This window comes from Sminthopsis crassicaudata, chromosome 2, assembly GCF_048593235.1.
Source record: "Sminthopsis crassicaudata isolate SCR6 chromosome 2, ASM4859323v1, whole genome shotgun sequence".
NCBI classification, from domain to species: Eukaryota; Metazoa; Chordata; class Mammalia; order Dasyuromorphia; family Dasyuridae; genus Sminthopsis; species Sminthopsis crassicaudata.
The window spans coordinates 613,746,874-613,975,099 of record NC_133618.1 but is presented as its reverse complement, the minus strand read 5'-3'; the positions used below and the strand labels follow the sequence as shown (position 1 = coordinate 613,975,099).

Here is a 228,226-nt window from a genome sequence, read left to right as displayed (position 1 = left end):
ATGAAAGAGTGTTCCAAATCACTACTGATCAGAGAAATGCAAATTAAGACAACTCTGAGATACCACTACACACCTGTCAGATTGGCTAAGATGACAGGAACAAATAATGATGAATGTTGGAGAGGATGTGGGAAAACTGGGACACTAAATACATTGTTGGTGGAGTTGTGAAAGAATCCAGCCATTCTGGAGAGCAATCTGGAACTATGCCCCAAAAGTTATCAAACTGTACATACCCTCTGATCCAGCATTGCTGCGATTGGGCTTATATCCCAAAGAAATACCAAAGAGGGGAAAGGGACCTGTATGTGCCAAAATGTTTGTGGCAGCTCTTTTTGTAGTGGCTAGAAACTGGAAGATGAATGGATGTCCATCAATTGGAGAATGGTTGGGTAAATTATGGTATATGAATGCTATGGAATATTATTGTTCTGTAAGAAATGACCAGCAGGACAAATACAGAGAGGTTTGGAAAGACTTACATCAACTGATGCTGAGTGAAATGAATAGAACCAGAAGATCACTGTACACTTCAATGTTGTATGAAGATATATTCTGATGGAAGTGGATATCTTCAATATAAAGAAGATCCAACTCACTTCCAGTTGATCAATGATGGACAGAAACAACTACACCCAGAGAAGGAACATTGGGAAGTGAATGTAAATTGTTAGCACTACTGTCTATCTACCCAGGTTACTTATACCTTCAGAATCTCATACTTAACGTGCAACAAGAAAATTGGATTTACACACATATATTGTATCTAGGTTATACTGTAACACATGTAAAACGTATGGGATTGCCTGTCATCTAGGGGAGGGAGTAGAGGGAGGGAGGGGATAATTTGGAAAAAATGATTACAAGGGATAATGTTATAAAAAAATTACTCATGCATATATACAGTCAAAAATTTATAATTATAAAATTAAAAAAAAGAATTGGTTAATAAGGCCCAAATGAGTATAACATGATACAAAATTTACTTTTATGAAAGGCTCCAGGCATATGACTTTTCCTGCCCATTTTTGCACAAGATTTTGTAAAAGGGAGAAGGTATATCTAGAGCAGAGACCATTTGCCACAAAGGAATTTTACAAATCTCAAAAAATATTCCCTCTCCAAAAATAGGGGAGGGTTTTTTCTGAATATCAAAACCTAACTTCTAGTCCACATTTCACCACTTCTTCCATACAGATAGTATGAGACACTGTCCAATTTTGCTAAAATCTAAGCAAACTATATCAACAGTATTCCCCAGATCAAATAAGTCTGTCAAAAGAGGAAATGATGTTAACATGATCTGTTTTTTAAGAAGTCACTCCAGTTATTTGATGATCACTGCTTCCTTTTCAAGACATTGAAAAAAAGCAATTACATATGTCTTCTTTTGTAATTGCTTTTTTTCAATATTCCATTCCTCTTTTTGAAACCTTTAATTGATAGTCAATAAACATTTATTATGTCCCTACTATGTTCTGAGTGCTGAGGATACAAAGTAAAGCAAAAGTTAGTCCTCAAAGATCTTACACTCTAATGAAAAAGAAAACTTACAAACAAATATATATATATATATAAATAAGCTATGTTCAAGATAAATAGAAAATAATTGACAGAGGGAAGGCACTAGAATTAAGAGGGATTGATTAAAAGTGTCTCTTGATAGAAATCCCCAATCATACTTTCTATAAATCTCCACCATCTTGGGCTTAGTCTTTTCCCTAATAAAACAATTCTAGTCCTTCTTCCACACTAAAGCTTGCCATGATAGACACTCCATCACCTATCACTTTTATACAAGCTATCTACTATACTTAGAATGCACCTCTCCCTATCAGCTTTACCTTTGTCTCTCAAAACCCTGGCTTCTCTCAAAGCTGGGCAAAAAAACATTCTTGCAAAAGCACTTTCCTGATTCTCCTCTCCCTTAATAATTAAGGTTCCTCCCCAAAAAAACCACTTTGTTTTTACTTTTTACCTTTTTTACTTTTACTTTACTTTTTACTTTTTTTACTTTGTACATATTTTGTAACTTTGTACATTTCCATGATATAAGTAGATCATATACATTTGTATGTTTACATTTTAGCTCCTTGATGTCAGGCATTGCTTTGTTTATAACTCTGTATCCCCCCCAAAAAAAACCTAACACAGTTTCTGCACAGTGGATACTTAATAAATGTTTGTAGGTTGATTAAAGCCTCAATTCACCAGAACTTCAATAGACCACATTTTTCCTTCTGCAGCCAACTTTTCATGGGGAAATAAAACAATTGAATCTGAAGATTGTCAAGAAACCATCTCTCACACTGTGGCCCTGCTGCTCTCCCACATCAGTCCACCAATCTCTTATATATTCTTGATCTGGGCGTTTATGTCTTGGCTTAGATGAGGATAGTTGATATTCTTAGTGTTGATTCTGAAGTCCTAAAAGATAATCAAAGAAATAATATCAACAATCGACATATACACAGTATGTGAAGGTTTACAAATTACTTCACCACAATGCATGTTACCTCCATTTTAGAAGTGAAGAAGGTTAGGATCAGTTTCCTGAACTAAATGACTTACCTATAGTAACACAGTTGAGGAAGTACTAAATCATATTCAATCAGTCAGTCAATCTAACTAACATTCCCTAGACTGTAATTATAGTGGTTGGAAGAGAGATTCAGATAATTTACAATAATTCTTCCCAAAAAAGGTTGAATTGATTATGAAATCATGAATGGGGACAAGCAGGCCTGGTTTTTTGGGTACTTGTTGGGAAAGATCATAATTGATCACAGGAAATGGGGTAGCAATCATACTTTAAGAAGGTATAGAGACAAGCTCAACAAGAGTATCGAGGATGATGGCATGAGAATGGTGGGTAAGATAAGGGAAGGCTAGCAGCATGGGAAAGGGGATTGGGAAAGGAAGAGATAAAGAATGTTACTCCTATAAGCATAGATTAAAACTAGGACCATGAAATGTCATGGACCCAATGAAGATGGAAGAAGGCTGGGATGGAGAGGGGAATATGATGTCTCAGTTTCCTATGGTTTGCAGGGAAAACAAATTAACTCATAACTGTGTCACTTTGGGATTCATTAACATAGACAAATCATTTCAGTTATTGATAAAATTTCAAAGTCGTTGTCCCAAAGTTATCAGGACCTTTTTGATGTTCTGTGAGTCTGTGGAAATCTGGATTTTGTCTGGTCTGGATTTTGTCTGGAATTTATGTATTATAAGACTAGAAACCTTGATAAGCAGTGCCATTGTTCAGTTGTGTCTAATACTTCATGACCTCATTTGGAGTGTTCTTGGCAAAGATACTGGAGTGGGTTTGCCATTTCATTCTCCAATTCATTTAAACATAAAAAAATGAAGCAAATAGGACAAAGTGATCGATCTATCCAGGGTCACACAGCTAGTGAATATCTGAGGTCAGCACATATTATCAGTATGTAAATTTTGGTTAATATATGATACAATTTATAAAATGTGTTCCTTTGATCTTTTAGACAATGTGTATGTGAGTTGAAGGTAGTTTATTTCCTGCTCCTGCCAATTTATGCTGACTATATATAAAAACTTAGTTATCATATTGACTGAATGGAAGGAGTAGTCAGAGGGACCAGAACAAGGTATAATTTTAACACGAAGGTGGAATTAAATGGGGGCAAAAGCTTAAAAGATTATTCAGAAAATTCAGTGGTCCAATATAGCCCAATATTCACCAACTACTACAATTAATAGAGGCTTAATTTTATTTAATTCATCTCTAAAAAGATCCCAAAACAGTTACCTTAGTTTTGGGACTGCTCTCTAAGTAAAGACAGTTGAGAAAAGAGGAATCAGGTGGAAGCCAAAAGAAAAGTCTTCTAGTAAAATTCTTAAGAATAATTGTGAACTCTGAAAATAAGCAGCCTAAAGGGGGAAAGGTTCATTATTTCATCTTCAGTGTGGAAACTTTCTCCTTAGCTGACCTCTAATATTTTCTGGCAATTTATGTTGTAGGATTTTAGTGGTTATTGTCTTAAAAATATAAACAAGAGAGCAGCAAAACAAACCACACCAAGAGCCTAAGATAATCTTATTTCTGTCTAGGTAGAAGCTGGTTTCTTTAGAGCCATTAGGGGCACAGTCATACTCAGTAATGGGATCACAGAAAAATAAAGATTTTACTGTCTTGTCTTATTGCCAGCTCAGCTTCCTTACCTCTGCCAATTTTATGCCTATGAATATAAATCCTTCTTTCTTTTTGTGGCTATCCTCTTTAGTGGAATTTCCTTTTGCTAAAATTCCAAAAGTAAATTTGAAGGAAATCTAGCCTTTTGGAGACAGCAGTAAGTCTCACTAATATGACAGTGTAATGTTACCCATCCCTTCTGATATGAAGCACAGTGTTTAGTAAGAGGGCAAGAATCAGAAAATTTTTTTGAATCAACTTAATCATGAGACAGCTTGTAAATGCGCATATATTTACCTCATTCCATTCAATAAACAAGTACTTCCAACATGTCAACACAACGCTAGGTTCTGGGAATTGTTAAATTGTTATTTTTCAGTCATGTGACTCCATTTGGGGTTTTCTCAGAAAAAATGCTAAAGTGATTGACATTTCTTTCTTCAGCTCATTTTACAGAAAAGGAAACTGAGGCAAACAGTATAAAATGATTTGCCCAGCATTACACAGTTATAGTCCAGATTTGTATTCATGAATTTGAGTGTTTCTAATTTGAGGGTCAGCATTCTATCAATTGGACCACTAATCTGTCCCACAATCTCACATATTTACATCATAGCACCCTACTCTCCCAAACTCCAAGATGCTGTCATAATGTCCAGGGTTGTAAACATAATAGCACAAAAGCTCATCAAACAATGGGAGAACTTAAAGTTTGGAATATAAATTTTTAATCCATATTAAGGTCTGAGACCTACCATATGCTGCTCAGTTAACTGAGATTTATACCTTAAATTTAATCTCTCCATTAAAGTTTCTAAGACACATAATTTATCTTTTTAGGACAAATAGGTGTAAGTAATAAAAAGACATATTTTATGTCCGTATGAGGCCTTTTGAATCACATAATCAACAAGATGGAGGCCTAGACATTTTTTCTGCTCCTCATGACCTCTCAAATATTTACAAAATAGACATGCATGTTTGTCATAGAAAATTTTGCTTTTCTTGATTTCTCTAAGGAGGGTGATATGTGAAAATAAAAGGGAGAAAAGGTAGTTTTTATTTAACAAAATAAAATGTAATTTTTAAAAATTCAATTATTTATTTAATAATGAAAATGATGATGATGATGATGATGATGATGTACAAAGAACATCTGATATGTCTAGACTTATTCCAAGATTCAGGTGAAAAAGAAATGATATATGTCCTTAAATTTTGATTTAGGAAACAGGAATAAACATAAAATATGTAAGGGACTGAAAGGCAATATATAATATTGTAAGTAACTAGGTATTAATTATAAAGCTTTAGTCCCTTGTCCTGAAGAAATGAACTATCTGTCAAAGCACTTCTAAATGTGATTGCTGGAAATTATAATTTGTTCCAAGTCTCCTGCCTCCTATCAAGTAATATTACCTTCAGGTAACAATTATTAATTTGTGGTTGAATTGGATATATTATAATTAGATTATAATATAATAATATAAATATTACAATATTCCATTTCATTATCGCATATATGTATACATATATATCACAATATAAATATCACATATATAATGTAAGGATATAAATATATTGTAATGTAAATGAATAATAGTATAATAATATAAATATATTGGAATAAATAGGAATGAATAAACACATATGGTATAATGATATAAATGTATAACCATTTTGTGGCTCAGGGGAAGCTCTTATTTGGTCAAGGTCACAGGGAGCTCCTACCTCCTGGTACAGTTTTTTTTTGTTGTTGTTTGTTTGTTTTTAACATTGCCCCTACAGGACCCATAAGTGGTGAGGAGAGAAATGTCACAAAGTGCCTGAGAAACTGCCAGAGAGCAAAGTAGGGGAGGACTTTTTTTCCAGGCTGCTGCACTTAAGTTATTACAGTGGTTGAACACCAAAAAAGGGAGGGCTGCTGCTGTCTTTAGCCCTGATTCATTGCTTTCCATCACCTCATCCCCAGTGCATCTCTTTCAAGTCAGGGAGGGAAGCCAATTTTCCAATGACCTCACTGTTGCTGGCTAGCCAGGCTAGTGCACAGAATAACAACCAGAAAGTTCTACCTCTACAACCTGTCCTTCCTTCTTTTCCAAGGCAAGGACTTGAGAGCTTAGAGATGATGGACCTGACCAGGAAATAAAGCAAGGAGATAACAAAGTATTGTAGTAGCTAAAGTGCTAAACTTGGCATAAGGAAGACCTGAGTTCAAATGCTACCTCTGAGGCTCATTTACTGTATGATCTAGGCAAACCACTTAATGTCTCTTAGGGTCAATTTTTTCATCTGTAAAATCAAGATAATAGCTTTTACTTTACAGAGTAATTATGAGGAACAAATAAGATAACATATATAAAGCTTTGTAAACTATAGTTTCATAAATGCTCCATGTGATAATTATGATAGAGCTATACTTGCCCTGTACCTTTTCATTAAAGTTGAGAGCTAGTATCTAGTGGTGTTACAAAGGCCTCAGGCTAAGGAGAAAAAATTAGTCTAAAAGGAGAAAATAGTTTCACTAAGCAGTCTTCTTTCTTTTTCCAAGAAGAAGAACCTCTAACAAAAAAAGTTGCTATATCAAGTCAGAAAGAACTTTCATGCATGATAAGTTATAGAATCATTGACCTTTCCAAATGAAAGATACTTTGGGAATAAAAAAAAATAAAATTTTAAATTTTAAATGTAAAATCATCTTTTTTAAAAGTATACTGTTACAAAAATGCTTGCTTTATTCCATAAATTCAAAAAAAAAAAAAAAAAAAAGGAAAGGGACCTTAGGCATTATCCAGCCCAGTCTCTTTAAAAAATCAAGAAGTATTTATGAAACTCCTCCTTACTCAAACTTGCTCTAAGTGTCACCAGGAATACAACAACTTATAAGACCTTCTTATCTCACAGAGTTGTCATAAGGAAAACAATTTATTTTGTCATAAGGAAAACATTCAAGTGCTCCCTAATTGTCACTCTGTTGTTATTATTATATATTGCTCTTGCTCCCAAGAAGTTCACAGCCTCCCAGGAGAGGAAACCAAATTAATAAAGACCCCAGCTCTGTTATTTCACTAACTACTATATGACCTGTCACTCAATTTTCACTGTTGCCTCATCTGTAGAAGGGGAGGGGACAGAAAGTCCTAGATCCTATGAAATTAAACCTCTACTAGTTTTATGCTCATGAACAAATCACTTAGAGAGATTGGATTTTTTTTTCCTTTATAAAAAAGGGCTAAGAATAATGTCACTCAGGACTATGAATATCAAATGGGATAATTCATGAAAGAGCTTCACAATCTTTAAAATGTTATCTAAATGCCAGTTTTTTTTATATGGCATGTCAAATAAAAAGGAGTAAGGTGTACTAGAAAGAGCAGATCTTAGAATCTGGGGTTTCATATCCTACATCTGACATATACTTATCTTTCTCTCTTAGAATTCCCAATTTCCTTCAACCTTTAACTCAGCACACCAGCTTGCTGTTCTTCAGATAGGATCACTCCAATTCCCCAACTCTTCTTTTGCACTGCTAATTCTCAGGCCTGACTGACTTCCCTGGATTCCTTCAAGACTAAATTCAATCCTACCTTTGGCAAAAGACTTTTACATGTCTGTCCTTTTCCCCCACCCCATCCCCCAGCTGAGATGAACTTCTATTTATTCCATCTATCTGTATTATCTATCTATAGATTACAGTTTTGTAGAGCTACATTATCTTCCCCATTAGATATGAGCTCCAGAAAAGCAAAAGGACTGTGTTTTTGTTCTTTTTTGTATGCGCAGTATTCTGCATAATGGCTGGCACATGGTTAAGTATTTAATAAATGCTTAACTAATGAGAAAGAATCTCACCCAATGCCTTCCCCTCTCCCCCCACCAGCTTGTATCTATTTTAGATATTTTTAGCTTCTTCATTTTTTTCTTTTTCTTTTCCCTTTTGTCTTTGCATCCCCAAGGGGTTAGCATAGTCCCTGGCACATTGCAATAGCTTAATAATGCATGTCGACTACTTGGCTGTATGACCATAGGCTTAGTACACTTAAGCTCTTAGTATACCAGACAATTCGAAGACTATACATTACAGACAAGTTTCTGATCCACCTCGGTGGAGAGTTTCCACGCTGGGAGTTCCCCCAAAGGACTGGACTCGAGTCCCCACCCCACCCCCGTTCTGTTAAATGAGTAGTGTGTGCGGGGAGTGAAAGGGTGGAGAAGTCAGAATACACTGGGCTTCTCAGAGCCAGCTTCACCCAGATGTTACTTGATAGCAGTCTGAAACAAAGACTTGATGAAATTAACCCTGAGAGGGGCTCTCCTCACACCCCTGAAACTCCAGACCCCCGGACAATTTTCCTAGCAAGTTTGGATGATCGATTTTCGAAAGAATTCGTTTTGGTCTCCCCGCGGATGTGTCCTTCCGAGAGATCCCGACACCTCAGCTTTCACTCCCTGGAGCCCCTCCATTAATGCGATACCTGAGATGTCACACTGCTCAGCTCCTGTTCCCGATGCCAGGCGGAGAGAAATAGGGGGTGGTAAGGTTTGAATGGAAAGGAGGGTCAGGCGAAGAGGTTCTCCGGGAGGTGCCAGGATCGGACTCAGAGACAGTTTGGGGTATTGGAGAAAGGGGCCGGTTTGGGGCAAATCTGTTGACTACACAAATGTGAAACTACATACACAAGCATTTCCAGGCGCAGTTTTGAGGGAGGGAGAACAGCACCTCCGAGATCTCAGACTTGACAGCGTGTTCTGCTGGGCTACACAATCTGTCATCAAACGCTCTTCCCACCGCCCAGATCTACCCAGACAGAAATAGTGTCCAGATTGTCGATGTCCAAGGTGTCTGTGTCCAAGAAAGCCTGCAACCTTGCCTCACACCCTCAGCTATCTGTGACGGACTGAAGGGTACAAACTGAATTCAGTCCCTTCAAGGACAATGGCTTAGGGCCATCGATGAGCCTCCACCCGTCTGCTGTCTTTCGTCCTAAGTGATCGACATCCACACAGACATAAACACAGCTTGGCCCCACTTAGCGCTCCCAGGGGCATGTGTGCAGGTGTCTGCAGGGGGCCACCGCGGCGCACTGGAGGTCAGCATACCCTAAGTCACCGATTCCGTTAAGCAGTCCCTAAGGACCTTCGTCCCTTCACCACCAGCAGCAACCACCAGTATCCCAAGGAAAAACTGAGCGTGGCTGACCCGTGTTTCTCCAAGTCATCCCTTTGGGGTCTAAGCTTCGGGTCAGTCGGCCAACAAACGGCTATTAAGAGCTTTACTATGTGCCAGATAGTGGGGCTACAAACAAAAGCGAAAACATTACGACCCTTGGTCTCGTGGAGCTCACATTCTAATGCATATTCTAACAACAAATAGCTATGGACATCCTTGACAATGCATGTTTGCAGCAGTGATTATGTAACACGTATACACACCATCTGTAATATATGTTAGACACTGTAAATGGAAGGTCATTTAAGAGAGAAGTCAGTAGCATTGGGTTGGGTAGAAGGCTGGGACCAGGAAAGGCCTCCTGCAGAAGATGGGTTTTGAGCCTGAGTCTTGTAGGGAACCAGGGAAACCAGTATTCAAAAGGTACCGAGTCTTGGCCCGTCATTCAGGCCCTAGGGCAGGACCAGGTGTCTAAAACCAACAAGTCTCTCTCTCTTCCAGGAATCACACTACTAGTCTCAGGTATCCAAAGATTAGCTCTTTTCTCTTTTTCCCTGAAGCCAATCCTCCTTCCTCATCGTCTTCCTCAGTCTGGGGGGACTCCCTTATGGGTGTCGCAGGGAAAAGCAAAAAGAAACGGGAGTCTCCCCTTTCAAACAAATGCTTTTTTTCCCCTGTCTTCCCTTCCCTCCAGCCTTTCCCCTACCCATCTTAAAACCCCAAGGAAAAAGAATGGGAGGAGGGGCCAGGACGAGGCCGGGGGTGGGGGAGGTAAGAGGTAAAGGAGGGGGTGGAGGAGGGTTTCTCTCCTCTTGGCCCTTCATTGGCTCCGGCCCCTACATGTGCCGCCTCAGAATGAGCAGACGCAAGCAGACCCGGGCACCACTCCGGGGCCGGAACTCACCACGTCACAGCCCAAGTAGAAGCCCAAAAAAAGGAGAGATAGACAGAGAGACAGGGATGGGGGAGGGGAGAGCAAAGAGGAAAGGGGAGGGGGGAATTGCTAAGTGAGAGTAAAGAAACAAGAAGCATGCAACTCGGTCTGTGCCCAGGGCAACAAAAGCCGGCTCCGCGCAGCTTGGTGGAGGGCAGAGCGCACAGGGTCTCTGTCCCTGCCAGAGATGCGCCCGTGGCGATAGAGCGCACAGCTCCCTGGGGCCCCCTGAGCCGCAGGGGCGGTGGTGGCACGGAGAGCCAAGCGCTGCTCTCTACCCGAGGGACTAGGTCCTGAGACGACCCCTTTGCTCTGGGGGAGGTGAAGACTGAGGCGAGGCGAGGGGAGTTGAAGTGGAGCATCCTTTCTTCGGGGTAGAGGCTTTGGGCGGCGCATCAAGAAAGCTGGGGCCCGTGCGCTCCCCTGGACTATCTGGATATCGCCCACCTAGGGGGCACGGAGCCTGCCCGGACCGCCGGCTGAGACTCGGAGGCTACAGCTCCGCGGAGAGCGGACCGGTCCCGCGGGGAAGGCCAGCGGGGGGAGCCGGGCCGGACCCTCTCCCTCTGCCTCTCCCCATGCCCTGTGAGTCTCGGGCTCCTGGGAGCTGAAGCATCCGCAGGAGGCCCTCACGGAAAGGAGGGGGACGATGGCGGCGCCCGCGGGACTGGCCAAAGCGGCCGCGGGGAAGCTTTCCGAAGCGGTGGGCGAGCGCACCCGGCGCCTGGGCTCGGCGCTGCAGGAGAGCCACCGGCAGCGCCGGCTGATCCTCGTCATCGTCTGCGTGGCGCTCTTTCTGGACAACATGCTCTACATGGTCATCGTGCCCATTGTGCCCGTCTACATCGCGGGTATGCACAAGGGCAGCGGAGAGGACTTCCCGCACCACCACCACCCGCCTGTGCCGCCCACGGCCAACGCCAGCCAGCCCGCCAATGCCACCAGCGCCCCGACGCCCCCGCCCAAGTCCAACCTCAAGCCCACCTACCCGACCGAGAGCGAGGACATCAAGATCGGCGTGCTGTTCGCCTCCAAGGCTATTCTGCAGCTGCTGGTGAACCCCCTGAGCGGGCCCTTCATCGACCGCGTGGGCTACGACGCGCCCCTGCTCATCGGTCTGGGCGTCATGTTCGCGTCCACAGTCCTGTTCGCCTTTGCAGAGGACTACGCGACCCTGTTCGCCGCCCGCAGCCTGCAAGGGCTCGGTTCGGCCTTTGCCGACACGTCGGGCATAGCCATGATCGCGGACAAATACCCCGAGGAGCCGGAGCGCAGCCGGGCCCTGGGCGTGGCCCTCGCCTTCATCAGCTTCGGCAGCCTTGTTGCGCCCCCCTTCGGCGGCGTCCTTTACCAGTTCGCAGGGAAGAGGTATCCTTTCTTGGTGCTGGCGGTGGTCTCCTTGCTGGACGGCTTCCTCCTCATGCTGGTAGCCAAGCCTTTCTCCTTCAAGGCGCGGGAAAACTTGCCTGTGGGCACGCCCATCCACCGGCTCATGCTGGACCCTTACATCGCCGTGGTGGCCGGGGCCCTGACCACCTGCAACATTCCGCTGGCTTTTCTAGAGCCCACCATCGCCAACTGGATGAAGGAGAGCATGGGGGCGTCCGAGTGGGAGATGGGACTCACCTGGCTCCCAGCCTTCTTTCCGCACGTCCTGGGCGTCTATCTCACGGTCAAGCTGGCGGCGCGCTACCCCCACCTGCAGTGGTTCTACGGTGCTCTGGGGCTGGTGGTCATCGGAGCCAGTTCCTGCACGGTGCCGGCCTGCCACAACTTCGGCCAGCTGGTGGTGCCCCTGTGCGGCATCTGCTTCGGCATCGCGCTCGTAGACACCGCTCTGCTTCCCACGCTCGCCTTTCTGGTGGATGTGCGCCACGTCTCCGTCTATGGCAGCGTCTACGCCATCGCAGACATCTCCTACTCCGTGGCTTACGCTCTCGGGCCCATCGTGGCCAGCCAGATCGTGCACACACTCGGTTTCCCCCAGCTCAACCTGGGCATGGGCCTGGCTAACTTGCTCTACGCCCCGGTCCTTCTGCTCCTTCGCAACGTCTGCTACATGACGCCGTCCCGTTCCGAGCAGGACGTGCTTCTGGACGAGTCACCCAAAGGCCTCTACGACACTATCCGCCTGGAGGAGCGGTTAGGCAAAGACAAGCCTCGCCACGGCCTGCCCCCCGAAGGGGAGGTTTCCCTGGGATGGGAGGGGGAAGGCGCCGCCCAGGACCGTCCCAGGGCGTTGTCCGGGGAAGAGTCCTCGGAATACGACTACGAGTACAGTTAAAAAATATTTGGGAGGAGCGCGGGAGGGCAAGTCCTTTAAACCCCTTGTTCCTCTGCCTCCTCCTTTTCCTAGAAACTTGGTACATCAAGGGTTAAACTAAAGAAAATCGACCCATATAACACTGTCTAGGCTAGGTGGGTGGTGCTGGAGGGCCTTATTGTTTGTGCAATGTGTGCCCCTCTCCGCTCTTAGGACACGTTCCCAGTGTATTCGGCTCCCTCTCGTTCTCTCGGTAATCCTCAGTGTCTCCCTTCTCTTTCGCTCCGCTGTCTCACAGATGTTACCCAGTCCCATTTTCCTGTGCCCAATCCCGTCCCAATAACTGACCGGACCCACAGTTCCCTGGCACCGGGAGTGATCTCCGTGATAAATCGGAGACGCGATTCCTGCTGGGTCTTCCAGACCTGAGGCAGTCTGAGGAAGCGCCGCCTTGCCAGGGGATAACGCTCCCAGAGACTACAACGCACCCTTCCTCCTCAACCCTAAAACTTCTCGGCGGGAGTGGGTGGGGTGGTTTCTCTCATCTCTGCCTATCCCATTTAGCACTGTGTGTGCAAAAGTTTGTTCGAATTTGAAAAAACAAAAACAAAAAAACAAAAAATGTGTGTGACACACTGTGTGTTTCTGTGCGGGGAATAAAACACGTGTAATGTCATTCAAGTTGTATATTCAGGGACAGGAACTCAATAAAGTGTATATACTGAAGCCTCGTTCATTGCTAGTTTCTAATTCGCACTGCGAGAGAAGCCAAGGTCTGGAGACCCGGCTGCCTTCAGGAAGGGAGTGGGTGGGAATTATTCACACACACACACACACACACACACACACACACACACACACACACACACCCCGCTGACCGGGACCGTACCTTCAAAGTTGGATAGAAGGATAAGGAGCCTCTGATTTATCCCTAGAGACTCAAGTGCCAGCCCTTTAATCTGCCTACTTAAGACTAATTGGGTTCCGGGAAGCCGAAACATTTCCTTTTCTTATAGCTCCGTCTCCCCCACCCCCCACACATGCACACAAGCTCCAGCATACATACCTCTCCACACATCCCTAGCGCTTATCCCAGCTCAGCGCACACATCCTTCTATACATGTCTATACTTTTATTCTCTCGCACATTTGCTTTCACCCAGACACCCCTTTTTGCATTCGCGCGCGTGTGCTACACACTCATGTACGTACCCTGTACACACTCAATATAGCAGCTACGTGCATGCACAAGTACCTTGGGGACCCTAGATGAGATCTACGCTTCTCTCCCACACGAACACACACGTGTCCCCCTCCCCATCCTTTACACCCGGTCCTCTCACCCACAACCTGCTCTCCACCTCTTGCCCACACAGCGGATTTCGAAACACAGCATCCTCCCGGACTATTACTTTCCCTACACCTTCACGCCTACCCCCTCATCCTCTCCTAAGCTTTGCTTCTTTCAGGGCTGGTTCTGAAGCACCCGGAGTAGCCTCTTTGTACCGGAGTGGATAGCCCCTCCACCCCACACCCCACCCCCTCGCGCGCGCGCGCGCGTACACACACACACACACACACATCTTTAAAAGCAAGGCTAGCACTATAAACTATCTTAAAGGCATATAATTATCACACAATGAACAAGGCTATTTCCATCTTAGGCGCGCTCACACCTCAATTTTGAGTCTCTATGTACAGCATTTAAGCCCCTGGCTTCGAGGCGACTCTATGACTTGGGAGAAGCCTGGTAGGGCCCAGGAGGAGGCGCCACCCGCTGCAGGGGCTCTGGTTCCAGACTCAGTCTCACAATCTTCCCACAACCTCTCCCCTAGATGACTGAGTCCCAAATAAAGAAAAATAAGAAGGCAGATGGTAAGACATGGATTGCAACGGTCTGGTGAGAAGGCAAAGAAGAGACCCAAGCCCTTTCAAAAGTAAATTCGTATGTGTTTCCAGGAGAATTTTGTCTTTTTGTGTGTTTATATATCCTCCTCTGCAAGAAGGAGTAGGTAACTGTCCGTGTGTCAAGTTAGGAGAGTATGGGTTAGTGATTCAGCGTGTGTTCGTGTTTTCGGGAACACACTCAAGTAAGAGGGAGGGGGTAGCTCTCAACTGCTTGTCTCCCTGTAATATGTAATGCGAGTCTTCTTTAGGTGGTGTGGTGGTTTTGTGTGACTGGGAAAGGTATCTTTTTAGGTGTCTTTGCTGCCTATCTGAGAGCAGTGTAGTGAATGTCTGTTTCATTTATAAGGGAAAGAAGCAAAACTGTGAGGGCAATGCTAATTTTCAGAGAATTAGCAAAGTGCACCTGTGAAATGGCCTAAAATGAGTCAGGGATAGCTGGCTGGGGCCTGGACTGTGTTACACATTTACTAAGGCACCCAGAGAGCTCCTGCTTTCAACTTAGCTACGGATAAATCTATTGGGCTCACCCTGCCAGCCTTTACTAGTCCAGGCTCTGATCCCTGAGTTCCCAGCCTTCCATCTTCAATCCCTTCTTTGGGGGGGGGGCGGGGGAATAAACCAGAGTAAGCTCTGGAGAGTTACTTGAGTTACTACTCAGAGTAGGAGGAGAAGGAGGAGGAGAGAGAGAGACACAGAGACTGAGAGACAGAGACAGAGACAGAGAGACAGACAGAGACAGAGGTACAGAGACAGACACAGAGACAGAGGCAGAGACGGAGAGAGAAACAGAGACAAAGAGAGAGAAATATAGACAGAAACAGAAACAGAAAGACACACAGATACAGATATACAGAGAAAAGTAGCAATTATTTGGTTCTGAGATTTAGAAGAAAATTTTTATGTGAGGGTTGGTGAGTACACATCCACACAAGTAGAATCTATGACTGCATCATGTATGTGTGCACAAGTGTGTATTCGTTTGTGTTCTGCTGTGACTATGGATATGAATGTCTATGCATGTGTCTCCATATATGAATCTGTGTCTTCATATGAGTGTGAATCTGTGCCTGTCTACAAATCCCTGGATAAGTGGATGCAAGTATATCTCTACCTGTGTTCTTGGCTGTGCATATTAATATCTGAATATGTTTGTCTATGCTAAGTGGAGCATTTATGTCTGAGGGGATCATAAATAGTTATTCATCATAAACGGGGGCGGGGAAAATCATTCTAATCCAGCATCCAGCGCTGGGACCAAGGTTGGGTTCTCAGGATTTCCCCCAAGATCCAGATACCAGCTCCCATTCACCTTTCTCCTGCGGCATGTCCCTAAGTCAGCAAATAGTCTGAAACCCTAAGGCAGGAAGTATTTTCTCCTTTGCCCTTCGGTCCTCCAATCCTGATTGTGCCTGTGTGAATCAAGTTTATTTGTGTTAAAGTGTAAATGTATGTTTCCATGTTTCTCTGCGTGGGATGTTTTCCCCTTTGCACAAAACGCTCAGAACAGGGGAGCCCACGTATCCAATTAGGTTTAAAGAAGTTGTCTGTGGATACCCAAAAGACATCCTAGAAGATAAAGTGTGAGACATTAGAGTGAGCAGAAGGTATGAGCCAGTGCCCTTCCCTGAATGCCAATCTAACCTTGCCATTTCCAGAGCTGTTTTGGCTACAGGAAATTCGAAGGGGAAGCCAATTTGACTGACAAGAAAAGGTGACAACAGGAGAGAGGAGATGAAGGTGGGAGGCAGAAGTATAGACAAGGAAAAAGAGAAGGAACTTAATGGTGGGGAAGAGACTGGAGGAAGGTGGATCAGAAGAGTGGAAAGAGGGAAACGAAAAAGAATAGGCAAAAGGAAAGAAAGGGGAAGTAAGGGGAGAAGGAGAGAAGGAAACAATGAAAAGAAATGGGAAGACGGGAAGAGGGAAAAGTGGGTAAAGCAAAGAGTAAAGAAAGGAGAAGGTAAGAGAGGTAAGGGAGGAAGGAGGGGGAAAGAAAACGAGAGCGAGGAGGGGGGAGGAGAAAGAAGGGTTACTCAGGGGAGGGGAGGGAGGGGAGGGAATAAGTGAGGAGAGGCGCGCCGGGCTCGCTCGCAGCCAGTCCAGTGGCCGCGGGGAACTGGGCGGCGCGTCGGGACAAGCTACCATGGACAGAGCCTGCCGCTCCCGGGAGCAAAGCTGAGTCCTCTGATTGCGGCAGTCGGCCAGACATTGGCTTGTCAGTAACCCTGCACCCTAGCACCCTGGCAGTCGCCTTCTGACACCCACGGTTGCAGCTGCGCCAACTACAGCAGGTAAGGCGAGCAGGAAGCAGAGTAGAGTTGGGTGGGGTAGAAGGAAAGGACTATTAATCGCAAGCGAGTGCTTTTCTTGACCCTGGGGGCAAAGGAGGCACTAAAGACAGGAGGAGAAAGTTTGGGGATTGTCCCCCAAGTCCCCGCAGGTCCCACGTGCGTATTATTTAGGGGCAATCACCCGATCTGTATTGTGCATGGAAGAAGTGTTTGGGTGACATCCACAAACTCCCCTCATAGGATCTAGGTGTCAGTTCTGTGACTAGTCCCAGTGATCCCTGACACCTGTCTCAAAGATATTCTTGTATGTATCCCTGGGGCCAGGGTACAAGATTCCCTGCCCTTGCCTGGACTCTCCTGAGCACAGCCGGATTTGATTTCTCTTCTAACCTCTCCAAGATTCTCTTTCTTTTCCTTCTGAGTTCCAGCTCCCCTAGGTTGAAAGAAGATTCCTATTCGGTGTATTTTCCCCAAGGTAGTTGCTTCAGTCCGTCCTGACTTTACAGTCAAGGGGTACTCCATTCTCAAGGAAACCTTTGAACTCAGTATAGTCAAGACTGGCTCCCTTTCTGGAGTAGATGATAGCTCACTCCCCTCAGGACCCAGAGGAATAGGATTGGAAGCCCTGTTCAAATGGGAAAGAAGAAGGGGGGAAATTGGAGCTGGGAAGTGTGGACAATGCCAAGGCCTATGACTCTCCTGGGAGCGCTAGGCACCCATAGACCTGTAGATTGACTGGGACACACAAGCTCCAGCACTCACTTGTATGATTTCTATTTTTGAGAGACAAGAAAAGAAGATCAAGCATGACTATGACACAGGGTGTCAGCTTGTCAAGAGCTAAAAAATTAATAGTCCAAGCAAAGAGGGGAAGTTTGTTTTGAAAATCTATGTGACTCATGCCTGCTTCAGTCCTGGGATCTCCCCTGAATCTAGAAGATTTAGGTCCCCTCTTCTTTCTGGATAGCCTTTTCCTGAGTAGAGTGAGTATTGGGAAAAGACTATTTCAATAGCTAACATTTATATAGCACTTTACATATTATTTCTTTGGTCTTCACAATAACCCTGTATGAAGGTATATTACTATGCCAATTTTACAGTTGAGGAAACTGAGACTGAAAGAGTTTAGGAGGATGAAGGGAAGGATCATAATTAAATGTTCCAGAAAGGAGTAAAAAAGTCAGAAGGAAAGGGGAGAAAAGGTTATTGGCCAGAATTAGTGTTGCAAACAAAAGGAAAAGGACTTTACGCACAGAAGGGAGTGGGGAAAAACAGTCTAAGAAGTGTGAATGGGGAGTGGGGAGAGTGGAACTCTGATTACAAATAAGCTTTGAATATATAATTGTGTTAAAAAGCCATTTTTGATACAAAAGTAGAAGGTGTAAAAACAAAGGGGTGTCCTAGTATGGGGAGGTAAGAAGAAGATTTCTTCTGGAAATGCCAGAACTTCACTCCAGAGATATGGAGGATAAAGACTTTTAATCTAAATGCCTTCTCCCCCTACTTTCCTGACCTATTCATCTCTCTACTTCTGATTTGTCAGTGTTTAAAATCATGAATCCAGTTGCTTTCAGATCTCAGTAATGTAGTAGTAATAGTAATCGTATCAGCAGCAAAAGCAATCATTATTATTATATTATAAAAAGAAGCATATCATGATTAGAGAACAAGCATTGGAGCAAAAAAAGGTCTAGTTTCAACACCTGTCTCTGATACATAATATCTATGTAGCCACAATCAAGGCACAACTTCTCAGAACCCTAGGCAACTCTCCATGACAATGTAAGAGATTAGAGATGAGTTGATAACCTATATTAGTGGACAAATTTTACACAACAAGAAGTTTTCCCCACAAAATCACCTGTCTAGATTATGCATATGTATATGTGTGCAATTATATTATTGTCCACATATAGAAAGGGAGGAAAATCCTTAATAATTGTACCATGGGCCATGGGCAATGGAAAGAACTGTGCTTGAAAGAGGTTAGAGGATCACAAAAGATCATAGAAATGATCTAGTTCAATCCTCAAATTTTACAGTTGAGGGAGCTAAGGATTAGAGAGATGAAACACATAGCCTGAGATCACAGAAGTAGTAAGTAGCAGTAAACAGGTAGTAACCTGTAGCCCTGTGCCTCCATGTTCAACCCAGGTTCATGGTTCTTTTCACAACACTAGCAGACTGCTTAAGGGCTTCATGCCCTAAAAGGTGAGAAGAATCTAAGGTCTAGATGGTAGGAACAAAAGATTTAAGTCAGATTTTATCTAAGGGGAAAATCAGTCTTAAGAACTGTTAAAAATGTCCTCTAGATTATTGAATAGCCATAAATATGGGAAGGGAAATAAGATAATTTCCAAAATAAGAGCCATAGATAATCCAACAGAGGAGTGTGCGAGGTCATCTAAGTCCAGTCCATCTGAACCCAGGGAGAAAATATCTGACATTTTAAGAAAGAAGGATTTTTCTTAACTTCTCCAGATAGTTATTCACATGAGGGTTAGAAAAGGAGAGGGGTCAGTCATTATTATTGGCCAATCCTTATGTACTAAATTGCAACTATTGCAAGAATCTTTTCTAGGGACATTGGTCTTCCCACTGTACAAAACACAGAACTATTTAACTCATTAATTGCACTATTCCTCTTTATATTTTCCCTGTAGTCACCCAGTAAAATATTTTTAGAAATATCAGCTTTGCTATAATTATGATAAAGAAGTATCCACACTTTAGCTAAGAGATTTTGGGGGAAAATCTGAAGTCTCCAGAAGGCAGAAAAATATCAGTGGCTATGAAAACACAGAAGTTAAATCAATCACAGATAGATATGGGATGTTGGAAGGAAACATGGTAGAGTAGGTAAAACATCTGATTTATAATCTATCCTGGATGTTCCACTCAGACATCGCTCAACATTTGGGTAGGACTGTTCTGGGTTTTGATTATCTCATCATTAAAATCATGGGGTTGGATCAGATGACTTCAAAGATCCTCTCTAGTAGAAATATTCTGTGCTTTGTAATAGAGAATGAGGAAAACCTTGGGGAAAGAATGCAAACTTCAGTTTTAACTACTATCTCTCCCCTTTCAGTCTGGGATACTTTCTTACAAGGATCTTTAAGATTTTCCATTTTCTTTGTTTACTCTGTCATGACACTAAAAGACTGATCTATTCAATGTCGCAACCCCATCACTCAGGGCTAGTTTACCTATAGGCAGTTCCTATAAGATTTTGATTTGAGTAACATCAGAAAATACTCAATTTGGTTAAAAAAAAAAAACTCCTACAACAGTCTGCCATGACACTTTCCTGATCTTAGTTTTTTACCTTTTAGGGCAACCAAGGTATAAATTCACAGGCATAGATGGACCTCTTGCTTTTATTTCAAAGTAACTTAGAATTTTAGAACTAGAAGAGACCTAAGAGCTTATCTTCTCTGAATGTTACTTTGCATTTATTTTTAAGGCTTCCAAACAAGTTTTCCTCCCTCTTTAGACACAGTCAGACATATTTCACTATATATGATAGATAACCTATCAAAGCTAATGCATTCTACTCTTAATTTGATGAAGTTCCTGATTTAGGTTTGACTGCACAGGCTCTATCCCCACTCTGTCTCCTTTCTGTCCCCACTCTGTCTCCTTCCTGTCCCTTATTTATCCCCTCCCTGTCCATCTCCCTAGTTCCTGCTCAAGATTTGGTTTGATTTGCCTTCAGACATAGTTTGGCAGCTGGTCATATTATTTTGAATATACTCTTAACACATACATAAAAATAAATGTAGGTGTTTGGTGCTTGTACTTTCACATATGATTTCATTTTGAAATTTTGCTTATTTGAATCTTGATTGCTGTTGATGGTTTTAAAGTTTACAATTTAAAGGCTACTTTTCCAATGGGAAAATTGGGCTATGATGTCTAAGCCTTACTTTCAGCTCTAATCATCTTTGACTCTAAAAGAGGAAGCCAAGAAGCTCAAGTTTCAGTTTTTACTTTTTCACTAATATTTGCATATCTTTGGGAAGGTATTTTACTTAGCTGGTTCTTAGATGTTATGGAGGAGTTAGAACAGTTTATCCGAGAGGCTCTTTACATATATACATTTATACACACATACACACACAAACACACACATATGTATACATGTAATATTCTATATTATATATATAGGATATATATAATCCTATTATATATGTATATATAGGGTTATATATAATATTTAATAAATCCTAGGTACTTTTGGTTTTCCAAATTAATCCTGTCCCTACTATTGTTTATTTTGAGGCCCTATAGGGAGAGTTATGAATATGTCTGAATGGGCATAGACCAGAGAATCATAGATTTAAAGCTAGAGAGACAAATTAAGTCCAACCTCCACATTTTATAGATAAGGAAACTGAGGCACAGAGAGATTTGATGACTTGCTTCTGCAAGCCCTTTTATTTTCTGTACATTTTAATTTTCTACAATTTTACAGTTAATGTATCTATTTTTCAGATACCACTCTCCATAAAGAGTTTCAGAAAGACAAAGCAATTTACCCCAAACCATACAACTGGGCCAGAAACCAGATCACCTGGCTCCCAGGTTATTGCTCTAAACTCATAGCATTCCAGAGCTAGACAGGCCATAAGAGTTCATCTATCTAGTCCAATTATCAATTTCCCATAGAAACTGAGGTTCAAGGGGGCAGCTAGGTGGCGCAGTGGATAGAGCACCAGCCATGAATTCAAGAGGACCCAAGTTCAAACCCGAGTCTCAGACACTTAACACTTCCTAGCTGTGTGACCCTGGGCAAGTCACTTAACCCCAGCCTAAGGGGGGGAAAAATTAAAAATAAATAAATAGATAAATTTTAAAAAGAAACTGAGGTTCAGCAAAGTTAAGTGACACAAAAAGGAGGCAACATCTGGACCAGAAACCAGATATTGTCATGGGTACAGGTGATACTTCTCCTAAAGCATATCAGGAAAATTTCAGGTACTCTTGAATATTTCTACTTGGGAGACAACTCCCAGATTATTTTAGAAGGTCAGTGAGATCAAGAGGAAAGATTCTTGGAATAGGAACCAATTATTATCTCTGGACTGACCTATGTCTTACTGTTAAGAACCCAGGGAAACCACAGCACTGGTTGTAGCTTATTTTCTCCATTTCTAACACAAAAGAAAAATTCCTTCCCCTACCTTCCTCATAGTGTTTATGGAGCAGCAATTGGTTTAAATTTAAGATTGGAGAGAAGGGAGTTAAGGGGACTCAAGACTCTGAGAATATTTTTAGGTCTGGGTTGCAAATGAACACTGACCTCCCCTCTCAATCACTTCTTCTCTTTTCATCCCTAGTCCTTGGTGAGTATCCTCCACAAGTGTTGACTCCTGGACTCAAGCTAGAGGGAGAGCAGCTAGAACTCAAAGATGCCTGTTCTGGAGAAAAAGCCTCTGAAAAAGACTGAAAAGGATGCCAGCAAAGAGGAAGTAGTAAGTGACCACATTCCTTTTTCTGAAATTTATTTTTAAAGTTTTTTATTAAAACTTTTTTAATTTTTCAACACATATGCATGAATAAATTTTTCAACATGAACCCTTACAAAACCTTGTTCTCTAGTTTTTCTCTCTGTTTCCATCCACTCCTCTAGATGGCAAGTAGTTCAGTATACATTAAATATGGTAGAAATACATGTTAAATCCAATATATGCATACATATTTACACAATTATTTTGCTGCACAAGAAAAATCAAATCAAACCAGAAAGAAAATGAGAAAGAAAACAAAATACAAGCAAACAACAACAAAAAAGTGAAAATGCTATGTTGTAATCCACACTCAGTCCCCACAGTCCTCTCTCTAGGTGTACATAGCTCTCTTTATCACAAGATCATTGGAGCTGGTCTGAATCATCTCATTGTTGAAGAGAGCCACATCCAGCAGAATTGATCATCACATAATCTTGTTGTTGCTATGTACAATGATCTCCTGGTTCTACTTATTTCATTTAGCATCAGTTCATGTAAGTCTCTCCAGGTTTTTCTGAAATCATCCTGCTGATCGTTTCTTATGAAACAATAATATTCCATATCATTAATATACCATAACTTATTCAGCCATTCTCCAATTGATAGGCATCCACTCAATTTCCAATTTCTTGTCACTACAAAAAGAGTTGTCACAAACATGTGTGTGAAGTCCATATTAGCTCCCTGGAGGACTCAGAATCAGCAGGAGTCAGGATAAGCAAAAATCCTTGGTCTTTAGGGGCAGAAGTGAAGGGGATCGACAAAACTGCCACATGCTCTCCACCAACCAGCCTCCCTTCTCCTCATCCTCCTCCAAAGTGACTTTAGCTTGTCTTACTCCACCCTTTCATCCCTCCTACAATTATCTGCATACAACAAAAGTTCAAACCAGCACAGAATAGTGAGAAGGGCCATTTTTCCAAGCATATGCTAATAGATTATTGTCCAATAGGTAATTAGCCTTAAGTGCTCGGTTGTCTGATTCCAATGCACCTATTCAGAGTTTCACCCTTTATATCTCCTGCTTTCTTTTGTTTTAGAACACAGGTGGTCACACCATCCCTGACTTCTCAGGGAGGTGAGAACTGCCAAAAGGAGGTGATAATACCCTCCCTGACTTCTCAGGAAAGGAGGTGAAAGCACTAAAAAGGAGATGATCACACCCTCCCTGACTTTTGAGGAAGAAAGATGAAAAACACCAAAGGGAAGTGGGGAGTCAACCCAGATATTGCTAGCAGGTTTCTGGGCTGAAGGGTCTTACTAGAAACAGGTATGCATAAACCCATCAGCATGGTAGGTATTATATAAGCACATAGCAATAAAGCACAGGCTAGCAGTGATGACTCTCCCCACAGCAGGTGCTGACTCAATGTGGTGTAATAAATATGAATTATACATGCAAGTAGTGATATAACAAACAATATAAATCAACATGATATTGTAAAATATTTACAGAAGTCCTAGAAGGAGGGTATGTAAAGAACAATCACACATACGCCTGCTTCAGCAGCCAAGAGATAGTCCAAAACCAATCTATTGTCCATTGCTTCACATGTCAGGGAATCCCCTGCAAGTTTTTGAAGTCCTGCAACAGTCTTATCATGTCTCAGAAAATCCAATTATTCCTGAGGGTTTTCAAGTCCTACAACACATATGGGTCACTTTCCCTCCTTTAAGATCTCTTTGGAATATAAGTCCAGTAGAAACACTGCTGGAACCAAGGGTATGCACAATTTGATAACTCTATGGGCATAGTTCCAAATTACTCTCCACAATGGTTGGCTCCATTCACAATTTCACCAACAATGTATTAGCATCCCAGTTTTCCCACATCCCCTCCAACATTTGCCATTATCTTTTCCTTTTCCATCATCTTAGCCAATCTTAGAGGTGTGTAGTGGCATCTCAGGGTTGTCTTAATTTGCATTTTTCCAATAAATAATGGTTTAGAGCACCTTTTCAAATGATTAGAAAGGGTTTCAATTTCTTCATCTGAAAATTATCTGGTTCATATCTTTTTACCATTCATCAATTGGAAAATGGCTTGAACTCTTATAAATTTGGATCAATTCTCTATATATTTTAGAAATGAGGTCTTTATCAGAAATACCAAATGTAAAAAATTTTCCCAGTTTATTGCTTCCCTTCTAATCTTGTTTGCATTGGTTTTGTTTATACAAGGGAATTTAATATAATATAATCAAAATTATCTATTTTGTGACCAATAATGATCTCCAGTTCTTCTTTGGTCACAAAGTCCTTCTTCTTCCATAGATCTGAGAGGCAAACTATGTTCTTCTAATTTGTTTATAATATCACTCTTTATGTCTAGATCATGAATCCATTTTGATCTGATCTTGGTATACAGTGTTAGCTGTGGGTCATCGTCTAGTTTCTGTCACACTAGCATACAATTTTCCCAGCAGTTTTTGTCAAATAGTGAATTTTTATCCCAAAAGCTAGGGTGATCATATTCTTAACTCATTTGAATAGAATGAGAAAGTGCTAGACTCTGAATTACTGGTAATCTAAGTTTTACAGAAATCATTTCCCATGGAGTCCTTCAGTTCTTATTCGAAACATTATCCATTTCTTGGGGGTGCAGAGGAAGTGAGAAACATCCTCCTCTTATAAAGAGAGATCAGCTAGACAGAGTTAAAAATGGAAAGACATGAGAATAATTCATAGAAACCATAACCTCAGAAAGGGAACCTGTTCCCAAAGAAATAACATAGTCTGGTCATCATTGCTTCTATTCCAATCACCCTCAAAGTTAAGGGTAAATATATAGAGGATAGAGTTATAAGTCTATAAAACACCTGGATTTTCCCTGCTGGTCTCAATTTTCTCAATTGAAGAGATGATTTCTCTTTTCCAAAGAAGCAAGAATGCTTAGATTAACTGAGCCCAAACTGTCCTTAAATCTAGCAAGGCAGAAGAAGAGTCTGGAGTTTGAGAGAACTGCTGATGCAACCTCATTTCCTACACTCAGCCAGGCCTTCTTGAGGAGTGCTATCTAAGTAATTGGACAGTTCTCATCTCACTCTGCAAATTCTTTAAAAAAAAACATACACATTTTATATTCATTTATAATCTATCTTTCCCTCTGTATCCCATCATTGAACAATAATGATAACAACAACAAAAAGAAAACCCTCCATGTAAGATGCATAATCTAGGAAAACAATTCCTACATTAGCAATGGTCCAGAATGCTCTCATTGTATTTTAAGGTCACCATGTTTCTGAAATGTTTCATCTTTAGCCTTAACTATTTAATTTAGATCTTATTTCATTTTTCATCTTCTGGGCTTATGGTTTGTTATTCCATTGAGGAGAGTTTTAAAGTCTTCCAAAGTTGTTTTTCTCTATAATATTGTTGTATTTTAATAAATAGTTCTTTTAGTCCTACTTATTTAATTCTGTATCAGATCATAGAGGTCTTTTAACTTCCTCTGAAATTCTTCATTTAATTATTTCTTCTGGCACAATAATACAAAATATTTACAAACAATATATGTGTATATTATGTACATATTTACAATAATATACAATAATTCAAATTGATATAACATAATTTGTTTTGCTAATTCTCAATAGGAGGACAGTTCCTTTATTTTTTATTTTTGTCCTTCCTTTGATCTCTTCATTTTGAATCAAAAGATATGCACTTATGGAACTTTTTGTCACCCTGTAATTTTTTTTTGTTTCATTTGAGTTCCAAGTGGTTTTCTTACTTCCCTCCAAATTTCTCACCAAAGAAGATCAACATTTGACACAAATATATATATATATATATATATATATATATATATATATATATATATATATATATATATATATATATATATATATATATGTTGTGAAACTATATCATATATAGCTCCATATATCAATTCTCAGTCCTCTCCAATACTTCCTGCCCATTGTCAAAGGAAAATTAAATATATTTAAGAAAAATGAAATATGCAAAACTCAGCAAAACAAATTCCCACATTTGCATGTTCAAAAATATGTCTCATGTTCATTTTAATTCCATCAATAAGAAGTGCATGGACTCAGTTTACAATTTACAACATAAACCTTCCAAAAATATGGCTCCCTACATGTCACTCTTACCCCATACTTTCTCCCCCCCAATACTGCCTTCATAAATATTTTCAAAACTTCCAGAAAATACCAGGAAACTACATTTCCATTTTTTTTTTTTTTGCTTTGACATCGATCTTGGGCAAGTCACAGCATTTCTCTGAGCCTCAGGCTCAATTTCTTCAGCTGTTTAAGAGAATGTTGAACTAGATGTTATCTAAGTTCCCTTCCAGCTCTAACAGGCTAGGATTCTGATTCCCTTGCTTCTGAGTGCCTAGTCCAGAGTCATAAAATAGTGTCCCCTCAATATAAGGGATTCGCTATACAAGGCACTTAGAGGACAATGAATTATAAAATCTTAGGCTTTGAAAGACCAGAAGGATTAATTCTTGCTACTCTAACATGCCATTATTAGCCTCTTCTCTCTTTGATGACAAAGGGAGGCATTTCATAGAAGTGCTGATATCAAGACATCTGTTTCTACACGTAAACCCACATCTTATTGCAGAAATATCTTGCAATTGTCTTCCCAGATTAGATAATATTCCCAGAAGGTACCAGAATACCCAAATGTTTGATCAGCAAACCACTTTTTAACAAGGCCTCCCTAGATTCCTTAAAATTGGAGATGGTATGTTTGAAAAAAAAAAAAGCAAACATTCCATTGGATGATAATAGACTTCTGACCATGGGGAACTCACTACCTCATTAGGCAGTCTATTCCATGGAAGCAAAAGTGGTATAGAGGAAAGTATTACATCTAAGATCAGAAGAGATTCATTTAGATGCCATCTTTGCTGTTTACTATTTGAATGATGAAGAACAGGTTATTTAATATCTCTGAAACTCAATTTCTTTACTTATAGAATGAAGTTGAATTAGATGACCTCTTAGATTTCTTCCAGCTCTAAATCTATGGTCATGAATGAGTATGCTATTTAAAGAGCCCTCTAGCTTTAAATTCTTTTCTGGGAATGCTTCCATTAGTTAATAAGTTTTTTCTTAAATGGACCCAAAATATATTTCCCTATATTTCTAAATAGAGACCTGAAGATTCCTCTCACAAGCCATGCAGAACAACTCCTTCCAATTCTCAGATTCTATTATTCTATACTTGATTATCAATTTCTTTGGAGCTAATGAACTTTGGACCTGTCCTAATTTATTTGTTCACACAAAGACCCTTTGTAGTTCCCATCTCTCTTCTTTAAGTGAAGGGGGCTCTGCTCACAGGTCAGAGGAAATTCACATTTCTAGGTTACCTACTTTCACTGAGCAGGCTGCCTCTGCTACCTTGGGATAGGAGTAAGAGGCTCTTTATGCTTCATGCTGGCATATTCCTACTAGTAGCTTTACCTCTAGGAACTGAGCATTTACAGCTGGAAGGAACCTTGGAGGTGACACTAAATTTAATGCTTTTCAACTGTACTAATTTTCTGATCTATATAGCACCATAACATTCCTCCTTTAAGTATCCATGAAAATAATCAGGCCAGGAGAATACACCCACCTTTGTTTCTTAGGTATTGCTTCACATATAGGTCTCATTTCAATTTTCCATTGGGCAGAAAGATTCAATGCAAAATCAGGATTAGAGTCCATTTGGTAGGATACCACCCAAAGTTGCTTTCCCTGTCTCCAAGCTATTATCCCCTGAGAGCTCCTTGCTTCCTTTCCCTTGCTCTCAAGTATATTTAATGTTCTTTGTTTACTGCTTGATATTGGATGATAGACCTAGGATTAAGCAAGTGGGGGTAACTTAAACAGGGATATCATGGTATCTTGTTTACACCAGATCAAAGACTGCAACTTCTGCTAATTATGCTATAACATAAGTGGAAAGTTTTGCCTCTAGTTTCCAGTTCTCAAAAGTAGATTAAAGGTATGATTTCATGGAAGAACTCACACTGACTTAGAGAAGAACTGATAATGAGAATAAATTCTCATTCACTACTTGGAAATCTACCTCCCTCATACCAGTGAGATCTCAACTTCCTTTTGCTGCAGAAACATGTTTTGTGTCAAATGCTCACTTGGTTTTATGGTAATGGTAAGGAACCTTTGTTTATTTTAAGGGGCAATAATCCTAAAGTGTTGTAAATCCTTTGAAGGACACATACAAATAAAAAGCAACTTAGTTTAGGGCGGATGTTTTTTGAATGATATATGCCTCCAAACTATGGGTAGTGACCCCATTGTAACTGAATGTGGGAGTTTTCAAATAATGATTTATTATCAGCAAATGCTTGATTTATATACCTGCTTTATATACTCATATACCCGGGGTCACATAAAAATTTCTTGGGTGAAAATGGATCACAAGTGGAAAAGGTTTAAGAAATTCTGATATATGCAACCTTCAATTCATATACTTTGAATTTTTAACAAAATAAAATTATACTCAGGGATTTTTTTTTAATTTTCAGTTTCATGTTATAACCAGGTAAGGGACAAATACTGAAGAAAGGACCAGAAGGAGAGGAAAGAAAGGGGAAAAATTGGAGGAAAAAGATTAAGGGAGAGAGAAATGCAAATAGAGAGACTGAAGGAGAGGAGGTAAAAGAGAGAGCAATGAAAATATATATAGAGTATGAAAAAAAGGAAAATTTTTAAAAAGAGGCTCAGTAATTTCTGAATGGAAGACAGAGTAATAGAACATTCATTCCAAGAAAAAAAAATACCTGAGTTTATATCCCAACTTTGATTTTTACTATTGGTCAACTATTCCAACCAACTTATTTACTCAAAATGTATCCTTCTTGACCTTCCTACAAGATTTGGTACTGTTGACCTCCTTTCTTCCTGGATGTTCCCTCTTCCTCTGGGTTGTTGTTATTCTTCTATTCCTTGGTTCTGCTCTTACATGTATGAATGTTATTTTTCAATCTGCTTTTCTAGGATCATCTTCCCTGTCTCCTTGTTCTCTAGCTGGTAGTGTACTCAAGGCTCTGTCTTAGATTCTTTTCTATCCTTTATCTCTATCTTGTATTTAATTTCCTCATCTTGCATATTTAACTATTGTATTTAGACAGATGATTCCTAGAGATCGGTATTTATATTCATATCTATCTGTCTGAAACTCTACCTATCCAGTCATTTCCTGAGCTCCAGCTCCAAATCAAGTACTTATTGGACATTCAAACTGAATGTCCTATAGGCTTATCAAACTCAACATTCCCAAAACAGAACTCATCATCTTTCTCCAAAACCCATCCCTCTTGTGAACTCTCCTTTACTGTCAGGGTCATAAGCATTCTGACAGTCATCTAGGTTCATATCCTCAGTATCATCCAAAATTCCTAACTCTCTCTCATCCCACAGATTCATCAGTTGCCAAATCTTAGCATTTATTTCTTCTTAAAATATTTTATTCCCTCCTTACTGTAAAAATTTTTAATATTCTTTTAAATTGAGATCCACTCTGATGGACATGACTCTTTTCAACAACAAGGTATTTCAGGTCAATTTCAATAGAATGATGGAGAGAGCTGTCTGCATCCAGAAAGAAGATTATGGTGACTAAATGTGAATCAAAATATAGTATTTTCACCATTTTTGTTGTTGTTTGGTTGCTTTTTTCTCTTTCTCATTTTTCCCTTTTTGATATGATTTTTCTTGTGCAACATGATAATTTTGGAAATATGTATAGTAGAATTGCACATATTTAACACATATTGGATTGCTTGCTATCTAGGGAAAGGAGTAGAGGGAAGAGAGGCAAAAAAGTTGGAACACAAGGTTTTTCTAGGATGAATGTTGAAAACATTCTGCATATATTTTGAAAATGAAAAACTATTATTAAATTTTTTAAAATAAAAATTGAGTTCCACATTATACACAGTAACAACAAGATTATGTGATGATCAAATACGATAGATTTAGCTCTTCTCAGCAATGCAGGGATCTAGCAATACAGCAATGAGATGATAATTCCAATAAACTTGGGATATAAAATGTCAGCCATATCCAGAGAAAGAACTATGGAGATCAAAGCATAGTATTTTCACCTTTTTTCATTGTTGCTTTCTTTCTTGTGATTTGTCCCCTTTTGGTCTGATTTTTCTTGCACAATGTGATAAATATGGAAATATTTTTAGAAGGATTGCACTTGTTTAACCTATATCAGATTGTTGCTGTCTTGGGGAGGGAGTTGAGGGAGAAGGGAGAGAAAAATATCTGAAACACAAAATCTTAAAAAATGAATATTGAAAACTATCTTTACATGTATTTGGAAAAAGAAAATACTATTGAGAAAAAAATTTGACTTCTAAATTCTCTTCTTCCCTTATCTTCCCACTCCCTAAAAACAGTTTTGTTTTCATGTAAAATATATTTCTATATTAGATTATGAAATAAGACACAGACTAAAGGAAAAATATGCAAAAAATAAAATGAAAAAAATGTTTTGAATTGCATTCAGGCTCTATCAGTTCTTTCTTCTGGATGTAAATAGCATTTTTCATCATGAGTACTTTGAAGTTGTCTTAGAACACTATTTCTGAGAATAGTTAAGTCATCCATTATTCTACAATATTGTTATCACTGCATATAATGTCCTCCTGGTTCTGTTCACTTCAGTTTACATCAGGTCACACAGGTCCTTACAGATTTTTAAAAATCAGCCAGATTGTCATTTCTTATGGTACAATATATTTCATTGCATTCATAAACCATAACTTTTTCAGTCATTCCCCAAGTTATAAACATTCCCTCAGTTTCTAATTCTTTGTCACCATGAAAAAGCTATTAGTAATATTTCTGTATAAATAGGTCCTCCCCCAAATTTAAAAAAAATCTTTTGGGGATACAGACCTATCAGTATTTCTAGATCAATGGTTATGCACACAGCTTTATAACTCTTTGGGTATACTTCCAAACTGCTCTCCACAATGTCTGGATCACTTCTATACATTAGTGTTCCAAAAATCTTACCATTTCTATTGCTACAAAATTTCTCATCACTATCTCCTTCTTTAGACTCACACAGTTACCATTCTAGTTCAGTCCTCATCATTTCTTGACTAAACTATTTCACCAGTCTCCAAATTGGTCTCCTTAACTCGTTTCTTCCCTCTCTAGTCCATCATATCTTAAAATGATTTTCCTAAAGCAGTGGTTCTCTTTTTGTCTCAACACTTCTTTATAGTCATAAAAATTGAGGGCATTTCCAAAGACCTTTTGTTTACATTATATCAACTGATTTATTGGAAATTAAAATATCTTAGTATTATTATGAAAATATTCCTGAGAGAATTATAAGGACCCTTAAGTATTCCCAACCCACACTTTGAGAACTCTTGTTTTAAGATATAGAACTGATCATGTCACAGCCCCTAGTGAACATACTCCAGTGGATTCATCTTCAGCCTCTCAACCTGTTCTCAGCTCACTCTTATAGTTTTATATATTATTTTCCTTCTTGTACTAAACAATCTAATTAAATTGGCTTTTTTGTTTTCCTAATGCACAACACTACATTTCCTATCTCTGTGCCTTTGCATTGTTTGTCTCCCAAGTCTTCCAAGTCTTAAAATCCCTAGTACCTTCAAAGTTCAGCTCAAGCACCACCTTCTATATAAGACCTTTCAAATCCCAGATTGTTCCATCCCCAACAACATTGCTATGTATTTGTTTGCATGGATCTATTATTATATATTATCTCCTCTAGAGGATTAAACTTTTTTAGTTGAGAGATGGTTTTACTTTTTTGGTATCACCAGCACTTAGCATAGTTTCTGGCATATACTAAGCACTTAATAAATTCTTATTTATTGACTGATTAATGAAGATCCTGAGGTCCAAGGAGGTTGTTACTTGGCTAATCACCTCTTGCTGGGAGGATCATGGAAGAGGTAGTCTTGATGACCTAGGCCTTGATAGAGATGGATTTCCATAGGATATAGAGGGAAAAGCTCCTTCAAGGCATGGGATAAAACTTTTGAAAATATATAGCGTGAGATAAGACAGATTGAGGATCAATAAATAGTCCAAATGTGTCTAGAATGTATAAGATATAAAGGGAGAGTAAAATGAAATTAAAATAATGTTTGATGAAAGCTAAATTATGAAGGGTCTTGAGTGTTCAAGTAAAGCTGCATCTTATATATGAAGCAATTATACCAATGGAGATTTTTTTAGTAGAGAAATGACATGATTAAATTTGTGCAGTAGGAAAGATAGATTGAAGGAAGGAAAGATTAAAGGCAGGAAGCTTATTTTGAGACTATTATAATAGTCCAAGTTGAACTATATGTAATTATAATATAAATAAATTGATACAGTGGAAGCAGAAAGAAATGGATAGATTTGAGAAATATTTCTCAGGTAGGAAAAAAGGCCTTGATAACCAAATGAATGTAGGAGATGAAAGAAAGATAAAATGTACAGATGACAGTTTCAAGTTGGATGAATAGAATAATAGTGGAGTCAGCAACAGAAATAAGGACTAATGTCCTTATTATATATTATATATGTATATATATATATCACATATATATAATATAAGGAGTAAAATTTAAAGGAACTATGATGAGTACTTGTTTTAGAGATGTGGAACTTGAAGTATTAATAGAATATACAGGTGTCTGGCATGTAACTAGAAACGTGATATTGAAGTTCAGAAGAGAGCCCAGTGCTATAGATATAGTCCTTTATAGATACAGTCAAGTCAGGAAAACATTCACATAATAGAGATATATAAAGTCATAATAGTAGACAAAATTGTCAAAAAAAAAGAGTAAAGAGGGAGTAAAGAAGAGGGTCAAGAACATTCAGCCTTTAGGATTCATGTTTAATGGATGGGAAGAAGAGGAGTCCAACAAGGAATAGTCAGTGAAGCTGGTGAAGAATACAACAAAAGATATGTCAAGGAAGTCTAGAGGGAAGAGCATCCCAAAAAGGCTGTGGAAGACAACATCAACTTCTGTAAAAAGGTGATAGAAAGTGGGAGCTAAGAAAGAGTAATTAGATGTGGCAAATAGGCGATCATGGAGGAATTTGGAGAAAGCAGTTTTAGTGAAGGCAAAAGCCAGTTTCCAGAGGATTAAAGAGCAAGTAAGAAAGTAGAGAAAGTAAATATATATTATTCTTTCCAAAATTTAGTCAGAAAGATTGCTTAATGTAGTAGTAAAATTAATCGTTCTTTTTTTAGAACAAAAGCTACCTGAGTGTGTTTGCAGGCAGAAGAAAATAAGGAAAAAGAGTAAAATATGTTTAAGATGAAGGGCAAAGTAGATGGTATGTGGAATGAGGTATTAGAAGAGACAGGATGGAAGCAAAGTCTCAGGTAGAAAAGTTTTGTCACACCTCATTCTCTGAGACTGGAAGGGAGGAGGTGATTTGAAAACATACCACTTCAGAGCTAGAGACAAGACCTAAGGTAGTTCATGTCAAATCAGCTCAATTTTATACTTTTCAGTTTTCCTCATGTCATCTAGAGAGGGAGAAAGATAAGAACTGGAGTGTTGAGGAGAGTGTAGAGTTTTGGTATATATTACCATAAGAAATATCATAGAGTCAATGATGGATAATAAAAGTGAAAGACTATTTGGAGTTAATAAGCTTGTGTAAACAGTGTTTCCATATCAGGGGTACAAGTGCAAGAATAAAACAGGTTAATCAATCAACAAATATTTATTAAGTTGTGCTAAGTGCCTGGTACTAAGTGAAGTTGTGCTAAGTGCCTGGTACTAAGTGAAGAAAAATAAGTGGCATTGTGTTAAGTGACAGGAAAACAAAGATGAAATAGTCTCTGCTATCAAGGAACTTACATTTTATCAGAAGAGAGAAAACATGTATATAAAGGAAAATATAAAAAATAAGTATAAAAAGAAATACAAAGTAATACTGATTGGTAAGAGTTTATCAAAGTGTGTGTCTAGCAAGGCAGGAAGAGTAGAAAAGGTGGATTCGGGAGACATTCAAGAGTGGCAGAAAGTACAATTTTGAAATAGCAAATCATTGGGTCAGGATTATGAAGAGAATTGAAGCCAGAATAGGGATTTATGAACTGAGTGAATAGAAAATGGTGGAGTTTTGGGGGGATCCGAATAAAGGCTAATAACAGAATCTATAAGAATAAGAGAACAAGCCCTTGATATCTGTGGATGGTAAGATGACACCTACATGGATGAGAGCAAAAATGAAACCTGAAGAGGAACATTGGCTAAAGCCAAAATTTCACTGAGAGCTATCTTCTCTTTGGTGGGAGTGGGAATGGGAGACAACAGAGGAAACAAGGGAAAAGTATAAAGAAAAGGTAAGCTCTTAACCTGAAATGATGAAATCCCATAGTCTCCTAGTCTATGCCTTAAAGGCTGGGATCCCCACACAAACCTTCTTGGTCTGTGTCATCGACCACCTTGTCTTCTGCCCATGCTCAGGTGTTGCCCAAACTTCCTGTGCCACCACTGCAGAAGACCCTGACCATGTACCTGTGGTGTATGAAACACCTGGTACCTGAAGAACAGTACAGGAAGACGAAGGTGGTTGTGGAGCAGTTCGGTGCCCCAGGAGGCCTTGGGGAAGTCTTACAGCAGAAGCTCTTGGAGAGAAGGGAGAAGACAGCAAATTGGGTAAGAAGTCAAACCACAATATAAAGCCCAGCTGGGACAAGGAGAAGGAGTGGTAGAAAGGGGACATGAGAAGTTCATTATTTCCATACCATTGGCACCATAATTTGACTTACTTTGATAAAAGTCTGTATCCCTCTCAAAGCCACCTTGCACCCATGGTGTTTGGTGACACTGGACTTTCCCCATCCAAAGGATATCATAATATATCTTCCTTGTCAATGTGGGGACTTCACATACTCCTCTCCAATGTTTTCCCATATGTATTCTTTGTTTACTTTTTAGCAATAAATGTTATTAAGCACAAGTTAATGCTAGTGCAAGACTAGTGCTGATAAGTACAGACAACTGAAGAGTTGACAAGTATAGAGAGCTGCCTAGCAAACTGACCCTGGAGTCAAGAGGACTCAGGTCAGACTCCTGTTTCTTCTACAAACAGATTATGTGACTCTGGCCAAGTCACTCAGGGTGCCCCTTCAAGAAATCTTCTGGGAGTTTCATGCAAGGGAACTGATATGCCAGTTCCCTTTCAGAAAAAAGAACTGGAGCTTGCCACAGTAATATAGGCACCCATGCTATTATTTTTCCATGAAAGCTAACTTTACAATGTGAAAAATGAGGAACAGAGAGGTTTAGTTACTTGCTTCTGAGCACTCAGAGTTAATAAAAGTGTTGGAACCAGAACTCATACGAAGTCATCTGAAAGGGAATATTCAACAATTCAACCAACATTTTTAAAAGTCCTATTGTGTTCAGAGTTTTTTGCTAAATTCTGGGAAAGCTATTAAGTTTAGCATGTCTTCACAAACCTTACAATCTAGTAGGAGATAAACACAAACACACATTTATACAGATATGTATGAAATGGAGAGGTAAGGTGAAGAACTTCCAGAAATGTTTAAATTCTTTTTCTGTATTTTATTATTCATTATTTCTATGTCTCTGTGACCTCTATAAGTATGTTGAGTGTTAGCCAATATTTACTTAAACCTATAAAAAAGATATATTTACTTAACCTGAAATGATGACATTTTATCACTATTCAATGTTATCAATATTTAAACTTTTGGTTGAATGCTATTAGCTTAGTAATCTAAATTTTGAAGGTCTGTTGGCACCCATGTCTATCATTCAATTAAGGGGAGAAGGCACCTATTTTCTTAATGCTCCCCAACTTATGATGTAATCCTTTGTAACAAAGCCTATAAAAACTATATATCCTTCCTAACTCTTACCACCAGCTTTCTCTTTCTTTTCTCATGATGCGACAGTTTCTCCAGAGGTTTTAATAAACAACTTTTCTGCTTTCTACTAAGTGATCTTTGAGTAGTCATTTGGGGGTCTTTGGGAAGATGGCTGTGTGCACCCCAGACAGGGACAGGTGCCCACAGAGTAGTTTTCTCCATGGTCTCTGGCTCTGGGTGAGCAGCCTCCCTCCCCTCTTAGACAACCACCCAAGGCAGGGATACTCAGTGAAAGCAGAATTGAAGATTGAAGGAAGTAAAATCCTGATGGCCAGCATTGTAGCCTGAAAGATATGTACACGTGTAAATTTGAGGTAACGCTCTCAGGGATCTGGGGTCCATTGGCTGGGTCAAAGGAGACCCCAAGAGATTAGCCCTCCTAAATTTGTTTTTGGTATGGATTGCTGTTGACCCCAGTGATAAAGGACTTTCCTGAGAAAGGCCCTCGGGTGGCTATGGGGTGTGAAGGTAACAAAGGGCCTCCGCCAATATCTAGACTGGGTCCAAGGTAGTAGTCCAAGAATTTGTATCAGGATGTTAGCAAGGGAATTCAAGATTGGGATGAACTTTCCAGATATAACAGGGAAGAAAACTGGGAGGATGTATATCCCAAGACTATTTGGGTATATCAGACTTAAATCTGTATGTAAAAAGTGAAAACAGAGTTTTGTGTTTGTCTGTGTGTGTATGTCTGCTTTGCATTGCTTTTGTTCTGTATTAAAAGTTATCAAGCTCATAAGAGATACTTCTACAGAAGTAGAAAAATATCAGGCTGAATTATGGGAATTGGAATTCATTCAGAGTAGTAATTCTTTCAAAGTGGCTCAGAATATATTGGTCTTAGATCATGGTAATGTGCTTTGGGAACTAGTTTTGGACTTCTCCGGTAAAGAAAATCTTTTTTCTCTTTCTCTCCCTCTGCCTCTGGCAGTGGCTTTGCAGGAAGGGGGAGAGAAGGGGAAGAATAAAAACATAGATAGAAAGTTTGAAAAGTTTTGAGAAAAAAAAATAGAAGAACAGTGGCGATCACTCCTATAAACAAGGGGCCCTATTACCACCTATTGTGGAATCCTGCCAGGAAAAAAAATTCCCAAGGTAAAGCAAGGATTGGTGCTTTCCTGGCTTACTAAAGAAAAGAAATTTGAATGGAATGTCTAGGTAGATTTTAGGAAATTTCACAAACTAAAGTACTGGTTAATTTTAAAATAACTTTAAATTGGTATGTGCATTAAGATTGGAAATAAGAAATTGTAGATATTTGAAAGGAGGAATAAACATATAGTAAGAGAGGTAAATATCTGAACACAGGAGCTCTCTGACCTGTTGGACCTGTGGAAAAACTAGGCATACTTCTAAAAAGGAAAAAAAATGTTCCAGGAGGAGAAAGAAAAATCATTATTAGCAAGTTTGCTTTCATGGAATTAGAGAGCAGAAAGTTTAAGAAGGCTAAACTGGGTAATTGTTTGTCTACAACATTTGATTAAGAGTTTGGGGAACTTACTATATTTTACAGAGGTACTATAATTTTGAAATTGGGGAAAATAATTTTACAGTTACTTTGCACATGTTAGATTTATTCTGGGTAAAAATCTTAAGAATTTTTTGAATATTGAGGCCTTTACAACTGAAGAGAAAAACTTTTCTTTTTTTATTATTTAGTTGGACTTCAAATTGAAATATAGGTTATTAAACAAAATGCCAGTAGCTTACCTTAGGAGGGTCATATTTGTATCTCCCTACTTAAATGGTATGTTGTTTTTTTAAAGTATTGGATAATTTGTAAACTACATTAAAAGTTTTATGAAATTTGGTTCAAAATTAATTGTGAATCTTGAAGTTTAAAGTTTTTTTTTTTTAAAAAGGTGATTTCAAGACAAAGGAAAAGGGAGATTGATTTACAAAAGCAATTAACAGTTTTAATGGAGCTAGTCAGAAGTGTTACTGGTTTGGAAGTGTTTAAAGTATGTTGGAGAAGGTTTGAGCAAGTAGGCATTGGGAGGAGAGAGACAGAGAGATGGGACAGGACAATGAAGGTGATTTAAGATTTAAGAAGGATTGATTAGTAGGAGCAAATGAATTCAAGAAGAAATCAGTGGGAAAAAAGAAGGAACTGGTTAGAAAGGGTAATCACAGAGAGACGGCTGTAAGACGGGATCTGTTTTTGCTGGGGTGGGAGGGAAGAGAAGCAGAGCAACAATGGAAAGCTGCAGCTGCTTGGTTCCTTTGACTGAAGAAAACAAACTGATTTTAAGGAACAGGCTGCTCTTACAAGATGTTAATTGATTATTTGTTTCTTTAGATACATAATGGTTATGAATATTAAAGAATATGATCAGAAATGTGATATATAATTTGAAAGGGTTGTTTCAAAAAGTTTAATTGATGTTTTCAAGAACTTTTCAGATTGTTTTATGTGAAAATAGGAAGTTTTAATTAACTGTATTGATGCCAATTATCTGAAAGGTACGCCAAGAATAATAGTTTTTGCCTTCTTCCTTTTGAAAATGTTTTTGTTGTGAACAATATGTAGTTTGGAATTTTTCTGTGTATTGGGTATTTTAAAAGCAAAATGATTGGTATAATATTCAACTTATTCAAGATTCAACATCTACTTGGGTATGTAAGAATTGTGTGAATTTTCTGGGATAAATTTCTTTCTGTTACCAATATAATATTATGGTAAATATCTGTTTAGGATGTGTCTGAAACTTGGTTAATAGAATTTGTTATTAGAAGTAAAATTATTTGGGCTTATAGTTAATACTATTTGGAAATTTTAAAGCTCCACTCTCCGATGTGCTGAAGGTTGAATTTCAACTGCTTACGTTATGTTATAGTTATGTTCTTGCATTTTTTCTTCCTGTGACTGATTTCTATGATCAGATAAATAGTTAATAAGAACTGTTAATGCAATTCAATTATGTCATACTTTGCTGTTTCGAATCTGGTTATATGTAATCATTATATCCTATATACTTAGGCAAAGGAGTATTTACCCTGGTCATCTATCTGTTACTGTATATTTGTGTCTGTGGATATTCAGGGTTTTTAAAAAATGTTTCTAAATAATGAGAGGACAATTAGCACAGTGGTCTGTGAAACCTAACTGCTATTTACTGGGACTATAGCCATCTGCCTGTCCTGTGAAGCAAGCTTGTTCCTTCACATAAGAACTGCTGGCCAATCTATACTGGCCTTCCCACATGTTCTAGCAGTTCCAGACTGTTCTAATCTTTATCTGTTAGATTTGGGTTTTTTTGTTCCAGATTTTGGTCACAATACAGCTATACTGACCTGTTTTGGGGACAGCTTTTGGGCTGCTTTTGTCAGCACACAATACCCATCCCCCTGCTTGAACTGAGAGACAATTCTCCAACCCTTATCACCATGAAGCAGTTTTTGAATAAGAGACCATCACCCATGCCCCTGATGTAATTTAGACTGATATGGGGGACTTGGGAATGGTTGATGAATGATTGTTAAACCCTGACTTGGTCATCTAGTACTGTGTGTTCAAGATTTGGAATGGAAATTGTTAAAATTGGTAATTGTTGCTGTTAAGGAAGTTAGAATATGTTTATAATATTTATGTTCACTTCAGAATATGTAATTGTTTGAGGGATTTTTTTAGGAAACTCCCCCTATTCTAGTCTGTTATGTCCAGGAACTTTAATTCACTCTTGGGATTTATATGTGGGATGATTATTTGACTATGTACTTTTTTTTTTTTTGGATGATTCCTTTCCATGAGGAAAAAAAAGGAGAGGAAGATATAGGGAACTAAGGAAATTGGTGCATTTTTCCCAAAATACATAAAAGAGTGGAAACCCTTGGCTTTAGGGACTTCTGACCCACCCCTTAACTCAACAGTTGAAATTGAATTGGAAGTCCTTAAGCAGATCTTTTTTTGTTTTTGTTTTTACTATGCTTTAGTTTTGAAACCCCTTATTCTGTGGAATTGCCCTGGCATACTCAGTTTTGGGGACTAATTTTTTTGGAATAACCAGAAATCATACACCTTGGGACTTGGCAGTCTCCAGTGTGGTAACCCCAGTTCCTTAATTACTATCTAAGCACTCTCAAAGGACATTGCAGTTTTGAGATTAAGCCTCTAAAGTTTGAGGTTTGCCTGCCTTCATAGTCTAACTGTGCATATTTTGCTCAGAAATTCTTTCTGGATCCTGGCAGCAGCTCCTGTTCTATCAGAGTGGACAGATGGGGCTACTCCAGGCCCCACCCTTTCCCTCCTTTGGAATCCCTGACAGACTTGGGGTGCCCCTCCTAGCATGGGGCTATCTTGAGGACTGCTACTCCCTATATAAGCAGAAGATGAGTTAAGTACACAAATGACTGAAGACCACCTAACAGTGAATTGTTCATCTCGAACTGGATTCTCTGTCTGAGAGAGTCTTTGTACTGCTGATAACTCTGGGATTATCAGGAAGAGACTTGCCCTTGCCCTAAGTTTTGCATTTTCTAGTTTCATTTTGATTTATTTGCTTCACATTGGGTTGGCCAAAATTATGGTGCTGAGATCTCCCAGATATCTAGGGGGAGCTAATTCAATGATTCAAATATTCAGAAGAAGAGTGTGTAATGTTGTGCTTCAGTTTCCCTAGATTTTCCCTAGATCTTTGTTAATTTATCTTTGTATTTTTATGTCTGCCAAATGCCAATCTGTTCTGTGATAAGTATTTCTAAGATAGTTGGTGGAAGCAATTTTTATGGTATGAACTTACTGCAATCAGTGGTATTATCCTGTTCCCACTATGTCTACCCTGTATAATTACATTAGTAACTAGAATAACTCAATGGTCCCTATCAAAATATTGCATACAGAAGATGTTATTAAAATGATGATTCTTCAGGGAAAAGGCTGGAATGTATTAGAGAAGGATGATCTTGATAGTGAACTTGATAAACAATATATATATATATATATATATATATATATATACATATATATGTTAACTGATTTTGAACAGTGTGCAAGTTCTTCATAGAAATATGATAAAATCATTTACATATTACAAGGGGGGAATTGTGGGGAATGGAGAGATAAGGTAAAGAACTTGTAGGAATATTTAAATTCTTTTTCTGTATTTTATTATTCATTATTTATATATCTCTGTGACCTGCATAAGTATGTTGTGTGTTAGCCAATAATTACTTAAACTTTAGATATATTTACTTAACCTGAAATGATGACATTTATCACTATTCAATGTCATCAATATTTAAACTATTAGTTGAATGCTGTTTGCTTAGTAATTTAAATTTTGAAGGTTTGTTGGCACCTATGTCTAACATTCAATGACAGGGAGAATGTACCTATTTTCTTAATGCTCCCCAACCTATGATGTAATCCTTTGTAACCAAACCTATAAAAAATGTGTATCTTTCCTAGTTCTTTAGCCCTCTTCCCACGAGTTTTCTCTTTCTTATCTCGTGATGAGATGGTTCATCCTCCGGAGGTTTTAATAAACAACTTTTCTGTTTTCTACTGAGTGATCTCTGAGTAGTCATTTTGGGTAAGGGTCTTCTACATCCCTCACAGATATAATACAAAATATATTTGATAAGTGCATCATAGAAGAAAAAAAATAGAAGTGAAAAAAGTGAGGGTAAAGAGATCAAGGTCATTGGTGGGAGATAAAGGAAGGTTTTATGGATCTTGATGGAAATGCCCTTCCTTCTATCTAACCATCTTTTAAATCCTAATTCAGTTGGATTGGTTGAGATTTTAAAAGTATAGGGAAGCATTCTAGCATAAGCAACAATGCAAAGGTATGGTAGCAGGAAAGCAGAAGTATGAGCAAGAGGTAGAATTACAAATAAATAAATTTAAGCTTGACTTCAGGAAAAATGGCCTGTTCAAAAAACCTGTTCAAAAGTTGACTGAGTTCCCTCAGATTTGGAGAAAGGGTTTTCAAGTAGAAGTGAGAAAACTACTGGACAAACTATTTATTCTGTCTCAGTCTCCATATTCTCATCTGTAAAAAGAAGGAGTTGTATAAATTGCTCTCTAAGGTATCTTCTAATTCCAAATCTCTATAATTTCGTGATTTTTTTTGTTATGGGGGATGGGAATGTATTGCATTCAGATATGAGTAGCTGTAAAGGTCCCTCCTTATTCCAAATTCTATTTTGTGAATCATGAATCATAAATGGGGGAGCAAGCCACAAAGTTTAATTGAAGCTTAGAGTCCCTAGAGGAGAACAATAAAATATAAATAAGTAAAAGATAGAAGATGATGCCATATTTTGAAGGACTTTAAATGCTAGGCTAAAAAGTTTGAACTTTACACTTATTGTAGGGTATGTTTAAATTGGGTTTGATCCACCAGATCAATCAATCAACAAGCATTTAACAAACATTTATTATGTTCCAGGCACTATTCAAGATTTTTTCATTTTTAAAAAATGCATCCATGAACCATAAAATCCACCTATATAAGTAGAGAGTCTTATCATGGCTCTCTGAAGCATTGGGAGAGAACCTTGTACTCCACAGAGTCAAGTTTTGACAACTGTTTACACATAAAAGATAGACTGCTTAAGTTATTCTCAGCTCACAGGGACTTATCCCACTTAATCAAATTTATGCCATTGAGATATTACCAACTCTATGGGTTTCTCTTTCCCTGTATCAATAATCAAATAGATCACGCAATACTATAGTAAGGATATTTCCTGACTTCCTTCAGTTTTGAGCATGTGGGTTATGGGAGTGAGGAATCTCTTTAAAATGGGAGATCAAACATTGTGCTTTTTTTTTCTTCTTTGCCCCTGCTGAGTGAGTACCTTTGAGAATGTCATTCATATAAGAAAATCTATTAGAATATTAAGCTCTTGAGTGTAGACAATGTTTGTTTTTGTCTTTTGCAGCACCTGGCACATTGTAAGCACTTGATAAATACTTATTTAATTGAACATTGGCTTTAGCAGGCCTTGTGCACAATAGAAAAAACTCTTCTCATAATGATCATGAGATGATGCTGAAGAAAATACACTTTGCATCATATTTTTATATTTTTCCTACTACCTTCCCAAACATTATTTCATTCAACCTTCATAACCACCCTGTGCATAAATATGGACAAATATGATTCTCATCAATTTAAAAATGAAGAAATAATGTTTGGGAAGTTCCATGATTCATCCTAAGTAAGATACATCATTGCAGGGGCAGGATAAATCCTTGTCATAATGAAGTAAATTTGAGATATGTGTCAAGGCAATGGGTTAACAAACACCAAACTATTGTCCCAATTTATCAACAGCTGAAGGATTGAGGGCCTGAGCCCTCCAAAAAAAGATAATCTATCTGTATTCATCAAAGCCAATAATAGTGTGTCACATGTGCAAAAATGTTTTGTAGTGACTCTTTTTGAGATGGCAAAGAATTGGAAATTGAGTGGATGCCCATCAATTGAGTAATAGCTAAATAAGTGATGATATATGAATGTAATAGGATACTATTTTTCTAGAGAAATGATGAGTAAGCAGATTTCAGAAAAACCTGGGAAAATTTACATGAACTGATGCTCAGTGAAGTGAACAGAACTAGGAGAACATTGTACATAGTAACAGCAACCCTGTGCTGTAAATGAAATGTTTAGCTTTCCTCAGCAATATGATGATTCAAGATAATTCCAATAGATTTGGGGGTAGAAAATTCCATCTACATCCTGAGAGAGAATTATGGAGACTGAATATGGATCAAAGCATACTATTTTCATCTTTTTTATTGTTTGCTTTTTATTTCTCATATTTTCCCTTTTGGCCTGATTATTATTGTACATGTATAACATATATCATAATGCTTGCTGTCTTGGGGAGGGAGGAGGTAAAGGAGGAAGGGAAAAATGTTAAAAACTCTTTACATGCAATTAAAAAAATAAAAAAAAGAATAGTGTGTCAGTTCACGTCAGTACTTCTTCACCTGGCTGAGTAACAATGTGTGCCCCACCTTTTTCCTGTAGGTCTTTGAGTACTGGCTAGACGACATGTATCTCAACAATCGATTGGCTCTTCCAGTCAATTCCAGTCCAGCTGTGATCTTTGCTCAACAGAATTTCCAGGATGTGAATGATCAGTTAAGGTAAGGCTTCTTTTAAATTCTGGGCAAAATGTTACGCATAGTCATTTCTCTCTCCACCCCCACATACCCACATATCCACATAAACAGTCATCTGCCTAATGTAGTGTCCTGAGAAGGGGGGAAAAGGAGAAACTATCTCTTTCTGGCTTCACAGCAAAGTTGTCAGACATGTTGCCCTCTTGCAGCCTTGTGGAGTGAGACCCAAATGAGATTAAAATGTAATTGTGAGGTGTTTAACAAAATAAAACACAAAAACATAATAAAAGACAATACATTTTAAAACTATCAATATGTAGCTCACAGGGATCCTTATGCAGGGATTTTCTATTGTTCTTAAGGCATTTCATTCCTGTCTCACTCTTAATAACCCTTTTTGGGGTTTTCTTAAAAGAGATATTGGAGTAGTTTGCCATTTAGTTTCTGACATCTCTATCTGAGTTTGATACTATTGCTATAAGGAATATTTGGAAAGTGTTTTCTTTGTGAGTTAACATAAGGAGATGGTCATCAAGGGCTTTAGTGACCATTCATTAAGGCTCATTCCTTTAGGGAGGCTCATGTGTAGACATGGATATCAGAACTAAGTAAGGCATTTGTATGCTTTAAACAAGGCTGGAAAATATCACTATTACCTTTCCCCTACAATTCCTCCATCATACTTTAAAAACACATGGAACTTGATTAATCACAAAATAAATGCCTATGTGCCTTGAAGAGTAGAATTTTATGGCATTAGGAATATATTTTTATAAAAATTTTCCCCATGAAACCTACACCTCAGGTTGAGTCCTAGTCAATTATGTGCTTTGCCTATCCCTAATCTTGGTGCTGAGACCTTGACAACCCTTAATAACAGGTCATGTTCTATTCATAAAAGAAAATTGCCAAGCTTTAGGCAAAACACCATCAGGCTATACTCAAAACCATCCATCACAGAGTGTCCCCAAACCAAAGCATTTTATAGAAGGGATTAAAAAATCATTCCTTCTTTTCCACAGAATGTCTTCCATATGCTACAATTTCAGAGCTCACTGAGCTGTAATAAAAACCTCTGTGCTAATTGCCCCTGTCTGAGGTATGATTTACAAGTAAGAGAAGAGATGAAATGAAGGAGAGAAGAGAGAAAGACAGAAGAAAAGGAGAGAGATGGAGAGAAGAAAGGAAAGAAGGGGAGAAAAAGAGGGGGTAAGGAGAGAAAAAGAAGAGAGGAAGGAGAGGAGAAGGGGGAGGAGGAGAAAGGGATCTCTCCAGTATTCCAGAGAAAGGGAAATTTCCATACATTACTGGGTTAAGCCTCCATTGCTGTTAATACTTTTACACATTGCTTTCCTGGGCATGTGATTATGAAGTTTCTCTTGGCTACTTTAACTTTCTTTGCAAGATCCTTTTATAACACTGGGACACATCTTATACCATCAGTTCAATTCACCTAAAATTTATCAAAAAGGCCAGCTACAGTGTACTTACTAGGCTAAGTGGTAGGAATGCAAAAATAAAACAAACAACAAACAAAACAATAAACTAAAAACAGCCTATCCTGATTTTAAGGTAGAACTATTTTACCTTGGATAGTAATTGGTTTGAAAGAAATTTGGGGTCTAGAGCCTATGGTTAGCAACTAAAGTGGTAAAATGCACTTGTATAAAATTGAGTCTATATTATCTTCTCTGTTAGAATGTAACTCCTAGAGTTCAGAGACTACCTCACTTTTATTTTTGCATTTTCATTGCTTGATATTTATTTAAATACTAAATGATTTATCAGTCAACAGAAATGAGATAAAGGGCAAATATAATTGTATAGGAAAAGGATGTTTCTTTTGATCTGTGCATTCACTTCGGTAAAATCTGTGACAGGAATTGTCCAATAATCCATTGATAAGTATTCCTGACAATTATAATCATCAACAATACAAATATAATAAAAAAACAGTTTATTATACTAAAAACATAAACTCACTGTATATAAAAATCAATCAACCCTGAGCAGCAATTTTATTACTTTTTGTAAGCTTTAATTACATAGGTTGGAGGGGCTAAAATGGAATTTCACAGAAAACAGAAGAGGAATATGTGTATCAAGTAAATAGGATATTAGCAGTTAAACATATGTGCCAGAAATCTCAAGTTGTAAATTTGCAGACAGAGCAAGAAATAACCAGATAATAACAGGGGTATATTTGAAGTCTAAGCTTGATTTTGCAAATTCAACCTAGTGACATGATCTAGCATCTTAAATAAATGGCAGTAAGAAGGTTAAACCAAAAATGCTCTACCGGAAGCTTTTTACTCCTTTCTCAAGAAAAAAATAATTAATGCACTTGGAAAATTTCTTAAATTATGGGGCTTCCACTGACAAAGGCTTTAGTAAATTAATCAATCAAGTATTTATTAAGCATCTATTGTGTGCCTATCACTTTGAAAGGTACTTAGGGGAATGCAAATAACCATGTCATATCAGGTATCCCACCTTTCTGTAGGATTCAGAAAAGTGTCTCCAAGTTCAAGGTACTATGAATCTATTTAAAAAAAAACCCATGAGATTCCATGTATATGTTTACTTTTACTAGTCATCCAGAGATCACATAATTCAAATAAAAGGTATTTAACCAAATGGTATACAGCTTTTGGGGAATACAAATATAAATGTAAAGACAGTCCTGCCCTCAGTGACCTTACATTCTAATAGAGGAAGACCATATACATAGAGGAGTATTGACTACTTTGTTTAGTAAAGCTACATGGATGGTGAGTAAAGCAAATTGACAACTTGCTTCCAGGAATGATGGAGGAGTAGATAATTTGAACATAGTTTCAGACCTGGAGGGTCTGAGGGGAAAGTTCATATGCAGTAAAGGCAAGATAACTGGCTGGTTTATTTACAAAATGGTCAATGTTTGAGAATGAAATCAAGCATGTTTGAAGTAGTAGATTAGGTGAAGTCTTCACAATTAGACCCCAAAGAAGAAATTCAAAAGAGAACTAAAACCTTCAAACCCTAGTGTCCTACCTGGGCAACACACAGCTGTGTGTTGTGTGAGCCACGGGAAACAAAAAGCAGGGGGAGATAGCAGGAGCTTCGAAGATGGCAATGGAAGAGCAAACAAGAAAAATCTGGCAAATAATAGAAAATGCTTTGCAGAATGATTTTTGAATGAATCTCAGACTGCATCCAATAAGATCTTTTTTTCCCAATATACAAGTTTATTCTCTAAGGAAGACAAAGACAACAAAAAAAATTTTGATATACATTCTCTGGCATTCTATTTTTCATTTTCCCCTTTTAAAAATGTGGGTTAATTAGCAATTGGATTTTTTGTTTTGTTTTCTCTCTGTTGTTGACTTCTCAGATTCCTAGAGGCTGGGTAATGCAAAACCAGGTCATCATCGATTTTTTGAAAGGATTCAAAACAAAAGCCTTTTTTAAAAAATGTAAAATTTAAATGTTTTGCATGTGCAGCAAGCTAAGGTCTTCTCCTGTTTCCCATTATTATGATCCTGCTCCTATCTGAAAGACTGTTTTGCATTCACACTGAAGGCCCTTCCAGGATCCGTGGAGCAGCCTCCTTTGAACATTGAAAGAGAGAGTGTGACTAACTTGGCATTTGCTTAGTCCCTAGTGGTAATGAGGGGTTGGGCAGTCATTAATAGGCTTGTTATACCCCCACTCTTGACCCCTCCATTTCCTTTTAGTTTCTAACTATACAGCCTATTTTAATATCCTTAGGAACTAAATAAAAAAATCGAATTTTATAGATAGAAAGAGTTTTAGAAGATACCTAATCCAATATTCTATACTATGACAGGAGTCTAATGCCTTTGTTTGGACAACATCTCCACACTGAGTGAATGCCAAGGTTAATGATTGTCTGGAATGTCTTTAATGTTTTATATCCATGGATATACTGGTATATCCACATGTATACATTTCCACATATATAAAAAAATATATGTGTTTGTATGTGTGTATATATATATATATATATATATTCATCAAACCCTTTTAGCAGTCCTGATGAAGCCTCTAGACCCTGCAGAATATTTCTTTTTGAAAATTCATAATTGGAGGAAATGCTTAGTTTCAGTTAGAGACTAGTGAAAATAAAGGTGCATGTTTGTTATAAAGGTTTTGTTTTTCCATTTTAATGAGGGAGGAATTGGGAAGGAGAGAAAATAAATATTTGTTAATTGAAAAAATAAACTTTTAAAGATCCAAAAATGCATGTTTTCCTATCTAAGTCCACAGACCCTTGAAATCTATCCACAGAACCCTTTGGAATTTGTTGATCCAATGTCAAGAAGCTCTGGCATAGATAATGAACATGTAATTGGAAATGCCAAGGGGGAAAAAACCATTTTTTATTGCCATGAAGATGGAAATTCCAAGGAATAATGCCAACTCCTCAGTAATATATCTTTCAGACAGAAAGCCTTTTGTTTCCTCATAAGGGAGAAAAGTTTCTTGGGAAGTCTGAGCTTAATCCATTCTTCTATACTTTTTAAAGGTTTCCAAATGATATATTCCAAGTACAGTGTTTCTTTTCATCTCAGACTGCTTTTATAAATTATAAATTATTTTAAAATTGAATTTCTCTGCCCCTGAATTATAGTCTGAATAAAATTCCCTATTGACAGATTTGCCCATTTCATTTGCTGTGTCAGATATCTATGTATAATAATGGAAAAAAAACAAGAATCAATATGCTTCATTGGATCTTACCCCTAGTTTCACATTGGATTACTTATTTAAACTCTATTACCTATTTTCCAGCTGTAGAATAGAGTAGCATTTAGAATAATTATTACTTGTCTTTACCTCCTGGACCTCCTTTTTTTAAGTGTTTTCCCAACTTTATTCAATATGTGTGAAGAGAACCACTAAATATTTCTGAGAAAAAATGTTATTACCAAACCTATATGGAAGAAAGAATATTTTGGTAGTGGTATATAGTATGGATTGGCAAGAAGAGAGAATGAAGGCAAAAAAAGGCCCATTAGCAGACTTACAGCAAAAGTATACTGAAAGCATGGTAGTATGGCTGAAGATGGGAAAGGACAGTTTTATTAAAGGTGCAGCTATAATTAACAGGGCTTGATAATTGATTAGATATTATAAGTGAAGGAAAAGGCAGAGTCCAAGAAAATCCTAAGATCGAGAATATGAGAGAATGATGAATGGTAGTCTCATAGAAAAACTTGGAGAAGTCAGAATGAGGAAGAAGTTTAGAAAGAAAGATGATGAACTCAATTTTTAGATTTGTTGTGATAAAGTAGGAGATGCATAGAAGGAACTTAGAAGACAGGGTCTAGATTTATAAATTTGGAAGTCATTTGCTTAGATGTGGCCCTTGAAGTCAGGAATTGCATGAAATTGGCAAGCAAAAGATGTAAAGTTAAAACATAAGGCCAAGAATAGTCTCTTGAAAGAATATCTAAATGAAGAAAATGCAGAACCAATGAAGGTGGAAGAGAAGTAGCATTATAAAGGTAGCATAAGAACTAAGAAAAAATAAGTGTTTCTGAATCAGGAGCAAGAAAGAGTATCCAGAAAAAATATATGGTTAGCAGTACTGAGTGATGCAGAGAGATCCAGAAAGATGGGGAGTGAAAAAAAACTAGTAATTTTTTTTAAAGATGTTGGAGAGAACAGCTTGGGTAAAGTTCAATTGGAAAAGGTTGAGGATAGAGTGAGTAGTGAGCAGGTAGCAGTATTAGTATAATAACTAGTTGAGCAGCTCAAGTTCAAAATTGGAACAAAATAAGTCTCATAGTCCATTAATAGTTAATAAAAAGAAGTTTGTTTGGCTATAGAAAGGGAAGGAGAGAATACTAAATTGATTCATTGTCTGTGACAGTGCTGTGCTAATCAGAAGTCTCAGGGAAAAGCTGGAGATCCTTATGCCCTGACACATTTGTACTTTTAAGAAAAAGACCTCATATAGCCTACATGATGATTCACTGATAGATTCACCTCCTATATCAGCATAGATAATGTTCTTAAGATATTTATCAGTGAAGAGGAGGGAGGAAAGAAATAATACAGTAGTTGAATGGCTAGGATTGGAAGAAAATTCAGCAAGTTTATAAAGAGAGTGTTGAGGAAGTCATTCAAACTACATGAGAAAGAAGGGATGGTTGCTGAAGTGAGGTCATAAAGTGGGAATGAAGGAATGGATTCAAGAATACAAGTAGAGGAACTAATCCTAGTGACTAATAAAGTTTGTCTCTTGAATAATTAAAAAAGTTGATAGTATGACATTGTATGGGAAATGTGAATTGTGGGGATTGGAGAGAATTGTAAGCATAGGTGTAGGGGAGGGACTTACAAGATACATCATATCTTCCCCCCAAAAGAAAAAGGCATTATGTTTTAATTTAATTTCATAATATTCTCCTTTCTAGTTTATTTTATTTTTCTGAACTTAACATAAAATAAAATAGGCATTTCCCTATACATTGTGGAAGAGAAAGAAAAAAATTATAAATGGAATCCCAAATCTCTATCATAAAACTTGCTTTTATTTTAAAGTATATAATAAATTCAACATGTAACTTTCAAAGCTATTATGACTGTGATTCTCCTTTGGTTTTTATTCTGTTCTCATATTTTGGAGGAAAAGGGAGGACACTATCCCTAGTCTTTCTCTCTCTCCCATCCACCTCTATTTGAGAAAAAGAAAACTTTGGTAATAAATATGCATAGTCAAATAAAACAAATTCCCAATTTGATCATGTAAAAATGTATATCTCATTCTACATCTTGAATCCATCATCTCTCAGTTAGGAAATATATAGCATGCTTCGTCAGTTCTCTGTAATTATGGTTGACAATTGCATTGATCAGAGTTCTTTTTTTTTTTTTTTTTTGAATCAGATCTTTAGGATGTGGTACTAATTGGTATGAGATTCTTTTTTAAAAATAATATTTTATTTTTCCCCATTAAAGACACTCTTCATAAAGATAAATTTTAATATTCATTTAAAACATTTTTTGAATTCTAAATTTTCTCCCATCCTCACCTTTCCCCTCCCTGACACAATAAACAATTTGATATAAGTTATACATGTGAAATCATGCAAAAGATATTTCCATATTAGTCATATTGTAGAAGACAACACAGATCAAAAGAAAAAAACATGAAAAAATGAAGTGAAAAATTGTATATTACAATCTGCATTCAGACTCCATCAGTTCTTTCTCTGGATGTGGATAATATTTTTTATCACAAGTCATTTGAAATTGTCTAGGATCATTATACTGTGAAGAATAACTATATATAAACTTTGATTCCACCAGACATTTGATGTTCTGCTGGTCTTATTGTGGATGTCTAGAATTTCTCTTGAGATTTATATCTTAAGACCAAAAATCCCTGAGCAAATTCCACATGGGTTCCCCTGATTTGGCACATATTACCAGGATGTGATTTTGGGTTAATATACGATACACATTTGTAAATTAATCTTTCTAGGTTTCCCTTTGTAATCTTACTTCTTACTAATTGTTATTTTATATTATAACTTACTATACCGACTAGAAGAATGGGGGAGGGGGAAGAATAGTTAGGGGAGCCAGAACAACATATAATTTTAACATATTAAATAAGGTTATAAGTAACCAGTATAAAGTAGCAATAGTTGGAAGTTAAAATTGAATGAATGATTCTCTGTGCTTCTCTCCCCCCAACTCCTCTTCCACCTTCTCTGTTATCCTCCATCATCTTATTTCCATCCCTACACAGTCTGTCTCTGTATTTTCTGTATTTAGTTTCCCATATACCTTTGTACCTTATTAAAGTGTGATCATAACCTCACATCCTAATTGTCCTTACATAAGTCTTTTCTAGGAAGTATCTAAAAAACTTGGAATACCTGCTCCATTTCATACTTGCATAAATTAATTAGTAATTCAATTACTATACTGACTAGAAGGGAGTGGTGGCCAGGGGGACCAGAACACGATACAGTTTTAGTTCGGTCTCACACTTTATTTTTCTGCTTATTTGGAGAAAGACTCCCCCACTTCCCACCAACCCCCACCTCCCTAGTCCTCTCTATACTCCTTCCTTCATGCCATAAAATGAATTTAACAGTTTGTACTTAAACAGTTAATTATACCAGCATTGATAACCAAAGTGATAACCAAGCACTGATAACACACATTCTAAAATGTCATGTTATAGTCAGGATTGTACCTGTTTTGATCATATTAGCCAGATAACTGTGAAATTGAAGTTTATTTTGGGTCAAAATAGACATAACTTCTGTCTTTCAGATGTGATCAGTAATAAATGACTTTTCAGAGTACAAGCTTAAGGTCATCCTCAATGACTCCTCCTCCTCCTTCACTTATCTCACATTGCCAAGTAGTTGTATCTCTTACATCCACCCCTTGTCCTTATTCACACTATAACTGCTCTCATTCAGGTCTTTATCACCTCTCTCTTGGACTGGCCTACTGATTAATTTCCCTAACTCATCTCTTCCCTCTCCAATCCATCCTCCAGTTAGAAGTGACTTATATAAACAGTTCTCACTTCAAGTGGCAGATCTTCTCACATAAATTTGTCCACCTGATGTGGGGAAGGGAAGAAGGGAGGCAGAAAGGAGATCTGAAACCTATGGAGGAAAGGGGCCAACACACACTTCACAAAGGCATAGGGACCAGGGACAGGGACAAGAAAGCAGGAAGAGGAAAGCAAATGGGAGCCAGCCATGTGAAGGCCTAGCCAGAACTATTTCAGGGGCAGACATATACTGGAGAGATTACCTTTGCCCCATTTTACCCTTTATTCTTCCTGTGTATTTGTCTTCAGTCGGTCTGCAGTTGAATATTGCTTGTCTGTTCCCCATGCTCTCCTGTCTTGTCTGTCTTCCCCACATGTCTGGCACTAGGAGCAGTTATGGCAATCTCTTATTTGTTCTTTTGCTTTCACTTGGAGGATTTTTTATTGGGAGTTGGGAGTAGGGGACTCATGGAGAGCCAAGCAGAGGGATAGGAGTTGAGAGACCAAAATATTACCAGTAAAGTTAACATAGGTGTGCATGGGTATATATCTTAGTTTCACCAGACATTGTCAGACTTGACTTTGGAGTTCATCAATGGCATTCATCTTTCCATCTGTGCTTTTGCACAGGTTGCTCTCCATGCCTGCAATTGACTCTTTCCTCATCTCTACCTTCTAGAATCATTAGCTTTTTTCAAAGAACAACTTCAAGTGTCATTTTCTACATGGAAGACCATAGTATAGTTCCCTGGCATGGAAGGCTCTGAAAGCTTTTGATGTCCTTCTCTTTCAGGTTTGCAGCCAATCTTATCTCTGGAGTGCTTGACTATAAAGCCTTACTGGACAGGTAAGTAGTCTGGAGGAATATGAAGTCTAAGCCCAGCTATGTAGTAGATGAGCATTTCCTTACAATATGCATATTGGGAGTTCTAATTAATATTTGATAGAAGTTGTCAGTCTTATGGAGTTTAAATGATATCCTCATGGTTATAGAATTAGTGAGTCTCAGATTCAAACCCAGGAACATTTTCTCCATTGATCCACACACAGCCTTGTGGCCTTTTTCTTTTCTAGATAAGGCAACTCAATGTCAAAATGTCAGAAATTTAACCCAATAGATTAAGCACTTCCTTCTACATTAAAAAAAATCCTAGAAAAGGAAGATTGAAAACATTTCAAACTTTAATTGTTAACACCTAAGTCCACATTTCTTTATAGAAGATTAGTGAACCAGTCATCTGACAAGCTGGTAAGGTACAGTAGATATCGATGTGGGAAAGCAACAAAACAAATCTGAAGCATATGGAGGAACAGATGTGGGAATGGAAAGGTCAATAAGCACGAAAGGGACATCATGAGGAGACCAGGCACCTGGGGGTTGCCAGCATGTGAGACCCCAAAAAGGAAAATAAAAAGTCACACAGGATATACTTTACAAAATGTAAACATCTTCTTCATCACAATTTGGAGCCACCTTTAACTCTACAAACCTCTTCTTCAATCCTACAAATATAGTACCTGGGAAAAATGTCAATAGCCAGTCATAAGACTTGTAGAATTAACTATCAAGGAGATATGAGAAACCACAGAGCTGGAACCACAGTGGCATAGGGCAAGTTCTATTTGCAGTCAATTTTTATTCCCAATTGGAAAAGAATATGAAAATCTGGTTCAGTGGGGCTTCATGGTTTAGCAAATATGTAGGGAGTTAGTTCTACAATTTTTTCTGGGGCACCAGGGCAAAAGTAAACTTCGCATCAATAACAAACATAGCAAGTTGGTGATTATTGGGATAGGCAGTGCAAGGACAATATTAACTCCTGTGGCTCTGCCATGTCAGTCCCTTCAGCCTCCTACTAGAATAAAAGAAAGGGAGGAGAAAGGAATCTGAGGTCAATTTTGAGCACCAAGACAGAGATTTCATCTAGACCATACTAAGTGTGAGCCCTACTCTTAGCTCTTCCAAAATCTACAGCAAGACCTTTCTAGCCCACTCGCCCTATTTTCAGGCATGTGTATACACATACACACACACACACTATGTATATAGAGATACATACATACATACATAAATATCATGTATATGTATATATATATATACAAATATACACACGTACATATATTCACCTATTTACATGAAGATTTCCATGACAAATTATTGGCAACCATCCATTTGTGTAGATGGCTGCTATGGTCCCCTCCAGAAATCATTTCTACTATTTGATAAACTCAGGAATGGCTCTTAAATTGGAATAAGGGAATTGAGATATCCACTCAACACTATAAAGCAGCTATGATTTTTTCATGTACTTTGTCTTAAGTGATGCATTGTCTATACTCAAGATTAATTTTCTTTCCCTGTCTGACTTGTCCCTCTCCTTTCCTTTCTCGCTGTCTAGCCATTCCATACCTGTTGACTATGCCAGGGGACAGCTATGTGGCCAGCCTCTCTGTATGAAGCAATACTATGGGCTCTTTTCTTCCTATCGTCTTCCAGGACATGTCAAAGATACTCTCGTGGCCCAGACAAGCAGTATCATGCCCGAACCAGAGCATATTATTGTGGCTTGTAACAATCAGGTAGGTTAGTTTCATTTGCTGCTTGAAAAAGCTATAACAGTTTGAGAATTATTTAACCTAAGAAAGAACCTAATTTTAATATTTTGAATTTATAGAGTGCTCTATATTTTTCAAAGCATTTTCATATCCATGAAATTGTTTGATCTTCACAATACCCTAATGAGATAGGCACAGCCCAATTCACTTAATGAGGATTAGAATCCAGTCTTCTGACTGAATTATCACTGTTCTCTTGCCATTAAAATATCATGCTTCTCACAACCTAAGATTTGTCTTCATGTTTCTAGAGTTAGCAGGTAGAGAATGTTTATCAATTTGTTCTTCTGCAGCTTCACTAAGGACAGAATAAGATGACATGGGACACATTTGAGAACAAGAGTGCTGGGTGATGTCCCATCAATGACATTAATTAAATTAGCAGTGGTAACCAAAACCATACTTTGGGATTTCCATGGTTCAAAAAGGCATCTTCCATATCTAATTCAGGGACTCACAACACAATCTCATGAATTGCCCAATTGAGTAACTCTACAATATGGACTCTTCAGTCCCTTCTATTCTTCCTTGGCTTTATTTCAGGGGGAAGGGGGGAAATGTGGGGTTTTGGAGTTTTTTGGAGTAAATCATCTTGAGTCACCATTTGTGTGGGGGGGGGAGGATACCTCAGTGCTTATCTGATCAGGAAAGTGGAAGTATCAAATAATTAAGAAAAGTTGTTAAAGAAATTTGGAACTACATCCTGACCTAAGAATCTCTAATGGAGGAAATTAACAAGTATATGTGTGCTCCAGAATGAGGTCTTAAACAAGTCAAAGATCCTCAAGTATTCATAGCTACATAAGAATAAAATTATAAAACTTTTATCAGATCTAGGTTTAGCAAACAAATTTTTACTTAGCCAAATTCAGTCTACCTACTCTTCTCTATATGATGGCAATTTGGAAACTAGGACATCCAACAGTTTTAACAGTAGACTTGAATCACATTCTACTGGGAACTACCAAAAGCCACACCTACAGGATTTATGGAAAGCTGGAGTCCCAGAGCTTCCTTCTTCTCTGGGACCCTCCCTCAGAATTAAGTGAGAGCCTGGTGCCTTAGGGTCTCTGTTTAAGCTTAGTTTCCATGAGTTAAAATGTTTGACCTGTTTCCCCACAGTTCTTTGTCTTGGATGTGGTCATTAATTTTCGTCGCCTCAGTGAGGGGGATCTGTTCACTCAATTACGAAAAATAGTCAAAATGGCTGACAATGAGGAAGAAAGGTTGCCACCGATTGGTCTGCTGACGTCAGATGGGAGAGCAGAATGGGCTAAGGCCAGGACCGTCCTTGTGAAAGGTTAGCAGCAGCATTCCCAACTCTCTTCATCCTCATCCTCATTGCCTTTCTTTCTTTGATATTGTGATGGCTACTATTCTTCAGGGATTCAGGGGATAATGAAGATAGTGCCACTAAAACCATCCCCATCATTCATAACTCAAGCCTCCATTCTGCTCATGGTGGAACTGGAAACAATACTGTCAATATTAGTGCAATCTCTGAATATGAAGAACAAGGTCAAATCCATTTGTAGATATACTTTTCAACCAAATAATATTCCTGCTTTAAAAAAAAACAACTAGCACTTGGAGATACAGGATTACTTGGGACAAGTGAGTATTTTTGTTCAACTGAAAGCTTTGTTTCAAGGGTGGTAGTAATTATCAAGTATTTCATTAGTGAGCAAAAAACAACCTAACTATGGTGGTTAAAAAAAAAACCCTAAACACCTTCAAAGTGGAATCCTGGAAGTGCCCAAGGACAATTTTTAGGCATCTCAGTTTCTTTAATTTTTTCCTTAGTGAGAGTCAATTTGACAGCCACAGGCATTGGCCTGCTCTGGTCCTGGTACTTCAGATTGATAGTACCTGGTATTTCTCTTGCATAGTAGTCATTGTTCTTTGTCGATTAAATCCTTGAAACTTGCAAAGAGGAGAACGTCTTTTTTAAAAAATAAAGTTGAACCCCCTAGAAACTGGCTCCCTTATTCAAATCCTTATCTAGTTGAATAGGACTGACTTGTATTGATTTTTGGTTTTGATTCCTGGGTAAAGGAAGATTGATTACTAGGAAGACAAAGCAAAAGGCTCCAGAAGGACCTATCTCCATCACATGCTATCTTCAAATCAACTTGACAAATGTCAAGTGCTAAGGGAAGCAGGATGGTGGTGTGGAGAGACCAACAGACCAGAAGTCAGGACACCTGGTTTCTTGTTCCATCTTGGCTTTCCATTATAATTCATTAGATTGTAAGCTCTTTGTGGGCAGGAACTGTCTTTTGTCTTTTTTTTTCCTCCATAGCATTTAGTCCAATACCTGACATGTAAGAGTCACTTAGTAAATGTTTATTAATTGATTGATTAGCCACTGACTAGTATTGTGACATTCAACAAGTCCCTTAATGGTTCTCTACTTCCTTATCTGTAAAATGTTAATCTTGAACTAGACTATGTCATAAGATCTTTTTCAGCTCCAGAATCATGTAAGCCAATAAGTCCTATGCACCAGCCACTGTATGGGTTACAAGTAAATGTACAGTCCCTTTCTTAAAGGCATGTACAACAAGTATAAATCAAGACACAACATGATTGCTGATAATAACAAAAAATATTTAACTAAGTACAAATAAGATTACAAGTATTGTAAATGTTCAGAAGTATAAAATATTGCTTCATCCTAAATAGGAAAGTCTTCTTGGAAAATATATGAAGATTGATATTGAAGGATATGTAGGATTTAGAGGCAGAGAATACTGGGAAAGGCATTACACTTGAAAAATAGTATGAACAAAGATACAGGGACTGAATGTTTAAATCATTGTCCAGCTAAAGTGAAGTCTTGTGGAAAATTGGAAGAAAAGCCTGGGAAGTAATATTAAGTCCCATTTCTTTACTGATAGGTCAGTATTATTGTTTTCACTTGATTCAGTCTTATTTTTCTGGGATCATCAATTGGTAAATATGTGTGAATGGAGTGCCACTTTCTGACTTAGGAATTATGCTGAATACAAAGAAATATGACACATAGTCCCTGCCCTCAGTGAATTTTATAAATTGCTAAGATCTTGAAAGTTAATTAACTCTCTCAGGGGGGTATTACTGCCTTCTGTTATTTTCCTTCTTCATGAGAAAAATAGGGTCATCAAAATAATAGGTTATGCTATTATTTTCAATTTTGTTTCTAATTTAATGAATGCTCTGGCCTATACCATTGCCATCTCCTGAATGGTCAAGATCTGATATCAGGTTTAAGTTCTTAATCTGCACTAATTGAAAATCATTAAATTACATTTCCTAGAATCACAAAATAGGAAGGCAAGAAGAAGCAGTGTAGAAAGTAGAAGGATCAATGGCTTTGAAGTCAGCAGTGGCTGACATTTATTGCCTGTGTAATTTCTCTGGGACTGTTTCCACATTTGTAAAATGAGGGATTTTCTAAAACTAGAAAACCTTCTAAAGCCTTAATATTTCCAAATCAATGATCCTATTATCCTTCAATTTCAATGGCCAAATAATTAATAATCCAAATCTTACACAAAGTATGAATTCCATCTACAACATCCTTAACAAATTGTCACAATCACTTCCCCTGGAAAACATTTAATAATGATAAAGTCTATCCCCAAGAGAGTTCACCCCATTTTGCCAATATTTCTTAATTAACACATTTCTTCTGGTGGAAGAAACAAAAAGGAATGCAGAACTTGGAATTCTCTTGTATGATTAATCCTTTCAGTGATTCCTGTACATGCGTTAACTTTAAGAACAAAATCAACAGGAAATCAATCACTAGACTTCTCTGATCTTCTTGACAGCTCTTTTGCCTTGGGTTGGGATCAGGATCCAAGGCTCAGGCTCAATGTTTTTAAAAATTCAGATATTTTTCTCACTTCCTATTATTAGCCATTTCCTCTCTGTCTTCACTCTTCATAGATGTGTCATGGCTTCATGAATGAACAGGATAGCATTTTACATTCCAATTCAAAAGCCTATTATCTTCTTTTTTTTTCATTTCTTGCTATTGATTTGAAAGAAAAAAAAATTTATTAAGCATCTACTCTGTTCTAGAAACTCTGCTAAGCAATTTACAAATATTATCTCAAAACCACTGTCTGGGAGGCAAACAGTATTATTATCCCTATTCTATGGCTGAGAAAATTAAGGGAGACAGAGATTAAATAACTTGCCCAGAGTCACACAGCTACTAAGTATCTGAGGCCAAATTTGAACACAGCTTCCTGATTTCAGGGTCAGGTCTCAATCTACCATCCCACATGATAAAACTTTTCTCTGAAGATAAATGGATGTTCCCTATAATTATATTTTCTTCCCAAATCTAAAATATTGATTTGTAATAGCAACCTTTTAGGTCAGTGATTTCTCAACCTTTTCAAAGCTGTGATACCCTAAGTTATATGTCAGATTTTATGAACCAAACAAAAGACATCTCCCCCCAAAATGTGCTAGATAACATAAAGATTTATATATGCATAGACACAAATGTGTGTATGGATTTCAGTTAAATTATTTAAAATTTCATGATTTCCCTAGAAAAGATATTTAGATTCTTTGAGACTACAGAATCTAGAGGTAGGAATCATTGAGTCAAATTTCAGGAAGATATATGTTTGTCTCCAGACTCTTCTACCAGAATCTTCCATTCCACTGACTCTCCTTGTACTTCTAATGCCATGGAATACTTTATTTAGTCAATCCAGCCTGTTATCTAATGTATTCCAAGCAACTCTACATGCTTCTCTAAAGCAATGACATAACAACATGGTGGTAAGTCCAAAGTAAGCAAAAAACACTTGTGGAATTAATTCACACTGAAACAAATTAAATTCCGTTTTTTCTCTTTTAGATGCCTCCTCTCCCTAGCTACAGGCAATTTATTTCAGGACAGGTATTTATTTAATACCTTCTATGTCCAAGTCCCTCAGCATACAAAAATCAAAATGAAACCCTCCCTGCCTTGAAAAAGTTACACTCAACCTGAAACTCTGACAAAACACTTCTTCCTCAAATAAGGTGCTCTCAATAAGTGTTCTTCCTGAAATCCTGGTTAACCTATTTAACTAGCAGAGAAAGATGAAACATTGAGTATTATAGAATATAAAAATGTTCAAGAGGAGAAAGGCAATTGAAGATTTCCTGTAGTGAAAATTGTATTTGTGTGTGTATGAATGAAGTCATTATTGAAATGAAAGTATTATAAAATTTAGAGCCGAAAGGCACTTTGAGATCAGTTAGCCAGTCCCTGGTTATGTGGGATTCAGAGAGGTTAAGAGACTTAGCTACACTCACAAATAATGGAGGCACCAGAAATACAATCCAGGTCTACATACTTCTAAACTTTTCCCGTTTACATTCCCTAACACTGAAAGAGAAGCCTGCCCTGCAGAGCCACTTTATGAATTCAAACAGAAAAAAAAGAGATCTTCATTTTTAAACCTTTTGGTTATATAATTCTGCATTTCCCAAAAAAATGGGAAAGTAAATACTCAAATGGAGCCATAATCTCACTAATTTAGAAGTCTATTCCAACAAGCATATTGCTACCCAGCCATGACTTCCTATCCTGTGTAAGTCTTACCTAGATTCTCTCTATAAGTTTTTCATTGTAAAGTCTACCTAACTTGCTCAGTTTTTGAAATCTCAAGGGTACCTGTGAAATGCTCTATCAGTGCAACCATTATTCTTCACAACCAGCCCAATGACACCTTTGATGATTATTCTTTGAAAGTTCTTGATCAAATGTAGCAACCTACTCATATCCATTGCCTTCTGTATAATAATCATTCTAATTCTTAGGAGACTGTTTTATTCCATATTGGATTATGAAAACCAAACATTTATTGAGCATCTATTACAAGTGGGACACTCTGATAGGTTCTGGAGACATTAAAACGTGCTCTCAGTAAGGTAGGCAAAGAACAGCAATAGCTTGTTCAAGGTAGTTCAAGGTAGTTCAAGGTAGGGAGAAATCACTGTAGGTTTGGATCACCTGGGAAAGTTTCAAGAAAGAGGTAAAATTTGAAATGCATATAGGACCAAGGTAAGTAAAGAGAGAAGGGAACAAAAGGGAAAGAGATGCAACAATGTTGTGAAGAAAAGTAAGAAAATACAAGTCATATTCATTACTAGACTAGTAACATAGTTACTATGCTTCTCACTGAAGCATAATATGTATAAGGGAATATTGGGAGAAAAGATTAGAGGGATAAATTAGCATAGATTCTAGAGGAATTCTGATCAGATATTCCATTCCTCATACCTGTTCCTTTTTATTTCCATTATTTTGAAGTCTTTTTCAAATTGTTATGCTCTAAGCTTGTTTTTACCATCTTAACTCTGATAGCTGCCATTCTATCTTCTACTGTATAGTACAGCATTGTATTCTATCTTCTAATGTATTTAAGTCCTACTTTTAATTATATCCATTGATAATTTCAAATATTTTTTATTTTCCATTTTGCTGAATTTTGTATTGACTTCTGATGGAGTTTTATTCATTTTTCCTTTTAATTCCTCTCATTCCTACCCCACCCCTTCATTTATTTCTTAACTGTGCCTGATAATATATTTGATAGTATTCTTTGTGGATTTTTAAAATTTTTTCTGGTGATACTCCTGATTCTGTTTTGGTATTCCTTTCTTCCAGTATTCCCCCCCCACTTCTCTTGCTCCATATTTTTATTAAGTGTATGGGAGTTTTTCAATTTGATCATTTTTTTTAGGAATTTAAATTTTACTTCAAGAATTTTCTAGCAATTTTCTACTTTTTGTCATTTCAATTGATATTTTTGAGAAAAATCATGAGGGACCAGGCTTTTTGCCTGTCTTCTCCCTCTTCTCTTTCAGCCTCTTCCCCCTCCTACTTGCCAGTTGAGTGCAATGAATTTCTATACCTAAGCTCATATCTTAACTCCAAGTCTAGAGCTCTCTAGCCCCTCACTACTATGTAATTTATTTTCCAGATCTTATATCTCTTTATGATATCTTTACATCATTTTTGTTTCACTGGTAACATTCTAATGCCTATGTATACTCATATGCATTTATTTCTCTGTTGTCCTTTGGGTGAACTGCAACTTGGATTCACCAGAGATTGTGGTATTCCATGATTTGTAGCCATTTAGCATCAGCAGAAATATATTGGTGTTTTAAAAGATGGTTTTTTTTTCCCAGAGAGAAGCTTGTAGTCATTAAAAGCACTACACAATTTCCGTAATGCAATCCAGTCCACTCTCTTCCTTCTATTCAATTCTGGACCAGATTCACTGTCCATCTGCAGTAACTATCCTGTTAGAATAAAATTAAATAGATGAAATTTGGTTTTGGCATCCTTCCTCCTCCTCTTTCAGTCCCTCTCCTACCTATTTGTTTGTTATAATTAGAAGTAAAACTGATAACTAATTCTTGCTAAGATATTAGTGATCGATAATAGATTAGAATAATAACAGCTAGTATTATAGCATATAATGTATAGTATAGTATTAATAATAACAGCTAGTATTTATATAGCACCTTAAAGTTTACAAAATAATTTTACATGGTTTTTAATATATATTTTCACAACTACTCTGTGAAATAGGTGCTACTATTGTTCTCATCTTACAGAGGATGAAATTGAAGTTGAGAAAAGTTTAGTGCTTTCCTATTAGTCCCACAAGTAATATTTGGGGCAGGATTTGAACTCAGATCTTCATTATTCCAAATCCATTATCATATAGCTACTTGAGATGGGTATCACTAATTTATTTTTTTTACTTTGAACCCTTCTCAAAAAAATTGATTGGTTTTTTAAATCACATTTATCTTAATCTACCCTCCCTCTTATCTTTTAGCCTCTTCCCCTTTTACTTGCCAGTTGGATGCAATGGATTTCTATACCCAACTCTGTGTGTATGCACACATGTGCGTTCTTTGAACCAGCTTGAATAAGAGTTTGTTTCAAGGGTTTCCTGCTCCCCTATTGAAAAAACTTCTTCCTTGATCACTTCTTTTACGTGAGATAATTTTCCCATTCTTCCTCTCCCTTTCGCCTCTCCTGGTGCTCTTCTTTTTCACTCTTCCATTTTTTTAGATCATTCCAACACTCCAAGTACTGTGTGTAGTCAAGAAAACGAAAGGAATTACATTTTGTCTATAATTTGTCTTGTCCTTGGTGCTGTTTGTATGGCACCTTGTCGGTGCCATTCCTTACTACTGAAACACAGACAGCCCTATCTTTTAGGATAGGATTATAAGAAATAACCCCCCAAAAAAGCCTTTCCAGTTAGTAGCCCAGCAACAGGCCTATCCCATCAAAGGATATCACCTTCCCTATTCCTCCCTGTGAGCCCCTCCAGAAATTGCCTTACTCAATCCTAAAGTACCTTTACTCAATTCACTTCCTGCCCAAACTGAAACCTATGTAAGCTTTGTCTTTTTGTTCCTTTGGACATTTATTTCTAAATTTATGGTATTAGGTTTAGGTATGGGTTTAGTTTGGGATTTGGGTTCTGATTAATCTGTGTGGCACGACAATTTTACTCACAGTAAACTAACTGCCCTAATAATTCTTAAGGTCTTCAAAGTTACATGTATCATATTCCCATCTAGGAATGTAAGAGGTTTAATTTTATTAAGTCCTGGGGCATATAGGTGGCCCAGTGGATAGAGCACTAGCCTTGAATTCAGGAGGACCAGAGTTCAAACCTGGTCTCAGACACTTAACTCTTCTTAGCTGTGTGACCCTGCGCAAGTCACTTAACCCCAGCCTCAAGAAAAGAAAGGGTAATTTTATTAAGTCCTTTATGATTTCTCATCCACATTTTACATCCACATTTTTTATATTTCTCTTTAATCTTAAAATGGAATGACAAATTTTCTATCCAGCTATGATCTTTTCATCAAGAATACTTGAAAGCCCTCTATTTCCCCCATAGGATTATACTCAGTTTTGTTAGATTAATCTCAGTTAGTTTTGCTTAAGTAATTACTCATTTGTCTTCTGGAATATCATATTCCAAGTCCTCTGATTCTTTATAGTAATAGCTGCTAAATCTTGTGTGAATCTAACTATGGTTCCACATATTTGAGTTCTTTTTTTTTTTTTTCTGGCTGCTTATAGTATTTTCCTCTTGACCTGAGAACGCTGTAATTTGACCATAATATACCTTGGAATCTCTTTCAGGAGGTGCTCATTGGATTCTTTCAATTTCTATTTTGCCTTCTAGTTTTATAATATCTGAGAAATTTCCCTTTTTAACTTTTTAAAGTATGGTATATAGGGTTTTTTAATTTTGGTTTTCAGGTAACTGATTAATTCTTAGTTTCTCTCTCATCAATCTATTTTCCAGGTCAATTGTTTTTCTGATGAGATATTTAACTTTTAAAAATTTGTTTCCTTCTTTTGAATTTATTTTTTGTTGATGTCTCATGGAATCATTAGCTTCCACTTGACCCATTCTAATTTTTAAGGAGTTATTTTTCTTTTTTTTTTTTTTAATTTTTTATTTTATTTTATAATTATAACATTTTTTGACAGTACATATGCATGGGTAATTTTTTACAACATTATCCCTTGCATTTACTTCTATTCAGATTTTTTCCCTTCCTCCCCCAACCCCCTCCCCCTGATGGCAAGCAGTCTTATATATGTTAAATATATTACAGTATAATTTAGATACAATATATGTGTGTAGAACCGAATTTTTTGTTGCACAGGAAGAATTGGATTCAGAAGGTAAAAATAACAGTTTACATTCATTTCCCAGTCCTTTTCTGGATGTAGCTGGTTCTGTCCATCATTAATCAATTGGAATTGGATTAGCTCTTCTCTATGTTGAAGAAATCCACTTCCATCAGCATACATCCTCGTACAGTATCATTGTTGAAGTGTATAATGATCTTCTGGTTCTGCTCGTTTCACTCAGCATCAGTTGATGTAAGTCTCTCCAAGCCTCTCTGTATTTCTCCTGTTGGTCATTTCTTATAGAACAGTAATATTCCATAACATTCATATACCATAGTTTACCCAACCATTCTCCAATTGATGGACATCCATTCATCTTCCAGCTTCTAGCCACTATGAAAAGGGCTGCCACAAACATTTTGGCACATACAGGACCCTTTCCCTTCTCTAGTAGTTCCTTGGGGTATAAGCCCAGTAGTAGTATGGCTGGGTCAAAGGGTATGCACATTTTGATAACTTTTTGGGCATAATTCCAGATTGCTCTCCAGAATGGTTGGATTCTTTCACAACTCCACCAACAATGCATCAGTGTCCCAGTTTTCCCACAGCCCCTCCAACATTCATCGTTATTTGTTCCTGTCATTTTAGCCAATCTGACAAGTGTGTAATGATACCTCAGAGTTGTCTTAATTTGCATTTCTCTGATCAATAGTGATTTGGAACACTCTTTCATATGAGTGGAAATAGTTTTAATTTCATCATCTGAAAATTGTCTGTTCATATCCTTTGACCATTTATCAATTGGAGAATGGCTTGATTTCTTATAAATTAAAGTCAATTCTCTGTATATTTTGGAGATGAGGCCTTTATCAGAACCTTTAACTGTAAAAATTTTTTCCCAATTTGTTACTTCCCTTCTAATCTTTTTTGCATTAGTTTTGTTTGTGCAGAAACTTTTTAATTTGGTGTAATCAAAATGTTCTATTTTGTGATCAATAATGGTCTCTAGTTCTCCCTTGGACACAAACTCCTTCCTCCTCCACAAGTCCGAGAGGTAAACCATCCCATGTTCCTCCAATTTATTTATGATTTCGTTCTTTATGCCTAAATCTTGGACCCATTTTGATCTAATCTTAGTATGTGGTGTTAAATGTGGGTCCATGCCTAGTTTCTGCCATACTAATTTCCAGTTTTCCCAGCAGTTTTTGTTAAATAATGAATTCTTATCCCAAAATTTGGGATCTTTGGGTTTGTCAAAGATTAGATTGCTATTTTTATTCACTATCTTGTCCTGTGAACCTAACCTATGCCACTGATCAACTAGTCTATTTCTTAGCCAATACCAAATGGTTTTGGTGACTGTTGCTTTATAATATAGCTTTAAATCAGGTACACTTAGACCACCTTCCTCTGACTTTTTTTTCATTAGTTCCCTTGCAATTCTCGACCTTTTATTCTTCCATATGAATTTTGTTGTTATTTTTTCTAGGTCATTAAAATAGTTTCTTGGGAGTCTGATTGGTATAGCACTAAATAAATAGATTAGTTTGGGGAGTATTGTCATCTTTATTATATTCGCTCGGCCTATCCAAGAACATTGAATGTCTTTCCAATTATTTAAATCTGACTTTATTTTTGTGGCAAGTGTTTTGTAATTTTGTTCATATAATTCCTGACTCTCCTTTGGTAGATATATTCCCAAATATTTGATACTATCGACTGTTATTTTGAATGGAATTTCTCTTTGTATCTCTTGCTGTTGGATTGTGTTGGTAATGTATAAAAATCCTGAGGATTTATGTGGATTTATTTTGTATCCTGCGACTTTGCTAAAATTCTGAATTATTTCTAATAGCTTTTTAGCAGAGTCTTTGGGGTTCTCTAAGTATACCATCATGTCATCAGGAGTTATTTTTCTTAAGTGAGGTTTTGTACCTCTTTTATCAGCCTGTCAATTACTTTCTCATAATATTCATTGCTCTCATTTCTTTTCTTGATTTTTTCTACTTAATCTTATTTGATTAAAAATATTCTTGCTCCTTCTTGTTTCTTTATCTTTTCTAGTAATTCTTGCTGAACTTGTGTCCAAACTACATTTTTCTGAGGTTTTGTTTATAGATGTTCTCAAGTCTTTGTCTTATTCTGAGTTTATATTTTTAGCTTTCCTATCAACTTAAAAACTTTTTATGATCAAGTTCTTTTTTTGATTGCTCATTTGGTTGTTGATCTATATTTCTTGACTTTGGACTTTATGCTAGAGTTATTCTCTGGGAGGATAGACAGCTTTAACTTCTGTAATTCAATCTGAGGACTTATAGAGTTCTCCAGTGTGGGGAGAGCTTTGGTCACTGTTATCATCCTTGCACTTTGGTCCTTATCCAGTAAGATTCCTTACTCCGTTATGACTGTGACTATTCTCTGCCCTGAAATTACGATCTGGAATTATGTAATAGGCTGTAGCTGCCAAATGACACTGGATCCTGTGTCTGATGCTTGCACAGGGATCCCCTGGAATTTTTTCTAACCAGTTTTTAGTTTCCTAACCAGTTGTTTAGTTCCCTTATCATCCCTGAGCAACATGCCTGGAAGTCCCACAGCTAGTGCCATTCCACCTCAACCAGTGTGTTGTGCTCCTAGTCAGTTCTCACTACAGTGTCTGAAGACCTTTCTTAGCCATTCTGGATGGGGGAAATGACTCACTCTGAATTCTGTTGTTTTTTCTGCTCAGAATTCAATTTGGTATTTTCTGGTTTGATTTTTTCATTTGTTTTGCAGAAGAAATTTTGGAGGAAATTTGTATTTGTAATCCTTCATTCTACCATGTTGACTCTATTCCTGATATTAATAAATTCGTAGGAGACTTTTGAAGATTAATAAAAATCTTTTAAATCAGAGAGCAAGAGTGGTGACACAAAGTTACTACTTACTTTTTAATGGAGAGGCTGAGTCTAATAGATTTCTTCAGTGTAAATTTTTGAGCTATAGGAAGGATAAATATAACTGAATGCCCATATTAACTCCAATACCAATACAAATACAGTAAACCTCCAGGAGTAGAGGAGCTATTAGAATACTTAAGAAAGGATGGACTGGCCCAGGTCAGAAATGCAGCAGGTCAAAATTTCTATGCCATTGGGCAAATGGGTTTGGGTCTATGAGTGATCAGTGCACTTCTAATCTGAGTGAAGGAGGGAAGGAAGGAAGGAAGGAAGGAAGGAAGGAAGGAAGGAAGGAAGGAAGGAAGGAAGGAAGGAAGGAAGGAAGGAAGGAAGGAAGGAAGGAAGGAAGGAAGGAAGGAAGGAAGGGAATGAAGAAATGGAGATAAGGGGAAAGTGGGAGAGGGAGAAGAATACAGAAAGACAGAGAAAGAGAAACAAAGACAAAGAGAGACAGAGAGAAACAGAAAAATCTAAAGGAATGATTCTCAAATTTAGAAGTTCTATGATATTAAAGGTCAGGGAGATTTTCCTAATCCCTCAGACCATATTCTCTTGATCACCACCTATTTATAATGTTAACCTTAATTAGATTGTCTTAAAACATTATTGTTTCTTTTGATTTATAGCCCAATATTGCATGTGACCTTGAGGCTTACAAAATTATATGTCATTTTGGGAGAAAAAAAATACACTTACTCCTCCTTGTTCCATACAGGCTGTTTGGTACAAGGCTGGTACAGCTGAAGACAGAGCTCTAGACTTCTGTGGCCATCCTTTGAAAGCAGATCATTTTAGGTTTGGAGAGTCACCAAACCCACTGATTTTAGTGGTGAGCATTGAGGTTTCAGGCAAAGTGATTTGAAACCTCATAGAGATCCCAGAAGGAATTTGAAACCCCTGAGTAGTTGGTAAATTTCTTGCAGTATCCATTGCCATCTAATCATGAAGGCCAGGTTGCTTCTGGTTTGGATATCTAATAAAGTAATTGTTCCCTGAGTCTGGAAGATAGCAGTGTCAATTTACGGCAGAAGGATGAAAGAAACAGAAAACCCTTACAGAATACACCAGTATTTCCTGGAAACCTGCCATGGTGATCCCTATAAAACACATATTTTTGAAGCAGATGCCTTCTGGGTTACATGATATCCCGTAAATATTTACATCAACAGAAGCCAATTATAGCTGAGCCACTGCTGGCAAAGGTCCATAAAAATTAAAGAGAGCTGATAGAAAGTGAGACATAGATACCTTTAGCAGGACACAACATCATAGCATGGAAACTAATCAAGATGAAGCTATTATTTTATGATTTTATGAATTTAATTCACAGGCATGAATGACAACTATCTTTATGGTAAAATCCTTGGACAGAATAATTGAAATTCTTTATGGAATCAGTTCAGCATACAACTCTCGTGATGTTATGATTGAATGCACACTTCTTCATATCTTTGGGAAATCAGGGTCTGAATGTCTACTTTTCCTGATGAAGGAATGGAATTATGATTATATGTGCACTAGAAAATGAGCATCCAAACCAAGTCTGGGGAAATCTGCATTTGTCCTTTTCTGAACTTTTTTAGAAGATATTTAGTATTACATGTTAGTATTACATTTCCCAGTGTCAATAGTAATCATTCTTATACCTGTCACCTAACTCCTACCTATAGCTCTAATAAGCTGTAACATGTATAGCAGTTGCACTCTTTTAAACTCTTTTAGACAGATAGGCTAAACCAAGTTCTCAACATTTTATAAACCTTCCTTTGGAAACTCTAGCTTCCTGAATAGAATAAGGACAAATGAGATCAAGTTAAGATGGTAAGTGAAGTGAAATCATGGACTTTTCAGGATTTTTTTCTTGCCGAAGCTAGTATACTTAGTATGTCTTTTAGATCTTCAATACTATCCTCTCCTTCCTCCTATATGAACTTGCTCTTTCAACTATCCCCCTTTTGCATCTCTAATTTTCCCTTTCTCTACTATTGTTACTTCCATATGGCTTACAAACATGCTTACAGCTCCTAAAGCCTTAATAAATAATTAGATTTTCCTTAAATCCCCAAATTCTCTCAAGTTATCATTCAATTTGCCAAACTTCTAGAAAACAGCCTATACTTGCTGACTTTACTTTCTAACCATTTATTTCACAATCTTTCCTCCCCATTGCTCTATTAAAACTACTTTCTCTAATGTTCCTAATGACCTTCTTCTAAATCCAATTTCCTGTTCTTGTCTTTGACATCTCCACTGCATGATGCTCTTGACCATGCCTTCCTCGACACATCCTGCTTTGGTTCCCGTGGCACTGCTTAACTGTTTGACTCTTCCTCTGTATCCTTTGCTATCTCCTCATTGTCTTTTTGCTCTTTTACCTGTGAGTGTTCTTGGCCCTATTCTCTCTCTCCATTCCTTCCCTTAGTGATTTCATTAACTTCTTTGGTTTTATCTATCACCTCTCTGAAGGCAATTTCCACATTTACCAAGACATTCTAAATCCTTCACCCCTGAGGACCAGAGTTCTACTAAGATCTACTAAGAAGTTTTAATAGAAATTTGAGCCAAATTCATGTTCAAAACTGAATTCAGCTCCCTAGACTTCTCCATTTCTTTTGATGACACTATCATCCTCTCCATCACCTAGAAAGCTAAAAACTTGAGACAGATATCTGTCCATTATATATCATATATAGCTCTTGTTTTCCATTCCCATAGAAACCAATTGTTTTTAGGCCTTCATCTGCCTCATTAGACACCTGAGTAGTATATAGGTTAGACTTAGAGTGATAGATCTGGAGTCAGGAAGATATGAATTCAAATCCAGCCTCAGACACTCACTGAGTGACCCTAGGCACCTCTGTCTGCCTTAGATTGCTTAACTCCCAATGTTGTGAGGATAAAAAACAAAATTGTAAAGCCCCTCTCTGCTCAAGAATTTTCAGAGATTTCAAATTATTTGCCAAATGAAGCATAAATGCCTTATATTTGAAGTCTTCCACAATCTGACTCCAACCCACTTTTTCAGATTTATTTTTTATTCCTCTCCTTCACATATTTTACATCCTACCCAAATCAAATCACTCATTGTTCCTTATTCTTCTTGATCCTGTCCTCTTCCATCTCCATGTTTTTACTCACATTATCCTCCATGAGAGAGGCAATGTAGTGGAGTAGGAAAAGTCAAGATCTTGTATTAAAATCCTAAATCTGTTCTTCCTAATCCTTGTGGTTCTGGTCAAGTCAGAGCAGATGTCAGTTTCATGATATGTAAAATTGATGAGTTCAAATAAATGGCTTCAGGGTAATCCAACTATTTTTATCTACCATCTTTGTTGGAGCTCCTTTATTACTTGAAGACCCAAGGTGTCATCTTCTCAATCAAGCTTTCTCCAAGACCCTTAAGTTGAAAGTAATAGTTTTCTCTCCAGCAAATTGCCTGAATCTACTTCAAATCGTCACACTCCCCTTTATCATATATATATATATATATATATACATATATATATACATATATATATATATATTCCCTCAATACTTCTATTTTATAATCTCCTTGAGGGCAGGGTCTGTGGTATATTCATCTTTGTGACCCATGTATATAGTGTAGTGCTTACACATACTCAATAGATAATAAAGATTTATATTAATTGCATCAGTGTAAATAATTCCTGCATTAGTGCAGATTACACTTTTTACAGCTTTAAAAATATGCATCATTCTATGGCAACCTGAGGCTAAATCTTTTCAGTCTCAACTAGGTTGATCTTCAGCTACCAAACCTGCAATCAATCTTTTCCATTTTGTGAATTCCACTTTCCAGAATTCCTGATTTTTGAGAACCTGATATCACCTCCATGACATTGGAAAAAAATTTTAAAGAAGGAGATCCATAGAAGAAGCTTGACAAATTTTTTTGAATCAATTGAATCAAGTTGAACTGGTAACTCCCAGTGCCCTTTTCCTCCTATTTCCATCCCAATACCTCTTCCCAAGCTAAGCCCTTTTCTTACAGTTATCCTAGATTTAATTTACATTGTTTAACAATGGAGAAGCTTTATCTCCTTAAGTTCTCTCCTCCTGGAATAATCATATTAAATCACATGATTTTACATCTCTATCCAGAAGTACAAGTGCCTTAAAATAGAAAGCACTGCCAGCCCATATTGTAGCCATCACTTTCATATCAATGCCCAAATCGCCCCTTACTTTTCTTCAGGTTTAGAATCTCTTCTCTCCCCACTCCCTAAACCACATCAAGGTGCCAGTTTAGTGACATCTAAAAGACTGTTTCCTATGAGTTGAATATCAGCCCCAAAGGAGGATGAACAATACAGCAGAGTAATTGCTATATTCCTACTTATCCTCTGATTTTTCTAACTGCACTTCCATATAGAAGCTGAGGAAACCATTTCTCTTTCTAATCCCACAATGCTGTAGTTTGAAGAACCTTTACTTTCCATTTGAAGCAGAGTCGTTAAATAATAGTCTCTGCTCAGAATTGAACTGGGATCATGAAACCCAAGTGGTGGCTGAAATCTTTGTATTGAAAGAATCATTTTTCCTCTTGTCACTTAATCTGGCTCTGATGGCAGAGCCGATAAGCCTGATATTACTCAACGCCCACCTCTTCCTATTAAGCAGTGGTTCTTTGGGAGAAGATTGATTTACCATATTAAATGGGACTCAATATGCCAGATGAGGGTGTAACAAGAAAAACAGTTCTTGCTTCATTTTCCTTTTTTCCTGCCCCTTGTTTTCATTATGCCTGGATTTTTTTTTCCTCTGGCCCAAGTCACGGTGGGTGAGTTTGGGTGCAGCTCATTTTCTTCGTTACATGATAAACTTGTCAGCATTTGACTGATCTGCTCCCTGTGCATGTTTGGGTTCATTTGCAAGGCCATTTTGCTTTTCCATTTCAGGCACAGAATTCTGATTTTTATTCCATCTGATTAAATTGGGGCTCTGTCAAGCCTTCATCCACATTAGCAAAATTTGTGTAACGTTGGTTTCTGCCTATTAGACCTAGAATGCTGGGACCACCCCTAAGTTATTCACACCCTAAGGGGAAGGAAGGAAAGAAGTTTCCACCTTATTCCCAAATATGCCCACAGAGTACCCTTCTTTCCCAAGAAGTCATCATAGTTTGTTTTTCTTTCCTATGAGGGCTTGCCCAGAACTCCACATATTGTCTGGGGCAGAAATGGTCCTGCAGTAATGAGTGTTCTAAGTTTATAGCAGGACCTTGACTATAGAGACCACTGATATATTTGCAAAAGGCCAAGAAAAGTGGCCTTAGCTCTAAAATGCCTGAAAGCTTAGTTGGACTTTGTCCTTCCCCTTGGACCTGGTTTTGAAGGGCACATAACTGCAGCAGGTCCCAGAGCTAGAATTTAATGGCTCATTACACTCCTATCAGGTCTAGGCCTGGCCAGGTTGTTATTTGCACATGCAGTGTCAAAAGGAGTTCACATCAAATGCATGCTCTTAGCACTCCACCTATACATATCCATTGGAGCCTAGGAATTCATTCAGCCAGCCAGCATGTATGATGCAGCTTGGACCACTACAGCAACCTCCTAGCTGGTCTCCTTGCCTCCACTTCATTCTGCAGATCACACCAGATTAAACTTCCTCACATTTTTGCCATGTCATTCTCCAGCTCAAGATAAATTTTAAGTATCTTAGTCTAATATTCAAGAACTTCTGCAATTTGGCTCAAACCTGTATTTCTAGTTTTATTCTCTACTAGTTCTTAACAGAGGCCATTGACTTTATCTGTCACCTCCAAAGAGACTGCATTTCCTCGGTTCCTATGTCTCATGCTATCTCCTTTCTAGAACGCCATGCCCAGTACCACTACACCTTCACCTAACTGGGTGGAAGCAACTCGTGTATCCTAGTCCTTAACCAAATCCTGTGGCTAGGATTATGAATCCCACCCAGGGTAATACAGCACAGTAGAAAGAGCACCATCTCTGAAGTGAGGTCACCTGGGATCAAGTTTCCTCTCCAAAGCTGACCATTTGGATGATGCTGAACAAGTCACTTCACCTCTATAAGGCTGGATGATGAAAGGGTTGAACTGGACAGCCTTGGAGGTTCCCTAACTAGATCTGTGGTCTTAGGATCTTTTAAGATCCAACTCAAGCCTTATCTCCACAGTGACAGTCCACATTGATCCCTCCCTCCTATGAATCCCTAATGCATTTCTCATCTATAGCTGATAGCTTAATGTTCAGTCTTATTCCTTCACATCAAAATGGTCAAAGAATGTGAAAACTGTAGTTTGCCTTAGAGATGATTTCATCCAATGGCCCCATTTTACAGATAAGCATTGAGGCTTTGAATTGTAAAGAGGCTTACAAACTCAGAGTCATAGAGTTAATCAAGGACAGATCTAGCACTTCAATCTAGATCTTCTGAGTCCATGTCCAGTGTGCTTTCTTATATATCAGGGGAAAAAAGACTATTAATAATAAACAACAAATTTTTAAATAGTAGTATCTCTCATTTGTATATGCTTTAAGATTTACAAAGTACTTTAGAAATATTATCTATTTAATCTTTACAATAACCCTGATAAGTAGATGTTATTATTGTTCCCATTTTACAAATGAGGAAACTGAAACAGATAATGGTTAAATTACTTGCCCACATCTTATACATAACTAGATTGGAATTTGAACTTAGGTCCTGACTGTAAGACTAGTATTCTATCTACTGTATTGGATAGCTATCAAATAGAAGTTCTTATTATCCTGGTGTTTCCTTTATATAATCCATCTCTCCAACACTACTGGAAGCACTTGAGAGAAAGAACTCTGTCTTCTCTTCAGTTCCCCAGGGCACAGAGGAAGCACCCAACACTAACTTGTTGATGAAAGCAGAGAATATGGTCCATGCTTTAGGCAGCATTTAACAAAGTCAATTCATCAATGCTCTTTAGGTGTTTCCTATGCATAAGCCATCATAATCAATACCAAAGAGATAAAAATTAACTATAACACAGCTTATAGACTAATAGAAAGGATAAACCATCTGTAGAAATAAATAGAATACAAGGTGGGATGTGCTAAGGATAAGAGTGGTCCAGATAAAGCATTACAAGAAATTTGAGGCAACAGAGATCATGCTTTTAGCCAGAAAGATAAGGAGAATCTTCATTCCTATGAGAGATGAAACCTGATCTTGGTCTTAAAGGATTTCAATGGGCAGAAGTGTGTCACAAAAGTCCACTTATGGAAGCAGCCCAAACAAATGGATGGAGGTGTGAGAATGCAGATAGGAGAATATTGTCAGTTAGTCATCTGCTTTCAAAAGAATTCAAACTATGTCAAAGGGAATGGGGTGAAATTGGGCAGGAAAAGTAGAATAGAATCATACTGTGGAAGCTTTGAATTAAGGCATTTACATTTTTTCCTATAAGAGGGAAAGAACTTAATTTTTTTTTTAGCAAAATGAACAGGTCTTTGCATTAGGAAGATTAATTTAGCAGTTAAGAAGGATGTTTTGGAGAAAAAAAAGCCTGGAGGAAAGAAAACAAGTTAACTAGCTAATGTAAAAATCTAGACAAGAACTAAACTAGAGTGGTGGCCACGTGAGCATAGAGGATGGGAAAAATATTGTGAAGGCTGAATCAATAAACCCAGGGCACTGATTAGATATATGAATGGAGGGTGAGAGGAGAAACAAAATGAATCTGTGCATCTAACCTGGCTTGACAGGAGAATATCATCACAAGAAATAGAAAATTTGGGAAGAGAAGCAACTTTTGAGATGGAAGATGATGTGTTCAGTTTTGGACAGGTTGGTTTTAAAGTACCAATAAGGCAACCAGATGGAGATTCCCCATTAGTAGCTTGAAAAATGATTCTGAATGTAAGAAGCAATCTTTCCTGAAAGTTAAGGACTATCCAGAACCCAATCCTCCATTTTGTGTAGAAATGATTCTGCATTAAGCCATTGGCTATAGAAGCCATTGAGGTTTGTCAAAATTGATTGATCTGGCTTGTAGAGCTATCAGTCCACTGAAATTGCTTCCTCCAAGGTAGTCAATTACCTCTTAGTTTAAAAATCCATTTACTTTTTCCCATTCAGTTAGTCAGCAAATATGTGTCAGACACTAAGCACTAGGAATAAAAATACAAGCAAAAAAGCAAAAAAAAAAAATTCTGACTTCAAGGAGCTTACTTTTTTTTCTAATTCAAATTTATCTTATTTTCAATTCTGAATTATCTCCCTCACTCCCTGCTCCTTTTTGAATTGAGAAGGTAATAAACAAGCAAATAAATAAATGAATTTGTTCCAAATGTGTATACTCAAGCAAAAAAAAACATATTAGTCATATCCAATAAAAAACAGAAAGAAAAGAAAACTAATGGAGCTTCCCATCTATACTCTGAGTCTATTAGTGTGTGTGCTTTCTCTCTCCTCTCTCTTCTCTCTCTCTCTCTCTCTCTCTCTCTCTCTCTCTCTCTCTCTCTCTGTCTTTCTCTCTCTCTCTCTCTCTTTGTCTCTCTCTCTCTCTCTCTCTCTCTCTCTGTCTTTCTCTCTCTCTCTCCTCTCTCTCTCTCTCCTCTCTCTCTCTCTCCTTTCTCTCTCTCTCTTCTCTCTCTCCCCTTTCTCTCTCTCTCTCTCTCTTCTCTCTCTCTCTCCTTTCTCTCTCTCTCTCTCTCTCCTTTCTCTCTCTCTCTCTCTCTCTCTCTCTCTCTCTCTGTCTCTCTCTCTTTCTCTCTATCTCTCCTCTCTCTCTATCTCTCCTCTCTCTCTCCTTTCTCTCTTTCTCTGCCTCTCTCTCCTTTCTCTCTTTCTCCTTTCTCTCTCTTTCTCCTTTCTCTCTCTCTCTGTCTCTCTCTCTATCTCTCTCTCTCTCCTCTCTCTCCTTTCTCTCTCTCTCTCTGCCTCTCTCTCCTTTCTCTCTCTTTCTCCTTTCTCACTCTCTCTGTCTCTCTCTCTCTCTGTCTCTCTGTCTCTCTCTCTGTCTCTCTCTCCCTGTCTCTCTCTGTCTCTCCTCTCTCTCTGTCTCTCCTCTCTCTCTCTCTCTCTCTCTCTCTCTCTCTCTCTCTCTCTCTCTCTCTCTCTCTCTCTCTCTCGATGGAGAGGGTGTTTTATCATGGGTGGAATTGACAATCTAATGGGATCAGACAACACATGAAAGAAAGCTGGAAAGGAAGGGATTAGAGCAAAGTACATATTGGTAGATGGATAGGTCAGCATCAACATCTAGAGTCAAAAGCAAAATCACAAGAGGGATACACAATAGCTGGCCTGAGCCTTTCCTCAAAATAGAGCTTCAGGAAGAAGAGTGATACAGAGGCAGAAGGATGTTCCAGAATGAGGAGACCATGGAAGATGAGAAAATTTGCAGGACAAGAAGAGGTAAGGTATGATGAAGACAATGTCCAGAGTCTGAAAAGCCGATATCTTCATCCTATTTCCAGGCCCAATCTTTTGATTCTGTAATACTAGCCCAGACACCCATTAGTTGTGTGACCCTGGATATTTAACTTTTCTGAGCCTCAGTTTCCTCACCTATAAAGTGGAGGTAATGATAGCACCAATCTCAGATAACTGTCATGGGGATAGAATGAAATTTATATAAAGTATTTTGCAAACCTTAAAGTACTATAGGAATAGTAATTATTATTCACCATCCAAGAATGAGCATCTTTGAGAACAGGAAGAAAAAGGGGAAGATTGAGGGCTTAACACTACAAAGAACTGGGCTGACAAGGGTGAAAATCTAAAAGAATGTTTCAGCAATGTAGTTGCCCTTCCACCATTAGGAATCTGTAGGGAATCTGCAAAGAAGGCAGAGTAGTCTCTTAGGAAAGCTGTGCTTTTATAGATCAGCTCCTTTCTGATACAGACTTGGCCTCCCACTGTAACAAGACCAACCACAACAAAGGAAAAGCTGCATTGGGATCTGCAGCCAGTTGAAGATTTGAACTTGTTATTGAAAACATTTCTGTCCCAGGATTAGGCAGCAAAGATGGAGCGGAAGTTCTTGCAGCAGTTGGTAGACATCAAGACCTGGCATTAGCAAAGTGAAGTCACAAGGCTTTCACCTCTCTGAGTTTTATTTATAAATAATTAAGTTATTCATTATTTAATTAAGAAATGATAATTATTATAAATAATAAAAAGGTTGGACAAATGGTCCCCAAATTCTTTCCCAACTCCGACAATTCCATTGTCTTATGGTATTTAAAAACAAGATCAATCTCCACTTGCTTTGGAACAAGGTCAGTGTGATGCTGTCTGGAGGCTGGAAGTGAGGGTGGTAAGCTTAATGACTTCTGAAGGTTAGAAGCAAGTATCATAATCCTAGGGACGAAGACATGGCTCATTCTCTGTATCAATGCATCTTCTCATCTTTCAAACTAGTGAACACAAAATAATGACAGAATAACTGTGCCAGATGGGTTAAAAACCCCAACCCTACCTCTGGGGAGATGCTCCTGGATCTGACCCTGGTTGTTGCTACATCTGGAGCCACTGGGGGTGTTCAGGTTTGGGGAACGAGTATGATGTGCTGACGCATGCCCGTTGTTCCTCACAGATTCCACCAACCGGGACTCCCTGGACATGATTGAACGGTGTATCTGCTTGGTGTGTTTGGACGCCCCAGGAGGCATGGAGCTCAATGACACTAACATGGCCCTTCAGCTCCTGCATGGAGGGGGGCATGGCAAAAATGGGGCAAATCGATGGTATGACAAGTCCATGCAGGTAAGACTCTGAATGGCATTGCTGCTGGCTCAGGAAGGCAGCTTGACACAGTGGAAAGAGTACTAGGCTCAGAGGAGCTGGGTTCAAATCCTGCCTGGAATGCTTATTGCTTAGAAGACACTGGCAAAGCATTTTACGTCCTTCCCTAAGTATGTAAAATGTAAAATGGGCTCTGAGCTTAGGTGTTCAACGATATGATCTAACTAAATAGATTATTTTATTATATTATATATGTTATATAATATAAATATATTATAAATAAAGATAATTAAATAATACATCCTCAATCGCCACCAATAGGGTTTGGCAAAAGTATATATGATTAAGAATTGTTCTCCAAGGTGAGTTCTGAGGGACATTGGTTTTAGGGCAGTTTCTAACAAGAGCATTATAGCTCCCACTCACACAGTTTGTAAGAGGTCTTGGTTCTCTTTCTTGTTGTCAGATCAAAGTTTAGAGATATGACTCAATTTTATTAATCTATTCTGGATCTAGACACATAAATTTGTGAAGCTATTTCAATCAACAAATATTTATTAAGTGATTATCATGTACCAAGCACTAAGTACTAAACATACAAACACTAAATAAACCTTCAAGAAGTGGAATATTCTACCATATTTATACCACCCTCTAACCTTCAGTTTCCTCACATGTAAAATAAGAATAATAACATTTGTTCTACCTACTATTCAGGGTTGTTGGGAGGAAAGTATCTTGAAAAACTTTAATGAAAAAATTCAAAATGTTTGTTATTTCATCAGTAGGAATTCTCTCCCCCAACACACTCTGTAATCTCTGTATGATTTATGAGGTAAACTATTAAGGAGGCATGTAGTGCTTCAATAATTTGCCTAGTCATACAACTAGTACATGTCAGAGTTGGGATATAGACAGAGGTTTTCCTGATTCCAAGCCCAAGACTGTCTACTACTCCACAAGATCTCTTTGTAAACCTTAAGGTACCATGTAAAAAATATTACTGTTATTGTTCCATGACAGGGTTTCTCCTCTTCTTTCTTAATTCTCTGGAGTTTGTTATCCAAGTCCATATTTACCTACTTATCTATGCTTTTTAAATAATTTTACAGATTATGGTTATTTCTCCTCTTTCAAAATAGAATGCTGAGAGGAGCTTCCTGGTGATTTGAGCCTAGGAAACATGCTTTGAGGACCATTAGCAATAGCATTCGTGACCTGATTGGGCTTTAAGCCTGGCTAATACAAAAAAGATTCAAAGATTGTTGGAGAAAAGTGGACACTTTTTAACCATTAAAGTACACCATAGGACTTTTGACACATACAGAACTGAGGTAGCCCAATTAAAGGGACTTATTTACTCAATTTACTACAGGGTTGGGAGCAGAAAATCTGTTCTTTCTCTCATCTCAAGGGATTTCTTGCAATCTTTTTTTGCCTTTGAATTGTGACTAGACCAATTGGAGGATAGAAACTGAACCTGTAAATTCACTGGGGAACTCCCAGGCAAAATAAAAATTGTCTACAACAACATTTACCTTCTGATACCTTTCCTATAACCTATAGTCTTAGAAAGTTGCCTAGATCACTGAGAGATGAAGTGATTTGCTCAGAAACACACAGCCAGTAGGTGTCAGAGATGGGGCTTGCATTTAAATCATCTTGGTTTCAGTGCTTGCTCTCTATATACTTTTTTTCAGCTCCTGCACATTCACAAGAATAATGAAATTTAACTGTCAGGAAATTAGCTCCCTGCAAGTTTGAGTGATTACTATTTTGTCTCTAAGTGCCAGTCCCAACAGAGTAGAACTAATTCAGTATCTATAGAATAACATAGAGTAATAGGTATAATAGAGAGTATAGAGAGGGTAATAGGGAGAATATCTTCCCTTTTAAAATGAAAATTTGTATATATTTTTTCATTTAAATCACCATTAAACATGACCACAAAGCATCAATTCCAAATAGTTAGATGGATTTGAAGAAAAATACCAATGTTAAAAGGGATATATAGACATATCTATAGATATATATAGATATAGATATAGATATAGATATAGATATATAATATATATATATATATATCCTTTAAGGCTTATGTACAAAACTTCAAAATTAAGGACAATTTTCATTTAGAGATTTAGAGTGGGAAGTCCCCAAATGGAGTCCTGGCTCTGATACCCACTGTGGGTAAGTGTAAGTTCCTTTTCCACAAGCCCAATTTTTATGTCTGTAATAGTCTTGGATTTGGTATCAGGAAGACTTGTGCACTAGGTAATTTGAATAGATTCTTTGAACTGCAATTTCCTCATCTGTAAAATAGGGAAAAAACTAGCACCAGCTTGACAGAGTTGCTATGAGAATCAGATGACATAATATCTGTGCTAAGCTTAAGTGTATTATTATTGTTATTAATATTATTGTTAGATGTACACTATCATTCAGAGTTGGGATGACAAAAGTGCTTTGCTGGGAGGGTCATTGTAGATCATGTATTCCAACAGTTTCATTTTGGGGTGGGCAAAGAAGCAACCAGATTAAATGACTATCACACAGCTAATAAATGTCTGAGGGTCAAATTGAATTCAGGTCCTCTTGACTCCAAGGTTGATGTTCTCTATTCACTGTGCCACCTAGATACCCCTAATTTTATTTTACAGATTAAAAACTAGGCTACACCTTAAAGGCATAAAGGAATTTGAATTATTATTATTGCTGTTGTTAATTATTGTTGTTGATTGTTGCTGCAATTTCCCAAGCTTAGAAATAGAATTGTTGGTGTGAGAAGAATCTTTTTTTTATTATTATTATTTCTTTTGACAATATGCCCTGAGACATATGGAGAAGAGTTAGTCCTTAGAGGTAAGTGGTGATTTCTGGCATCCTAACCCAGCTGACCCAAAAAAGAGAATCTGTCATGCTACAGAGTCTGAAACAGCAAACATCGTCTCGGCAGCTTGTAACTTTCCCTATTTCCCCTTCCAGTTTGTGGTGGGTCGAGACGGAGTCTGTGGCACGGTATGTGAACATTCCCCATTTGATGGAATTGTCCTGGTACAGTGCACCGAACATCTGCTCAGGCACATGTGAGTTTTCTTTTCTTAATAGGATATTGCACCTTAATGATTCTGCACTAATCTCCAAACATTCAGCCAAGAGTAGACTCTGAGAGCAAAAGAAAAATCAGCTATTCATGAAGCCCTGTTATATCATTTCATCTCTCATGTTCAGACAAAAAGGCTACTGAGCTGAACTCATGGTGATGAAAAACGAGTAATGGTCCTAGAAAAACCATTGTGAAACCTCCATCCCTACTCAGTATAGAAGGTAGGGGGTGTCTGGACAAATGCGGTCACTATGTAGTTTGCTGCTGTGGCTAATTGTGTTATTGTCTTTCTTTGTTACCAGAAAGGGTTCAAGTGAAGGAGGGAGGAGAAGCCATGATATAAAAAATGATCATAAAAAAGCCATACATAATCCTTATTTTTAAAAATAAAAGACCAGGGGGCAGCTAGTTGGTGTAGTGGATAGAGCCCCAGCCCTGAAGTCAAGAGGAGCTGAGTTCAAATTTGACTCAAATAACACTTCATGTCTGTTTGACCCTAGGCAAGTCACTTAACCTCAAATGCCTCAGCAAAAAATAAATAAAAAGATAAATACATTTAAATAAATAAATAAATAAAATGAAATGAAATGAAAGAGCAACATCCTACAGCCTAGCCTAGAATACAGGTTGCATATGTTGAAGAGTAAACAATCTAGAAAATATTTTAGTCTCTTAATTTTTCTGGCTTATCATCACTATACCCCCTGTTGATTGCTATTAATATATCAGTGCAAAAACTTTCTACCTTTGTTGTTCCCTAGACTGATAAAATACCCCCAAATTCCTACATACACTCATATATACACACAATTACATACATATAATCCAATTAAATGAGATAACAAATATTCCCTTAGTCCTATGTAGAAAGGTACCAATTACTTACTGAACTAATTAAATCAATGGGAAATTATGGTAGGTGTTTAATTCTATGCCTATGCAGAGTGGGACTGGAGATTGGTCATTGGAATAAAAGAAAGAAGTTAAAATGTTTGTATTTCATGGAGTCATAAATTATCTAATCCACCTCCCTCCCTTTGTTCTATTAAATGAAGATACAGTCAGAGATATTTTCCCTGAATCCACAATAAAGGATAATCCTGTACTCTGTCTTATTCTTCTTTGTCATTCCATGTCACCCCACCCACAAAACAAATACACGAATAAGCTGGCTAGTCTGGGTATTAACTTTTTTTCAATTTAACCTCTCTAAGTTCAGTGGTCCTTCTTGGTCTAGACTATCTGAAGAGCGAGCAGTAACCAGGTTGGGGTAGTTGAGGTTTTGTGCCTGGATGCCAATATTTAGACAGAATTAATGGTACTTGCCATCCTTCAGCAGCAGAGAAATAACTAAGGTTTGCACCCTATTAGAAGATCAAGTGATTAAAATGAAAATACATCCCACAGACCAGAACCCAAGTGAGTTCTTGTATAGCTTCTGGTCTACAACTCCCACCCTAAAAAAAAAAAAAAAAAAAAAAAATTATTTGAGGTAAATTTTGCACCATTTGTCCAAATCCCCAAAATTATTAGTTGTAGCAATTTCTATTTAATATTCCCAGTTTTTATCATATTGATCTATCAGTTGAATTTGGAATAGCCAAAGACTCTCTTTTCTTTGGACATTTAAAAACATATTTTGCTGTCCATGAATAGAACAAGCTCCTTCAAACCATTTGTTTTTTCCATTCTTCTTCACTGTTTATGTTCTCCAACTACCCATAAAATAAAGAATTGTCATAGATTGTGTATTCTATCTGTCTCTCATTTTCTTCCAAAGTTAAATTGATGAGAATAATCTCATTAGGACTCAGGAAAGATAATATAGTATTATTCTCCCATGCTATGTTTCCTCAAATGATCTTCCTGTTTCCCTAAACCTTATGTTAAATAAATAGGCACTATATTTACATATTTATCTTAGGGCCACAATTCATGATCCTGATTTTCCCTTTATCTTTTCCATCCATAAGGCAGCTAGGTTATATGGTGGATAGGATTGCACAGGAGTCAGAAAAACCTGAGTTCAAACTCATCTTCAGAAACTTATAAGCTGTGTGACTCCAGCCAAATCATTCAACTTCTGTCTGTCTCAATTGCTTCAACAGTAAAATGGGAATAATAAAAGCACTTACCTTAGTGCTGTTATGAGGATCAAATGAAAAAATATTTATAAAGCACTTAGCCTGGCGCATAATAAGAATTTAATAATGAATATTTGTTTTCTACAAAACTTAGCTTTTTCCTTTTATGTCAAATATTCCTAGGAACTTACAAAGGAAGTAGCTCTTATCTCAAAAACAACTTTGTCCTAAGGAGCTTATGGGTGATAAATTGAAATGTTGTTTCTGCCCGGAGTGTTTGAATTATAAAAGAGGCTTCCAGAAGACAATTCTTTAACTCAAAGGAAATGGATGTGTAGTGGTTGAATTTTAGGAATTTGGCTAACTCAGTTGAGGAGATTATTTTGGGCAAGAGTAAGGTGCATGGCAAGATTACCTAGTTAAAACGATTTAGAGGTGGAAGGGAGGGCTTTAGATATCATCAACAGATCAAGAAATAGAGGCCCAGAGAATTGCCTAAAGTCATATAAAGAGGAGGTGGTAGAGATTTCATCTTAGGTCTGCTCTATCCCTCTCTATTGCCCTTTCCTATAAACTGCACTATTTCTATGAAAGTAGCCTGCTGGACAAATGCCATTCTGGCCATCAGCCATCCCTCATTCTTCAGGCTTAGCTTGGAGAATGCTGCCCTAGGTGTACCCTGACTCTGGGAGCTCTTTAGTTAGCTCTTCCCAGAACCTCCATTGAAATAAGGGTCCCAAACCAGTAATCTTTCATTAGTTAGACTTAGTCACCATGTCCTCAACCACCTCCTTCTCCTCCACTCCTACGTTTTTGGCATCCTTTTATGTATTATCTTCCTGCATTAAAATATAGACTCAGGTTATTTTTTTGCTCGAATTTATATCTTTAGGATTTAGCAGAGTGTCTGGCAGAAGTAAATGCTTGATGAATGCTTGTGTATTGACCAACTGACTGTTACAGATAATTGTAATCAATATGCATCAATAAAGGGAATTTCACACCAGGAATTCTTAAACCTAATGGAAGAAGACTCCTCTACCTTTGCTTAAGAATATGCATTTCCTTAGCTCTGTAAGCTATTAATAACTTTGTGTGTGGATAAGTAAGGGAGATTTAACAGGTTTTTCTTTATGGTCATGTTTAAGTTTAATTTGGAGAAACCAAAGACTTGCTTTTAAAGTTTAAAAAATACTTTGAGCTGGTAACCTTTATAAACCATCAAAAGCTAATTATGAGGGGCAGCTAGGTGGTGCGGTGCTTAAAGCACCAGCCCTGAAGTCAGGAGGACCAGAGTTCAAATCTGGCCTCAGACACTTAACACTTCCTAGCTGAGTGATCCCAGGCAAGTTACTTAAACGCAATTGTTTCAGGAAAAAAAAAAAAAAAAAAGCAACTAATAATGAGTCAATTGGGCTGGACTATTCTACTATTTTGACAGGATCATTAGACTGGCAGATAAAACAGTATAGACTTAATATAACTGATTTTTGTCAAGGTATTTGACAAAATCACTCTTGACATCTTTGTGGACAAGATGAAGAAAGGTAGACTGAGTTTTCTGTTAGGTAGTTTTGGAACTAAATGAAAAACTGACTCAAAGTATGCTAATTAACTGATTGCTATCAATCTCAAAAGAATTATCCAATTGAATGCTTTCAAGCTCTTTTCTAAACAATATCTTTATCAGTAGTTTAGGATGAAGACAAAGATGGAAAACATTTAATTTTATATTACATTAAGTAAAAAGTGGTATCTACAAAAACTAGAGCCCCAAAAGATCTGAAAAGGCTGGAATTCTGAGCAGGAGCTAATGTTTAGATTTAATAGCAATGAATTTATGTTTTTGAGGTCAATGAGAAAATCAATCAGCAAACATTTATTAAGCACCTATAATATGCCAACTTCTATGCATACCGAGATATAAATGAAGCACTTTCTACTCTCAAAGAGGAGACTTCATACATATATATATACATATATGTATATATATATATATATATGTACACACACAATACATATATGCCTATACATTATACATATAAGTGAATATAAAGTATATGTACATATGTGCTATATACATATATATGTAGGTATGTGACTGTGTATGTGTGAATGTGTGTGTATATATATGCATATATATATATTTATATTTTTTATCACAATTTTTGGGCCTCACCTTTCATGGTAAGTTGATAAATTGTCAGAGGTAACAGGTTGCTACTGACTAGTTAATGGGTTTTCCCCAACATTTCTCAAGTTCTAGTAGTCTTAAATTTGACCAGAGACAAACTCCCTTAAACTTTAAGGAATTTTAGAAGAAAAGAAGACGAAAACTATAGGAAGAAAGACATTGGGAGCCATTGCAAGCAGCTGTGGGAGAATCAATGATCTGAAGTAGGGATAATGAAGACATTCCAAGAATGTACTAGACTGAATCTGCCTTGCTCATCAAAGCTGAAATAAGTGGATAGACAGAGAATCTTCTCCTCTTTCTTTTCTTTTCTGTCTAAAAGTTAAGATATATCAGCTGCAAAATTGTTGATGAGCAGCAAAATGGATCAGACTTTAAGTTTACTTAATTCATGAATTTTATATAGATGAAAGAGAAGAGACAATTTCCTTTTTCAAATATGAGAAATATTTGCCAATTGAGCTGAATTGGAGGCTGAGTTCAGTAGAGCAATGTGAGAAGAGTGGGCAGCATTTGACTTTTGCAAGCTCTGTAAAAGTACTTGAAATATCCTTTGATTTCTTCTCTTTTAGGAAAAAAAAAGACAGCAAACCCAAAGCATTATGACACAGAGGAACAAAAAACACTGATTTTGTAAGAGTTACTTAAAGCTTTTCCTCCATGTTTCAAAGTCTCATCTTAGAGGAGAAAGGAGGCAGTGAAGACAATACACAATCACAGCACACTAACAATGAAGGCATCAGCTAGCTACATGAAATTATTGATGACTCAGCCTGGGTTGAAAATTGAATTCTTTTTCCAAATGTTTATTTCCTATCTTAAATTAAGACCATGATAAAAACTATGGGTTAACAACAAAATTACCCAGAATGTTTATTATATTTTATCTAAGGTACAGATCTATAGAGGAGAGCAGGTAGGGGAGCAGAACATTATCCTTTCAGAGAGGAAACATATTTGTTCAGGTGAGCTGAACTGGAGGCTGAACCAAAAGTAAAATATGATGAGGAATGTTGAACTTTCTCAAGTCTTGCAAAGGTATCTGAAAAACATCCTCAATTTCTTTACTTGGGTAAATGACGAAGCAAGCCAGAAACAATATGTTATGGGTAAATAAAAACTGACATTTCAATGAGAATGAGTTAAGACTTTCCAGCCATGATACAAAACCTAACCTCTGAGGAGAGAGGCTAGTGAGAATGCTGTACATCTAAGCAGTAAAGGTAGTTCAACTTTGAATATGCAGTTGGCAAAATGACTCCACCATAACAACCCAGTAATGCTTCTAGAGCTTAAACTCATTCACAAGCTCCCCCAAGTGGTTAGATATGCCACATAAATATAAGGTAAGTTATGGGAATGAAAATACCATCTAGGGAAAATCAAGGAAGATCGCATGCAGTAGATGACATGGTAAGCTTAACTCTGAAACAAACTGGGGATTATAAAACATAGAAGTAAGGTGAGAATGCATGGTTCCTGTGGGGAAAGGAATCTTATCTCAACCTTTCTGATCCAAATAGGGAGGAAAAAAAATCTATCCTTAAAGCTCTCCTCAGTAGTAATTTAAGCCCTGAGAAGATAGGAGCTCATTGGTATACACCATACTCTGGTCCCCACTCTTACAAACCTAAAATGGCTTTCAGCTTTTTCTTAATGTTATCACTGTAAAACCTTTTTGCTATGTATTCTAATCTCCAGCTGAGTTTTGCAAGATTTTATGCATAAAAAAAGAATTAATCCAAAAATAATATGAGTCCACCAAAATAATCTGCCCAGTGCAAAACTGGGCAACTCATAATTTTCAAAATTCTCTAACTGGTCACCAAAACTTCACACCAAATTTGGTCACAAAGCTCTCATGACAGATATCAGCCAGAGCTTGTAGTTATTTCCCCTTGATCTCTTTCCTGGGAATCATGTTTTTTTTTTCTTCTTCATAGTATGCACAACTTTTGGCTTCTTAGGATTTATCCAACTGATCTAATTTAAAATCTACTATGTACACTCAATCAGTTGGATATAATCACCACCACCTAGAACTCTGTTCACAAATTCCCAGGAGATAGCATTGTTTGTCTTCTTGCCTTTGTCATCATTCTCTCCTTTATTCAAGAGCAGAATCCAAATAGAATATAACATATCATATTCCATCCTCCAAAAGAAATAAAAGAAACACCATATACCTCTTAAGAAGTCCATTCCAACTCTAAAGTCTAAAACGTTTCTAATGATCTATAGTCTTGAGCTTGAATCCCCCCTGTATCTAAGTCTTCTTCACCAAATGCTACCAGAAGAATACTTCTCTTCCTTCTTCTAAACCCTAGGCCTTAAAATAAGTTTATCCAGAGATTTTATTTCCATAATGTAAGATTTAAATTTTCAAATATATAACCCAAAAGGATTACCAGAATACTCAAAAATTATCTGATCAGTAAAACAAGTAGCCACAGTAATGCTTCACAGATGTCCCTAAATAAAAAGCTTGCCCTATGCTCAAAGGGCTTTCAAACCGTACATACTCTTTGATCCATCAGTGTCTGTACTCGTTCTGTATCTCAAAGAGATCATAAAAAAGGGAAAAGGACCCATATGTGCAAAAAATGTTTGTAGCAGCCTTTTTTGTAGTAGCAAGAAACTGGAAACTGAGTGCATGCCTATCACTTGAGGAATGGCTGAATAAGGAATCGTATATGAACGTTATGGAATATTATTTTTCTATAAGAAATAATCAGCAGAATGATTTCAGAAAGGCCTGAAGAGACTTCTATGAACTAATACTGAGTGAAGTGATTAGAACCAAAAGAACACTGTACACAACAAGAAGATTATGATGTGATGATCAACTGTAATAGACATGGCACTTTTCAACAGTGAGGTGATTCAGGCCAGTTCCAATAGACCATCTATCTACAGAGAGGACTATGGAGATTGAATGTGGATCACAACATAGCCATCTATCTACAGAGAGGACTATGGAGATTGAATGTGGATCACAACATAGCCATCTATCTACAGAGAGGACTATGGAGATTGAATGTGGATCACAACATAGTATTTTCACCTTTGTTGTTGTTGTTTGCTTATTTATTTTTTTCTTTCATTTTTTTCTTTTTGTTCTGATTTTCCTTGTGCAGCATGATAAATGTGGAAATATGTTTGGAAGAATTGCACATATTTAATCTATATTGGATTGCTTACTATTTTGGGATGGAGAGAAGGGAGAGAAATTTGGAGCACAAGGTTTTGCAGGGGTGAATGTTGAAAACTTTATTTACATATATTTTTGAAAAATAAAAAGCTATTATAAAAATAAAACGAAAGTAAAAAGCTTCCCAAAACCTCAAAAATCTTTTAGAACTTTTGTACAGGTCAGCACAAGTAATATCAGCCATCATGGTAGGGCAAATCCCAGTATGGAATCCTCTCTACCTCAGCTTCCCACCAGAATTCCTTCTTGCTCCTACTTTTCTCTCCCCATTCTAACTTCAGCCCTGTGTCTTGGCTATACTCTTTTCTCTAGAGAAGAAGTAATGATGAACTACTTCCTTCTTAACATGTTTTAGCTAATCCACAAATCATTAAGAATCTATTGAGCATGTACTTGAAGGAAATAAAAATTATTTTCATGGTCCTATAATTATTCCACCCAAATAAACTAGAAATGCTATTTCCTTAATAAAACATTTCAAAACAAAGGTTCTATTAAAATACAAAATCGATTTTTCATTATTATCTTTGGGGATTACTCACTAATAGTGGTCACTTCAGAGAAAAGAAGGTATTCATTTCACTTCAGAGAAAAGAAAGTATTCATAATAGAATTTGTACTACTTTAAAAGTTACTGTTCATGCTTCCAAAGAAAATGAAGTATTCAAGGTAATTTTATTTTTTCAATTAAGAACAATTTATTTTCTTTTATCTCTCCAATCCCTACTGAGAAGGAAAAAGGAAAAACATTTGTATTGTTCAAATTACATTTGTAACATAATATAATTACAACATGTATCACAAATATTTTATGTGTATTTATATACATATGTACTCATGTGTTTGTATATAAATGTATGTGTATAAAAATGTAACCATGAATATATATGTAATACACATGAAAAATTCATCAAATTCCCATATTAATTATGTCCACAAATCTATGTCTCAATTTGCATAGAGTCCATCATCATCATCATTACTCCACTGGAGTCATGCTATTCATGATCGATCAGAATAAAACTTTTAAAGTTGTCCATTTTTATGCTTTTTAAAAAAATTATTTTATGGAATAAAACAAGCATTTCCATAACATAATATAATAAAAATAAGATCACACACAAAACTGCAAATGCACAGCATATAACTTGCTATTCTTTTAAATAAACAAAAAAGTTATGTAAATTTATTTTCCCCCATTTTTTTCTTTCCTTCCTCTACTCCATCCTAGAGATGATCACCATTAGATGCAAATATATATATGTAATATATTTAAAATCATTCTATACTTCTATTCATCAGTTCTTTCTTTGGATACAGATAATATCTTCATATGTCCCTTATAGTTAGTTTGGATAATTATAACAGTCAGAATAACTTATTTGCTTAAAGTTGGTCTTAAAACTTATTGTTACTGTATGTGTGTTTTTATATGTTTTCATATATATATGGGGGAGGTGCTCGTCAATCAGGGACTAGAGAAACAAATGGTAGTGAATTAAGGTAATGGAATGCTATTATGATGTAATGACAAAAATGAATGATTTCAGAAAAATACAAGAACTTGTAAAGTGCTTCAAGTACCTTCTTGAAATGGTATCGGTTAGTCTTTGAGACAGTATCAAACTTTTAGTGCTCAGAGAATCTAGAATGTAAACTGAAGGCTGAGGCTATTTATTTTATAGTTGTATCCCTAACACCCTTTCACATATTGAAGGGGCACTAAATGCTTACTGAATTGGACTGAACTGAAAATTAAAGATTGAAGCTCTTTCTCTCCAGGATGTTTCAATATGAGGCAGTTGTAGATAACAATACTGCTCTGTGGATCTATCTTTCTTCCTGGCTGGGAGACAAGACTATATTTCCTTTTGGAAAATCTTGAGGAGAGAGGCCAATCGAACAGCACTTTTGGTCTCTTTTTTAACCCCTTTTTCCATTAGTGTGACCCAAGAGGCTCCTTTTCAAGCCCAAGTGTGTGGGATGACGAGAGTTCGTGTAAGAATACACAGTTCAGGGAATTAGAAGTTGTCAACAAAGTAGTCTCTGGTTTATTTTTTAAACTCTTGGTCCATTTTTATGTGTCTTTACATTTTTCTTTCTCTGAGAAATAATTTATCATTTGTTTCTGTTTCTGCCTCTCTCTACCCATCCTCTTTATTGTTCCATTGTCTCATTTCCTCTTCCATTCCTCTCTTAAGTGACTACAGTAGGGGAAAGGGCACAGGATACAGAATATAGAGTCAGAAAGAACACCTTAGTTAAAATTCTTGCTATAAAATTGGCAAGCTGTGTGACCATAAGCAAATTCACTGTGCCTCTGTGATTACTGTGATAAAGCTCACATTTTTATTTCACAGGGTTGTTGTAAAGAAAGCATTTTACAAACCTTAATATAAAAATATGAATTTCTATTCGTAATTCTTTATGAATGAATTAATGTAATGAATGAATGAAAAAGCAGTTAGCCTGTGCCAGTAACTATACTAAGCACCATGGATACAGTGTGGTATGGTTAGTTGAGCATCAGCAAAGTGGGCTTGAGACAGTAAAAAAGTGAATTTAAAGTCTATTAATAAATCAAGCTTTATTTAATTAATCACCTTCTGTGAGCCAAACATTAGGCCTAGATAGGCACTGAATGAATGAATGAATAAACGAATAAAGAAAGATTTTGTTAAATACTGTCCAAATCACTGTGCTAAGCCAAAAAGTACATAATATATAAAGTTGGAATAGAAAGTAGGTTGGGGTCACCTTTTAAAGGACTTTGAGAGCCAAATAAAAAATCTAATACTTGATCCTCGGGATATAAAGGAACCATTGGAGTTTATTAAGTAGAGGAGTGATTACTTTGGCAGCTGATTGAGGGACCACAGCTCCTAAATGTCATCATGCCTTGGAAGTGACACAAAAAGCTAAGCTAAAGGAATACAAATTATCAAGTCATACCTCTTCGTGAAGACCATCTGCCAGGTACTAGAGATACCAGCATCTTTGAAGTATTATCAGGATACAACAGAGCTCTATTTTATTTCTTGTTGTATTGCTAAATAGAATCAAGTGTTGATTTATGGTGAAGCATTAGAAGGAAGCTATAGGCGGGTTTAAAAGGAAGTTTATTTCAGTTCATCAAAATGAAGAACTTCCCAACAATTAGAACCATCTGAAAATGGAATAAGTTGCTTGTGAGATAGTGATTTTCCCATCTCAGGAGGTGCTCAAGCAAGGACTCCATGACATTTTCATCAATATTGTTGTAGAGAAAATTCTTGCATTGTTCTGGGTATTGGATGGGATAGCATCCTAAATTGCCTTAAAACTCAAAATTTTGTGATTCTTTGTTCATTGTTTATAACTTTTAAAACAGATAAGCATAATGTTTTATATTTTTTCTAAAAAACAAAACCCCAAGGGTTGTGTTGTGTGTGTGGGGGGGTGTATTTCTATAGGGCTTTCAGTTGGGTTTCCATAGGAGTCAGTGGCTTTTGCCTGGAAAAATACTCTCTGATGTGGCTAAAGACTTCCTCAAACCTCTGTAAGCTATGAGACAATACTCCATCTTATAATGAAAAAAAAATTAAACCAATATAAACTCATGTTTAAACTGATATGAATATGTAGATAGAATTTTATGATTAAAAATTCTGTTATTTATGTACATCTTCCATAAAAGGGAAGAAAAAGTTTGGGAAACTTTTTTAGCAGTAAAACCACTATGAACTTGCAAATATGTGGCAATCATAAGAATTCCAGAAGGCAAGGAAATAAAAGAAAGCTATTAATTAACTCAAGATATCTATCTCTTTGCACTTACAGGAAAGAAAGCTCAAAGAAGCTAGTTAGAGCTGATTCTGTCAGTGAACTTCCTGCTCCCAGAAGACTGAGATGGAAATGCTCCCCAGAAATTCAGGGACACCTGGCATCATCAGCAGAAAAACTTCAACGGTATGGAGAGCCATTGAATTTCCTTAGAGTTATTGTTCTGGAGTCTCATTGATTTTGTTTAGCATTTTGGTTTGAGATATTTTGGAAGCCCCAAATGTTATTGTTATAGTCCTTCTTACTATCCTTCATACTACTATGTTCCCTTCATGTTATTGCAGTCAAATCAAAGATTAGGTATAACACCTGAGGAAATAAGTGTACTAAAGTAGCCATCATTTACATAAAATACAAAAGTTGGGGGGGGTGCTGTTTTGGTTTTTTTAAAGCAGGTTTCATCTGAGAGAACATAACAAAGCCTAAGGAACATGTTTCACTGAATTCAGAGGGAGTTATAAGCAACTAATTTGAATAGGTTATTTGAATCCAACCTATTCCAATTTGCTTACATTTCCAGAGTAACTTAACACCCCAGGATAGGGAGTGAACCACATCAGGTTTTAACGGGACTTCAATATAAGTTTATATATGTCTACAATTCCTTTTAGCTCAAAAATTCTGTGACTTTATGACTCAGTGGAAAATTATAAGATACATTCCCACTCTATTGTGGAATTCTAAGTCATGCCATTCTTTCCAAAAAAGTAGAAGTCTTTTCAAAGTCACTACTATGTGTCTAATTTTGTCCCCATCTTTAAAAGACCTATTTAGAAACTTATAATCTATTTGAGGGGACAAAATGAAAACACATGTAATACTTGAATACACACAATACAATAAAGAACAAAATTTATTAACAAATTATGATTTCATTTTATGACATGTGAACAAAATAAATGGCACAGAAAATAAGAATTAAAGGAAGTCGAAGAAACACTAAAATAGCTAAGGAAAATTTGAACTAAACTTTGCTTCAGCAAAACAACAGGGTATAAGATAAACCCTCAAAAATCAAAAGCATTCATATACAATAGTAACAAGATTCAAAGGGTAATAGAAGAAAGAGAAATATCATTCCAAATAACTACAAAATTTATAAAGCTAAAATTTCTACTCTTAAACTTCATTAAGGAAGGGAAATGACTCAAAATTCTCAAAGATTATACCAGCGGAAAGTTCTGATAGGTTTGACAAACTAAAGAGGAATTAGTTCAACCTTGGTGTCTGTTGTCAGTAAACCAGCTTAGCTATATAAAAAGAGGTTTATCACTAAAAATATACAAGTACATTAAGAAGAATATACTAAATAAGTTTATAAAAAATTACATAAAATAAAAACTAGGTGATTTGAGGAAGGCAAAATGCCATCTACAAATTTGCAGGTGAAGAACCTTATCATCTATAGGGTTTTCCATCTTTTCTGAGCACATCCTTCATAAGAGTGGTAAACATTTAGTTCTTATTGTCCCCATTCTCATAAATTACCTTGTATTGGCTTTGTGTGTGTGTGTGTGTGTGTGTGTGTGTGTGTGTGTGTGTGTGTGTGTGTGTGTTTATCTACTTATATGTGAACATGTAACATTGAAAAACATGGGGTATTTGGGATGTTCAGGAAGGACTAGTCTCTTTGTGTAAGGGCTACTCATGCCCCTTTGATGAGTCCCCCTCTCACCTGTGGTTCCAAGAGACTGTAGTGAATAGGGGGATGTCTAGCCAAGGGAGTGAAGAAATCCCCCAAAGGAATAAATGGAAGAAATAATTTGTTCCAAAGGTCATGAAGATGGCTGCCGCAGTGCTTATGGAGGGCTTAGAGCGTGGTTAGATACGTCATTTATTGCATCCTGGGCCATTGCCAGTCATCTTGACTTTTGTCCTGACACTAGACTTTGATGACTCTGGAGAGTGAAGCTGACAACTTTGTGCAATTCTGCCTCACTAAATCCAATTCACAAACAAGTCCATTAGTCCTCTTTGAAATAAGAGAGCACTTTTTTCCTAAAATGGTATTGTATGGTGAATGGATTAGTAGGAGAGTATACACTCTTCCAGAAGCAATGTCACAATGCATTTGATCCTACTTTTATAACCAAAGAAAGGTCCAGGAAAGTAGTTGGAAAAAAAAAAAGAAAAGAAAAGACAGAAAGGGAACAAAATGCAGCACAGCTGAAGCCTGCCTTAAATAGTGAACTAAATGAATCAAAGTCCAGGGTGGACATTCTAGAAACCTCCAAGGCATAGTTTTCAATTCCAATTTTAATGTAGCCTTTTATTTGATAATTTTTTTTCAGTTTTTTGCCAGGAACTAGATTAGTAGCACTATTTTTAAAAATCAGTAATAGATGCTGAATGTTATACCAATACATATTCTTAAATATGGCACAAAATCATGTTTTAATTCTAGTCACATATTATGGATACTTATTGAAATTTTATTTTCAGATGAAATATTTTATCTGCTAGTTCAAATTCTATCCTCTTTCCCTGATTATGCCTGTCTACAGTGATCAATTCTCTGAACTGTAAAACACTGGTCATCTGTACAATACAATGTAACACTGAGATGTGCTAGAGACAGCTCCTACTGTCTATCAAAAGTCAATTGTTAAATTTTCAATGAGAGCACTTGGACCTCAGAAATTGGCAAATGCTTCAAATCAAGTCTTTATGTATTATTTTGTTGTCTAGACTTAAGAAAGTGATGGATAAAATGTTAATAATGAGGATCAAATTTGTAACTTTTTGTTGTTAAGAAAGCAAGTTGTTAAACATTTACTAGCACATCTCTGGGTATGGGATATACTTAGTTCATACTCAGTAGACATTGAAGAAATAAAACAGATAAACAGAAAACAGAGCAACTAGGTTGGCACAGTGAACAGAACACTGGGCTTGGAATCAGGAACTTACGTTCATGAGTTCAAATCCAGCCTCAGATAAGTAACAACCCTATTTGCCTTAGTTCCTAATCTATAAAATAAGCTGAAGAAGAAAATGGCAAACAGCTTTAGTAACTTTGCGAAGAAAACCCCAAAATAAGTTCACAAAGAGTTGGACATAACTGAAATGACTCAATAAAAAAACAGAAGACAAAGTAATGTTGAGAGGGAAACAATACTATCATTTAGCAGCATCATGACAGGTAGCATCTGACCTGTTGTTTGTCTTTTGTTCTCAAAGAGGACCATAACTTCAGGGAGGTGATTTCATGGCATGCAAGTGAACTGGATTTAAATGAGGGATGTTTGTGCAAAATCACCAGCCTCACTTTCTCCTCTAAAGTCATCTGTGGTCCAGTGGCCAGATATAGATCAGGATGTTGGAGACAATCCTAGATGCATCTTAACTATACTTTAAAAGAAGCTAGGTTTTCTCCAAGACAGATTTAAGGACTGTAAGCATTTCAAGAATGGGGGAATAGTAGAAAAAAGGCTAACCATCTGAGGCCAAAATAGAAGACAGAATATTACACATGAGTGTATATTGTCTCCCAGACAGATGTGTCAACTCCTTAAGTATAGAGATTATATCAACTATCATCCTACACAAGGTTAAGTAGGTTTATAACAGGTACTCAGGTACTCACTGGATTCACCTACTCAACAAGCATAATTAAATATTTGCTAAATTTTAAGAATGCATGAAAAACACAGTCTCTGACCTCAATAAACTTCAAGATACACAAAAATCAATCGATGATGTGAGGCTAGAATTTAGGAGAGAGAATGGATCTGTATATCATCTGAGTAGACATGATAACTGAACTCCTGGGAACTCCCAAGATCACCAAGAAAGATAAAGGGAAAAGAGAAGACCAAAACAGAGTTTTGGGCAACATCCCACAGTTAGTGGGCATGACCTGGACAAAGATTCAGCAAAGGAGACTAAAGAAGAGTAGTTAGACAAGAAGAAGCAGAAATCTAAAGAGAAGAGAATATCTAAGAGAAAATAATGATCAACAGTTTAGTTTCAAAGTCTGAGAAATCATGAAGGATGTATCTTAGAAAAGATCTTTAGACATAACAATATGAGATCATTAATAACTTTAGGGAGAGCAGTTTCACTTGAAATACACAATCAAAAGACAAACTATAGAAGAATAAATATAAAATCCAAAGTGTAGAAGTAAAAGCACATAATCTAGATAGCTTTCTCAAAAAGATTAGCCATAGAAATAAGATAAAGGATGTTAACTACCAAATATTGTTTGGTTCAAATGAAAGGTTTGTGGGTTTTTTTTTTTAATGGAGAAGACAGCGGTATTTGTAAGCAGCAAGTAAGAAGCCATTAGGTAGGAAAAGATTAAAAATTGTGACAAAGCAAAGATAATACAGAGGGTAAATCTGCTGGAGAAGGCAGTAAGGAATGAGATGACTTGTAAAGGTAGAATAACTTGTCTTGACAAGAAGAAGGGCTACCTCTTCATGAGACAGAAATAAGGAGATAATGAGAGAAGTCCTCTGGTTGATGTGAGATAAAGAGGGAAAAAGAGAGAGCTCTAAAAATAATGACTCAAATTTTTTTCATGTATATGTGAAGTGAGATTCTCAGCTGAAAGGTTGATGAGAGGAAGTACCATGGGAGGATGAAAAAGCTTTGTAATGGCCACTGTAGCAAATGGAGTAGTGAATTAATTAGGAAAATGAAAAATCATTGCCTTGGTGCAGTGAAATCCCAGTTGAGACTATGTAATATAAATTTATAATAGACCCAGTTAGCACAGTTTTATGATTTTCTCCAGCTTTGTGTGAAAGTGAATAGGACTGAAGGTGGTAGATGATGGCAATAAATCAAGGTTCAGGTTTGCTAAGACATAATCACCTCAGAACAAGGGGACAGAAGATTTGAGTGTAGAGGATAGTATATAGTGAAACTATTTCACCAATGAATAAAGAAGATGGCCTGGGGAAAATTGAATAATGGAGTGTTTGGTGAGAATAGTAAAACAGGATTAAGGATTTGTAAAATAGAAAGAAAAATGAAATGATAAAAGATTATGATCACATAATGCAAGGATCTTGTTTGTCTAATGGACCTCTTGGTGGTCTGAAGTATATGGACTCCTCAAAAAAGGGTTTTCAAATACATAAAATACATCATATGAGATTACAAAGGGAAACCAATTATATCTGACTATAATTATAAAAAAATTAAGTTCATGAACAAGAAGATAAGAACTTTTAAGATAAAGGAATTTTTGGATTCATGAACATGGAGGTGGGATGCTTATGGGTGATAGCAAAATCAAGAATAAAGCAATCTCTATCTATAGTTATCTATAAATGAGGTAAAATGAAGGAATAGGTTGTAAGAACTGAGTGGATTGAGAACTGAGAAGCTATAATATGTGAGATAGTATTAATATGTATGTTGAAGAACTGAAAATATAAATCATATTTTATATGTTTTGACATAATTTTCTTTTTATTCTCAGAATAGTTAAGAATCTTGACTTCACTGCATATAAGTTTGAAAACTATGGGAAAGAGTTCATTAAGAAACAAAGGACCAGCCCAGATGCTTATATTCAGGTGGCACTCCAGTTAGCCTTTTATAGGTGAGTAAAAACATAGTCAAAAAATAGACCTTTTAAAAAATAAAGATTGAGTGAGTCCTCTTGCTTCAAAAGAAATGAACTTAATATATTTTTTTCTGTTTCATACAATAAAATGATTTCCCTGATAGAACATAATGTTCCTATACCTAGAATGGAGCATATAAACCCTCTAAGAAAGGAAGGACAATGTCCCTGGTGCTTATAAAATGACACTAATAAAATGATATTTCTTAAGTAAAAGAAAATTACTCAACCAAACTATAATTCAGGTTTCCTGTTAAAAACTCAGTTATGTTTTAAATCACTAACAAATTAAGTCTGTTTTCTTAAACCATTTGACAAGACACTCTTGGAATGGTAGCCATCTTCCAAAGGCTTTTTATGGTTATGGCTTTATCCATACTATGTTCATATGAATATATTTATATATTATTTATATATTATATTTATATTTTAAATATATTTATATAGAGATTTATATATGTATATATACCTATATATACCTATATATATATATATACACAAGAATAGGAGGGAGAGAGAGAAAGAGAGAAAAACAGACAGAAGGAATCAGAGACATCTGATGGGGGTAGAATTCAGGCAGATGATTATCATCTCCCTAATTCTGGAAACAATGTTCTTTTTTAATGGCAGTTCAAAATTACATTAATTTTGGGGGGTCATAATATCATACTATTGATTCATATTATGCTTGCACTCCAAGAAACTTCCAGAATTTTTTTAAAAATTATTTAGTTTTTGACATTTTTTTTAAATTTTGAGTTCCATATTGTCCTCTCCTATCCCACGCACAATGAAGAAGGCAAGCAATATGATATCAATTACACATGTGAAATAATACAAAACATATTTCCATATTAGTTATATTTGAAAACAAAGCAAGAAAAATAAGGTGAGAAAATTATAAATCTTACACTCAGAGTTCACTTCTTTCTTTGGAGGCAGACAGCATTTTTTCATTATGAGTCCTTTGGAATTGTCTTGAATTGTTGATCAGAATACTCAAGTCTTTTGTAGTTGATCATCATTAAAATATTGCTGTTACTGTGCACAATGATCTCTTGGTTCTTCTCACTTTACTTTGCATAAGTTTATATAGATCTGAAACCACCTTCTCCATCATTTCCCACAGTATAATAGTACTCTGTCACCATCATATATCACAAGTTTGTTCAGCCATTCCCCAACTGATGAGCATCCCCCTCAATTTCCAATTCTTTGCTGTCACAGAGTTGTTATATTCTGTATTTATATGTTTGCATACGTATATATGTATGTGTATATATATGTATGTATATGTATATATATATATATATATATGTATGTATATGTATATATATATATATATAAATCATTTCCCTTTTATGATCTTTTTGGGATATAGACCTAGAAGTGATATTTCTGAGTATGCACAGTTTTATACTCCATTGAATTTAGTTCCAAATTTTTCTCCAGAATAATTAGACCAGTTCACCACTTCACCAAGAGTTCATTAGTGTATCTATTTTCCCTTCATCCTCTCCAGCATCTGTCATTTTTGATAGCTATAAAGTGATACCTCTGAACTGTTTTAATTTGACTTTCTTTAATCAATAGTAACTTAGAACACTTTTTTCATATTACTATAGATGTTTTTTATTTCTTTTTCTGAAAATGGCCTGCTTATGCTCTTTGACCATTTATCAATTGGAGAATGCCATATATATATATTGCTGAGGCAATTGGGGTTAAGTGACTTGCTCAGGGTCACACAGCTAAGAAGTGTTAGGTGTCCAAGATCAGATTTGAATTCAGGTCCTCCTGACTACACCAACTAAGCTGCCCCTATTTTTTAAAAAATTAAAGAAATATTTAGTATATATTTGAGAAATAAAGCTTTTATCAGAAAAACTTGGTCTAAAAATATTTGATATTATTTCATTCTCGTTTTTGTGCCTCCTTTACCATTAGGCTAATTTTGTTTTTTAAATTATATTCTTCAATATTTTTATCAAATTATTCATTCTCATTCTCTTCCTAATTTTCTTCCCTTGTTCTTTCTTTTCCCAATTTTTCCTCTACCAAGCATATCCATTTAACTATTTCAAGAATTTTTACTGGGCTTGGTGCAATTAGCACTTTTCTTTGAGATGTTGGTGTAGCTATTTTTACACTGTTGTCTACTTCTGAGTTTATGTCTTGTTCTTCCTTGCCACCATAGTGGCTTTTTATGATCAAATTATTTTGTTATTTGCACATTTTTCCAGTTTATTTCTTGACCCTGAACTTTATGTTAAAGTTGGGCTCTGCTTACCTGGGAGTGGGGAGGCACTGTCCCAAGCTTCAGATGTTTTCATGACTAGTTCTGGGAATCTGCAAGTTTTTAGTGCTTCCAAGATAATGTGATCTTGGGAAATGCATGATCACCCGGGTTTTTTTTTTTGTTTGTTTGTTTGTTTGTTTGTTTTTTAAATAAAAGCCTCCTTATGGTGAAATACGAATGCCCATTATACCTACAATCACCACTATCATTCAATATTATAATAAAAATGTTGGTTCTAGCAAAAAGAAAAGAAAAAAATTGAAGAAATTAGAATGGGCAATGAAGAGAAATAAAACTATCATTCTTTGCAGATGATATGATGATATACTTAGAGAATCCTAGAGAATCAACCAAAAAAACTACCTGAAACAACATTAGCAAAGTTGCAAGATATAAAATAAACACACAAAAATTATCAGCATTTCTCTATATTACCAAAAAATCCCAGCGGCAAAAGATAGAAAAAAAATTCCATTTAAAATAACAGTAGATAAAATAAAAATATTTGGATGTCCGCCTGCCAAGACAAACCAAGGAACTACATGAACACAATTATAAAACACTTTTCACACAATCTAAACAATTGGAAAAAATAACAATTGTTCATGGGGAGGCCAAGCTAATATAATAAAAATGATGATTCTACCTAAATTAGTCTACTTATTCAGTGTCATACCAAACTGCAAAAAAAAATTATAAAGCTAGAAAAAATAATAACAAAATTCATATGGAAAAAGAAAAAGTCAATAATATCACAGGAATTAATGAAAAATGCAAAAGACAGTACTAAAACTGAAACTCTATTATAAAGCAGAAATCATTATTAAATTATCTGATACTGGCTGAGAAATAGAGTGGTAGATCAGTGGAATAGGTTATATGCATAAGACCCAATAAACAATGACTATAAAAATCTACCATTTGATAAACTCAAAGACTCCAGCTTCTGAGATAAAACTCACTATTTGTCAAATAGTTGTTGGGAAAACTGGAAAACAGTATATCATAAAATCAACATAGACCTACAACTCACATTCCATATGAAAATAAGATCAAAATGGGTACATGATTTAGGTGTGAAGGATAATATTATAAGCAAATTAGGAGAGCAAGGGATAGTTTCCCTAAGAGATATTTGGAGAATAGAGGAGTTTATGGCCAAAAAAAGAGCTAGAGAACATTATGAAATGCAATAGATAATTTTGATGCAAATAATTTTGATTAAAAAGTTTTTTCACATACAAACTAATGCAGTCAAGACTAGAAGGGAAACAGAAAGCTGGGGGGAAATTTTTACAGCTAGTCTTTCTAATAAAAGCCTCATTTCTAAAATATATAGAGAACTGAATTAAATGTCTAAGAATGTAAAATTCAATGATCAAAGAATATGAACACTTTTCAGATGAAGAAATTAAAGCTACCTATAGACCTATGAAAAAATGCTCTAAATCACTATTGATTAGAAAAATGGAAATTAAAACAACTCTGAGGTACCACCCTCATGCCTATCAGACTGGTTAAGATTATAGGAAAAGATAATGGATAAATGTTGGGGGGATGTAAGAAAACTGGAACACTAATGCATTATTGGTAGAGCTGTGAACTGACCTAACCATTCTGGAAAGCAATTCAGAATTATGCTCAAAAGGCTGGAAAACTGCATATTCTTTGGTCCAGACTATTGAGTCTGTATCCAAAGAGATCATTAAAGAGGGAAAAGGACTCATATATGCAAAAACACTTGTGGTAGCTCTTTTTGTGGTGGCAAAGAATTGAAATAGGAATAAATGTTCATCAATTGTGAAACAATAAGTTATGGTACATGAAAGTAATGGAATAGTATTGCTCTACAAAAAAAAATAATAATAAACAAGATGATTTTAGAAAAGCCTGGAAAAATTTACATGAACTAATGCTGAGTGAAGCAAGCAGAGTCAAGAAAGCGTTGTACATATCAACAACAAGATGGTATAATGAACAACTATGATAGACTTGCTTTTTCTCATCAATTCAGTGATCCAATGCAATTCTAATAAACTTTGGATAGAAAAGGCTATCTGCAGAAATCTTTAGCAGAGATCAATAGAGATTCATTAGTTCCTAACATATATTCAAAACCCAACAACCCTTTTTGTGGGTAGCAAAGAAATGGAAATTGAGGGGATGTTCATTAACTGAGGAATGGCTTGCTAATGTGTGGTATATGAATGAAATACTATTGTGCCTTAATTAATGGTGAGCAACTTTTTTCCTTTTTGATCTGTGTGCAGCATAATAAATATGGAAATATATTTAAAAGAATTGCATATATTTAACCTATATTAGATTACTTGCTATCTAGGTGAGGGAGGAAAGGAGGAAGAAAAACCTGGAGCACAGGTTTTGCAATAGTGAATATCTCTGCATATATTTGAAAATAAAAAGATATTTTTAAAAGGAAATGATGAGTAGGTAGATTTCAGAAAAACCTGGACTTACATAAACTGATACTGAGAGAAGTAAGCAGCATCAGCAGAACATTGTACACATGTAACAGTTACATTATATGATGAAATATAGCTCTTCTCAACAAGCAAGGATCTAAGACAATTCAAAGACTTATGGTAGAAAAATGCTATCTATGTCCAGAGGAAAAACTATAAACTCTGCATGCAGATTAAAGCATGTTTTCTTTCTCATAGTTTTCTTTTTCCTTTTGTTCTGATTCTTCTTTCACAATGTGGCTGTGAAAATGCTTAATATGATTGTACATGTATAATCTATATCAGATTGTTTGACACCTTGGGGGAGGAGGAAGAGGAAGGAGGGAGAAAAAAGATTTGGAACTCAGAATCTTATAAAAGTGAATGTAAAAAAAAACTGTCTTTACATGTTAAATAAAATTCTATTGGGGAAAATAATTAAAAGAAAAAAAAAACCCAACAGCTGCCTTCTGGAAAAGAACTAGGTAGCTTTTCTTTTCCCCCTTAGCCTAAGGACTCTTTCTGCCTAGAACAAACAATAAACAATAAGGTATGCTTGTGAGGTTTTTAATAAAACAGATTTCCAGTAAGGGCAAATGATTAATTACACAATTATTTCATTCTACTATTAATCATTCTTCAGATCTTTCAGCAAATTCTATATTTTACAATGGATATTCTTTTTAGACATCAACCAATGTTTTTTTTTTCTCTTACCAGCTGCATAACAAATATATGTTACAATATTCGGCCCTTCATATTAGAAGAGCTTTAACATTCATCTTTAGGGGATTTCTTACAGAACTCTACTAACATTAAAATGAAATACTATGCCACATAAAATCAGGATTGTAAAAATGAAGTCTACTGAGATTATTTTTCTTTCAACATTTATGATTCCTCCCAAATAAATTATTTGCCATTCATACTTCATTCTGTGCAGATACCACCAGAGACTTGTCCCTACATATGAAAGTGCTTCCATTCGCCGATTCGAAGAGGGACGAGTTGACAACATTAGGTCGGCAACTCCTGAAGCACTGGCTTTTGTGAAAGCAATGACTGAAGAAAAATCATCTGTACCAGTAGGTGTAACTATTTTAGTTAGACTTCAGAAACAATCTATGCTGCTTCATCTCTAAGGAGAAATTGCACAGCAATTCCATGCAGCTCAGTCACTTTCTGATAGCCCTCTCTGTGCTGTCCTTTACCAAGTAATGCTTTAAACCTCTTATATTTTACATAATTCTGATCTGTTGGCAGGACTCAGAGAAGATGGTTCTTTTAAAAGAGGCCATCAGGGCTCAGACAGAATACACTGTGTTGGTGAGTAAGAACTCTGCTTTTGTTCGTTTGTTTTTTAAGTTACCAGAATTAGAACCAGTATTTATTAAGGACAATTTAAATGAGCTTACCCACTAAACACATCAACAGAACCTAGTGCTAATAGATGTACTTTCACTGATCAGTTTAGATATGGAGATACAGCGAGATATACATACAAATTATATGTATATAGTTAGTGATAATTTAGACTGGCCTGGACAGAAGTTTACCTTTGTGCTAGCTATAAAAACAGCATTTTCAAGTAAATTAAGGGAGTAAAAAAGATTTAACAGAAAAGGTCTTCCTGCTTTATTTTGCAGTACTTTGAAAGAACTCATTTTATATATAAAGTACATAAACTGAAACATCCTGTTTAAGTTATTTCTTTATTAGGATCTACTTTTTAGTTTAATGCCTAACATTTTTATCTATTCTTTAAAGAATCATTCTAACTAAAAAGCATATTGTTGATCTAATTAAGACTACAGATGTGTGAGAAAGTAAAAGAGTTAATTTCTATTTTTAAAGTTTTTTATTCAAACTCTTCTCCAATTCAGACACAACAAATTTTCCTACAAATTCCCTCAATTGGTAAAGTTTTACAAAACTTTTAAAGACTTAAATACCCTTCCCTTTACTAATTGCCATTAATGAATCTAATCAAACAATAATCAGCAAGTATTCATCAAGTATGTGCTATGTGCTAGGCATTGCTCTAGTAATATAAGCTGAACCAGTAAAATAATCTTTACTGACAAGGGATTTTAGATTCTAATGGAGAAGATAAACAAGTACATAATACATATATATGTAATTTAAATATGAAGCTAATAAATACAAATATATACAAAATGGATACAAGGTACTGTGAAGAGGGCAGGAGCTTAGAGTTGAGAGATCAAGGAAGGCTTCAAAAATCAAAACAGAATCTCTTATTTTAAATTAAAAAACAAATCTTGACATTAGAAATTTAAATAGAAATGGTGTCCCCCCCAAAAAAGTTTAAAAGCTTAAAACTGCACTAAGACTTTTGGGATAACATTTATAATTAATGAATTTACTCACTTTTCCTCCTGCTATTCTATTAAGATTACATATATATTTGAAAAGTAACAGTAGCTGCATGCCATTCCATTATTCAGCATTGAATTAAGCAATTCTAAAGGCAGTTAGGTGGTACAGTGGATAGAGCACCAGCCCTGAAGTCAGGAGGACCTGAGTTCAAATTTGGCCTCAGACACTTAACACTCAGTAGTGGTGTGACCCTGGGCAAGTCACTTAACCCCAATTGCTTCAGCAATAAAAAAAAAAAAGCAATTGTTGAAGGGACAAAAGTTTCTAATTCAGTTTTATTTTATTCACCCAAACCTAAGACAACTGTTGTCAAAACCCCAAAACTAAAAAATTAGTGCAGTTTATTATGACTTCAGTTTTCCCCTTTATTAAGATTTAACAGAAATACTAATATCACATAAATGCAGAACTCATTAAACTTAATTTAGCATAATAATACCTTGGATGACCCCTCAGATGTTATTAGCTTGCTATTTCCCTTAAGACATGATATTGATATATTTGGTTAGGAAATTTATAAATCTTTTATGATCAAAAAGACTTTTAAAAATTCATTAAATTAATTTTCACCCTCAAGAAAAAGTTAAGCTGATCACTTCTAAGAACCTGATTCTATATTTATCCACAAAGACTAATATAAATAATAAATATATAAAAGTAATATATAAATATATAATATAAATAATAAATAGTTGCCAGCAGTTCACCAAACAGATTAAATTGCCAACCACTCAAATGCTATATTTCCCGGATCATCATTAGAGAATAGAAGCTTCAACTTGGTGATGAGTCTACACATCTCAGAACTAAATGATCCTATCCCATAGTCTTTTCTCTTGTTCCTCTAGTATAATTTCATTATTGCTAGAAGCAAGCCCATTTGGATCAATGACGGTATGATCATCAATGATAGCTTGATCAAGTTTTTCTTCTTGTTTATAGTGTGGTCTCACATTATATAAGAATCCCAATAACCTATTAGTGAAGCCTTTAGAAACTCCCTTTCCAGTCTTTATAATAGAATTGCAGCTTCCTAGGCAGTTGTTCTAGAATTGTAGAGACATAGCCACAATCCTTCCAAGTACCTGCTGGCTTTGTCACCATCAAGGGGTACACCAACCACAGTTAATCAGACTGACTTGAAATTATTAGTTTCAGAATCATGCAGTAATATTTCTTTCCCTAGTCATTAAAAAACAAAAATAGCCTAAGTATCATGGAAGGGAATGTGTTGATTGAAGGAGTAGAAACAATTTTGGAAACTAGTAAATCCTAAGTTTTACTGAATGGAGTGAAATGGAATGGAATAAGGAAAGAAAAGGAATGGGCCATACTAAAGAAAACAGATCATTCAACAGAGCAGAATGGAATCGAGTAAAATGGAATAGAAGAGAGCAAAGTATATAAGAATAGAATGAAATAACCTTCCATTTCACAGACTTTGTACTCTTATCCCATTCTACCCAGGCCATCACTGGTATGGCAATTGATAATCATTTACTAGGACTGAGGGAAATATCCCGAGGACTCTGCAAGGAGTTGCCAGAGATGTTCACAGATGAAACATACTTGACAAGCAATCGATTCATCCTCTCAACCAGCCAGGTATGAGTTTAAAATCAGCTGTTCACCCAAGAAATCAAATAGTTTTAGTGTTGTCTCTTTTTTAAGAAATGCTGTGCAACAACCCAATTTTGAGTTATTGTTTCAGTTTTATAGTTCATCCTGCTTTTAAGTAAACCTACAGTGAAATTTAGGAATGGTGATATCCATCCAACAACAACCTGCTGACAATACTATTGTACTGAAAGTCACTAGATCTAAATTCCAGTCTGGGTTTTATTACTGATGTTAAGCCCAACTGCAAATCACATAATTCCTTTATACCTCAGTTACACTTTCTATAAAACAGACCAAGTTATATTTCCCTGCTAAGTCTCTTACAGGGATATTATTGGACTAAATGAAACAAACTCCTCCATTATAATTAGAATCCCCCATAGTTAAAGTGGACTTCCAAAGGTCATCTGGTCAATAGCTCTGCCTTTAAGAAATCTTATGCCTAATTTGGTACTGGCTAAGAAAAAAAGTGGTGGATCAATGTAATAGATTAGATATATACAACACAATAATCAAAGCCTATAGTAATATAGTAAAAACAAACAAACAAACTCCAGCTTCTGGAATAAGAATTCACTATTTGACAAAAATTGCTGGGAAAACTAGAAAATAATATGTCAGAAACTCCACATAGAGCTACATATTACATCCCATACCAAAATAAAGTCAAAGTGGGTACATGATTTGGGCATAAAGGATGATACAATAAATAAATTGGGAAAACAAGGGATAATTTACCTATTGGATCTTTGGAAAAGGGAAGAATTTAGAACCAAAGAAGAATTAGAGAACATTAAGAAAGGCAAAATGGTCAACTTTGATTACATTAAATTAAAAAGGTTTTAAACAAATAAAACCAATAGAAACAAGATTAAAAGGGAAATACAAAGCCGGGGGGGGGGGGGGGGGGAGGGAATCTTTACAGCCAATGTTTCTGATAAAGTTCTCATTTCTAAATTATATGAAGAACTGTGTCAAATTTATAAGAATGCAAGTCATTCTCCAATTTATAAATGGTCAAAGTATATGAACAGACAATTTTCAGATGACAAAATTAAAGCCATCTATAGAACTATGAAAAAAATGCTCTAAACAACTAGTGATTAAAGAAATGCAAATTAAAACAATTCTATTGCATCTCCTCACACCAATCAGATTGGCTAAGATGACAGAAAAAGACAATGATAAATGTTGGAAGGGATGTAGGAAAATTGGGATACTAATACATTACTGATGGAGTTGTGAAATGATCCAACCATTCTGGAGAGCAATTTGGAACTATGCTCAAAGGGCCATAAAATCGACCTTTAACCCAGCAGTGCCATTACTGGGTCTGTATTCCAGGGAAATCATAAAGAAAGGGAAAGATACATGTGTGCAAAAATGTTTGTAGCCATTCTTTTTGTGTTAGCAAAGAATTGGAAAATGAGTAGATACCCATCAATTGGGGAATGGCTGAACAAGTTGTGGTATGTGAAGGTAATGGAATAGTGTTGTTCTATAAAAAATGATGAACAAAAGGGTTTTATAAAGGTCTGGAAAGATTTATATGAACTGATACTGAGTGAAACAAGCAGAACCAGCAATACGTTATACACAATAATAGGAAGAATATGCGAAGATCAACTATGAAATACTTGGTTCTTCAGTGATCTAAAGAAATCCCACTAGACTTTGGACAGAAAATGCTTCTACATCCAGAAAAAGGACTAAGGAGACTGAATATAAATCAACACATGCTATGTTCACTTTTTTTCTGTTTTTTTTTTTAATCTCTCCCATGGTTTTTCCCTTTTGTTCTGATTTTTCTCTCCCAAAATGATTATTAAAGCAAGATATATATTTTTAAAGGTGGAAAAAATAAATCTGATACCTAATTGAGCCCAGAAATATGAACCTTTAGTTTGCTTTCCATTCTCTGAGCTCCTATAAGTTCAATGTATTAAATGTAACAATAATGACTCATTACAAAAATGATCATTATGTTCCTATTTCTAAGTTTTATGAGCCATAAAGTAGAAAAAAGCAAAAAACAAAATGAGAATGAGAAAATAAAACTTTGATCTAATAGTTCCCAACTTAGTTTGTTGTGATGCTGTTTGAAAATTATCATTCACAACTAAAAACATTGTTTCCCTAGGGAATCAGCTCTAATAAGAGAGGGAATACCCAGAGTAATCAATTTATTAAAACTGACTCATCTACATGAGGATGGGCATGTGCACTAAAAGGGACTGATAATATTGTTCTGGAACATAAAAACCTACTAAGTAATTTGATCTTGTCATAATGTCTGTGGGCCTGCAGACATGAGTAAATGCAACAAGAATACCACGACATAAATTTTCTGGGAAACCATCCATGGGCAAAAAGTGCTATTGAATGGCTTTATGGCCTTGGGCTATTGCACAGCACATTTATCTGACAATTCTATGACTCTATTAGCAAGACTAATGGTTTGTTCTACTCCATTTAAAAGCCAAGTGTCACTTCTGAAGGCCCAAGTATACAACTCCTGAAATGTAAAGATTTAAAACAAGCCCCAAACTCTATCACAGCAAAAATGCTTATATCTGGTGCTACTAATAGATGTAATTTGGGTGTGGCTTTTTTAAAACAATAAACTATTTGTTATATTTTGGAGTCTTAAGAAACACATTTCCTTACTTAATGGTTTCTATAGTATCCTCAGTTTCCAAATACCTACTAGCTTTGTCACCACTGAGGGGTAGGCCAACCATAGTTAATTAGACTTAACTTGAAATGATTAATCTCAGAATCATATAGTAATATTTCTATCTAATAGTCATTAAAAAACAAAAATAACCTAAGCATTATGTAAGAGAATATGCTGATTCAAGGAGCAGAAATAATTTAGAAACTAGTAAATCCTGAGTTTTACTGGATAGAATAAGGAAAGAAAAGGAATGGAACAAATTAAAGAAAATAGATCATTCTACAGAGCAGAATGGAATAAAGAAAAATGGAATATAACAGAGCAAAGCATATCAGAATAGAATGCATTCCAATACACAGAATAGTATTCCAAATCTTTCAGCATATTATTAGGGTAACTAAAACTCTAATTCATGGAAATCTTTGAGATTTTTAAAGCTATGTTCAGAATCATGCCTGTCCTTGAAAGTAAAAATAATCAGACAGACAAATTAACAATCTGAGATTAATTAAGCATATAATAAACAATCAATAAGCTTATATCTTCATATTTTTAATTTACAGGGGTTATATTTGTTTGGATTTTTGTTGATTGAGGGGGGTGAGTGTAGTCATTATATCATCCGATAATTGGTATTCTTGAACTCTGACTATTACAAAACAGCTTGAGACAAGTGGGAAACATCATAAGTTTAAAATTGAGAATGTAATGATACATTGTATATGAGAGATTAGTAAGCATAGGCATTATATTACATAGTTCAATAACTGATTTTCTAGAACCTTGATTCTTGAACAAAATTTTGCTATCCCACAAATCACTCACTTTTAAAATGGTATTAACTCTCTGAAGCAACCAAAGTGCCTCCTGGGAAATTACTATAATGTCTGCAATAACGAATTACAATGCAGCTTCCACTAGGCCTTACTTACTTTGAATCAGAAGATTACACACTGAGAATATCTGACTGAACAAATAAAACATTTCTCAGTTGGTAGTGATTTTATTATTGCCTTTTCTATTGACAGTATTTATTTTAATGATTACAATTGTCTATGTGATTAAAAATCATAAATATATATCATAATCTTCAGTAAAAGTTAGTGTGGAATACTATAGAGTTAGCATGAGAAGCATAAAGTCCGGGGTTTAGGTGTCACTTCTGACCCATAATGGCTGTGAAACCCTGAACAAATAGCAACCTTTCTGTGTTCCAGGCAATTCTCTAAGACTCCAAAATTTTAGAGATGAAAATCAGCAAAATCACCCAGCCAGTGGTTTAAAAAATTGATAATTAAATAATCTTATTGATATGGGTATACTCTCTCTACTATGGTGCAGATTGTAACCCATATAACAACTCTTGCCCATTTCCTCCCATTATATAAGCTTCATATCCCAAGTGCCTAGCATAGGAATATGAACTTAGAAGTATGAACCCTAAGATTTATGAACAGATTTGGGAGGAATTTGTGAATTTGAATTGGGAAAACATATATCTTTATTTTTGAAATGGACTGACATGAGATAGACAGCTCTGTCCAGATTATTCAATTTAAAGCATCATTTATTAGCCGGCTGGCAACTGACCCCACAAGAAAGGCTAATAGAGATCAGCCCCAAACCTTTAGTGAGGTACACTTTTAAGCCCATTTGTCACATCCTGGTACAGCCTTGCGGTTACAAATTTTGGGAATCACTGACACAGTTTCTCGTTTACAATGGGAAAGTGTGTGGACAAGAGTGAGCACACAACAGAACCTGTTGGTATGTTTTGCAATGATGTCCTGACTTTGTTAGATACATACTTCTTGGAAAGTCTAAGGTCTCATGAACTGGGGGATAGGGCCCAGTCTGAACATCACACTTCCCTTAATTTAGTTTAAGCAACATTTTTCCTATAAGCCTGAGGCCCCTTGACCCAGAGATGGGGGGCCAGTCTTTTGTCCATTCAATTTTCACTAACTTTTGGTTCCCTTTGTAATATTATGCATTTCCTTTTATATATTTAAAAACACTTAAAGTAGGGGTCCATAAGCTTTATCAGTTTGTCAAAAGGGTTCCATGATATAAAAAAAGGTCAAAAATCTCATCTGGTATAGATGGTATTTAATTAATGCTTATTAAATTGAATCAAATTATATAAACTATTAATTACTTTTTTTCAGAATCATCTAATTCTAAAATGTGATTCTTTCCCTCAGGTGCCAACAACAATGGAGATGTTTTGCTGCTATGGTCCTGTAGTCCCAAATGGTTATGGCACCTGTTACAATCCTCAGGCAGAACATATATTGTTTTGCATCTCCAGCTTCCACGACTGCAAAGAGACTTCTTCTGTCAAGTTTGCTAAAGCCATAGAAGAAAGCCTCATTGAAATGAGAGATCTGTGTAGCAGACACAATAGTGTGATAGCAAAGCCACCAACCAAACAGGAAAAAACCCCCAAACCCCAAGAAGCCAAGAAGCTCTAATTCTTTTCTCTGCATCACTATGCAGGTTCTGCTCCTCCCTATATTATGCAGCTTCCAAACCCCTAAATCTGTAGCCACCCCAGCTTTCTATGATTTCTAAATTCTTAGATCACATTGCTAAAATTATGCTGAGGCATCATGAGAAGCTACAACATTGTGAAAGGAAAATGCCATTTAGTATATATTAGAAATATAGATATCTATTTAAGGTTCAAACCAGTCTGTGAAATACTTCTATCTTTGCTCTGTTGTCAGAAATCAGGGGTAGCTTTGTTAAATTGAAAGATGTCCTGCTGACGGTGTAGAATGTTTATCTATGAATGTAGAACTTCAGATTTTTGGGTTTTTATTACTTATTTAAGTACAACACCCACCTAAGTAATATTTTACATGGCATAATATGAGTCATTCTATTCTAAGTGGCAACCACAAGTAATTCCATAGCTAAATGAATAGAAATAACATCAGGTCATTCTTCTTTTTTATGGGTGGAGATTCAAATTTCAAATGATTGATTCACATAATGGGGGGGGGGGGAGATAGAGACAAAAGAGAGAGAAAGAGAGAGAGTGCGCCATTCCTAAGTTATATGATGCAATGATTCCCAAAAAAGTCCTGGTCTATTAAGAATATGATGCCTTGGAGCTGGAAACCAATCCTCCCTTTGTCTTAAAAAGTAGTTTGCAGTAAAATATTGAAAATCTAGATTTGCTGCTCATAAAAGAAAGGAAAGACTTCTCACAATAGCTCTCACTTCATTGCCTTTTCACTCCCACCTATGGAGAGAGATGGAAACCTAGAAGACATTAGAACCAGCTGGATATGAATGAAATGCAGAAGCAGGAAGCAAGAGTCATTTTAATGGGATGCTGTCCATTTCCTGGGGGAGGGAGGAATGTGCTGAAGAAGGGATGTGCTGAGGGAGGGTACTAACCATTAATACTTCTTCTGAGCTCTCCTATCCCCTCTCTAGATTTTACCTGTATACAACCTAAAATGCAAAAAGCATAACAATAGTAATGATTACCACTAGCTTTTTTGAGGGGGAGAGATATTTGCTTCAGGGTTTGGGTTTTGTTGGTCTCAAATTTCCAAATCAAAGCTGAATTTAGAGACAGGATTTCACTTATTGCACAAATGTTATTGCTGCCATGTTAGATCCCATTGTAATATACATAATGAGTTATTAGCTACATTTTACTTTTGAAAATCAAAACAAACTATGTTTTTCTCCCCTTATTCTTTCCTCATCTGAAGTTGTAGTTTTCTTTGTATGCATTGAGAAGAGTGCCTGGCATACATTAGGCTCTTAACAAATGCTTGTTGACTTAAAAGGATTAAATCATTGAGCTATATCAGGGTGTATTTGGTGATTCCATTTAGAATAAATTACAAGTAACGAATTTACTATTTTCAAAGACATGGATCTGTTCCAAGCAGCAAAGACTCAAGTTATTGTTCTAGGCTACCTCCCTTTTAATAGAAAGGTGTAGCTACTTATATAGTTACTCTGTGATTTTATGGAATGTTTTTTGAATTACTTAAGATGGTTAAATTAACACAAGGCTGTTTGAACAAAACTCATTTCTACCACTTATATATGGTAGAATGTGAACACATTATCTGTACAAAACTGTTAAGAAGATAATTCATATATTATATGTTTTGAAGTTAAATACACATTTTTATGTACTTGGAGAGTTTTAAATATAGGTTTTGACTGGCAGCAAATAATAGCTTTTTCCTAAAAGGGGATGGAAAGAGACTTGTCCAATCCAAAAAAGATTAGAAATATCAAATATTTATGCAAAGACAAAACTGAGCCATAACCATAGGAATACCTTTAGTGGTAAATCTTACATGTGTGTCTAAAGAGTGTTCTCAGTCAAACCTGGAGATTCATTGTAAAATGATTAAGCAAATTTAAAATGTATATGATTTTCCCATATTCCTTATAAATTGCCAAAATATAGAGTTGATATTTTAGTCCTATTTTTATAAAATAGTATAATTTATGGCAATGTGTAAATTGTATTTATAGCAGCTCAATTTTAAGTTATAGTTTTGTGCTTTAAAATGTGCGTATATATATATATATGATGAAAAAAACTGTATATTGATAAACATGACAAAGTATTTAAGAAATATAAATCTGTATATTAAATAAAAAGCAAAGAAAGATATCACTTGCTTTCATTTTAGTTTATAGTAGCTGTACTGTGCTTTGTTTGGTATGGTCCCCATAAGTTATGTCAACCAGTATCTGGGCATTTCTCTAGTGACCAATCAGCACGTGTCCTATAGATATTAGGACAAGCAGAAAAATGAAAGATGAAAAAATGTATTTGTTTCCTCTATTACATTGCAAGATGACAAAGATGGATGGATGCCTTAACATAATAGCATTATCCTATAATAGTGCTGGTAGAAGACTTAGATGATAAGGTGATTGATAGTACAAAGCTTCAAGGGTTTTAATTGTTTAAAATGAGAACCTGACAGAGATAGAACAATCAGAGATAGAGAATTGATATGCAAATACACAGAAATAGACATCCAAGTATGATATAGTAGGGAAATGTAACAGGGTAAGAGTTAGGAGGTCTTTCTCATCTCTGCCACTGATTTGCTGTGTGACCATGGGCAAGTAAATTAATCATAGTCTGTTTTCTTTCTGTAAGATATGGATAATTATATACCTTAGTCACTAATCTTGTAGGAGTAATGTGATCAACAAATAAAGTGACATATTAATGAGTGAATGAATGAAAAAGCATTGGGCTAGCCAAAGTAAATTTTCACATATATGTGAAAGCAATTATTTAAAAGCATAAAGTATATAAATGAATTATTTTAATATGTACTCACATTTACAACAGCAACCAAATATCCGTCCCCTAGAATGCAGGTGTGATATGGATTTTTCTTTTACTTCTTTTTTTTAACCACACTCAAGGTTCCATTGGGACAGAGTTCCTAATGAGGAACTTTCTCTGCCAGTGCAGATCACTGACATTTCTGAGGGTCTCAGAGTATCACATGAGGACATTGAAAGGTTAAATAATTTGTCCAGAGCATTTCTGGTCTTCTACCCAGGTTTTCCTGAACCTAATGCCATCTCTCTGTCCACTATGCCAAGCTTCCCATAAAATTAGCTAAAAAAGGAAAATGTAATTCCAAGTTTTATTAAAAAAAAAAAAAAAGTCAGATCACCAAGACTTCCCCTTTATTTGCCACATTCTTCCTAAACTCCTGGATCTTAGTTTGAGGAAATCTGGCCTTTTTCTATTTTTCTTTCTTTTATTTTCATTTAATATTGTTTGAGTGTTGGATACAGGAGATAAAAATACTGTTTAGAAAAGAATGCTCCAGGTGACTGCCAAAGCAGTCTGAAACAAGAACTAATAACTTCTCTAAATTAATCCTAAATTTCTCCCCCTAGGGAGAAAAAAATATTGATCTGTTGCATTTGAAAATTCAAAATTTCCTCCCTTCCCACTCTTCAGTCATTCCCTGTAAGCATCTCTGCAGTGGGATGTAAATGTTCAAATCAAGAGAGGAAAAACATTCATATCTGCCTGCTCTCTTCTTACAGTACAAAGGATTCCATTACATTTATGTGCCACATCTGTTCGGCCATTCCCCAGGTAACGGGCATCCCCTCAATGTCCAATTCTTTGCCACCACAAAGAGCTGCTGTAAATATTTCTGTGCACGTGGGTGGGTCCTTTTCCTTTTTTATAATCTGTTAGGGATATAGATTTTATAGTGCTATCAAAGGGTAACAGTCACTTCTGGGAGAAACTTCTACCAACTTTCTGTCTCCTCTCCAAATATCTAAATCCCACTCATCCAAATTTCAGCTCCAGAAGTTTTTTTGTTTTTGTTTTTGTTGTTGTTGTTGTTGTTTTGAGGCAATTGGGGTTAAGTGACCTGCCCAGGGTCACACAGCTAGGAAACATTAAGTGTCTCAGGTCAAATTTGAACTTCCATTCTCCAGACTTCAGAGCTGGTGCTTTATCCACTGCGCCCCCCCCCCTGAAGTTTTTATGATGCCTTCCTTGACCTCCCCAGCCCACAGTAATTGTTCCTCATAGCTCCCCTCCCCCAACAATTCTTATGGCATTTGGACCACAGCACTCATTTTCTTTCTATACTCTATTAATATTTACCTGTGGATGCTATACTATACTTCTTGTCCTTTCCAGGATCTAAATTCCATGAAGCAAAGAACGAATTCATCTGTTTCTCTTTTGCAGCAGGAATCAACACAATGTCTTATACAAATTAATCAACACTTATTAAGTGCCTACAATGTATCAGACAGCGCCAGGGACTGGGATGCAAAGACCAAAAATGAACCTTCCAAGAATTACATTGTATCAGAGGACTTAAAGCTTCACCGAGAACCCTGTTTCCCTAAGTGAATTTTTTAAAAAAATCTTGAAGGGAACTGGACACTTAGGAAGAGTAGGAGGGAGGGGATCGGGAAAGGCCAGTGTATAAGGTGTCTTTGTAATTGGAAGAGTCAAGAGTTGAGATGAACATGCACTCCGGCTATGGAGAACCACTGCAAAGGAGCAGAGACAACAATACTTGGGCTGGAGCTGAAGGGGGCTGAAGGGGACAATGTGGAAAGGCAAGTTGTAAAGAGCCTTAAAGGCCATTGGAAGGATCTTGTGTTTGATGCTAGAGTAGAAGGCATACTTTTTCCAGAGGAGGAGTTGAACCATCAGAACTGCCCTTGAAGAAAATCATTAATGGATGTGGCGGATGGATTGGAAAAAAGGCTCAAGCAGGAAGACCAACTGCGCAGTCTAGTGCCGTAGCCAGGGTGACAGAGCATGACTGGGGGCAGTAATGGGAGTTCTGGTACGAAAAGCAAGAAACTCAAAAAGAATGATTGACTTAATGCTTTGTGAAACTCCTCAACCCTCTTGTTTTTGTAGTTGTTCAGTCCTTTCTTCGTGTCTGATTCTTCATGACCTCATTTGGAGTTTTCTTGCCAAGCTTTGCCATTTCCTTTCCTGATTTTTAAGGGAAGAGGAAACTGAGACAAACAGGATTAAGTGACTTGCTCCGGGTCACGTGTCTGAGGCCCGATTAGAATTCAAGTCTTCCCGACTCAGGACTGCAGCCTTATCACCACACAGTAGACCCAACTCTTTAATTAGACCAAATTAAGTTTTCTGGCTGCTTCGTCTTGAACCTGTCCACTGAGAACGCCGGGGCTTTTTTCAGGTCAGGCCCCTCGTGCCATTGCCCGAGGAGGCTCATTCTTGTTGGGTGAGGGCGTTCTGTGTCCCCGGCCTGGGGACAGCAGCAACTTCATAAGGCCGCCTTTTATGACTTCATGAGCAAGGCCCCCCAGTTAGAAGCCTCGCTCCCGCACAGAACGCAGGCTCTCTCTCGAGGAGTCTCTCACACCTTGTCTTCCTCAAACCCTCATTTGTCCTTAAACTCCTTTCTGCCCGCCCCCACACGGTGACCGGAAGAGACTCCGCCCCTAACAACCTCGATCCCGCCTTCAGGGCGGCCCTTCCGTCCCCAGCCCCATCCCACGGGTCCACCGCCGAATCTGCATTTGCGCCTGCGCCTTACAAGATGCCACAGAACGCTCTCGTCTACATGCGCTATGGGCCCTACCGAGCCTTAGGCCTGACTCTGGAGCACCGCACCTTCCGCCTGCAGGGCATGCTGTGTGAGCGCTGGGGGGCTGGAAATAAGCCAGCAGGGGGCGAGGCAGCGAGACCACGTGCTCCAGGGAGCTGGGGGCGGAGCGCGGGCTGGAGGCCGGCCTTCACTAGGCCTGGTGCCTCCGTCTCTGACACCGCAGAGTGCACGGCCGGGCCAATGCCTCAGTATCCTCTTCTGTAACATGGAGATAGGGACAGCACTTCCCTGGCTGCTGGGAAGCCCAAATGAAAGGATAGTTGTAAAAGCTTAGCATTGAGCCTGGTATACTGTAGGCACTGTATAAATGCTTTTTTTCCTTCCTTCTTTCCTCCTTATGCTTCTCTTCTTTCATTTCCTCTTCCTTTTTTTCCCAACTTATTCCTTCCTTCCTTCATTCTCCTTCCCTCTCTCGTAATACTTCCATCCCTCCCTTCCTTTTCCTTCATTTCCTCCCTCCATTCCTCCCTCCCTCCCTGCTTCTCTCCTTCCCTTCCTTCCTTCTTTCTTTGCTTCCTCTTTTCCTCCTTTTTTCTTTCCTTCTTCCCTTCCTCCCTCTCTCTCCCCCTTTCTTCCTTCCTTTCTTTTTTTCCTTCTTTCCTCCCTCCCTCCCTTCCTTTCTTCCTCTTTCCTTTCTTTCCTTCCTCCCTTCCTTCCTCTTTCCTTCCCTTCCTGCCTCCTTCCCTCCATTTCTTCTTTTTTCTTTCCTTCTTTCCTCCTTCCCTCCCTTCCTTTCTTCCTCTCTCCTTTCCTTCCTCTTTCCTTCCCTTCTTGCCTCCTTCCCTCCATTTCTTCTTTCTTTCTTTCTCCTTTCTTTCCTTCCTTCCTTTGTTCCTTTCTTCTTCCCTTTCTTTTCCTTTCTCCCTCCATCTCTCCCTTATTCCTTCCCTCTCTCCCTTCCTTCCTTTCCTCCTTCCTTGTTTCCTTGTTTCCTTCCCTTCCTTTCCTTTACCTTCCCTTCTGAAAGAACACAATAAAAAGAAATGGGTAAAAGTTGCAAAGAAGTCAATTAGTGATGTAAGGGGAAACCTCTCAACAATTACAGATGACCCTGAATGGAAAGTTCTGTCTTGAGAATTGTAGGTTCACACTCAATGGTGGTCTTCAAGCAGAGGCTAAATGACTAGTCTGGAATATTCTGGGTGGACTGTCAACAGAGATCTTTCTCCTTAGTGATTCCAGAATACAACAAAGTATCTTTGCCTTCTCAACTTCTGTGATTCTTGTCTTTCCAAAAATCCTTCACAAAGGACTTCCTCTTATTGATAGAGCCACCTAGAGACTGGAGAATGGAAAAAAAAAAAAAAAAAAAAAAAGTATTAATCTCGGTGATACTGCAATCTCTTTGCCAAATTTTAAGATTTTTACGTCAATAGTCATTAGAGAAATTGGTCTATAATTTTCTTTCTCTGTTTTGGCCCTACCTGTTCATAAGTGGAGTAGGACTTCTTCCCCTACTTTTCCAAATAATATATAGTATTGGAATTAATTGTTCTTTAAATGTTTGGTTAGAATTCACTTGTAAATCCATTTAGCCCTAAAGATTTTTTCTTAAAGAGTTCATTAATGGCTTGTTCAATTTCTTTTTCTAAAATGATACTAAGTATTTTATTTTCTGATCTGCTAATCTGGGCAGTCTATAGTTTTGGAAATATCCATTTCACTTAGATTATCATGGTATAGTGTCTACCAGATAGTCTGTCCACTGGAGTGGGCTGAGCTGGGTCTGTGTGGAAGGCTTACATTGATAACTGCTACTGGGCAATTGCCAGACTAGATCAGGAAGGTAACAGACACTAAACTATTGACAAGTCAAGGTCTCTCTGATAGATAGATCAATCTGCCTAACTCCCTTAGTTACTCCATGATGGGCAGTTTCAGTCTCCACCAACCCACCCTCTCATTTAGTTAGTTATTTTATAAGACAAGGACAGCAAACCTTAGTACCTTAAGAGTGACAAAAATCTCACCTTTTTGACTTCCTCAAGGCCTCAGCACTGAGATTTATCACTTTGAGGCAGGAGGAAGAAGTCTATCTTCTTCTGTTCAACAATACTTTTGGGTGAGATCAGCATTGACTTAGTGAAGAATCCCCTTTTCATTTTCATGACCATATGTGTATACTTCCTGCTAGATCTTATGCAGATGAAGTGTTAGGGACAAAAGTTGAGAGAAAATATTTGCCATAGGACAGGTCTCTGCTGGCTTTTTTATATGAGGTTGAGCAATTCAAGCCTCAGAGTTTTCCAAAGTATAAAGAGATTCCTTTATTCCCTAACCATTTCTATTTCTCTGTCTTTTGACCCTTCCAACTTTCAGCTCCATAGAAGTCCAAAGAGTACTTCTTAAAATAACATTCGGGGAAAATTAATTTTCAAAACTTTGTACATATACAATTTAGATCTAAAAACTATTTCTAGTTCTAGAAAAATCTTAACCTTTTTCTTCCTACTATTTTCTATCATTTCATATTGACCTTAAAAATATGCCTGATCTTTCCTGAACTTACCTTTACTTTAGGCAATTTGAGAATTCATTTTTCATTATTACATATAAATAAAATAATTAAACAGAAATGACCCCAATCAACACTCTACACTCACTGAATTCAATAAACATTTATTCAAATTCTACTACATCAACATATTGGGCTAGGAACTGAGATATTAAGATGAAACAAGAAGCTGCCCCCTTCCCTCAAGGAGTTTATAATCTTGTAGTAAGAATAAATGAATACACAAATGTTTATCAAATATTATCTGCCAACATATTAAAAAGAACTATTATAATAATTCAATTTAGCCAACATTAATCACCTACTTTATACTAGGTGTTGAGCAAAATCAAAATGATTCCCATTCCCAAGAATTTTATATTCTTTCAATAGATAAATATGTAATGGATTTGCAAATAAGAATATTATAAGAAATTTCAAAAGAGGGATATTACACTTCTTCAAAGAAGGATTTCTGGGGATTAAATCAGTTGAGCTAAAAATAGGAGGATCTTATCAGGTGGAGTTGGAGGTAGACTATTCAAGGAATAGGAATCATCAGTGTATGCAAAGTTAGGTAGATCAGAGACTGGATAACCAATTTGGCATAACTAGAATATAGAGTCTATAAAAGATAGTAATCTGTTATGTGTCTGGAAAAGTAGAATGGAACTAGATTTTAGAAGACCTTTAATGCCAATTATGGAGTTTATATTGTTTGCTTTAAGTAATGAGGATATAATAATATTTTAACAGAATGACAAGATACTACATTAGGAATATTAGGCAATAAAGTGTAAAGGCTAGATTGGAGAATGAAGATGAGGTAGGAAGGTTGGCTGAGAGATTTTTTATGATGACCTAATCCCTGAGCTTGGGCAGTCTTAGAAGAGATGTCAGGAAATATAGGAGAAACATTATTTGTGGTGATACATAATAGAACCCAGTAACTGATTAGATTGGCAAAAAAAGGAAATGACATAGACAAAGGGACTTTAAAGTTTTGTGGGGTTTTTTGTTTTTTGTTTTTTTAGTTTAAATAAAAGAATGGTAATGGTAATAAGAAGTAAAGTATAGACTTTAGAGGTCAGATAAATTTAAGATACCAAAGTAGTAATATCTAAGAGGGCACTTAAATTCAGAAAAATATAGAGGCAGCTAGTTGGCACAGTGGATAGAGCAACTGGCCCTAAAGTCAAGAGGATCTAAGTTCAAATCTGGTCTCAAGACATGTAACACTTCCTAGCTGTGTGACCCTAGGCAAGTCACTTAACTCCAATTGCCTCAGCAGAAAGAAAGAAGGAAGGAAGGAAGGAAGGAAGGAAGGAAGGAAGGAAGGAAGGAAGGAAGGAAGGAAGGAAGGAAGGAAGGAAGGAAGGAAGGAACGAAGGAAGGAAGGAAGGAAGGAAGGAAGGAAGGAACGGGAGGAAGGAAGGAAGGAAGGAAGGAAGGAAGGAAGGAAGGAAGGGAGGAAGGAAGGGAGGGAGGGAGGGAGGGAGGGAGGAAGGAAGGAAGGAAGGAAGGAAGGAAGGAAGGAAGGAAGGAAGGAAGGAAGGAAGGAAGGAAGGAAAAATGAAAATTCTGGCCAACGTAGTCTGAACAAATGACTTTTCTATACCTACCCCATCAAAACCTGAAATTTTTCTCAGACCAAAGAAATCCAATCAAGAAATGCAGAACTGTAGAAAAAGGGATCAGTAGTCCATGGATGATTGAAAAAGGGACCTCCAGAAAAACTACAACCCAAAAAAGGCAGACAAGGCAGCAGCTTTTACCAGAGATGGGCCAGAAACAAGGATAGCCTTTAGGGCTCTATGACCAGAGGCAACAGAAGTAGAGGCATCATCAGATTACTTCAGGATGATTCAAAACACACAGGAGGTTCTTCAGAAGCTCCAGGAAACAACACTGGCCAGTGCCTGCTTGGCTCTGATTGGTACATGCCAGGGCACTTCCTTGCATTCTGCTTTGAGATGCCATAGAAAGCTCTGAAGATCCAACATTCAGAACCTCAGATATCAAGAGAATGGTGCTAATGCTGGGAAATAGGGATCAGCTTAGGAATTCAGGGATCAATCTAAAATAAGACCAAGCAGGGCCAATCTTCCCACTCAAAAGTGCAATAAGGGATAGATAGAGCCTGGCCTAGGCACAAGACCCTAATTCAGGAACTAAAGAGATGAGAGAACCAAAGGAGCAGCTAGGTGTCACAGTGCATAGAGTACTGGTCCTGAAGTCAGAAAGTTGTTGGGTCATTTTCAGTCCCATCTGACTCTTTGGGACTCCATTTGAAGTTTTCTTGTCAAAGGTACTTAATTTATCATTTTCTCCTCCAACTCATTTTACAGATGAGGACACTAACAAATAGGGTTAAATGACTTGCCCAGAATCACCTAGCTAATAAGTGTCTGAGAGCAGATTTGAACTCAATTTGCTTCATTTTCCTCATTTATAAAATGAGATAGAGAAGGAAATGTCAAACACTCCACTGTCTTTGTTAAAAAAAAAAAAGACCCAAATGGAATCACAAATAATCAGATATGACTAACAACTGAACAACAAATCAAAGAAAACACAATCAGTATTTTTTTTAAAATAGCAAAGTTGCAGGATATAAGATAAACTCATATAAATCATATTCTACATATTACCAATAAAGTCCAGCAGCAAAACATAGAAAGAAAAATTTCATTTAAAATACTAACCATTATGAAATATTTGTGGGTCTACTTTCCAAGACAAACTTAAGATCTATATGAATATAATTAAAAAACACTTTTCACACAAATAAAGTCAAATCTAAACAATTGGAGAAATATCAATTGTTGATAAGTAGGCTGAGCCAATATAATCAGAATGACAATTCTGTCTAAATTATTTTATTTATTCAATGCCATACCAATCAAATTACCAAAAAGTATTTTATAGAAGCTAGAAAAAAATAACAAATTCACTGAAAGAACAAAAGATTGATATCAAGGGAATAAAAAAAAAATGCAAAGGATCCGATTGTTCTTGTGCAGCAAGATAACTGTATAAATATGTACAAATATATGTATTTAACATACATTTTAACAAATTTAACATGTATGGGACTGCCTGCCATCTAGGAGAGGAGGTAGAAGGAAAGAGGAGAAAAGTTGTAAATGAAGTTTTTGCAAGGGCAAATATTGAAAAATTACCATGCAGATGTTTTGTCAATAAAAAGCTATAATAAAAAAATGCAAAGGAAAGTGGCCTAGAAGTATCAGATTTTGAACTATATTATAAAGCAGGAATCATCAAAACTGACTAGGAAATAGAGTGGTAGATCAATGGAATAGGTTAGATAAGTAAGACATAATAGTACATTACTATAATAATGCAATATTTGATAAACCCAGAGACACCAGCTTCTGGTATAAGAATTTACTGTTTGACAAAAACTTCTGGAAAAACTTGAAAACAATATGTCAGAAAGTAAGTTGAGACCAACAGCTTGTACTGTATACTGAGATAAGGTCAAAATGGATACTTGACTTAAACATAAGCAAATTAGAAGAACAAGGAATATCAGATATATGAAGAAGGAAAGAATGCATGAAAAAAGATAGAAAACATTAATAAATATAAAATAGATAGTTTTTTTTTCTTTTTCTGAGGCTGGGGTTAAGTGACTTGCCCAGGATCACACAGCTAGGAAGTGTTAAGTGTCTGAGACCAGATTTGAACTCTGGTCCTCCTGAATTCAGGGCTGGTGCTCTATCCACTGTGCCACCTAGCTGCCCCTAAAATAGATAATTTTGACCATGTTAAATTAAAAAGCATTTGCACAAACAAACCTAATGCAACCAAGATTAGACGGAAAGCAGAAAGGTGGGAAACAACTTTAAAAGTCTTGTTTCTCAAATTTATAGAGCACAGAGTCAGATTTGTACGTCATTCCCCAATTGATAACTGGTCAAAAGATAAGCATATGAAGACGTGTTTTAAATCACTTTTGATTAGAGAAATGGATATTAAAACAACCACTACAGACCTATCAAATTGGCTAACATGACAGAAAAGGTAATGATAAATGTTGGCCAAGATATGAGAAAATCATGTTACTAATATACTATTGGAAGTATCCAACCATTCTGGAGAGTAATTTGGAATCTACCCAAAAGACAATCAAACTGTGTATACACCTCTTTGAACACTAATACTACTACTGGGTCTATATCCCAAGGAAATCATAAAATGGGAAAAGGACCTGCATACAGAACAATATTTATAACTCTTGTGGTGGCAAAAAAAAATGGAAATTGAGGGAATGTCCATTAATTGGAGAATGAATGAATGTACTATGTATATGAGTACAATGGAATACATTATATTATAAAAAATGATGAGCAACCAGATTTCAGAAAAATCTGAAAAGACTTACATGAACTGATGCAAAATGAACAGAATCAGAACATTGTACACAGTAACAACAACATTGTCTGATATTGTCTGATGAACTATGAAGGAATTAGCTCCTCTCAGCAATACAATGATCTAAGACATTGCCAAAGGATTCATGATGCACTCTGTATACAGATTGAAGTATGCTATTGTCACTTAATTTATTTGTGTATGTTTATATATGTGTGTATTTTCCCTCTTTTATTCTGTTTTTTTTCTTTTACAACATGACTAAATATGGAAATGTGTTTTACATGATTGCACATAAATAACCTCTGTCAGATTGCTTATCATTTTAGAAAAAGGAGAAGAATGGGAAAAAAGGAGATAAATTTGGAACTCAAAATTTTATAAAAATGAATGTTAAGAATTGTCTTTATATATAAAATTAGAAAAATAAAGTACTATTAAATATACACAAAACTAAAATGTGCATATCTAGAGATTTTCTTCTCCTGCCCCCAGAGAAAGAGATTAATCCTTTTTAACTACAGACAGAGATTTAAAAAATAAAAGTGAATTTTCCACAAAGACTACATAAATACCTAGAAGAAATAAAAGAGTTTTTTAAGTGAAATAAAAGCTCTGGGGGAAAGACTTGAAAAGAAGAATAACTAAATTGGCACAGAAAGTAACAGTCCTTGCTTAAATAATGGACCCCCAGAAAAATAGGATAGACTAAACAAATCAATGACTCTTTGAGATAGCAAGAAATATTAGAACAACATGTAGGATATATATCAAAAACAATCAACCAAGAAAAGAGGTAATTTAAGAATCATTAAGACTTCCTGAAAGCCTATATTTTAAAATCGACATTTTAGTTAAAGAAATCATAAACAAAACCTGCCCAGACATAAAAGAAATAGAGAGCAAAGTGAAGATAGAAATAATTCATTGATGACTTTCAAAAGGAAACCCTGAAAAGAAAAATTTCAAGAATGTTTTAGCCAAAGTCTAGAATTTCTTATCAAATAAAAAAGTCTGCAAGCATCTAGAAGGAAGAAGTTTTGGTATTACAATCAGGATCACATAACACTGGCAGCTTCTACTATAAATGAGAGGAGATCTTGCAGTACAATAGTCCAAAAGTCAGAAGAGAAAGGCTTTAATAACGAAGAACAACTTTTCCAGGAAAGCATAATAGGGGGAAATTGGGGAAGGAAGAATTAATTGATTTAATGGATTAGAATAATTTCAAAGATTAATAACAAAAAGAACAGATCTGAGTAGGAACTTTGAAATGCAAACACAAGAGTAGAGAGACTTGGAAAGGTAAATTAATTTAAGCAATTGGAAATGTGCTAACATCCTAATAGAGGGTAAATAAATACTTATTCTTTCAGAAATTTGACATCTTCAAAGAGTATTGAGGAAGTTAAGAAAAATAAAGGAATTGTAGGTGGATTGGTTCTACTCTGAGGATTTTAAAAGGGAAATTGAAGGGAGTTTAAAAGGAATTCATTGCTATAAAAAAAGAAGAATTCTTATTCTTATAATTAGGAGCCATGAGAAGAATGTGCAGACAGGGAGAGAAAGATGGAAGAGTGTACATCAATTGAACTTCACTCTTATTTGAAATGGACAAAAAAAAAGGTTAAACACACATTTACATACACTTTGGTGTAGAAATATATCAAACTCAAGAGGAAAACAAGAATAATGGGAGCAGAGGTAGATATGAAGGTTGGGAGAGTTAAGAAGAAAGATAATCCTAGGGAGGAAAGGATTGAATGCAAAACAAACTCCCTGATCTTGAAGGGGAGTTTAAAAGAAAAGAAATTAAATAAAAAGTATTAGTCTAAAGAGGTACCCATAAAGGCTGAACTAAGCTTTTGGTATACCAAAGGTAATGGAATATTGTTATAATCATTAGCATAACAAAAGTTAGCATCAACATTAGCAGTAACCAAAGACAATTTCATAGAATCCTAGATGATATGAATTGATCTAGAGTAAAATAAGCATAACCAGAAGAACATTTTTTACAAAGACCAAGTTGTGAAGAAAAACGAAAAGAACTCTGATCAATGTAGTAGTGAACCATGTAGACTTCTCCTACTATAGGTCTATGATGGCATAACTTTAAATGGGCATCCACTGCAATCTCCTTTAGTTCCCCATCTCATTAACTATTGCATGCATTCCAATTCAATTCTTTTTTTTCCTCCATACTGTCCCTCGACAATCACATTCACTCCCTTTCATGGCTTCTCCCTTTGTACTATCTCTGTGATGATGATTTTCAGTTCTCTTTTTAGTTCAGACCTACATCTTCAGTTGCATGGGACATGTGCATTACCTATATGCATAATACCTTAAACACAATTCAGCTCAATTGATAGATACCTTAAACTCAGCAGAATCCAAAATTGAGTTCATTATTTCATTCCCTAAAAGTTTTCCTTCATCCTATTTCATTAGTGTTGTCTGTGATATCAACATTCATCTCGTATTCTGTGTTCACAATTTTGGGATCCTTTTTGTTTATTCTTCTGTATCTCAGGGTTTTCATAGACAATCAACCAGTTAGCAAGTTTTGCTGCTTCTGCTTATGAAATCTTTATCACATTCTATTTTTCTGTACCCATTTTCATCATCAAATTACAAGTTATTGCCAAATTAACACCTGCCTAGAATCTCCTTCACCTTTTTCCTTTTCCAGCCCATATTTCATACAATTGCCAGAATAATTAAGTTGGCAGAGATGGCTTAGGATTGAGAATTAGCAAGGAGAAAACAATATAATATCTAATAGGAGAGAGATTTGAGGTTGGATTAGAGAGCAATGCTGAAATAAATGACCATTGGTCAATATTGAACATTGACTCAAGTAAAGATGGAAAGTAGATGATAGACTCATCAAGAAACCAGACATCACATTGAGCAAGGAGTGATTGAGAGAGAGATGGTTGGACAGGAGATTATGATGAAATATGAAATGGATTTTTAAAAAGAAATATTTGCTAGTTTCCTTGCCTGCAGCTTTTCTTTGTCTAGTTCACTTATCTCCATCAGCTAATCCACTAATAGTTGCCAGTAGGAACTGACCCTTGAAAATAAAATCCACTCTCATTCAACTGACAAAGCAAATCACTCTTGTTTCCCTTGGAGCATATCACAGTGGCCATTAATGACCGCAGTGGTTACATCTCTCACACATAGGGGAAGAAAAGAAACCTCCCTGTGTCTACCTCCTTACAATGACATGTAAATCATTGACAAAGGGTGTGAAATAACTTTTGCAAAGTATTCCAAAATTTTTTTTCTATTTTTGTTCAGTTACCACAAATCCCATTTAAAGAATAAAGTGTCAAGCCTCAGAGAGCTCTTCCTTTTGTGGGGGACTTAATAGCTTTAGGTTGATTTATCCAGAAGTTTAGTTGGAGCTTTTCATAAGTATTCCATTTCAAGGAAGAAATTTATCTGGCCTTTCTTTTCATAGCCAACCTCTAGCAACTATTAAGAACTTGAAAGATTGGTCCTCAGTGGATAGTCATGACATTTTAAAGAACAGTGGCACTTTCATTAATAGCTTGTTACCTCAAGTTCCTATTTCTTTGCCAAAGAATAACCTTCCAATTTTGTGCCCATCCATTCCTTAGCAGATAAAAAGATCATAGACTTCTATGCTGTTGTTGAGTCATGTTTGATTTTTCCTGACCCTTTTGAGGTTTTCCTGGCAATGATGCTGGAGGGGATGGTCATTTCCTTCTCCAGCTCATTTTACAGATGAGAAACTGAGGCAAACAGGGTTAAGTGACTTGCCCAGAATCACACAGCTAGTGGCTAAGGCCACATTTGAACTAAAGGAGATGAATCTTCTTGACTCCAAGCCTGATGCTCCATCCACTACCTCATCTATCTGTTCAGGAGATTATATGAAGGTTAAAAACATCTTTTCTTCCATGACATTGGTTTATTTGTTTTGTTGTTTTTGTTAATTGTTTTTAGTAGATGATCAGTTTATTATTAAATGTCTATTCACTAGCAATTTATTTATGAGATTAGAGTTTTTGTCCCCTCTTCCCCTCTTGAAGATACTTTGTATTACCTTCTTTAAATATTGTATCTACATAATTGTGTACATGTTGTTGCCCTAGCAGTATGTAAATGCCCAGTGAATAAGGACCATTTCCTCTTTTATTTTTGTATTTCCAGAGTGTCCTACACACAATAGGTGGTTAATTAATGTTTGTTGAACTGAATTAGAGTAAACCGGAATCTTTGAGATTATTTAATCCAGAGATACTTAACATGAGGTCTGTACACAAATTTCAGGGGGATATCAGTGAATTTGTATGTGGGAAAGATCTCATCTTTATTTCCATAAAATTCTTGTAATAACTATGTATTTTATTTTAAGTATTTTAGAACATTATTCTGAGATGGGGTCCCTGGATGTCATCAGACTGATGAAAGATTAATGCAAAAGGTTAAGATGCCCTGATCTGTTCCAATGCTTTCATTTTAACATGAGAGAACTGGGCTTAAGGGAAATTAAATTTATACACAGAGACACATATGTGTGTATATGTATGTATATATATATATATGTGTGTGTGTGTATACATACGTATAAGTGTATATATTTATATATGTATAAGTATAGTATAGCATAATATAGCATAGTATAGTAATTAACAGAGTTTGAACTTGTCTATGGCATGCCTATCACAACACTAAAATTGTCTTTCAGGATCTCCTTTCCTCTCCCTTATCCCCTGCAAAAAAAATTACTCCAAATATTTGGGAATTGTATGTCTCACTGTCACCAAAAAAGGGGGTGCATTTGGAATTCTTCAAATTTTTTATTATGTTCTGAGATTCTCTGATAAAGGATTTTTATAGAAGATAGAAGTAGGATAAGGACAGAGAGGATACTTATAAACATTTTTCCATATTGTGTTTTTTTTTTAATTCTAAAACCTTCCAGGCTTGATTTGGACTATTCTGCAGGTTAAATCATGTTTGCCATGTACAGAATGCTCTCTTGCTTTAACAAGAAAAGCCTATAAGATGCTGATGGATCATTATCCTCCCCACCCCCCAACAGGTTAATGGGAGGGTAGTCTACTCTATTTTATAATTCCTTCAGACCCTCATTACTGTACATCAAATGAGGGTACATTTGCAAGGGAATGATTCCAGTCACTGTGGGCAGCCACAAGGAGTCATGGAGACAAAAGTGTAGACCACCCACTTGCTACTTCCAGATATAATTGTACCTCTTCTCACCCTTGCTGTTGGCACTGTTGGAACTGAGGGTATGTAAGCCCACGTGAACCTGTACCTACAAAATTACAATAACTGTAGCAGGCTTTGTTTGTTTAAGGCGATTTAAAAAATAGAAACTAGTTTTAATTCAACAAACATTTGTTAAGCAATTACTATGTGCAAAGTACCACAGTACTTTGAAACTTGATGCTTGGAGTACAGAGACAGATTTGCCAGAGAAATACTTAGTGAAGTGCAGATTGGGGGAAGGGGGAGAAGAGAAGAAGAAGAGTGACGTAGACAAAAATAGCCTTGATGTCAGAAAAGAGTGATAAACACACAAAAAAAGTTTCCAATCAATGTGCTTCAACCAGTTTAAGTCACAGGTAATGATAAGATAATGATCAGCTGTTGAGAAATCAAAAAAGGCTTCATGGAGAAAGTGGCATTTGAATTGAAATTTAAAGAATGGAATGGATTTCCACAAATAAAGATTGGGATGGTAAACATAGCACCCCTTCTAGGATGTTAACTGGCATGAATAAGGACACGGAGATTAGGAAAAGGGATAGGATAAGAATGGAGGACATAAAATAGTAGAATTAATAATAATAACTAATATCTGTAATATATATATCTTTCAGGTTTGTAACAAGGTTTACAAATAATAATTCATTTTTACCTTAACAACACTGAGTTAGGTACTTTTAGTATCTCCATTTTACAGATAAAGAAACAAGCAAACAGGTCATTTATCTAGTAAATGTGTAAGGCTGGATTTGAACTCAGTTCTACCTGACTTCAGCTCCATTCCTCTATCCATTGCCAAAAAAGTCAAATAGACTTCAAAAATGCCAAGATCATTAAGTTGTTACTTTATTCTATAGTTATTACAGAACAGTAAGGAGTTATCAAATGTTTTCAAATAGAAGAGTGATATGATTAGACTAATACATTTGGAAGATTATTTGAATTGTGGTATGGAAAGCTGTTTTGAGAAAAGAGAGACTAGAGACAGAAAGCAACAAATATGTCACTATTTTAGGAGAAGGGAGATAAAGATATGAACTAGGATAGTTTTCATGAAAATTGAGAGGGCAGGAGTAACTAGATGGTATAGGACTTAGAGCAGGGGCTCTGGACTCATGAGGACCTGAATTCAAATTGAGCCTCAGGTATTTTATACTTACTAGCTGCGTGGCCCTGGAGAAGTCACATAAGTCCAAGAGCCTTGCCTCTTTCCTTAATATAGAGAAAACAAACATGAAGAATAACCTTCATGTGGAAGCATAATCAACAGAACTTGGCAATTGGTTGTATATTAGGGATTGGGCTGGGTGGAGAAGACAATCAGATATAATGGTAGTAGTATTAGGCAGCACTAAGTGATCACCTAATTTATTTTAGCTTTGTTTTTTATACTCTTTAAAATGCAGGTACCTGTAGCGCCTACTTCCCAGGTTGTTGTAAGGATAAAATGTGATTTTTTTAAATAATAACTTTAAATTTTCAAAATATATGCAAAAATATATTTCAACATTCACCCTTGCAAAACCTTTTATTCCAAATTTTTCTCCTTTCCTTTTCCCCCACCCTCTCCCCAGACAGCAAGTAATCCAATATATGTTAAACATGTACAATTCTTCTATACATATTTCCACATAAAATAGATATTTCTAAAGCACTTTGCACCATATAAATGCTTGTTGTTATTAATGATAGTAGTAATAGTAGCAGCAGCATAGTAGTAGAAGTAGTAGTAATAGTAGTAGTTATAATAGTAGCAGCAGTAGTAATAGTAATAGTAGTAGTAGTAATAGTTATAGTAGTAGCAGCAGCAGCAGCAGCAGCAGCAATAGTAGCAATACTATTAGTAGTAGTAGCAGGAACAGTAGTAGTACCAAAGGTAGTAATGATAGTAGTAGTATTGCTGGTGACATAATACTATGCCCTGCTTCCCAAGATGGCTTTGAAGTTTCAAATGTAAATAGAAATAGTAGTAGTAGTAGCAGCAGCAACAAAGGCAGTGGAAGTTGTAATATCAGTAATAATAGCAGCAACAATAATAGTAGCAGTAACAACAATAGCAGTAGTAGCAGCAGCAGCAATAGAAGTAGTAGTAGCAATGGCAACAGTAGTAGAAGTAGTAGCAATTGAATAGTAGCAGCAACTGCAGTAGTAGCAATAACAGCAGCAACAGAAATAATAGCAGCAGTAGCAGTAGTAGCAGTAGCAGCAGTATTAGAAGTAGTAGCAGTAGCAGCAGTAGTAGCAGTAGAAGTAGTAGTAGCAGCAGTAGCAACAGTAAATAGTAGAAGTAGCACTAATGGTAACATACAGTAGTACTAATAGTAGAACAGCAGTTATACCAGACGTAGTGATGGTTGGAGTACCATGGTGAAATAGTATGCATTACTGCACAAGATATTTCAAACCTAGGTGAATAGGAGGCTGGTGATATCATCAACATAAGTTAGGAGGAAGAAACAGAGTTTGGATGGGAGAGATCCAGAGATGTTAAGCGTGAGGTGTCAATAAAAAGTCCAAGAAGAGCTACACAACAGCCAGTTGGAAAAATAAGAATAATAGGTTATGATTTGATATATAATAATAATAATATAGCTAACATATAGTGCATTTAGGCTTGCAAAACTCTTTACATACATTTTTATTCCTTGATAACAATAAAACTATGAGGTAGGTGTTATCATGATCTCTGTTCTATAGATGAGGAAACTAAGAAGTGACTTGCCCAGGATTGCACAAAAGTCCTACCAGCTAGCTGCCCTGTAGAGATTTTATAGTCATTTTCAAAGCAATGATTATTGAGGTCATGGGAATAAATGAGATCACCAAAGAAGAGAGTGTTCTACATAGAGGAACACAAAGGACAGAACTTGGAAGAATACTTACATTTCGGGTGTAGGTGAGAGATAAAGAGATTGTAAAGATTTTAGGAGGAGTGAGTCAGGAATTTGGAGGAGAAATATGGTAGCACAGTGTCAAAGAAGTGAGGGCATTAGGGAAGGGAAGTAAATAACTGTAGTCAGCAGTGCCAGTGCTTCAGAGGGATCAAGTAGGGTGAAGACAGAAAAAAACACAATTATACTTAGAGACTTTGGAGAGATTTCTCTGTCATGGTGAAGACTGAGGTCAAATAGAAAAAGGGTTGAGGAGTGAATGAAGCCATTATGAAATGGAGGCAGTGAGTCACTGATTAAATTGAATTATTATCTTTACTAACCAAAGTTGGAGAGCCCAGCCTTTCAATTATCCTGGGCTGTTAGAACTAGAAGAGACTTTAAAGGTCTAGTCTAGAGTTTCTTAACCTTTTTTGTGTCATAGACCTCATGGCAACCTACTGAAACCTATGGATTCTTTCTCAGGATATTTTTAAATACAGAAAATAATATACACAGGTTTATGAAGGAAGCCAATTATCTTGAAATAATAGATATCAAAATATTTTTATAATAAAATAAAGGCCAAGGACACCTGGTTAAGAACTCCTGACTTAGTCCAACACCTTCATCATTTTGCACATGAAGAAACTGAGACCCAGAGAGGTGAAGTGATTTATATTGCATGCAAGTAGTTAAAGAACCCAGTTCTGACTTGTATTCCAAATCTCATTCTACTACGCCAAAGGATTTTATTTTATTTCTTCTAAGAAACACACACATAGTCCATCACAGTCCTGGACTACAAATATTTCTATCTTGGTAGCTCTGCTGACATAGCTCTCACAAACTCAGAGCTTCCTCCACTTCATCAGAGGAAGACGTTTGAGGAGTACTGAACCAAAAAGTTCAATGAAAATAAACACACATTTAGGAACATATCACAAATGTGCCAAAGAAAAAGGCTTTGAGTTCTTTCCTGAAATTTTTAAAAATATTTTATCTCTTTTGGTTTTTCATTGCCCAAATTTCTCCCTATATCCTTCTCTTCTCTCCCAGAGTGATATCCTTTTGATGAAGGCTTTTTTTTAATAAACAAAAAAGAGAGAAATTTGAGAATCATCATTTAGAGGTGATCATTAAATCCAAAGGAGCTATTGAGATAAACTTATAAAGTAATATAGAGGGAGAAAAGAGAGCCCAAGACAGAAACCTGTAGGACAACATCCATTAGAAGAAATGATTTGGATGAGGATTTAGTAGAGAATGAATAGGAGGATTTGGATGATAAGAGAGCCAAGAGAGATCGGTGTCCCAAAACACTAAACAGAGGCATAGTGGAGAATCCATGCCAGCCAGGTGAGAAATAAGGATTACAAAGCTAGGAAGCTTCAGAGGCAGAAATCACTGTGTCCTGACTCCAAGTCCAGTTTTTTATTCATTGTGCTGTCATTCTTCAAGAAACCCGAAAAGCAGGGCATCCTATTTCCAACAAGGCTGGGGCACCTGCTGAAAAGTCCTGACCTTCACTGGGGCTCAGTTGGAAGTGTGAATCCTAGGGGCTTAGGGTTGCTGCAACTAGCAAGTTCTAACTTGTTTAACTTGGGAATTCAAGAAAAGATGATTTCACAGTTTATGTGGGAAGCACTAAAAGAGCGGAGTTACATTCTATAAAAGAAGAGGATCATCCTGATAAAAAATAATTCCTTAAGTGGAAATTCCTCTTGCTCTCAGTCTCTGCAGGAAAGAAGCTCCAAAAAGAGAAAAATGACTGCCGATATGGAAATGGTCTAGAACCTGCAGATTTTTCTCAACCAGCCACTATGGACTGTGGTCATAGCTTTTGCAGAGCTTCTGCCTAGGAACAGGAGAGTAGATGCTATGCCTTTTTATTGTCTTGATTGCAGGCAGGTTTCCCAGGTCAGAGAACTCCCAACACCTAGAAAAGCTAATTGATGTTGGTAAACAGGACATCTTGCTCTGTTTGCCAAGTCCTGAAGGATGGAGAGGATGTCCCATTTACAAGTTTTCAAATTCTGTTGTGAGGAGGACCAGAAATTTTTCTGTGTGCTCTGCTGCAAATATGAGAGCTTGGGACACACAAACTCTCTCTATAGAAGAGACTGCTAAGGATTACAAAAAAAAAGCTTTAGGAGATTCTGAGTTACTTGAAGAAAGATTTTGAGGAAGCCAAGAAACTTCTCTCTCAGTAGAAAGAAAGGATGGAGAGACCTCTTATGGAGATTGGATACTCATAGGAAAATATTGATAAGTGCAACACTTCCGAATGGAAGAAGAATATCAGTGTCTAGAAAAGTTGAAGGAAGAACAAAGGACTAGCAAAAGCAGCAAAGACTATTCTAGCATATCCAAGACCTTCAGGAAATCATGCTATAGCTGCAGGTAGCAATCCACAAACCTAACATGTAACTACTGCAGGAGGCAGGGAGCTATTGGAAAGGAATGAGTCTGTGCTATCTATCTCAAAGGTCTAAGATTCTCATCCCAGAGAGAATATCCCATCATTGGAAGAGTAGATGTCCTCAACAAATTTATAGTGGACATCCGAGTGCATCCAGAATCAGACAGTTCTTATATGACTGTTTCTTGAGGATCAGAAGAGAGTGAGGGCTGGAGAAAGCTGGCAAGTTGAACCCAATCATCTTGACAACTCTACTTGTCATTATGCCTTTGTTGAGCAGGTATCAGCTCAGGCAGATATTACTGGGATGTGACTTAAATACTTCACTGGAAACTTGGGATCCATACCCCCCACCTGAGGACATGCCATGTGAAGAAGTGAAAAGCTTTGTGCTCAGGGTTGTGTGTATCTGGAATACAGTCTGTCCTCTTTCACAATGTTCTCCAACACCCCTTATTTATAGATTTTACTCTATTCAATTCACAGAGTCTGTCAGGCTTCTCCTGGTTCTTCACTTCCAGGAACAAAGGCTGGTCCAGTGACTAGTCCAGTTGACTATTCATTTCTCTTAGCATTTCTCCTTGGAGGAATTTTCACCCTATCACCAGGTTGCCTGGCTAAGATCCTTGAAGAGTACCACCATCCTTCTTGTAATCTAAGCTCAAAATCTAGATTTCTTCCTCTCCTTCTTACTCCTTCACATACCACCCTCCCCAGCCAATCTGTCGCTGTCTTGTCAATTCTACCTTTAAAACATTTCTCATATGTGTTCCTTCTCTTATCTGCCACCATTCTGGTGCAGAACCTTATTACATCACACCTAGACCATTACAATAGCCTGTTGGTGGTGGTTCTTGCTTCCAGTCTCCCCTCACTCCAGAGGATCCTCCCCTCAGCTGACAAACTGATCTCCAAATTCCAATATCTCCCTACACATCCAGGTTTAAATTACAGTCTTCTGTTTGGCCTTATAAGTCCTCATAACGCTGCATCCTGCCTACCTTTCTAGTCTTTTAAACCACTTATTCCCTTTTCTCTTGTCTGTAATTCAGTGACACTGGTCTCCTTGCTTTTCCTCATATAAGTCACTCTATCTCCTGACACTTCATTTTTTTTTTTGGTTCTTTCCCATGCTTTGAATTCTCTTCTTTCTCATCTCAGTCTTCTGACTTCCTTGGTTTTAAGTCCTAGCTAAAAATTCACTTTCTTCCAAAAGCCTTTCCCAGTCTCCCTTAACTCTAATCCTTTCTCTCTGTGACTATACCCAATTTATATGTTAAGTGTGTATGTTTGTATATATATATATATATATATATATATATATAAATATGTATTGTGTGGGTGTATAGTTGTTTTCAAGTTGTCTCCTCCGTTAGATTGTAAGCTCCTCATGAGCAGGGACTGCCTTTTGCCTTTCTATTTCCTTACTTAGTAAAACACCTAGAAACCACTTAATAAATGCTTATTGACTTGACATTTTGCATCCATTCATATGTGTCTTTCATGGCTGTTTGATTATCATATATATCATTTTTTACAACCTCAATGTTATTTACCACAGGTGTGTTTTTATCATTCCCCATTCCGTGAACATGTTTTGTTTCCATGGGCACTTTTCTTTTGTTATCCAGTCACTTTTCAATCACGTTTGACTCTTCATGACTGCTTTGGGGTTTTCTTGCCAAAGACACTGAACTGGTTTGCCATTTCCTTCTCCATCTCATTTTATAGATAATAAACAGGCAAATAAGGTTTCAAAATGCTGCTATAGGAGGCAGCTATAGGAGGCGCAGTGGATAGAGCACCCCCTGCAGTCAGGAGGACCTGAGTTCAAATATGACCTCAGACACTTAACACTTCCCAGCTGTGTGACCCTGGGCAAGTCACTTAATCCCGATTACCTCAGGGAGAAAAGATGCTGCTATGAATATTGTGGTGTATCTGAAGCCTTTATTTTTGAAATGTTCCTCTCTGGAGTGGTGCAGTGGAATCTCAGAGTCAAGGGTATGAAGGCCATTGCTTCTTTTTAAAAACATATACAATTTTCAGAATTTACTCTATCCCTGAGGCTGCCCAGCTGAAAATAGCTAATGAAACTGATCTCACACAGCCCCTGAGTGCTCCAGGAGAGCTTTCTCACTAATTGGAATCTTTCCGATGTCATTTTCTGAAGTTTCTCTCTGCAAAATGAAATTAAAATTCTGCAATTAAATATTTCACAGTTGGAATTGGTTATGCTGAACCAATCGAAATATGAAGTGGACACATGCCAACATTTAGACAGGGCACTTGTCACAGTAATTAAATACAATTAATTGGCAGATTTGTCTCTTTTCAGAAAGCAAGATCAAATGAAATATTGAGATTTTAAAAAATAGATAAAAACAGATATCTCTTTTTGACTTCTTTCCATTTTAATCACTTAGAGTACCTTCTTAAGGTTTAGTGAATCATCGTTACTTAGCTGAGCAAAAAATATTAATGTATGAGGCACAGAACCCAATAGGTGTCATGCACCTAGTGAATCCTCAGTAAATGTCATTTGAGGACTGTCATTCCATTTTCCAGATGAAAAACTCTAAATTAGAGAAATAGAACTCCTTGAATCCCCCTAGCACAGACATGCAGCGTGGTACGTGTGGAATGTTGGATTTGAAGTCAGAGGACCTGAGCTCAAATTCTGCCCCTGCTCCTTACTACTTGTAAAATCTTGCACAAGTAGCTTAATCTCTCTGGGTCTCAGTTTCCTCAGTCCATTAAATGAGAGAACTGGAATAAATGGTCAGGTAGGTTCCTTCCAACTCTAAACCTGTTTTCTTGGTGATAGAATCAGGACTACCTGAATGTAATTCTCCTGATTCATGTTTCTATTTAATTTCAAGTACTGAGTCCCCCGTCACTGGAACTATGCATAACTACATGTCAAAGATATTGGAGAAGGAATTTATTCATGATTCTGGCATGATTTAAAAGTGATCCACATGTTTCTTCTGTCTTAGGATCCTATGATTCCAACCGTATAGCTTTGTCCATAAGAATATGCTGCTCCCTTTTAGACAGATACCTAGTTACCATGTAACAAGCCTAAGGATAGTATGGCAAGGTGGACATTGCCCAATCCTGATGCAGATCCCCATTACCTCACATCTAGACCACAGCAAGAGCTGCTGGTAGGTCTCCCTTCCTGAGTTCCTCCCCAGTTTACCTTCCACTCAGTTGCCAAAATGATCCTCCTAAAACACTTGGTCAGCCAAACCATCTTCCTATTCAGAAAACTCCAGTGGCCCTTATCACCTCCAGAATCAAATATAGACTCCTCTATTAATCATACCCACATATCACCCACATACGCACCTTTCCACTCCTTACCACATAACCCGCCTCCTACATACTCTGCAATCCAGTGACACTCATTTCTATCTTCTGACTCTAGTCATTCTCCCTGAATGTTCCCCATGCCTGGAATTCTTTCCCTTCTTATCTCTGCCTCCTGGCTTCCCTAGGTTCCTTCAAGTCCCAGCTTCTCTAGGAAGCCTTTCCCACCTCTCTTAATTCTAATGCCTCTCCTCTGCCTCCTATTCTCAGTTTATTTTGTAGGTAACTTGTTTATGTTGTTTTCCCCAATGGAAAGTAAGCTCCTTTTTAAAAAATATTCATTCTTTATCAAATTTTGAGTTCCAAATTTTCTCATCTCCCTTTTCTCTCCTCTAAGTCACTAAGCAAATTTATATAGTTATACTTAAATATAACTATATACATGGAGTTACTTATATAATTACATGTGCAATCATGTAAAATATAATAATCATCTTGTGAAAAAAGAAACAGTTTGCAAAAAATACAGTTTTCAAAAGGAAAAAACACAAATTCAATCAGTTCTTTCTCTGGATTATCATCATGAGTCCTTTGGAATTGTCTTGTATCAAAGTATTTCTGAGAAGAGCTAAGTCTGTCATAGTTGATCATCATCCATTGTAGTTGTTACTGTGAAAAGTGTTCTCCTGGCTCTGCTCACCTCACTCAGCCTCAGTTCATGAAAGTCTTTCCAGGCTTTTCTTAAATCTGCCAAGCAGGGACTGTCTTATGCCTTACTTTGTATCCCTGATGCTTAGAACAATGCCTGGCACACAGTGGGCACTTAACAAATCTTTATTGACTGGCTGAATAGAAAACTGATTCTGATTTCAGGAAGACATGAGTTCCAACAACTAGTTAAATCACAAGCTCTTGATGCTCTGGGCAACTCTACAAGATTCTGTGTTGCTGAGAAGGTGCCACCGTTTCTCCCTGTATTAACAGAGATAGATTCCTCACATGGAACTTCACTATATCAAGGAAACAATAGGCCAATCCCTTTACCTATTCAATTAAGCAGGCAGAAGGTATGGAACAGTATCCTAAGAACTGAGATGGAGACAAAGTTTAAATAAGATATAGGATCCTGCCCTCAAGTGATATACAGTCAAAGTATCTAGATAAAATGGAATATGTATGCTCCTATCCAGAGATGCTGATTTTGCTTAGAAAAAAAATAAGGTAGCAGAGTCAGAAAAAGTATTTTAACTCCTTATAGCTAACTAAAGTTTAGGGTGTTAAGTCCCTTTCAGGATTTAGCTTATCAGCTAAGGGCATGCCCCAACCTCATGGGGTGTTTGTTGCCTTTCTATTGGGGCCATATGAGTTCCTCTGAAGAACTCTTCCATTCTAGTTCATATTTACTATTCCTGATGTCTATTGTAACTCCTATTTTGTCTGTAATCTCTTCTAAATAAACCCACCTTTTGCCAAAGAGAATGGCCATGGTAAATGCTTTGCATGACCAATCCCCAACTTTTGGTTCTTCTCCTAAAGTACATTATCTGGCATCTAAATAACATTTGATTCTACATCAGGCACATCAGCATACACACCCCCCCCACACACACACAGAGTCACTTTTCTTCCCTGGACCTATATCTTTGTGTATAAAATAATAGATTTAGACTAGATCATCTCTAAAGTTCCTTCCAGCTTTAATATTCTGAGTTTTTCTTGAATAATTCATCCCCTACTTTAAGAAAAAAAAAACTTTGAGAAAATGTTATTGCTTCAGAAGTCTTATCTCAGCCAAAAAGGACTTCAGAATAAATTAAAGAAACTGACATCAATTTGCTAGCGATTAGAAAAGGAAGAAGAGAGCAAATCAGCCTTCATTCCTTTATTTCTGCCTATGTATTTGTCACCTTATTTCTTATTACTTTCTAACCGTAGCTACCCTCAATGGGGATCCCTACCTTGTGAAGAAATTCAAGAAGTACACATCCTCTCCAGAGCTGCCAGGTCCTTTTCCCTTAAACTAAAGGGAAATTCCAAATTTCCAAAACTGAAATTTGAAATACAAACACATTTAAAGCACTTTAAAAGTAATTCATGAATCATTTTCTATTCTCTTCCCTTCTCTCACAAATAGCCAGCATTTTGTAGCCTCCTTCAAAATAGTATTTTGCTTTAATGTTCTCTACTGGAGAAATATCAAAGGAATGAGATTTTAGTTAACTTGACCACTGACTTATGTAATCCTGAGTGATTCGCTGTTCTTTGGCTAATGTAGCCAAACAAATGAAAGTTACTGATAATAGTTCTGGTGGCATACACATTCCTGTTTCAGAGTGAAAATATCAGGAAAGGAGGGATAATTAGAAGAAAATATATAGTATTGAAAAGTGCAAAGAACATACTTTTTTATATAGTAGCAGTTTTTCCCAGGTGAGTAAAATCTAAATTGATTAAAAAGAGCAAATCTACTACCAAGTCTGAAGGTGAGAGTGAAAAGGCTGAAGTATAAGCCTAGGCACAAGAAAGCCCCATTAGGCTCTTAGCTCTCAAAGTATTCATAAAAGCTCATTTTTCAGCAGTTATTGTGAAGCTGCTTGGTATTAACTTGGAGAGAAAGCTAATCTCACCCTAAAGCTGGGTTCATAGCCTTTTCAGTTTTTGTTTTTTTCAGTGCTTCTTAAGACTCTACTAGGATTCAAGCTAAATCTTTATTGATTTTAGTGCCAGGAGCTAGGTGTTCTATAAGTGTGTTGGGGGTTATAGGGAGAGGGTGGATTGGTAGAGCTTTCTGTCAATTTGGGGATAATCATCTGAGGCAGTGCCATCAGTTAAGGAATGTTCATTTTCATATTAGAAATGAGTCTAGTATAGTGAATTCAGTAGCCTTGAATATGCTAAAATGAATTGAATGTTAATTTGAAATCATTTTTGTTATTTTGTTTGGGGCTTGGTTTTATTTGTACGTTTTGGGGTGTGTTTTCAATACATAAGTTAGCTCATTTTCCTAGAATGTCACAATTGAAAGGAGCTATCAATATCATCGATACTGTCTTATTTTAGAGATGAAAATAAAAAATATTTTTTGAAAATCACAAGGATGTTGATTCGCTTAAGGTCATATGGATAGTGGCAAGGAAAAACTAAAAGCCATGGTTTCCTGACTCTTTCAAACATAGATCTTTCTATTCACAAGTTTGTCAATCATAATAACTTGAAATGATTGCATTTCACTTCGTCTATTTTTCCTGTGTTTCAGCTGTCTTACAAAAATCTGGACACCATGTCATTCTACAGAGGATACAAGACTGGGATGCCCTAGAGCTCATAGTGAATGGTGAAGTCGTTTTCCAGTGCAAAATTAGTGAGTTGGATTTTGGTAAGTACCCAGTCCAAGACATTGAAAGCCATTTTCCCTTTTGAAGGAGATCACCTCTGTATTTATTAACATGGGAAAGAGCAGGATAATTAAAGGCAATATTCTCAAGCATATTCCATTATAAATGTGATTTAAAAGCTTAGTCTAGCATCAGAGATTACTTCTAAAGAAATTGTCCCAAAACTACATGTGGCTGAATTTACTCATTTCTCAGCTGTCATGAGCTGAATTTAAAACTTTGTCAAGCTCACTTGCTGAAGATTAGTATTACATTCATTCTTCCAATCGTTTTCAGAAATCCCTTTAAAAAGACGGTGAATGATTTAAAAAAAAATAATAGCAAACTGTGGGAAAACTAACCAACTGAACTTTTTTCCCCTAGGAGGTGATGGCAGATTAGATCCACTGTGTGAAAGGGCCAGGCTAGCAGTGCTCCATGCCTACTAATAAAATAGCTATATTTCCCCATTTGTGAAGCATCCCTCTTGGCTTGGAGTGATTTCTAACCCTTGGAATGGCCGGAAGCAGGCAGTTTGATGGTGAAGTTGAAAACACCTTATCAAGCTCAGAGGCTCATCTCCGGACAGTCCAAGGTGTACAAAAAGAACACCTGCAACCCAGTGCACCAATAAAGCTTTTCTACCCTGGCTACTGGTAAACACAATGCATCCATCTACCAACAATGATGATGATGATGATGATGATGATGATGATGATGATGATGATGATGATGATAACAATAATTACACCCTGCTTCCTGCAGCATCTCCTAATCCTGATCTATAGGGAATTGGCTACAATTATGGATTGTCAAGTCTATCTTGCACTGAGCTGAAATAAAATAATTAAATACAATAATAGCAACACCATCACTCAATGTTCAGTTGCCAGTAGCTGTGAAGAATCCAGTCTGTTATAAGGAGGGAAATGGGCAAGTATGAAAATTAAAGCTTTTTTGAAGCTAGAATTTAGTTCTTTGAAAGTCTGAAACTTAAAACTCAGAATTCTGAGATGTCCCTTTTGCCCCTACAGATCCAATTTAAGACCTAATTGTGAAGGACCTCAAATACCAGGATAGATAGTTTGGAATTTATTTGGTAGGTAATGAGGTAGTTTTAAGCAAAAAAAAAAAAAAAACCCAAAAACAAAAAACAAAAAAAAAAAACCCTGACCAAAGCAGTTCCATAGGAATATTTGTATAGAATATGCCTCAGATTTGGTAATAGTAGTGTACAGAGCATTTTGGAGATGAGAGAAATTAGCTAAGGACTATCTAGAAGGTAACTATAATTGTCTAACCATGAAGTAATAAGGGTGACAACTAGGTCAACGTTAGTAGGAATGATAGGGAAGGGTAGATAAGAGAGAAATTATGAAAGAAGAATTGATAAGACTTAATGTCTAATGGAATAAAAAGGGTAACATGATGGAAATTCAGGGAAATTTTTCATGACTGGGATTTGGGGACTTCTAGGGTTGATCAGACCCCACAGATTGAAAGATAAGTGATTATTATATCACTATAAGTTTATCACTACTAATCACTCCCTGAGTCTTGAGTTATAGAGCCATTCTACTCCAAAAAGACATTAGTCAGAGGAACTGGCTATAATACCTTTAATATATGTTCATATTGCAAAATAACCAAACCTTTTTTCTGATTAGCCGTCAGGGCTGAGTTCCGCCATTAACCTAGGCCATCTTTGCTTAGGATCCGCAGTCATTATCTTTATACCCCAAGTTTTTACTTCTCTTAGACATCCACTTTGCCCTTGGAAGAGTGTAATTGGGGTTTCAAGTTTTTGAAGAGCTGCCATGTGAAAGGAAGGACCAGACTTGTTCTGCTTAACCCTAGAAGAGAAATGGGTACAAATTTTCAAGAGGCAGATTTAGACTTTGCATTAAGGAAAGGAAATTCCTTACAATTAGAAATCTCCAAAAGTAGAACAGGCAGCTTAAGAAATCAAAGGTTCATATCACCAATGGTTGGGCAGCTGCTTATTTAAAATGCTTTGAATTAGATGGCTTCTGATGTCTTTCCCTTCCTACTCTGAAATCCTGAGATAATTGAATTAATAATGTAAAATCATCAAAAATTAATCTGTTAACTAAAACAAGAAAATTATATGCTTTGAGCTATTACTATGAGTAAAACAGGTGTCTTATAAGGGAAAAACTGAAAAGATTCAAGGAGGAAGAAGAATGTTTGGGGTTTTTTAAGGGAAAATTATAACAAAAATGTGGCAACAAACATGGAATGAACAAAGATTTGAAATGTAGTCAGTGTAGGAAATAGTCATGCCAAAAATGTTTTGGTTTGGTTTGTTAATGCTACCATTTTAGAACTATGCACTCATTCTGAAATTAATGTCCATAGACATTTAATCAAATAAACTGTTTTACCCATGGGCTTCAGATTACTTTAGGAATTTTGGGAAACACATAATCTTTGGGGAGAAACTCAGGCTCAGAAAAATTCAGCATTCTCTAGTTCCCATTTCCAGTTTTGTATAATTGGCAAATTTAACAAATAATACCACCTGTGTTCATCCAAGGCCTTAATAAAAATATTTATTTAGATAAGGCCAAGGGCAAAATCCTGTTGCATCCCACTTAGAAACCTTCTTCCTTTGGATTTATATCAATATCCAGTTACTCCTTTCATTCAACCAGCTCTAAATCTACCTAATTAAACAACTGTCTGTCATTTGTTTCAAACTGTTTGATATCTTGATGGGTTTTATTAAATGTTTCATAAAATTCAGGTATACTTTGTGTTTTTTCCCTATCTAGCGATTGCATAAGGCCTTTTCTGATTTTCCCATTTTAATGACTTCTCCTCAAAATTATTTTGTTCATTGTGTATAGTTTGTATTTAATTATCTGTGTGCATGTTGTTTCCCTTCCCACCTCCCTGAATAGAATATAAGCTTCTTGAGGGCAGGAATTGGTTTGGTTACTTACATATGTGAAGCATAGTAAGCACTTCATCAATATGTAAGAAAGATAATTAACTGTTGGTTAATAGTGCTTTTCATTTTTCTTTCTAAGTGCCCCTATTCAGCTCTTTAATAATTTATTCTCAAATCTTTTAAACAATGATTTCCATAGTGTGAAAAGTCTACCTTATTCCCCACTTTGAAAATTAGTCCAGCATTTATTTGTTTTGAGTCCCATGTTATCTCTGCTTTGCTCCATGACTTCCTCAAAAATATCTGCCAAATATATTCTTGGAGTATACTTTAAGTGTCTTAGATATCATTTGTCTGGGTTAGGTGACTCAAGATCATTAAGGACAGCTTGAGCTTCTCTTTCTGTCCATCCCCTTCCTCATTTATCTCGAGTTTCAATTACCTCTTAATGATTTTAATTCTATCCTCATTTTGAACATCATTCTCTTTGTGAGACAAGTGAGATATAAATTGAGTGGTTCTTCCTCTTCTGGGTCATCTGTTCTCATTATCCCAATCCCCAACCCCCAATCCTTTATCCAATATCATGGCCTTCCAAGTGTTCTCCAAAGGGGGCTTTGCCATTCAGTCATGAATGTCTGTATAAGCTTAAAATCCAACCTTGCTGTGTGCTGGACTCAGGCACATTCCGCCCCCATCCATTCAGCTTTTAATTAGTGACCCCACAGTAGACTTGCTCCTTCCATCAGACTCCAGGGACCTGCTCTTCATTTCAAATCTTTTTTTATTAAACCCGCCAGTGTTTACAGTTGAAAAACAAAGTATGATTGCTAAAAGCTTTTAGGCCAAAATGTGTTCTGCCAAAGCCCCTAGATTCTCAGTCTGATTCCCCGTTTAACATCAATTCACAATGGCCATTAGATCCTGTTTCTTCTGAAAGGGACTTCAGAGACCTTCTAGTTCCATTCTACTATCTTACAGATAAAGAAACTGAGGCCCAGGGAAATTATGTGACTTATCTAAACTCATTTGAGTAGTGATCATTAAAGAGGAGATATAGAGCTCTCAGAGCCTCTGATTCCAGAAGCAGTGCTCTTTCTATTCCAGTCTATTTATAATTTATCTCCCCTATGGCTTATAAACAACATTGCTTAAAAAACTCCAAGACATGCAGAAGATTTGATCTGACAGTATAATTATTTTCATTCTCTTTCTCTACTAATATCTAAATAAGCCTCAATCTAACAAGACGCATCAATCTGCATGAAAGTTGTTCAAAAATTAAGTTTTAGACACTAATTCAGAGGGTATTCCCCATCATACAGTTGTTTAGTTGATCAATAATACTACAGAATTTATTCATTCAGGCATTGTTTTGTTAGGCACATGTGACAACACAGTATACCCTTAATTTAAAAGGACAGCTTTCATAGACCTAAAAATGAAGTACCTGTGGGTTTTGGATTTTTCTTTTAATTTTTATTGCTTTATTCTGGCATTCTAGCACCTTGATTTCCCAATATGTCCACTGTCCTTCCTCTAACTAGAGAGCCATTGTCTATAACAAAGAATCAAATAAAATGGAGAAAAAAAAGTTTTCTGAAACTGGCCAATACAACAATCAGTTCTGACATCATATGGAGTGTTCGATACTCATAGGCCCCAAATCTGCCAAGAGAGGAGGGATGTTTGTGCTTATAAACCTTCGTCAGACCAAACTTACATGGCGTTCACTTTCAAATTTTTGTTCTTATTCTTCCCACTTATAAGAGGTAGTGTTATAATGACTAGAGAGCCAGCCAGGAAGACCTGGATTCAAATTTTGCTTTTAGCACTTGCTGACTCTTGAACCCTGGAGAAGAACCTTAACCTCCCACTGTCCAATCCTCAACTACTACTGCAAGTGTTGCTATAAATACTTTAGTGATTCTTTGATTTTAAAATATCAAAATACTTTTACTAGAGAAATTTATCATTAAGTTTAGGGTGAACTTAACATTTAGCACAGTATTTGGGACATAGGAGATGCTATGTAAATATTTATTATGAACTGGGAATCTAAGCTAAACCCAAAACACAGAGAAGACAGCCAAGCTGAGAATCTTTCATGAGTCTTTGAAAAATAAAGTCCATGTTGCGAATATTTCAGTCAACAAAGTATATTTACCTAGTGGAAGAGTTTGGCAATGGAAAACCAAGGATTCTGGGTGAAATAGAATATTCCCATTCTCCCAGTCAATGTCACTCCCGTTTTCCTTATTTATTAGCAGAATTTGTTCCAAAGCTTAGCACGAAGGCTTGAAACTGTTAGGGCTGGGCCTTAAGAATGAGAAGCTTCTCTACATTAAGGCTAGAGCAGGGAGGGAAACTAACACTTATTCCTGGTGTAAAAGATGGTGCTATTGGCCCATGCTGTTTTCATCATAGTCTTACCTGGCTGTATGCCCTTCAGTGAGTGGGAGTTATAGTACAACACAGGGTCCAGGAAGATTAATCCCCAGTGATGCAAAAGAGGTTTCAGCGGGAGATAATAATAAAGGAAGTATGAAGTCACAGTGGTTGGGCCAAGAAACGAGTCTGAGAGCGTACAAGAACTGAGTTACTGGTTCAAACTGCTGAAAAAGGAACAGATCAGTGATATCTACTTTAAAAAAAAATAAGCAAAGACATACATATCTACTTATATACGTGTTGTCTGGAAATAGAAGATCCTTACATTTAGGGACATTCTCATTTTTGTTATTACATTCCAATGCCAAGTGCTTGACATGTAGCAGATACCTGATAAATGCAGGTTGATTGATTGATTGACTGAAGGTTAAGGAGAAGCATAAATTCACTGGGGATGGAGTTGGACTTGAAGGGCTTCCGAGAAGTCAGGAGACTTTTTCCTTATGGTTTGCTGCCAGTTTGCTTTTTTGAGCTCCCCTCATCCATCAAGTGCTGGTTTGCAAATATGTATAAGCTGAAGTTGGACATTTTGTATTTCTACATCTGATTTGTCCTGGTCGTGTTCCTGCCTGCTCAGCTCCTTGAAGAAGTCAACTGTCATTCTAATAAATGCTTCTTCCTCTAACAGTAACACTTACTTGCTAATTGCCTAGCACCCATCTTGCTTTTTCTCTTGATGTACCAAGTGTGCTTATCTCTACTCCAGCCTGGACACAACATACAGACAATTTTGTACAAAAGTAACAAAAGCATGTTGTTCAGATACTAGAAATAATGGCTTCCCCTGTCAGTCAGCACTCTTATTGATTCCCTGCCATATTTTCCACAGTAATACTGCCAAATCTTTCACAGTCCATTCAAGGTCTTAATCCCAGTTTTATGCCATTCATTCTCCAGATGCACTTCTTTCTTGATTTACTGAGGAAATCAGAACCATAAATATGAACTCTCTCAACTCTCAAAGTTTCTCTGAGTTTTTGCAGATGCGTTTTCTCCTTTCCTTCTGTTGTCTGAAAGTAAAGTGGCCCTTTTCTTTGCCCAGACTCAACCCACAAACTGCATTTTTTAAATTCCATTCCCTCCTCCAGGATCTTCCTCTTTCAATCATTTCTCTTTCTTTTATCTTCATTCTCTGTCACTTCAGGCTCCTTCCCCCATACCTAAAAGCATACCTATCCTAAAGGAACACTTCTCTCAATTCTGCTTTCTTCACTTTCATTGACAAACTGCTTGAAAAAGTAGTTTATACCGAATGCCTTTACTTCACCACTCACTAATGCCACAATTCTTTGCCATCTTGTTTCTATCTCCTGAATGTGCTTTTCTCAAAAGCTCTTCCAATGACTTCCCAAATGTTTTTTTCCTCTCAATCCTCATCTTTCTTGATTTATCACATTTGATACCATGGGATAGCCTTCTCTTTTTGATTTGTATCCTTTTTATAACTTCCATTTCAAACCTTTCTTCTGATTCACTTCTTATGACTTTAGGTATGTCTCTTGTCTCCTTAAATGGCTCCTCTTCATCTTCTTAACCATTATTTGTAGCCTTCAACTGTCATCTACTAAATATCTGAACACCCCAAATCTCTTCCTGAGCTCCAGACTCTTATTTTCAACAGCCCCCTGGACATTGTCTCCCCTACCCTTCTTCTTAAAGCTCTTCAGAAAAGAACATACTTTCTCCCAGGGAAAAATGTTTCCCAATCCATTTGGGTGCACTGAAAAATACCTTCCTGATGTTTTCCATGAACTTAAAGAGAGAGGAGTCATAAATACACAGATGAAGAAACTGAGGAATGGCAGAAAGGGTTATCACTACCAAATTTTCTCTATTAAGGTTGCATGGAGGGTCTCATAGTCAGAGGATTAGTCTCTAAACTCTCAATCTCCTCTTCTCATCTCCACACTTTTCTCTGTACTAAAATGAATCCTCAAGTCACCAGGAGAAGAGTAAGATAAAGTTGACACAATAGGAACTGATCTAACCTTCCATAATTTAGAAAGGAGTGATGGAGGGTAGGCTGAGGAACAGTAGTTGTGCCACAAAATGACTCTCTATGCTCTTCATTTCCTTCATGGTCTGGATCAACTGTCACCTTTATGAAGCCTTTTCAATCCAATCCACTTCACATACACACACACACACACACACACACACACACACACACACACACACTTTTATTAGAATGAGCTCAAACTGGCTTGCAAGAGTGAATTGCTAAATTTTCAGTGTAAGCATCTACACCTTAGAAATCAGCAAATTCTACAAATCATGGAATGGTTTGTTTTGTTGATTCTCTTAAGAAAGTAATGGGTAAGGGTTAATGGTGTAAATTAAACTTAAAAGTGTGTCATACCTATATTTTTTCCCCAGAGACGTAATTGTTTGCCTTTCCCTGCACACCACTGCCTTGGCTCTCCTTTGAATTCTCAAAGAGTCTTATCTGTATTTTTCCTAGCTTTGATTATATTCTGTTTTTGATTGTAATTATATTCCTCTTATCCTTCTTGCCAGATTGTAAGCTCAAGATTGAAGTCAGGTGCACATCTAAGTTATCTTTATAACCCATTGAGGAGATAGTACAATGCTTCCACAGAGATTGATAAATTATGGAATTATAATATCAGCTTCTGTTAAAAGAGAAAAAAACTAAATTTACATTTTAAAATAACTGTCATAGACTGAAGAAAATAATGTTTGCTTTTTTTATTAGTCAATGGCCCTTAGGTTTCACAGAATTCTAGAGTTGGAAGGGATCTTTGAGATCATTTAGTCCAGCCCACAGCCAAATAAAACAAGCCTCTGCAGTATATCTGGTCAAATGTTCATCTGCTCTTTGTCTGAAGGTTGTCTGAATCCTTGTGTCTCCAAAGATAGCAAATTTCATTTTAGAATGATATTTGTTATCCTAACAAGTTATTGGGATAGATCTTTGTTGTTGCTATTCAGTTGGGGCCAACTCTTCCTGACTCCTTTTGTAATTGAAACAATTGAAAAGCTGTGTTTACTTTTCTTTTTTGCACAGTTTGCATTTCATATATTATTTCTCAAAAAAATTTAAAGTCATTAATTCTGGTAAAAATTGATTTTTTTTCTTGCATGATTCTGCTTAACTTTACAGAATATTTCCTTAGCTATAAGCAGATTTTCTTTGTTTTCCCATATAGCATATTACATTTTTTCCTTTTATTTCTTCCTTTTGATAAGTAACCCTGAATGATACCAGTTGGGACTTCCTGCTACAGAGACCCTTTTCAGTTGATTGTGATAGTTTCCCATTGACATGAAAGTTCTGGAATGTGTTAGCCACAAAATTTCCTATGGTTTCTATGGAGAGACATTTTAGTCTGTAATTCCAGCTCTTCTACTTTATGCTTTCCTGAAATATGCTATTTTTAGACTTTTTTGTTTTATCATGTTTATTCAGCTGTATTCTGCCCTTCTTCTGGCTTAAGTAGTACCTTTTGTAATCTAGTCATAGGAGGGGAGTGATTGCTGGGGGGGGTAGGTTCTGGTGGTATCACTGCCCCTTCCATTACTACACCCAGCTTCTGACTCCAAGCAACAAAATCCAGGAATATACTGGACAGCAGCCGTGTCAGATGACCGACCTATGCTCACTATCTATATAAACCGCATATCATTAGAAGGATTGGTAGACACTGGTGCAGATTATACAGTCATTAGAGGTAACAATTGGCCCAGTCACTGGCCAAAGGTTAAGGCAGACACATACATGTCTGGTGTAGGAGGATCAATAGCAGCTGAAGTTAGTGCTACTTCTTTGAGATGGACTTTTGTTTTTTCCCCATCAATCTGTGGGGAAGAAACATTTTACGACAATTAGGATTTAAAATGAGTACTTCGATTTTTTTAGGCAGGGCAGCTGTTGAAGGCCTGCCAACACTTTGACAGTTCCTATCCAATGGAAAACTGATACACCAGTGTGGATAGAACAGTGGCCCTTAGCTAGCGATAAAATTCAGGCCTTATTAGATATAGTACAGGAGCAACTTGACCAAGGACACTTACAAGCTTCTCTAAGTTCTTGGAATTCCCCAGTATTTGTTGTAAGAAAGAAATCTGGAAAATGGAGGATGTTGACTGATTTAAGAAAGGTAAATGAACAGATGGAAACTATGGGAACTCTTCAACCTGGACTTCCATCTCCTACTCAGTTGCCTAGAGATGGCCTGTTTGGGTTATAGACAATAATGATTGTTTCTATTCTATCTCTCTAGATAAGGAGGATATTAAAAGATTTGCCTTTTCAATGCCCAGTGTTAACTTGGCTGAGCCTTATAAAAAATATGAATGGACAATTTTGTCACAGGGAATGAAAAACAGCCCTACTATGTGCCAAATGTATGTTGCTGCTGCTCTTACTCCAGTTTAAAAAAAAAAAGCATTTCCAAAAGAAATGTTATTACATTACATGGATGATATATTGGGATGTGCACCTGAGGAACAAATGTTAGAAGCATGTCTACAAAAGACCATGGAAACACTAAGGAACTACAAATTACACATAGCTTTAGAAAAAAATTTAAAGACATGCTCCTTTTCAATATTTAGGATATGAAGTATACCCTAAGGTGCTTACAGTACAAAAACTTTCCTTAAGCTAACACCTTAAATGACTTCCAGAAATTGATAGGAGATATCCAATGAATGTATCCAGTGTTAGGCTTGACTACCTATCAATTGCAACCATTATATGACATTTTAAGAGGAGACAGTGCTTTAATCTCACCACACCAGCTTACAAAAGAAGCGCAAGAGGCTTTGAGAGAAGTTGAATTGGCTTTATCCAATATCAATCTTTGTTGAAAGAGTCATTCAAAAACCTTTGGAAATATCAATTTTTGCTACACAAGAGGTACCCACAGCTGTCCATCAGGGAGACAGTGTGATAGAGTGGGTGAACCTCCCAGTACAACCAGGACAAAGCCTTACTCCTTACACAGTGCTTGTGACTAGAATTTTATTAAAGGCCATTAAGCGAGCAGTACAATCATCTGGGATAAGACCTGACAAGATATACACCTTTTATACTAATACACAAATTAATGTATGTTGTGAAACCATTCCAGAGTGGCAAATTTTATTAGCCATGGCTCCAAATTTTACACATGGGTTTCCATTAAAGATAACCAGACTATTACATAATTGGCGATGGATTCTTGAAGAAAAGGTTTCTAAAGTTCCTCTTAAAGGACCAACTATCTTTACAGATGCATTCAAACATAATATTTGTGCTGTATACTCTTGTTATTTAACTATAGTCAGAACTCCTTTTCAGTCCACTCAGCAGAATGAATTGTATGCAATCATTCTAGCTCTTATTATCCAGGAGATATAAATATAATATCTGATTCAGCCTATTCAGTAGGTGTAGTACAAAGAATTGCCACAGCCCAAATAAAATTTGTAGCCTCCAATATATATCAGCTCTTTAAGGAACTTCAAGAGCAAGTGAGAAAGCATCTAGGTAAGATTTATATCTTGCATGTCCATTCTCATAGTGGACTTCCAGGTCCTATTTTTGATGGTAAATCAAAGGCAGATAGCTTTCTAACCATGTTGGCCAATACTCCTTTATTTCAGGAAGCCCAAGAATCTCATTCTAAATATCATCAGGCTGCTTGAGCTTTACATTTGCAATTTGGGATAAGAGAGGAAGCTAGGAGCATAGTAAAAGCCTGTACAGCTTGCCTTCCTTTCCATGCTCCAACACTTCTTCAAGGGAAGAACCCTCGTGGTTTAAGACCCATTGAAATTTGGCAAATGGATGTGACCCATTATAAATCTTTTGATCATCTATGTTTTACCCATGTTGTGGTAGACACTTTTTCAGGATTCACTTTTGCAACGCCAACAGCAAAAGAGACAACCTGAGTGGTCACTGAATTCCTTATACAAGTATTTACAATTATGGGTGTGCCACAAGCAATAAAAACAGATAATGGACCTGCCTATACTTCTAAACATTTTGCACACTTTTGTGCACTGTATAAGATTTTATAAACCACTGGCATACCCTTTAATCCTCAAGGACAGGCAATAGTAGAGAAGAGAAACAGAGACATTAAGACACTCCTCCAAAAACAAAGGGGGAGCCACAGTTAACCCTAGAGAACTTCTAAATCTAGCTGTTAATACTATTAACTTCTTGATTTTTGATAAAGATGCACTGGCTCCATCAGACAGGTTTTATAACCCACTGGAAGGACAGTGTCCAGTGCGAGCAGCTCCACTATCTTTAGATAATCACCGAGTGATAGGGAGAGAGACCCAGAAAGTGGTGAATGGAAGGGACCAGATAGGTTAACTGCTTGGAGGAGAGGGTTTGCTTGTATCTCTACATATGGAGAAGGAATCAGATGGGTGCCAGCGACCCGTATTCACCTTGTCCATCAGAGAGAGATGGAGCAGACCCTTGAAACAAAGGAGAAGACCCAAGAAACATCGGGTGGTTCCATTGCTGACTGTGCCCACCACTGAAAAAGCCTAGCAGTTATGGTGATTGACTCATGGTCATCAAAACTTGTTGGACTTCAAAATCCTCAGGAATCATTGGATATTCTGAGACATGATAAGACTGTTGTAGGACTTGAAAGCCTCAGGAATCATTGGATTCTCTGAGACACAATAAGACTGTTGTAGGACTTGAAAACCCTCAAGAATCACTGGAGTCTCTGAGATACGATAAGACTGTTGCAGGACTTCAAAACCTGTAGGAATCATTGGATTCCTTAACATATAAAAAGATTGTTGCAGGACATCAAAAACTTGCAGGGATCATTGGATTCCCTGACACATGAAGCAATGGACAATATATTGGTTTTGGACTATCTCTTGGCTGCTGTTTATATACCCTCCTTCTAGAACTTCTGGAAATTTTTTACAAGACCATGTTGATTTACATTGTTTGTTATATCACTACTTGCATATACAATTCATGTTTGTTACACCACATTGAGCCTGCACTGGCTGTGCAGAGAGTCATCACTAATAGCCTATGAGTATTGCTATGTGCTTGTGTAATACCTCCCATGCCGATGGGTTTGTGCATACCTTTCTAGTAAGGCCCTTCAGCCCAGAAACCCGCTAGCAATCCCCACTTCTCTTTGGTGCTTTTCATTTCCCTTCCTGAAAAGTCAGGGGGGTGGGGCGTGATCACCTCCTTTTCGGTGTTTTCATCTCCCTGAGAAGTCAGGGATGGAGTGACCACCTATGTTCTAAAACAAAAGCAGGACATGTAAAGGACTGAAACTCTGAATAGGTGCACTGGAATCAGACAACCAATCACTTAAGGCTAATTACCTGTTGGACAATACTCTATTAGCATATGCATGGAAAAATTGCCCTTCTCACTATTCTGTGCTGACTCGATCTTTTGGTGTATACAGAGAAATGTAGGAGGGATTAGGGGGTGGAGTTAGACAAGCCAGAGTCACTTTAGAGGAGGAAACGAGAAGGGAGGTCTATCTGTGGAGAACATGAGCAATCCCCTTCACTTCTCCCCCTAAAGATCAAAGACTTTTGCTATCCTGACTCTGGCTGATCCTGAGGTCAACAGGGAGCTAACTTGGTCTTCACACAAACCGTCACATCTGGACTACTGCAATAGCTAAAAGGTTGGGCTTTCTACCACAAATCTCTTCCCACTTGGGTCCATCCTTCACCTAAATATTAAATTTACCTCCTAAATTATAGTCTGACAATGTCAACCTTTTACCCCCATTCAATGAACTGCAGTGACTCCATAATGTCCAGGATTAAAATTCTCCAGTTAGCATTCAAAGCCTTTCCTATCCAGCTCCCTTCTACTTTTCCATGCCCTTACACCTTACTCACTTACACATAATCTGGGGTCTAGTGACATTGGCTTTCTAGCTGTTCATATCTCAACTCAAGTATTGTCACTGGCTATTCAATATTCCAGGAATTCTCTCCCTCCACATCTCTACTGCCTGCCTCCCTTAGCTAAATTCAACTCCCAGCTAAAATCTCAACTATAGAAAGTCTGTCTTGATTCCCCTTAATGCCGGTGCCTTCTCTCTGTTGATTATCTCCAATTTATTCCGTCTACTTATTTGTACATAGTTAAGAAATGTTTGTTGCCTTGATAGCATGTTCTCATATTTTCAATTTAAATTAAAAATAATTTTATTTAAACTATTTTATACGTGTATACAAATTCAGACTTAGTGTAATTTTCCCCAAACTCACCAATTGGATTCTGTGTTGATGGTGCATTATAGAGAGAACTCATACAAGAATGTCATAAAAAAGGAGTTTGTGTAGAGCCCATTTCAAGTTCACCAAATCACAACACCATAAGTGGTCCAAAGCAGCCTGTGATTAAAGCTGAAAGCTATGACTAATTCTCTCCTTTAAAATATGCTCAGATCATTGAAATGGCTGTCAAGGACTCTAAATCATTAGAGGAATTATAGAGTTAAGTACCTCTTGGCCTTTATCCATACTACTTTCACAATGGAAAATATGTAAAAATACCAGTCAATTGTGGGGCTGTTCTTTGAAGCTGGTAGTAAAGTGGTACTAATAGGTAGGAAGCACAATAGAATTTAAATCCATTTGGAATTTGGGGCAATTCTTCTGAGTAAGGCAATTATGGGGATATACATTAGTTTGCTAGTGGTTTCAAAATGCTATCAAAATCCACAAAAATTTTCCAGTTTCTTTTTTAAGGTAGATCATCAATTTGTCTTTCATTCACTGTCCTAAATATTTGCTTAAAACCCAAAACTTTGCTATATAAAGCATCATTGCATCATTAGTATTTCATAGTTATATGCCATATAGGTTTCTTTCCCAAATATGCTGGGAGTCCTGGCACTGTGTTACAAAAGACCAAAACCTAACTTTTGGGAAGAAAATTGGCATAAACATAATTGTGCAAGATATCCCAAAAATGTTTGTGCAGTTTAAGGTTTTATTAGCCTTTTAAAAAACTTGTTCTTAAGCTAATAAAACTCAAAACTACACCAAGGCTTTTGGAACACCATGTACATTATGGCACATAACTGTGTAAGGAATACCCCAGTTAAGAAAGCAGATAGCACTCATCTGAACTGAGAGGTTTTCTTACTTTTATCACCCACATCTCTTGTCTCCTTCCAATTGGCAGTTCATACTGGTGGCTTCCATTCCAGAGCTATTCTCACATTTAAAAAAAAATTACCCCAGGCTGGTTCTGGGCTACAAAGATGAGAGCCTGTTCCCTTCCTGCTCAGGCCAGTTTCTTTACAGGTTTTGTATTACTGTACAACATAGTCTTTTCATTGTTTGTCCAATGGGTAGAGTAACAGATTCTTTTACTAGATTTCCCACTATAATATCATGGTACTTTGGCTTAATCCTTTGACCTTAGTGTCTTTTTTAAATTGACACTGTGGAGTTCTTGCTAATATATTTTGCTTAACTTGGGGAAAGTGCTAAATACAAACTGTTACCATTATAATAAAGCCCAGGGAAGCATTGCTCTATGAAGAAAAACAAGACTATTCCTATGCTGGTCAAATCAAATATCTCTTGCAGGTGTAATAATGAATATTTAAAACTTCCCTGAATTCAATTTAGCAATTTTGGGTTCCACACTATCAACAATTCTTAAAGTGTTGGGGAAACTCAGTTGAAACCAGGCACTGTTTTTTTCCTTCTAGAAGTTTACAATCTAGTTTGAGAAGTAGGGGCCCATTAAATAAAAATATATGTACAAATGATTTAACTATAACACACTCTAGTATGAGCTAAGTGCAGAAGTTCCAGACAGAGTCACTGAAAAGGTAGAAATAGTAGTTTGGGACTCTACTGATTTGTTCACTATGTCCCAGGAAGCTCATTATTAGAAACCTTTTCATCTTACAACATCCCATCAGCCTTAGGACTCTATCTCATCACCAACCTCTGTCTGTTACACTCCTATGGACTACTCTAGCCTGGTAGCTCCCCCGTGAGCTACTCTTAATGCCCATCCATCAACGGCACGGCTAGGCCACATTTACTCATCTTTGGGCACCGACCCTCCCGGATCCCCCAGAGACAGACCATCAGGAGGTAGAGATGAAGCAAAAGAGAACTTTATTCTTAGATAGCACATATTTATACCCCCCTGACGATCTGGAGGAAGGGGGAGGTCCTCTAGGCACCTGGCATAACGGGATTGGCCTGAGAAGAGGGAGGGAGGTGTGCTAGGCTTTGATAACACTAAGGAGGGAGATGGGGTACCTGGGGCCAGACACCGCCTTCTGGTGCTAAGCCCCACCTCCACATAGGACGCACCTGCGCCTCAGTACCTCTTATCCCTCAAGTCCTCCCACATGCCTTGAATTGCATTCCTTGCTCCTAGGGGCTTTTTAATCCTTACATCTCCCCCTCTTTTATTAATAAGATCAAGTGTTCACATGTTGTTGAATGAGAACCACCTCTAAAGAATTTTTTTAAGAATATGTATAAAGCATCCTAGCAAATCAGGCAAAAGCAAAAGAAGCAATAATACAAAAATGGCTACATAGAGCCCATGGGATACAATAGAAGGGGTTGGGAAGGAAAGTATGTTGGATCCACTCACTAAGCCAGTCCAGCAAGGATAGTCATTTCTCTACTATGGTGCTGTTTCAGATGTCTCTTGGGTCATCTCCTTCTCTTCTTCTTCAGCCCCTCTTTTAATAGGGGCAACTTTCCTTGTTCTTCTTTCTGGAATTCAATGGCCTTCCCCATCAGGATTGTAAGACATAAATATCCTGGCCCTCTCCAAGGTACTAAGGATAGACCTTACCAATGTCCTTCCCCGTCCTTCCAAAGGACCTTTTTAATGTTCTCTGGAGATTGAAGCGCTGTTTATATGGAGCTTAGTTTTCTGTCCTGTCTATAAGATTGAGCCAAATGTATCATTCCTGGAGAAAGGCCAGTATCCCTATCCAGGCACAAAAAATTTTTAGTATATAAGGTCTCATCCACACCCACCTGTGTGGGCCATTTGGGGATTCTGTCTACTTTATCCCCCTTTCTGTTTAACAAGAATGGCCTTTAGAGTATGATGGGCTTGTTCCACTAAGGTCTCACCCTGTGGATTATAGGGAATCCCTGCAACATGTTTAATGGCAAATGTGGCAAGAAAGGTGGCCATCTGCTTAAGGTATAAGCTGGCCCACCATCAGAACTTTGTGAGAAGAGAAGCAACATTAAACATTTATAGTTATAGAAGTCCCCATGCGGAGTCCCAGGTAAGTGATGGGATAGTTATATTGGATCTTTTTGGGGACTACCACCAGTCTGTGCTGAGCAAGAACACTCGTGGTCTTCTTCAGCAGGGCAGAGAGATCTTTCCCACTGCTCGATGATAACAGTATATCATCCATATGTATATCCATATATGGCATGAAGCCATGCCTTCCTAATTGGTTCTAGCACTTGCGCTACATACATCTGACACAAAGTGGGACTACAACAAATCCCTTGGGGGAGAATTTTCCATTTGTAAAATAGATCAGGTCCTGCATTTTTTATAGAGAGAATGGTAAAAGCAAATATTTTATCCTCTGGGGCCAGAGGGATGGAGAAGAAACTACCTTGTATATCTATTACTGTAACTGGCCAGCTGGTGGGTACTAGATTAGGAAATGGCATGCCAGGCTGTAGGGCTCCCTTAGGTTCAATAGTAGCATTAATGGCCCTAATTGGCATTCTGAATTTTCCAGATTTTTTTCTTTATAATAAATACAAGCTATTCCATGGGCTGGACATTGGTTCTATATATCTGGCCTTCAACTGTTGTTGCATAATTTCACATAAGGTTTGGGCTTTATAAACTGAGAAAGGCCATTGTGGCACCCAAACCAGGCTGTTAGATTTCCATGTTAATGGTGTGGGCGTGATATGAAACACCACCAAACACCCAATGACCCCAATTAAAAATCCTGTGGAGGTGATATATAGATTGAAGCCCCACAAGCCTTCAATACATCCCTGCCCCATAGATTGTACCTGAGACCTGCAATCACCAGGGGTTGGGATATCCCGTTTGTCTGCAAACTGCCACGGCAGGTCTTCTATTGCAACCCCTTTAGATATAGCAGTTGCCAGGGCATCCATTTGAAAGGCACTGGAGCCAACATTCTCACATCTCTTTCTCATCTCTTCCAGGCCAGCCTCCCCATCTAAAGTAGGCATGGCCTTCTGGCAGTTAGTATTAGCATTCTCCCCTGCCAATTTCTGTGTAAGGGGGATGGAGGCTTCTCCTCTGCCCACTGACCTCTTAACAGCTGCCTGTAGGTAGGCCACAAAATCAGGAAGAGGTTCATCTGGGCCCTGTTTAATCCTAGTCATTGAGGGCTTCTGCTTTCCAGAAGCTTGAATTTTGCTAAATTCTCAGTGGGACATGAGTTGCATTGGGACACAGTTTCATATACTGCTGCATCATATTGCATTTCATCCTCATTTCTTTTATACTTTCCAGCTTTCTGTGTTATTTGTGTTAAACTTGTATGGGAATCTCTAAAGCCTTCACAAGTGGTTGCAAAGGGAGTGGACAGGAGACATATCTCTTCAGGGTGGGTGGGGGATGAGGGAGAAGGCTATGCCTCAGAGATAGTGAGACCTTCCCTCTGTTTGCTTTCTCCTCCCTTGTCTTATCACCATCCTTTTCCTCAAGGTCATATGTCTTTCTGCTTATTTTCTCATTCCTCATCTTACCCCTGCCCCCTCCTGTTCCATCATATCCATTTCCTGCTTCTTCCTCACTGCCTCTTCCTTCTTTTACATCACATCCATCTCCTTCATTTTTCTGTTTATTTCCTGATTCTTTCCATAGCTAACTTCCACTGGCTCCATTTTATGAGCACAGCTGGTCCTGGTGAGTGTGGGTTTATGACCCTCATTTGTTTTATAATCTCATTTGTTTTGTTTTATGACTCTCCCTTTGCACTTCATTATCTACTTTTAATGGATTGTGGCTTGCACCTCTTAAAGTGCCCCCAATCACTTGATGCCATTCTGGGATGGCTCCTGGAGTTTCCTTATCATAGGAAGCCATCTGATTACCTGCTACCTCCCACTTTTTAAAATCCATTTCCAATTCTGCTTGTTTTACTATTCTATAAGCTTCTTTCCCTGGTACCTCCTGGTCTGGGACCCTCACAACAATTTGTCCCCCTTTCCTAACTTTCTACTCACTCACTAAAGCAGAATTCTCTCTTCCCACCTGTAGGCCTGCTACAAGGTGATGTCCTAGCCAAAATTGTCCCTGTTTGGGAGCCGCTTGTTACACCCCTTTAACCTGGTAGCTCCTCTTAGAGGTACTCTTAATGCCTGTCCGTCAACTGCATTGCTAGGCCACACTTACCCATCTTTGGGCCTCAACCCAGATCCCATAGAGATAGTCCACCAGGAGGTAGGGGTGAAGAGAAAGAGAACTTTATTCTTAGATAGCACAGATTTATATCCCCCTGAGGATCTGGGGGAAGGGAGAGGTCCTCTAGGAACCTGGCATAATAGGACTGGCCCAAGAAGAGGGACCCTAATTGTTCCACAGCTAGGCTTTGAGAGCACTAAGGAGGGAGATGGGATACCTGGGGTCAGACACTGCCTCCTGGGCTATGCCCCACTTCCACGTAGGACTTGCCTGCACCTCAGTACCTTTCATCCCTCAGGTCCTCCCACATGCCTTGAACTGCATTCCTTGCTTCTAGAGGCTTTTTAACCCTTACAACTGTCCTTCTGATTGGAGGGAGGGCCTTGAACTCCAGAAGCTCAGCTCAGAACGCTTCATTTCTCATTTGGTTGCATTACATTATTAGCTTTCTATTAGGTATCTTCTCTGCCCACCTCATTCCTCCCACTTTTAGCTCTTTTTGTGTTATCTTCCCCAATTGATTGTAAACTACTTGAAGACAGACTATTTCTTTTTTGTATTTATATCCCTTAGCACAATTCCTGGAACATACTTAATAGATTATTGACTATCTGAGTAGGAAGTACCACTCAAGATTTTTGACACATGAGTGGACCATAGGAGCTTACTGGGTCTTACTGTGGAGCATGAATTGAAAAGGGTAGAGACTAAAGGCAGAATGACCAGTCAGGCTATTATGAGTCATGATCAATTCATAACTAGGGTGGTTGCAATGGGAGGAACAGGTTGTAAGAGATGTTGCAAAAGTACAAACAATACAAATGAATATGTGTGGTACAGAGAAGGGAAGACTAGTCCAAGATTAAGAACCACAGGAAATAGAAAGATAGCAGTGCAACAGAGAGAATTTGGAAGGAAGCATCCCCTCTGAGTAACAATCCCAAGGGGCACTTGATGGGTTTATGTCCTGATTCTGTCACCACTGAGATCACTGAGTAATTTAGTGAATATACTCTTATTAGGCTATCATGGGGGTTAGACAAAGTGATCTCTAAATATCATTCTAGTTCTAAAATCCTATTGTTCCAAGAATCAGAAACACCAACCTATAAATGCCAGAGCACATCCTGGTGATCTGATCAACATATCTATCCTACCTGCCAACCCTAGGTTTGGCTAACCCAAACTATTGCCAGTACTTTCTGCCCTTGGTTTATTTCCTCTTCAGTACATCCCCTACATCGTCACTCAAATAATCTTCTTAATCATAGTCACATCATATTACTAAAAATACTTCACTGGGTCACTGTTGTCCTAAAATTCCTAAATCTGACATTCAAAGTCCTCTGCTCTCAGAATCCAGTATACCCATCCAGCCTTATCTCATTATTATTCACCTTCACTATTTACCTTGTAGCCAAACTTCACACCCTCTACCAGATTCTAGTCTTTCTCTCTCATACATGTGCACCTTTGTTTACATCATCCCCCCATGCTTGAAATCTCACACATCTCCATCTATTGCAGATTCAGGAGATTCAGTAGATTTCATCTACTGAAATCCCTTCCTTCTTTGCCCAACTCAGATACTATTTTGTTCATGAACCCTTCCCTGACCCCTCCAGGTTAAAAAGCATCTCCAATTTTTCACTAGCTTTCTCTTTTGACCTTGGTTTGTTTGAACTTATATTTGTTTATTTTCTTAAACTCCCATCTTCCTCTCCTCCCTCTAACTCAGATTGCAAGCAGGAATGATTTCACTACTAAAGCCCCAGCACACAATATAGTTGCATACAACAGACATTTTATAAATTGAGTTAAATTGGGGAAAAAAACATCTATAATAACAGGATCAGTGGAGAAAGCTTTGGAGGCTCTATGCAGAAACAAACTTTGCCTTTACAGATATACCACTTTGGAAGGTAAATCTGTTTAACTCATTATTTTTTTAAAGTAAATTTCATTGGTGCCTTTTGGTTTTTCTCCCCAGTCTTTTCTGGAAATAAGTCCTTGCTCTCTATCTTGAAATATAACCACCCCTTATAACAAAAGGTTAAGCAAAACAACAGATAAAGTGATTACATATCTACTATTCTGCCCTGGTAGTCAATCCCCTGCATCTCTACTAAAAGAAGGAGATGAATTCCATTTTCAGTTCTTCCAAATCATTATGAATTATGAATCTTAGAATTTACTTTTAAGTGATCCCCTTTTTTTCTTCAGCTTAATTGCTTTTAAGAAATGCATTGCTATTAACTAGCTAATATTTTTAGCACTTAAAGCTTTGCAAAAAGTTTTATATATAAATCTCATTTCATCCTTATATTATCCCCATTTTATAGATAAACTAAGGTTAAATGACTTGCTCAGGATCAAACAGCTAGTGCCTGGGACAGAATTTGAACCCAGCCCCTCTGGACTCCACATCCAGTCCTCTATTTTTGTTGTTGTTCATTCATTTCAGTCATAATCTAACTCTTCATGACCCTGTTGGGGTTTTCTTGGCAAAGACACTTGAGGGTTTGCCATTTTCTTCTCCAGCTCATTTTACAGATAAGGAAACCAAGGCAAACAGTTGTGACTTTCTCAGAATTACACAGCTAAGTTTCTGAGGTCAGATGTGAAGTCAGAAAAATGGGTCTTTCAGCTCCAGGTCTCATTCTCTATGCACTGTGGCACCACCTAGCTGTCCTATCTATCAGTTTTCTCTAATATAGATTCCTAAGAATATAAATCCATGATTTAGTGCACACCATCTCAAACACGCAATGGCACAGTGACAGAAATCAGCCTTACTCCATCATATCTGACTTATGTCAGGGCTCTACAATGGTAGGGTTTATTTGTTTATTTTTTCCAGCAGAGCAGGGGAAATTGATTTGTATGATCTTATAAAACATTCAGGATTGGTCCAAAACCTGTGATTTTTGTCATTTTACAAAACCAACTAAGGAAGAACAGATTGAGCCACTGTCTACTGGCGCAGTAGGAGCTGTGTCCAGCTGGGTTGTTTCTGAGGTGATTGTTCAGAAGAGTAGCTCAAAAAGAAAGAACATTATTAATAGGAAAGATGCACTAGTCCCCCCAATAAAATATTTGCAATAAAATGAGAAATGTGGTCTTTTAACTTTACGTTCTGGTGGGGGCAGGGGAGAAGGAAGAGCTTGTCCAGTTTGGCTCCCCCAGTTTTGAGGACAGAACTACCACAGGTTATTTTCATTTTGCACTTTAGCTAAGAAGAACGACAACAAATACCACATGCTAATTTTGATAATTTGTTAGATTTTACCACTCCGCCATCCAGGTTTGTGGAATTAACTCTGGCTGTGTTCAAAGTTGCCCTGGAAAGCCTGGCAATTGAAGGAGAAAAATAACATCATTCTCTCCACAGCACATTCATAAAAGCCACAGCAAACAGCTGAACTGACATCTTCCCCCAGTCCAATTAAGCTAATGGGATTAATGCATCAACTGCTTGACACTCGTTACTATGAATCATCTTGATTGAGAGTTAGAAGCAGTACCAGATTGATGGAGAAGAGAAATACTGGAATATCAATATATTAAACCAATGATACAGAAGGGAGTGTGGCAAACTACTGACCCATCAGAGCTACACAGGATCTTTGTCCTAGAGCTAGGAGGGATCTCAGAGACCCCCTTGAATTACAGAGTTGAGAAAACTGAGGGCCAGGAAGCTAAGAGATTTGTCCAAAGCCAAATTGAAAAGCCATCAGCGGGAAGCTCCTCTGGCTCCATCATAGCCATCAGTGGGAGATCCTCTGGCTCCATCACAGCCATCGGTGGGAAGCTCCTCTAGTTCCATCACAGCCATCGGCGGGAAGATCCTCTGGCTCCATCACAGCCATCGGTGGGAAGCTCCTCTAGTTCCATCACAGCCATCGGCGGGAAGATCCTCTGGCTCCATCACAGCCATCGGTGGGAAGCTTCTCTGGCTCCATCACAGCCATCGGTGGGAAGCTCCTCTGGCTCCATCACAGCCATCGGTGGGAAGCTCCTCTGGCTCCATCACAGCCATCGGTGGGAAGCTTCTCTGGCTCCATCACAGCCATCGGTGGGAAGCTCCTCTGGCTCCATCACAGCCATCAGTGGGAAGCTCCTCTGGCTCCATCACAGCCATCAGTGGGAAGCTCCTCTGGCTCCATCACAGCCATCGGTGGGAAGCTCCTCTGGCTCCATCACAGCCATCGGGGGGAAGATCCTCTGGCTCCATCACAGCCATCGGTGGGAAGCTCCTCTAGTTCCATCACAGCCATCGGCGGGAAGATCCTCTGGCTCCATCACAGCCAACGGTGGGAAGGTCCTCTGGCTCCATCACAGCCATCAGCAGGAAGGTCCTTTGGCTCCATCATAGCCATCAGTGGGAAGGTCCTCTGGCTCCATCACAGCCATCGGTGGGAAGGTCCTCTGGCTCCATCACAGCCATCAGCAGGAAGGTCCTTTGGCTCCATCACAGCCATCAGCAGGAAGGTCCTGAATCTATCATAGCCATCACCAGGAAGGTCCTTTGGCTCCATCAAAGCCTTCATCATAGTGGAAAAACCCTGGGCCATAATGGTTAAGTACACATTTCCAACTAACTTTAATTTGGAAGATTTTAAGCCAATTCAGTCTGTTTTCCAACCAAGTGTAATGTAGTTTCACTGAAGTTTTTCCTCTGCTGGAGTCACTGGAAGCAAGAAAACTTGCTCTCTTCTCACCTCCATTTCCTCCATTAGGTGAGATTTCCTTCAACTGAGCCTACAGAGACATTTTCTGCAAACACGAGTTTGTCAGTTTGCCTCCACAACTTGCCACATGTAAAGTCAATGAAAACCGGGATGACATTCAGCTCAGAAGTAGCCTTTAATTATGCTTTTTTCCCCCCCAAAGGTCCAAGGATTCACAAACAAGGTTATCCAACTGGGATATAATGCAGGGTGTTCTAGGAAAACCAATTGTTTCTCAACTCCAATCAAGCCAGAGAGCACGCCAGCAGCTCACCCAGGTTGCTGGGTCCCTCATGGCAAACAACGGGGCTTGCTTTGATTTCAAAGAGCAGCTACCAGCTGGTAGTGTCACTAATGAAGCAAACACTTATGCTAAGTGGGACACAGAGTAATTCTCTATGGCTAATTATGAATTCATATTTAGTGACAATGGATTAAAAACATAGCAAATGTAACCATCAGGAAAGGTACTTAGAAATTAATGTACAATACTTGACTCTAAATAGGTTCAGTGTTTTTAATTGGAGAACCTGGATCCAGTGTTTTTGAAACACTAGAAACTGGTACCAAATATAGCGAGAAGCAGTCTATTTTTTGGCAAATCACAGTTTCCTAGGTCTCAGTTTCCTAATCTCTAAAAGGGGGGGGTGATCTGTGGAGAAGGGAGGAATTATGGCCAAAGAAAAACTAAAGAACATTATGAAATGCCAAATGGATAATTTTGATTACATTAAAAGGATTTTGTACAAACAAAGTCAATGCAGCCAAGATTAGAAGGGAAGCAGAAAGTTGGGGGGAAAACACTTTTTTTACAGCCAGTGTTTTTGAGAGAGGGGATGATTTCTGGGGTCTTTTTCAGCTCTAGATTGTAATGATTACAGCCTCATTAGGAGCATGGCAGTTTATAGGAGAGCTAGAAGGATTCAAAGGCTCTCATCTTACAGATTAGAAAACTGAGGCCCAGAGAGGTTGTGACTTGCCCAGAGTTATAAAGGTAATAAATGTCAGAGGCAGGATTTGAACCAGATCCCCAGATTCCACAGGAGCAGGAAGTCGTAGTAATATAATAACTAACATTCATACAGCACCTCCTATGTGCCAGGCACTATGCTAAACTTAACAAATATTATCTCACTTGATCCTTACAGCAAGCCCAAGAGGTGAATGCTGTTATTATTCCTATTTTATAGATGAGAAACTGAGGCAGAGATTGTAACATGCTTAGGGAAACAGTGTCTAAAGCTAGATTTGAACTCAAATCTTCCTGATTCCAGGTCCAATGCTCTAAGCACTACATATCCCTGCCCCCCAGAACATAGAACAATAGTCTTAAGAGCCAGGAAAATAGATTCAAATCCTGCTTCTGGCCCATGGAACTAAGTGAATCACCTTTCCATGCCCTAAACAATTCTCTTATATTATAAAGTTACAGAGGAATTTCCTCACATCAGTGGAGAACATTGTTAATAGGGAGTTCCCTGTACAAATGAAATCTCAGGTTTGGAAACTGCCTCCGTCCTAAAAATTACATTGCTCATTAGCAAAAATTGCCTTAAAAGATTTGATTTCCATAGGGTTACATAATTACCAAAGAAAATCATTCTTTCAGATCATCTAGAAGCACTCTTGGGTGAAACAATTTTTGAGATTTAAAGGATTTAAAATTCCCAACTGCATGCTACTCCTGGGCTTATATCCCAAAGAAATACTAAAGAGCGGAAAGGGACCTGTATGTGTCAAAATGTTTGTGGCAGCCCTTTGTGTAGTGGCCACAAACTGGAAGATGAATGGATGCCCATCAATTGGAGAATGGTTGGGTAAATTATGGTATATGAAGGTTATGGAATATTATTGCTCTGTAAGAAATGACCAACAGGAGAAATACAGAGAGGCCTGGAGAGACTTACATCAACTGATGCTGAGTGAAATGAGCAGAACCAGAAGATCACTGTACACTTCAACAACAATACTGTATGAGGATATATTCTGATGGAAGTGGATATCTTCAACAAAGAAAAGATGTAATTCAGATCCAATTGATCAATGATGGACAGAATCAGTTACACCCAGAGAAGGAACATTGGGAAATGAGTGTGAACTGTTTGCATTTTTGTTTTTCTTCCCAGGTTATTTTTACCTTCTGAATCCAATTCTTCCTTTGCAACAAGAAATTCAGTTCTGTACACATATATTGTATCTAGGATATACTATAACATATGTAACATGTATGGGACTGCCTGCCATCTAGGGGAAGGGGTGAAGGGAAGGAGGGGAAAATTCGGAACAGAAGGGAGTACAAGGGATAATGTTGTAAAAAATTACCCATGCACATGTACTGTCAAAAATTGTTATAATTATAAAATTAATAAAAAAAAATTTTAAAAAGAGTGCAAAAGAACTCAAGGAAATTCAAGAAGAAAAGAAAAATATCCTTGTAAGAGGTAATAAAGAAATGTTCTTTTTTAAAGAAAAAAAATAAAATAAAATTCTAACTGCAGTCTGGTTTTATTTTCCCTTTAAGGATTTCTAAAACTATTTACTAAGGAGTAAAATCAACAGAAGACAAGAATGGAAAATACCAATAGATGTTTCAACATCTCACAAGCCCTGGGGAGAATTCTCAAAGCCTAGAGTATGTGTTTTGTCCTTTTGAAATCTATGGGGAATGGAGAGCTTCTTTATAACTCCACTTCCAGTTAGCCAATAAATACTTATTAAGCACCAACTATTTGCCTAGCACTGAGAAATACACCCAGATCTCTCTGTGTCTCTCTGTCTGGCACACATGTCCATGCACACACACACCCCCACACACAGAGAGAAAATGGCAAGGAGATCTGTTTTACCATTGTTTATTTCTACCTTAATTCTGTTTTCTACTTTGGTACACATTGAGTCCTGGGCACACTGATTACAGGAGTAGACAAATTTCATATTATGTGGCTCTGTAAAACAGGGCACAAAAAACCCAATTGTTCCAACATTACTTAACTTCACCCAGGTTTATTGCTGAAATTCCCATTTAGAAGAACACAAAATAATATTTCCTTTTCATCTGCTGCATATTCATTTAATCACCTCGGGCTGCAAAGAAAGGGCAAGAGACAGGCAGGCTGCTCTCCATCAGTCATTTCCATTGGCTTCAAAAAGAGATAAGATCCTAATTAAGCAGGAAAGAAGATTACCCGGGAAGAGAAACTTACACCATCAGTTTGGAGAGCAGAGGCAAAGGTGTATTAGTCCTGGAGGAAAGCCCAGCCCAAGGCCCTCTCCTGCCAGCACCTCTCCCGAGATCTCTTCCCTCCTCAGGATCTCAAGAGAGAAAGGAAACGATTAGACCCACCCAAGGCTGGCCCTCCGCCCCTTCCTGCTTCTGGTCGTCCCAGTCTTTGGAAGTCGCTCCTTCTCATCACCACTCAGTCACCCGAAGGACAGAGGAGGGCATCCTGCCCCTCGGCTCTAAAATGTCTTTCCCTCGAACGCCTCCAGGTTGAAGGCTGTGTCCAGGAATTTTTTCAGGGTCACCAGGTGTGTGTTCTTGTTCCCTGTGGCGGAAGCCGCAGCCGGGTCTCGACCAACATACCTGGAAGGCAAGAAACCAGCAATGACCTCCAGCAGCCACTCGCAGCCTTTTAAGGAGAGAGAATCAGAAAACCCACGGGGCAGGAGTACCCCCTCCCCCAGACTGTGGCCCCAGGGCAGAAGTGGTCTCTCCATGAGAGTAGCGGAACTGTCCATCACCTCCTTATTCCTGGGCACCAGGAAGCTGCTGACATAACCAAAGATCAGCAGTCAGATCTCATCATTGATTCAGACTGAACTTGTGTCACTAAGAACTCCAGATCTTTATCAGGAGAGCTGCTACCCAGCACCATCTCCCCCTCCCCAACCTTATATTTATGAAGTCCATGGCTTGAACTCAAGCACAAGAGCTTCCTTTCATCCCCAGTGAGAGTCCCAGTCACATGCTTCATATGTACTCCATCATTCCTCCTAGTTCTCTGGTCTATTGTACTTTCCACCCTGCAGAAGCTGTTTCAGGCTTCTTTCTTCAAATAGATCAAGTTTCACAAAGGATTTCCCCAATGGATCCGGCCAACAGCGACCTTCCCACTCTCTGCTCAGGTTAACGAGGGAAGCCCCTGTGACTGCCGGCATGTGTGAAAACCGCCCAGATGCGGACGGCCTGAGCGCCCCCCGCCCATTCCACTCGTACCATATGGGCCGAGTCCGGCTGACGGTGCGGAACCGGGGGCTGATGTAGTCGTAGTAGCCCATGTTCTTGTGCTCCTCTTGACACCAGATGAGCTCGGCTCGGGGGTATTTTTCGATTTCTTGTTTTATGAGGTCAAAGGGAAAGGGGAAGATCTGTGGGAGAGAAGCCATGACAAAGATTAAAGAAGGGTAGAAATAAACAAAAAACATTCCCCTTCTTATTACCAGTGAAAAGTCCATACTAGCAAAATGCAATCGGCTGCCCCTCCCCTGCTAACCTTCTACGAGATCTAGCCATCTGCCATCCCTCCGCACCGAGATTCATGCTGGCCCAAAGCGGGGCCTAGTCATGCTCACCTGTCTTAGCAGCCAGGTCACACAGAGGGGGGGCTTACAGTCATGAAGACTTGAGTTCAAATCCAGCCCCAGTCACTCACCAGCTGTGTGCCCTTGAGCAAGTCCCATAAAATGGGGCTAATAATTGCACCTACCTTCCAGGGTTGAGGTGAGAATCAAGTAAAATTATATTTATAAAGCACTTTGCAAACTTTAAAGCGCTCTACAAATAACTAGCTATTATTTTCATTTTATCCAACTTATTTTGGAGAAGAGGATACTGAGGACAGAAATGTAGTGGCTGAGCTAATTCAAGAACCCAAATTTCCCAATCTAGCATTTTTTTCTGTTTTCTCCACCCTGCCCAGAGGAACTATGGTAGTGTTTGTGTGTGTTTTAGACAGAAGAAGAGGGGGAAGGAGGTCTGGAGATCCTCACAAGAGAAGCCCCAAGATCCTTGTTAGGAGGAAGGCTGGGGGGAGGACCACTTACCTGCTCTAGCCGAGTGATAGCCACTTGCTTGTCCAGGTCCTGGTTTTTCCGTTCCTTCACTAGGTCGTAATAAACCTTTCCTGTGCAAAATATTAGCCGCTTCACATCCTCAGGTGCGTGGGACGCTGACCCCTCCTCAGGAATCATCCGTCGGAAGCTGGTACCTTAGAGAAACCGCAAGAGTCTATTTCTCCCGCCATTCCAGATCCATTTCTTAAAGACCCATTATTACAAAGGATTCCCTAATGGACTCAGCTCATGGTGATCTCTCCATTCTCTGCCCTCCCACCAGCCAGCCCGAAGGGGTAGAACCATACAACCTCGTCCCCAATTCCATAAAGTCAACCTTTATTTTTCTCTAGACATTTCTAAGGGACATGGAGGTCTTAAGTGCCCAGCAGAATGGAAGCTCCCTTACATAAGGCCCTGTTTTTTGCTTCTCTCATCTAAGTCAATTTGATTCATTCAGACAAAGACAAGACAAAATAGATCTACCTGCTACTCTCACTTAGTCATTTAAACCTCTCTGAAATTCCGTTTCCTCATATATAAAAGGGATGAGTTGGGCCCTCGATCACTAAAGTCTCTTCTAACCCTGAATACCCACGGACCCCAGCATGGATATGTCCGTATCAGGAGGCACTCCAATATCTGTTAGCTAAACTCCTGGTTCGGAGTCATACTCAGCAGAGAGCCAAACATCATGGGGCAGTGAAGCATCCCTAACAATTCAGCAGAAAACTTCCAAATAACTTTCAGTACATAGAGTTAGACCGGAGGTTACCAACAGGCCCTGGAAGAAAGGGTTCCAGATCCTTTGAAAATGTACTTGGATGTCACAGATGATCCAAAGCTATGACATACAGCAGGCCTTTCCCATTAATAACATGTCCGATAAGCTGATGTCAGCCACAATTAATAAGCCCATTACCAGAAGTCATTATAGCTCTTTAGGGACCTGACGAACATTTATAAAGGGACTCAGGGGTCAAACAGAGCATTCCCATTGACATCCCTTCTGGTGCTCAGGGCCAGCCTAAGAGAGGTTACCCCCAGGCCAAGAAGACAGAGAAAGGAAGAATGCTCACTTTGCCCCAAGGAAGGGTCTTTCTAAACTGCGGCTCCCAGGGATTCGGTTTCTGCCCTTCCCCCAGATGGGAATGCCATCCCTCCCCCTGCAGCCTCCATGGCGTAACTCCAATCCTGCCTCCTCCCCGAGGCTGCTCGCCAGATCTCTCTGAATTCCCTCAGCATCCACTGTCTGCACTGCTTGGTTGGCCCTGGGATGACTAGTGACCTTTTGTGACAATTCGCAAGCTGACTTTTCCCCCTGACTAATGGAAAACTCTCTTAGGTACAGCCTTGAGCAGTGAACGAGGCCTCTCTGTGACCCTCAAGCAACTGTATTCCCTGTCTGCCCATTTTATGGATGCAAGAGGATTCTGTGCTCAGAAGCAGGAGGTTCTGGACAGGCTGACATCCATCCCTTGGGCACAATCGGAGGGAGCCACGGAGGGAGCAACAGCTAGCCCAATCAGCTCTGGGGGCTCTGGAAGCCACGCTGCCCACGTGCAACAGCATGTCTGGGGGGTCCTAGTGGAAGGCACGTCCATCCCAAACCCAGTCCATCTTCCAGGATACCTGACACCCTCCCCTTCCCTTGTGCCCTGAAAAGAGCCCTTACCAGACACCATCTCATCAAAGCTGGACTTGGCGTCAGGGTGCCTCAGCAGGGACTTGGGAGTAAAGATGATGAGCTGGAAAAGAGATATGAAGACAGATGGTCCAGTGCACAGAACCCAAGAGGTTCAAAGCTGACCTCAGACACTTCCTAAATGCTTGTCCCTGGGCAGATCACAAGCGCGATCTGCCTCTGGTTCCTCGGCTGGACAAGGGCAAGAAGAAGAGCACCCACCTCCAGGATTGCCTGGGACAGAGCATGTGCTTTGCAAACATTGACTCGCTCCCCTCCCTCCTCTCCATTCCTATCCCCATCCGGTGGAGTGGAAGAAGGGCTCCTGCTTCCCAAGTCTCAGAGATTTGTGCTGTATTTGGACTGAGATTCAAGTTTTCAAAGCACATTCACACAAATTATATTTCAAGCAAGGTTCATCCCATTTTACAAAGGAAGCTAGGGAGGCCCGAAGAGATTCAGTGACTTCTTGCCTACTGTCACCTAGAGTCAATGAAGAAGCTGAAGCTAGAATACAGATCTCTGAGTCCTCGCTCAACTCTCTCTAGTCTGCCTGCCTAGGGGAGAGGGTACAGGTTTCCTCCACCACCCCCTCACCAGCCCCAGGATATCTGGCACTCTGGGAGCAGCCTCAGCCCACCCTGAGCAGCATCATGAGGGGGGAAGGCAATCTCAAACACCACAGGTGAGAGCCAGGCTATTTCCATGGCATTTTCAGGAGTGGGAATTACAAATCACAATCATAAATTTCCTTCTGACTCCCCACCCATCTTCTCTAGCTGTAAGACCTATGAGCAGGAAATTGAGCTAAGGAAGAAACCAGCTCTAATGTTCTATGAGTCTAATTAACTTCTTGATCTTTACAGATCAGCAAAATGCAACCAGCTGTTCCTCTTCCACCACCATTCTATGGGGCCTAAAAGGTCTGCCATTTACACCTCAGAAATCAAAAGGCACTAGAAATCAGGGCTCGATTTTATCGTTTTGCTGACTGTCTAGACTTAACACGGTGAAATATTAATAATACAGATGAAATCTAGACATACAACATGAGTCTATTTTCTTTTAGAGAGAACTGGTTGTTAAGCATTTGCTAGCACACTCCTGCCTGCCTCTGTAACCACACTGTTGTGAAAATGAAATGAGATAATGGATGTGAAAACATTTTGCACTTACAATTGTAGCAAGGTGTTATTATATGATGGGGACACTCATATTCCATCAGCAGCTTTACTCTGGGCAGGAGTTTATCCTGCCTCTCTGTTCCTTCCTCCCCCAGTGACAGTATAATAAAAGAAAAGATTGATAAGGGGAGGCAGGGGATCATTCCAGGGGAATTCAGGGCAAGCTCCTAAGGGAAATCCAGATTACATCCATTCCACACTAGCTAGGGATATTTCTTCAAGCCCATAAAATACAAGACCAATGAAACTGAATCCTGTGTCATTATAATGACCAAGCTTGGCCCCAAAGATGAGAAAATGAAACTCCCTCCTTTGTAGAGCTGAGGGACGATGGGTGGGGAGCACTTTATATACTGTCAGGCTGTTAGATACATTGGTTAGTTTTGCTGAATTGACCTTTTACCTTCCCCCCTCGACGTTTATTCTTTGTTACAAACGAAGGCTCTCTAGGTAGGGAAGGAGGAAAGGGGTATAATCAGATCTAAAAACAAAAATATTGATGACTTTTTTCTAAACCTGAAAAAATATCATGTTCTCCCTGGAGCTCTGAGAAAACAAATCAAAGCCTCAGAGATTTTCAGATGACCCTAATCACCTTGAGCTAACCATACCAAGGGACTGACTAAACCCTCTGCGACCCACAACTCACCGGCTTCCTGAAGGGGAGCAGGATCTGCCTCCGAAGCACGTGGAAGTAGTTGGCAGGTGTGGAACAGTTCACAACAATCCAGTTGCAATCATAGAGCTGTCCAACCTCAAAGTCATCACTGAACTCCTGGGAGCAGAAAGTTCACCTGAGAAGCCTCGTATACTCACTGCCAAGCCCAAGAGGCCCCTCTCCTTAATCCGAACCAAAGGAGTCCAGCAGAAGCAGAGTGGGGCCAACACTTTCCACCGAGAAGGCAACTAATCATCCCCTCCCATCCCCAGCTAGTTTCCCCTGAGAAGTTTTCCCCACAACATTCTACTCTTCCGTACTTAGCATGGCTTTGGGCCTGCCCGCCCTCCCCTTTTGGAACTCTCCCGACTTTCTACCTCAACCCCTTCCCCAGCCAGGTCCAGGCAGAAGCAAAACTGAAAAAAATGAGTTTGCCTTCAATGCCCCCATGTCTCTTTTCCTTCTGCCCCTCCTCCTGATCACTCTCTCTTCCCCACAGGATACTTGGGATCTCAACCCCAGAGTCTAAGGGAAAAACCCAATTTGTGGAGAATAAAAAATGGAGAAGAAGGAACATGCTGACCTATCAAGTCAGAGAAGGGTGGGGAAGGAAGGAACCCACTGTCCCTGAAGGCCAAGAAATGTCCAGGGAGGAAGGCGACAGAGTGGCCGTGGGGGCTCAGGACTCACTGGATAGGCGTCCGAATCATCATTGCTCATTTGCAGGAATCTCTCGGGTCGGGCAGAGGAGTGCTCCGGGCCCTGAAAATGACAGTCATTCATTCACCTAAGACTTCCCACACATTAGCAGGACACAGGATCTGTGTCCATTTGGAGGGAGAGACACACTACTGGCCTTGGGAGAAAGGCTATGGTCCCTGGCCTGAAGAAACAACAACAAATAATAATGTGAAACTGCCGCTTCTAATGGCATTTTAAAGTCTGTAAAATGTTATACCTATTTTTCCATTTGACTCCTAAAACAATCTCCTGAGATAGATGCTGTTATTATCCCCATTCTACAAATGAGAAACTGAGGCTCCACAAGGTTAAGTAACTTGCCTACTAAGCTAAGGGATGTTGGAAGTAGGAAGAATTCCTCATATCCTTATCAGTTGTGTGACCCTGAGCCAGTCATTTAGCCGGTTTCCTCTTTTGTAAAGTGAGGATAATAACAGCACCACCCTCACAAGGCTGTTGCAAGAATCTGTCAATTGTTTGGTTAATAGACATTTATTAAGCGCCTACTGTGTGCACACACTGTTCTAAATGTCAAAAATGCAAGGAAAATTAAAACATGGAGCTCTCAAAGAGCTCATCTTAAAATAGGGAAGACAACATGCCAACAACTCTGAACACAGGAGGATAAAGTGGAAATAAACAAGAGGGAGGGCACGGCATCAAGGGATATCAAATGGTGAGAGATACACAAAGGTCTATGCAAACCTAAAGTACTCTATAAATGCTAACAATCAGCAATAGCATCATAGCACATGATAATGGAATATAACAATATATAATGAAAGGCAAAATTGGGGGGGACTGACAAGTAGACAGGGGAGGAGGGCCCAGAGAAGAGAAATTAACAGTTGCAGAGATTAATACACCAGTCAAAGAGGGTCTTGTGAACTGGAAGGAAATGGAGGGAAGTTAAGGTAGAGAAGGAAAGAGAACAGTGCAAATAAGAAAGATGTGTCAGATTGGTAAATTAAAATGTGGTCCCCTAAGTCTTTTTATCTGTCACTAGCACTTGTTCCAGCCAGAGAAGATGGAGCTAAATGCCTCAGACCAATCTGTACAATGTTCCCCAATTCCTCAGCAAATCCCACTGCCTCTAACACCCCTCCTGTCAGTACCATCCAAGAACCGGCCTTACTGAGCCAAGCTTTAGTGAAACACAGATATCCCATTCCAATATCAATACGCCTCAACAAGTAGGGACCAATAAGGGAAGCATCCTCCCCTTTGGATCTCCTCAGCAGGAGCGGGGATGGGATCATTGAATCCAAAGAATTTCCCCAATCTGTGGATACCTGTGACAAGAGTTCTTTTCCTGGAGTTTGAAGAACGTGTGTGTGTGTGTGTGTGTGTGTGTGTGTGTGTGTGTGTGTGTGTGTGTGTATTAACTATATTTCAGGATATTTTCTTTGTAATCTTATGTATTTTATTTTATAAATTTAAAATAAGACTTTCTGAGAAGGGCTCTAGACACCAGACCGCCGAAGGAAGCTTTGACAGAAAGACTAAAATGACGCTTCCACCACGGGAATGAGATCGTCTTGAAAGTCCAATTTGTCTCCTGATCAATCAATCTGGAGTCGTCCTTGGAGCCTCCAAGGCTCTCAGCAGAATCTCGTTTTCTCTTTCTTGTTCCCAGGCACCAGGCTGAGCTGGGAGGGCAGAGTATGGGGAGAAAGAAGGGGGAGGAAACCTCTCCAAAGATAATCTTTTCCCAACACTCTCCTCCCACTGCAGCCTTTGTAACTGTGGTTATTTTTATAGGTATCCTTAAAGGAGAAATGTTTAACTGGGAGGGGGAAAGGTGATGGGCTCATGGGCAGACTGCACAAATTACCGGAATCCAGGAAATAGCAAGGAATAGAAAAAGGCCCTCAGTACACTGAGTGGGTCTACGTACTGGATTTACAAGCTCCTACACCACGAGCAAGAAAGAATAGGTTACAATCTGCATTGACGAGTACTCCTTCACCACCAAGATCACAGGTCCATCAAAGCACTGAAACTTTACATATATTTATATAGAAAGAGGCTATAATGTTCTATAAGAAATATTTATATAATATAAAATTTGTGTTATAATGTGTTTTTTGTTATACAAATGTAGTTTGTTATAGTTATATATGATATAGTTCAATAGAAATATAGTAATAGAAAATGACACATTTACATATAGATAAATGTTATCTGGTCATGTATGATATCGCTATAGATTATAGCTATGTATAAAATTATGTCATCTCAAAATAATCACATATAATACTATATATCATGTAATAATATAAAATTATATACTATATACAGCAACATGAAACATATCCTGCACTTCAACAGTCACATATAATGCTGTATATCATGTAACAATATATAATTATATACTAATAATTATACATAATTGCACATAACTGTACAATAGCAATATATAACATATGCTACACAGCAATAGTCTCCTATAACGTAACACTATATATATATATATCTATAATATGAAGATGTGCTATATCTCAATGGCAACATATAATATATGCCAATAGTCAGACATTATATAGGTTTTATGCAAAGTCACCTGTATTTATAGTTACAAATAATTGCTACATAAATATCTGTAATATGTAATAAACGAACACATACATATAAATAATGTAGCTGTGCTCTTCTCTAAGGAGAGATCTCAGAGGGGTGTAAGTCATAGATGTTAACCAATGCAAAACGCTTTTCACGCAGAGTGGGTTTCAATGATAGAACAAACTCCCGGGAAAAGAATTTGCCTTACCGATTATTCCTCAGACTTACAGCCTGAGTGCTAACTATATCACTATATAACTACCACTATATAGATAACTATATTACTTTATATATATATATATGACAGAGAACTGCCAGCGCACAGCCAGTGTATTGAGGAGATGCACTGGAAGCTGGGACATGCTGGGCCCAAGGCTGACTCTCCCAGTTATCACAGTCTTTGATGGAGAGAAGCCATGAGCGAACCGTACCCGTGGGGTCCCGGCCCCTGCCCCCCCCGGAGCCGGGCCTTACCATGCCCTCCATGCCATGGGGGAGGAGCAGCACGATGCCGTTGTGCCGCACCCACTTGGTCTGGCCCGAACTGATGAACTGGTCGATGATGCACTGAGCGGTGTTATAGAAGTCGCCAAACTGAGCCTCCCAGCAGACGAGGGCGTTGGGGCTGGCCATGGCAAAGCCAAGCTCAAACCCTGAAGGTGGAGACGAGAAGAGACAGCGGGGGTGAGGACCGCTCTCTTACCTGTCACCCTTCTCGGCCCTTGCCTAATCTGAACTCCCCGCCAGGCCCCGCTCCGGCTGCCCAGAAGCCCGGGGGACATTCCCACCACGGGGGCTGGGTCTCCGGGCTGGGCCATGCGATGCTCGGAAGAGCCAATCCCGCAGCTACGGACCGGCACCTCCAGCTGGGAAAGCCTGTCTATCGAGGAGCTTCAGCAGCCAGCCGCTGCGCAGGCAGGTGTGTGGGTCTAAGTGCTCAAGGGCCCATGCATGCGAGTGCACACAACACACGTAGGAATGACTGTGCGTAAGGGAATCTACGGGTGGAGGAGCCTGGGAAGGGAGAGACAGTGTCAACTCTCAGCTTCGTCTAGGAGTAGCTTGGGGCTGGATCATCCGGTGAGAGGTGGAGAAGCAGAAGGTAAAGCTCACCTGGCCCTCCCCCTTCCTTTTACGGATGAAGAAATCTGAGACAGAGAAGTCGCCGAGATCACAAGAGGGGACTGAACCGGGATTCCCCCATTCTAGAACTGGGCTCATTTCTCCTCACCATACTAAGGACAGGGGAAGAGACTAGACTATCTCACAGACGATTCCAGCCAGAGAGGGATAACTGATTCTCCCTTCTCTCCAGACCTAATATCTTTTCCTTCCCAACTCTACTTCTACTAAGATGAACACCCTTCTGGCACTTACTCTGGCGGGAAACCCCACTGACTCTGATTTCCCCACTCCTGCCCAGCTCTTCTAGCCAAAATCGCCGAGTTCTGTCAACGGCAGCGCAACCGATCTCGCTTCCACCTTGCTGCGGCACCTCCTCACTGGTCCCCTACTTCTACTTTCTCCCCTCCCAACACGCCATTCCCACAGCCCCCAAGCAGGAGCGCAGACCCACCCAGGACTCCATACTCCGAGAGCGAGCTGTTGCACACGGTGTAGGGGGCCTGGTCAGGCCAGAGGTGATTCATAGGGACACACGTCCTGCGGTCAACTTCCTGATCGTGGAGCACATGGTGCCGGTGACTGCAAACAAAGAGAAACAGAACCAAATCCTGTCATTTTTTCCTGTCTTCTCATCCAAGCCATTTTCAGGGCCGAGTGGCAAGTGATCAACAGATTCTCCACTTTCTTCAGAGATTTTTTTTTCTATCCTTTCTGCGTCTCCCTAAAGAGATAGAATCTCCTGGATGGAATCCCCCGGCCTCAGGAAAGCTAGCTGCCAAAATGTCACCGTTTCCCCCTCATCACCGGGGAGGCTCCCTGTGCGAGGGAATTAGAATCAGATCCGCCATGATTATAAGATCATGCACTTATTTACCTTCAAGGCCCAATTAGACTTTCACCTTCTCCAGGAAGCATTCCCTGACTTTCCCACTATCACAGGCTATCTATAGCACTCATACTTTTCCCACATCACCCTTCCTTCAATCAACTAGAAGCTGCTTTAAAGATTTTGCCAGCACGGAGATTAGGCCTCATATATTCCATTTTGGATCTATCTACTAACTGTGATACTAAAAATGTAGGTGTCATGTCTCATACCTAGGGTCAGACATTCAGAGAGAGAAGGGACGTGAATAGAGCCCCAAAGAAATGAAGTCATCTTCCCAGGATCACACAGGTATGGAGAGGCAGAGTCAGAAACTTGTTGATTTCAAATATGGCCCCTTTTCTATCATGCCATGCTGTCATCCTTGTATCTCCTCCTCTCTTAGCCTCCATCTCCCTTCTCCCTATTTCCCCTCCTCTTAGTGCTTAGCATAGGACTCTCAGTCAATCAATAATCACTTATTGGATATCTACTGTGAGGGGCAGCTAAATGGCCCAGTGGATAGAGCACCAGCCCAAAGTCAGGAGGCCCCGAGTTCAAATCTGGATCAGACACTTAACACTTCCTAGCTGTGTGACCCTGGGTAGGTTACTTAACCCCAATTGCCTCAGTGAAAAGTAAAAAAAATTTAAAAGTTAAAAAAAAATAGATAGCTACTATGTACCAGATGCTGCACTAAATATAAGAGATACAGAGAATGGTAAAAGCCAGTCCCGGATATCAATGATGGATACAACATGAAAGCAATTCCATACAAACTATATGTGAGCATGTATGTGTGTGTGTATATGCCTATATATACACACATACAGAGGGAGTTACACTAAAGAGGCTCAGGAATTCCTGCATGAGAAACAACGGGCCCTCCACTGCGAGTCGGGCTTGCCAACAGAACAGCCAGCCGTCCTTGGAGCTAGGTGGACCAGCTTGTCCAAAGCTTTGGACTCAAGCTCTGTTGTCTTTAACGTTTTTCTCCCTGCTGTATGTGAAAACAAAGAAGGTATGTTTATCAAATCTGCAGATCACAGGATGATGGATCTATATCAACTCCATTATTTTAGAAATGAGGAAATAGGCCCACAGAGGCCATATAGGAAGAAAAAAAAAAATCTGCATTTATTAAGTACCTACTATGTGCCAATGACTGTATTAAGGGCCTTATAAATATTCTCTCATTCGATCCTCAGAAGAAGCCTGGGAGGCATTTTACACTTGAGGAAATTGAGACAGAGGTAAGTGACTTTCCCAGACGTACACAACTAGGAAATGTCTAGCCCAGTGCTGTATTCTAAAGTCACACAGGCAGAAAGTTGTGGAGCTGAGTTTTGAACCCAGGTGCTCTGAGTCTTGCTGCAGCCCTCTTCCCATTAGGTCATGCTGGATTCTTTCCTGAAGTGCTGAACGAGGTTGGATATTAAGCATTGGGCAGTCAGGTGGTACAACGGACAAAGCACTGGAAGCCTCATCTTCCTGAGTTCAAATCTAGTTCTGAGACCCGGGGCAAGTCCCTTAACTGTTGGTCCAGTTTCTTCATCTGTAAAATGACAGAGAAGGAAATGACAAACTATTCCAGTGTCTGCCAAGACAACCCCAAATGGGGTCATGAAGAGTCAGACATGCATGAAAGAGAAAACGAAGCAAGTGGGGCCGGATGATCCAAGAAGCTCAGGAGGCAAGCAGGCAATGCATTTATTAAGTGCCGTGTGTCCGGCGCTAAGCTAAGAGCTAGGAGGGACAGGGACCACGTGTGCTCATTGGACACCACCAGGCTTTGAGAAAAGTTGAGCCGGTAACGGTGAGAAACTGGAGACTTGGAGTCAGAACCAGCTCCAGGCCTCGTTCCCTGCCTGACATCATCTCCCTGAGCTTCAGCTTCCTCCCCCTGGAAATGGCAGGAATGATGCTGGAAGTCCCTGGCTCTGCTGTGGCTATGAAGAAGGCAGTGGAAAAGTCTTACAGACTTGAGTGGTTATTGTTTCTGGGAATCAAAGTGTCCCAGCAGGTTGGGAGGGCTGGCCAACGGCTGGTTCTATTCCTCTGTATGGTGCAGGCGAGACCCGCCTGGCAGCAACCCACATAAAAAGGCTAAATGATGTAAACTAAGAAAAGCAGACGGAAGTCCTGCATGTCAGGCCGAGGGACCAGCCTCGATTGGTCTGTGAAGAAGATCCTATCTGGGTGAGGGAGAGGATGCTGGGAACAAAGGAGACAGCAGCCCTCGTGGGAGGTGATGAAGGCCTGAACCCGAGTGTGGCCGACGGGCATGGAAAGGGAGGGATGGAGCCAAGACTAAGAATGACAGAATCTGGCAGCTACTGAAGAAGAGCCAGGAGAAGGCAGGAAAAGTCAGAAAAGGTGCTGAGGTTTTTAAGAAGTGGGATAAGGGCCAGACCTTTGTTTGCTTAGTTTTTTCTTTTTGAAGGAATAAGGAACTCTCAGGTGAAGAAACTCTCTCTACCCTGGAAAGCACCTTCTCAGTAACTTATCATCTTAGAGGGCTCTCAGGAGCACTGAGTTCAGTGACTTGTCCAAAATCACACAGCAGATGTGTTAACTGTGGGACTTGGACCCAACCAAGTCTTCCTGGCTTTCCATGCAGCGAGACACAGCGCCTCATGATTAACAGGAACAGAGAATTCAGAAAGAGAGAGCCGTGAGCGTCAAGAAAGGGGAAGTGTTCCCTCATATCAGTGGTGCTAGGAGATTAAGGAGGAGGAGAACTGAGGGGCATGAGACAATCGCCCCATTGGGTAATCAGGAGCCTACTGGTGATTACCAAGGAATCTATTCAGTAAAACAAACACAGATGTTGGGACTTATAGAAATGTTTTGCATAACTTTACATGTTTTCTTTAATGGAGGTTGGGATGGGAATAAGGAAAAGAATCTGGAACTCAAAGTTTTAAAAATAAATGTAAAAAAATGTTTTAAATGTAACTGGGGGAAAATAAAAAATATTTACAAAATTAAAAAATAAGAATGAAAAATTGAAGAAAAAAATCTACAAATGTTAGTCACATTGCATATGGTTAAGAAATAACAGAATTCAACTACTTAGTATTGATTTAATTATGTTACAAGAAGGCCTTCTTTTCAATAAGCTGAAGCTCCTAGGTGGCACAGTGGATATAGCACTGGACCTGGAGTCAGGAAGACTGGTTCAAATTCAGTTTCAGATACATACGAGCTGTGACCCTGAACAAATCACTTAACTGCCCATTTGCCTCAGTTTCCTCAACTATAAAATGGGAATAACAATAGCACCTTCCTCACAGGGTTATATAGATAAAATGAGTTAATATTTGTAAAGAACTTTGCAACTTTTAAAGCATCATTTAAATGCTACCCATTATTAAGGAATAAGTGAATAGGGAAAAGCGAAGGAAATCAGGTGGAAACTATTTCTTCTACTCATTTGGCATCAAAGGGGATGAGAGAGACAGAGACAGAGACAGATAATGAGAAGGAGAGAAAGAAAAGAGAGGAGAGAGACAGAGAGACAGAGACAGACAGATGGAAAGAAACAGAAAGAGAGAGAAAAACAGAGACAGATAGACAGAGAGAAGGAGAAAAAGAGAGGAGAGAGACAGACAGAGACAGAGTTGGAAAGAAACAGAAAGAGAAAGAGAGAGACAGAGACAGAGAGGAGAGAAAGAGAGGGGGGAGAGACAGAGACAGAGACAGCGAGGAGGAGAAAAAGAGGAGAGAGACAGAAACAGTTGGAAAGAAACAGAAAGAGAGAGAGACAGAGACAGAGAGAAAGACAAGGGAGAAAGACAGAGAAAGAGACAGAGAGATGAAGAGAAACAGAAAGACAGAGAGATAGAGAGAATGAGGGAGGGAGGAAGATGGTTACTTGAAAATAATTGGAGTTAAGGGAAATTGCAATTTTTTATTTTAAGGATAAGAGAAATTGGATTGTGTTTGTTATACCTGTAGACAGGGGATAAAAATCAAAGAATCAAAGAGAGAAGAGTAATTAATGGAGGAATATCCTGAAGTTCGTGAGGGTGGATAAAAAGGAACTGGGCTCAGTGTAGCCCACAAAGTCTTTCAAATGCGATAGAAATGAATGGTGCTGCCCGCCAGCACAGATCCAGTTCTGGTCCTGAAAAGTCTTTATGGCCATTTACAGCTAGTCAGACAGTTTCTTCCCCCTTCCGTGGTCCTGTGAACCTACCAGGGAGGTCAGGGTCACTGTCGCACCTCCCTCATGCTCCACACTGTTTACAAGAACAGAAGCCCAAATGGCACCGTCTGCCCGTGGCTGGAAATGTGTTTCCTTGGTGCCGCCCAAACAGCCTTCTCTCAGGACCAACTGTGCTTTCATCCTTGCCCGGTCCACTCCCCATCCGTCCCCCTCCAATGCCCAACCCTGCCGTTTAGCTCTATCTATCAGCAGTAAGGGAGCCCATTATCCAAACAGAGATGCCTGAAGCAATTACTGTAACCCATTAGCTTCCCGAGTAATGATGGGGGCTAACTGAGTGGATCCTTCCAATATGGTCAGCTCTCCGGTCACCTGCCCAAGCAGGGAGGATTATTGGGCCCCCTGGACATCCTGGCAGCTCGGTGGAAACGGCAGAGTCTGCGCACCCCCGAGCAAAGGCAGCGGTGGCTCTCGTTAACATCTCAGCCAGGTAATGAGCCCCCTCCCTGGGAGGCGAAGGGGCCACATGGGCACCTGAGGACCCATTTCAGCAAGAGGAGACTTGAGACCTGGGACAGAAGATGAGAGAATTTCGGGGCAGACACTCAAAGAGCAGGTGCCGCTTACTCCAATGATCTGGGGGTCTCTCGACCTGGGCGGGGAATCAGGGGTCCTAGGTCTGCCACAGCCAGGTATTACTATGCAGTGGGAAAGTCAACTAAACCTGTTTCCTCATCCACAAAGTGGGAATAATGATCACAGGGTTATCGTGAGGATTAATGTGGGAAAGTATTTTAATTGGTCTAAAGCACTTTACAAACATAAGGAATTATTACAGTAAAACCTCTGCTGTCCAGAATCATCTCCATCTTCAAATACCAAAAATATTTTTAACCATGAATAGAATTGATAAATTTGAAATGAATTTATATAAGATACTGAATAAAATGAATTTATAGAATACATTAAAGCTTCTCTACCTTCTTAAACAGAGTATGCTGGATATAAATTAACCATCTCTTGATAACTCATGTTTATAACTGAGCTGTCATTCAGAAAAGTCCTTGGAGGCGACGAGATATCTGAGGTTATTAACTCTACTGCTGGTCTACCATATTTCTGAGGGGGTCGGGATCCGTTTTTTATAGTTTCTGACACTACTCTCAGAGGTCACATCACTTCTGTCAGTACCCAGCTGTACACCGTACTTGTTACCCCTTCTAATTTGCTGTGAGGTAGAAAGCTGGATCATCAAACGTATTAGAAATGTTCACAAAGTAAGAGCTAATAGGCTTTGAATGGAGGCTTAAGGGTCTCTTCTAACGATAAAGTCTGTGGACCTCTAGGAATAAAGCGACAGTCATTTGGGCTACTCCAAGTCATCCCTGGTTGCCTTCTGATCTTAGGTGCGCTCTGACGGCGAGGTGTTCCCTGATTAGTGTGGAGGGGATTATATGGACGCTTTGTCGGCTGTTCTGAAGTTTCTGTTCCTCACCGGCCTCTCCCCCAGGCTCCTCACCTGAACGTGCCCCTCTCAACGTCCTGTCCACTCAGCCGCACGTGGATGCCCTCCTTCAGGAGGGAGCCGAAGGTCATGTACTCTGCCAGGGCCCAGTCCACCATCCGACTCTTGACCAGCTCCACTCGATTTTTCAGGATACGGGAGAGCCCTGGGGCAGAGGGAGCAGGTCAGTGGAGGGAGTAAGAAGGCTTCTGCCCCGCCCTGCAGACTCAGCTTCAAGGTCGGCTGGGCCGGCTGGACCAAGGCCGAGACCATCTCCCACCTCCAGGAACAGCCGAGGCCCAGACGGACCAGTGAGCGAAGCAGCAGCCTTGTGTTCGGGGAAGGGGAGGGGAAAGATACCATGGAGCCAGAGGACCTGAGTTCAGATCCAACCCTTATAGGTATGGCCTTATAGCCACAACCTTCAGGTCTCAGGGCCTTCCCAGCTCTCATTCTATGAGCATAGGGACATTTACCAAGCTCGCACACACACAGTCTGTCTCCATCTGAAAACCTATGAGAGGGGCTTCTTGCCCCAAATCCTCAGCACTGGACAGCGGTTCAGCATTAGAAATAAAGGTGATTTTGTGGGTGGAAGTAACATTTTTACGAGGTGCATTATCGTCTGCTTTTCTCTACACCCCATGAACCACGGGCCCCTCCCACCTGATCTACTTCTTGTAGGTATCGTCTCCCTTATTAGAACGAGAACTCCTCAGCAGCAGCTACCGTCTTGCTTCCCCGTTTTTAGTACCAGTGCTTTGTACAGTCTGTTGCTACTCAGTGTGCCTGCCTCTTTGTGACCCCATTTGGAGTTTTCTTGGCAAGGATACTGCAGTGGTTGCCATTCCCAACTCCAGCTCGTTTTACAGAGGGGGAAACGGAGGCACAAAGGGGTAAGGGACTTGCCCAGAGTCGCACAGCTAGGCCAGCTCTGAACTCACCCTTCTAACTCTATCTACTCTATCTAGTGTGTCCCCTAGCTGCCTGCAGTATGCCCTTAATAGAGGCCTTTTCATTCATTTACTCATCAGTCATGCTTCCTCTCAAAAAAGGAAGAAACTAACTGGCTTAAAGATGGAGCTCTAGGTGGCTGTCAGCCCCCAGGGCACTGCCGGCCCTTCTTGTCCCAGCACAGCCAGACTCTGGCAGAGATCCAGGACAGCCAGAAGCTCTTCAAGGCCCGGTTCTTCCTCTTCCCCTGCCCCTTCTTAGTCTATAAGGAGAACTCTCCATTTTTAATGGAGAAAAACTCCATTAAAGCTCTTCTCTGCTCTCCACCAGCATGGCCTCCTCCAACACGGCTGCCCCACAGCCCCTGCCCTCTCTCCCCAGCGGGAACCAGGTTTCCTCGGGAGGTGCTGGAACAGCTGTTAATCCTCCTTAAATTAATTCTTTGGATTAGTTTCATTTGAAAATGTAATTGGAGTGTCACAGCCAATCCAAAGCCACTTCACAAAACATACCAGGCCCTTCCCATTAATAACACAAGGCGACCTTCCCTCCAGTAAGCTGACGCCAGCAACAATTAATAAGCCCATTACCAGGAGTCATTACAACCCTTAAGGGACATGGAAGACTTATTTGTAACAGGCGGAGGGAACAGACTCTTCTGTGCTTTTCACACGGACGTCGTGTCCTGAGTCCAGCCAAGCCCCCTGCGCACCAGACCCAGGAAGAGCAAAGGGCTCCAGGCCAAGGAAGAAGGGAAGCATGAGGGATTCTGGGATAAACCTCCTAAAACCCGTGGCTCCATATTCTGCTTGGCCTTTGCGCTACTCTGCGGGTCAAGAACGTCATCTCTCCATCTCTCTAATGCTTCACAGACTCCAGGGCCGAGTTCGAGTCCTACATCTCTCCCCTCTGAGTTCCTCCTGTTCCCGTCATCGGTACCATTTCCTTGGCACTGGTGTGCACTGGTACGCTAGGCACTGGGTGAACATCAATGCATGATCTGACTGGTTTTTCCTCCTGGCTCTGCATCAAGAGCCCCGCTCACCTCCGTGGATCTTGAAATCCTCCAGGGGCACTGAGCTGGCCACTTTGCCAATGTGCAGCAGGATGTCCTCGGGGATGCCCGTGGCAGGGTACGTCATGCTCTTGGGCTCCCCATCCATGTTGAAAAAGCCTGAAAAACCAATCAGGGTGATCCGGAGAATACAGGGAAGAAGAAAGAGACGCAGGACCACTGGAAATCCTGTTACCCTGGTGTTGGGAGACCCCGAGTCCAGCCCCAGTGCTTTCTGAGTGGGAGCTTCTCTCCTTAACCTGGCCCTGAAGACCTTCCACATTTGAGCCTGACTTGCTTTTGCAGTCTCATCTTCTCCCACCCTCCTCTCTATATAAACTTTCTGTCCTAGTCACACAGGTCCGACTGATCCCTGAACTCACTTCTGACTTTGTGACAATTATAGCTGAGACTAATATAGCCCTTTAAGGTTTGCTCTGCCCTTTACATACATTGTCTCATCTGATCCTTACAGTAGTCCTAGGAGGTAAGTGCTATTATCATCACCTCATTTTACAGGGAAGGAAACTGAGTCCAATGGCCTGCACAAGATTACAGCACTGAGCCCTGACTCCAGCATTGTATGCACCCTGAAACCCAGCTGCTCTAACCCTAGCCAGAGATCACAGGTTCACCCCCACTCCCATAAGCTCTGACACCAGCCTCCAGCCTTACCAGGCCACGGGGAATCCAGCCAGTGTTTAATATGCAGAATCTTCTCATCCTTGGACCTGGTATAAGCTTCTTCACAAATCCTATCGTATTTGGCAACTTCTTCCTATAGCAATAATGAACGTGCTCAGTGAAGACAAATGGCTGACCCCCATTCCCCACAGGGACCCCAATTTCCAAGGGCTCCCTCAGTCCCCACACAGGGCTGCTGAGAGCCTCCAGAGAGGGTGGGACAGAAAGAAAGGCACTTCTGTCAGCCACATGGGGCACAGGCCCACCTGAACAGTGGGGGTCCCCCTTGCTTTTTTCTCCACTTGGAGGATGTCCGAAGCACACTCCTGGCTATTAAATAATTTGTTATCTCCCGACCCCATCGTGGAACGAGAAAGGCAAGGAGGAGAGTCTACATCCTATGAGTCTTGCCCAAAGTCACAACATGTGGGAAATTCTAGGCCGGGCCTGATTCCTGATCCCCTGGAATAACTCAAACTTGATTTGCAGAGTTATCCAGAGCAGGGCTTAAGTGACTTCCTTTTTGTCCCAGCCCCTCTCACCCGTGGACCCTGACCCAGAATCTCCCTCCTCCCAAACCCACCTCAAACTCCTGCAAGGTGACGGTGCCCTCGGCAATCAGCTTGTCTGCGTACTTCTTCAAGACCGTCGTCTGCTTGTGAATCTGCTTGTACATGAGAGGCTGCGTGAACATGGGCTCGTCCATCTCGTTGTGTCCACGCCGGCGGTAACACACCTGCGGGGACGGTTCAGTGAGGGAGGAGTCACACGTGGTCACAGCCAGCTCGGGAGAACCACCCAGAGAAACGAACGGCCAACATGATCCCTGGGCTGCCCCGTAACCCTGGGCAACGCAGGATGCGTGTGAATATTACACACTGTATCACATAAATAGTATTTACACATTATATTATATAATTGTGTGACATATTACATCATTATGGTAATAATGTAATTATATAGAGAATTTTATATACAATATATATTATAACATATAAACTTTATTTCCACACATTTATAATTCAGAGTGCACAAGAGGAACTGGATAGGCTCTTTATTTTGGAGAATGAGAATCTAATAATCCCCTGCCCCTTTGCATTACCCAGCTTCCTTTAAGGCTCAGGTCAAAAGTACCTTCTACCACATAAAGCCTGTCCTGGTCCCTCCCCTTTCTCCTACCTCCCTATTTGGTAGAAAGGGTAGCTCAATGGCACAGTTGATAGCTCTTCCCTTCTCTAAGGCTAGGGCTCCCAGCGCAAACTCTGCCTCAGATACTTACCAGCTACGTAACCCCTGACAAATCACATAGCTTTCTCTGCCTTAGTTTCCTTGTTTATAAATAGGAGGTGGGATTCAGTGGCTAAGTCCCTCAACTCTCATTCTACGACCTGGAGACTTCACAGCTATGTTCTTTCTCTTCTACGTAGCCGACTGCCTGCATCCCCCAAAAGGTGAGGCTCAGGGAGACAGGCTGCCTGGACCCCAGCCATCCCACACTCTCTCCTGCCTCCCTCACCAGGTCTACGACAACATCCTTGTTGAAGGTGTTTCTCCACTCAGCAGCCACGCTGCAGACGTAGATCACGGCCTCGGGATCATCTGCATTCACATGGAAAATGGGTGCGTTGACCACACGGGCCACATCTGTGGGGTAAGGGGAGGAGCGGGCCATTCGGGGATCTGTGGTGAATCCAATCTGTAGAGACAGGAGACAATAATGGAGCTTCCTTCTGGAGAGGTTTTCCAAAGAACCAAGCACCTCCCACAGGATACAGTCTGGTGCTGGAGGGGCAGCTGGCTCTACCTGGGAGTCTGAATGGAGCCGCAGGGAATCCTATAGCCAACCAACCCCTTGTGAGGTGAATGGACCCAACAAGTCAACTCTAACTAGACAGAATCCTGACTGACTCCATCTGGTGGGATTTGGGACACCAGAACATGCTTGAGCTGGTAGAGGTCTAGAGGTGGTTTTATATGTGGGAATTCTACTTCTCAAACAAACCTACTTCTCAATTTCTAGTTTACTCTTTCAGACCACCGGTCCTTTCTGTGATATAGTTCAAGACTCCCTTAACTTGCTCTGGTTATCTATTTTCACATAATCGCAAAATTGTGGAGATGTTCAAGGATGGGCTTGGGGTAAATGAGAGTCTCTCTGAGAGCCACAGTGATGGAAAAGCTGGTCAGCCCCGGGACCTTCTGGGTGCTTCCCCAACCCCCACCTCACCTCACCTGGTTGTTGACCACGACATGGATAGTGCCATTAGTGGTATAGGACGGCAGGTCACTGAGATGGAAAGTCTCATATACAACACCCTGCCCCGCAAAGGCTGCATCTCCATGGACCAAGATGGACATGACCTTAACAGAAAAGAAGTCTTTACTAGATGGATAGGATGGAACCTCCTTCCTGTCCCTGGAGTCCAGCTTAAGCCCTGGGCCTTCTCTGGGCCTCCGACACCAGCTGTGTTTAACAGCTGTTTGAGCCACACACCTTTCATGTCTGACAGACATCTTAAGCATTCACGCTCATCAGAATGGGAAGGGAGGTTCTCACAGGGCTGAAGCTCCATCCCCCCCACCAAATCTCCATTGGGTTCTTCCTTGCTCCTGTCCCTGTTTCCTCTCCCCTCCACAATCCAAGAAACACGGCTCTTCTCCAAGGACCCGTTACCTTCTTGCCCTCTGTATCTCCCCGATAGAACTGCTCCGCCTTTGTCTTCCCCTGGACCACAGGGTCCACAGCCTCCAGGTGGGAGGGGTTGGCCACCAGAGACAGCGTGATGTTCCTGTTTGTGTTCCGGTTGATCCTCTCATGATACATGCCTAAGTGATACTTGACGTCCCCAGAGCCCTGGAAGCCAAAGGGCATGGCGGTGAGCCAATCGGGGCGGGTGTGCAGGATCCATCACAGAGAGCCGCAGGGTGGGGCCCCTGGACTCCTGAGCCTCCAAACCACCCCCCGGGGACACCATTTCTGGCTACAAGGCTTTTCCCAATAGAAACACGGCCCCCACTTATTGCCCCATATGGGCTAAAATTAGAGCAATGTGCAACCCCATCTACATGTCTTTCCCCATTGGAGATGTCTCAGGCAGAAAGCTTCCTGAGACAGGCCTGGGAACAAGACGCCCAGAAAGTGCTGATCCAGGCGACAAGGGCCACAAAGGGAAAGCTCTGATCAGGTTCCCTCTACTTCATTAAGCAGATTTGTGTCAGGACGTTTCCCAAACACTGAGCTGAGGCAGCAGCCCCTCAGCTGAGCCTCCTCCACCTCCCCCAAATCCTCCCCACTCTCCACTACCAGAGGAATGTCTGGGAAGCAAAGCATCCGCCTCTCTCCCTGCCCCCAGCCACCATCAACCACCAACCTCATCCGCTGCCTCCAACTTGGGGTCAAACTGACAGAAAATCTGCTCGAGCTCTTTGCGGATCACGTTGGCCAAGACGTTGAGCCGGCCCCTGGGGACAGAGGAGTCTACTATGGGAAAGTCCCAACAATCTGATGCTCCAAAAGGGAGTCATTCCAGGGGATGGTAGGCTCTCAAAACAAAATCCCAACATGATGACAACTAGCGTGGTGGAGAGAGCCCTGGACTTCCAAGACAGAGAATCTGGGTTCAAATCCTCTATCTGCCATTCTTGTTGTCTTGGATAAATCATTTTTTTTCTCAACTTTTTATTTTGTTTTATTTTATTTCCTCATCTGGAAAATGAAAGCACTGGACTGGATCTTTTTTGTGTCATGTTCCCTTTGGCAATTAGTAAAGGGCCTACTATGCACCAGGCAGTACCTAACACTGTGCCAAGCAAGATCAGTGAATTTGAAGTCAGGAAGACTTGAGTTCAAATACTGCCTCCTACCCTTACTAGCTGTGTGACCCTGGATAGGTCTTCCCCATTTGTTTCCCCATTTGTAAAACAGGGATAATAACAGCACCTATCTCACCAGATGGCTTTTAGGGCTCAATGATACATATATATATATATATATATATATATAAATGAATAACATACATATGAGATATGTATAACATATATTTACATATAAAAAACTATGTATATGTATTTTTTATATATGCACATATACATACCTATGGGAATATTATTTATTTATATGTATATGTGTATATATTTTCCAAACCTTAAAATGCAATCTCAAGTTAACAAATATTTATTGCTGTGTGACAGACAAAGTGCTAAGCATTGGAAATGCAAAGAAAGATAATAATAAACAGACAAAAAGCCTATGGTCCCTGCCCTCAAGGAGCTTCCAATAATGGAGACGCTCACAGTGCTAGCTATTATTAGTGGTGCTTTGGGGAAGCCCACAAACAGCTGCCCAGGATTATGTATGGCATCTCTATAATTGAAAAGAAAAGCTAAATTTCAGTGAGGGGTTACTGAAAATAAAGACTTTTTTTTTTCCCACTTGAAACCTCTCCACAGAAGCCCTGACAGTCTGAGGACCCCAAGTAAAGGGCCCGTGAACTAGATAATCTCTGAAATTCCTGCCAGATCTAGATCTATGAGTTCCTAAGAAGTGAGAGGGGACGTGTCAAGAAATACTAATGTGGCTTTCTGTTTAGCTTTCACATATCCCCAGTGCTGAGCAATGCACTTGACACATGGTGGGGGCTGGATAAATTCTCCTAGATTGACTGATTGATTTTAAAACAGAAGCAAGAACATGTAAACACAGGATGGAATATTTTTATATTCTCTTTCCTGGGTGGGCATATTCCCTGTAAAAACAGGGTCAGGAAGGTTAAAGCGCAAAATGAGCTAAGGCTTTTGAAAGAAGCCAATGGAAATAAATAAAAAGAACATTTTCTTTTCCTCTCTTAGTGCCAAAAAAACAAGGAAGGAGGAGGTAGAGGTTGGGGTAGATGAAAATAATAATGATTGATGACAAGGAGAAAGTCAAGCTACTCAATTCCCATTAGCTCTTATGTGTGAGAAAAATGACTGAAAAAGATATAATAAAAAGGGTTTAAAAACTGAAACCTAAGATAAATGAAGAATTAGTAATAAAGTGTCTACCTGCCTTCAATATGTTCAGGTCATCTGCCTCTGATAAATTATACTGAAGGAAACGGAGGAAAATAGCAAAATTTCTGCATGTGATATTTGTCTTTATTGGATATTTAAGGAAGATGGAGAAAAGAAATAATGTAATAATAATTTAATAATAAAATATTTTAAATTATTTATTTTGCCAGGAATCACACAAATTTATCAATTTATGGAATCTACTACTTCCCCTTTAAAAAATATAAGGGCACATTTTGTCATTCTTAAGCCCTGTGATATTTCTTTTTTTCCTCCTCCTCTTCTTCTTTTAATAATTGTTCTTTTGGAGGAGGAGGAAAAGAAAGAGGAAGGAGAAGAGAAATAGGAGGAAGAGGGGGAGGAAAACAGGAGGAAGAGGAGGGAAAGGATTTATTTGTACCAAAAATATTGACAGCAATTCTTTTTGTGGCAGCAAAGAATTAGAAACTGAGGAAATACCCATCATTTGAAGAGTGAATAAATAAGTGATAAAATAATATAGTGGAATATTATTGTGTTATAAGAAATGATGAGCAGGCTGATTTCAGAAAAATCCTGGAAAAATAAAATGAGCAGAACTAGGAGAAAATTATATACAGTAAATGGCAATACTGTAACATAACCAACTATGAATGAACTTATCTATTCTCAGCTAAAAATGATCCAAAGACAACCCCCCCAAAAATCCCACTCATCATGAAAAATGCTATCCAGCATCCAAAGAAAGAACTAATGGTCTAACGGCAGATTGAAACATATTTTTCACTTCATTTTTTTCATGGCTTTTTTCCCCCTTTGGTCTGTTTCTTCTTTCACAACATGACTAATATGGGAAGATATTTCATATGGTTGGATATGTATAACCTATTCAAACTGTTTACCATTTAAGGGAGTGGGGAAGGGAAAGAGGAGGAAAAAATTGGGAGCTCAAAAAAATTTTTTAATGAATGTTAAAAATTGTCTTTACATATAACTGGAAAAAGTAAAATACTATTAATAATAAAAGGCAGTGTGTGGGTCATTAAGGACAAATGATGCTATACTATTTTTGTAACTTTAAAATTAATGAGTTACCTGAAGGTAAATCAAGGAAATGCCATAAACAATGCATATGTGCATTTCAACAAAGCACATATCAAAGGCTCTTATCATATCCTTACGGATAAGATAGAAAGGTGTGTATTAGATGATAATGCAGTTAAGAGGACTCTGAACTGGTTGAATGATCAGATATTTAGGGCATTGATTAAGGAATCAATATCAACCTGGAGAGATGTGGAGGACGAAGGGCTGCAAGGCTCTATCCATCTATTAAATTTGTTGGTGACATGATACTGAGAGAGAAAACTAATACAATAAATGACCAAATCAGGGTCCAAAAAAGATCTCTTTAGGTTGGAATGATGGATTAATCTAATTAGATGAAATGGAATAAGTGTTAAAGTCCTGAACTTAAGAGAAGAATAAAAAAAAAAAAAAAAATCAAATGATCAGGAGAGGAAGGAAAAGGTGAAAGTTAAGGGAGATTCATGAGAAAAAGACCTAGGAGTATTGGAATACCACAAGCACACTATGAGGCAGCTAAAAAGCTAATGAAATTTTCGGATATATTAGTAGATGTATGAGAGGCAGCTTGAAATAGCTGAGAGAGAACCAGCCTCGAACGCTGGAAAAAGCTGGGCACAAGCCCTGCCTGCCACACATACTGCCTGTGTGAGCTGGGAAAGTCATTTACCTTCTCTAGCCAGAAAAGAAGGCAATTGTGCTGTCCACAAAACTGGTGATGCACTTGGCAACCCAGGTTAAAATGTCACTTTAAAGATTTAACAAAATAAATAAATAATACAACATGGTTAATGTTAATTTGTGATTTTCTAAGTCAGTTTGGCAACTGGATGGCTTGCTGGAACAGGAATGGAGTCAAGAAAATTCATCTTCCTGAATTCCAATCCCACTTACTAAGTCTGAGACCTTGGACAAGTCACTTAATTCTGTGCCTCAGTTTTCTCATCTGTAAAATGAACTGGAGAAGGAAATGACAAACCACTTCAGCATCTTTGCCAAGAAAATCCCAAATGAGGTCATGAAGAGTTAGCCACGACTGAACAACAACAACAAAGGCCAATCTGGGGCCAGCGGGCCTCTATTTCTATTTGAGTGCTATAGAGCTAGAGCAGGTGCTAGAGAGGTGATGGCTAAGAGTAAGACTGGATGATCCTGAAATCCCTTCTGACTTTGAAAGTCTTCTTTGTTGATGATGGTGGATGAGTGAACGGATAAACACAGAGACAAATGGATGGGTGAACAGATGGAGAAGAAGCTCTAAAGTTCTAAAAGTACGAATATGGCAAGAATTTACTCCCACCACCTCTGTACTTCTCATTCTCCTCAACACTAAGTAAGTTCTCTTCTCTTTACCTGGTGACAGGTGGGTCTGACCCAGGGTGTGGTGAGAGAAACATGACAAATGACGGAGCATTCTGGGCTGGGTAATGGGTTTTTTTGGAAACTCTTTGCAAGGTTAGGCTCACTCTTTACCCTAGAAATGTAAAATGTCTGCCCAAGGAATTAGAGGGGCTAAAAGCTCTGCCCTTTGGTAGCATCTGAATGGCACAAGACAATGGCACCGGCCTAGACCCTAACTAAGAGCAAGATATGCTGGAAATGGTTCTACCTGAGAGAAAGGTCAGTCGGGTCCTAGCACAGAATTTTACTAGCTCCCTTAAACCCAGACTCTCCGGGAAACAATTCCTTTCTGCCCAGTTCCCACCTGTGTGGCATTCCCAGAATCACGTTCTCGATCCCCATCTCGCTTGATTTGTCGATGATCGTCTTGAGGGCAGGAATCATGACCTCGCAACCCTCCAAGCCAAATCGCTTCTCTGAGGACCACTTCCGGGCCAGAAAGTCCTCAAATCTGCCATGGGGGAGGGGAAGAGGAGAGTCAGTATCTGCTACAAAGAGACACAATCATGGGAGTATGCAGAAGAGGCTCAACCAACACTCAACTGGGCCAAAGAGAGGCAGATCTTTTGACAAAATGTCAAATTTAAGTTGAATATAGCTTATTCATTTCGGGGAAAGAGATAGACAGTCTTGCACTAAATCAGAGAGAGATCTTAACATTTTTGTGTCGTGAATCATTCTGACTAATTGGTAAAATTTATGGATTCTTTCCCAGAATAGTTTCTAAATGCATAAAATAAAATGCATAGAATTGAAAAGAAAATCAATTATGCTGAAATAAAGCTATCAAAATTAAAAAAAAAAAAAAACTCAGGCACCAAACTATAGGTCAATGAACTCAAGAACCAAAGGCAACGTGCCTCATCTTGGGAGATACAGGAGAAGCCCAATGGCTGTCTAGCTTACTGGTCCAAGAGATGTGAGGAGCAAAAATTTGGAGGAGTCAGCCCAACATTTTCTCCCTATGGAGAAGGTGCCAGCAGTAAGTGCGACATTCAATTAAACCAGCACAGAGAAACTAAGGTACAAAGAAGGGCTAAGTAGGTTTTGTCTTTCAGTAGCATCAGACAGCACAAGCTTTAATCCTAAATATAACCCCCCAGTTGTAGGGCAGGTTGGGCTTGGGACTGCCAAAGAGGAAAGGGAACTTATAGTTCTACCTAATGGTCTCCCTAGCCCCCTCAAACTCAATCACCTCCAAAAACAGCCTCTCCTTCCCCCAGCTCCCACCCATGGAGCACCAGGTGTACTTGACATAATCTCTTTTGTTTAATCAAACAAAAATCACTTGAAAAATAATGAGTGGGAATGGGGGGAGGGGGTGTTCTCTGAGTGTGGATTTGGTCTTGGACCACGTTCCTTACATTTAGGGTCTATCGTGGGGCAACTGCCTCCCTACCCAGGATTTGGGTATTTCTACATTCTTGCCTCATTTCTAATTCCAAAGCTCCTTTCATTCCAAGACTGTTCTTCGTGATAAAGAATGCCTACCAAGCCACTACAGAAAGACCTGTGTCAGTGTCATTTTTGCAGGACCTTCTCTCAGGTCAGGAATATCCCACTGTTCTTACTCTTCCTATTAACACATTCATTGCTGGACTTCCCCTGGGACGTGGTCCCAGGAAGCCAGCAGGAGATCTAGGTGCTCCCGGGCCCCCTCTGAGCCCCAAATCCCACCTGGTGGACCGCACCAGCCGCGCCAACAGCGTCCTCTTCTCCTTGTTGGTGAATTTCATCACTCCAGGGGTCTCAAACTTCTGCCTGATCCACTGGCACTGTTCCACGTCATTAATGAACATGAACTCCAGGCCAATGTGCTGACAGTAAGTGTTCTGGAGGAGACAGAGGAACTCCACGAGGCTGGCAAGCCACAACCTCATTCTTCCCACACAGAGAACCAAGGGAAGAGGGGACTGGCAACAAGCCTTTGCAAAGCTGTAGCTACCGAGGCATTCTCAATAAATACCATCAGAATTCCATTTTTCTATCCATTTCACTTTGGACCCACTTGCTAATCAATGAACTCTGTCTAATCACTTGCCTGGGAAATAGAGAAGAATAAACCTCACAGACCATCCCTCTTTGGACCTTTAGAAGAGACTCGAGTGATCCTACTTCCTCTGAAAATTATCCTTTCAAAACTAAACCCCACCTAAACCATGCTTCTTTCCTTTCACAAATCCAAGCCCTTAGGGTTTCTCCCTCTCACAGCCTTTCTGGAAGCTAAAATCTCCATTTCCTTCAGGGTTCAGATCTTGAGATGTGATTTACAGTTTGCTTACTTACCTCCAAGCGCCTGATAATCTCTCTCAGAGACAGGGTGCTCTCTGCGCCCCCAATGAAGGTGGTCGTGGGCAAATGGAAAACCTTGTCCAAGTCAGATTCATGAAGATTATAAAAGGCTGAGAGCATGAGAGGAGAAGTTCAGTCATGATAGGGCAGGGTTCTAAAAGGTCCAAGCTAGAGCAGAGTCAGAATCCTTCCAATCTTCAGAGTAGACATTATACTGACCCACCACTGTCCTGTTACTCTGAAGAAGACCCTACTTCTGCATAGAAGATAGAGACTATGGGGGGGACTCGGGGTTAGAGAGCAGGAAGTTCAGTCATGAATCCACACCTATGCCAGATGCAGTGTCCTACCTGAGCAAAAGGCTGAGGACAGGGACGGGGCTCAGATACCCTTCTTTTTGGGCTTCTGAGGGATTATCTTTAGCAGGTCAAGTCCTATCTTGGGCAGGATGCTATTGCTGATCTTTCTCAATGCTAGTATCTTCCCTCAGCTAATTATCTCCAATTGACCAAGTTTTATCTTGTTTGTGCAAAGTTATGTACATAGTGTCGCCTCTATTAGGCTATGAGCTCCGGAGAGCAGGAAATGTCTTATCTTTTCTTAGTATTCACAGTGCCTGAAAATAGGAGGCACTTGATAAATGCCAGTTGATTGCCAATGACAGCAAGAAAGCAAAGAAGGCTTGCACGGCCTGGCCCATGGACCCTGCTCTCAGCAAGAGGCTACTCCTTCTCACCCAGCTTATCGATGGTGGTGATTAAATCCGAGGGAACAAACGAGTCCAGATCAGCATCCAGAATTCCGAGGGGATCCAGCTGGGCCACGTGGTGGCCCCGGATCTGTTGGGGGAGAAGGTTGGAAGTGAGCCAGGCAGTCTACCGTTCCTAAAAACAAGGGGCCCGGAATTCCCTCCACTGAACACCCAGCAGAGGCAATGCTATTTATTCCTGAGGATGTCACAGAAATACCATTCTTAAGCATATAAAGTCAATAATCCCAGCAATTTAAGGCCACCTCAAAATTTCCCAGCAAGCAGCAACCTCCCATAAAGTTAGGCTTAAAATGACTTAAAAGTATTTAGATAAATACACACATAACCTAATCTTACTGGCAGGTTTCAAATCCCCAAATATGTGATTTTACCATATATCAGCAAATGAAATATACACCTATACATGTGTGTATACATATATGTGTTATAGATACATATAATTGTAATTATACTTATATTTCCCTTTTTAAAATGAGTCTTTTTTAGCTTTAAAAATAAATATATTATAAATATAACTATTTTTTATTATGTTGTAAAGATAAATACACATACAAATATGATAAACAAAAATAAATAAAAGCAATAATGTAAAATATTATATATACATATGCTATATATTTTACATGCCTCTATATGTATACATACTTTACAAACATGTATATGTGCATATATTTTGCATATACTATTTACATCTGCCTATTCTATGTATAACACATATGTGTGCATGTTTATCTTTACGTGTGTGATGTTTACAGCATGTATATTTACTTGTATATGTGTGTACGTGTCTATTTAATAATATTTTATATTATTTCTTTTATATTCCTTGTTATTTTTTAAGTCAAAGAAGATTTGCTTTTAAAAAAGGGAACGATAAATATAATTACAATTAAATTTAAGTTGCTTTTTACTTGTCCGGAGCATCAGAATGATTACATCTATAAGCTGATGACCCTCAAATGGAGAAGTGCCAAGGCATTGACCATAAAATTAAAACCACCTCTTCCACACAGCTGTCAAAATAATCTTCTTAAATCACAGACCTGATCATGTCATCCCCCCCCACTCAAGACCCAGCAGTGGCTCCCCAGTAGGTCCCAGGATAGAATATAAACTCCTTAGCCTGGCAATTAAAGCCTTTTACTGTCTGTCTCCAACCTCCCTTTCTAGACTTATTTCCTATCACCCTGTCACACACTCCACATTCCACCCACGTAGGTCAGGTTGTTGTCCAAACTCATCAGTCCATTGCCTCTCTTAATTCCTTCAATAAGGCTTCCATTTCAACCACATGCTAGACTTGTGGGACTCACAGAATTGGATGGATCTTAGAATTATCTTTCCTCATTTTACAGAGGAGGAAACGGAGACCCAGATCGGTGACTTGACTTGGGAGAGGGAAAGAACTGCAAATTGCAGCCCCTGTCACTCTATCACAGCTGTCTGGTACACCTTTCTTCCTTATTTCTTCCTCTTAGACATCTAAGCTTTTTTCAAGACTCAACACTGGAGCCATCTTTTTCCTCTAATGAGAGTGTGCTTTCATATCTCTGTACATTTGGATTCCCTCGGTAGAATGCAAATTCTTTGAGGGCAGGGACTGTTTTTGGGTTTTTGTCTTAATTTTCTCCAGCCTAACAGCAGGCTTTGAACATAGTCCACATTTTAATAAATGCTTATTGAATCAAATTAAGGCACAAAAACACCCTCTGGGAATCAACAATTAGAGCAATTTGTATTTGCTAATTGGATGACATTATGGCGATTTTTACCTCACCTAATAATCATCACCCTTCCCTCCTTAAATCACCACTCCACCCACATGCATTTTAAGAATCCCCTCCAAGAGACAAGTTTCTATGATGAAATGATGCAATCTTGACTACCACTAATTACTAGAATGCTTAAGCTCATTACCCAGTCAACCCCAGAGAGAATCTTTGCAATTAACCATATTTGGTCAAAACCAAGACTGCATGCAAGAAATTATCCAGGATCTTAATCTAGATGAGATTCTTTCCACCCAAAGACTCCACAATTTAAAAATCTGAGATAAATTGGGACACTAACCAAAAGGACTATATTTTACAAAAAAAAAAAAAGGAATGACTATAGAACTCCTTAAAAAATTCTCACCCTCCCAAAAAAAAAAAAAAAACTGCATTTATAATATTTTATTAGATTTATCGGGCAGGAGAAGAGGTACAACTGGAGCTGGAGCTTGAGCTTTTTCCCGTTCTCAATTTCTCTAAAGGTGGAAACTGTGATTCTCCCCTCGGATACCCTTCGGACCCAAATGCTCTTACCTGATAGGCCCGGATCAGAGACTGCACGGCCAAGTGGTCTGCCACCAGCTTCTCGGTCTTGGCCTGGCTCTTGGTGCGCCCAGGGCCCTCCTGGACAGCAGGTGGGTGAACAACGGATGGAAGCCCCGGCTGGGCACGGTCTGGGGCTACTCCCATGCTGGCAGTCCGAAAAAAGGTATCCCAGGACTGGAGGCAGAAATGGGGAAATGGGGCAAAAGGGGATACCAGCGATGAGGACAATAATAACATTGTTGATATCAATAATAAATAGCACCTGAAGTCCCTTAAAACCAAGGAAAGGGGCCTAAGGAGCGATTAAGGAGGCAGGAGATACCCATGAGAGGATTTCACATTTACCACCTAGGGTGTGGGGTTGGCAAAGAAGGCTTAAGGGGCAACTGGTAGCACAAATTCCAGTCCCAACCAGGATTAGCACATCCGTGACCCAGGCAGTGAAGGCCCAACTCAAAGACCGCTTTCTCCAGAAAGCCTTCTCCTGTTTCTGGGACCATCTTCTCCCTTTGACCTCATACAACACTGTTTTATTACTTCAAAATATCTCGTGTTCCAAAAATCTTAGTGCAGTTTTAGGCTAATAAAACTTAGGGAAATAAACTTTATATATTTATGTCTACAACACACATACACCATAAACATAAGATCAACATGGTAAAACTGCACAATTAAAAGATCTTAGTGCAGCTTTAAGTTTTGTTAGCTTAAGCTTTGGGCTTAGAGTTGCACTAACTAGAGCTGATACCTTTTTAAGCATGCAATGTTGTGTATTTAGTTATCTATGTAATGTTGTGCTCCTCTATTAGACTAACCTCTTGAAAGTAGAAATATTAAATCAACTAAAATGTGAATCTTCCCCAGTATCTTGGAAACTGCCGAGTAAACATTTAACAAATATTTGTCAATTGACTGAATAACTGAGTGAATGAATGGAGAGTCCAACAGAGAGAAAATAATTGGTGTGGCCAACTTTAAAGGGCTCTAACTGGTGCTTTAAGATTTGCAAAGTGCTTTCCTTCTGTTATTTCCTTTGAGGTTCTCACTGTTCTCACTGTTTAGAATGTTTTACCCTTTGCAAATGAGTTCATTCATTCCCTGCAATGCTCCCTGGACTATCCTATTCCAGCCCGCTGAGCTCCCTCATCCAATCTACTGGGGAACAAAGCAATCCAAAAACCCACATGGTGGGCCCTTGGAAGCAGGGCCTACAGAAAATGGGAGTCACTCTGCCTTTTTCCAGACACTGGACCCGATTTCAGTCTTTCTGCGGTCGCTACTTCCTAAACCTCTTCTCTTCAGACACCCAGCCTCACTCAAGCCACTTCCCTCGACTTGGAGAATTCTTGGCATTCAAAAGTCTGGTGACTTGCCCCAAATCACACAAATCATGAGTGGGAGCCGTGGGATCTGAATTCAGAACCAGTGTCCTTTCCACTGTATCAATGACCTCAAAGGTCATCTAGTCCAACATAAAACCTTGGTGACATCTCTAAGTCTCTCTGTCTGTGTGTCTCTGTTGTTTTCTGTCTCTCTCTCTCCCTCTGCTATCTCTCTGTTTCTTGACTCTGTCTCTGTCTCTCACACTCAAACACACACACACACACACACATAACTTCCCTCAAATGAAATACAACCTGAAAAAAGCACCTGCTTTGTTTCCCAGTTCTTCCCAGCTTGCGAACTACAACTATCTCCTCTGAATGGCACTTTCCTCTGTCTCATAGCTTCAGTTGTAATGTGGAAAGTGCATCCTAGAGATGTCAAAGGAATTGATAATGATACTGAGCTAATCATGAAGGACGGTTTTTCTTTTTCCTAAGATTTTATCTGTTCACCTTGATTTGTCTTACAGACTTTAACAATAATGGGAGTTTTAAGTAGATCACTATCATAGCTACTTTTTTTCCTCAGGATGTCATTGTATAATTGGGCTTTTTACAGGCTCAATAAACACTTATCGGATGGCTTTTGCTCCATAATTTAAAAAGCCTTCTCCCAGCATCTTTATTTGAGATTTCAGCCTGGATTCCAAGTTCAGACATGTAGGTGAGATAGAATAAGATGGAAATTGTTACTCATGGCCTTTAGGGCCTACCCATCAATGGTGGTCCTGAGTTAGGAGGATTGTCAATCAGCTACTTTCATAAATCAAAAATGACTTCATTTGGAGGTTTCTGAACCAAGAATTCTTGCCCTAAAACATCAGGAGGCTACCATCAAATTATCGTAGCATTTTGGAGCTGAAGGAGACAGGAGAAGGCCCACAATCTGGCCTCCCCGTGCTACAGGTAAGGAGGCCACACAGCTGGAAACTAGTGATAAAGATTTCAGGGCTGGACTTGAGGAGACAGTGAGGACAATATTCTGGGCGAGGGAGGCTTCCTTTAAATCACTGTAAGAATCAAATGCATAGGAAGGCTCCCAGAAAACCCTTTAACAAACCATTTATTACCCAAAACTGGAGAGTTTGTAGGCTTGGTACAACCAAGATCCAGAGAAATTAAGAGAAAAGCCAACATCACCCAGTAAGTCAGTGCAGAAAGAGACTAGAACCCAGGCCCCCCGTGCCTCCCTAGCAGCGTGACTCTGAAAGGAGAGGCTCAGACCAGTCAGCACCTTCCCCCTGCCCCGGAGGGGTAAGGGAGACGGGAGGCTGCTTTTCTAGGTTCACCAACCTTGTGCACATTCTGTGGGTTTTCCAGCCAGGCAAAGTACATCTCCTCCACATAGCTGGTGCTGGCGCTGCTCAGGAAGGCCTCAGGTGGCCTGCAGGACGGACCTCGCTGGCTCAGCAGGGGAGCGTGGAGCTTCAGCAGAAGCTGGGCAGCCTGAGGTCGGAGCCGGCCGGCCAGGACCTTCAGCTGATTCATCCTGGGAACGGGAAAAATAAAACATTAAACCCAGCTGCCCCAGCCTGGTGACTGAGCGTCCTGGCTCTGAATCAGTGACTTCAGTCACAAATGCAGTCAAAGAAGGAAGGAGACAATACCTGACAGGAGGAGCTGGAAGACACAAGCAAATAGAAATGCAAACAACACAAATATAAAATCTACCGGAAGAAGCAACAAATAAATAGACATAGATACAACACAAATATAAAATCTACTGAAAGACAAGCAAATAGACATAATACATACAACATAAATCTAAAATCAATAAACACAAATAGAGAAAAGGTATTCAGTACAGGGTGGGGAGTTGGGAACAGCTCCTTGCAGAAGGTAGGAGTTGAGCTGAGTGTTGACAGAAACCAAAGGGGCAGAGAGGAGGGCAAAGAGCATTCTGAGCATGGAGACCAAAAGACAGGGAACTTCATGAGACGGCCATTAATGGAGAAACAGCCAACTAGTCACAGAGTGTGGCAGAGCAATAAAGCATAGGAAGGAATCAGATTAGAAAAAGCTTCCTTTCAAGGCTAGAGGATTTTAAAAAGTATTTGATTTTGGGGAAAAGGGACCCACTGAAATTTACTGACTAAGAGAATGACATGAGCTAATATATGTTTTATGAAAGTCACCTTTTGTGCTCTAAATCACTATTGATCAGAGATATGCAAGTTAAGGCAACTTACACACTCCTCAGATTGGCTAAGATGGCAGGGAAAATAATGACAAATGTTGGAGGGGATGTGGGATAACTGGGACACTGATGCATTATTGGTGGAGTTGTGAATGGATAACCATTCTGGAGAGCAGTTTGGAACTATGCTCAAAAAGTTATCAAACTGTGCATCCCCTTTGACTTGGCAGTGTTTCTATATTGGGCCTATATCCCAAAGAAATTTTAAAGGAAGGAAAGGGACCCATAAGTCCAGAAATGCTTGTGGCAGCCCTTTTTGTAGTGGCAAGAAACTGGAGACTGAGTGGATGCCCATCAGTTGGAGATTGGCTGAATAAATTATGGTATATGAATGTTATGGAATGTTATTGTTCTGTAAGAAACGACCAGCAGGATGATTAGAGAGACGCCTGGAGAGACTTATATGAACTGATGCTGAGTGAGAGGAGTGTAACCAAAAGAACATTGTACACGGCAACAAGAAGATTATAGCCGATCAATTCTGGTGTTCGCGGCTCTCTTCAACAATGAGATGATTCAAACCAGTTCCACTTGCTCAGTGACGAAGAGAGCATTCTTCTACACTTAGAGGACTATGGGAACTGAATGTGGCTCACAACAGCGTTTTCACTCTTTTTGTTGTTTGCATGCATTTTATTTTGCTGCTTCTTTTTACGGTTTGATTTTATTTTTCTTGTGCAGTACAATAATTGTATAAATATGAATGCATAAATTAGATTTAACATGTTTCTACCATATTTTACATATACTGAACTACTTGCCATCTAGGGGAAGACGTGGGGGAAGAGAGGGGAAATTGGAACACAAGGTTTTGCAATGGCTAATGTTGAAAAATTATCTACATATATGTTTTGAAAAATAAAAATCTTTAATTTAAAAAAAATAGGTAAGCGCTCAAAAAAATCACCTTGAATCGGGAAAAATTAAATAACTGGGAAACATTTAACTATGTATGTGTGTAAGTGTGTATGTGTGTGTATACATATGTACATACATATACATATACATATATATATATATATTTTTTTTTTAAAGGAAACTCACTTAATGTCTGAATATCAGAACAGATGGATATGGGGAGAGAGTTGAGGCAGAGGGGCCAATTAAAAGGCCACTGCAGTAACCTAGGTGAGAGGCAACGAGGACTCCACAAAGGCCAGGCTCCCAGAATATTGTCACATTCAAGGCAAAACGAGCCTCCCCATAACTTCCATCTGTTGTTCCCAGCTCAGCAGCCAAGGAGAGAAGTCTAACACTTCTTCCACAGAGAGGAAGGCCGTCCCCTCGCTGTTCCTTGATCTGACCCAACTTAGCATCAGCAGAGCTCCTGAGAGCAAGTCGATAAACACTTAATTAAAGACCGTTATGTTCCAGGAGCCGTGCTAGGCCCCGGCACATCCATCAGTGAGGCTGGAGGCTGAGGCTGAAGAGGAGATGTACATCAGGGAAGGAAGAAACAGGATTTTCACTGTGTCTGTCAGATGCCGTGGAGGGAGGACGGACGACAGTGGGAAGTCCTGAAGAAGAGGGTGGGAGGGAGCAGGGGAGGCGATGGGGATTTCTGTTCTGGACATGTTTTTGGAGTTTGGGATGTCTGTGGGGCATCCATTTTGGGGTGTCTAACAGGTAGCGGGTATTACAGGACAGGGGGAGAACAGGATAGGATCCGGGAGCTACATTAAAAAAAAATAATCATTTAACCCAAGGGAGCTGCTGAGATCAAGGGGAGTGAGGGCGGAGGCAGTGATGGCCCAGAACAAAAGGAAAAGAGATCCTAGAGCACAGCCCTGGGGAGTCCCCCAGGTAGTTAGATCATACAGGTATTTGTATGACAGATCAAAGCATCAAGGACCCAGATCAGTGCCCACTGAGTCCAACCCGTTTGTTTAACAAATAAGGAAACTGAGGCCTAGGAAGGTCTCGCTATCTAGCCAAAGGTGGTCATCCAAGTGGAAAGTCTCAGAGGCAAGCTATGAATGGCAGCTATCACTATTACAAGGGCTCAGAAGCTGTTTCATCTCTCTGGATCTTCCCTAGCCCTTGACAGGGGTCTCTGCACATGGTACTCATGATGATGATGATGATAACTCATGCTGATAGGGCACCTCCTATGTGCCCATTCTTAGCACAGTTCCAAGAGCTTTACTAATATTATTTCAAATTGTAGTTATTCTAGATTTTGGGGAAACGCAAAAGACCTTTGAAATGTCATCTCATTCATCTTTCTTCAGACACACTTCAACCACCTCAGACAGTGAGATTCGCTCTTACATTTCTAAAATCTGTAAGACAGAAAAAATGCCCCTGGAATCTCTTCTCTGGTCTACTACCTCTGTCCAGCCCTAAATCAATGATTCTGAGCCTATGAGCTACTATGAAATACTCTCCCATACAGCTAGCCAAAATCCATCATGATCTAGGTGAGTCTATGATTATTTCCTTTTGTTCAGCCCTTATTGGGAACAGAACTCTTCTATCCCCTGCTGCCAGTACTACAGAGCTTGGTCTGATTATCTGTTTAAAAAATTCCAGTCTGCCAAATCAAAATGACTAACCCTCAAAGAAAATCCACAGCAGGATTGATAAGGTGCTCCCAATCACATCGCACTCTCTTCCTCTCTACCTATATACCATCACTATTATTGTTCTCTAAGAAATGACCAGCAGGAGGATTTCAGAGAGGCCTGGAGAGACTGACAGGAACTGATGCTGAGTGAAATGAGCAGAACCAGGAGATTATTGTACATGGCAATGATCAATTCTGATGGACGTGGCTCTCTTCAACAATGAGATGATTCAGACCAGTTCCAATGATCTTGTGATGATGAGAGCCATCTACACCTAAAGAGAGGGCCATGGGAACTGAGTGTGGACCACAACAGAGCATTTTCACTTCTTTTTGTTGTTTCCTTGCATTTTGTTGTCTTTCTCATTTTTTTCCTTTTGTATCTGATTTTTCTTGTGCAGCAAAATAATTGTGTAAATATGTATAGATAGATAGATAGATAGATAGATAGATAGATAGATAGATAGATAGATAGATATTGGATTTAACATATATTTTAGCATATTTAACATGCATTGGATTACCTGCCATCTAGAGGAGAGAATGGGGAGAAAGAGGAGAAAATTTGGAACACAAGGTTTTGCAGGGGTCAATGTTGAAAAATCATCAATACATATATGTTTTGAAAATAAAAAGCTTTAATTAAATGTTTATATAATATGTATATATATGTGTGTGTGTGTGTGTATATATATATATATATATATATATATATATATATAAAGCCTACCTATCTTCCAAAATCTACCCAAAGTTCTGTCTTCTCCATGAAGTCTTCCTTGAATACTCTATTCCATGACAACATTTCTTTCCTTGAATTTCTAGAACAGTTACTATCTGAGCCGCTCATGTCATTCATTACACTGGTAGAGAGAGAAGAATTCTCTTATATTTTTGAGGCTCTTAATTCAGTTTTCAAATCTCTTTTACATGCTATTTCATTTCATCATTTTATCAATTCTCCCGTGCTACAGACTAGGCCCTAGGGATGAAAAATGACAGTTCCTGATATAATAAATTAAAATTAATAGGGCAATGGAACACATGCACGAATACAAGTTACAATGAAAAAAGACAAGTGAAACCAAAAAGCATGATGGTAATAAGAGTAATAGCTGATATTTCCAAGAATTTCAGAGTCAAAAAACTTGAGTTGGAATCATTCAGTTGTTTCAGTTATGTTCGATTCTCCATGACCCCATTTGGGATTTTCTTAGCAAAATGGTTTGCCATTTCCTTCTCCAGCTCATTTTACAGATGAGAAAACTGAAGCAAACAAGGTTAAGTGATGTGCCCAGAGGGACCCTGCTAAGTGAGTGTCTATGGCCAGATTTGAACGTAAGCAAAAAAGTCTTCTTGATTCCAAGCCTGGTACTCTATTCACCATGTCCCCTGGCTGCCCTTCCAAGTTGGAACAGACCTCAGAAATCAACTTCTAAAAATCATATTTTTAAAAAAAAAGCCCTTTTCATTGGGCAAAATGGAAGTGGGAGATAATTAAAAAAAACACTTGTTAACTGGAAAAAAAAAACTTTAAAAAGCCTACTTCAACACACTCAACAAATGCCATCTTCCTGCCTCTGACTGAATATTTCCATTGAGGGGGAATCTGCTCCATCTCCTGAGGCAACCCATCCTGGTTTGACATCCCTCCAGTTATTTGCAAGATTTTCTTACTTTAAAAGAACTCTGATTGATGCAATGACAAACCTTGATTCTAGAACACCTACAAGGAAGCATGCTGTCCACCTCCTGCTCTGAGATGATGGATGTGAGATACCGAATCAGATTCATTTTCAGACATGGCTGACATTTTACTGTAATGGGGTCTATTTACCCGGGGGAGGAGTTCTTTGTTTGCTTTGCTTTTGTTGTTATTTTGTGGGGGAGAGAGGGGTCAATTTGGGAGAGGGATTTGAGAAGAAGACTGGTTATTGAAAGTGAGAAGACACCAAAAAACGTATAGAAGAGATAGAGCTCGGAGATTTAGAAAGAGATACCAACAAGCAGGATGGTTTTAAAGCTAGCATTCTGAATTTACTAAATGCTTTTTTAAAAGCTCTTTATAGTAAAACTTCAGGGTTTCATATGAAATCTTTCTTTTTCTATTCTTTGTAGGTAAAAATTCTCATGTTAATTGGTCAGTCAATCAATCAATAAACACTTAAGTGCCTACTATGTGCCAGGCACTGTGCTAAGCACTGAGGATACAAAAAAAAGCAAAAGACAATCCTTTCCCTCATGGGACTTCCGAAGTGGTGTTTGTTTAGTGCAGAACAACAAAAATAAATAGACATTTTAAAGCAAGGTTTTCTTTATATCACATTCTGAATTTCCTCTTTGCAACTTTTATCTATAGATCCTAGTTTTGCTCTCTGATGTGACCAGAACAAATTTAATTTCTATTTCACACCTGACAGCCTTTCAGATATTTACATACATATTATACTCCCAAGGATTAATTATTCCAAATTCAACCAGTCCTCTGAGAATATAGCCTTGAGTTCTTTCACCACGCTGGCTGGCCCTCCCTCCCGCCTCTGCTGAATGCTCTCTAGCTCATGTCCCAATTGTAGTGCTCAGAAATACAGTCTGACCAGGGCAGAGCAGAATAAAATGGTCACTTCTTTGTCTCTGGAAGTTATGCCTTTCTTTTTCTTTTTTTTTTCTCAGTAGGATTTTATTTTTTCATATATACATATATATATAAAGATAGTTTTCAAAATTCTCTTTTGTAAGATTTTTGTTGCATATTTTTTCTTTTTCCTCTCCTCTCCAAGATGGCAAGCAATCTGATATAGATTATTTATGAACAAGCACTCTAAACATATTTCCAATTTATGCCTTTCTTAATAAAGACCAAGATCACATTTGCTTTTTTATTGCTATATCACACCACTAAATTAGATTGAGTTTGCGGTCCACTAAAGCCCTCTGATCTTTTTTAGACAAACTATTGTTTAAGTATACCTCCTTCATTTTATATTTACAAAGTAAAATTTTTGTACTCAAGTGTTGAGTCTTGACATTGATCTTGATTGTAGTTCAACATTTTAGATTCAGATCAATAGTCTAGCCTATAAAAATATTGCCTCAGTTTCCTCACCTGTAAAATAAGCTACAGAAATGACAAACCACTCCAGGATCTTTGCTAAGAAAACCTCAAATGGGGTCACGAAGAATCAGACATGATTGAAAAACCGGTAAGAGACACCTTTCCTGCATTACCATGGGAATAGCTTTCTCACAAACCCTAAGACTTTCTATCATTTCCCTCAGGTTTCTATCACTTCCATCCTAGGAACCATCTCTTCCTTGATGGTGAAAAATCAAATTGACAAGAAAAATTTCCCTTATCATTTAATTTACCTTTTGAAAGATAAAATTGTCATTAAAAGCAATGTTAAAAATCACGGCCTGCTCTGCCTTTGGCAGAAAAAAAGACTATAATATAATTATCATGTCTTTGTGCTGGGCTTCTGATTTATTTCTCAAACTCTTCATTTCCCCTTCCTGTCCAGAACTATGGATTGTAATATACCCTGATGACAAAAATCACTTCAAGTTATTAAAGCTTAAAATCGCAACAAAACCTTGGAGAAACCCTGTATTTCTCCTTCTGGGAATCTTTACTCAAATGCTCTCTACCACCATGAGGACCCACCTGCTCTGACCTTTTTTGTTTCTCTTGAATAAGCTATACCCATACAGAGACATCATCTAGCTGTACAGTCATCCATATCCATATAGACTCATCAGAGCAATTGTCTGGAGGGCTGGATTCCACCAAATCTCAAGGATGCCTATGAAGAAGGTCAGATTAGCTGCCCCTGCTTCAGAATGCCTAAAACTGCCCTGCTTGTTGCTTCAAATTTAAGCAGATGTTTGAAGTTTTCAGGTTTTACTCTTAGATTCTTTTCTGTATTTTGTCTCCTGTGAATGTCTAGGTATTTTAACTAACATAAAGCAGAATTTTGTAATTTTTTTCCATTTGTGACCCCTTTACACCCAAGAAATTGTTATATAACCTCAGGTATATGGGCATAGAAAATAGGTGTAAAAATCAAATATTTACTGATACTAAATCATACGAAATTTATTTTAAAACAATTCTTCTGTCTACAAATAATTTTACTACTTATTAAAGATGAAAGCAAATTTGCATACTAAGGAGATGGATGTGCTTCTTTATTTTTACATAAAGAATTAAATCTTGGCGAGATATTTGATACCTTTCACTGCTGCCAAATTTTTCTCGACCCTCCCATTCAGTTCCACAATGCCATATATAACCCATACGGGGTCACAACCCACAGTTTAAAAAACTTTGCTATAGAATAGATGTATGATGGCAGTTTTCTTCTTTTTTTCAGATTAAAGCCATTTGGAATAGATTTGTAAAACACTATGGAAATATCCTTACTAAGTTCAATAATACACATGGGGAAATATTTGATCTCCTTTACTTTGAAGAGCTCCAGAAAGGTTTTATCAATGAGATAATGCCCAAGTTTTGCCCTATCCTGAGAAAAGACTACAAAAGTGGGTAATATGGAGGGAGTCCACTCCAGAGATGGGGGACGTACAAAATATCCAGTCTCAGACAGTCACCAGCTGTGTGAGTCTGTTTGCCTCAGTTTCCTCATCTGTTCAATGAGCCAAAGAAAGCAATAGCAAACCACCCCAAAATAAGAAAGCCCAAAATGGGCTCATGAAGGACCAGATAGGATTAAAATGATTGCACAGCAATAATATGCAGAAGCAAAAGGGAGTGAGATGAGAGCTTAATGTAACTAGGACAGCTCTTTTTTCCTGTAATTGAGGAAGACAAGCTCCAGCACTCCTCAAGGAAGAAGCTAGCATGGAACCATGAATACTTGGCCTGAGAGAGGCGGTCCCATGTGTTTCTCCGCACTCAGATTAATAAACACATGACTCCCCAGTATGACCCCCCTCCCGTATTTGGAGTTTTAGAGATGGACCGGACTGGGCCGTGGCCTCGAGCTCTGAAAGGAGAGCAGCTATGCTAACTGAGCCTGCTCTGCCAGCAGAACCAAGGACTGGACTCGCCCTGCAGCCAAGAAGCCAGCTATTGGCTGGACCACGTTCAGAAGAGGACTGAGCAGCAACTGCTTAAAACTTGGGCCGCTTTCTAGTTTGGAACTGAGAGTGTGTCCAGCATTGAGAGAGAATGTCACTTCTGTTCTGGCTACATTTCCTCAGTTAGTACTTTTGTGAAAGCTCTTTGAAAATTAACTGAAATTCAGAGTTGTGGAGAGTAGCACAAAAGTAGATTAGACAGGAACCAGACTGTGAGGGGCCTTGAATACCATGACAAGATGCTTCTGTTTTTTTATTTTCTAAGGCCATAAGTAAGTCCGAAGATTTTAGAACAAGAGTGTGTTCTGATCCCAGTGACGTATTAAGATTACTATGGAGGTGATTTAAAGGATGGGCTGGTCAAGGCATGGGGAGAAAATCTGCTAGACTAGACAAGAGTTATTGAGGGTCTTATCCACCGGCAAGTGGGAGAAAACCCCAGCAAGCTGCCTTTGGCCCTGGGCTATCTCTGTCTTTTTATTAGTGACAGATGAAGACCTGGATGGCCTGCTAATCAAATCTGCACAAGACACAAAGTTTACAACTAACAAATATGGGGAGAATTCCAAAAATCCCAACAGGCCAGAAGAGCGGGCCAACTTCATAAGATGAAATTCAGTGGAGACAAAGAGAAGTTTAAAGGAAAAGAAACTTTATAAATACAAGATGGTGGAATAAGAATGGAGGGGCAAAGTGTTGCTATAGAGCCAACTCAACATGAGATAATAATATCTCCTGGTAACTAAGGAGGTTGCAGTGAATGTGGTCATGAGAGAAACAATAGAATGAAAGTGAGAACAGAAGCGATAGCTCCTCTGCACGCTGCCTGGTCAGACCATGCTTGGAGAATGTGCTCATCTTTTGGGAAGAACACTGTTGAATGAAAGAATATGCAGAGCAGAATGACCAAGATGTGGTCACAGAAATTCTGCAAAAAGGAATGGTCAAAGGGTCCGAGTGGAGCTGTGAGCCACCCCCCACCCTTTCTCTGCCCACTTTACAGAAGAAACCATGGGAAATGAAGCAGCCTGGATCCTCTGGCTGTACAACAGATGCTCAGCACACCCCCTCTGGTGAAAAGCCCTGGGTCTGGTGACCACCGCTGAAAAAGCACTTTCTGTAAGAAGATGGGAACAGAAGCCACTGCTGGCCACTGAGGGAACGGATGCCTTAATCACAGATTACGGCTCCTAAAGGGCTGATTAAGAAGAGGAAAAGAAATACAATAATTTAAGGCTGCCACAGAATCAAGAACCCCAACAATGGGGGTAGAATCAAGGGATTTTTCGCTTTTAGGGAAGGAAGCATTTCAATTCAATTCACAAGTTCATTCAACAAGGGTTTCTAGTGTATTTGTTATAATGCACTCTATTGTTTATAGGCAGAGAGTAAAGAAGGAAGTATAAAGGGTAAAGATCAGAGAGAAGAGAGACCACTCAAAGAGCCATCTGTGCCCACACACACACACACACAGACACAGACACAGACAGACAGACAGACACACACACACACACACACACACACACACACACACAGAGTTTTCTCCCCCTTGGCGTGGCTACCTTGGTCCAGACCCTTCTTAACTTTCCTCAGGGATTATGCCAGTGGCCACGTCATAGGTCTCCTTTCCTCTCTAGTCCAGAAGTTCTCAACCCAGGGTCTATGAACTTGCATATGTACATATGTAGATGGATGATAACTGTCTCTGTCTCTCTCTGTCTCTTCCTTTCTGTCTCTCTCTTTTTCTCTCTCTTTCTGTCTCTCTTATTTCTTTTTCTGTCTGAATCTTTGTCATGTCTCTGTCTCTGACTTTCTCTCTGTCTCTCTGTCTCTCTGTCTCTCTCTCTCTCTTATTTCTCTTTCTGTCTCTCTCTGTCTCTTCCTGTCTATCTCTGTCTCTCTTTTTTTCTCTCTCTTTCTGTCTGTGTCTCTCTTTTTTCTCTCTCTTTCTGTCTCTCATTTCTTTTTCTGTCTGTCTGAATCTTTGTCATGTCTCTGTCTCTGACTTTCTCTCTGTCTCTTTCTCTCTTATTTCTCTTTCTGTCTCTCTGTCTGAATCTTTGTCATGTCTCTGTCTCTGACTTTCTCTCTGTCTCACTCTTATTTCTCTTTCTGTCTCTCTGTCTGAATCTTTGTCATGTCTCTCTGTCTCTCTATATTGTCTCTCTGTATCTGTCTCTCTTTTTTTCTCTCCCTCTATATATACATAAACAAATATAATGGGTTTCCTTTGTAATCCTACACATTTTATTTTATACCTTTAAAAACATTCTGGGAAGAAGTCCTCCAGCTTCCCAGTCTGCCAGAGGGGTTCAAGACATATAATAAATTAGGTACTCCCACTTCCTCTCCTCTCCAATCCCCACTCCACAGAGCTGCCAAAATAATCTTCCCGAAGCTCGGGTCTGTCTGCGAACTCCAGAATCCTCAGGGGCCCTATTACCTCTAGAATAAAAGCCAAACTCCTCTGCCTGGTATTTATAGCCCTCCCAAACTGCCTCCAGCTAAGCACTGCAGGCTTATTTCACCTTATTCCCCTTCACACATTCTGCATCCTATCCTTCGGTTAAATTGCTTTCCTCCCTGCTCTTCTCCCATCTCCAAGCTTTTGTGGAGACTGACCCCACATCTGGACGTACAGCCCCATCTTCTTGGAATCCCCAGTTCCCTTCAACTCCAGCCTAAGTGCCTCTTCCTACAGGAAGTCTTTCATGATTTCTCTTTGCCTAGTCACTAAACCTCTCTTCTCATATTATCTTAAACTCATTTATCTGTTTAAATGCTCCATCCCCCAGGAGAATATACATTGCTACAAGGGCAGACAGAGTCTGTTTTGCTTTTCTTCTCTGTATCCTCAGGAGCTAGCACAGAACCTCAAATGTGTAAGCATCTTAAAAATATTTCTTGTTGTCCTGGAGCACAAGCAGCAAAGAGCTGAAGGACTCACAAATGGGAGAATTAGCTTTAGGAAAGGATGGCAATTTCATCCTAAGGAAAGAAGGAAAGGCAGAATGGGTGATGAAAGAGGGATGAAAATGGGGAGATGAAGCCGCTCAGGATGGATGGTCTCAATCTCCTGTCACTGAGGGAATTTTGCTGGAAACAGAAGCAGAAGTGGGGGGTTGAAGGACAAGATCTGGAACAGTTTTCTGGGTAACATGAGAGGGAGTAGTTGATAAGTGATGGACAAAAGGATTGCTGTGCAGTCACAGATCCCAGTTAAGGTTGAAAAAAGGAATTTGTGGTGGATCCAGTATGGCAATTTTCCGATTTTCTCCAGCCAGGTAACATTTTTTTAAATCACTGAGAACAGGGAACCTGGGATGGTAGACTGCAGGGATAAGAATAGAAAGTGGGTCAGTGGATCAGGTGGCAGGAACTTCTAATGAACTTCAGGGCTTTATTAGTTACCTAGCCATCCTTGCTTAAAAGGGGGGTAGGAAGTGGGACATCTGTCTCATCTCCCTAATTAGATTGTAATGTATAATCCCTGTTCTCAAGGGGCTCATTAATTTTCAAATCAATTAATCAATAAGCATCCATTAAGTGCCTACAATATGCTAGATTTGGGGATGCAAAGACAAAAAAAAAAGCAAGAACCCACCCCAGCCCTTTAAAGAAGCTCATGTTCTACTAGAGGAAGCTGCACTACCCAGTGAATAAGGAATAGCTAGAAAGTGAATAGCGGTGTTGGGAGAGGGCAGATGGAGGGACGGGGATGGGCAGGCCACAGGTGACGAGGGATTCTAAGCTCGGCAGGTAAGGGGAGAGCTTTGCAGGCTCAGGTACCCCACCCCCACCCAATCCCCCCAAAGCACAGGAGCAGTAATAAACACTGGGGAAAGAACGATGACAGCAGAAGGCAGTTAGTCACCAGGACGTCACTGACTCCTGGTGACCGGGTTGGTAATGTTGCCTAAACACACACAAACTCTCCTGTCCTGCTTGCACCTTGGTTAACTGCTGAGCTCATCCCTATAAACAACCCTCCCGGTCACTGAGTCCAGAGGATCACCCTGAACTTCAAGAGGGGGTGCTTTAAACAAAGAAAAACCCCTTATTTGGTACAGCTAGTCCCTGGCAGACTCCTGGGGAAGATTCGCTTGGGCCTGTTTTACGACATGTTGCCAAGGAAACCCCAGGGGCGGATTCAAGCCGAATGTCCCTTCGTGGTCAGCAGCTCCGTCCAGCCCCAGCCTCAGCTCCTCCTGCTCGCTCCAAATCTACCTGGGTTAATCATTAGAGCGCTAAATGGGCAGTTTCTGATTCCAGGGCTTGAAAAGGAGCCCTGACATCCGTCTTGCACAACCCCATTGATTTAAGGGGGAAAACAACCCCCGCTGGGCTAGACTGCTGAACTCAGAGCTGGCTCAGCATTTCCCAGCCCAAGAAGAGCCCATGACCCGGAGATCTGGAGATAAACGACCTATGGCTCCTGCTCCAGCCCCAGGCAAAGGGGACCAGGGAAGGTGCTGGGGGAGGTGTGAGCAACTGGGCTGTCACCCAAGAAAAATGTCGGGGGAAAGGGTGGAGGTCCCATGGTGGGAGCCATCGGGAGCTCGTCAGTGAGGGAGCCCACGACTGTTTCTGAGGCAACATAAGTCTAAAGAGCCAGGGTCACGGCTGTGGTCCTTCATTCTCAAAGGCCACGCCGGGTGGAAGCAGGGACCGGTGCGACAGCAGGGGAGCCACTGGGACAGAGGCAGAGTCCTGCGGGGAAGAATACTGGCTCTGGCCAGAAACGCCCAAGTGGATGAATGCAGAGCCGGCACTCGGGAGCCTGAGTCCGCCCCCTTCTCTCCTACGTGTCATCTCCGCTCCAGCCGGTCCTCCTCAGGCATCCTCATGCCGTCCTCCCCCACTTCCCTTTCCAGGATCACAGAACCTGGAAACGACCTGTCCAGAGTCACACAACTAGTAAGTAGTGAGGCAATATCTGACCTCAGGAAAACGAGTCTCCCTGACCTCACTCAGCACTCTACCCACTCTTCGCCCAGCTGCCCTAAAATACACAAATAGCCAGTATTTGTGCCGCATGTTTACTGAATAATCTCTGCAGAATCTCCCGGAGAACAGGACCTTCCCGGTACAGATCCACGACACAGGTGATTAATGTTTTCCCTTAGAGGCTGAGGACGTCATGCTCCCCTGGGAAATGCTGATATTCCCCTATTCTGTAACAGTAACTGCGATTCCCCCCTCCCCCCCAGTACGGCAGCCAGGAAGCCCAATGTGCTACACGATTTGTGAATTCCTCCAACCACACTTCCAGAGGAGACAACTTATGAGCCAGAGAAAGGAGGACTTGCAAAAATCTAAGTTGTGATCCCTGCCCTCTCCCAGCATGATATACAGCTTTTGGAAAAAAGCACCAGTTCAATTTCACATGCACTTATTAGGCACCTACTATATAAAAAGCACCAATTCAACTTCACATGCATTTATTAGGCACCTACTATATAAAAAGCACCAGTTCAACTTCACATGCATTTATTAGGCACCCACTATATAAAAGCACCAATTCAACTTCACATACATTTATTAGGCACCTACTATATACCTCACTAAGTGCTGAGGACACAAGTACAAATGATCTCAAGGAGCTTCTACTCTACTGGACCAATTGACCCAGCAAGTCAAGCTGTCTCTTTGGATGTCACTGCTTCCAAAATTCAGGGTTTCCTTCCTTCTCTTATTTCTTTCCTACCCCAGCCCTGCTTTGTTCTAGTCTGTTTCCTTCCTGAAGAAACCAGACGTTAGGTCTTTGAGGAACAGGGATCATTTTGTATTTCTCTTTGTACATCCCTAGAGCCCCATTAAGACTGTACAGAGAGGGAACTGCCTAGACCACGGGATTTGGATTCAGACGCCTGACCCAGCATCCCAGGGCCTGGTCCACAATAAGACATTTAATAAATGTTTGAATGAACAAATGGGTTCAATAACCAGCTGTTGCTGTCTTTGTGACTCGGGGTAGTTGGCTCCTGCCTCAGTTTCCTCCTCTGTAAATGAGAGGGTCAGACAGAACGGCCCTTCCAGCCTCACCGCATCTGCTCCTAAGAACCCCACGTAGCAGGTCCCGCCTCCTGCTTCTCCTTAGTTACCCCCTCGGCTCATCTGCTTCCCAGGCGCCTCTGGGACTGCCCCGTTTGTCCTCTGGCGCAGACGCCGCGCGGTTAATTGCTTCACCGGGACCTCCTGCCCAACCCAGACACGCAGGAAAGGGGCTCATCACCAGAGCCAGATGGCGAACGCCCTCATGGAGACAGACTCCAGGAAGCTCAGGGCTGGGGAGGGGGGCAGGCCGGGCTCCTTTGTGGCCTGCCTACTTACACGAGGTTGGACAGCCGTCAAAGGCTCAGGGGTCAGTGGGGCCAAAATCCCGGGTCCTGGGTCCCCTGGGAACAGCCAGGAATGTCTTCTCATGCAGGAGACGACGAGATCCGAATAGCAATGGATGGCACGTCTGGACAAAAGGGAAGGAAAGGCGAGAGTGAATCAGAGTCCGAGATGAAAAGGGCTGAGCCCCTGGGCCCGAGAGGAAGGCCCTCATCGCCCTGCTGCAGGGCCAGGCTCTCCGTCGGGGGCTTCTCGGCACACACACGGGCCCATCTCAGCCTGCACTGTGGTGGATCCGCACACTCGTGCGTCCGGCGTTTGCACGTAGATGGCCCCTGCCTTCCCAGAACTAGCAGTCCGGTGTGCCGACAAAATGTGCACAAATAAGCAACTGACAGAGGAGACACAGCTCGGCGGGCGGGCTGCCCAGAGAGTGTCCCAAACAGTGGGAGAGCGAAGAAATTCAGATCTGAAGTGCGGAGACTTGGATTCTAGACCTGACTCAGGTCACTAAGTGGCCCAGAATCAGGAAGGACCCAGAGATCTTCTAGTATAATTAATACTCAAACTCTAAGAAACGAAAAAAAAAAAAAGTTCTTCTTTGGATTTCTATAGGCCTCAGTTTCCTGATCTGGAAAATGGGGATTATAACACCTAACTCACAGGAATGTTAGACAAAACTAAGGTGAGAATGAATATAAAGGCACTTTGAAAAATATGTAATGTCATTCAAAAGTATAAGTGTCCACCCAGCCCAACCAAGGACTAGCTCTGGGACCCCAAGAGCTTCTACTCTCAAAAGTTCTAGAATCATGGCCCAACATTCTCCAATTGACAAATGATCAAAGGATATTAATAGAAAATTTTCAGACAAAGAAATTGAAACCATTTTTAGCTATATGAAAAGTTCTCTAAATCACTTTTGATCAGAAAAATGCAAATTAAGACAACTCTGAGACTCCAACCACTACATATTTCTCAGATTGGCTAAAATGATAGAAAAAGATAATGATGTGTTATACATATATTGTATTTAATTTATACTTTAACATATTTAACATGTATTGGTCAACCTGCCATTGGAGGGAAGGGGTGGGGGGAAGGAGGGGAAAAGTTGGAACAAAAGATTTGGCAATTGTCAGTGCTGTAAAATTACCCATGCATATATCTGGTAAATAAAAATTATAATTAATAAAAAAAGAAAAAAAAGATAATGATGAATGTTGTAGGGGATATAGGAAAACTGGGATACTGATACATTGCTGGTGGAGTTGTGAATGGATCCAACCATTCTGGAGAAATTTGGAACTATGCTCCAAAACTTATTGAATGGTGGATACCTTTTAACCCAGTAATGTTACTACCGGGCTTATATCCCAAAAAGATCTTAAAGGAGAGAAAGGGACCTGTATGTGCAAGAATGTTTGTGGCAGCCCTCTTTGTAGTGGCCAGAAACTGGAAACTCAGTGGATGCCCATCAATTGGAGAATGGCTGAATAAATTGTGGTATATGAATAATATAGAATATTATTGTACTGTAAGAAATGACCAGCAGGATGATTTCAGAAAGGCCCGGAGAGACTTACATGAACTGATGCTGATTGAAATGAGCAAGACCAGGAGATCATTATATATACCAATGACACGATTTATACAATGATCAATTCTGATGAACATGGCTCTCTTCAATAATGAGATGATTCAAACCAGTTCCAATGATCCGTAATTGGAGAGAACCATCCACACCCAGAGAGAGGACCGTGGGAACAGTATGGATCACAATCTAGCATTTTCACTCATTTTGTTGCTATTCGTTTGTATTTCGTGTTCTTTCTCATTTTTTCCTTTTTGATCTGATTTTTCTTATGCAACAAGATAATTTCATAATATGTATAATATATTAGATTTAAAATATATTTTATCATGTTTAACATATTTTGGATTACTTGCCATCTAGGGGAGGGAAAAAGGGAGAGAAAATTTGAAACATAAGGTTTTATAAAGGCTAATGTTGAAGAATTGTCCACGCATGTGTTTTGAAAAATAAAAAGCTCTAATAAAAAAAAATAAAAGAATCATGGTTCAGGACTGAGATCCAAGCATCCCAACTAGAGCCAAGGAAAATCCAGCTGAAATATCAACCTGTCAGGCAAAAGCAGTTCCCTAAGCTCTGGGAGAATCAGAGCATACATCTCTGAGCTCAGGAAAGAGATAACTACCACCATCCCATTATTGCCGGCTGTGGGAACATTTTGTTTTGAAAACATTATCAGCTAAGGAGTGACCTCAGCTGGCACTTGTGGACTAACCAAGGACTCACGATTCTGGGGCATTCACCTTCACCAACTCAGCAGGAGACTCTGTGTACCCAGCAGAGCCCAAGCTCCAGCCTTCACAAGGCCTGGCTCCCCTCCAGGATTTGGCTCTGGCTCTTGTTTTTAAAGGGTTTTGGATGATGGAGAGAGGGGGGAAGAGAGGAATAAGAGAGATAAAGAGGGATGGGGGGAGACAGAAGAGAAAGGGAGGGGTTGAGGGGTAAAAGAGAAAAAAAGAGATGGGGAGGAGAGATAAAGACAGGGAGGGGAAGGAAAAAGAGAAAAGGGAGAGGGAGAGGGAAAAGGGAGAGGGAAAGAGAGAAGAGAAGAGAGGGATAAAGAGAGGAATAAGAGATAAAGAGAGAAGGGAGGAGACAGAAGTGAAAGGGAGGGGTTGGGGGTAAAGGAGAAAAAAGAGACGGGAGATAGAAAGAGGGAGGGAGAGGAAAAAGGGAAGAGGGATAGGGAGAAAGAAAAAGAGAAGGAGAGGAAGAGGGAGAGGGAGAAGGGAAAGTGAGAGGGAGAAGAGAGGGGAGAGGAGGGAGAGGGGGCTCGAAAGCCATCATCAGCTTTGCCTGCTCCTTGCTGCCATGGGGACAATTGGGCTGAACTGCCCAGTCAGCAAATCCATCAATCCCAGCTTCCGCCTGGCAATCACATCAGCCTCTCTGGCTGGAAAACAACAAGTGCCAGATGTTAGTTTCCTCTAGATGTGGCCTACAAATAAGACCTTAGCCAGAGGCCCCCAACTCCCTTGACTCTGGATACAAAGGATGGTACACCACATTATAAGCCTTGACCATTTTTAATTTGACTTTATTTTTGAGGAAATCAGGGTTCAGGGGCTTGCCTGGAGCCGCACTGCTGGTAAGTCTTCGAGGCTGGATTTGAAGACCAGTGAGCAGCCCACTGCAGCATCCAGCTGCCCTTCCTGACCCGCCTTGGAAACACAGATCAATTCCTACATGTCCAAAGCTTCATTAGAATTAGAGGCAGCAAGAGTGCTGGACTCAGACTGAGAAAATGGGATTCAAATTCCACTTCAGACAACAGCTTTGTGACCTCACGGGACTTAAAACCTCTATGGACGATCGTCTCCTCCTCTGTAAAATGGAGTGTCAGATAGCACCTATTTTACGGGGTTTTCTAAAAATTCAATTTTATTTTGTTTTCAGTTCTGAATTCTTTCCTTCCTACCTCCCCACTCCAAGGGTAATAACAATACTGAGCAACATTTCCTAGGCATCTAAAGTTTTTACAAAGCTCTTCACTTCCTTCTGAGATCTCATTTGAATCCCAGTAATCATTACAGGCATTTTCATGCCCATTTAATAGATGAGAAAACTGAGGTTCAGAGAAGCATGAGCATGGCACTGAATAAGTAGGAGTGGAGATATCAAAATACCTTGGAAACATTGAACAAAAATATAAATACAGCACAACCTAGATAATGATAATTTGTGATTTTCTAGGTCAGTGTGGGGCTGCAGGGATGCTTCTATTTGAGTTAACACTAGTGATAAAGAAAGCATCAGTTAGGTGGTGAAGTGGTCAGAGCACCAGCCCGGAAGGACGTCAGTTCGAATCCAGCTTCAGACATTTGACATTTACAAACTGTATGACTCTGGGCAAGTCACTTAACCCTGATTGCTGCTCAACAAATGATTTTTTTTTTTTTTTAAAGAAAGACAACCTTGTATCTTCCCTGGGTCCAAGCCCCATCTCTAATATATCCAGGCTGTGGGTAATTTTAGGCAATCTCTGAAATTTGACATGGTACAGAAGGTGGAGGAATGCACTGAGGAGGGAGATTTCCCCATCCAGGGCCTTCCTTATGCCCGATCCTTATTCCCTGTACCTCTCCCTAAGTGGCAAAAGCAGAATTGGAATCCAGAGATCTTTAGGGGGCCTAAAATCCTGCCCTAAAAGTATATATTCACATAAAAAAAATGCCCACAGCAACTGCTCCCTGCTCAGAACCCTCCCAGCACTCTCTCTCCAAACCACTCATATCAAGCCTTTTCTGACTAGTCAAATATCTGTGTAAATTTATGGTATCCACAGCTGGTATCCAGGGAGCATGGGATCATGGACCCAGAGGGGGAAGGGCCCTCGAAGCCATCTAGTCCCACTTACCCCCTCATTTTTAGGAGAAATTAAGTAACATTCCCAATGTAACTGGGACCAGGGTGTTCTTGGAAATGATTCTCTGTACTTCTTCCAAGGAACCTTGTTATTTTTTTTATTAAAGGTTTTTGTTTTCGAAACATATGCATGAATAATTTTTCAACACTGACCCTTACAAAACCTTCTGTTCTAAATTTTCTCCTCCTTCCCTCCACCCCTCCCCTACATGGCAAGTAATCCAATATATGCTAAACATGGAATTTTCTTACTGACTTTGGCCTAAAGAAAGGAAATGGTGGATGCAATTTAGGAGCCAGAGCTTAAAGAAACAGAGTCTGAAAAAATGGAAAGGGGGGGCAGCATCACATAGCATCCTCCACCCAAGACAGGAACCTAGATTTGGCAATGATCCTAAGGATGCCGTGTAAATTCATGTAAGATTCCCCCTCTCCCATCTCCCTTCAGTTGTAATTAGATTGTAAGCTCCTTGAGGACAGGGACTCTCTTTTGCCTCTTTATGTATCCCCAGTGTCTAATACAGTGCTTAACAGATGTTTATTGTTTTTTTTTTCAGTTCAATAAATATTTATTAAGGGCCTACCCTGTGTCCAGCATTATGCTAGGGACTAGGAAATATTCCAAATGTTGTTGTTTAATCACTTTTAATTATGTCTGATTCTTCAAGATCCCTTTTGAGGTTTTCTTGACAAAGATATCAGAGCAGTTTGCCATTTTCTTCAGCTCATTTTACAGATGAGAAAACTAAGGTAAATAGGGTTAAGTGGTGACACAGGAAGGGTCTGAGGCAGAATCTGAACTCAGGTTTTCCTGTCTCTGGCCTAGCACTTTATCCACTGAGCTATCTAGCTGCCCTGACTGGGTCAGACTTGGAATTAAGCTCCTTCCTCTGTCCACTGGCCAACCTTGGGATTTCAGGGTGTTCAACAGATTCTGGTGGGTAGTTAGCTTTCAAAATCCAAGACAAGCCTATTATGAGACTGTAATTTAAGATTAGAGGCACGTAAAAGTAGAGGAAGTAACTTTGGGAATGAAATATTTAAAGTGTGGAGAGTAGGGAATGGCTGAAAAAATTATGATAACCAAGTATTCAGTAAAACTGATACAGAGCAAGGCAATATACACAACGACCATAATATTACAGATGAAACCCATGCTAAAAGATAATTGAGCCGGGTTAAATGCATTGGCCAAAATCAGTTCTAGGGGGATAGTGACTCCAAGGCTGGAGTCAGTAAGACCTGAACTCAAACCTGGCCTGAGTGATCCTGGGCAACCCTGACTGCTTCGCTTTCCTTGTCTGTAAAATGAACCAGACAAAGAATGGCAAACCACCCCAGTATCTTTGCCAAGAAAACTTCAAATGGGATGAAAAAGAATAGGACATGACTGGAATGACTGAATAAAAACAACAAATATTAATTCTGGAAGACAAATGAAGAAACGTTTCCCTCCATGAGTTGCTGGAATAGAGGATGGAAAACAATGGCTACTAACTGTTGCTATGATTAATTAGCTTTTCTTTGTTCCAAGGATATCCGGGACACAGGCAGGGAAAGTGTTTAGATTATATAATAGGAAATGATTGATTAAAAAATATATATCAATAAAGCTTCAAATGAAAAAAAAATAAAAATGAGAATACATATGGATCTCATTTACGCATAGGACATCTAGCTATGGTCCAGGACGAGCAGGTCTCTAGGACATATCTCTTTGGCTGAGTGACACGTGGAGATTGAGAACTTGGCCAGATATGTAGTTAAATGAGGATAATTTAATAAATGAATTTAAGTAGTCTGGGAAGGCTCCATGGAAAGGTGGGGGAGGAGAAAGAGGAGACCAGTATGAGGATTGTGAAAAAGTAAGATCTGGCAGGAGAAAGGAGGGGCTTCCAGGAGAGCAAACTTGTCTGTGCAGGAATGTGGAAGATATTAGCAAACTGGAACTACAAAACCCAAGTTTGCCTGGAGTATCTTTGTATATAACAAAGTAGAGGAAGTATGGTTTTGGGCCCTGATGGTAGAAGAATCCTAAAGAACATTAAAATAACATTCATTGCCTGTTTAAAAACAAGAGAATTTGTTGTTAAATTTACTGAATGTGCAGCTGAAGAGTTTTTATTTTGATAGACCACGGGAGAGACCAGGTTCAAGAGCAAAGGGAATGGGAAGAATTCAATTTCACACAACTGTGTCAGTATCATGACGCATTTATTAAGCATCTACAGGCTCAGGGCTAAGGCCGGGGAGACAGCAAAAGGGCAAAAACAGGTCCTGCCCTCAAGAGACTCCTATTCTAATGGTGACAAGTAACAACTCTGACTAACAAGATACGGACAAGATAAATTGGGGAGTCTGAAAATGCAGATCTGGAAAGACTTCTTGTAGAAGGTCAGATTTCTGACTGAGATTTGAAGGAAACTAAAGTTAGGAAAAAGATAAAAAAGGAGTTTTAGGCATGTGAGACACCCAGGATAACATGGGACAAGGAGGGGACGCAACGTCTCATGGGAGGGGTGGTCGGGACCAAAGCAGTGGGTCAGAGAGAAAGCACATGGAGCTGGGTAAGGGAGGAAGGGGCTGATGATCGGAAACCCACAAGACTTTGCACTGGATCCCAAAGGTAGCAGGAGTCATTGGGATTCACTGAATGTGAGGGCAGGAAGGGGGATGGGAAGACAAGAAGGGCTTTCCCGGGGAAGGAGGCTGCTGAGGCGGGAAGTTCACAGACTGGGCCAGAAGACCCTACTTTTGACACCCCCTTTTGTAAAATGGGGGTTGATGATTCTAGACAATCTTTAAGGCCCATTTAAGCCCCAAATCTGTGATCTTTGACCTCAACTGTACAGTAAGAACTTAGGAACGAGGCCATGGCCTTCCTCGGATCCTATCGGGCTCGGTAGATTTTTGTTGAATGACCGTGTTTTTAAATCGGGGGTGGGGGGGAGTTCTGTTTTGTTCCAGATCCCCGACTCTGCCGGAGGAGCAGGGGGAGAGGCCCGGCTCGGCCCAGACGGTGCTCCGGCAGCAGCGGGTCCCGCCGCGGAGTGGGAAGGACGCGGCGGAGCTCGGACGCGCCTGGCGAGGCCGGAGAGGGGGATGTAACTGTCGGACGGGACGGCCGGGAGGCGGCCGAGAAGCCCGGAGCTCCGCCGCCGGAGGGGCTGATCTTTGGGGCTCACGTAGTTCCCCGGTTCAGTTCCCCATCTCCTCGCAGCCTCCAGGAGCCGGAGCCAACCCCCCTCAGTCAGTGACTCCGCCTTCCCTTGACCTCCAGATCTGACCTCCATAAATTCTCGGGCTCCGAGGCAAGAGCCAGACCCAGAACCAGAGCTAACTCCTCCTCCCGTCCGCCGGGAAAAGGAGACCCTTCTAGAGAAAACTTTTCACAGACGCAGCGGGGGTGGGGCAGGATCGGAGGGGAGGGAGCCTCCCCCCCGCCCAGAGGGATGCGCCGGCTTCCTCCTCCCTCGTCCCTCCTCCCTCCGGCCTCCTCGCCACCCTTTGGGAAGGGCAACCCACAAAGTCACGCTCCCCGCTCGGGAGGTTCTCCCTCGAGGGCCCCTCGAGGCCGCGGGCCTGGCTCCCACGCCTCCCGGAGGAGGAGCCCGTGGACCAGACCGTGCCCTGTCCACCTGCTGCAGCCTTCCCGGGCTAGGGGCATCGCCGTTCCCATGGCCACCCCGCGGCGCGCAGAGGCGCCCGCCGCGCATCCCCCCGCCTTCCTCCGGCCTCGGAATGGGAGAGAGTGACCTTTCCAAAGCCCGGGGAAGGGAGCTCTGGCCACAAGGAGGGGGAGGGGAGGGCAGGAGTCCTGACTCGCAGGCGCCAGGGCGCGGAGGTCGCCGGCCGACCGGCTCCCCACCGCGGGGCTGCCAGGCTTTGTCCCTTCCCTCCCTCTCCCGCCGCGGGCCCCGCGCTCCGGCCGCCGGAGGAGGAGCCGGGAGCTCTCACCCAGACCACCAGGCCGGCTAATGCGCAGCGGCGGCGGGGACGGCGGCAAATTGGGGCTCACCCCCCATCCCCGGGTGACCGCGGGAGCCGACCTGAGCCGGGCGCGGAGGCAGCCGGAGCGGGGGCTGCGCGGCCGAGGAGATGGGGGGCCTGCCGAGCCGGGGGGGCGTTGTCCGGGAGAGTGAAATTTACCTGGGTCACGTGGCCATTGACAATCTCTTGGAACGTCGGGCAGCTCCGGTCCCAGCAGAGCCCGCAGCTCTGGGTTCTCTCGGCGTCGTGGCGTCACAATGGGTCGCGTCGGAGGGCCCGCCCCTCCTCCCGTTCTTAAGAGATGGGCGGGAAGGGGGCGATCTCCGGGGCAGGATGGACAAGGCCCCGGGGCCGGTCCGCGGTCAGCCGAGGCGCGCCTTCCCAGGTGTGGCCCCCGCATCCCAAGAGCCGGGTGGCCCTCGCCTCCCAGCCGGGCCTGGAAGAGGCAGCGCGGCTCCTCAGCTCCCCATCCCGGCCCCTTCCCCCAGGACCTCGCTACGTTTCTTCCCTACCACCTGGCGGGTGGCGGCCCTGCTGCCCGCCTCGTGCGTGCGGAAGCGCATGGAGCCCTTGCCCCAGTCTGGGAGGGCCCACCGAGGCTACCGTGGGAGGCCCCATGGGCAGCGCCCACTGCAAGACCCTCCATAGATGGGAAGCGCAGTAACAGGCTCTGTATGTACTCGGAGACCAGCCCAGCAAAAGCACTAATTGCACCACCCCTCCATGCCTTGTTTCACAGGATTTCTGGTCAAAAAGAAAAAAAAAAAAAAAATCACTACCTGGTGACCAAATTTATAGTGATGAGTTTTCTACCCTGGTCCTCAAATCCTTTGCTTTAAAAGTAAGAGGGGGAGGGGGAAAATCATTTCCTCAGTAAAAATGGAGGGAGGAAAAAATTAGAAAGCCTTATACAACCCTCTTATCGATAATTCTGTGATCCTATAATCCTTAAAGTAAAAGTGCACACCCCCTCTTGTCCCAGACTCTCATTAGGACTTTTCACTGGAAGGACAAACACTGAAGCTGAAGCTGAAATATTTTGGTCATGATGAGAAGATGGAGCTGGAACAAAAACATCTGGATGTTGGGAAAGAGTGAAGATTAAA

At 39.2% G+C, this 228,226-nt stretch overlaps 4 protein-coding genes across 6 annotated transcripts; 3 read left to right on the top strand and 1 right to left on the bottom strand.

Annotated features, from left to right (window-relative positions):
- Window positions 1-10,348: 10,348 nt before the first annotated feature.
- SLC18A3 (solute carrier family 18 member A3) lies at window positions 10,349-13,270 on the top strand. Its single transcript, XM_074296097.1, has one exon. The coding sequence runs from the start codon at window positions 10,931-10,933 to the stop codon at window positions 12,563-12,565; it is 1,635 nt and encodes a 544-aa protein (XP_074152198.1). The 5' UTR covers window positions 10,349-10,930; the 3' UTR covers window positions 12,566-13,270.
- Window positions 13,271-22,088: 8,818 nt separating this feature from the next.
- Window positions 22,089-113,106, top strand: CHAT (choline O-acetyltransferase). The gene is made up of 14 exons (XM_074285243.1): window positions 22,089-22,219; window positions 34,725-34,916; window positions 44,143-44,261; window positions 53,561-53,614; window positions 55,167-55,347; window positions 56,506-56,683; window positions 78,566-78,735; window positions 81,700-81,800; window positions 93,129-93,257; window positions 98,566-98,688; window positions 104,417-104,558; window positions 104,737-104,799; window positions 107,341-107,478; window positions 112,375-113,106. The coding sequence occupies exons 1-14, from the start codon at window positions 22,157-22,159 to the stop codon at window positions 112,642-112,644; spliced, it is 1,923 nt and encodes a 640-aa protein (XP_074141344.1). The 5' UTR covers window positions 22,089-22,156; the 3' UTR covers window positions 112,645-113,106.
- Window positions 113,107-118,043: 4,937 nt separating this feature from the next.
- On the top strand, window positions 118,044-143,436 carry C2H10orf53 (chromosome 2 C10orf53 homolog). Its single transcript, XM_074296096.1, has 3 exons — window positions 118,044-118,345; window positions 142,350-142,469; window positions 142,852-143,436. The coding sequence occupies exons 1-3, from the start codon at window positions 118,249-118,251 to the stop codon at window positions 142,914-142,916; spliced, it is 282 nt and encodes a 93-aa protein (XP_074152197.1). The 5' UTR covers window positions 118,044-118,248; the 3' UTR covers window positions 142,917-143,436.
- Window positions 143,437-168,782: 25,346 nt separating this feature from the next.
- On the bottom strand, window positions 168,783-227,377 carry OGDHL (oxoglutarate dehydrogenase L). Of its 3 annotated transcripts, none has more exons than XM_074296092.1 (24): window positions 227,280-227,377; window positions 218,666-218,798; window positions 203,763-203,958; window positions 201,073-201,258; window positions 198,731-198,833; window positions 197,989-198,104; window positions 197,380-197,534; window positions 196,007-196,153; window positions 191,556-191,646; window positions 190,859-191,038; window positions 190,417-190,545; window positions 189,701-189,880; window positions 188,768-188,920; window positions 188,176-188,278; window positions 187,492-187,620; window positions 185,508-185,658; window positions 179,404-179,531; window positions 178,302-178,480; window positions 175,215-175,286; window positions 174,516-174,641; window positions 172,674-172,746; window positions 170,990-171,153; window positions 170,163-170,314; window positions 168,783-169,529 (listed from the first exon to the last, which is right to left on the bottom strand). In XM_074296092.1, the coding sequence occupies exons 3-24, from the start codon at window positions 203,955-203,957 to the stop codon at window positions 169,406-169,408; spliced, it is 3,036 nt and encodes a 1,011-aa protein (XP_074152193.1). In that variant the 5' UTR covers window position 203,958; window positions 218,666-218,798; window positions 227,280-227,377; the 3' UTR covers window positions 168,783-169,405. The 3 variants fall into 3 exon arrangements, with proteins under 3 accessions (XP_074152193.1, XP_074152194.1, XP_074152195.1); XM_074296093.1 differs by having other exon boundaries at window positions 227,180-227,300; XM_074296094.1 differs by lacking the exon at window positions 218,666-218,798 and having other exon boundaries at window positions 227,280-227,372.
- Between the last annotated feature and the right edge of the window lie 849 nt (window positions 227,378-228,226).

What these genes read in the sequence shown, in the direction of transcription:
- CHAT (XM_074285243.1), top strand. Translation starts at nt 22,157, where the DNA reads ATGCCTGTTCTGGAGAAAAAGCCTCTGAAAAAGACTGAAAAGGATGCC. An exon ending in GGGAGAAGACAGCAAATTGG is followed by an intron (nt 34,917 to 44,142) that starts GTAAGAAGTCAA and finishes TTTTTCCTGTAG; the next exon opens with GTCTTTGAGTACTGGCTAGA. An exon ending in TTGTGGCTTGTAACAATCAG is followed by an intron (nt 55,348 to 56,505) that starts GTAGGTTAGTTT and finishes GTTTCCCCACAG; the next exon opens with TTCTTTGTCTTGGATGTGGT.
- SLC18A3 (XM_074296097.1), top strand. Translation starts at nt 10,931, where the DNA reads ATGGCGGCGCCCGCGGGACTGGCCAAAGCGGCCGCGGGGAAGCTTTCC.
- C2H10orf53 (XM_074296096.1), top strand. Translation starts at nt 118,249, where the DNA reads ATGCCACAGAACGCTCTCGTCTACATGCGCTATGGGCCCTACCGAGCC. An exon ending in CCGCCTGCAGGGCATGCTGT is followed by an intron (nt 118,346 to 142,349) that starts GTGAGCGCTGGG and finishes CCTGTGTTTCAG; the next exon opens with CTGTCTTACAAAAATCTGGA. An exon ending in AATTAGTGAGTTGGATTTTG is followed by an intron (nt 142,470 to 142,851) that starts GTAAGTACCCAG and finishes TTTTTCCCCTAG; the next exon opens with GAGGTGATGGCAGATTAGAT.
- OGDHL (XM_074296092.1), bottom strand. Translation starts at nt 203,957, where the DNA reads ATGAATCAGCTGAAGGTCCTGGCCGGCCGGCTCCGACCTCAGGCTGCC. An exon ending in AGATTATCAGGCGCTTGGAG is followed by an intron (nt 197,535 to 197,988) that starts GTAAGTAAGCAA and finishes TGTCTCCTCCAG; the next exon opens with AACACTTACTGTCAGCACAT. An exon ending in CGGCTGGTGCGGTCCACCAG is followed by an intron (nt 196,154 to 197,379) that starts GTGGGATTTGGG and finishes CCCCCATGGCAG; the next exon opens with ATTTGAGGACTTTCTGGCCC.